The sequence below is a fragment of the Podarcis filfolensis genome (genome assembly GCF_964270895.1).
Source record: "Podarcis filfolensis genome assembly, chromosome: 17".
In the NCBI taxonomy this organism is placed as follows: domain Eukaryota; kingdom Metazoa; phylum Chordata; class Lepidosauria; order Squamata; family Lacertidae; genus Podarcis; species Podarcis filfolensis.
In genome coordinates, this window is record NC_139621.1 from 36750640 (window position 1) to 37038997 (window position 288358).

The 288358-nt window shown below is 44.1% G+C and overlaps 8 protein-coding genes across 14 annotated transcripts; 4 read left to right on the forward strand and 4 right to left on the reverse strand.

The window, feature by feature from the left end:
• The first annotated feature begins 26819 nt into the window (after positions 1-26819).
• SLC49A3 (solute carrier family 49 member 3) lies at positions 26820-52284 on the forward strand. The gene is made up of 10 exons (XM_083593609.1): positions 26820-27284; positions 38864-39022; positions 41995-42214; positions 43326-43402; positions 43499-43636; positions 44582-44698; positions 46573-46725; positions 46852-47009; positions 50136-50248; positions 51606-52284. The coding sequence occupies exons 1-10, from the start codon at positions 27114-27116 to the stop codon at positions 51758-51760; spliced, it is 1461 nt and encodes a 486-aa protein (XP_083449735.1). The 5' UTR covers positions 26820-27113; the 3' UTR covers positions 51761-52284.
• Positions 52285-53297: 1013 nt separating this feature from the next.
• DGKQ (diacylglycerol kinase theta) lies at positions 53298-123903 on the reverse strand. The gene is made up of 23 exons (XM_083593039.1): positions 123293-123903; positions 109809-109888; positions 103127-103226; positions 100937-101022; positions 100540-100665; positions 97458-97611; positions 90811-90879; positions 88949-89049; positions 86815-87038; positions 86304-86394; positions 82754-82808; positions 82403-82464; positions 80393-80543; positions 78178-78216; positions 75368-75483; positions 71443-71594; positions 69643-69791; positions 69170-69351; positions 68840-68940; positions 67363-67509; positions 65072-65183; positions 64256-64408; positions 53298-62213 (listed from the first exon to the last, which is right to left on the reverse strand). Exons 1-23 carry the CDS (start codon positions 123615-123617, stop codon positions 62115-62117), a joined length of 2874 nt encoding a protein of 957 aa, XP_083449165.1. The 5' UTR covers positions 123618-123903; the 3' UTR covers positions 53298-62114.
• A 3606-nt stretch (positions 123904-127509) lies between these two features.
• LOC310752827 (ciliary microtubule inner protein 2B-like) lies at positions 127510-137039 on the forward strand. 2 transcript variants are annotated; one of them, XM_083593910.1, is made up of 6 exons: positions 127510-127655; positions 127700-128650; positions 130918-131117; positions 133101-133282; positions 133907-134108; positions 136374-137039. In XM_083593910.1, exons 2-6 carry the CDS (start codon positions 128619-128621, stop codon positions 136469-136471), a joined length of 714 nt encoding a protein of 237 aa, XP_083450036.1. In that variant the 5' UTR covers positions 127510-127655; positions 127700-128618; the 3' UTR covers positions 136472-137039. The 2 variants fall into 2 exon arrangements, with proteins under 2 accessions (XP_083450036.1, XP_083450035.1); XM_083593909.1 differs by lacking the exons at positions 127510-127655; positions 127700-128650 and adding an exon at positions 128668-129371.
• Positions 137040-143620: 6581 nt separating this feature from the next.
• Positions 143621-162870, reverse strand: LOC310752686 (protein regulator of cytokinesis 1-like). Of its 4 annotated transcripts, XR_014543006.1 has the most exons (12): positions 162775-162870; positions 160862-160994; positions 159597-159719; positions 158390-158623; positions 157224-157394; positions 155698-155850; positions 154065-154212; positions 153679-153815; positions 152415-152510; positions 150836-150976; positions 148022-148881; positions 143621-146988 (listed from the first exon to the last, which is right to left on the reverse strand). XR_014543006.1 is itself a non-coding variant. In XM_083593594.1 (11 exons), exons 1-11 carry the CDS (start codon positions 162795-162797, stop codon positions 148753-148755), a joined length of 1488 nt encoding a protein of 495 aa, XP_083449720.1. In that variant the 5' UTR covers positions 162798-162870; the 3' UTR covers positions 143621-148752. The 4 variants fall into 4 exon arrangements, 3 of the variants coding, with proteins under 3 accessions (XP_083449720.1, XP_083449721.1, XP_083449722.1); XM_083593594.1 differs by having other exon boundaries at positions 143621-148881; XM_083593595.1 differs by lacking the exon at positions 162775-162870 and adding an exon at positions 162359-162477 and having other exon boundaries at positions 143621-148881.
• Positions 162871-165837: 2967 nt separating this feature from the next.
• On the forward strand, positions 165838-223762 carry IDUA (alpha-L-iduronidase). Of its 2 annotated transcripts, XM_083593371.1 has the most exons (14): positions 165838-166410; positions 170084-170224; positions 199223-199305; positions 202870-202977; positions 204470-204565; positions 206533-206735; positions 207559-207738; positions 213422-213638; positions 215237-215443; positions 216083-216204; positions 219202-219327; positions 220264-220340; positions 221236-221336; positions 222488-223762. In XM_083593371.1, the coding sequence occupies exons 1-14, from the start codon at positions 166217-166219 to the stop codon at positions 222583-222585; spliced, it is 1953 nt and encodes a 650-aa protein (XP_083449497.1). In that variant the 5' UTR covers positions 165838-166216; the 3' UTR covers positions 222586-223762. The 2 variants fall into 2 exon arrangements, with proteins under 2 accessions (XP_083449497.1, XP_083449498.1); XM_083593372.1 differs by lacking the exons at positions 165838-166410; positions 170084-170224 and adding an exon at positions 198049-198249.
• Positions 172023-187033, reverse strand: SLC26A1 (solute carrier family 26 member 1). 2 transcript variants are annotated; one of them, XM_083593336.1, is made up of 4 exons: positions 186660-187033; positions 184837-184941; positions 178222-178835; positions 172023-176025 (listed from the first exon to the last, which is right to left on the reverse strand). In XM_083593336.1, the coding sequence occupies exons 3-4, from the start codon at positions 178810-178812 to the stop codon at positions 174523-174525; spliced, it is 2094 nt and encodes a 697-aa protein (XP_083449462.1). In that variant the 5' UTR covers positions 178813-178835; positions 184837-184941; positions 186660-187033; the 3' UTR covers positions 172023-174522. The 2 variants fall into 2 exon arrangements, with proteins under 2 accessions (XP_083449462.1, XP_083449463.1); XM_083593337.1 differs by lacking the exon at positions 184837-184941.
• A 2839-nt stretch (positions 223763-226601) lies between the features above and the next one.
• Positions 226602-235533, reverse strand: LOC310752211 (purpurin). The gene is made up of 6 exons (XM_083592086.1): positions 235444-235533; positions 232696-232816; positions 231444-231580; positions 229789-229901; positions 228250-228462; positions 226602-226825 (listed from the first exon to the last, which is right to left on the reverse strand). The coding sequence occupies exons 2-6, from the start codon at positions 232813-232815 to the stop codon at positions 226815-226817; spliced, it is 594 nt and encodes a 197-aa protein (XP_083448212.1). The 5' UTR covers position 232816; positions 235444-235533; the 3' UTR covers positions 226602-226814.
• A 10662-nt stretch (positions 235534-246195) lies between these two features.
• PDE6B (phosphodiesterase 6B) lies at positions 246196-271316 on the forward strand (the record flags this gene model as incomplete). Its single annotated transcript, XM_083594225.1, has 22 exons — positions 246196-246657; positions 248601-248753; positions 248869-248958; positions 249230-249370; positions 249674-249748; positions 249831-249895; positions 250326-250392; positions 250992-251039; positions 251769-251918; positions 253673-253816; positions 256080-256145; positions 257191-257337; positions 257878-257985; positions 258976-259085; positions 260375-260462; positions 260720-260820; positions 262774-262881; positions 264841-264904; positions 266032-266106; positions 268636-268719; positions 270179-270335; positions 271165-271316. The coding sequence occupies 22 exons, from the start codon at positions 246196-246198 to the stop codon at positions 271224-271226; spliced, it is 2565 nt and encodes an 854-aa protein (XP_083450351.1). The 3' UTR covers positions 271227-271316.
• Between the last annotated feature and the right edge of the window lie 17042 nt (positions 271317-288358).

Here is a 288358-nt window from a genome sequence, read left to right on the forward strand (position 1 = left end):
CGTTCCCATGGCGACGGGCTGCTGCTTCTGGGCCCAGGTCGCGGCTCGCGCCCTGATCGGAGTGGGGCTCCCCCCATATTGACGCTGCTCGCTTTTCCACGCTTGCAAGAACGCCATACAGCAATGTTAAATCAACAGCTGCTGTTGCCCTCTTGCCTTGCGGGTTTCTTTTTTTTTTTTCTCCCTCTAGCGCGTCAGCAAAATGTTTTGGAAACTCTTAATAAAATAAAATAAAAACTCAGGTCTTGGGTATCAATAAGAAGACTTAGGGCAGAGGTTCCCAAGTTTTTCGTCCCTGCGACACTTTTTAGACATGCACCATTTGTCCACACAGTAATTCAGTTTTACTAACAAATCGGAGGTTAAGCTAATATCCCTTATAAAAGCGTTCGCGCGACGCACCTGCACACTGCAGCCGACACACTAATAATGTGTCACCACGCACAGTTTGGAAAGCTCCAACTTTGGGGCTTACAGAGGGACTGCATCCCCACACCAAGATGAACTGCTATTTGAGTCCCACCCCAGTTCATACATATTCTGGCTACTTCTCTGTGACTACACATAGAACTGTAGAATTGTAGAGTTGGAAGGGGCCCTGAGGGTCATCTAGCGCAACCCCCGGCAATGCAGGAATACAGTGGTACCTCGGGTTACGTACGCTTCAGGTTGCAGACTCTGCTAACCCAGAAATAGTGCTTCAGGTTCAGAACTTTGCTTCAGGATGAGAACAGCAGTGGCGTAGCGTGGGGGGTGCAGGGGGGGCCGGCCGCACCGGCCGCAACATCTGGGGGGTAGGGTTAGGGGGCGCAAATCCACGGGCTAGGGGGCGCAAATTACTTGCCTTGCCCCGGGTGCTGACAACCTACGCTACGCCACTGGAGAACAGAAATCGTGCTCTGGCGGCGCGGCAGCAGCGGGAGGCCCCATTAGCTAAAGTGGTGCTTCAGGTTAAGAACAGTTTCAGGTTAAGTACAGACCTCCAGAACGAATGAAGTACTAAACCCGAGGTACCACTGTATCAGCAAAGGCATCCCTGACAGATGGCCATTTCACCTCTGCTTAAAAACCTCCAAGGACTCTGCAACCTCCCAAAGGAGACCATTCCACTGTCGAACAGCTCTTACTGTTATAAAGTTCTTCCTGATGTTGCGTCGGCATCTCCTTCCTTGTAACTTGAAGCCGCTGGTTTGGGTCCTACCCTACAGCGCAGGAGAAAACAAGCTTGCTCCATCTTCCACGTGGCAGCCCTTGAGATATTCGAAGATGTCTATCATATCTCCTCTCAGTCTCCTCTTCTCCAAGCTAAACATACCCAGCTCCTTCAACCGTTCCTCATATGGCTTGGTTTCCAAGCACTGCTGTAGTAACGTTTGGGAAAGAGCCACATTGAATGGAACAGATTCCATGTGTCCTCCATGTGTGGCGAGTTGTGTCGCCTCTCCCCTGCCACTTCTGCATCTGTATTCACTATCTGTCGTGGCAGTGGGTTAATCCTTTGCCAAGCACTCAATAACACCCACTGCTGCTGCTGGCATCCATCTCCCCTGGGTAGGGTTGCCATACGTCCAAAATTTCAAGGGTGAAATTAGCGCACGGTGGGAATTTTGAAAAATCATCAAAATGTCTGGGTTTTTGAAGGAGGAAGTGTGTAGAGTGGTACCTCTGGCTGCGAACAGGATCCGTTCCGGAGGCCCGTTCGCAACATGAGCAGAACGCAACCCGCATCTGCGCGTGTGCAGGTCACTATTTGCCGCTTCTGCGGATGCGCGTGACGTCATTTTGAGCGTCTGCACGTGCGTGAGCGGCGAAACCCGGAAGTAACCCTTTCCGGTACTTCCGGGTCGCCACGGGATGCAACCTGAAAACGCTCAGCCTGAAGCAAATGTAGCATGAGGTATGGCTGTATCTGATTATCACTCTCCGCCTTTTTTGCTTTTCCTCCCCAAAAAGGCTCAACAACTGCTGCGATGCCCTGCACTGAAAGTATAAATTGTTCCACCAAGCTAAGGCTCCCCTTGGAGCTCCTGTGTGATTGGAGACTATGACTGGATTGGGGGGGGCAGGGAGAAAATGTCCCTGGATGTGCCTGCAAGTCTGGTTGTGTGGTTAGGGAACTGCACTGCTCAGTCTGTAATAATAATAATAATAATAATAATTTATTATTTATACCCCGCCCAACTGGCTGGGCCTCCCCAGCCACTCTGGGCGGCTTCCATAAAAACCAAAAATACAATAAAATATCACACGTTAAAAACTTCCCTGAACAGGGCTGCCTTAAGATGTCTTCTGAATGTCAGGTAGTTGTTTATCGCTTTGACATCTGCTGGAAGGGCATTCCACAGGGCAGGCGCCACTACCTAGAAGGCCCTCTGCCTGGTTCCCTGTAGCTTTGCTTCTCGCAATGAGGGAACCGCCAGAAGGCCCTCGGCGCTGGACCTCAGCGTCCGGGCAGAATGATGGGGGTGGAGACGCTCCTTCAGGTATACTGGACCGAGGCCGTTTAGAGCATGAGACTCTTAATCTTAGGGTAGTGGGTTCATGCCCCACATTGGGCGAAAGATTCCTGCATTTCAGGGGGTTGGACTAGATGACCCTCGTGGTCCCTTCCAACTCTACAGTTCTGTGATTCTCTGATAGCTCCCTTTCCTTTGCCTCCAATGTGATTGCATCTGCTACACCACACAGGCTAGGCGTACAAGAGGTGAGGGGATGCATTTTCCCGCCTCGCCCTGGCAGGGATCCAACTTTCCTCTCCTGCTTTTCAAACCTTTGGCTTACAGAGTGAGTCACTTGAGGTTGCTGCTGTTAGTGGGCGTTTTGCAGCTCCTGTTTCTTGCCTGTCCTGGCCTTTCCCTCGGGCTGGTTGGCAAAAGGGACTTTCCCTCCCTTGGTCCCCTCTTGAACTCTCCTCCCAGGAGGAGCGCTTTGTGTGCTCCCACCTGGGGAGCCATATGGGTGCTGTGTTATGTAGGCTCCCCTTCCTTCCTTTTGGGTGCGTGGGGTCATAAAAAGTGGTTGTGGGTAGCGTGAAGTAAAGGTAAAGGGACCCCTGACAATTAAGTCCAGTCGCAAACGACTCTGGAGTTGCAGCACGCGTTTGTCCGCTTCCGCAGACAGTTTTTCTGGGTCATGTGGCCAGCATGACTAAGCTGCTTCTGCTGAAACCAGAGCAGCACACGGAAACACCGTTTACCTTCCCGCCAGAGTGGTACCTATTTATCTACTTGCACTTTGGCGTGCTTTCGAACTGCTAGGTTGGCAGGAGCTGGGACCGAACAACAGGAACTCACCCCATCGCAGGGATTCGAACCGCCAACCATTCGATCGGCAAACCCAAGCGGCACAATGGTTTAACCCACAGCACCACCTGCGTCCCTGTCGGTAGCATAAATGGGTTCAAACTCCAACCTTTAGGATTCCTGGGTGTTGACAATACTGGGTCATCGCTGGCTCTGGTATTAGTGAATTTGGGGCACTGGTCTCATTTTTTACATTTATTTTCCAAATTTTTATTTTTTACATGTTGTGAAGTGTCCCCAGTCTTACGAGTTCATTCATTTATTTGTGAGCAGCATCCTTGACAGAGTTCCAGAAAGGTAGACTTTGGTAGCTTCCGGGGCTCTGGGATGTTTGTGCCTGAGTTTTCCTGTGTTGCAATTTCCCCCTTCACCTCCAGGGCTGGGCAGGTATAGCCTACATAAGCTGCGTCTCCCATCCACTGGGGAAAATAAAATAAAATTATTATTATATAGGATTGCTTGGAAAGGACACACACTTACCCTGGCCATGCTTTCCTGGGAGTAAGTGCTCAGATAGGCTTACTTCTGAGCAGAGAAACAGAGGATCGCACTGTAAAGCATGTATACCCTGCCTTTTCAACAACTGCTGAAGAAGGCAGCTTGGAAAACCATAAAACGTACATAACTTTAAAAAAATCGTAAAAGCAATGGCAGTAATGCAGCTGCATCAAATTTTAATTTTAACATTGATTCACGATGTCGAATCAAGACCTATGTACTATGTATTTGCCTCTTTCTTTTTTTAAGTGGTTAATATGCCCTCCGCCAATAGTAATGTTGCTGCATTAGTGAGCTATTTTCCAGTTGTGTGTTTAATAATTGAAATCATGTGACACACAAATCATTTCACTAGAGTCACAATATACTCCTTGATATTCTGTTTGATAATCCCATTTAGCCCTGTTATGCCTGCAATAGACTTTAGCACATTGTGGCGGAGAGGGGGTGTAATTTGAATTTTATCTTCACAACAAGCTAGAGAGGTAGAGTCGGATGGAAGGCAGCAATGTGTCTTCTGTGGGGATTTGAATTCAGGTCTCCCTAGTCCAAATCTAGCTTGCTGTTTCATTAAGCCACACAGGCTATCCTAGATAATGTTATATCTCCGCCATCCTTGAGATTTTACTCTGCTGAAGAGTAGAGATATTTAGACTATTTAAAGCTATGGTTTTCCCAGTAGTGATGTATGGAAGTGAGAGCTGGACCATCAAGAAGGCTGATCGCCAAAGAATGGATGCTTTTGAATTATGGTGCTGGAGGAGACTCTTGAGAGTCCCATGGACTGCAAGAAGATCAAACCGATCCATTCTTAAGGAAATCAGCCCTGAGTGCTCACTGGAAGGACAGATCCTGAAGCTGAGGCTCCAATACTTTGGCCACCTCATGAGAAGAGAAGACTCCCTGGAAAAGACCCTGATGTTGGGAAAGATGGAGGGCACAAGGAGAAGGGGACGACAGAGGACGAGATGGTGGGACAGTGTTCTTGAAGCTACCAGCATGAGTTTGACCAAACTGCGGGAGGCAGTGGAAGACAGAAGTGCCTGGCATGCTCTGGTCCAGGGGGTCACGAAGAGGCGGACACGACTAAACGACTAAACAACAACAACAACAAATATGCTAAGTTAAAATATTGCAAGAGTCTACAGAGCTATCACTACAATTAAGAAAATTTGAAATGGTTTGGACTGGTTCGGATGCCTCAGTTCAGTCCCTCTACAATTCTGTCTGCACTGTTAAAGGGTCTTTCATTCTTACTTCCAACCCATTACACAGTTCCAAAGGTGTGGGCATTCTGCTCAGGAGGACAATACTGAGAGCTGCCGAGTTAATCTCTAACCATTCATTTCCTGCCTCTCCATTCTCATGGAGTTTGTTATGTTCCCAGGTATTGTTATTATTAAGATAAGAAGCCACAGAGAAAGCCGCCATTCACAGAACTTACAGTGCAACTTCTGCATTATACTATTTTCTCGTTGCATTTCTTGCAAAAGCAATTGATCCTGTTATTTCCCTGCTTTTCTCCTTCACTATGGGCAGAATGACTCCACAAACTAATATACATTTTCCTCCAAGGGTCCTATACAGCCGAGATGCTGAGTTTGTTTGTCTTTTTTCTATTAGTAACTCTCACTTCACAGAATTATAGTTCCCAGGCTTTCTCGGAAAGCAGGGGAGACAATTAAAGCAGTTTAGGCCTGTCCAATAGAGAGTGTAGTAGATAAGCCATTTGACACTATCCCTCATGAATAGTCCTCTCCAGGATAAAAGGGTTCTTAACCCAAGAGGGAAAGCTACCTGCTTCCAATCCCATCACCATCTGGCTTTGATTCTTGCACAGAAGCACACCTGGGAATTGTAACCCACACTGGATCTTCTAACACACATTTAAGACATGAGAAGGAACCCTCTGGGGCTGCTTCCCTGTTAGGATGGTTTTCTGGCAGAAAGTTGGGGGGGCATTGCCAAATAATATTTACAAAGGAATTTCAGAAATAGACTGGAAAGAGAAGCTGCTGAATTGCAACTCATTACCAAACTTAAAACCATGGAGAGACCTGGTCTGAACAAAGACATTGGATTCTTATCTCATTATACATGGCAAAGCCATTTTTCACCTTCTCACCCCTTGCTTTTTCCTGTAAGACCTATTGCAGTCGTTAAGAGTCGTCAACAGGCTCATCACAGCTATCTGCCAATCACCCATTCCCACCACCCTTCTGAGTAATACCCCTCCCCACCTTCTCACTATATAGAAGGATCTGGCAACTTCTGTTTCAGTGTATCTGAAGAAGTGTGCATGCACACGAAAGCTCATACCAAGAACTAACTTAGTTGGTCTTTAAGGTGCTACTGGAAGGAAATTTTTTTTTTGTTTCAAATAATATTTATTAGTTTTCCAAATTTTTAATGAATCAATACCAAATGACATCAAATTTAATACAATTTTTTCCAAAAAGTTGAGTTCCCACTCTTTGTCCCAGCAACCACCCATTGCTGCTTGGTATTACATATTTATCTCTAATTCACATTTCATTCCTTATATTCAATTCACCATTATTAATTTTCTAATTTTCATTTGTCCTTGCCCCTTATCCATCAGCCATCAATTTATCGATTCCTGCTCGTATATTCACATAACAATATCATATTCCCTTAGAAAACAGAAGAGGTTATACTGTACATCCCCCTGCCTATCCACTTTAAGTCATTGCTTATTATTTCTCTATTAATTCTCCTTTCTTTTCATCTTGCATGTGCTGGCGTCTGCGTCGATCTTGTCCACCGCTCTTCACTTCTCAAGTAGTTGTTCATCTTCACTTTTACCCGTCCACATTCCGCACAGCCAGTGTCCATTTCCTGTCCAGCTCCGAATTGTTTTGCCTCTTCTCTCCGCAGTGTTTGTGCTCTATTATCTGTTGTAAGATTATTTCTCAAGGACAGCCATCTGGTATTAGCTCTAAACAAGCAGAGCTCTCTACTTGCAACCCAACAAACCCTCGTCGCAGAAACCAGCCCACAAAGCCCATTGGGGAGGAAGACCATCATTCCACGAAGACTTTAAAGTACTAACAAGGTCCCCTCCTTCTGGCAGAAAGTTTTATTCATTCTCCCAAGGATGTTTGTCAGCTTCGGAACCAGGTCCTAACTTATTGGCACTGTGCCCAGGGCCGGATTTAGGTTTGATGAGGCCCTAAGCTACTGAAGGTAATGGGGCCCTTTATATGTCCAGCTGTCCTTTGTCAACAACAATTTGTCACTGTTTTTTGTGTTGAATATATGCTAATTTATGGACCTAATAGGTATCTAAAGCCATTTGCACATAACAAATAGGAGCCTACACAACACAAAACACTGTTGCTGTATGCAGGTTTTATTTCATTTGTTTTTTATCTTATATTTTGGAAATGTACATCCAGTTTTTTCCTTTAAATTTTTTTGGTGGCCCCCAAGAGAGTAGGGCCCTGAGCTATAGCTTGTTTAAAGGTAAAGGTAAAGGGACCCCTGACCATAAGGTCCAGTTGTGACTGACTCTGGGGTTGCGGCGCTTATCTCGCTTTATTGGCTGAGGGAGCTGGAGTACAGCTTCCAGGTCATGTGGCCACCATGACTAAGCCGCTTCTGGCTAACCAGAGCAGTGCACAGAAACGCCGTTTACCTTCCCGCCGGAGCGGTACCTATCTATCTACTTGCACTTTGACGTGCTTTCGAACTGCTAGGTTGGCAGGAGCAGGGACCGAACAACAGGAGCTCACCCCGTCGCGGGGAGTCGAACCGCCGACCTTCTGATCGGCAAGTCCTAGGCTCTGTGGTTTTAGCTTATACGTAAATCCAGCACTGACTCTGCCGTTCAGATGGAGTCACAGCTGGTTGGAAAACCTTAAGAAGAGCCTACTGGATCAGGCCATGGGCACATTTAATCTAGTATCCTCTTCTCACAGTGGCCAACCAGATGTCTGTGAGAAGCCCACAAGCAAGATGTGAGCCTTGCCATAGCTTTTGTCTCTATCTACAAAGCAGAGAAGCAAGGAGATCACATTAGAGCAATGGTAGGCAAGAGGGCAGGTCTGATTCTCTGCCACAGCCAAGCTCAGAAAACCTCCAGGAACATCACAACTTTCAACCTCCCATTTTCTGGTGGCTTTGTGTCTCGTGGCCCCGTCCGGTAAGCCCTGGCGAATGTGGTTGCTCAACCAAATGCACTACTAGATTGTTTTTTTTGCGGTTATACTTTTGTGGTTGCGATTGTCAGCGATGATTAATATCTCACACCTAGTTTCAGGGTAGGCAGGGACTTTGTATCGTTTGCTCAAATAGGTACACTCCCTCCTTTCTCCCCTTGGAAACCTAACCCACAGACTCGTGGCAGGCTGGGACAGAGGCTCATTATGCCTCGGCGGTGATTTTTTTGTTTCGTTTCGCTTTTTAAATCTGTTTTGTTTACAAAATGTACAGGTAGAGAAGAAACAATAGGGGAACGGCAGTGAAGACAAGCAGGGCTGGTCCCATGTAAAGAATTCATAGAAATCCTAAGGGGCAAAGAAACCTATTAGATCACATGTCAGCAGCAAGAAGAGGCCTGCATGGCAACCCACCCCCCACCCCCAAAAATTGTCCCCACTGCATCCGCTTTCCAAATAGCTGTCAAGCAAAATACAAAAGCTGCAGAAAATAAAATTGAGCAGAACAAAACCAGCAACATAGGATAAGACTGACAGCTCTGAGAAGAACAAGACAGAAAGACAGATAGATAAGAAGGAAGCGTTGAAAAGCCTGAGAAAATATGTAATGTCAAAAATGCCATTAGGCATCATAGGTAAGCCTCTGTGGGGAGTGCATTCCATTACTAGAGGAGCCACCACCAAACAGACCCTTTCTCTTGTAGCTACCTGCCAACTCAAATTATATACTGTGTGCTAATTCATTCATAGCTTTAAGGCCTGCCCTCTCATGATCAAAGGTTCTCAAAGCAGTTTGCAAATATAGTTTCTAAGACAGTCTGTGCCCTCAGGCTGGCAGTCTAAAAATACATCACACGGGGGGGGGCAGCTAGAGTTTAGATGGCACACAAACATGCCTCTTATGATATGGATGACTGGTCTGTTGCAGTTTTTAGGTGTGTGTTCCCCCACCCCTAAGTGCTTTGCCTCTGACCTGCATAATGCCCATGTAAAGTACAGTGGTACCTCAGGTTAAGAACTTAATTTGTTCCGGAGGTCCATTCTTAACCTGAAACTGTTCTTAACCTGAAGCACCACTTTAGCTAATGGGGCCTCCTGCTGCCGCCGGAGCATGATTTCTGTTCTCATCCTGAAGCAAAGTTCTTAACCTGAGGTATTATTTCTGGGTTAGCAGAGTCTGTAACCTGAAGGGTCTGTAACCCGAGGTACCACTGTAAATCCATCATTGATTCATTCAAGCTGATCATTATCGTTTCAGAGTGCTGTTTTCCCTTAACCCAGTCTTGTCAAGTTTTTTGCTTCTCCTGGACAGATTCTTCAGAGCAACCCGAGCAGCGAACATGCAGGAAGGATAATAGAAGGGGGCCATCTCTGCATCTGCAATGTGCTCATGGGCAAAGGCACAGGGCACCAAGGCCGGCCCACCCATGAGGCAAAGTGAAAGAACTGCCTCAGGCAGCAGGATGTACTGGGGCAGCAGATCAGGAAGCAGATCTTTATTCTCTCTTTGTTCCTGATGTAGATCTTCCCCCATCCCTTCTTCCTTGACAGGGAGGAGGGGGCGCCATTTTGTGATTTGTCTCAGGTGCCAAAATATCTTGGGCCGGCCCAGCAGAGCACACTGGGTGTTATGTACTGAGTTGAATAGGATCCAAAATGTAGCAGTCTGATTGGTCCTAGAACAATAGGATTCAGAATGCAGCAGTTTGATTGGTCCTAGAACAATAGGATTCAGAATGCAGCAGTCTGATTGGTCCTAGAACAATGCAGCAGTATGATTGGTCTGCAGGAGCCACCCAATCCAGCTCCAGATGGAAGTGAATCCACAACCTGATTGGCTTACAGGAAAATTCCGGAATTAGCCAATCACGTGCAGCCCATTGTGTAAATAATGTATATAAAGCAGATACTTTGGGGAAACTTTCATTCCTCGTTAACACTATGAGCTGAATAAAGAGCATGAAATCCACTCTCGACTCTGAGTATATTTCACTGGGGAAGTGAGTAGGTTTGTGCAGATGTTTCTCCAATGAGTGCTGGAACATCCAAGCAGACACTGGACAAATTGAAAAGGTCAAGAGACTCCCTAATTTATTAGAGTTAACTTTGTAAGAAAGCTGTTTGTGATTGAAACAGGAATGTTGCCATGGTACATTCTGTGGAATTGCAAAGGGTGTGCCGAATTTTATATAGTTGTGAGCTCTTGGCAGCATCAGTTTGCTCCTGGCCACCTGAATTCCATTGGGCAGATGGGCTTTGGTGTTTCTGAAACATCTTTCTGTCACCTGTCAGACTATGGGGTGTATGGTGTATATTTGTGTGGTGAAGTGCTGCTGCTGTCACAGCGAGAAGCTTCCTGTCCTTCTCGCACTGCGGCACAAAGGTGTGTGGGTTTTTCCGCCTTCTTGCCTCACCTCCCACTCGCTCTGGATGCACTAAAATGTAGTAATTTCTAATGCGACTTTTGTGGTAAAGTGAATTTTTTTCAGTGTGGGGTTGCCAATACAATAGTTCCTTGCCAAGGAAGCAACCCTAGGTACGCCAGTGGACTCTTCCGATTATATGGCCGCTTCGTCACTAAAAGTGCCTGACTCCTTTTGACTGCTGGCATTTTATAAAGCAGGCATCTATCTACCAAGCTAGGTAGTAAGGCTTGCCTAAAATCCAGAAGTCACGGTAATAGATTTTGTAAGGAGCCTGGGAACTCTTCAATTAAGGATCCATTACAGGCGCCTTCATTAGTCAACATCTGAACTGAAGTTTTTGCTTCTTTCAGTTCATTTCTATTGATGGCTTTCTGATTGATGCAGACATAGCTTTCCTTGCTGGTAAAGAGTTACCGCTTTGGTTTAATGACCAAAATGGCTTTAATTGGAGGCTTATGAGAGCAAGAGAGAGAGAGAGAGAGAGAGCAAGAGAGAGAGTCAATTGTCTTCTCTGAAAGTTGCAGCACGCTCCCCAAGCCTGACTATTTGAAGATCTGATCAATTAGGTAGATACTTTCCAAAGGCAGGAATAGCACCGTACGACTGCTACTGGCAATAAGAACACTCTTTGAGTGCTGGGGAATAGGCAACTCTATATTCAGGTACCTAGTCACCTAGCAGTTCGAAGCATGCCAAGTGCAAGTAGATAAATAGGTACCACTCCAGCGGGAAGGTAAATGGCGTTTCCGTTCGCTGCTCTAGTTTGCCAGAAGCGGCTTAGTCATGCTGGCCACATGACCTGGAAGCTGTACACCGGCTCCCTCGGCCAATAAAACGAGATGAGCACCGCAACCCCAGAGTCGGTCACGACTAGACCTAATGGTCAGGGGTCCCTTTACCTTTACCTTTTATATTCAGGTAGGGACCCGGAGGGTCATCTAGTCCAGCCCCCTGCAATGCAGGAATCTCAACCAAACATCCATGACAGGTGGATATCCAACCTCTGCTCACAAACCTCCAAGGAAGGAAAGTCCACAAGCTCCCGAGGGAGACCATTCTACTGCTGAACAGCTCTTACTGCCAGAAACTTCTTGCTGCTGTTCAGTCGGAATTTCTTTTCTTGTAACTGCAATCCATTGGATCGAGTTCTATCCTCCAGAGCAGGAGAAAACAAGCTTGCTTGCTTCCGCCCCTCATAGCTGCTCAGATTTCCACCACCTCTCTCTTATAATAATAATATTTTTTTTATTTATACCCCGCCCTTCCCGGTTCAGAAAACTGGGCTCAGGGCGGCTAACAACAAATTTAAAACACTTAACTGATGCAACAAAAAAACAGCTTAAAATACAGTATGAAACGTGAATAACAATAAATTCCGAATTCAAAAATCAATTTAGGGGGGAAATCCATCCAATAAACATTAGATGATCACCAGGGCTAGCTGGCTAAATTAGTCCTACTTGGGCCAGCGAGGAGGCTAGGGGAGAATTAGCTGTGGGATCCCAGAGTGGGTAATCTTCATAAAAAGGGGAGGGGGAGGGAAGGAAGGGCAATGAAAGATCAGGCTAAGTTCAGATTGAAAGCCAGGTGGAATAGCTCTGTCTTACAGGCCCTGCGGAAGGAAGTTAAATCCTGCAGGGCCCTGGTCTCATGGGACAGAGCATTCCACCAGGTCGGAGCCATCTCTCTTAGTCTCTTCCCCTTTTCTCCCCATCTTGGTGTCTGCTGGCGTCATAGGAGCCAACTCCTAGGGGCCAAAGGGTCTTTAGCCCCCCCAAAAATGTTTGAGAGGGACGTGGGTGGCGCTGTGGTTTAAACCACAGAGCCTAGGATTTGCCGATCAGAAGGTCGGCAGTTCGAATCCCCGCGACAGGGTGAGCTCCCGTTGCTCGGTCCCAGCTCCTGCCAACCTAGCAGTTCGAAAGCACATCAAAGTGCAAGTAGATAAATAGGTACCGCTCCGGAGGGAAGGTATACGGCGTTTCCGTGCGCTGATCTGGTTCACCAGAAGCGGCTTAGTCATGCTGGCCACATGACCCGGAAGCTGTACGCCGGCTCCCTCAGCCAATAAAGCGAGAAGAGCGCTGCAACCCCAGAGTTGGCCACGACTGGACCTAATGGTCAGGGGTCCCTTTACCTTTTAAAATGTTTGAGGGAGTCAGATCCACCTCACCCCCCAATTTATGGGCATTGTCATTCAAATGCTGTGTGTGCACCATGTCATGTGATCAGTTATGCAGGGCGGGGCTTACCTGCCCCCCCCCAATAGTTTATTCAAGTTGGCACCCCTGGCTGGTGTCCAATGAGAATGCTGCTGGAGTCTCTCCTCCAATCGGCTCACAGGGGAAGGGCTCAGCAGACAATGTGGTTGGCTAGATTGGAGGCACTGGGTCTGCTCCTTTAAACATCTACATAAATTTTGGCACAGAGGGGGCACAGAGAGCATGGCAGGTCCCTTGTAAGACTTTGTAGGCTCCCTGACCCCTGTGGGCACCTTGTTGGAGATGCCAGCTCTAAATAATTTTTTCCCCTTTGGAGAATAGCTGTTGCTCATTATCCCTCCAGCTCCCTGGCATGCATTGTTAGGTGAGTCACCTGGGAGAAATCTGATCAGGGAATTAACTTCCTACTGGGCGGAACTGCCGTAAGGTATCAGCACCTTTGCTGGTGATTTATTGCACATCAGCCGAGCACAGGATAGAGTTGAATATTTATTTCTAAGCACAATAAGCCTCGCAGGCCCCAAAGCCAGCCGTCACCTCCAGTGCCGTTCTTCGATTTACCTGCCTTCCTTATTCCCTTCTGGAGCATGTCTTTATCATATAATTGAAAGATAATGTCAAAATTAAATTCAAAAAGTTAAATGGTTTAGCGCAAGGCACTTCAGAATGAGGGGCGAGTTTCGGTGCTTTGAAATGAAGCATCAGTGAGGAGCTGTCGCTCTCAGGCCAAGCATAGCTCCTAACCTTATCTTTACATTACATAGAATTAAGTGGCACCTGTTTGAATGTTGTTTTAAAATTTCAGTTGCCTAAAACAACCTATCTCTTTTTTTCAGTTGGGGAATGCGTTCCCTAAGAGATCATCTGTCAAGCCACATGCCAGCTGTGGACAGAGTGAGAGACAAAAATGTGCTAGATCAGTGGTTCCCAACCTTTTTTTGACCATGCCCCATCTAAGCGTCTCTAAAATCGTGGTGTGCCCCCCCCCGTGGCATATAATTATTATTATTATTATTATTATTATTATTATTATTATTATATTTATTTATTTATTTATTTATACCCCGCCCATCTGGCTGGGCCTCCCCAGCCACTCTGGGCGGCTTCCATAGAAACCAAAAATACAGTAAAATATCACACGTATAATTCTTATTATTTAAAAAGTGAACTCCTATTCACGTGGAGGAAGCCTAAAGGCCATTCACTGTTAATAACTCATTCTCGAATTGCCCCCCTTAAAAATCAAGTTGCACCCCTGTGAGAGGTGTGTCCCACGTTGGGAAACACAGTTCCAGATTAAGTAATTTACAGCAGGAGTGGGGAGCTGTTTGGGATCTTTATCTCCCCCACCACCACCACCACCACCTCACAGGCCAACTTCGACAGGTAGAAAAGGTTGCCTACCTGTCAATCATCTGGTGTCATGATGACATCAGGTGACTGATAGGTGGATAGCCCTGTTAGGATATAGTTCCATTCCACCTTTAGAACAGGCATGTAGAGTTGTTGTATGTCACATGTCTGTTTACTTCCAGCACAGTCTGCTGGGAACTTCCGTTGTATATAGCTTTTGCTTGGACACGAAGGGAAGCAGACATGTTTTTCTTTTGTCCTGATGCTGAATAAATGCTTTTAAATATGCTTACTTATGCCTCTGCCCGCTACTTCCATTGCAAAGAGTTCTTATCTCTGCTGGCTTGCGTGCTAAGCTTCTAAAGGTCTCTAAGGCTTGAGTCGCAGTTCTTGATGCTGTTCCGAGAACTGGAGTTTGCCCAGCTGCTGGCCGGAGGGCTGGAGCCAGCTGGGGGCCTGCCAAATGCCCCCCGTCTCCTTGGATGCATCCCAACAAGCCCCACCTGTCAAAGTTGGCCTGCCGGGTGGGGCAGGAGGGGTCTGCATCGCACAGGAAATGCCCTGGTGAAACATCACCCGGGGGACTGAACTCTCGGTTCATCAGTTGATGAGATCTTTGAGACTTCTCTCAGTCCTGCCACCCTCTCAGGCAGGCTTGGTGGGGATGCAAGACAGGGCCTTCTCCATGGCTGCTCCCAGTCTGGAACTCCCTCCCTGGAGAAGCCAGACTGGCTCCCACCTTGTTATCCTTCTTGCCAGCAGCTGAAGACTTTCTTGTTCCAAGGCTTTGGGGAACTGACTGCTTTTAATGAAGGGGCTGGTGCCATGCTGCTTTGATTGTAATCATTTTTGTGTTATAAACAGGTTCTTTATGTGTGCATCATTTTAATTCTATTAAATTTTAATTGTTTTTAACAATTGCTTTTTCTATGTTTTAAGTGGTTCTTGTTTTTATCTGTGGCTGGCTTGAGTTTTTTCAGGGGGGGAAGCCAGGGTATAAATAAATACGTCATGGAATAATAGAGTTGGAAGGGACCACAAGGATCATCTAGTCCAAAGCCCTGCCTAATGTGGGGCTGAAACCCACAACCCTAAAATTAAGAGTCCTTTAAGGATATTATTAACAACAGCTGGAGGGTTCAGTGCTTCTCTCTGCAGGGGTCGACTTGCCAGCACATTAACCACAGGGTTTGTACCCCCCTGTTAATGGGCATTGCCATTCAAATGGTGTGTACTGGGAAATGATATACAATGAAATGAAAAGGATGTTTAAAATAACATTTGTAAAAAAACAAAATTAAAACAAAAAAAAAACCCAGATGCCTTTCTTTTGGGAATTATAGGGATGTTGTTGTTGTTTAGTCGTTTAGTCGTGTCCGACTCTTCGTGACCCAGAGCACGCCAGGCACTCCTGTCTTCCACTGCCTCCCGCAGTTTGGTCAAACTCATGCTGGTAGCTTCGAGAACACTGTCCAACCATCTCATCCTCTGTCATCCCCTTCTCCTTGTGCCCTCCATCTTTCCCAGCATCAGGGTCTTTTCCAGGGAGTCTTCTCTTCTCATGAGGTTAAGAATGGACCTCCGGAATGAATTAAGTACTTAACCTGAGGTACCACTGTAATAATAATAATAATAATAATAATAATAATAATAATAATAATATTTATACCCCGTCCATCTGGCAGGATTGCCCCAGTCCCTCTGGTGGCTTCCAACACATATAAAAACGTAATAAAACATCAAGCATGCAGCTGATTGAACCTGAGATAGCTCAGTGGGTAGAGCATAAGACTCTTAATCTCAGGGTGGTGGGTTCGTGCCCCAGGTTGGGCAAAAGATTATTGCATTGCAAGGGGTTGGACTAGATGACCCTCATGGTCCCTTCCAAATCTACAGTTATATGAATCTGTGATTAAAAACATCTTGATACAGTGGTACCTCAGGTTAAGAACTTAATTTGTTGCCGAGGTCCGTTCTTAACCTGAAACTGTTCTTAACCTGAAGCACCACTTTAGCTAATGGGGCCCCCCACTGCCGCTGTGCGATTTCTGTTCTCATCCTGAAGCAAAGTTCTTACCCCGAGGTTCTATTTCTGGGTTAGCAGAGTCTGTAACCTGAAGCGTCTGTAACTTGAAGCGTCTGTAACCTGAGGTACCACTGTACAGGGTTTCAGATGTCTTCTAAAAGTTGCATAGCTGTGTCTCCTCGACATCTGACGGAGGGAGGGCGTTCCACAGGGAGTGACACCTTGTGGAAGGAGCCGCAGGAAACACCGATTCCCCCAACCATAACTGGCCATTAAGATCCCAAGCCAGAGGTTTAACAACTTGCAATGAGTCTCTAGAGTTGCAGGCTTCAGGGTGACAAGCAATTGAGAGCAGCTGACCTCATGAAAGGATAACTGTGCTTATCTCTGTTAAATGGCCTTGAGATTTACAGATGAAAGACCGTAAATGTGTTAAATGTCATTAAGAGGTGTTAATCAGCAGCCCTTTATGCGTTGCCAGAGAAGCGTGTTGCCTTCGGGAAGATTAAGGCAGCGGAAGCATTCTGATGGCCAGTGCAGAAGTAATGTCTTCTTTCATCCTTCTCTTTTGGGGGCATTCGAGAGATCCCAGCTCTGCTTTCAGGTTGGGCTCCGTGTCCGAGAAACCATCAGATCTGCCTTTGCTATGTAAGTTTGGGCAGTGTGCATGGCTGTCCTGAGATCCAAAGGAAAGCAGAGCAATAATTTTGACACTAGCCCGGCTGCAGGAGTTGTCAGAGGGAGGCGTACAAGGTGCCATCTTAGGGCATAGCTGTCAACTGTTCCCTTTTTTTAGGGCAATTCCCTTATTCCGAATAGGATTCCTCGCAAGAAAGGGAAAAGTTGACAGCTATGTCTTAAGGACTCCGCTCCAGATTTGTGCAGGGTTTTCTCCCGAGCCTTTTCTTTTCCTGAAGATTTCCTACGAGGCAGAGGGTATGGATTGTTCCTCAGGGTTTGATCCTGAAGTCTTTCTCATGAATGAGTATAGCTGCGAGGTAGTGGGGGTTCAGGATCACAATCATCTATGCCTGGGTTCATCATCTCATATTTTAAGCGATTTAGCAGTTTCCAGAGGGTTTAAACCGGTGGTTTAAACTGGTGCAACAAACCACCAAGTGTTACCATGGCACCATAGATACTAACAAATTTATTGCAGCAGAATCCCTCTTTCTTTCTTAAATCTGTATTAAATTTGGGAAATTAATTTGCGTTAAATTTGCATTAAATCCATCAGATGCATCACATTAAAGACAGCATATGGGGGTCCTGGGTTGCCCAGATGACAAGACCCCCCTCTCAGCCTAACTCAGGGGTCAGCAACCTTTTTCAGCTGTGGGCCGGTCCACCGTCCCTCAGACCATGTGGTGGGCAGGACTATATTTTGGGGGGGAATGAACGAATTCCTATGCCTCACAAATAGCCCAGAGATGCATTTTAATAATAATAATAATAATAATAATAATAATAATAATAATAATAATAATTTATTTATACCCCGCCCATCTGGCTGAGTTTCCCCAGCCACTCTGGGCAGCTTCCAATCAAGTGTTAAAAACAATACAGCATTAAATATTAAAAACTTCCCTAAACAGGGTTGCCTTCAGATGTCTTTTAAAAAGAAGATAGCTACTTATTTCCTTCACAACTGAAGGGAGGGCGTTCCACAGGGCAGGCGCCACTACCCAGAAGGCCCTCTGTCTGGTTCCTTGTAACTTGGCTTCTCGCAATGAGGGAACCGCCAGAAGGCCCTCGGAGCTGGACCTCAGTGTCTGGGCTGAACAATGGGGGTGGAGACGCTCCTTCAGGTATACAGGGCTTTAAAGGTCAGCACCAACACTTTGAATTGTGCTCGGAAACGTACTGGGAGCCAATGCAGATCTCTCAGGACCAGTGTTATGTGGTGCTTTTAAATAAAAGCACACATTCTACTCATGTAAAAACACCAGGCAGGCCCCACAAATAACCTAGAGGTGCTTTTTAAATAAAAGGACACATTCTACTCATGTAAAAACATGCTGATTCCCAGACAGTCCATGGGCTGGATTGAGAAGGCAATTGAGCCGCATCCGGCCCATGGACCTTAGGTTGCCTACCCCTGGCCTAACTGATGGGGTCCAAAGGAAAGCAGAGCAGTACTTTTGGCACCAGTTTGGCTGCAGGAGTTGCTGGAAGGAGGTGTACAAGGCACCATCCAACCGTCTTAAGGACTCCACACTCCACTCTGGATTTGTGTAGGGTTTACTCCTGAGCCTTTTCTTCTGAAGATACCCCACAAAGCAGTTGAGGTTTAGGATCAGAGTTTTTCTTCTCTTAAATGGGCTACCTTCCCAGGTTGACGAGCCCCATCTGCCCCTCACCTCCCTCTACAGCAGTGGTTCTCAACTTGTGGGTCCCCAGATGTTGTTGGACTACAACTCCCATCACCCCTAGCTTGCAAGGCCAGAGCTCAGGGATGATGGGAGTTGTAGTCCAACAACATCTGGGGACCCACAGGTTGAGAACCGCCGCTCTACAACATGTGCAGAAACCGCCTTCTTGACCGTTGGACCCTCTCTTGGTCTCGTCCGCTCAATCCACCAGAGCCAGTCTTCACATAAAAGGGACGTCCCTGTGAAATGTATTATTAGCTTTCCCAACGCCATCCTCTCCCATCCTCCCATTAACTCACCTCATTAGGTTGAGATTCTTCTACAAGCCTTTCTCGCGGAGGTGATTAAAATAGTTACCACCTTTGAGCCCCATCTATAAGATATAACAGCCGGATGATTAAAGGGGTCAAGAGGTGGACAGTAACCAGCAATTCCCTGGTGCTTTAAAATAGTACTCTGATCTTCAATTCCGCCAAAACTCTCCTGCAGTCAGAATAACTGAGGGCTCCCTTTGCTGGTTGACAGAAATGACGGGCAGGGCTTCATAATTAACCTGCCAAAAAACAGAGAAAGAAGCTATTGCATTCTGGCATTGGATCTAGAACAGGCAGAGGCAAACTCGGCCCGAGAGATGTTCTGGGACTACAATTCCCATCATCCCTAGCTAACAGGACCAGTGGTCAGGGATGATGGGAGTTGTAGTCCCAAAACATCTGGAGGGCTGAGTTTGCCTACACCTGATCTAGAAGAAGAAATCTCTAATTGAATGGGCTCAGGTGGGCACAAATGAAAGCCGTTGGTCCCCCTGCAACGCTCTCTAGAACCAGTCCACATCCTGGCTAGAATGCAAAATCAATGGATTATTTGGAAGTTGCGGGTGCTTCACTCTTAGATGTCAAGATTTTCCAAGATGAAATTTCCCTGTGTTGTACAGTTGGGGGGAGGAATGGAAACGGAGAATGTCTCAGTGTCGGCATTCTGTAACATCACGACTGGCAAGGATGAAGGAGGACCATCACAGCTCTTAACATCATGAGAGAACTTTCCTGCATCACCATTGCAAGCCCTGGCACAGACAGCAATCAAGCACAGTCTGTTGAATCATCCCAAGATATTAAGGAACGGCAAGCTGTGTACGTTTTTATAAAATTGTTCAGGCTGAAGTGCAGAAGAAATAGGAAAGGGTAATGAATTAATCAGCTACACCATAGCTGTTTGCTTCTACTTTTAACTTGATTCTTGTTTTGCTTCCTCATTTTGATTTAGGTTGGCTCGTTTCTGTTGAAAGCTGTTGAAAACATGGATTTGGCACATATTATCAATAAAATTTAATACAAAAAAATAATAAGATCTGGCCTATGTATCTAGGTGCAGAAAAACGAATTGCAATGTGTATGTTTCCCCGCTAAGTGTGAATGCCAATATATATTTAAAGAGTCTTCCCCGCACATCGTATTTTAACGCCATCCAAATGGGTGGTGAACACTGTCTTCTATGGCAGCGAGATCCATAGTTTAAATATGTGCTGCCTTGCCCCGATCCATTTGTAGCCAAGGCTGAAGCAATTTAAAGATGATAGCTTCCGCCACAGTTCACAAAGAGTGCATCCTCTGAATTCTACCTTCACAGCATCCACATGCCCTCCAACTTTTCTCCAATGAAAATAGGGATGTCCTATTCCATAACAGGGATGCGGGTGGTGCTGTGGGTTAAACCACAGAGCCTAGGATTTGCTGATCAGAAGGTTGGTAGTTTGAATCCCCGCGACGGGGTGAGCTCTCGTTGCTCGGTCCCAGCTCCTGCCAACCTAGCAGTTCGAAAGCACGTCAAAGTGCAAGTAGATAAATAGGTACCGCTCCGGCGGGAAGGTAAACGGCGTTTCCGTGCGCTGCTCTGGTTCGCCAGAAGCGGCTTAGTCATGCTGACCACATGACCCGGAAGCTGTACGCTGGCTCCCTCGGCCAATAAAGCGAGATGAAAGCCGCAACCCCAGAGTCGTCTGCGACTGGACCTAATGGTCAGGGGTCCCTTTACCTTTACCTTATTCCATAACAACAACAACAATTTTATTATTTATATCCCGCTCATCTGACTGGGTTGCCCCAGCCACTCTGGGCAGCTTCCAACATATAGAAAACAATGGATTTTTTTTTTTTAAAGGACTGGCACCACCTGACAAGATTGTTGTAAGTCCTATGGATATGATTCAAGAGACGTGCTTAAGCTCCACAGAAATTTCTTGCTCCACAGAAATTGCAAATAGGCACCAGTGTGCTTAGTTGGCTGTGTGACCTAAGTTAAAAATGCATATCGCTTCATAATGTCAACAGAAAGGCGGTTGCAATGAGTGTTCATTCAACTGGCAGATCCGTAGACATGCTGGAATGCTACAGCTTCAGCCATAACTTGCAAGCGATGCTGCATCAAAAATGCCTCATATTGTGTGTGTTTTTCAAAATTTTATTTTGATTTTTCCAAAAAAATTAAAACAAACAAATAAACAAACAAACATAAATCTCTACCGTATTTAAACCAAACTTAGTAACATTGTTAAGTGACTTCCTCGTATCCCCCTGGTTGAATCTCAGTGTATATCATTTTAACGGTTTTCTAAAACCAATATTCTTATAAAATTAACTTAATCACTTAACATCTTTCTTTCCAATTCAGCATTAAACATATTAATTCATCACATTACCTATTTAAATCCTAAGCCTATCTATTATTTGCAAGCATCGCCAATTAATTTAACTTAACATATTTAACTAAATAGTCTTTAAATTTCGTCCATTCTTCCTGGTAATCCTCCTTCTTCTGGTCGCGGACACTTCCAGTCAGGTCGGCCAGCTCTGAAAAGTCCATCATCTTCATCTGCCAGTCTTCCACTCTTGGTACTTCTTGTATTTTCCAATTCTTAGCTAATAAAATTCGAGCAGCAGTTGTGGCATACAAAAATAATTTAGCATCTTTCTTGGGCAATTCCAAACCTGTTACAAAAAATGCCTCATATTGGATCAAGACGGGGGATTCCCGGAATGGCAGATCGGGCCTCGGACTCCCAGTTCGAAACATGACATTGGAGCGGGAGATCCTTTGGAACTGCATCTCAGCATTGACATCATCCTACGGTGCCCAGTAGCACAATTCAGTCTGGCTTTTTTCCGATCTGTTGCCACAAATTGCAGCTGCTTGCTCAGCTGTGGGTGGGTGTAAGATGGAGACTGAGTCATGGGCCATGTGAGCGCTTTTAGTTTTCCCCTCCTTCATGCCACAGCAAGCAAGGCTGCTGCGCTCCTCGCTCAGCCTAGTGTGTGGCATGCGTCTGTGGGAAGGGGTAAGTCTGTGATACAAAACACTGCAGTCAACTTAGGTCAAGTTTTCGTATGTCTGGGATGATCCTGCACAGGGCCTGTCCGGTTGCAGCATCTTGTGAGGGATGAGAGGAGAGGTGGTCCAATACAGTGGTACCTCGTGTTAAGAACTTAAGGTCCGTTCTTAACCTGAAATCGTTCTTAACCTGAGGTATCACTTTAGCTAATGGGGCCTCCCGCTGCAGCCGTGCAATTTCTGTTCTCATCCTGAAGCAAAGTTCTTAACCTGAGGTACTATTTCTGGGTTAGCGGAGTCTGTAACCTGAAGCATCTGTAACCTGAAGCGTCTGTAACCCAAGGTACCACTGTATCTGAAGTCTCATGTGTTCTTCACCCCTCTAATGAGCAAAGGAGAAGGCCCTGACCTTTACAGGTAGCATTCAGAGAATGTCATGGTAGAGTCACAGGAGGACGGGAAGCAGACTGTGGTACCTCGGTTTACGAACTTAATCCGTACCAGAAGTCCATTCTTAAACCAAAAACCGTTCTTAAACCAAGGCATGCTTTCCCTAATGAGGCCTCCTGCCGCTGGTGCCCTTCCCCCGTTCGGATTCCGTTCTTAGACCGAAGTAAAGTTCGCAAACTGGGACACTCTGGTTTTACAGAGTTTGTAAACTGAATAGTTCGTAAACAGGGCTGTTCTTAAACCGAGGTATCACTGTATTATTATTATTATTATTATTATTATTATTATTAATTATTACTATACACACACACCCTGCCTTTTCCCCTGTCAAGCTGCAGGTGGGGTGGTGCTATTTGGCCATGCTCTCTCCTCATACATTATTATTATTATTATTATTATTATTATTATTATTATTATTATTATTTAAATTTCTATACTGCCCTTCATCTGGAAATCTCAGGGCAATTCAAAACATAAAATTACAATATAAAAACCAAAAAATGCATAGTAAAAATAAGAACAACAAGCCAATAATCCCCCCCCCTTTCCCACAAACACATTTAAAATTGGACTCTCACCTGACTCTGCAGACTCACGGCTTAAGGTTCAAAGTCCTGCATTCCCATACCTTCTTGTCTATAAAACCCCCAAAGGAAAACAAGAGTGTTTGTTCTGTGTGGGAAGTCATTACCTCACAGTAACAGGGCAAAGAAAGCTTTAAAACATGGGGGTGGGGACGTGGGAGCCCTGACCTCCATGGCGAGTTGACAGGTTTAGACATCGGGGAGAGGGGCATTTGTCACTCCAGGAATTCCCACCCGCCCCATGGCTGGTGTAATGTATCAAGACCAGGTTCCTACAGCTCTGCAGTAAGTTGCCATCTCCCCCTTCTCATGGGCTTGTTAGCAGCTGCACATCTGGCAGAAATCCAACCGGTGATGCTTCTGCTTTCTCTGCACCTGTTGAATGGATAGCCTGTCACAAAAGCAGTTATTTTATCTCGATTGCAGCTCATCTTTCTTCCAAGGCACAATACATGGAGCTCCACCATTGTTATCCTCGCAGAAACCTGGAGATGTTGGTGAAGCGGGACAGGGAGGACAAGTCAACACAGTGAGCTGAGCAGGAGGAAGTCCCTCCCAATCTCAGTCTAGCAGTGTTTCTCAAACTTGTGTCTCCAGCTGTTTTTGGACTACAGTTCCCATCATCCCTCACCACTGGTCCTGCTAGCTAAGGATGATGGGAGTTGTAGTCCAACATCAGCAGGCGACCGAAGTTTGAGAAACACAGGAAGGTCACATGCACACCAAACATTTAAGGCACATTTATGGGACGTGGGTGGTGCTGTGGGTTAAACCACAGAGCCTAGGACTTGCTGATCAGAAGGTCGGCGGTTCGAATCCCCACGACGGGGTGAGCTCTCGTTGCTCGGTCCCTGCTCCTGCCAACCTAGCAGTTCGAAAGCACGTCAAAATGCAAGTAGATAAATAGGTACCGCTCTGGCGGGAAGGTAAACGGCGTTTCCGTGCACTGCTCTGGTTCACCAGAAGTGGCTTAGCCATGCTGGCCACATGACCTGGAAGCTGTACGCCGGCTCCCTCGGCCAGTAAAGCGAGATGAGCGCCGCAACCCCAGAGTCGGCCACGACTGGACCTAATGGTCAGGGGTTCCTTTACCCTTTACCTATGACACTTTAACAGTCATGGCTTCAGTGCTGGGAACTGTAGCTCTGGGCGATCTTGACAACTCCCAGCACCCTGAAAAAAACTACAGTTCCCAGGATTCTTTGCGGGAAGCCGCACCTGTATATTGTAAGAGTAATGTATGGCGTGGTTGTTGTATCTCTGTAGTCAGGATTGCACACTGGCTTTTAGCATCTTGTTAAAGGCACGGGAACCTAGGGAGAATATATCAGGGGCACCGCCAGAACAGGACTTTGAGGAACTTCATTCACTACGCACTCCAAAAATTGGGATACTCCCCCTGTGCCAAACGTTTTGCAGTTGTTTTGCAGCAAAAAGCCGGCATTTTGGGGCTCCCCCCGCCCCAAATGCTGCAAAAACGACTGCAAAACTTTGGCACAGGTTTGGAGGGGGTCCCAAATTTGGGGGCTCACAGTTAATGAACCTACTTTGAGGCAGAAGCCTTGGCAAGGGTTGGCAGGAACATGGGCGTCGCCAAGGGAGGAGGAGGGCAGCTGCCCCCCAATCAATACAAATCTTAGGTTCTCCCCCCAACAAAAGCCTGCCCCCCCCAACAAAAATCCTGGCTATGCCCATGGACAAGAAGCCCCCCCTCCAAAAAAACAACAACAACAACACCTGCAGAGCTCCTGACTTACATTTTCAAGTAAGTAAAGTGATATACATGACCATTTTTTTTAAAAAAAAATATTATTTATACCCCGCCTGTTATGTACTGAAGTTCTCACCTTGGCCAGCAGGGGGATACTGTAGATAGTTATGCAAATGAAGGATTGAAAGTTCAGTGATTGGCTAGTTACAGAAAATGGTTACTGTTGCATTCTAGTGGAGCTCTATATAAGCAGGCTGACTGAGCTCCTCAGTTCAGTTCTGTTCCAGCTTACAAATAAAGAGCTGCTTTGGAAGAATCGCTGTGTCGTCTGATATGTTCGCCCACAACTTAACACCGCCCATCTGGCTGGGTTTCCCCAGCCACCCTGGGCAGCTTCCAACAAAGTATTAAAATACAGTGGTCAGTTAAACATTAAAAGCTTCCCTAAACAGGGCTGCCTTCAGATGTCTTCTAAAAGTCTGGTAGTTGTTTTTCTCTTTGATATCTGGTGGGAGGGCGTTCCGCAGGGTGGGTGCCACTACCGAGAAGGCCCTCTGCCAGGTTCCCTGTAACTTGGCTTCTCGCAGTGAGGGAACCGCCAGAAGGCTTTTGGCGCTGGACCTCAGCATCCGGGCTGAACGATGGGGGTGGAGATGCTCCTTCAGGAATACTGGACCGAGGCCATTTAGGGCTTTAAAGGTCAGCACCAAAACTTTGAATTGTGCTCAGAAACATACTGGAAGCCCATCTAAAGCAGCAGGTCCCCACTAGGGGCATACCCACAAGTTTCCAGATTCTGGAACTCCCTCGGTAGAGTAGTTAGACTGGTTCTCTCCTTGTTATCCTTCCACCAACAGGTAAAGGTGTTCTTGCTGAAACAGGCTTTCAGGAGCTGACATTTAATCAGGGAGCTGGAGCAGGGCTGGATTTAGATTTGATGAGGCCCACACCCAGAATAAATGGGAAAGGTTTTGGAGGGGAAAGATATTTAAAACAGTATCAGCCAGAATGAGAGGGCTTGCACTGAAAATGAATTGCATGTGGCAATTCAAATGAATTGCAGTTCAGCTGTCCTGCATTACCTCCAATCAACCTTCCTGTTATTGGAGAGGATGTGGAAGTAGAGGGGTATATTTTCATCTATCCCCAAGGGTCCAAATTTTTTATTGGAACAATATTCTCAGAAAACGGGTTCAAGCTACACCTCAGTTGGCACCATTATCCATTTTTGCTGTGATCAAATTTCACAAAATAAATGAAACAAGAAATTGATCAGACAGTAGAGTGTAGGACTCTTAATCTCAGGGTTGCGGGTTCAAACCTCACAATGGGCAAAAGATTCATGCATTGCAGGGGGCTAGACTAGTTGACCCTTGGGGTTCCCTTCCAACCCTACAAGTCTATGAAAAATGGAAAGGCCGACCCAGGGGCAGGCAGCAGAGAGGCTGCAGATCTGTCAGCAGGGAGCTATTTTTAAAAAGCCAAATCATTCACATCTCACATCGAATATAACTAATCTGTAGAAAGGACTTTATGATCTGAAAACAAAGACTCTTGCAACCCTATCATTTTTTAAAATAAAAACAATTTAACATAAAAAAGAAGTCTAGATTGAGGTCAGAAAACATGGAATTCATAAAAGACTTGGGGGGTGGAATACTTATTTAGGAGACCACTGTAAGCAGATGAAAACATTAGCAGGATTTTTTAAGGACTATTTAGCTAGATATTCCAATATAATATAAGTAGAACTATTTGTAAATTCCAAATTGGTCTAGGAGTAAAATATGCTGAATTGTATAACATTATGGACTGGAAATATTATGAGGATATAGAAAGATAGTAACTTGATCGAGTTAATTTTATTAGAAAGTGGATATTGGAAAACTGCTACAATGAGATCTATGGAAATTCAGCAGGGATTCAAGAAAGTCATTTAACAACGAAAACTAAATTGGGTTCTTAACAGATAGGTGTTTATATGTTTGTTTGTTTTTACCTTTTAATATTGCAATGTTTTCCTTTTATGTGTGTTTGTTGTAAATTTGGAAAACCGATAACATTAGCAGGATTTTAATCTCACTTGTCATGTAACAAATACTATGGATCCTATGGATAGATATAAAACATAGATTATGATATAAGATGCAGTTGAAAATGTTGGTATCCATGGAGGGGATGGGGGGGGAGGTCTCGAGATTCAAAGAAATCTCTTTATATGGAACTGTATTTGGTTCTAAATTTACATTTGCAAAATCAAATAAAAACGATAAATTAATGCAAAAATGCAAAAGAATCCGAGAAACAGGCGCTAGGACCTTGCAGGGCGCTCCGGGAGTGCCTCGGAACAAGCCGGCAAGTGGGCGGCTTCTTTCTGCCGGCAGAGAGAAGGGGAAGGGAAAACCAGCTCCGCTCCGTGCCAGACTAGTGTCTGGGGCAGCGGAGACAAGGCTAGGGGCGCGGCGCGCGCGAGGAACCGGCTTTTCAAGCCCCGCTCGCCGGCGATGTGGCAACTGCTTCCCCGGGCCCGGCAGATCCAGGGCGCACCCCAGGATCCTCCGGGCAGGAGGGCAGCGGGGGCGTCGTAGCCATTCTCGCCCGGAAAAGCAGCGCGCCCCGAGCGCGGCGCCAACAAACCGGCCAGCGCAGGCAGCGCGCAACATGGATGCGGAGAGCGCCAGCAGCCACAACAGCAACAACAACAACAACCGGCCAGGGAGCCTCCTGCCCGGGACTTCTTCGGAGAAGATCGTCGCCGAGTCGTACAAGGTCTACAAGCGGCGATGGCTGCTTCTGGGCGTCGTCTGCCTGCTCAATTGCTCCAATGCCATGGTGCGTAAAGAGCGCGCGCGGTTGTCTTTTCTTTTCGCTCGTCTCCAACTTGCCAGATTGCGCACGGGATTCCTTTGGCCGGCCGCTTTCCCCCCATCGAAGCAGCCCTTCGATTGGCCCGGCTTGGAGCTGCAGGGATTTCGGGAGCCGAGAGGGAAATTTGAACGATCTGGCCACCCAAAGTTTAAAAAATGCCTTCGAAGTGGCTGGAGATTGCTTCCGAAGCGGAAAGGTGGCGGCGCGGCCGGATGTTCTGGGTTGTTAGCAAGACTGACGGATGAGTCAAAGCGCCTGTCACTGGAAGCTTGCGTTTTAAATCGTTGCCTTTCTGGCTTCCGAGGCGCCGGGCAGAAAGTCTCGCCGCCCCATGTTATGGCTTAGAATCATGGAATTCTTTTTTTTAGAGTTGGAAAGGGACCCGGAGGATCATCTAGTCCAACCCCCTGCAATGCAGGAATATGTAGCTGTCCCATTTGTTGTTGTTGAGTCGTTTAGTCGTGTCCGCCTCTTCGTGACTACCCCCTGGACCAGAGCACGCCAGGCACTCCTGTCTTCCACTCCCGCAGTTTGGTCAAACTCATGCTGGTAGCTTCGAGAACACTGTCCCACCATCTCGTCCTCTGTCGTCCCCTTCTCCTTGTGCCCTCCATCTTTCCCAACATCAGGGTCTTTTCCAGGGAGTCTTCTCTTCTCATGAGGTGGCCAAAGTATTGGAGCCTCAACTTCAGGATCTGTCCTTCCAGTGAGCACTCAGGGCTGATTTCCTTCAGAATGGAGAGGTTTGATCTTCTTGCAGTCCAGGGGACTCTCAAGAGTCTCCTCCAGCACCATAATTCAAAAGCATCAATTCTTCAGCGATCAGCCTTCTTTATGCTCCAGCTGTCCCTTACCGGGATCCAACCTGCAACCTTCGTGTTATCAGCACCATGCTCTATCCAGCTGAGCTATGCATGATCCGCACAACACCCCTGCGAGGTAGATTAGGATTGGAGAGATAGAGGGACCGGCCTGTTAGGGATTTTTATTTTTGGAAATATTTTTTATTTGATTTTGCAAATATAAAGTTATAACAGTACAACCATACATATCCACATTTACAGATTCCTCCGAATCTCTGGACTTCCCACCTCCCCCTTCATGGGTCCTATTATTAAACCTTTTCTACTGCAATTCAATATTCTATATTGAATATAACTCCATTGTTTCCATTGTACTTGCTACCTTACAAGAGTTATTGCAGTCCTGCTAATGTTTTCATCAGTTTACAGTGGTCTCCAAGATAAATTATAAATTTCCCCCATTCTTTGTTAAAGCTTTGGTCTTCTTGGTTCCTGAGCTTTCCGGTCAGTTTTGCCATTTCTGCATAGTCCAACAATTTAATTTGACAGTCTTCTCTGGTAGGGACTTTATCTTCTTTCCATCTCTGGGCTAATAGCATCTGTGCTGCTGTCGCTGCATGCATAAGAAGTCTTTTCTGCTCCCTTGGAAAAGCAGCACCTACAATTCCTAATTAAAAAGCCTCTGGGTTTTTTTTATATATATAAAAGTTAATTTAAACATTTTTTTCATCTCATTACATATCATTTCCCCGAATGCTTTTATTACCTGGTCTGGTAGGGATTTTAATGGGGGTTTCTGTGGTACAAATCCAGCCTTTCTCCACCTCGGGTTCCCAGATGTTGTTTGGCTACAACTCCCATTACTCCCAGACCATTTGTTAGTCTTACATTATGCAGTTGTGGCTTCCCCCAAATAATCCTGGGAACTGTAGTTTGTTGAAGGTGCTGAGGGTTGTTAAGATAGCACAGAGCTACAGTTCCCAGCACCTTTGTCAAACTACACTTCCCAGGATTCCTTGGGGGAAGCAATGACTATTAAAGGGTTAAAAGAGCACCTTCAATGGATTGTGTACATGGGACCTCCCAGTTTTCTCAAAGCTCTGGGGACCGGATGTTCTAAGCTGCATTTTAAATCCTGAGTTAACCCTTCCTAGGCTGTGGTCGCAGTCTGACCGAACCAGAGAATCATAAACTTTTATAGTTGGGATGGATACCAAGGGTCATCTAGTCCAACCCTCTGCAATGCAGAAATCTCAGCTAGATCATACCTGACAGATGACCACCCAACCTTTGCTTAGTAGCCTCCAAGGAAGAAGAGTCCACCACCTCTCATGGGAGTCTGTTTTGGTGGAAGTGTAATCCAAAGGTTAACAATCCAGAGCCTCTGAACATGTGCAGAGTGCTGCTTCCTCCCTTACACCAAAGCCCCGAGACGAGCTCAAGCTCCGACTCCTCTCAATTTGCAAATTTGTCCCATTTGCCTTTAGACAGAGTCAGCAGGGACTAAATTAAAAGGTGTGTCTTGTTTGCTTCATTCGTTCGTTGATTTATTGGAGCGCCAAGGAGCAAAATGCGTGTGAATCAGAATTCGGAATGTGCAAGTGTTGAATTCCTTTGCTGCAGCACCTTTCAGAGCTTGGAATGTTCAGGTTTGGGGAGGAAATGACTTCAATCAGGTCTCTGCTGCTGTGGGAAACATATTGCTTAGCCAGATGGCCCAACAAAAACATTGGCTCCAGTTGCAGAGTGACAATATTTGAGATGGGGGTCATTTTATAACTGTTCCAGGAGTTGAAAGGCCCCTTTCTTAGGACAAAAGGCAAAAAGGTTTGGAGCTTTTTGGTTGAGAGCTGAGGCAGCATGGCTAATGTTCAGTGCAGATGGGAGTGGTAGCCCAGCAACAAGTTCTCTTGGTGCAATGAGCGGGTTATGTTTTCCCCTCTCATTAAACTGGAACATGGAGTCACGTAAGGAATCTGGTTGTCAGATCCAGGACCAAGAAAAGGAAGTACCTATTTCTCCAAAGAGTAATTAATCAGTGGAACTCCCTGCCACAAGATTTTTATGGCAAGTATCAGGCTCACACCCTTGCCATTCATTTCCTTCATATGTATGTTAGAAAAACATGGGGAGGCCAATGTGGAGGCAAGCGATCCAAATACGATGGACCTTGGGGTTGATCCAGTAAAGACATTCAGATGTTTCTTCAAACATGGAAGTGGCCCCACCAGAAGATAAGAGATTCTTGAATGAATTGGATAAGATGACAGGAAGGATTCGAAACCTGCTGGACCAGAGATTCACACAAGATTGGGATAAATATGCGAACTATTTGAAGAGCAACTGTAATCAACAAATTACGCTAGTAGGACTACGAGAAGTTTGGTAAGGAGGAATATATGGAATATTGCAAAGAGGATAAAGAAGAGAGACATTAGTTATGATATTTAAAAGTAATAGTGAAAGTAAGAAATGTAAATTAAGTGGAAAAGATTGGAAAATTTTCAGATGTGATTGGCGGAAGTAAAAAAAAATGTATAAGATATAAAAGTATATTTTATAATTGTCAAAAATGATATGTATATATATCTATTTCTTGAATGAGGTGATCCGTTTTCTACTGAAGAAACCCAAAGAATGGAGCCACAGACCAGGACGAGTGGGCTTGGACTCTCTTGGGTGATGGTCAGAGACATGAGCAGCAAGCATACGCCAAGCTAAGGCCTTCAAAGAACTGGGTTGAAGTTTTCGTCCCCAAGTCACTGCCTCACCACACAGAATCTGTAGGGAAAGGAACATTGCTGGTCCTGGCAATGCCAGCTCAGAGCTGCCCGGCGTCCCATCAAAGCGATTTCTGCTGTTAATCTTGGAAATATGACTTTGTCTTCTCACATACCATGGGTGGAAAGGCTTGCCCAGGTTGAAAAAGGCCACCCTGAAGCAGTTGCTTACTAGACCAACAAACAGAGAGTCCGACTCAGGAACTTGCCCCTACAACAAATCTCTTTGTCTTGATTCTGTGTCCCGCAGCACTGACAACAAAGTTAAAAAGATAAGTAACTGTATAACCTTTGAAGCCATCTGAAGGCAGCCCTGTATAGGGAAGTTTTATTATGTTTTTGTATATGCTGGAAGCCACCCAAAGTGGCTGAGGCAACAATAAAAATATTTTATTTTATTTTATTTTATTTTATTTTATTATTTTATTTTATTTTATTTTATTTTATTTTATTTTATTTTATTTTATTTTATTTTATTTTATTTTATTTTATTACCTGCACATTCTCTAGCAGCAGAGATGCTGCCATCTGCCAGCCAGGCCTTGCTGACATTAGAGACCCGGCAGATCAGAAGCTGGGTGCCAGGGAGTGGATGGACACAAACCACACACCATGAAAGGCGGCGCTCAAAAGGAAGAGACAGTCTTTTCCATCAGTATTATTTAAAGTGGAGTCCGAAGTGGGCAGAGCAAGGAAGGAAAAAGTTGCCTTTGGTGCAGGAGGCAAGTTTCTATGCCAGTCTCTGACCTCCTTCCAGGAAAGCAAGAAGCATTTTTTTGAGTGTTCCAGAACACATTACAGCCCAGGATACTGCAAAGCAGTGAGCAGGATGGCCTGGGGAGAGATCTCTGGGTCCAGGGAGAAAGGGAGGCATATCAGCCACTGATTCACTGCTGGAGGAGCACACTTTACCCCTGGAAGTAATCACACAGAGAGAGACTGAGTCTGGAAAATAAAAACACTAGGCTTGTTAAAGATAATATATATTCAGTAGGAAAGATCCTCGTTCTATCTCAGGTGGAGATGCAAAGAACAATTCTTGCTCTTTGTTTTTGTAATTTATGTATGCAACAAGATTTATATACAGTGGTACCTCGGGTTAAGAACTTAATTCATTCCGGAGGTCCGCTCTTAACCTGAAACTGTTCTTAACCTGAAGCACCACTTTAGCTAATGGGGCCTCCTGCTGCCGCCGCGCTGCCAAAGCATGATTTCTATTCTCATCCTGAAGCAAAGTTCTTAACCTGAGATACTATTTCTGGGTTAGCGGAGTCTGTAACCTGAAGTGTCTGTAACCTGAAGCGTCTGTAACCCGAGGTACCACTGTACAGTAAGTGGCTTACTCAAAATAATACAAAATATTCTCAAGGAATTACCAATATACCGTCTTTTTCGCTCTAGAAGATGCGCCAGACCATAAGACGCACCTAGTTTTTGGAGGAGGAAAACAAGAAAAAAACTATTCTGAATCTCCGAAGCCAGAACAGCAAGAGGGATCGCTGCACAGTGAAAGCAGCAATCCCTCTTGCTGTTCTGGCTTCTGGGATAGCTGTGCAGCCTGCATTTGCACACACATTTCCCCTTACTTTTCAGGAGGGGAAAAGTAAGTCTTGTAGAGCAAAAAATACGGTAAGCCATAGGTTTAAAAGAAGAGCCTCATGCCAGCTGCCTACTTCTCCAACTAGCTCGGTTTTTGCTTGTTTTTTAACAAATTGAGGCCAAGAGAACACCAACGACTTCTAGTCAGGAACGGGTTGTACCTGCCATAAATGGCTCCTATGTTAATTCTTTCTTCATTTATGCTTCCCATAGTACCATGACAAACTAGCAGCTATCTCTAGCACCGCCCGGCCTTTCCCCTCGCTGTGCAAACAACAGCACATGTGAAAGCTTATGTCGCAATAAATCTGTTTGTTTTTAAGGGACCACAAGGCTCTTTGCTGAAGGCTGCTACAGCAGAGTAAAAGTAAGGTAAAGTTGTGGGACAAACCACAGAGCCTCTTGGGCTTGCGGATCAGAAGGTCGGCGGTTCAAATCCCCGTGATGGAGTGAGCTCCAGTTGCTCTGTCCCAACTCTTGCCAACGTAACAATTCAAAAGCATGCCCGTGTGAGTAGATAAATAGGTACCGTTGCAGCGGGAAGGTAAACAGCGTTTCTGTACGGTCTGGTTTCCATCACGGTGTTTCATTGCGCCAGAAGCTGTTTAGTCATGCTGACCACATGACTCGAAAAGCTGTCTGTGGACAAACACCGGCTCTCTTGGCCTGAAAGCGAGATGAGTACCACAACCCCATAGTCGCCTTTGACTGGATTTAACCATCCAGGGGTCCTTTACCCTCTGGAGTTAGCAGTTGACGTCATCGAAGCACTGTCAAAAGTCAGTCTCCCTCCTTAGAAATTCTCCAAACTCTGTACAGTGGTACCTCAGGTTACATACGCTTCAGGTTACAGACTCCGCTAACCCAGAAATATTACCTCGGGTTAAGAACTTTGCTTCAGGATGAGAACAGAAATCGTGTGGCAGCGGGAGGCCCCATTAGCTAAAGTGGTACCTCAGGTTAAGATCAGTTTCAGGTTAAGAACGGACCTCCAGAATGAATTAAGTTCTTAACCCGAGGTACCACTGTACTTCCTGCCTGTGTTGGTTGGTTGGTCGAGGGATACATCTGCTGAGAAACAGAGTGCTGGTTTGAGCTCAGAGTGTGGTGGAGCTGTGGAGAAGTAGTAATGAAAAGGCAATGATGATAAAGATAATGAGAAGTTCAGATGATAATAATAATAATAATAATAATAATAATAATAATAATAATAATTTATTATTTATACCGCACCCATCTGGCTGGGTTTCCCCAGCCACTCTGGGCGGCTTCCAACTGAATATTAAAAACAGTACAGCATCAGACATTAAAAACTTCCCTAAAGAGGGCTGCCTTCAGTTGTCTTTTAAAAGTAAAATAGTTGTTTATTGCCCTCTGTCTGGTTCACTGTAACCTTACTTCTCGCAATGAGGGAACCGCCAGAAGGCCCTCGGCGCCGGATAATGAAAGAGCAGGCCCAACAAACACGCCGAGCGATGATTAGAGGTGTTCCAACCTGGCTTCTTTCCAGGATATCAGTCAGGGCCGCCCGGCCCATGAAGTGAGGTGAGGCAGTTGCCTCAGGCAGCAGATCTGGCCTCCACCTCAGGCACCTGCTACTGCTGTCTCTTCTCCAGCTTCCTCTTACTCTCCTGCCACCTCCAGCGCATGTTGCGGAGGGAAGTGGTTGCGGAGGAAAAGGATGTAGGGCTGTGGAGCTGCACAGGAAGAGATGTGGCAGTTGTGGGGCAGAGGCTGCAACGACGGAGGCAGGAGCAGCATCTTCTGTTTTGCCTCAGGCAGCAAAACTTCCTGACCCTGATACTGGTCGTGTTTCAATGAGAAGAACAGCAGACTTTATCTGCAGCAGAGTTCTTAGTCTTTATTGCCTGCCGAGTTACTTCTCTTCCTTTAGTCATACATACTCCAATGATTGTGCTACACTCTGGACTACTTTACTCACGGCTTAATTGCTTAATTGGACAATTAACCTATTCACCACACTTAACCTCTCATTTGTTTTCATTGTGTCCCAGAAAAAGGCTAAAGTTTCTGTAAGCAAAAGGAGTCGTCCGGGTTTGTTTCCAGTTAAACCAATCTGCTTTCTGTTATGTTGCAAACAACCAGTGATACAAGATGCACTAAACAACAGGATTGATGTGGACTAGTGGCCATATTGCACTTTGACGTGCATCACTTGATGACCCTCAACTCGATGTGTGGGCCAACTCTGTTAAAATCAGTGAGGTGACAAAAATGAACGGGTGCCTGTAGCAGCTACTCATTTTGACAGCTACTGCAGGCATCTGTTCAGAGCCTTCTTCCAGCTCTCTTGAGGCCACCGGTTTTCTCCCACACATCTGGGCTAATTCAGACAGAACGGAACAAGGCAGTCAGTGCATCATCCAGGGTACAACCCACCCACACTACAAAGCATGGGGAGGGGCTCCTAGGAGCGCAAAACTGGGAGGGAGAACCACCAAGACGCTTGTGGGTCTTTAACGGTGGTTTGGATCCAGCATCTTAGAACAAGGATGAGGGATGTCAGGCCAGAGGTCTGAATCTGGTCCTCAGGAACTCTCCCCAGGTATCACATACCCTGGACACAGCTTTTACAGTCTCTTTTCTGCACTGCCCTTGATAGTTTTCTCCTGGCTGAAATGTGTCCTTGCACTCCAATAATGTTGCTTGTTTGCCTGGATAGAGGCTAGAGAGGAGCATGTGTGTGTCTGTAGAAACAGGCCTATTGCACAAAGGTAAAATAAAATAAAATTGAATGCTCTCATCCTTTTTTGGCTCTGGCCTTGCCCACACCTAGCATGGGTTGCCCAGAAGTGCGTGTGACCCGCTGGCTATAAAAGTTTTCCCATCTCTAATAACAGAAGATGGCTATTGTTTTTGCATGCTGCTTTTTGAGTGCGTGTGCATGTAAGAGAAAGCGCACTCTTTTATTAATGTGTCATACGAAAAAAACTGCTCCTTTTCCCTTATGGGGTACCCAAGAGCCCATATAGAGTCCTTTTGTAGGTTCTCTATCAGTAGGAGAAAATAACAGAGGCCAACCAGAGAATATTGAGAAGCAAAGCAGCTAGTAAGCCTGATCCTTATTAACTGTTGCAACAGGGTGCTCACAACCACATGCTGGAGGCAGGAGGGACCCTGAACAATGGTGCGCAAGCCCTTATATAGACATTTTGAAATTGCCCACCCTGGAGCCCAAGACCACCCCCAAAAAACAGCATACATACATCACAGAAGGGGCGGTCTACAACAGAATCCTGTCTGACATGAAACCTGTTTATGGGTTTTTATCTGGCTAGCCTGGCTATTCTTTTGTGATGATAAATACAGTGGTACCTCAGGTTAAGTACTTAATTCGTTCTGGAGGTTCGTACTTAACCTGAAACTGTTCTTAACCTGAAGCACCACTTTAGCTAATGGGGCCTCCTGATTCTGCCACGCCACCGGAGCCCGATTTCTGTTCTCATCCTGAAGCAAAGTTCTTAGCCTGAGGTACTATTTCTGGGTTAGCAGAGTCTGTAACCTGAAGTGTATGTAACCCGAGGTACCACTGTACTTAATTCCTGAGTCCAGGTCACAGGCTCGCCCTATTCATATCTTAAATGTGCCCTTGAGGCAGGATTTGTGAGCAAAAAGACAATGAGGAGGTTTTTCTCATCTCCTCCCTCCTTGCAGAGAAACATTTGAGGTCAATTTGGGAGAGACAAAATGGTTTCAGGACTTTTTTCCTATACAGTGGTACCTTAGGTTACATATGCCTCAGGTTACAGACGCTTCAGGTTACAGACTCAGCTAACCCAGAAATAGTGCTTCAGGATAAGAACTGAAATCGGGCTCAGGCGGCACGGCAGCAGCAGAAGGCCCCATTAGCTAAAGTGGTGCTTCAGGTTAAGAACAGTTTCAGGTTAAGAACGGACCTCTGGAACGAATTAAGTACTTAACCCGAGGTACCACTGTACTGCTTCAGACATGCGGTTTATATATTTATGTATGTGTTTGCTTGGTACATTTATTTTGTATCTTAGACATTCTCATAACAATGCATCTTCTGCATCTTCAGCTCTGCATATTCTTTCCTGCTTACCTGCTCCTGAGTTCTGTGTCCTTCACTCTGGGATTACCATATTCCACTTGTAATTAGCTTGGCAGGCTCTGTCAATTTGTGGGAGAACCTCTTTGATAGCGTTAAGGCTTCATTAGTTTCATTTCCGGAGGCAATTTCAGTTCAGAGTTCTTTGCTCTTGACAATTTGACAAGCGAGGATGTCTCTTTAAGGAAGGCTGCAAGTTGACCTTGAATGGAACATTGCAGGTGTTCTTTGCAATTTTGCAAAATATACTTGTTTACCACAGAAAAGGCTGATGTTAACTCTTTTAATTTAACTTCCTAGTTTTCAAATGACTGAAGATTTTGACAGATTTTTCTGAGCACTTAGGGTCAAAAGAAAGTACGTGATTTCTTCATTCTGTGAACCACCCTGAGACCTCTGGGTATAGGGCGGTATATAAGTTCAATAAATAATAATAATAATTTAAAATAACTGTTGAGATACTTCATTCCAAATCTGCTAGACAAGAGTGTTTTCTTCTATGTATAGGTAGTTTTTGTGTACAGTGCTTAGGAATGCAAATGATTAGGCTGTTTGCGAATGCATTAAATAAGTAAATAAATCAAAATACCAAATACTTCAGCTCCCTGCGTGGGTTTCAACTAAGGATTCCCACTAGCAGAATGGGGTTTCCCCCCTGCACCCCCCCAAAAATGGCTTGGAGGGTCAAGAGAACCCCAGAATAGTTTGCCTCTCAAATAACAGCATTCTGTGCCCATTGGGCAGTTTTGCAGGTTCATTGGCCTTCCTTAGGGTTTTGTTTTTGCTTTTTTAAAAAAGGTTTTGCTGTACTTAACTTGGAGGTTCTCCTGAACGTTCTGATTTGTTGTTGTTTAGTCGTTTAGTCGTGTCCCCATGGACCTTCATGACCCCATGGACCAGAGCATGCCAAGCCCTCCTGTCTTCCACTGCCTCCCGCAGTTTGGTCAAACTCATGCTGGTAGCTTCGAGAACACTGTCCCACCATCTCGTCCTCTGTCGTCCCCTTCTCCTTGTGCCATCCATCTTTCCCAACATCAGGGTCTTTTCCAGGGAGTCTTCTCTTCTCATGAGGTGGCCAAAGTATTGGAGCCTCAGCTTCAGGACCTGTCCTTCCAGTGAGCACTCAGGGCTGATTTCCTTCAGAATGGATACGTTAGATCGTCTTGCAGTCCATGGGACTCTCAAGAGTCTCCTCCAGCACCAGAATTCAAAAGCACCAATTCTTCGGCAATCAGCCTTCTTTATGGTCCAGCTTTCACTTCCATACATCACTACTGGGAAAACCATAGCTTTTACTATACTAACGTTCTGATACTATCCTCTAATTTGGTAATGATTTTTTATGATGCTTTGCTTCCTTGCTCAGTTTGCGAAGAGACGACCAAATGCCTCGTTTGCAGATTTTTCTAGTAATCAAAGGTGTCTTAGAATAAATGTGTACCGAATTTCATGGGGGAGGGGAGGACGTAACCATTTTCATTCTCCCTTTTTCTGAGTCATCGTGTGGGACTTACGTGACACCTGCCTGTGGAAATATGCCCGTATGGCAGAGCACATGAGAAAAACGGAAAAGCAGGATGCAGATGGATGGGTAGCTAGATCAATATAAATAAATAATTTGCCTTTTGCCTAGAGATGTGTCTTGCATCAGTCTCCGGAGCCCCAGCCAAACACTAATTTGAGATCGCATTAATTGCCTGGAACCTTCCCAGCTAAAATACAAATCCACTTGGAACATTGAGCTGCTCATGTTCTAAATGGTTTGCCTGGATTTGTCTTTCGTTCTTCAGCAGGATGCTTTAAGTCACCTTCAGCTCTAGCAACATGTGGTGACATTTCCCCGCTCTGTAAGATCTTAAGGGAAATCCTGCCTGGCCCTTCGCAATCCAGGCTTCCTGTCTCTCTACCTCAGGGGTCAGCAAATTTTTCATCAGGGGGCTGGTCCACTGTCCCTCAGACTTTGTGGGGGGCCGGACTATATTTTTGTGAGGGGGGGAGGAGAACAAATTCCTATGCCCCACAAATAACCCAGAGATGCATTTTAAATAAAAGGACACATTCTACTCATGTAAAAACACGCTGATTCCCGGACTGTCCACAGGCCGGATTTAGAAGGCAATTGGGCCGGATCCGGCCCCCGGGCCTTAGTTTACCTACCCATGAGCTAGCTGATTGTGTCTAGACAGTGCTACTCACAGATGGTGCCCTAAACATAACTACCTGCAGGTTTTGTGTCGTTACGCTGTAACCTCGTTCCCCCTCCATCTGCAGCTATGGCTGACGTTCGCTCCAGTGGCTGATAAAACAGCAGAACGGTTTAACACCTCCATGGATATGGTCAACTGGCTGTCCCTCGTGTACCTCGTGATATCCGTTCCAGTCGGGCTCATAGCAATATGGATTCTGGACACCGTCGGGCTGAAATGTGCCGTAAGTTGAACTGGAGACTGGCGCGACGCGGCAGTTTTTGAGCAGTAACCTGGGAACTTGCCTAGAAATCCACTGCAGATTTCTTTCTTAGAAGATCACAGATGGTCAACAGGCTTCTGCTTGCCCCTGCTCAGGGGCTAATAATAATAATAATAATATATTTATTATTTATACCCCACCCATCTGACTGGGTTTCCCCAGTCACTCTGGGTGGCTCCCAACAGAATATTAAAAACACAATCAGACATTAAAAACTTCCCTAAACAGGGTTGCCTTCAGATGTCTTCTAAAAGTCAGATACAGTGGTACCTCGGGTTAAGTACTTAATTTGTTCTGGAGGTCCGTTCTTAACCTGAAACTGTTCTTAACCTGAAGCACCACTTTAGCTAATGGAGCCTCCTGCTGCCACCGCGCGGTTTCTGTTCTCATCCTGAAGCAAAGTTCTTAACCCGAGGTTCTATTTCTGGGTTAGCAGAGTCGGTAACCTGAAGCGTCTGTAACCTGAGGTACCACTGTAGTTGTTTATTTCTTTGACATCTGATGGGAGGGCCTACCTTGGGGTTGGGCAGGTTGGCAGGGACACAAAAAATGTGCCTCTCCCTGGGGGTTAGGAGTGGCTAGGAGCCCACCCTCCCCAGGCTGGCTCCTCTGCTGCAGTCTCCTCTGACAAGGGCTTTTTTTCAGCCGGAACTCACTGGAACTCAGTTCTGGCACCTCTCAGGTGGGCGCCATTGCCATTATAAGAGAACAAGGGAGGCGTTCACAGTGAGTTCTGGCACCTCTTTTTCTAGAAAAATAGCGCTCGGTGCAAGGGATCTCCTGAGCTCCTTGCCAAGGGTGCAAGGGACTGAAGAAATGAACCCATGCTGCCAATTCTCGTTGTAGACCAGTATGAGGTAAGCAGCACATAAGCAGCACACAAAACACTACAAATCATTCTATGTTCTAAATCTTATATTAATAATCCCAAAACTGAGAGAACAAGGTACAAGATCTACTACAAAAGCCACAAACAGAAAACTCATTCAAATTGTGTCCAAAAGGAAGACTCAGTCTTTAAAGTTCCTTCAGTCCATATGTTACATTCCTTCTTGGCTTAAGCTACAATATTTAATTTCTTTCTTCAGGAAATTCTCCCTCAACATTTTGGTGTTTTTACATACCTTCAACTTCATATGCTAAGTTCTTTCTTGACTTAAGCATTTATTCATTCACTAAGCTTTTTATTTTATTTTTATTCGCTTAGCCTGGCTAAGATTTAGAATGTAGAATGATTTGGTAGTGTTTTGTGTGCCGCTTATGTGCTGCTTACTTCATACTGGTCTACAAGGGTGCAAGGGAGCCTAGGTATGACTGCGCCTGCTGCTGACGTCTTGCAGAAGACACAATCACAGGAGAGCACAGGGTGTGCTTTAGATTTGGGGTGGGGAACTATAGGCTTGGGGGCCAAATCCAGCCTTCCAGGTCTCTCTCAGGCTCTTGCAGCTCTCCCCAGCCCTCCTCCTCACCTTCCCTCGGGTGTTTTTGCCTGGCTGGAATGTGCCCTTGTACTCTGATAGTGCCTTTTGCTATCCCAGACAGAGAGGACTTTGCGTCTGTGTAGAAACTAGGTAGTTGCCCAATGGTGAATTTTCTCTCTGTTCCCACTCCCACGGCTTCTGGCCAGTGTTCAAGATTAACCAGGTGCCAGGTGCGTTCTGTACCTGGCTTTCAACCACTTGTGACTAAGTAATGATATAATAATAATAATTTATTATTTATACGCCGCCCATCTGGCTGAGTCTCCCCAGCCATTCTGGGCGGCTCCCAATCAAGTATTAAAAACAATACAGCGTTAAATATTAAAAACTTCCCTGAACAGGGCTGCCTTCAGATGTCTTTTAAAGATAGGATAGCTACTTATTTTCTTCACATCTGAAGGAAGGGTGTTCCACAGGGTGGGCACCACTACCGAGAAGGCCCTCTGTCTGGTTCCCTGTAACCACTTCTCGCAATGAGGGAACCGCCAGAAGGCCCTCGGCGCTGGACCTCAGTGTCCGGGCTGAACGATGGGGGTGGAGACGCTCCTTCAGGTATACAGGACCGAGGCCGTTTAAGTGAAGGTGCCTAGGAGTCAGGATTGTGCCTGACATCTCCACCATCTGGGGATCATTGGTACAAAGCCCTCTAGTGCTTTCCCAAAGGCCAGCTAGTGAACTGGATGAAGTTTGAACTGAAGGGCGCCCAGGTACAATTCAGGTCTTTCAGCCACTGTGCTACCCTCACTCTCAATGCACTGCCAGCCTTATAGCCACCTGCCTGTCGGAAAAGAAATGTAGGGAAATGAAATACCATATTTTTCGCTCTATAGGGCACACCTGACCATAGGACGCACCTTGTTTTAGAGGGGGAGAACAAGGGGAAAAAAATCTCCCCTTCTCTGCTCAGCACCCCTTCAGCAAAGCGGCAGGAGAAACAGAGCCCCTTCCATTTCTCCTCCCGCTTCACTGAAGGGGCTCTGTGCAGCTCTCCCTCTCTGCTGAAGCCGGGAGAGTCTTGCTCTCCCGGCTTCAGCAAAAGGAACCCAAAGTCTCCTTGGCTTCAGCGATAGTAACCCGAAGCCTCCGGAGCGCAGCGCGAGTTCCTGCTGCGCTCCGGAGGCTTTAGGCGGCTATCCCTGAAGCCTCCAGAGCGAGAGGGGTCGGTGCACACCGACCCCCTCGCTCTCCAGGCTTCAGCAAAAGCAACACGAAGCCTCCAGAGCGTGGAGGGAGCACTCCCTCTGCGCTTCACATTGCTATTGCTGAAGCCAAGGAGCCTGCATTCGCTCCATAGGACACACACACATTTCCCCTTAATTTTTGGAGGGGAAAATGTGCGTCTTATAGACCGAAAAATACGGTAGTTCTGGAATTTCAATTGTTGAAATTTATTCCGTTCTCATGGATGGCTGCTAGAAATCAGTGTTGGTGACATGGTTTCTTCTACTGCAGGTGATGCTCTGCGCCTGGCTGAACATGATGGGAAGTGTAATTCGGATTTTCAGCATCCTCGATTTCCTGGATCTGGGCTCCCTCAACTTTGTGTACCTGCTTGTGGGACAGTGTCTCTGCGGCACGGCCCAGCCGCTCATCATTTTTTCACCCACCAAATTGGCAGCCTTATGGTTCCCAGAACACCAAAGGGCCACAGCCAATATGATTGCCTCCATGTGTAAGTAACTGGGCCAGGGCAGGTCGAGCCAGAATCAGTGTTAAATGCTCAGACCACACTGCCCTGATCGTCAGACTCGCCACCAAATTCTGCACTGGCTGCAGTTTCCGAACCGTCTCCGAAGGCAGCCCCAAATATGATGTATTGCAGTAGTCCAACCCAGAAGTTACCAGAGCGTAGACAACCGAAGTTAGGCTGTCCTTGCCCAGACTGTGGCAGAGCTGGCCCTCCGGCTGAAGCTGAAGGAACGTACTTTGTGCCAATATGGCCTCTTGAACTTTAAATCAACAGTAATGGATTCAGAAGTACCCCTCCCCCCCAGCTCCTCACCTGCTCCCTCAGAGGACTGGGACCTCCTTGACAGGAATGGCAATCAGTCTGGAAACATATGACTGCATGGAACCATTCAAAAAAGGAGAAAGCAATACAGTCAAACCTCGGTTGTTGAACATAATCCATTCCGGAAGCCCGTTCGGCTTCCGAAATGTTCTACAACCGAGGCATGGCTTCCGATTGGCTGCAAGAGCTTCCTGCACTCAAGTGGAAGCCACGTCGGACGTTTGGCTTCCGAAAAATGTTTGAAAACTGGAGCATTTACTTCTGGGTTTTCGGCATTCAGGAGCCAAAACGTTCCAAAAAGGAGCCGTTCAGGAGCTGAGGTTTGACTGTATCTCCCACATAAAAAATTTGCATGTCAGGAAGGAAGCTGGGCTAGAATTCTTCCCGCATCATCCTAGTTTTCTGTGTGAATGGATTTTTTTTCTATGGAAAGCCATTCCCCCAAGTGCTATCTGAAGTGGTACAGTTCGGAAACGTCTTCACCTGCGAATTATTAGTGTCTTTAAGGGGTCTTGAAGAAGAGGGCCCAAAATACCTGGTATCACCGTAGGGATATCTTTGGAGGAGCAGCCCTCAAATCACACATCTGAGAAGCCCCCCAACGAAAGGGGTTCCAAAGCAGGTCCTGAGTTCTAATCCTGTACAGGCGTGTGGCCTCTCTTTTTGCTTTCCAGTCAGCTGGCTTGCTTTTTAAATGCTCGGCATTATATTTCAGCTGCTTCGGAGGGAGAAGTCACATATTTTTCTCTCTCTCTCTTTAATTTCCATTTAGCCAATCCCTTGGGCATTCTCATCGCTAACTTGCTGTCACCTGCGCTTGTACAGGGAGGAAAAGATATCCCTTTAATGGTAAATGAAAGCTAATCAATTTTAGTATTCTGCACCGCTTACATATCCTTGGCAGATGAGTTAAGCCATTTCCCCTCCTCCTCCTGCTTTCTACAGCTTGGAGTGTACGCAGGGCCTGCTGTCTTCGCCTGTGCCTTAGCCACATTGGGCGTTCGTGACAAGGTCCCACCAACGCCGCCGTCAGCAAGCGCTAGCCACTCCAATTCGCCGTCATTCTACAGGGGCTTGAAGATGGTATGTTGCAAGCAAAGCAGAATTATTAACTCAGATAAAGGTACAACGAATGCTACGTGTCTCTAAAGGACAGAAAGAAAGAAACTGTTGTGTCATATTAGATCAGTGTTTCCCAGTCTTTTTCTGACCATGGCCCACTTCCGACCTTGTTTGCTTTCATGGGCATAGCCAAGGGGGCAGCTGTCCCCCCAAATAAGTAAAAATCAATACAGTGGTACCTCTAAATGTGAAGGGGATCCGTTCCGGAGCCCCGTTCGCATCTAGAAGCAAACGTAGCCCGTGTCTGCGCGTCTGCGCGTGCGCAGGTCACGTTTTGGCGCTTCTGTGCATGCGCGTGACGTCAGTTTGAGCGTCTGCGCATGCACAAGCGGTGAAACGCGGAAGTAGCACACTCTGTTACCTCTGGGTTGCCGCGCAACTCGAACGCGCTCATCCCGAAGCACATTCAACCCGAGGTATGACTGTACAAATCTGAGATTCTGCCCCCCTAACAAAAATCCTGGCTATGCCTTTGCCCACCCCCATCCATCAGCAGGGGGCCGGCCCACTGTCCCTCAGACCTTGTGGGGGTCCAGACTATATTTTTGTGGGGAATGAACGAATTCCTATGCCCCACAAATAACCCAGAGACGCATTTTAAATAAAACGACACATTCTACTCATGTAAAAACACACTGATACCGGACAGTCTACGGGCCGGATTTAGAAGGAAATTGGGCCGGATCCGGCCCCCGGGCCTTAGTTTGCCTACCCATGCTCTATCCCAAACTTTCTGTACGTATCTCTAGCTTGACAAAAGTCTAAGGTTTCCAGCAGACAGGTCAGTTACACTGGAAAACAAGTTGCAAGTTTTAGCAGACTCTGTATAAATGTGTATACCAGCTTGCTGGTGAACGATCTGCTGTTCCCCCCCCTGACAACTCGTGCCTTGTCTTCCGTTTTTAGCTCCTGCGAAATACATCTTACATCATCCTGGCCCTTTCCTTCGCGACAGGGATAGCAATATTCACCTGCTTCAGTGCTCTGTTGGAACAGATCCTGTGTGTCAATGGATATTCAAATGTAAGTCGCTCCAGATTTCATCTGTGGCTTTTTGTTGTCTTGCGAGCTCACAGGCGGGCAGGTGGAGTCGGGAGATCGAGAAGACAATCTGGGAGGGGACTGCAGGAATTCAGCTTCCACCTATCACAGGGAGAAGCGGGGAGATGTGCAGAGACCGTGGCGGCTGGGGTGGGGCTTTTTTTGTGAAACTCTGCAGGGAGGTTTTCACCAGCGCTGCCTCCCCTACCTGGATACTCCAGCCATTGAAGCTGGAACCTCCTGCATGTTAAGTAGATGCTGTCCCACTGAACTGTAGTCCTTCCACAATAGGAATAGAAGACTGTGCCTTAGACCAAGCCAGATTAGCTCTGCATTGTCTGCACACTGACTGGTAACTGCTGTCCGGGTTTCAGGCAGAGAACATTCCCAGCCATTCTTGGAGATGCCATGGATTGAACATTGGGTTCACAGAATCACAGCTTTGTAGAGTTGGAAGGGACCCGGGGGGGTCATCTAGTCCAACCCCCTGCAATGCAGGAATCTTTCACCTGGTGCTTTTTTTTTCTAAAAAAAAAACATGCTTAGGGGTGCTCTCATTTTGAGTCAAGAAAATCACCATTTTCTAGTTCAAATTGGGAAAAATAAATAACAGTAAATGGACAAAAGTACAAAGATTCACAAAATGTTTAGGGGTATGCGTCCCCCCAGGAAAAAAGCACTGCTTTCACCCAACCCACAACCCTGAGATTAAGAGTTTTATGCTCTGCTGACTGAGCTGTTCCTCAGGGATATCCTGCATAAATAAAATTTTAATATATCCCAACTTTTGTAAACCACATTGAGTTGTGTGTGTGTGTGTTTTACAATCAAGCAGTGTATAAATTTTGTGAAATAAAATAAAATGAATGAAACTTCATGAAAAGGTGTCACTCCCTTGTTTACCAGCTTGGACCTATACAGCCAGAATTCGAGTTAGAAGTAGGCCTCTGTGGTGCAATGGGTCGGTGTGTCCTGCTGTTAACCAGAAGGTTGGTGGCTCAAGCCCAGCCAAGGACGGCTGTGGGCTAATGACCCTTGGATCCTTTCCAACTCTATAATTCCATGATTCTTTTGCTCCTTCCTCCCCTCTCCTCACACTGCAGGTACAATGTAATAAGTGATCTGGGGAGATCCTTTGGTTCAAATAAATACAGGATCTGCCTGGTACTGTGAGTTCGGGGCGGAAATTGCCTTCATTTCTAGCCTTCAGTATGCTATCATTACAAATATTGGTAATTCAACTGCTTTGAAAAAATACAATTAAAACTAATGTTAGTTGGATAAATATCAAGCAAATAAAAAATGTAGCTTTATTTTCTGTGCTTTAAAATGAAGCAATTTGGATCCCTTCATTACACAGAGCCTGTGTAGCGCCATCTTGTCTGGTACGATATAATTAACAACCAGATCAGAAGACTCTTGATTGCTTTCCAGTGAAGGGAGACAGGGTGGGGTGACGGAAATATGCTGCACCTTATTCCTCAGAGCCGTAATCATTGGGTTGACGCCAACTAAATTGCCATCAAAGTAGGCTCATTGAAATCTATGGCCACTGCTATGGGTCTCCAACAAAGTGGATCTGCTAGTGCAAGGTCTTTTGGCTGCGCGATGGCTCTTCCTTGCCTTCTCCTCTCCCCTATGTGCATCTCCTCTATCTGCTTCTGGGACTCCTCAACGTTCTGGAGAAGGTTTGGGAAGGGTTTGGGGGGGAGGAGCAGGATGGGAGTGGAAGTCCTTGCACAGTTGTGGAAGTCCTTGCAGTTGTGGATCTACTTTCTCAACTCCACTCCCTGGTTTCAATGGGTTTGCTCTTCGCTGGAGTCTGCCATATCATCTAATCAATCCCTCATTTACAGTTCTTTGCAGGTCTGAGCGGCGCCTTGTTCATTGTGTCCGGACTCATCGGGGCCTTCTGCCTCGGGCTGTACGTTGACCGGACAAAGAAATTCACAGAAGCTACCAAGGTCTTTCTCTGTCTAGCTGCGCTGGCTAGCATTGGATTTGCAGTGGTAAATGCCATTAACGCTAGGTCTCTTAAATTGACATTATTGGGGGCGCACCCCACGATGGAGCTGAATTGCTGAAAGTCGGCTCTGCAGCCTTGTCGGTACTCAATTTAGACTCTCTTCATGCAGGTGTCTCAGCTGAGAAACCAGACCTATGCTTTGGCAACCATCAGCTCACTCTTCGGGTTCTTTGGATTTGCTATCTATCCTGTCGCTATGGAACTAGCAGTCGAATGTTCTTATCCTGTGGGGGAAGGATCCTCGTCAGGGCTGATTTTTGTGATCAGGTAAGTAGCAGAATCAGGACACCCGATTTCTTCTGTACTATGCGCTGCGTAGTTGTAGTGGTAATATACAGATTCTTTCCAAAAGCTTGCCAGGCCAAGGTTAAAGAAGAACTGGAGCAGGGAAGGGAAAACTCAGACCCAAGCGTCAGTTGCAGCTGTCCAGGTCTCTCTTGTGTGGCCCATGGGATTCTCCCCAAGCCACTGCCAGGAGCTGGAATTGGGCAGGTCAGCAATAAAACACCCAGTGTCAGTGAACTCTTTATTCACAGAAACCAAAACAACGCAGGCCTAGTGGTCACAGCAACTCTTCCCAGTAGTCTTGCCTCAGTGAGGCAGCTCCGCCTTCCCACCACTCTCTAAGGCTCCTCCCCTGCTTCCTAAAGCTCTGCCTTCTTGTCTCTCTTTGCTCCGCCCTCTTCATTCCTCTCCATGTACTGGGAGACCAGGGGGAGGGAGCTGGCTGCAGCAGGAGGGGAAGGCTCCCTGGCTTCTTCAGCACCCTGCCTCATCTCGTGTCTCCTGGCCCCGCTCCTCTCCTGCCTCTGATTCTGAACTGCTCTCTGCCACAGCCTCTTCCTGCTCACTAAACCCTGTTGCCTCTTCAGTTTCCGACACCACCTTCTCCCAGTCTGCTCCCTCTGACTGCTCGTTGTCATTGCACCACCACTCCCCTGGCTCTGAACCTTCTTCCCCTGGGGGTTCCCCAGTTGGGGTCTCCCACCGCTCGTCTGCATCCAGCCATTCCATGACATCACACCCTCTTCAGTCCTACTTTTGAGGGTTTATGCCTGGCTGAAATGTGCTTCTGAACTCTCATAATACCTCTTGGTTGCCTGAACAAAGGGTGTGTGTGTGTAGAAATTAGCCAACGGTACAATTCCTTGCTCCACCTACTCTTGCCTCTGGCATGTGTTCCAGGCAGCTGCCCGGATGAGAATTTGGTCCCCGTTCTGCAAAAGGTTCCCCGACCCTGAACATCACTAATTACTTCCAAGTCAGGGAAAAAGTGGCCACAGTCTTCAGATCTCTGAAGGTCTTTTCAGCCCAAAGGTGGAGCAGACTCCATCCCTGTTGCTCCAGAGGGCAGGACCAGAACCAGTGGGTGGAAATGGCAAGGAGACCGATTCTGGCTAAACATTAAGGAGAAACGTTCTAACAGTGGAACTGGCTGCCTTGGGAGGTGAGAGACTCACCTTCGCTGCAGAGGCCAGATAGCCATCTTTCAGGGATGCTGCGGTTGCATCCTGCATTGCAAATCGTGGCTTGGGCATTGTTGCCTCCAAGTTTCCTTCCACCTCCATGATTCTATGCTTTATGGGCTTATTGTGAGAGGGGCTTCATGCACATGCAGGTATTGGAGATTCTGTGCCATTGAGACACCTTTTCCAGAGCGGCAGGGCTGTATCAACAGGATGCTGGGCTTCCAGTGGTTTCAACGCACAGATAACGCTGCAACACACGACCTCATTCAAGTAATGCCGGTTTCAAGAAAACAGACTGGTTAGGCAGCAGTTGTGAAGGCAGCAGGGAAAGCTCCCTTTCCGCAGGAGGCTGAATTAGAATTGGCTCCTTCAGAGGTAGCCGATTTCCTAACGTCTTCAGCACCTGCTCCTTTGCACTGCTGGCAAGTTTGCAGCGGCGTTTCCTGTGATGCAGTTGCCCATATATGGGCAAGGGGAACCACATGGCAAGTACAGGATGTGAAGTGAGGGAAAGCTTCAGACAGCTTTCCTGTAGGGCTATCACTGGACTCAGAAATAGTAGGGGACGCCGGATGGGGAGGAGAATCGCCACAGTATCTGGTTGTATCTGGCTGGCTGGCATATCTCCTACCGAGACTTGATGGGGCATCTACTGAAAGTACAGTGGCACCTCGGTTTTCAATCGTGTCAGAAGTTGAACGTTTCGGCTTTCGAACGCCGAAAACCAGGAAGTAACTGTGTGGCGTTTGCCTCCTAGGATGGGTCATAAGGAAAGGGTTAAAATAGGTGTGATGTGATTGGCCAGTGAGAATGCAAGGGGGGAATAAAAGTTAGAGTGGGAGGTTTTGAAAGTCAGTTGAGCTGAGGTTTGGAAGTTGAAGAAGGAAGAGGGAGGTTTAGGTGTGGGTTGGTAGAGTTGTATTGTGAGAGAGTGTGGAGTCAGATAGATAGTTGGAATAATCAGTTTGGAGCTGTTAGGAACTAAGAATAAGAAACTGACAAGAGAAAAATTAACAGAAACCATAAGCTTGTTCCTGCATTTAAAAATAAACTTGATTATTTGTTTATGTTAACAACTGACTAGACTCCGTGTGTCCCCGTGAGATACGGGGTGGTAGCTGCGAAAAAATCAATCGCAGTGGCGGCACAGGGTCAATAGACCGTCAAACGTCCGGGGGCCCTGTGTGTGATCGCCATAAACTGCTTCGGTTTTGGGAAGTTTTTTGGAAGCCGAACATGCCATGCGGCTTCCGTATTGAGTTTTCCGAACTTAAATGCTTCCAGAAATGCATGCTTTGGTTTTCAAACGTTTCGGAAGTCGGTCGGTCTTCTGGAATGGATTACGTTCGAAAACAGAGGTACCACTGTACACAGAGGGTGGCAATTCAGCTAAATCCTCCCCAGAGCCAAGCCACTGAAATTATTTCACTCATTTTTAAAAAACAGGGCTCTCCTCTCCATACATGGGGGAATCAGCCGCTCGAACCAAAGTTTAAGCTTCTAATCATTTCAAGGCTTTTCAGACTGCAGAAACAGAACATCGAAGCGGAGCATTCTTGAATGCTCTGGTGTTGCCCCTTCTCTCGAAGAAGCGGGAATGGTTTTGAACTCCTCTCTTGCGTTGCTCCTTCCCTTTGGCAGGGGGTTGGACTAGATGACCCTTGGTACCCTCCCAACACTACCGCCCTATGATTCTAAGTCATGCCCATTCCCTTCAGCGGGTCTAGTCTGTGCAGGACCAGCACGGAGTACCACCCAAAATGTCTGCTCTAGACATAAAAGTGAATCTTGACTGTTACAGACAGTATATCCACACACACACCCAGTGCACACAAAAAAATAGCCAGTCTTGGACATGGGGTGTGTGTGTGTGACATAACCATGAAAAGGAGACCTGCGTGATGGCTTGATTTTGTTTCCACAGCCAACTTCTAGGTGTTGTGCTCATGCTTTTGCTGCAAAGCCTAGCTGTGGAAAAGAAAAATGCTCCATTTTCTACTTGCACCTCAGCCATCGGCAAAGCACTAGACTGGTCAAGTAAGTTTTTGTTACGTATTTATTTTACGTATTATAAATATATCCTCTCTCTTCTCACATACACACACACCTGTGGAGGTTTCCTTCAGGGGTGAATATCAGCTGCAAGGGGGCGGGGAGGCAGTTGGTTGAGGCACAGCAATGGCAGTAGAGGTCTCTTTTCCTGACCTGCTCCCTGGTGTGGGTACTAAAGTTCTGCAAACAAGGAGTCCCCCAGCTTCTTAGGCTGGAGGAACCTCCAGCCAAGGGCCTCTCTATCAGGCCCTCAAGACTCGCCCCTAGACACATACCCCAGCAGCCCTGCTTCACTTTACTTGCTTTTGCCTGGCAAAAATGTGACCGTGAACTCTGATAATGTCTTTCCTGCCCAGATGGCAAGGAGTTTGTGTGCCAACTGTGCAAGAGTAAATTCACATTTGTCGCTCACCCACCAGATTGTCAACAAGGTCTCGGACCGAAAAGGGTTCCCCACCCTGGGTTTACACTGTGTGATTTTCTTGTGATTTTTGAGATGCAGTTATTTTAGTTGCTCTTAAGGTCTTTTATGTATTTTGAGGCCCTCCTCTCTTTTCGTCTCTGCCTAACAGCAACAGGGATTTTGTCTCGCAATGCTGTGAGAGTGCATTCTCCATAACATCTAGGGACGCAGGTGGCGCTGTGGTCTGAACCACGGAGCCTCTTGGGCTTGCTGATCCGAAGGTCGGCGGTTTGAATCCCCGTGATGCGAGTGAGCTCCCGTTGCTCTGTCCCAGCTCCTGCCAACCCAGCAGTTCAAAAGCATACCACTGCAAATAGATAAATAGGCACCGCTGCGGCGAGAAGCTAAATGGTGTTTCCATGCACACTGGCTCAGGACCCGGAAAAGCTGCCTGTGGACAAATGCCGCCTCCCTCGGCCTGAAAGCAGAGATGAGCACCATGCCCCATAGTCAAATTTGACTGGACTTAGATCTTCCAGGGGTCCTTTACCTTTTCTTTTTAAAAAAACCATTACAACTTTGCTATAGTTCATTATGCCATTGTTTTTCTACTCAGTTACACATTTTCTTCAGGGTGCATAATGGCTGATTTTAGTTTCTATACATTCTAGTAGATTTAAGATTGAATTTTCAATATGAACGGAAATTAATGAATAAGTTTGGGTAGCTGGTCTATAGTTACTGATGCTGACCTACCTTACTGTGCAATCCTAGCAGTTACTCCCAGGAAAGTAGGCTCAGGATTGCAGCTGGCGTTCCTAAACTGATCTTGTAATTCTTGATCTTGTAATTCTTGATCTTGTAATTCTCATATATTTTTAAGCTGCTGGGTTTCATTCTCCATACATCTGTAGAAATGTCCTCTCTTTCTCATCACAGCTTCAACGCTAATGATGGCTGGAATCTGCAGCCTGGCTGCATGTTTCTTTGTGGCTGCCTTTCACACTAATTACAAGAGGATCTTTGCAGAAGTATCTCACGACTTCTCAGTCAACAAATCAGAAGAGGATGTTGCAGTAACGGCAGAAAAATGAACTGCTTCTAGTTGAAATCTGGACTAACCCAAGTGCCTCGAGAAAAGTTTAAGACTTTTGAGACCCCAAGTGCCACAGCTGCACAGTAAGTTATAAGTCTTTGGGAACTGACTGGAGCAAAAGATGATGGTTATCTTAACAGGAAGCTTCTCACAAGTACAGCCCAAATTCCCTGCAGCAGTTGGAGAGTGTCTTTTTCAAGACAGAATGCAGGAAGAGTCAACCCCCATTAAAAGACAATTTAATCCTTAGTGATGGTGCTGAAATGTGTAAGTGTCTGAGACTCACTAAAAGTGGCTATTTTGATTCTTCCAGTGTGTTACACTCCAAGGGCAATTCAATGGAATAAGCATATTTATACCAACCTGAATTCTGTGAAAAAAGAAGGGAATGCAAATGTTCTGTAACTCTTCATTTTCAGCATCTTCCATTGCTGGGCAACAGCATATTTCCTTTTGATGAAACTTTGTTTGAAAAGTGATCTATAAATGTTTAAATTAAATAAATTGTGTTTCTGACAGTGAGGCTGCGAGTGGCATTGCTTATATAACGAAGAAAACATCAACCATGTGCAAGAAGGAAGTACCAGGAGACTCTGGAGAAATTTGCGAAAGGATGCAAAATCTTTAGGGGGGAAACGCAAGGGGGAACCCCCACCCTATGAAGGCTGAATGTGCTTAGTAACTTTGTGGTGTTGATTTTTTTAGGGGGTGTGTGATGGCCTGGGATTCAGCCTGGGATGAGACTGAACCTGAGGAATCCCAGCCTGCACAGGAGTCCCCGCCTCCAGAACCAGCTGAGCCGGGGCTGGGCCTTGAGCCTGAAGGGTCCTCACCTGTGCTGGATCCTCAGGTGCAGGCATCAGCTGAGTCTGCTCTGGCCCCTGAGGTGATGGAGGGCCCATTGCCTGCAGGTGCTCCACTCTCAGCCCCGTCTGGGGAAGCAGAGGTTGCCTCTGGGTCCGGTAACCCTCCTACCTCTCCTGAGCTACAGAGGCTCAGGGCAGAGAGGCGGAGGGAACTGGAGGGCTCACCTCCAGGCCAGGAGAGGCGAGTCACCTGTGGACCGGGGCCGCCCTATGCCTCAGGGCAGATAAAAGCCAGCCAGCCCAGTCCCAGGTTGCAGGAGCAACATTGTTGGTAGCCTGTTCCTGCCTGCACTCTGTCCTGCTCTTCTGCCAGAATTCCTGACCTCACCCGACTCCCTGCCTTGGACCCAGCTACAGCTTTGACGGACAGCCTCCATACCACCCTCGACCTCGAACTGGACTCAAACCTCGCCTCCCGGTAGCCCCCAGGACCATCACAGGGGGGTACAGAATGGGTGAGAGAGCTGTGCAAAGTCTCCCTTACAGACAACCTGGCAAATAAACTGACGTTATCAAGTTATTACACCATAGGGAACAGAGACACATTAACCTGCTTACACGTAGCGATGCTAGTTATTTGTGGACTAAGCTGGAACAGTTTCTTACACACTCCAAGTGCCCCAAGGCGTGCACAAGCCTTCTTGTTGCCACAAAACACAACAGGGCCAGTTTATTCAGGGCTCAACAGAAATTAGCAGTTATATTTGTCACAGACAAATTCTAATCAGATAGTCAATACTCACAAAGCAATCGATACAGAATTTCAAATCAGTGCAAAAATATACATACAATCAAAATGAAACCAAACACAAATACGTAGCAAAAATATACACAGAATCTCTCTACGAATATAGTATATACTCTGAAGACAAACTGATATTTAAATAAAAAAAGAAAAAGCACACCATATAAATAATTCTTTTACAGTCATTGCGTGTCAGGACTGATCATTCAAAGGCAAGAAGAAGGGGTTTACAAGGCAGACATCTAGAAACTAGTACACAATAAAAACCCTGTTTAAGACAGAAGAACAAGTAAACAAATATGATGTGCATTTCTAGCTTCTGTTTAGGCACACAATGTGGAAACGGTTCACCTAACGGTTATAATTTTACAATTACTCTTGAGCGAATTATTAAGCACACAGATTGCAAAGAGCAAGAACTACACAATAGGCAAACTATTGCAGGTGGTAAATTTTGCATTGTGGCATAATCAGGGGTGCTTTTAAAGCTATTCGCTACTAAACTTTGCTCAGCTTATTTAAATGGGTCTCAAACTTTCTCACACAGTGTTTCTCAGATTGGTTTTTTAAAACCCAGGCCCACTTCTAAGCTTACTGCATTTTCAAAGCCATCTCTTTGGCTGGTGAGCACACACAACCTCTCACACACCAGGACATGTATTCAGCCCACTGTGGGATCTGTGGACTGAGACATTCATTCAACGCCAGCATTAGAGAAGTCCTACAACACAGAACCTCCAGGTCTTCCATAGGAGGAAGCAAGAAGGAAGGAAGCTCAGTGGCCAGAAGATCTCTTTATCTACAGCTTGCAGAGTTAGCAAAGTTTGGGTGGCTGCAAAGCTCAGTCTCTGCTGCCAAGACAAAAATGTGTCTGGCTTTTCCACAGCTGGGCCTAATAGCTCCCTGCAACTTTCCCCCCCATCACCAAAGAGGAAAAAGGGGTAACTCCAGAGTATGAGAACCACTGCATCTACTACCAAAATGAGTAAATGTTTTACAGTTCAAGATGAGCCACAGCACTGAACATATGTGCACAGCATATATTTAGACTTCTAATACCCGACCGCACTGGAATAAAATTGATGTATTTGTAGTGTAGCTGTGGCCTGAAGTTTGCAGTTCCACTAGATTATAGTTCCTATTTAGCCTTTATCGAACAAGAGCAAGAATGTATCTAGACATCTTCCCTTAGTTACAAAGAAATGAGCAGAACCACTTACAACAGATACTAATTTTTGCATTTAACATTTGCCAAATTAAGTTTCTCTCAGCTCATTTCTAACACATTATACTGTTGCTATTTTGGGAAACAGAGCAGTCATGGGCTCTAAAAGCACAAAATTGTGCCTGTCCTTTGTTTGTATAGATTTGGCCAGAATTGGCAGAAAGTGAATAAATTCTAACAAGGCCACATCAGAACAATCTGGTTTAAACAAATTATTGGAAAATTAAAGAAACAGGATCATCAAGAGGTGACCAAACACGAAGAATTTGCACATTATACTCATAGTAGTGGTCTTCAAACTGTGCTGTGGAGGTTAAACCTAAGATTCCTTGCAAGCTGATCAGAGATTCTCTTTGGTGAGATAATACACAATGGTGAACAAGCTCCCCTGAAAGACAGCTTGCCCGCCACAATTAATTGTGCAGTGCAATTCTTTTATGGGGTGTTCCAGGGCACATTCATTATTTGTACGATACAACTCTGAAACTTTTACCAGGCTGGGCCAGTTTGAAAATCACTGACTGAGAAGAATGAGCACAGCTCATTACAGACATATATGGAAATTCAAAGCTAAGCAGCTGTTCCAAGTTCTCTCAACTGTAGATATGCAAGAAGGACCAAGCACAATTTACATAAAATGATTCATGCAATCCACCTCATAACACTGCACAAAGCATTCCCTGCTGAAAAGGACCAGCTTTATACAAACCAAATTTCACTTTCCATATAGGAAATAATGCACACAGTTAGCACATGCAATCACTGTGATCGACACACATGTATTTTAGTATGTCTCTGGACCTCAACTGTCCCAGATTAGGGTTTCCAATCATGTGTGTTTTACACAGGGAAATATGCATGTGTGCTTGTCATATACAATTGCAAGTACATGGGAAATTAAAATTCCCTGCTTGGAAGCCATATGTGTGTATGAAGTTTGGCATGTACTGAAATGTTACAAGAAAATGCAGCATTAAAGGGACCTATAAACATACTTTTTATTAAGTCTGATGGGAAGGGGCAGAACCCTGAAAATAGGTTCTTAGTTGTTTACAGAATGAATATCTGAATTATCATTTACATCAACGCTACTATAATTGCATAGAAAACCTTCCTTATAAATTATCTTCAGAAAATATAAACCTTCTTAAAAATATTCTAATTCAATATTTGTGTCAACACAAACTTTTCTCATCCTGGTCTTCAAAAGAATTTTTTTAAAAAAACAAAAAACCACCCACAGCTTTTGAAGGGTTCTACTTAAGAGGTTGTGTCAAGAAAGGCAATTAATACCATTAACTGTCATAAGCAAGTAGACTGACAAGCCTTCCAGTGGAAGCAGTGCATCGATATGGAAGCTTACAATCAACAGTCACCATTTTGTAAACATTAAATTTGCTAACCTAACTGCATTAAATTATGCTACTGTAAGCAATGCAAAGATTCGCTTTACATTCAACGCAGAACTATAGGAAGTTAAAACCATAACGAATGCAGCACCTGTTCCAGTATAACCCAATTCACAACCTAGTCAGTCTGAAGTACATGGATTTCAGCTACACATTTTGTTGGAAGACTTCCCTAACTTAATACAGACAGACAGACAAAGGCTTTGCGACCGCATGTGATCGAGAACTGGATCTAAGCAATGAGGCTGGGTTGTTTTTAAATCTCTATTTTGTTTCCTCACTCATAATCACCTCCCAAAGCTCCCATGGCCATAGCAGCTTTGGGACAAATTTCAAGTGAGGAAACATTGCAAGCAATAATATAACTCTACCTTCTCTAGCGCCACGCAGACCCAATTTGGGGGAGACTAGCTGATCTGAATCTTACACAACTGTTAGAATATCTGGCTATGGCTCTTTAACATAACATGTTTTTTAGATGTAGTGCTTCAGCTCAGTGTGGCTGTAGATAAAGGGCAGACAGAATCATCACAGTAATTTGTTCCCATGGAACTGAACAGGGCTAAATTTACATAAGAGGTTTGGGAATGACTTAAGTTCTGCTCAGCTCAGGAAGAGAAAGGATCTTTGTACACATTTGATCCAATGCACAGTAGATCCAGTGTGCTGCCCCAATGTCACATTTGCAAAAAGACAGAGCTCCATCTGCATACACCCAAGCTACAAGATCTGTACACCACAAAATTGGAGAGCACAATGTGCTACAGTCCAATACACATTGAGCTGTGTGTGCATTGGTCCCAGTACAAGTGCTGAAAGCTAACACTGTCCGTCGGACAGAATGTCTGTATAACGTTTTACTTTACAAATCTTTAACATGCAGTTTATATATGAGCTTAAAAGTGAACTTTCAGCTAATTTATTAGTAGCCTGCTATATTCCTCTCCTGAATCTCTGAGTGGGCAACAGGAGGTGTGGGGGAGGTAGGGAGGGGGTAGTTAAATAGGTATAAATGAATATACTAGAATTACAAAACTGAATTTCCTGTGGTGTACTTCAGACACGACCTCAGTCCTAAAATGCACTTGTACAAAAAGGGCTTTGTATTAAGCTATACCAAATATAATGCAATTTCTCTTACAATTACAAGTGCAAAACAAAGGTAGCATGTAAACAATGGATGCAGGTCCTGATTTTTTTAAAAAAGGAGTATTGGCTGATATCAATAACGCAGTTGATTTCAAAGATCCCTGCCTGAAGACAGATTACAGCACTACATTTTTGTCAATGCTGACCTAACTTGGACATGAAGATGAGCGCTTTGTACGGTGAGAAAAGCTGCGCTAGTGGTGATAGGGTGTTTTTGTCCTGGAAAGATGGACCATGCATTTACTTCATAATGTATATAATGGTACACACACATCGATTTTAGAAACTCCAACATCTCTGCACACCTGAGTGTGGACTTGTGCATCACATACAAAAACAATGTGTTAATTAGCCACAATCCTGACTCCTGACTCCAATACAGATTAAATGCTAGTTTCATGCAAACCATGGTTCGCAAATCAGAAGCATGTGCTCTCTCTCCTCAATACTCTCCCCCTCTTCCTCCACTGCCTTCCTGGAGTTCACTTTGGTTGCCTTACATTTGTGTCAAACCAGCCATGGTTCCCTTGTAGACTAGAAGCTGAAGTGTGCTTGCAAACCAGGATTACCTCTGCGTTTACTGTGCACCATCACAAACCACGGTTATGCAAAGCCATGGTTAATGCAAGGAAGAGGGAGGAACTGCAAGTTTCTGCAGTTTTGCAGGGAGCTAATGGTACATCTGCACCAGGCCAGAGTAAGGTGAGAAACACGCATGAAAATAATAGTGATGCAGCCTACTATTAGGAAAAATTGGTCCCCATGACAAATCACACAATCACAACTGGAAGCTTCAATGGTTTCAGGAGAAATGATAGAAACTGGCAGGAAATCCATTCCATCTCCAAAAAGACCCTAAATATCTCCCTGGTTTCAAAATTAATTTTCCATGGGCTGTTGTTAGAAAAACACCATTAATCTTTGGATCCCTGTCCATTACCTTAAAAAAGCCTCCAAAAAGCCATGGTCTACAAATAGAGAAAGGCTTACAGACAAACTATCGCTGAAATAGTCCTGTGAACGTACTCAATTACTGTATTATTAGGATGACATGTCACTTGGATTAAATATATGTGAAGAATGCAGCAAAAATGCAGTGGATAAGATTGCATTCTAGGAAGAGCACTCTTTGCTGTGCTCGATGAGCTGTCTCACAATACATCTCCCCCAGACCCCTAATGAGACATTGTTCCTTAGTTCACATGAAGTGGAGAAACTGTAACGCCAACAAGAAGTTCTAGTTCCCAAACACAAAAACCAGATGCACAAGTACTGCTTGGTGTGCCAGCTTTAGCTTGTTCTGGGGCACATAGTTCACATATGAAGGGTTGAGTTGGACCAAAGACAAAACAAGCTGCCACTTGACTTCAAAGTAATCTCTCTTGGGTTGGACTTAGACTTTGTGCTGGAGATGTACTTCTCGTAGGGCACAACTTTACTCTAGCCAAGCAGTTGCGCAAACCAGTACTAAATTGCACAATATTTGTGCATGACAAGAACCAGTCACTTGCTGCAGCTACTTTCTGCCAACAAATTCATAGCATGCTACCGCCATTTATATCACAATCTAAGGGATTTATTTGGGGAAACATACACTCTTCATAAATAGCATATTGTACTGTGCTATTTCACTAATGAGCAGTGAAAATCAACAATATGATAAACCAAGGTAAGAACAGTTTATGCTTTCAGGGAGAAACTATAAATAAATACAGAGCTTGATAACCGAAGAGGTACTGTGAGATAGCTCAAGGCTTTGAGCATATTCAATGAAATTTGATGGTCCCTCCCCAGCCATATGACAAACTGCATCATCCGAAATGAAACTCCCTTTAGTTTTAAAGTAGTATTTCATGGGAGAAGTTGCCATTCAAGAAAAATGAGTTCAAAGCCCCCTTGAATACTTCTATTCTACCTGCACAATATTTTATACCTAGAAGGATCGAACAAGATGAAAAGGTCTTAAATGTCTATTCACATTCATCTGTGTATCAAAGCTCAGAGTTTTTGCAAAGAAAGCACCTGCCAATGTTACAAGAAGGTCTACAAAATATGCAGCATTCCCCAGCTGAACTCTGGTTGGTGTAGAAGTACGTTTAAACTGCAACGTGCTCTAACAATCTGGAAGACAAATACATGTAACAAAGAAGCCACAGTGTTTTGTTTTGTTTTGTTTTTGCTGTGTGGCGCACAGTGCATGAAGAGAGCCTTTGTGTAAACATAGTGCAAATCAGAAATGGACCCACAAGCAACACTGGAAGCTTTGTGCAGATAAAGCACTGGCAATGCGTGGAGCCTCCCTGGGTGGGTCCAGTCCCGACCCCACCCTTTCCCCAGGAGACTCTTGCAGCGGTGACTGCCGCGTCAAAATGACAGTGCTCCAGCAGACATTCCTGTTGTGTAGGAAGAGTTGTTCTGCAGCAATTACGCATGCAATGAGAGAGCTGCTGCAAACCAGAGCAACTTGCGGTTCCTTTAGGTTGCAAAGTGTCCCAGGCATGAATGCCTGGTGGAGCGGGAAAGGAGTTGCTCCCCTTCACTGCTTTTCTGATGCTGTGCATGCCACCGTTTTTAAAAAAGCCATAGTTGTGCACAAAAGCTTGATATGTTCTCATTAACTACATACGAAATGGGGTATTAGAATAGATGACGAGTGCAGTACTGCGGCTACCACAGCCCTCTCAGGATGCTTCCAGATGGACAAAGGCAGCCTAACAGTATTTGTTGCAAAAGCATCTGAAAGATGCAATGTTGCATCTATAGGATTTTGACCCTGTTTCAGGGTACTGCTACTGCTTCTGCATTCAGGAGTAATGATATTCTCTCCATAATTAAATACAGCTTGTATTGGTATTATCAGAAACAATGGTAAAGTCACCAGCTATCTTGCTTAATCTTCCTTCTGCGATTAGCATCCACAGAAAGATACTATCTTCATTTGGACACAATGAAAAACTATGATTTATCTCCTCGTATCCATGCAGTGGCTGATCCCTGAAATGATAGATGATGGTTTTATCATTACAGGAATGAAGTGTAGCATAGTTGTGAGAAGCTCAGAAGCCTTTACTTCCATTTTTGATTAACTAGTTTCACATCATGCCTAAGCTCTAAATGGTGGTCAATTTCAACTATGGTTTACTGAAACATGCCAGCTTCATAACTCATAACCCATAGTTTGTCCAGGTTCAGATATAACAACAAGTTACAATTAATCAAAACTGAAGTAGAAGCTTATAATCTCCTCAGGATAATACTGGAGAAGGAAGTGGGGGAGAGTGCAAGTCTGAGACTTGATGTAGCTTGTTCAGAAACCACAAACCATAGCTTAGCCTTATGTCTGAACAGAGTCTGCATTAACTTTTCCTTGTATGGTCAATATATTTATAGAGCAGGAAATGATTCCCTATAGTTATAAGAAAGGACCTTTCTATATAGCATTTTTATCTGCACAATCAGTACAGCCACATCTAGATCTAGTCACATTAGACACACTTTAAAGACAAACAAACATGTAGACCAGTTCATCAATAGAGAAGAAACTAAGGCATATTTCAACTTAGTGTATCAATACTTAACATAAATGAATGCTGATTTGTTTACTAAATTGTGCCATATTTACTGATTATTGGTTTGCCATTCATAGTCTCTTTGTATGTTAAAATAATTTAGGGAACGAAATTAGAATAATAATTTAGGGAATGAAATTAGAATTTAGGGAATGAAGTAAGAAAAATCTCAATATAGGGACCTGAACTATAAAAATGAAACCTACCGGGGGGGCGGGAGAAATGGAGTAAACCAGAAGCTTGTAGTGTATAGAAAAAGATTGTGCCGTATAAAAATAGATAAAATTATATTAGGTTTTTAGGGTTCACTGGCCATGTTCACACATTAAGCCATCAGAAGAAGAACTTCACCAGAGTTTAGTTTTCCTTTTCTTGAATGTTAGCTAGTCTTGCCTTTCTGGACAAGGGATTGTGGCTTAAAACAAAACTTGTTCATATAACAAGCAGAATCATGGTTTGCAGCTGGCTAGCTTTGAAACTGAGAACCACAATCCCTGGTCTGGATGATAAGACGTTGTTTACCATTACATGTAGACACAGCCATTGAGTAGTGTGGAAGTGTTCATGCAGGCAAATAAAAAAGTAGCTAAATATCTGAGGCACAATCCATACAGAGCTACGCATGCGGGAGGTGATCCCCATTGCATTCAGCCAAGCCTGCCAGCTCTCTGCTGAGTGCATCTTTCCAATCAAGGGAGTGTTGGGTAATTTGTGCTTTGCAGACCTGGGAAGGAGCTGCTGGATCTCTTTTATACGCAGTTTGGAAGAGCCTCCCTTAACTGGAATCTGCCAGGAACATTGTAGTGAACCTTGGCATGGTGGCAGCACACCTAGTGCAGCAGAACATGGGATTGTGCCGCTGGAATGATATCCATTTGCTCCCAATCCTACTTAAAGCATTATTGCACAAGTAATCAGCAACATCACAAAAGTGACAATTTTATCCCTTCACCATGTTTCCCTCTTGGGGAACGCCGGGGTAGCTTTAAAACTCTTTAAGTAGGTTTGGGGTGTTTTTTTAAGGGTTAAAAACTTATTTTATAAAAATAAGTGATGCCCAGGGAGAATAAGGCGAGGAAAACGTAGTATATAAAGAGTACGGCATAATGGGATCTCTGCTCTATTGGCTATGGGCATGAAGCAAAAACTGGTTAATGGTTTATGGAAACGCTACCTAATGCAAACTTCTCCGACCAACATGAGACGCATAAACTAAATCTCATGTCGACTACAGGATAGGCACTGTACAACAAACATGGAAATATAATTACAACAGGCTCTTGTGCAACCAATTCTTAACTTGGAACTGTACAAATACAGTTTTACACCAGGCAGATCCATCTCATCTATAGCAGGTGTGCTGCATTGTTCTGTGGATATCATTTTCCATCAGCGTCCCACTTCATTGACCATCATGCTCTCAGATCTTGAGTCCTTTAAATTTCCTGATTTTTTCTGTTTCTGTTTCGATTTCTTTAACATATGAACCTGTAATAAATATGTTAAAAACAATCACCACAACACAACCTTTCTTGAAATACATCCTTATTCGAAAGAATTTTTTCTTAATGTCGACAAGCAGCTTTACACCCCATTTTCTTCTTTCCCATCTACAGGTATTGGTAAAATACGTAACAAAAGGCTGCTAGAGTAGACTAGAGTTGAGATTTAAAGGTGGGCGTTTAATTGACATGGACTCTTTCAACATTTCAGAGCGTACATGCTAAGAAAACACCCCCATAGCACAGATGTTACTTATTTTTAATCCAGCCATCTTTCTCAAGAGATAACGCAGTGCACCTTAGTGAACTGGATCTGGGCTGTGGGTTAGCGAACCCTACCTTAGACATTGCCCATTTTGGATGCAACATCAATTCTACAAGCTGAAATGTGCAAGAGCATTATGCTTGCAGCAGTCAGCCCTTTCTGGCAGGCTAACAATAAAAACTTCTCGGGTAAATTAACTTACCGTATTTTTCGCCCTATAGGACACACTTTTTTCCCCTCCAAAAATGAAGGGGAAATCTTGTGTGCATCCTATGGGGCGAATGCAGGCTTTCGCTGAAGCTTGGAGAGCGAGAGGGGTCAGTGCGCACCGATCCCTCTCACTCTCCAGGCTTCAGGAAGCTATCAGCAACCCTGGGGAGCCCGCGGGAGTTCCCGCAGGGCTCCCTAAGCTGCAGATAGCAGCCTGCTGTCCGGCGCGCGGGCACCCTGAAGCAGAGCGCCCCTCACACCGGGCAGACATCCACAGCCTGGGGAGCCCTGCGGGCAGACATCGGCCAGCCCCACAAGCTTGGGGGACAGCGGGGAGGCGCAGCGCCGCCATACCGCTGTTCCCCGACCTGGTTTGGTTTCCCCGACCTGGTTTGGGGGGGGAAATAAAGGAAAACTAGGTGCGTCCTATGGGACGGAGCGTCCTATGGGATGAATAATACGGTAATGGAAAATTGTAATGGCCAGAATTGGAAGAAACCACAATTTAAAACCATGCCTGAAATTAGATTTGGATCCTGGTTTCTTCCGATTCTGGTTCAGATGTAATAGGAAACTATGGTAAATTAAGCCAGGAAGACTTCTGTCACAGCATGGCAAGAAGGTAGGGAGGGAGAATGGGGCTGCAGGCACAAAGCTCATGCAGCTTAAGAAGCCAACATGGATTATGTCTGAGCTGGAATGATCTGAAAGATTGTTCTGAATATTTATGGTCCATAGTAGGGTGGTCCAATGCATGACCCGAGTGCAGCAACATTTGACACAAACACACCCAGCCCTCGTGCCACCTTCCAAAAGCCGACTAAGTGAGGCACTGGGCTTTAGAAAGGAAGTGTGAGGGTTATGACAGGGTCCTAGAGTCCACATCTCCTTCCCAAAGCCTAGTTAGCGTTTTCCCAGCTTTGGGAAGGAGGTGGGAGGGCTGTAAGGTAAAGAGACCCCTGACCATTAGGTCCAGTCGTGAACGACTCTGGGGTTGCGGCGCTCATCTCGCTTTATTGGCCGAGGGAGCCGGCGTACAGCTTCCGGGTCATGTGGCCAGCAGGACTAACCCGCTTCTGGCGAATCAGAGCAGTGCACGGAAATGCTGTTTACCTTCCCGCTGGAGTGGTACCTATTTATCTACTTGCACTTTGACGTGCTTTCGAACTGCTAGGTTGGCAGGAGCAGGGACCGAGCAACGGGAGCTCACCCCGTCGCAGGGATTCGGACCGCCGACCTTGTGATCGGCAAGTCCCAGGCTTTGTGGTTTAACCCACAGTGCCACCCGTATCCCGGGAGGGCTGTAGGACCCTGCTAAAGTCTTGCTCCTCCTCCTTAAAGCCCAGCACCTTGCTTAGCCAGCTTTGGGAAGGCAGTGCAAAGGCTGGAGTGGGGGACACACAAATATTAGCCTCCCTCACTCCCCACTTGGCAAGGCAGTGTGTGGCCCACTTTGTATGAAAAGTTGGGCTGCCCTGGTCTATAGGTATAGGGTGTATGCATTTTAATGCCGTATCTCTAGAACATTCCCAACACAAAATGTTTATCAATACCTTTGGTCCTGCTGTAGAAATAATGATCTGGCCTGGTGGCTGGATCCAGGGCTCTCCATCAACTTGTACTGGGATTGGCTTCAGAAGCGTCAACCGGAAGTAGGAGCCCTGGGCTATTCGGATGCCTGACCGTAGACCCCCCTGGACTTGACCCTATGAAGAACAATCAGAACGGTCCTTTCAAAATCAAATATCAATGTAAAGAGAAACCACAAACTTGTTTTACAAGATAAAGTATTGATCAAACTTATAGCATGAGGGTACTAGATATTTACAATTCTGGAAAGCTTTCTTCACATGAAACATTCCCAGAACTGTGACCAGAGAATGTATTTATTGGGGGGGGGGGGAGATGGTAAGAGAATACAGTGGAACCTTGGTTCTCAAACGGCTTAGTTGATGAACAAATCGGCTCCCGAATGCCGAAAACCCGGAAGTAAGTGTTCCAGGTTTTGAATGTTTTCTGGAAGCCAAACATCTGATGCAGCTGTTGGCTATTGTTTCCGGGGCGCCTGTGCCAATCAGAAGCCATGCCTTGGTTTTCAAATATTTCAGGAGTCAAACGGACTTCCGGAACGGATTAAGTTTCAGAACCAAGGTTGCACTGTACTTTGATCACCAATACAGTTTATTTTTACAACCTCTCATTTAGATATCAATTTAAATTTCATTTATGACTTAAGGCATGGGGTGAAAATATTATTATGATTGGCATCACATTGCCTTTACGAGTCAAAGGAAGATATTTTTAGACATAAGGTGCTAATGGTTCTGTTTGATTTAGCCGAATGCAATGACGTTTAACCCTAGACTTACCATGTGAACAACTCCAGTGACACCAACTACTTCTAGTAAGCCATCGTCAATTCTTGGTTTTTCAAACCGATTATCGTTATCAGACCCCCAAAGATCGGCACCAGAACCCCAGCTGGACATAATACAAAATAACTGTAAGTAACAAATTTTTCAAAAGCAAGTACCTTATTCTTTAATCAGTGCAGCATAATATCCTCCTATGGAGAATTATTTTATAACATAACATAATTACATGAATATGTTCCCAGACCAGCAACCTTCATGCTTATAGTTCATACTTCTTACAGAAGCAATGACAGCAGAAGTATGAGGCCCATGTCTTCTACTGTCCAGAAGTGCAAAGAGTCACTTGTGCTTCTTTTGTTGACCCTGTGAGCTGCCCTGACCCATAGCATTAAAAAGTTAGAGAGAGGGTGCAGGAAAGGAGATGCACCCACTGAAGTGAATGGAGCTGGGGATGGGAAACTCCTTAAACAACATGGTGCCATCCAGATGTTGCTCCATCCACCCCAGCTAAAAGGACCAGCGGTCTGGGATGATGGGCGCTGCAGTCCAATAACATCTGGAAGGTACCACTTTGAACCTCTAAGGCGGGGGAGCAAAAAGAGTCCATTCTCATTCAATTAATCATTAATATATGCACTAAACTTATTTTTCCTTCAGACGCCATACTTGTGCCCCCAACCCACCTCCGAGGTAAGCTTCTCATTGCTTACATCAACATAAAACACTCATGTGATGCTTTTTAGTTCTGTGATGTTAAAATCCATACCACACTGAAACAGAATGGTTGCAATTTGACCACAAGGAGGCAAAAGATGTGACAGGCATAGTACTCATTCGGCTGTGTAAAATGCAAATATGTCCTCTCAAGTATGTATTTTACTTTTGGTAGTGGCAGATAAAGCTGGAGTTTGTGCTCAAACTACAACTTTGTTAAGCATGGAGTTAAAGGAACCATAACCAGCTGTGAGCATAGCCCTTCTGTCTAGGAGTAATGATTTGTCCAGAGAGATTTTCATATCGCCATTGGGACCAGAGATCTACAACACACTCTGATTATCAGGAAAGTCAGCAACCTTCAGGCAGACTCTGTGCTTTTGACTTAATGACCAGCAGAGGGCACTTTAGGATACTTCAGAAGACAGCACAAGTTACTAAACGAAGTGGAGGTGAGCCTTTAACCTTAGACTAACTACAAACACTTTACGCTAATCTAGGAACACTTTAAAGGCTCTGGCATGAAGATATAGAAATAAGAAGAGAACGGATATCCTGATGAACCCTAACTCCACCAGCAAGCAATGTATCAGCTAGTCTATCAAGCTGCTTAGCTAGAATGGAGATTTTCCGGTTAGAGCCATATACTATCTAGACTAGACATGATATAGGGACCTTAAGAGATGTAGCTATCATTATACAGTTTATTTGGAGGGGAATATGACTGTGCAAGAAACTAGTTCTGCAGTTTAGGTTGAGTCAGAATACCAGGCCCATAATACATTATCTTTTAATTTACAGAGAAACTTTAGAAAGAAAACAAACATTTCTTATATTTAAAAAAATGTATAATTTTTTTTAAAAAAAATCTCATCAAAACCTTCTTCCAATTCTCCTTAAAAAATTATTATGCATTTGCATCTGACAACTCTTTGAACAGATGCTGATTTATCTAAGGTTTGTCTGGGTCTATTTCATCAAGAACATTAGTAAAACTGGTTTTGTTCAATTCATTTGTGTTGTAACTCTATATTTAAAGGAATAAGAACATACTGATGTAGCCCATGTTTTGCACTTAGGAGGCTGCTGGCATCTCTAGTTTGAAGGGAGGAGGGAAAGAATTTGGAAAACAATGAAAAGCTGTTGCCAACTGGAACAAATGATTACTGAGTTAGGAGGATCAATGGTATGACTCAATATAAGGCAGCTCTTCAAACCGTTGCAAGCTGAATGGACAAAGGCAGAAGGGAGAATGAACAGAGCAGCCCAGACTCTCTGTGTTAACGTGAGTGTGTCTTTACAGATTTCTGAAATGGGCTACACTTTATCAAAATAGTTGGCTCTCTTCAAATCAATGTATTTCAACTCTGCAAACGGTTCTTGCTGACACCTGACCAACTGTGATATACTTTCAGCGTAAGTGAAGCTGAAGCTAAATGGAGGAATCCTATTGAAGAGATTTTGGCTATTAAAATGCAGAACAGGGTGCAACCTTAACAGCAGGATTCTTTTCCTCCAAAAGACAAGAACTCTGACAAAACCGCATGCACAGACATATGTATGGTTTCTACCTGGGAATATTAATGAAAATAAGGCCTTCAATATTTGGAAGCTCAACTTCATGCTGGTCCACTTGAAGTTTTATTTCTTTATGAAGATTTCTTGTGTGGCTCATTTTCTGCAATCCAACTTTTACATAGACACCCTTGTTGTGAAACCTAGAAAAAGAAAGTCTTCATTCAACACAAACAGAACGCTTCATATTGTATCACTGGTTTTGCTTTCCTTGCTGATAAAAAATTGAAGATGAAAATGTATTCAGCGAGTAAGAAAATACTCAGGTGCAGAATATAACTAAAACACAAGCTACACTTTAAAAAAAAAAAGGTTGAACAACATGTACAACTACATACTACAGCTCCCAAGAATGGGACAATTCAAAACAAACCCACTGATCTTCCCTGGTAGCCTGCTGTTTCATAGCATAACCTGGCTAAATACACCCTTAAATGGAAATATCAAAACAAATGTCCAGAAATCTAATCAGGAAATTGAATTCAGAGTGAAAAAAACAGTTTGATCCTGTGAATATTTACTAGGGAGCTATGTTGAAAGTGGTGTTTATGTAATATTTGTGCTTACTTACAAATCTACAATTTAAGCATAGGGGTACACCTTGTATCACTCTTACAAACAACAATTCCACTGCCCCATCAAATCTCCAGAAACCCAAATAGTGCCTACCTTTCTTCAGCTCCCAGTTCATCCATCTCTCCCTTGCCCCCCTCTAAAACTCACTCAAACTAGTTTCTTTGTTCCTGTACACACCCAAACTTAGTTTCCCATTATTTATCCTTAGTGGGGATGATGAGAGGAATGCTTCCTAAGGAGATTCCTAGCCTTTCAAGGCCATATACCCATAAATTCCCTAACAAAGGATGTAACTGGCAGCTTTGCTTCTGATCATTAAGGAATACCGAATAGTCAGAACACCCTAAACTGTGGTCCGAACTTCCAGGCAAGTCCACAACATTCTAATTCATCTTAAAACACACAGATTTTGCAGTGATGGGTTAAGCTGAGGCCAATTAATTATGGTTTGCAGTTGTGAAAGAAAGAAGCTCTTCAGAACAGTCATGTAAACAGATCTTGCTAGTGGTTTAAATCAGATAGGGAAAACCACATTACAGATCCTGCCTACATGGTTCCAATTCACAGAGAGGGTGTGGCAGGAAGCCACAAAAAAGTGCTCCCACACCCACCTGTTTCATATTGATGCAAGTGCAAATAAGGCTTTGCCTACACAATGGGACAATTCCAAGCTAATGTCCATTTATTGATGTACCTGATACCCCAGGGGAAAGTAAATATATATATTTAAAAGTAAATATATATATCTATATATAGGGATTATATATAGAGGCCAAAAATGTTACAGCAAGAACAAAATAATCTTAGGCAGTGTCAAAGAAATAAGCATCCATGTTTTTCTCTGTGAATACGAATGAGAAAGCTTTATCCATTTGCACAAGAACAGGGTCCACATACCTGCTATTGAATTTGTCTGGCTCCTCTTCCCTGGCATGATGAAAACCTAGGCTCAGCTCTGCATCAATTCCAAGGCCACAGTAATTGTTCATTTGCACAATCTAATAAAATAGAAAAAGTAAAATTTTACAACCTAGTCCAGATTTTTTTATTTCCAACCAAGAGAATGGAACATTCACATCACAACCCCTTCAACTAGAGGCAACGGCCGATTCACGCACATCCACTGACACCCAACAACACACACACACATCATGGCAACCCAGAAGAAGCCAGAAAAGGGGGCGTAACAGGGGCGGGATCGTAACAAAATAAACATGAGAAAAATACCTTAGGAGGCTCAGGCTCTAACACGCCATTTTCTGCGCTTTCAATAGCCTCTTGAGCATCTAAAAGGATGGTCCAGCGATCCATAAGCACATCATCAGCTTCATCTACAGATATCAGAATGGAGTATGGATCTTCGCCACTATATCCAGCACCCCAGCGGAGCACCCTCCCCAAGTCATTACCTGTTTTTAAAAAGGACAAGTTTTTGTTAACAACCTATATGAAAGCAAAAGCCCTCACTCCAAAACAGATCATGGCTACTACCTACTTCTGTGCCACATTTTTCTTTTAATGTAATTTGCAAATTTACAATGCTTTAAACTTTTTGTTGCACTTGACCTCATCATTAACAAATATTCTGCTCGCCAGAACAGCAAACCAGAATATTTTCAGGGGAGGAGGGAACCCTGTGAAGTCATGAGTGCAAATAACAATTTCGCATTGCTGTTCCTGAAATCCAGTTTCAAACTCACCTGTTCCCAAAGGTAAAATAGCCACAGACGGCTCTGAACAGGCAAGCTTGTGTCTGATCTCTTCCAGAGCGCCAAGAACCCAACCAACAGTGCCATCACCGCCACACACCAGTATTCGGAAACATGGAATTTGAGAGAATGTGTGAAACCTTCAATATAAAAAGCAAAACACAAGTGAGCACAACATATTTGCAGGAATGCTCTTAAATTCAAACCCACATTCAGGTCTCTAATTATTTAGTGGATATAGGGTTGTAGCCTAAGTCTCAAAAATATGTGTTTCATGTGATCCAAAGTTCCCTTCCAACAAGTTGTGCAATTCTTCGAATGCAGGACCACATGTTTATCTCCAGAGTATTATGGGACTTACCAAGTGGTTTCCAAATGTATATGAAATATGCATAGCTAGACTAATGCTAAAAAGAGAGAGTGAAAAAGACCCCAACTACTAGTACAACAAAGAACCACTGGTAGCAATTTTAATTCATTTTTTTTTTAATAAAAAAGCATTATACACACTTATTTATTTCAACACTTGGAGGGTTAGCTCCCCAAGGAGGCTTTCATCATACTAAAATATAAACAATCCTATAGAAATAATAAAAGGGGCCACTGCTACCTTAAGACTGAAAGATGTAGCAAACAGCAAAAGGAAACTAGATTGACTCTTTAAGTCAGATAATAACAGTTCACTCTAATTTTCAATAAAAGACAAGAAAGATCATTAGACTTTGCAGTTTTCACTCCCAGTTCACACTTGGGACATTGCTGTACAAACAAATGAGCTTCTGTTGCATTTGTTTAACTGCTGCCAAATGCCAGTTGTAAAAATAGAAATGCTATTTATTAAGGCCACCCCTACAGTTCTGTTAGCTGACAGTAAAAGCTGTTGGAAATGGTGAAAAGGTTTATTATTTGACACAAGGGTAATACATCCCCAATGCCACTGAGTCTTTTGGCATTGACAGTGATCATCCTCAGCTGTACTACTACTCACACTGCAGCTGTGCCCAGTTTCCACAATGCAAAGCTTTTGAAACTGATGGCTGGGGTCCAAAGACCTGGACAAGAAGTCCTGCACATCCATGAGGCTTTGGATTGGCAATCTGCAAACAGGAGCTCTACACCACTACTAAAGCATGGGGTTTCAGAAATTATGTATGACGCAGCATAGCAGCTACGTTCAAAGAAAAAACGAAACCCCTAACAAATCCCACTAGACAGCTGCTAAGACCTTGGAAGCACCTTAAACAGTTTTTCAAAACCCAACCCTTGTGTTTGTTTGCTGGCCAATGTTGAAAGCAAGTATGCCTTTATGACTACATTGTGAGAAAACAGTTTTAAGTAAAAATGAACCATGGGTTGGATTCAGCTGAACAGTTGCACTAGCAGGAGCTAAATTAGACTTTCTCTCCCTCTCCTCTAGGGCTGGGCGATATATCATCCAAAATCGGTGTGAAGTCCATATTGTGATGTCGGTTTCACAATTTTTGACCTGGCAATATATCACAAATCATGATGTGTGTGTGCACTATCAAAAATCACTATGTGGGGGCGGAAACCATGAAGCCAGCCAATGCCTCTACATAGCTCCATCCTTATTTCAGACATCAAGCAGCTTAGTTTCAGCAGCTGAACTGTATAATTTTTTTTCAAGACTAGGAAGTGGAAGAATGAAAGCAAGGAGCCCAACATACCATTAAAGTACCACTTGTAATAATAATAATAATAATAATAATAATAATAATAATAATAATACATTAACAGAGATATCTGAATTGGGCAAAACCTAATAATTACCCAGGCAGTGGTCCTCCATTCGTTAGTTCAAAGACTTGATGAGGATTTAACAGTTTTCTAAAACTGTAGAGCAAAGCCCGGCCTTTAAGTCCTCCACTCTTTGGATTCACAAATACAAGCAATGGGCAGCAGTTCTGAGGAAGGTTGGTTTGCTAGAAGAGGGGGAAAGCAGTGGTTAAACAACGCTGCACATGTGCTCAAACAGACACCATTCCAAAAATACCCAATGAAGTCTAAAAAAGGAAAACATAAAACATGGGCTTCTAAGAGGCTCAGGGCACTATCTACTTTACCTCATTCTCAGTTTTAGGTTTTTTCACTGCAGCATTAAAAAGAAACAATTTTAAGAATTATAGGGGTGTTTTTGCCCCTCTTTTTTGTAAATGCAAGCAATGCAGGAGCTCGGCACTTAAGGCTAAATAAGGAACTAAACCATTTCCTACAATATAAATCATGCAAATTCTGTACTTTTTGGAAGTAATATGTACACAGGTGGTGAACTATAATTTAGCACTTCTACACATTTATTTATTAGATGTATATACTGCTTTTCATCTGAGGACCACAGGGCGGTTTACAGTATAAAAACACAAAAATACATAACACAATAAAAACCAGACAATACTCCTCCAGTTTAAAAGGCTATAGAAGAGGACTGTTTTTGCCTGGTGCCTGAAGATATGTAATCAAGGCGCCAGGCAAGCCTCCCTGGGGAGAGCATCCCACAAACACATTAACAAGCAACAGCTTTCAGCTCATTTATTATGTCTGAGGTGGTTCATAAACATTATTGCAGCTTACAACTAACTTGCAAACCATGAAGATCTTGTAAGATAATCAGGTGGTGGCATATCTAACAGCGCCCAGTAAGAGGGCAGCTCCATACTTCAACTGTAACAGCAACCATCATGTTTTCTGTTTGAAGTAGAATCAACATGTTTGCTTCTTTAAATATATCCCTGGGATGAATGATGGGGCTGGGGCTTCGGCAGGTGTACACAACTTGTTTAAAAAGATATGTATATGCTGTTCCTACTGCACCCACTTGCTCCAAACAAGACTTAGCCTACCCACACCAATAATGTTTTCTTACATAAAATGCGGTGCCACTCTGAGCTCATGACAGAGGCAAGACTGCAACAATCCTCAATTTATAATCGGAATTGAGGATAAGGTACTGATTGTTTCAGGCAGCTGCTAAAACACATGGACAGCTTGCTTCTATCTCTGTAGGCAACTGGTAATCATACCAGCAATGGAAGAAAGCAACTTTTGTTAGCTTAGGCAAATAAGAGCTGGCAGCTACAGAGAGAGATTTATTCTGCATAGAATGAATGACCTAACACAACCAAACCCAGATCTGTTTGTGCCTACAGATCAACAATGGCAGGATACATCATGAGATGTATCAGGCATCACACCATGGTTCGCACTAACCACAATTTGGAACTGAAAAAATGCTGAGCTGCTGACCACACTGGCAAACTATGTTTTAGAACAGGTTCTCTGCTTTGGTTTTCCATTTGTTCAAAACTTAAGATGCACAGGTCACCAGAGGCAAGCAACAGTGCTAACTACTGGTTGGTAAATTCAGGTATCACATGTAAACCACGGTTAGCACAATTCATGATTTGCTAACCCCCTCCAGACCATAGTTTCAAATTATGGTCTGCTGGCCAATCATAAACCACCATTTATCCTTAGCCATTGGTACTTACTTCATTGTTACTTAATTGTTGGTTTAAATTTACACACATACACCTGAAAAAGAACCCCAGAGTCTAAAAGACTGTAGCATTTTTAACTAGCTAGTTCAGATAGGAATACTATTCTGCTTCTATATTCTATATGCACTAGAATAGCTCTTCCCTTTTAATCATTAGAATACTTGGCATGATTACAATGGGCCTCAACTTCCTAGTGATTGTATGTGGAGTGAAACAAATGTGAAACCACTATAATTACATAAACATTAGTGCTTCTGAATCCACTTTTGGTTAACAGCAGTTGAGCATGTTGTTCAAATCACAAACCATGGTTTGTCTTAACTATGGTTAGTTAAATCAGGATAGCTCATACAGTATGGTTTGAAGTTAGCTTGTTTCCATTAACCCTAGCTAAGATTAGCCACACTCTGGGTCCAGATGACAGCAGTCTAAAATGGAAGAAAGAGCTTTTAAAGTCCTCCTCATGGCCATGCTGCTGAAGAAAGGGGGCAGGAGCGCAAGAGCAAAGCTCACTGCAGTTTCTTCTAGTATTACTAAACTATAGCTTAGCATTACGTGTGTGTGACTTTCATGCTTTACTTTCCATTAAGGAAAAGCTCAATATAAGAAGCCACTCCTGTTTATCTTTGCATCTCTCTTCCTGCAGCAGTTTCCCCTGCTCTTCACTCTCACAATTCTCAGAGAAAATGAGAGCCATGCAGGGATAAACAGAGAACATCAACCAGTAGCTCCTCTGTTCCCATGTGTGATCTTAAATTTTCTTGGCCTGTAGATGGGGGAGACTTCAGTCATCTGAAAGGCAAAGCTGCTGAGATGAAGAGCAGGGTTTACCAGCACAGTACTTCCTATGATGCCTGCAAACAATTTCAGTAAATACCCCCATTAAAAATCATAATGCATATTATTTGCTCTTCTTGTGCAGTTCCTGTTTGCACAGGTTCAGCCTGTCCTATATGCTCCCATGGCACCCAATTTGTGTTATGCCCCAACTCGACGACAGTCATTTTGTTACTGGTGCCTCTGAAACTTTCTCAAAATTCCGAACGTGCCCACTGGCCTGAACAAGTTGGTGAATGCTGGTGTAACCTGACTCTTATTTATGTTAATCCAATTTCTGCATTAAAATAATATGCACAGGGGCCTCTGCAACGGTGATGGAAAAACAGCAAGAACTGTCGCTCTCGCCGTTTATCTTCAAGTGAGAATGGAGGCTTTCCAAAAGCTTCATTATAAATCAAAGATATATGCAACTACGCCCATTATTCATCAGGCAATCTTCAAAGCCTATATTTAGAATGCCATTTTTCCTACACTTCATAAGAAAAAAAACGACCTGTTCTGGCCCCAGATGCAAGCACCAGCAATAGCACAATCCGGCACTGCAAAAATAATGCAGCCAACAGGTTAGGTAGTGAATAAATCAGTCTGGAGAGAAAGACCTAAGCTGTTGGTCTCGTTCATGTACCTGCTACTTTCACACACATATACCTTGCTGAGTGGCATGTAAATCTCACCACAAGGAAGAGGTTCTCATACTAACGCAAATGCTTGCTTAAGAGACCACTATGCATTCTCATATTTCAAGAAGCTTAAACTTGGCAAAGTAGTTTAGAAATTACTTATGAGCTCACACAACAGGCTTCAAGAGAGCCAAGTAGATATGGACTCATTTTTTAAAGGGTACCTTAAAGTGGAGTAAATTAATCCATCATTATGCTCTCAACATACAGACTGCTTTGTTATTTAAGTCACATTTTAACTATCCTTCAAGATTATAAATGTTAAAGCTGTTTTTCTTTTAGGTAGAACAAAAATAGCTCATTATTTTAAGGACAAAATCAAACATGACTGTTCTTTGTTTATAACCACACATTCCTTTGTTGGCAGTAAACTTTGCTCCATTCCCTTATTTGTTAATTGCTCCCATCCCCTCCGTAGCCAGAGTAAAATGGCCAAGCAAAGTAGGGCTGGATTTAATTTATTTTCATGTGGAGTTCATAGAATCACAGAATTATGGAATTGTAGAATTGGAAGGAACACTGAGGGCCACCTAGTCCAACCCACTGAAATGCAGGAATCTCAACTGGATCACACATGACAGATGACCATCCAACCTCTGCTTTGCACATGAAACATGCTATATTTATCGTTTGAGCATTAGTTAATTTCTTATAGAACTTGAAGCCAATAGTTCTTACCAGAACTTCAGGGATGACAACTGCAGTTAGTGGCTTGTCATTAACAGTGGTGTCTTTAGCTAGCATATAGAGTCTTTCGGCTTCAGCAAAACATGAAATTTCTAGTACAACAGCACCTAGAACAAATTAATTCAAGAATAATTTTTTAAAGGCCATACACACATAAATGCACATAGTGATATGAAGCAGTATCTTTATCGTGTCACTAAAGGGTATATACAATGAAGATTGAGTGCACTGAACACAATTCAGCTCACAAAAGTTAAAGAGGCTTAAACCTGGTCAGGTTGGTGCCTCTGGGTGACTGAGGTTATTCTTTGACAACATGAGCACAGCTATGATACACCTTTTTGATGGTACCTTCTCTACCCAACAGAGGGTCTGTTTCTCCCAATGGAGTTTCTATGGGAAAGGGTCACGGCTCAGTGGTAAAGCACATGTTTTGCATCAGAGGGTCTCCTGTTCAATTCCCAGCACCTCCAGGTAGGTTTGGGAGAGACCCATAAAGACCTAAAGAGTCACTGCCAGTCACTGGAGACAGCACTGAGACTGATGAACCAGTGCTCTGACTTGGTGTACGTCAATGTCCCATATTCCTACGTAGACAGAACACTCTTTGACATTTCAGTGCTTAGCACACCACCTTCCAGATCAATTTGCCATCTGACCATGTGCAGTTAAGGTCAGAAGAGCTGCAAATCAATATCTAAGAGCTCAAAAAGGGCCAGAATCTAAGCTAAACATAAGAGGGGACAATAAGTACTTAGCATCTTGAACAGTGCACTTAATCTTCCTCCAGAGAGGACAGTTTGTCAAGAAAAGTAGGGGGATTTCAAATCTGTTCAAGGGAAACATGAAACAGGGCTCCAAGACGAAATCCTCAGAAAGCATTCTTGCTCATATTGCTTGTTCCCCATGTGCCACATCATTGGCTTGTGGAGATAGTGACATTTATGTTTCAGCATGAGTAAGTATCTTTGCACGTTACAGGAGAAAGTGAGATAAGTAGACTGTGTTGATGGTAAAGTGTACTTCCACCCTTAAAAAGATTACTGAAAGAGGAATTACGAAAGATGCATGGTATGCTTTAAATGGGCATCATAGGAAGGTATGCAACACAGAACCTTTCAACATAATCTGTTTTTTCTAAATACACATTTGTTCTCAGTTTTTCCAGGCTGGTGTTTTTTGTTTTTGTTATAGTGCAATTGCATCTTCACAAGTACATTTTGACATATTTCCAGGTACCGTATTTTTCGTTCCATAAGACACACTTTTTTCCTCCTAAAAAGTAAGGGGAAATGTCTGTGTGTCTTATGAAGCGAATGTGTGGTCGATCGCTGGCTCCCTTTCTGGCCCCGCCCCCTTGCCCAGGCCTTCATTATTGAATGTTCTGCAGAAGGAGGCTGCTTGTTTCCCCAGCGACATGTGATTGGCTGATTAGATTATCTGTCTGGAAACTGTAGAAACGGCTCCCTTTCCTTTCCTAAAGAAGCTGCAGAACTGTGAGTTGAACTCCATAAAAACAGGATTTTTTTCCTTTGCAAAGTAAGCTCAACAACTTTGAGCTTATCCTCAAAAAGGGGCTTTTCCCCTTTGAAAAAGAAGCTGCACAACTGTGAGCTGATCCCCCCAAAAATGGTGCATCTTATGGAGCGAAAAACACAGTATCATGTTCTTAGCCTTTGTAAACGGGATGCACATTTGGTTCCAGCACAAAACTCTTACGTTTTCAGGAGAAAAATGCATGCACCTGTGAAAGAAAAGCCTACTCAAGGCTTGGGCAGGAGAGTGGCCCTGGTTTCTAGTCATGGAGTGCTTCCCAAACATCCTCGACCTCTAGGCAATATGTTGGTAGCTTGCAGTAAAACTGGAGCAGGGATTATTCAGTTGTACAGCTGCCACCATAATCATTCCAACCCGTGGCAAGAGCAAACTATACATTTGAATGTAACAGTAAACATTATCCAGGAGAGTACTGCTTTTTTCATGGATAAATTTCTTGCCTGGTCCCAGTGAAAACTGTGATAGAGAAGTAGTCAAGACAGGCACCTACTGACGCTCTGAACGAGCAGGGAATGCATGTTGTTTCTCTCCCAATCCTTGAAGAAACATGGGGTTGATTTGGTACTCTACATATGCTGAGTTCAGAAGCAAGCCTCAGACCTGCATGCTTCCTCCCGGCAGCCCACCACAAAAAGAAGTAAACACTTGCACAATAAGGTCCCACCATGCGCCCCTTATAAGGGACACGGGTGGCGCTGTGGGTTAAACCACAGAGCCTAGGACTTGCCGATCAGAAGGTCGGCGGTTCGAATCCCCGCGATGGGGTGAGCTCCCGTTGCTCGGTCCCTGCTCCTGCCAACCTAGCAGTTCGAAAGCACGTCAAAGTGCAAGTAGATAAATAGGTACCGCTCCGGCGGGAAGGTAAACGGCGTTTCCGTGCGCTGCTCTGGTTCACCAGAAGCAGCTTAGTCATGCTGGCCACATGACCCGGAAGCTGCACACCGGCTCCCTCGGCCAATAAAGGGAGGTGGGTGCTGCAACCACAGAGTCGGCCACAAATGGACCTAATGGTCAGGGGTCCCCTTTACCTTTTATGTGCCTCTTATGCCTGAATATAAAAATCACTAGATTACTACATGCATCGAAGGGATTTGGAGGAAGCAGACATGCCAAAAGACCTCTCCCAATCTCACCATATGAAAAGCGAGAGATGCGAAAGATTTGAACAGACCCAAGGGTGGCACTTTATAACCAAACACTTTTTACACAGCCATTAAACTCAAGATAAAACGCTATAGTCTTACCTTGAGATGAATATACGTGGCTCACAGAAACTAGATTTGCTGAAAAAGTAGAAAAAGCAAAACTTATTTTCTATGTGTAACATTAAAATGTCTATTCCCCCCCCCCCAGGTGGAAACAAACTATAGGTTACCGAAATAAATTTTAAAATTTAATGCTGTCCCATTTTACACACATTCTGTGAGATCAGTCTTGTTTATTTGAAGATACATGAATTTTAAACACAAATTGCCCATGGATTAAAAGCTAAAGGCTTCAGGGCCATAAACAGGATCAACTGGTTCACAGCAGAACAAAGCTGGTTCCAAATCCTGCTAATGGAATATATTAGCTTGAGTAATAAACACAAATCATATTTAAGATGCCTATTAATCTTAATTTAAATTGTTGTAGCAAACACTGCATGGGTGGGATTCCAAAGGGATGCAAGCATAGCTCTGTGCGTGCAATGGAGCTTCTGTGGAGAACCTTCGCTCCTTCTGTGGTCAGTCTTTGAAAAGTGATGAAGTGGTCAGGAGAAACATGTAGTCACTGTATAGTATTGAGCATCACACAATGTCCAATAGCTAGGCAACAGACCCACATATCTTCACTTCCCCCCACATCCTCCTTCTTTGCCAAAAGCCCAGCCATGCTGGATATAAACAATCCAGTAGCGTTCGCTGGCTTCTGGCTCTTTTGCGCAATCTGTTTAAGCCCACATAAAATTTTATTTCACCTTATTCATTTAAAACTTAAAACTCAATTGACAAATAGATTAAGGGGAAATACAAAACAGTCATTCACACAAAAATGGGATATGTTCAAGAAATACCTACAAAAATATAGTAACGACATAACATCTATGGCAGCGTTTGAATGACCCTTGTGTAAATCAAACATTATTTAAATAAGGAAAAAAGGTACGATATGTTGTAAGAAAGTATTAGAAAATATATTAAGAGTAAGGTATTAAGTACATTCAATGCTGTAAGTGTAAATTACATCGGGAAATGATGGCAAGTCTATTTTGACATAGTTTAGTTTACTGGATTTTACTTTGGTTTATTTTTGTTTAGTTAGAAAGTATAAGAAAAGAGCACGGATAAGTACAAGTTTAAATCAATATTTAACAGTATAATTATTTAAGGTTGTTACTATTATTATTAGTTTTACCTTCTCTTTGTACATGTCTTTAAGATTGTGTATGGTATCCTTAGATGTCAATTAATATTAATAATAATAGTTAATAAATAAAACTTTTTAAACATTTTAACGTCCAAATCAGGTTTTCATATAAAGTAATACAAATAACATTTTTTTAAAACCCCAATGGGTATTGTTTCAGAGAAAGAACCAATATAAAAGGCAGTACAAATAATTGTGGGGAAGAACAGGTGACAATCTATGTTTGAGGCATTTCACTAAATACTGGCCTCTGCTTTACCACTTCTAGGACATAGCACCAAGAAAAATAATGCAACGAAGGTTCAAAAACAAGACTGAGAATGACAGAGTGCCTTTTAGTGTGTTTCAGAATTTAAAATAGATTTTTATTTGACAATGGACACGCCCAGATAATTAAATATCATCTTAATAAAGCAAGATATGAACTTCCTGTACCAACACACAGCTGCTTTGCTCCTCCCTTTGTGTGAGTAGAGAAACAAGCCAGAAAGCTTCAGTTAACTAATAGTTTACTATGATATCTGAATTGTGAATTGCCCTGACAGGTTCCACGCATGCCAGTAAAAGTAAGCTATCTTTAAACCCTGGGTCCAGAGTCAAATCAGTAGCTGTGTGAGTGGAAGCCAGTGCAAAAAGTTCCACTAGCACAACTGGACTTTCCTCCCCTCTCCTCCTTTCCACGCAACCCCTCCAAATCATCTGGGGGGGGTGTCTGCAGAACCCCCAGAACAGCAACCTAGGGGGAGGAGAGGGGAGATCATTCTGTTGGACAGGCTGAAACGCTTACGCTGATGAAACCATGGGAAGAGCGTGATGATTAATTCCTCCCATGGCTTCATGTCTTGGCTTATTTGGAAGCTACTAACCATAGTTTCCTAGCTCTGACATAATGAGAAACAATGGTTAGCAGTGGGCTCACTCATGTGAAGTAGGGGCAAAGCAGATGTAAGCGGATGTGTGAGGATTGTTCATATGTCAGTTCATTTAGCCATTTGATCATCTGAAAGCAGCCAGAGATGAAAACATAAACTGTTTTGGTATGCGACTTACTTTTGAGGCTTAATTCATCTCTGAGGATGTTTGTGTATTCATCAGTAGAGAGATGAGGTGGCAGACCACCAACAAACAAATGTACCCGCGTAGCTGATATATTGTTTTCTACAATGTAAAATCTTGTTTGATTCATCTGACGTAGTGAAGTCTGTAAAAGGGAAAAGACAGCTGAGAACTCACATTACAAATACAATGCATACAGAGAGAAGGTTAAGATTCCAATAAGCAGAAACTCTTGCGTCCAGCTACCCAAAACAGTAACCAGACCACTAAGCCTGCCTGCATAAGAGAACTTCTCTTTTGTTTGAACTTGTGCAATTGTTCTCATTTTGTGCTACATCTTAGCAAAAGGTTGAGGAGTACTGGTTAAATGCACGGCAATCAAAATGCCAGAGTTATGAGCAACCTCTCAAATAATTCTAGATTACGTGTCACAAAACTCTGAATTCCATGACCAAAATACACGACGCAAGTAAACACGCATACTGTAATGTTTAGTACCCTTCTCGAAATATGCAGTTCCCCCAGGTAATTTGGAATACGTCAAGATGAATGTGCAGTGGAAGGAGTTAAGATGATAATGGAATTTGGGGTAGCTAGTGAAGGGAACAAGAGTCTACGAATCAAGAGGGAAAGATAGGAATTTGTGAAGAGTCCTAACAAAATGAGAACAATTGCACGAATCAAGAGGGAAAGATAGGAATTTGTGAAGAGTCCTAACCCAATGACCTTGGGAATATGCATCAACTACTCCCTCTCTGTTTCTGAATATTCTGATAATGCTCAAAAAAGCAGCCAGACACAGGGAGCCCTATTCCTAAAAGGTCCCCAGAACTCCCTGGCTATATCTTTCATCACCACTGTGTATGTGTGGGTATGTATGTATATATATTTATTTTAAGGGTTCTCACCTTCCCACACCACCTTTGCATTAAGCAGGTAAAGGTAAAGGTAAAGGGACCCCTGACCATTAGGTCCAGTCGTGGCCGACTCTGGGGTTACAGCGCTCATCTCGCTTTATTGGCTGAGGGAGCCGGCGTACAGCTTCCGGGTCCTGTGGCCAGCATAACTAAGCCGCTTCTGGCAAACCAGAGCACCGCACGGAAACGCCGTTTACTTTCCCGCCGGAGCGGTACCTATTTATCTACTTGCACTTTGATGTGCTTTCAAACTGCTAGGTTGGCAGGAGCAGGGACTGAGCAACGGGAGCTCATCCCGTCGCGGGGATTTGAACCGCTGACCTTCTGATCGGCAAGTCCTAGACTCTGTGGTTTAACCCACAGCGCCACCCGCGTCCCTATTAAGCAGGTACTGTATGTCTAATTCTTCCTGGCCATTTTTGCTGAGGTTGGGGTGAGTTCTCTGAAGAAGCTGGACCCTGAAAAACCCCTTTACCTCCCCTGCCTTCTGACATATTCTGCCCACACATTTTCAAACTTTGCTCAGCCAGAAGATACTTGCTTCAATTTTTTAAAAAACCCAAAGAGGTGGGGGGGGGACGTGGGATGGGATGGTACAGAGCAGGTCTCAACATTCTAAAACGGGTAAGCTATAGAAAGACCCACAGAGTTGTTTTTACACAAAAGGAATTCAGCTGAGAAATAGACGAACAGGGGACTGAAGTAATGAGCAAGGCATTGTGAGCATCAGTGGCTCTCTGCTTGTCCAAAGAATGGGATGAGGCGAATGCTAACGGGAGGTCTTGAGGTACAGCTGCTTTTTGGCTGCTTCAGGAATTGTAGTTACTACAACAGCTGGGATGCCTTTTTCTATGTGATGCCTCACCAGGAAGCAGAATGCACAAATCAGAACTGAAGAGATACTAGGTGCATTTTAAAGTGGTATGTGAAGCTAATAGAAGTAGCTGGCAAGAGCTAGCAACTTTTTGTCTGAATTTCTTCTCCTTTGGTTTAAATATAAAATCCAGTAATGATGTAAAAATGAGAACATTAACTCAATAAAGAAATATGGGAGAGTGGTATTGTAGGCATATCTTTCTTTGTTTACCTTTCTTATGTCTTGGAATCTGCTGAGAATCAATTCGTGATCATCCAGAACCATTCGCTGAACTAAGGGGGAAGAAAAAAAAAATCAATTCATATGTGGTTCTTTTTTATTTATTTTTTTAAAATGTGCAGTTCATTAGCACGCTAAGCACTGCCAATCAGGACACTAATTCATCCAGTTAAATTTAACCTTCCAAGCAGAAAAGTGAAAACGCCAGAAACGACAATTAAAAAAACAAAACCCCAAATCTCCAGCCTCTTGAAGCTGAAACTTAACATTCAGGATTCTGATAAGTGCAGGCATTAAAACTGCAGTGACACCTTGTAATAATGAGAACTATCTGTGACTTACCTTGCTTAGAGCCCATAAGTACCTCCACCAGTTTGAAGTTCTGAAAGTTTTCCAACTGCCAAAAGAATTCATCAAGATTTCTAGTAAGTTACAATCTTTTAACTTTAAGACTCTTAAGGTTTTGTTTTTGTTTTTAGGTAGTATTAAAGATGAAGCAATATGACTAAAGCTGTGCTTTAGACCTCTATTCTTCCTTTTCTGGTGCAGTTCTGTCTCACCTTAAGACATAAGCCTGGTTTACCTGTCACATTAAACAACAGTTTTCAAATTAAGCGATGGTTTAATGCAGGAGGAATGAGGAACCTCCAGCCCACAGACTTAACTGGGCCCATCAAGTGCCTCTGCATTTGGCCCATTAGGTGGTTTTGGTGAAGCCATGCCTACCTGCCCTGCAAGTGTGGGGCTTGTAAGATTGAGCTTGGCCAAAAGGGTTATGCAGGCACGGCACTTTGATAATAATAATAGTCATACTTCGGGTTACAGATGCTTCAGGTTGTGTGTTTTCGGGTTGCGCACCGTGCCGAACCCGGAACTACCGGAACAGGTTACTTCCAGGTTTCGGCGCTCACGCATGCACAGAAGCACTAAATTGCACTTTGCTCATGTGCAGAAGCGCCAAACCCGGAAGTACCGGAATGGGTTACTTAAGGATTTTGGCGCTTGCGCATGCACTAACACACTAAATTGCGCTTTGCTCATGCGCAGAAGCGCCGAATCATGACCCACGCATGCGCAGACATGGCGCTGTGGGTTGCGAACGTGCCTCCCACACAGATCACGTTCGCAACCTGAGCGTCCACTGTAGTAGTAGTAGTAATAATAATAATAATAATTTTTTATTTGTATCCCGCCCTCCCTGGCTGAGGCCGGGCTCAGAGCAGCTGACATCATAAAAACAACACAATATGCATAAAAACAGACATCGATTAATTAAAATACACCCTAAAATTCATTCAGACAAGTTAAAATCTGGGCAGGTGCCAATTATCAGGTTGGAACTGAGAGTGGTTAATTGAGAGGAGCATCTGCAGGTGTCTTCAGAAGCCCTTCTCACTGCGTAGTGCTTTGCAACCATCACCTAAGAAAGAGGTTAGTTCTTGGCTTACAATATGGTTTGCTAAAAGACAAACAAACCACGAGTCCTGGCACACATGCAATTGGAAGTTATTCCCTGTTCCAATTCTTCCCTGGCACTCTGAAACACAGCACACATTCATTTTAAACTATGGTTTAAAGTAAGGTGAGAACCAGGATACTAAAAACCACACTGTGTAAGAGTGGATAAAAATACTTTAAAAATAAAAAAGGTATTTACATGTTGAAAAAAAACCCTGAAGTTATCTTAAATGTTTGTGTTAAATAATTTGGATGTAAACCTTACAAGTTCATCTGTAAATTGAATCAATGCCTCTGCCAGTTACTTTGAATTGAAAAAGAACCAATCTAATCCACTCTCAAATACAAATGCAATGAAAATAAATCCATTAACTAGCAGACCTTGCTTCCATCTATCATTCATGGGCATTTCATTTTTGTTTCCTACTTTCTTTTTGTGAGGCTGGAACAAGGCCATAGCAGAGTGAAACAGAAAAGAGCATGGCTGGAGAGAAAAAGAGGATCAAATTCTCCATATTTCTCAGATTGTCAAAGGAAGACGCTATAGGGCTTTACCTCAAATACATTTCCCCTACAGATAAAAATGAAAGCGTGCAAAACATACAGTGGAACAAATAGATGCAAGGTCCAGTTGTACTAATAATGAAACAACCACATAAATAATATTGTAGCTGTAAATAAACATGGTTTAGTGAAAAAAATTGCAGCATTTTAAAGAAAAACATAGACAGTATCAACAATAAACTTGACTTAAGTTGTATTTGTTTTCCTTGTTGATTTAAGGCAATCCACCCCACATTGTAGAGCTACACCAAATTGAAGGGTTCAATTACCGTAATTTTTCACCCTATAGGACGCACTTTTTCCCCTCCAAAAATGAAGGGGAAATCTGTGTGCATCCTATGGGGCACATACAGGCTTTTGCTGAAGCTTGGAGAGCGAGAGGGGTCGGTGCGCACTGACCCCTCTTGCTCTCCAGGCTTCAGGAAGCTATCAGCAAGCCTGGGGAGCCCGCGGGAGTTCCCGCAGGGCTCCCTAGGCTGCGGATAGCACCCTGCCGCCCAGCGCGTGGGGCGCCCTGAAGCAGAGCGCCCCGCGCGCTGGGCAGACATCCGCAGCCTGGGGAGCCCTGTGGGAGTTCCCGCAGGGCTCCCTAGGCTGCGGATAGCAGCCTGCTGCACGGAGCGCGGGGCGCACTGAAGCAGAGCGCCCCGCGCTTCGGGCAGACATCGGCCAGCCCCACAAGCTCGGGGGACAGCAGGGAGGCAGAGCGCCGCCATACCGCTGTTCCCCGCCCTGGTTTGGTTTCCCTGACCTGGTTTTGGGGGGGAAATAAAGGGGGGGGGGAAATTCCTTTATTTTCCCCCCAAAAAACTAGGTGCGTCCTATGGGACGGAACGGCCTATGGGACGAAAAATACGGTAATTCTGAAGCACACGCTTCCTCACTCACTGGAGTATTGCCAGAATATTAAAACATTACTCATGTTGGAGAAAACGTAGGGCTTCTTACATATAGTTTAATGACCAATAAGCTAACTAACAGGAGAGGGTTTTGCATAAAAGCATTTATTTTGGTCAGCTTCCCCCCCCAACCTTTGGACTAAAGTAGCATCCCTCACCTGACTGATTTAGTTATACTATTAATACACTGTCTGTTTTTAAGTTGAATTTAAATGAAATATTGGGACACGGGTGGTGCTGTGGGTTAAACCACAGAGCCTAGGACTTGCCGATCAGAAGGTCGGCGGTTCGAATCCCCATGACGGGGTGAGCTCCCGTTGCTCAGTCCCTGATCCTGCCAACCTAGGAGTTTGGAAGCACGTCAAAGTGCAAGTAGATAAATAGGTAATAGGCGGGAAGGTAAATGGAGTTCGCCAGAAGCGGCTGGTTCGCCAGAAGCGGCTGAATCATGCTGGCCACATGACCCAGAAGCTGTACGCCGGCTCCCTCAGCCAGTAAAGCGAGATGAGCGCCGCAACCCCAGAGTCGGCCATGACTGGACCTAATGGTCAGGGGTCCCTTTACCTTTTTAAATGAAATATTATTTTATTATATCTGAACCTGTTTTAGTATTTTATCCTTTGTAAGTTTTCAAGTACTGTAAATTTCTCTTGATTTTATTGTTTTATCTTTTTGCAAACTGCTTTGAGGTGTTGTTTTTACAATCAAGTGGTGTATAAGTATTATGAAATAAATAAAATAACATGAATATTGGTCTTCACTCTGCAACTGTGTGAATGAAGAACAGGTTATAAATGTTTTAAATAAATACTTGAAACTGTCTAGTTGCTGCTCAATGGAACTCCCTTGCAATTTTTACTGTGTTGTTTGTTTAATCTATCTGTGGTACTCCCTATTTGAATCATATAGTTAAATACAAGTGAAAGCAGAGGGGAAACTGAAACTGAAACAATCCATTTAATATTGCTTACCTGGTGTCCAAGTAACGGGAGAACTTCTTTAATCACCATCTGGGTAGTGCTTTCTTTATTTACTCGTATTGAGACACAGGCCATTCCAATCCTAGAGAGGGGAAATAATTTACAGAAGGTGGGTTGGGTCAAAGGATCATCAGCAGGGAAATACTGATTTGCCAACATGTTTAACAGCCACAAAAATAGGATTATTCATTATGCTGAATGACCATGACTCTTCTGTCCATAAAACCGATCAAATAAATGTTATATTAATACTTTTTGATGTGTAGACAAACCTTACAGAGATTTTTTTTCTTAAAAAAACAAACTACCACCTCACAGAGCCTACAATCAGTCTGGAAGCTACTTTGATTTATAAACAGAAGGGGGTTCAATATATCAAAACCAATAAAATAACCTCTCATTTCCTTAACATAGTTTTATTAAAATGCATTCTACACATCACTCCTCTTATTTATGACACTGTACCATAAATATGGAATTTAGTAAAGGAAGTATCACTTACTTCAGCCATCCAGGGTAAATTTTTACGACTTCATTATCTCTCGGTTTGGCTCTAATGATCCAAGCTTCAGGAACGGCTTCTCGGAACACAGACCCTGGCTGGGTCTCTTCTGTGGTATCATTCCTATTAATGATGTCATCACAAAACAAGGCCTGTTGAGTGAATGTCTGAAGCTCATAATCTTGTGGATCATCGTTGATGTAATATGACCTCAGTGCAGCCTCCTACAATACCACAAAACACACAAACACAAAGTAAGTAGCTGAGCATTTTGAGATATGAATATTCTTGAATGGAGAGAAGCAGCAACCATCATGTACATGAAAATATAACCTATTAGAGCCCTGGTCAGCAATTATATTTTCTTGTGGAACAATTTTGGCAAGAGTAAGAAGTGGCAGACTCCTTCAACCCACTTCCTAAAGTGGCCAGCTGAAGAATTGTTCCCCTAATACTGTGGTACCTCGGGTTACATACGCTTCAGGTTGCAAACGCTTTAGGTTACAGACTCTGCTAACCCAGAAATAGTACCTCGGGTTAAGAACTTTGCTTCAGGATGAGATGAGAACAGAAATTGTGTTCCGGCGGCACGGCGGCAGCAGGAGGCCCCATTAGCTAAAGTGGTGCTTCAGGTTAAGAACAGTTTCAGGTTAAGAACGGACTTCCGGAGCGAATTAAGTACTTAACCAGAGGTACCACTGTATGTCATTTTATTATTTATATTCACAGCTTTCCTTTCACCAAATAGTCCCAGGATTAAAAAAAAAATATTACCATTAAAGTAAATACCTTTAAAATCTTGAAATAAAAACCACCAGAACAACAAAAAGCAGGACAGCAGTGCATAGCAATACAAAGGGAGGCCAGATAGCTACCCAATTCAAGACCTGGGTAATGTACGTCTTGACCAACGGTCAATTGTCAGAAAGCATACACTGCTGACACAAGACACACCAGAGGGAAAGTCATTCCACAACCTGGGGGCCATCACAGAGAAGGCTCTCTCATGCACCACCACTCCTTGAGCCACAAAGGATGGTGGCACTACCAAAAGGATCTCGACTGCTGACTTTAGCAGTTGGGCAGGTCAATGTGGGAGGCGGCGCTTCTTTGGCTATTTGAGGTCTAAGTTATTTAGAGTTCTATATGTCAACGTTAACTCCTTATATTGAGCTTGGTAGCAAATGACAACCAGTGCAGGCCTCTCAAGACAGGCATAGTACAATAGGCAAAGGTCGAAGGGACATGTGGCCTTATGGCAATATTGCTTACCACATGTCACTTTTTCTAATCTGCTTTATTTCCACGTTAGCAACTGGGTAGTTGATGGAACTCCACAGTGGAAAGGATTTGGTCTGGGAGCAGTTGTTGATGCCCAAACGTAGGGGAGGGAATCAAAACTCACAATAGTAAGTAGTACTATTATGCATAAGATAGTAGGTTTGAAAGAGGTACTAAAAGATAGTATATGTACCCCAGAAAAAAGAAGCTCTAACTACTGTTAGTCAAGAGAAAGGGTAGAGGCTCCCAGAAGAAAAGATGTGATCCTGCACAGGTTCTTATTAACAAGGTTAAAAAAAAGGGAAAAGGACCTCTGGACAGTTAAATCCAGTCAAAGGCGACTATGGGGTTGCGGCACTCATTTCGCTTTACAGGCCAAGGGACCCAAAATGTTCCACAAACAGCTTTCCAAGTCATGTGCCCAGCATGACTAACTAAACCACTTTTGGAGCAACGGAACATCGTAACAGAAGCCAGAGCTCACAGAAACGCTGTTTACCTTTCCGCCACATCTACTTGCGCTGGTATGCTTTCAAACTGCTAGGTTGGTAGAAGCTGGGACTGAGTAGCAGAGCTCACCCCATTGCATGGATTCGAACTGCTGACCTTCCAATTGGCAAGTCAAAAAGGCTCAGTGGTTTAGACCACATAGCCACTGTAACAGATGCCACCTAAACTACAAATACCTAAGTATTTAACGTTATGACGAACTGCTTATTATTTTGAAAGAAAATATTTAATAATAAAGCTAAGATTAAATGATCAGCCTCATATATAAACACAGTTAACATTTTTCAGTTTTTCTATTTGAGAATCCATACAATTTTAGAAAGCACGCAACAGGCACTCTTACCACAACTTCTTCATTTTTTGTAATCCTTGGGACTGTAATAAGCCGAAACTGATTGCGTTTTACTGCATCGTTCCCGTCGTATATTTTCAAGATCTGTTTACCTAAAAGGAAAATGGTATGTTAGTATTTAATACAAAGTAGTGCACTGCATCCAGACCACTGAGACAATTTGCAGGGAGTTTTAACTTTCAGCTGCATTGGAAATCTATTGTATTTACATTTCTTCCATCAGTGTAACGAAATTTCCCAGCTTCCACATGAACCTTGTTTTATTTCTCTGAAAGAGGAATGATGTCTTTAAGGTGAAGTTTGAACCTTTTTCTCCTTCACCCATCTGTCACACACAAACACCCCCCTTACCATTAGCAGCTTACTCTTGGATTCAGGCTGCCAACTTTTTATTTCAAAGGTAGTGGCCTCCTGGATGAGGCCATGGTAGAATTTGAAGTTAACTATATTACCATACACCAGCAATGGTTACATGACAGACTATGGCTTTAGTGGTTTGAACATCACCGTAGTGGCTTATTGGCAATTTTAATCAGAAATAACAGTTTACAACGTGGGTAGGCAAACTAAGGCCCAGGGGCCGTATCCTGCCCGATCGCCTTCTAAATCCAGCCTGCGGACGGTCCGGGAATCAGTGTGTTTTTACATGAGTAGAATGTGTCCTTTTATTTAAAATGCATCTCTGGGTTATTTGTGGGACCTGCCAGGTGCTTTTACATGAGTAGAATGTGTCCTTTTATTTAAAATGCATCTCTGGGTTATTTGTGGGGCATAGGAATTATTTCATTCCCCCCCCCTTCAAAATATAGTCCTGCCCCCCACAAGGTCTGAGGGACAGTGGACTGGCCCCCTGCTGAAAAAGTTTGCTGACCCCTGGTTTACAATCTTCAAAGTAAATTCTAGAGGACTGAAAGTCCATAGCACTAACAAACGAAGAAAAACAATCCCCCAAAAGCTGGGTGTGTATAATTAATGTAACCTACGAAGAGAACAAGCCATGGCTGCACCCAAACTGACTATATGGAGCTTCTGTTTTGCAAAATGGACCAAGCAGGGATATTCCGGTACTGGAGGATTAAAAACACTAACAGGAAGAAAACATTCTAGTTCCAGTGTTTTTTGGATTCTACCCAGCGTCTTTTATTTTTATGGAGGTTAAAATTAAGCTCAGCTCTTCAAACATTTCAAAAAGATAACAAGCGTTTAAAGACCCTGAACATGAAGGTATTATGAAGTTAAGTCATTGTATTCACCTACAAATCTGCATTCATTTTAGCAAACCAACCTTTTATATATGGAGTTCTAAATTATTACTGTTTATTGTTAAATCGGGTGTCTCATAAGAAGCGGTTCACAAATGGGATGGAATTAAAATCAAATAAATAACGTGCCAGATAAGATGAAAAAAACAGGTGGCAGAATGCATCCCTAATTATATGACATATTTCTATTGATTTTTATTGCGAGCAACTTTGGGGAGTCATCCTGGCCAAAAAATAGGATGTATTAAAGAAAACAAGCTAACAAAATAATAAGCTACTCTTTTGATCATTTCGGGGAGAAAGGGCAAAATGAATTATATTACTGAATTATTATTTATTAGAAATAAAGTTTATCCTGACTTTCTGTTAAAGGAAATACACAAGCAGGCTTACAAACTAGCATTGTACATATGTGTTCTCAGTTATGACAGTAGGAGATGACTAAGTGGATATGCCTTGTTGCATTTTACTGCCAACTCCTTGAAAATTGGACTGTACCATGTTTTGTACACCAACAAAAGGCATCATATGCTCCTAGCACAAATCTTGCTGCAAACAGATACTCTCTGCTTAGTAACAAATGCTACTTACTTGAATCTGTGGAAACCTGGGACTCCTTTAGTGATAATTGTGTTGAACTGTCAACATCGTCGTCATCATCTGTGAAAAGAAAAGTCTCCTTTAAAGGTTTGCCTTTAAAAACAAGGTGTTCATCCTTTCAAATAAAATGTTGCAATGAAAACAATACTATCAGATTTTCCTATTATAGTACTCACATTACTGAAGCAGATAGACATGCAAGCATGCCCATGATAAATAAATATACATTCTCTACAGCCGTATACTGGAAAGCTACATGGAATTCTTGTTTTTATGAAGCTGACATATGTACTTTTATGAGCCCTGGAAAACCAGGGTTCAAATTCCCACTCAGTCATGAAGCTCACTTGGTGATCTAGGGCAAGCCACAGTCTTTAAGCCTGACCTACCTCGCATGGTTGTTGGGAGGATAAAAGGAGCATCTCCACCCCCACCATTCAGCCCGGACACTGAGGTCCAGCTCCGAGGGCCTTCTGGCGAGAAGTGAGATTACAGGGAACCAGGCAGAGGGCCTTCTCGGTAGTCACGCCCACCCTGTGTCAGGGAAATAAGCAACTATCTGACTTTGAGAAGACATCTGAAGGCAGCCCTGTTTAGGGAAGTTTTAATGTTTGATCACATTATTATTACTAATCTTATTATTCTGTTGGGAGCCGCCCAGAGTGGCTGGGGAAACCCAGCCAAATGGAAGGGGTATAAATAAATAAATATATTATTATTATTATTATTATTATTATTATTATTATTATTATTATTATCATCATTATTTGAGAGCCATGTTCACCACCTTTAGCTCCTTAGAGGAAAGGTGGGAAATGAAGTGTGTGTGTGCTTAGCTTGCCTCCATTTAAAGAATTTAAATCACCCTCACTTTTTTCTGTGAAAATGTAATGTTTGTAAAATAACTGCCGTTATCACTTTTTAATGTGGGTCAGAAAAATATCTAACCAGCAAATGCTTTTTTTAACAGACAAAAGTAGAGGATAAACCATCCCATAATACCAATGGTAAAGGTAAAGGTACCCCTGACTGTTAGGTCCAGTCGCGGACAACTCTGGGGTTGCGGCACTCATCTCGCTCTATAAGCAGAGGGAGCCGGCGTTTGTCCGCAGACAGCTTCCAGGTCATGTGGCCAGCATGACTAAGTTGCTTCTGGCGAACCAGAGCAGCGCACGGAAACGCCGTTTACCTTCCCCGCAGAGCGGTGCCTATTTATCTACTTGCACTTGATGTGTTTTCAAACTGCTGGGTGGGCAGGAGCTGGGACCGAACAACGAGAGCTCACTCTGTCGTGGGGATTCAAACTGCTGACCTTCTGACTGGCAAGCCCTAGGCTCTGTGGTTTAGACCACAGCGCCACCCGCATCCCAAAACCAATGGTAATCTATAGCAAATATATTTTACTACTTTCTTCAGCTTAGATTCTAGTTTTGCTATCATGGGTAGAAGCATCCTCTGTTTCATTCTCTGGACTGGCATCAGAATAAAATGGCTCAATTTCCCTGTCCCCCACCACAAAGTGGGGGAGGAAGGGAAAGGAGATTGTTGGCCGCTTTGAGACTCCTTAGGGTAGTGATAAAGCGGGATATCAAATCCAAACTCTTCTGCATTTTTATCATTGATACTTCCAGGTTTGTTGAACTGCTGCATTTGGAGCATTCAACAAGAAGAATGTTAAATAAGTGCAAAATGTAACTGCCCATTCATAGCAAATAAACTGAAGGACAACTAGAGCATTCCTCCAAATATGACTCTCCAAACTGAAGGTCAAAGAGAATGACAATGGAATAGTCATCTTTCATAGCTGAGGATAGTAACATTTGAAGCATTATCTAGCATGAAGTCTTAGAAGAGCCACAATTCTAGGTTTGTAAATTATTCCTTAAGACACAAAATAAAAGTAATAAAAATAACTTGCACCAAGACACAAGGAACAAGTGCTTTATTGATGAGAGGACTTCTTCGGTATTTCTTTCTCAAATTCTAATAAGGAAGTTTTTAGCTAAGGGGGAGTCTAAAAACAAGTCAAATTGCCATCCTGAATGGATGGAGAAGACCTCTTGCCTAATTTCTGTAAATCAAGTGATGCAGGCCATACTTGGTCATAAGTCTTGACAGATCAGCCATGGCATAATTAATACATACAGATTCTGCTTGCAGCTTAGAGATATTTCTCTTGTTTAAAAAGGATGTTTATCACTTAACTAAGAAATGCAAAGCCGATTCTTCCACTAGTTTCCTGGCCTGTCCATCAAAAGATTTTCCATTACTGCACTTTCCCAGAGGTGCCAACTTGAATAAAATACTGGGGGTGGGCAGGTAAGCCCCACCCCAATGTAACTGATCACATGACACGGCGCGCACACACACACACACACACACCCCATTTGAATGGCAATGCCCATCAACTTTGGGCGCCCTGGCCCCCTCAAAAATTTAATGGGGAGGTCGAAGGGACCTCAGCCCCTAAGAGTTGAATCCTATGCTCTTTCCTAAGGGCCTCTTCACACATTAGTTTAAGGCATATTCCAAAAAGAGGATCTGAAAACAGGTCTTTGAAAACATGTGCATTGTACTGGCACACTTATCAGAGTCAGGGAGCGTTCTAGCTCCTTGATAAATACACACTTGACAGCCAGCCTGATCTTGCTGCTGTGCAATGTGTGCAACAGCTCTTATGTACACCAAAAGGAAAGTAGTGACCGTAAGCTATGCAGCATGCTATGTTGATCTGAAAAGAATGGCAGATTACTCCTTTCCCAACATAATCTCTTTACAACACAGCTATCTTACTTCAACATCTACTAATTTCCTAAGAGACACACTGCCATAGCAATCCCAATACAATTTATGGCCCCAGACAACTGCCCTATATATCCTGAGGGGTGTGTCTCAAAATCTATGGCAGCCCGGGCTTGCACCCTTGGTATTATACACAGTTTTCCAGCCACAAGATGTTTCATTAGTGCCTCTCAAAAAACTATTGCAGTCCAAAGCAGTTGCATATGTTGCTTGTTCTGTCAAGCCATACCTGAGCACGGAAAAATGGAGGGCATGATAAAACATGACAAAAGAGAACAGACACACAAACAAGTTTAAAAGAATGTGCCGAAAGAAAGCAAAGGCTAATCTGTAGCATCACAGCTACACCAGCCTACGTGCTTATATAAACATGATGCAATGTCCACTCACAGAGGGAGATTTTACATGCACTGACTTGATCCAGAAGCCACTTTTCAAAAATTTCCAAAAAATACCATTAGCATTTCTGGTGGAGAACGATCGCCACAGGCAACAACCGATTTACGCGCGTCCAACCGATGGGCAATTGTGCACATATGCATGACGTCAACTCCAGAAATGACCCAAAAATGTCACCCAAAAGGCACAACTGGTTGGAGCAGGACAGAACATAACCCTCGAGCAAAACGAGGATTGCCTGTACATAACAGTTTTAGGTGTATTCCTGTAACCACCAGCAAAGCAGAACTCAACCATTCCAGCAAATTCAATACAGTACTTCAAGCAATTTCTACGCCTCATATTTTTGAAGGACAGACAATTGGGTCTTTTTGATTTTTATAGAGGGAGTCATTTTCTAGATGAGTGTACAGTGTTAAATATGCATAAAGTGTATTTATTCATACTTAATATGTGAAAAATGTCCTATAACTTCCCCACCTTGTTTACATATCTAACTGAAATGGGTTTATTCACTTTTCAAGCTACATAATGCAACCTAATGAATCAGCACAAACAATAAGCTATTTTTGTTTGATGGCAAAGGTCTGACCAAGCTGCTTTTGTTAGCTTTAAAATTATCCAGAAAACAATAAATATTTATCCAAAGATCTGAAAGGTAGCTTCACACATAAGCAAACAGGTTTGAAAAGAAACACCGTGCATTTGCAAACTAAAAATTCCAAGCTAATATTTTTAGCAAAGGGACACATGGTCGTCTTCAACACAAGCCACCCAATTGATTGTTTGGTCAATTTGTGCCTCAGAGAATTTTTTTGTAAAATACAAACATACAAGAGATTAGCACTTGGAAGCCAGTGACGAGAATGCAAGCTCCTTCCTCCCATCACTGTTCTCAAGGGAAATGTCAGCACTGACCTTAAGCGCAGCTAATGTGAACCAGGGATCTTAAAAACCAAACAGTAACATTAACAGTGTAATCCTAAAAAGGTTTCCTCAGAAGTCTCACCGAGGTCAATGGGACTTACTGCCTGGTAGCTGCATTCAGAATTGTAGCCTAAATCATATTTAGGAGGGAGGTAGCACTTCACAGACCCTAAGCTAAGACTCGGGGTTGAAACCATTAGTTACGCTAAAAGACATTTGCTCATCTTTCATGTGTGCTTAAAATAAATCTTTGCAACCATCTGAGCAAGTTTATTCATGACCACTGACATTCACATTTAATGACAACCTGACGAATTACCTTCTCCAAAGGCTCTGAAACCTACCTATCTCCAGGACACGTGAAGTGTTGCAAGATTTAAAATGTGCTTTACTAAAGCAACACATTTATAATGGATTGTAAAGGACCTAGCATGCAGGATATGCAAGGCAACAGAAGAATTTAAGAACAAAAGAATCAACTTGTTGGACTGTCCAAGGTTCATCCAGTAGTTTCAAATAGCAGCCAGGCATATCGCTCTGGAAGTTTATACACAGAATATGAAGACGAAGGCCAAATCCTGCTCAACACTGAAGATGGAGGTTCCATTTAGCTATTATGGCTTATTAAGTCACAGATAGACCTATCTGCACTGTCAATTATAGTTACAGTCCTAGCTTTGTGGGGAAATATGAATATATTCTGGAGAACCTGAGGGGAAAAAAATATATGTAGGATGTACTCTAGGTGGCAGTAAAATATTATGGTAGAAACTGAACGAAGTATTTTCAGTACACCCAAGGCAAAGTAAACACATTTATACATGCTATTTACTGCCTCAGCTCTACATAAAATTAGTTTGCTGTTTTACATGAAGGTTTGCCATCATTCTTAAGTTGTTTTTTTCTAGTACAGTATCAGAACATTTACCTGTACCTGGGTAAGCACGAAGACAAAAATATGAAGAAAATGTACGCACTAAAATATGCCCCTTCCTTGTGTTCCATTGTCATAGATTTGTTGCATATGAAAACAAGCAAACCTTCCCCACACACTGCAAAAGGAACCAATCCCCACAAGTTCAGCCATGAATCAAAAGTCATTTACTTTGTACAAGAAAAGTGAGGAATCTTTTTGACTCCACGGGCCATTAAGTCTTCATCAAGAATGGCCTTGTGGGCCAAATTTGACAGATGGGTGCAGCCAAGGTGCAACGTGCTTTGAAGTCCCAAAATCAGGACTTTAAAGCACTATGTACAGCATGGGTATGCAAACTAAGGCCCGGAGGCCGGATGCGGCCCAATCACCTTCTCAATCTGGCCCATGGACGGTCTGGGAATCAGTGTGTTTTTACATGAGTGCTTTTATTTAAAATGCATCTCGGGTTGTTTGTGGGGCCTTCCTGGTGTTTTTACACAAGTAGACTGTGTGCTTTTATTTAAAATGCATCTCTGGGTTATTTGTGGGGCATAGGAATTCGTTCATTCCCCCCCCCCCAAAAAAAAGTCCGGCCCACAACACGGTCTGAGGGGCGGTGGACTGGCCCACGGCTGAAAAAGTTTGCTGACTCCTGATGTACAGAAATTTCTAAAATGGAGGTTCACTTGATGGGGGGGGGTTAAACTTTGCTGCTTTGGCTGTGCACCTTTGTTCCCTGCAGGGAACAGGAGAGCACAGGTACAGCAGGATTTGGCCTAGTCCTCCCACTCATCAGACGACATTATGAGTGATGCCAGCTGATGGGTAGGTAGGGCATGACTTGGGGGAAATGATGTCATGAGCCAACTTGGACTCCCTGGCAGGTCAATACGGGCCCACAGGCTGACAGTTCCCAACCCAGTTGTAAAATACGCACCTTGCTTAAAGCTATTAATCCCCTACTTATTTTCTACAGCAAATACATTTTCAAAATGTGAAAAAGTGTTGATACTTTAAACCAGGCACGTTCCTACTTTAAGCTAAGAAAAATCTTGAATAAAGGTAATTTGATTGGGGGACGGGGATGTAAAGAAACTAACAAGCATCCTTTTTAAAAAATAAGAAGCAAGAGATTTCTAGCTTAGCAAATAGCAGTCTAAAATGGTAAATTCTTAACAAGTATGTCTAAAACGTCTTAAAGCACAGTGCACACCTGCTCAGAAGAAAGCCCTGTTGTGTTCAATTAAATGTATTCCCAGGTAAGTGTTCATAGGGTGGCAGCCTACGTAAGCAACTGGACAGTACATGGTATTCAACCCAAATCTGACTCACAAAGACTTTAGCTCTCAGAAACGCTTTCCGGCCCAGAACAACCACCTGCAGGCAGATTCCCAGAACCACACAGGATAGGAAAGCACATGGGTGGACTGAATGAGCTTAGGGGCTTGTTTCCTACCCCTGTTCTTTGAAGTTCCTCCTTTTAACAAGGATACCATTTTGACAATTGTGCATTTTGGCTTTTAATAAAAACAAAAAGTAATCACTAAATTGTTAAATAAACCAATGGATTAATATTACGCAGTGAGAACTTTACCTGCTTCTGTCTGTAAGCTTTCCGATATCCGAAAACAGTGCATTTTACTGAAGTTGCGAGAACATAAGTGCACACAGTTTGGAGGAAGAATCATGTTTCTTAGTCTTCCAAATGTACATTCTGGAGGTACAATCACATAGCAAGCAGCATGAGCCTATGGAAAACACAGCATCAGGTTCTTGTAAAGTCATGTCTAATTTCTATTTCAGAGCTGTTTCCCACCCAATTTAAATTAATCTATACCCATAATTTGTGGATGGCAGTGTGTGTGTGTGTGTGTGTGGCAGAGATAAAGGGCACCCAAAAAAAAGTTGCAACCTTTGATAAAGTTAGTACTTCTTTCAGATCCCCTATCATATGGTAAATAATTATGAACACTTTAAAATTCTGTGTTATTTTACCAGTATATCCCCTTAGTCACAGAAGACAGATATTAAATATCAGTAAGCAAAGTTAATCCCATGTGAGCTCAAATATTCATATTCTATATGCTCAGAAGTTCAACGAATGGAAGAAGCTTGGTCACACAGAAAATGTGAGAGTGGATCAGCAATTTCCTGTAAAATTAATCAGGGAGCCATTTCATATTGGGGAACAATCCATTTTACAGATAAGTAAAAGCTTATTGCCTCAGTTCTTCCAGTTTTTTGTTTGTTTTAAAAAATTATCTTCCATTTAGTTTTCCCTCCTGGCTAGTTTACAAATGAAATGAAATACAAAGTACAACTGAACACAAAGTACAATGATCACAGCCTCTCTCCTCCCTATAGAGATTCATTAACCATATTCTTTATATATATATAAACCTGGTTAAACAGATAGTTCTGTAACTTGTGGAGTTTAATGAGTAGCAAATATAACACACTGGCACACTGGAAGCACTATTACTGATTGCCAAAGCACAATAAAATACAAGGTTAGATGTATTCAGATTCAGTGCCTAATACCTTTTCACCTTGGTGATTTCTGGCGTTGCAAGAATAAGCAAAACAAATACTCACAAACCTAATGCAAGTTTGGGATCACCAAGGTCAAATTTTTAGAGCAGGATGGGGGGATGCTGAAGCCTCACCACACTCCCTGCCCTCAAGTTGTCTCCCAGTGCCCCATCACTGGAAGTGATCCCAGCTGAGAGAAAATGCTGGGACGTGGGTCCCAGTCTGCTGCAGAGGAAAACTGCAAATTTGGAGAACACCCACAGTAAGACCCACTCCCTGTGTTACGTAAGATTGAGGCAGACCCAGACTTTAAGAAGAGACAGGTCTGCCACTGTCACATACTGCTTGGCCTTAAGCCTAGCTCAATACAAGTATTTTAGATGGACATATGTAGTTTCAACAGGGAAGAGAGACAAATGAGCCAGTGTGGTGTAGTGGTTAAGAGTGGTGGACTCGTAATCTGGTGAACCGGGTTCGATTCCCCGCTCCTCCACATGCAGCTGCTGGGTGACCTTGGGCTAGTCACACTTCTCTGAAGTCTCTCAGCCCCACTCACCTCACAGAGTGTTTGTTGTGGGGGGAAAGGAGATTGTTAGCCGCTTTGAGACTCCTTAAAGGTAAAGGGACCCCTGACCATTAGGTCCAGTCGTGGCTGACTCTGGGGTTGCAGCGCTCATCTCACTTTATTGGTCGAGGGAGCCGGCGTACAGCTTCCGGGTCATGTGGCCAGCGTGACTAAGCCGCTTCTGGCGAACCAGAGCAGCGCACGGAAACACTGTTTAGCTTCCCGCCGGAGCGGTACCTATTTATCTACTTGCACTTTGACGTGCTTTTGAACTGCTAGGTTGGAGGAGCAGGGACCGAGCAACGGGAGCTCACCCCGTCGCGGGGATTCGAACCGCCAACCTTCTGATCGGCAAGTCCTAGGCTCTGTGGCACCACCCGCGTCCCTTGAGACTCCTTAGGGTAGTGATAAAGCGGGATATCAAATCCAAACCCTCTTCTTCAACTGAGTAGCAGTACATATCCTATGCATGCAGAAGGTCCAGAGTGCACTCCCTGGCATTTCCAGTTAAAAAGATGTCAGGCAACAAGACTGAGAAAGACCTTTTGTCTGAAGCACTGGGGCATGTACAGCCAAGTCAGAGGACGTGCTGGGCTAGAGGGGCATGATATGCTTCAGTAGAAAACAACTATGTTCATATGATGTTTAAAATATAAACCAAATCACAAACACAAAGGAAGGGTAGTCTAAAGCAGAGTATGTTGCTACGGAAATAATTCCACATACTGTTACACCTAAAAGGGAATTTCCACAGTAGTGTACATTCTTAGTTTAATGCTGCCATTCAGAAACAAACAAACAAACAAAATGTATTTGAAGAGTAAAGAAAGGCAGTTTACATTTTCTGAGTTATTTTACTTGCAATGTCCAGAGTACACTTACTGTCCTGTTAGATAGTTCTTAAGATAGCAGAAACCCAGCCAGATGGGTTTTCTAAAAAGTGTTTATATAGTGACCACTTATGGATTGCAATGACAGTTATGATATTTTTCCAGACTACATGCACTGTATTATGGACATTTTAGTTATTTTGTTATTCTGTTTATTTGATGTTTTCATACCACACCCTTTGTCCATTCTGGAGCACAGGGAAACTTCACATATGAAATTGTTTAAAAACAACCATCTTTAATTAAAACAGTATACCTAAAGGAGCGTCTCCATCCCCATCGTTCTGCCCGGACACTGAGATCCAGCGCCGAGGGCCTTCTGGCGGTTCCCTCACAGTGAGAAGCCAAGTTACAGGGAACCAGGCAGAGGGCCTTCTCGTTGTGGCGCCCTCCCTGTGGAACGCCCTCCCACCAGATGTCAAAGAGAACAACAACTATCAGACTTTTAGAAGACATCTGAAGGCAGCCCTATTTAGGGAAGCTTTTAATGTTTGATGTATTAGAGGATTTTAATATTTTTTTGGAAGCCGCCCAGAGTGGCTGGGGAAGCCCAGCCAGATGGGCGGGGTACAAATAAATTATTATTATTATTATTATTATTATTATTATTATTATTATTATGGATTCTGGCAGGTTCACATACCAGGGTATCAAATTTGGAAAAAAGCAAATAAATCTTGTTTACGTACCAGAATGCCGCACCATTCACATCTCATACCCGAAAGAACCTCGGAAGAGCCACACGTTTTCCTGCAGACCTTACAACGTGCACCTGAAGAAAGATTTCCCTCCCTCCAGTGATGATGGTATGTATCCTACAGAAATTAAATAAATCAATTATTTTAAAAATGTACTGCAACCTTTAAAATTGCTTTAAAATCTTGGTAAAGCAGTTGAATTAGCTGCACTCGAAATCCGAATATCTAACCTTTCAGTAAGTCCAGAAAAATCAAGCAAAACAAACATTTAACGACAGAGTCTTCGAAGGAAGGAAAAAAAGTTCAACTTTGCATTAGGCCATTGGAAGCAAAGCTTTCCTAACAGATTTCTTTCCTCTGTTGTTTAAACAAAAACTTTTGTACTTACATGATCCTGACTGCCATCTTGATGGCACTGGCGACAGTCGCTACAAGCAAACGGGGCACAGTCTGTATGCACGTGCAGCTCACAAACTAGGAGTAAACAGAGGGAAAGGGGAAGAAATTGCCTCTCGTTTGCTTTACTCTTGCTTTTATCTCTATTTTTAATCTCCTACTTTACTTTTAAAATATATTTCATCGTTATTATAGTAAAGATGCAACATCATGTACACGATTAGCAGAACCATAAGAACCTAAGAAGAGTCTACTGGATTAGGCCAATGTCACAGCTAGTCGGACATCCTGTTCTCACAAGGACCAACCAGATGCAATCACAAGCAGGACCTGAGCAAAAAAGTAGTCTCCCCTGCAGGCACCAGCAACTGGTATTCAGAAGCACAGTACCTGTGACTGTAGAGGCAAAGCACAGCAACTGTGGCTAGCAGACATTGATAGCCTTATCCTCCATAAATTTGCCTAATTTTATTTAAATCCATCCAAGTGGGTGGCTTTAATGTAACAGGTAAAGTTAAAGGGACTCCTGACCATTAGGTCCAGTGATGGCCAACTCTGGGGTTGCGGCGCTCATCTTGCTTTATTGGCCGAGGGAGCCGGCGTACAGCTTCCGGGTCATGTGGCCAGCATGACTAAGGCGCTTCTGGCAAACCAGAGCAGCACAGGGAAACGACGTTTACCTTCCCGCCGGAGCGGAACCTATTTATCTACTTGCACTTTTATGTGCTTTCAAACTGCTAGGTTGGCAGGAACAGGGACCAAGCAACGGGAGCTCACTCCGTCGCGGGGATTCAAACCGCCGACCTTCTGATCAGCAAGTCCTAGATTCTGTGGTTTAACCCACAGCGCCACCCACGTCCCTAAAGTAACAAGTACAGAGGCCCAATGTGGGCCAGAACCACAATGGGGCCAAAGCATTAAGACACTACTCTGAAGACCACCAGGGTCTTGACCTGGAGCAGAGGTAGGCATGCTTGCTATTTACATGTTACAAACAACCAACAGCCACTCAATTTCTAATTTCATGAATAATGTCATGTCTACATTGGCCCTCAGTGCTTTGCATGCAAAAGATCCCAGCTCCAGTCCCTAGAATTACCAGTTAAAGGATCTTAAAAATCTTATTAAATAGGAATCCCAAAATTTGGGATCCATTCCAAACCGGTGCCAAAATTTTGCAATAGTTTGAACCCCTTTGGCACCACAAATCTCACTCTCAAAATGAGGAACTGATACTAAAACCTGGGTTCCCAATTAATGTCACAAGTTAACAGAACTCAAAATCCCATATTGCCCAATGGATTCCAAGCAATGTCATAGTTCTGCAATTGTTTTCAATCATTTTGGAGCACAAACCCCATGTTTAGCACTACCCCCCTAAAAAGCACAGTAACTAATGCCTCAAAGCTGGGAAATACTTCTGTCCCTTTGGGAAGCGGAACATGCTATAGTTTCAAATACAGAGTAGTTTTTTTTTCTTTAAAGTACTTTTCATTGAGATTTTTGTAACAGATAAAAGCCTTCCATCTTCTAACTAACAGAGACATCTGGGAGGGACTTCGCACATTTGCCTGAATGGCAAGTCTCTGCCTTGCTGATGGCTCATCTACCTAGTTTGTTTTATGTGTCAATGGCCTTTCCCTCAGGTGATCTCCTGGACATGGGGAGCTGGCCTGTCACTAATTTTTGCACTTGCTAGAACTCTGCCCAAGACCTTGGAGGCCCACCATCAATTGAAACAGACAGATATTGGGTTAGATGGAACAACTTGGCAGGGGGTTGGACTTGATGGCCCTTGTGGTCTCTTCCAACTCTATGATTCTATGATTCTAACTCTCTCAATATAGGCTGTTTTGTATGAAATCACATTAGATTTGTACATTGAGATTAACCTACGAAATCGCCATTTCTCATACAACATCAGCAACTGGTAAGTGCTATGAGAGCACATTTTTCAAGGGTAGTAACTCTGCTGGGAAAAGGGGGGGGGAGAGAGAAATTTGGCTTATCAACAGGCTTCCTCCCCACACTCTCTACAATCCCTCACACTTCCTAGTAAGTCCTCATTTATCATTCTAGGAAGTGTCTTAAAAATATTGTGCTTTTGCCAGGGTGGCAGATCAGTTAAGATACCAATTAGAATAAGCAGACAACACCATGATCCATTACAGTTCAGCCTTACCTTCACAGCGAAATGCTGGAGACTCCAAAAGCTTTCTGCACACGGCACAGAACTTTCTCTTGTAATGTCCTGGAGGGCCTAAACAATGTGCAACTGGAACCTGCACAGAAAACAAAGTGTGCTTTAACTGTATACTGTGCCCTTAAGATCTACAGGTGCAGCATAACTGTATACTGTATAGGCAACTAAAAACACTGAGCAACATGGGTGACTTTTAATTAATGTGTATTCAGTTTATGCCCAATCAGAAACCAAGGCCCTCTGTGAGAATCTTTTTTCTTTTTTAACCTCTCCCGTGAAAATATTGAGTCAGCAGCAGTCCAATCAAGCAATTTTAAAGATTAATTGTATTTATACAATTTCTTAATCACACTTCAGTAAGGAGATCCCATTAGAACATTGCCAACCACATCCCCAGGAGGGACACAGGACGATCAATTAGGTACTCACACCATCATGGTATAGCGATCTGCATCCCAGAAAGGCAAATATATATAGGCGCAAAATTACATAAGGAAAAAACACAAATAAATCACAAGAGAAAATGCTGCAAAGCTAGAAAAAAAGCCAGTGTTCCAATGACAAGGATCAATCTTAACTACGAGTTCTGGAAGAGTTGCTCCCTGTCTTGCAGGCCTTGTTCCACCTGGCCGGGGAGGGAAGGGGCCCTGACTGACTCCAGCTACAAAAGCTGAGCCTGCTGAACTGAGTCTTGGGCTGGGGTATTGTTTATGTTAAGTTGTGGGCGAACATATCAGACGACACAGCGATTCTTCAACAGCTCTTGTTTATTCAGAAGCCAGAATAGAACTGAACTGAAGAGCTCAGTCAGCCTGCTTATATAGAGCTCCAGAACAACGTAACTGTTGCAACTTTCTAAAACTATCCAATCACTGAATGCCGCTTTCGATCCTTCATTTGCATACAAACTATCCAATCACTGAACGTCACTTTCGATCCTTCATTTGCATAACTATCTACAGTATCCCCCTGCTGGCCCAGGGTGAGAACTTCAGTACATAACAATTTAGAAGTTCTGTTGGGGGGGGGGGTTGCTGCTGCTATTGATATTACTTTTTTGTATCTTTATTTTTAGATCTAATGACCCTATGACTTGTGTGGAAAGGTTGTGTACTTTTTGATGTGTTCTGCTTTTGTAATGTTTGTAATGTAAATCTTTTCATGTTGTAAACTACCTTGGAGCAAGGCTTTCACTTCGGGAAGGCGGCATACAAATAAAATGACAGTGATGATGAATAAAAAGGATGATGTAGTGCCAGCCACTTCTTACCCAGTGACCCAGGCATAAAAGGTTTCTCTGTTACACAAAGATTGCAAAAGGAATGTTCTCCCTTCTTTACGTTATCAAATGGCGCAATTTCTACTAACTGGTTTCTAACAATCAAAGAGAATAGTCACTTCCTTTGCCTCCGTGTCAGTGTACGGCTTAAAGTGGATATGCACCCAGGAACCACTATGCGCATATATTTTCTGCTTCTGAAAGTGGGTGGAAAGATGCAATTTTAATTACTCTCTCCAATCCCATCTTCCCCTTCCTCGTCCCCACAGAGGATACTAAGGAAACAGAGACTAATTATACTGTCCTCACCACACAGAGTCTCAGTTATTCCTGTTCTAAATACAGTAGTCACCGCAGACAATTTAGCTACATTAATTCTATGTGGTGATGTCACAAGACACCCTGACAAAGCTGTAGAATTTTTGCTTCTCATTTATTATTGAAAGCCCTTTCTAGAATATGATCTTGATATGAGCCATTAAAATCAATTAGCAAAACACAGCATAGCAATCTGATTCTATAAATGCTTTTAAAGCCATCTAAGTGCCGTTATTATACTGAACACATTATCTAATCAACATGCAATACTGCAGCAGAAAAGGGAAACTGCATTTTTTCTTCAAGAGAGAGAGAGAGAGAATACGAACAAATAAAAAACAAACACGTAGTTTAGCTCTAGATAATAGTACCATTAAGAGTTATTTGTGGCACAAGGATGCCTGTTCTATTTTCAGCTATCTTCAGCAGTTAAACTTCCTGTTTCGAGTTTTTGGTAGGGGTTTCCCTTTGCTGTGCAAGACTTCATTACACTGATAGGCTTAGAACAATGACACACGCAACTGCAAAAGGAAAACAATATACTAAACCAAAGGCACTCAGCCTGGAACAAAAGTCACCAGGGAGATGGTAAATTGTTACCTTTGAAAAGCTACCGTATTTTTCGCCCCATAGGACGCACCGGCCCATAGGACGCACCAAACTTTTTGGGGGGGAAATAAAGAAAAAAAAATTATTTCCCCCCCAGGCGCTTGTGGGGCCGGCAGCGGGGAGAACGCTCTTCTCCCCGCCGCCCGCCTGCAGACCAGGTCCGGGAACGAGCGGGAAGATGCGCTGCGCCTCCCAGCTGTCCCCGGAGCTTGCGGGGCTGGCGGCGGGGAGAAGCACGCGTCTCCCCGCCGTCAGCCTCCAAACCACATCGGAAGACAGCGGGATGGCGGCGTTCCGCCTCCCCGCTGTCCCACGACCTTGTGGGGCTGGCGCTGCGGCTCTCCTGAAGCCTGGAGAGTGAGAGGGGTCGGTGCACACCAACCCCTCTCGCTCTCCAGGCCTCAGCGAAAGCCTGCATTCGCCCCATAGGACGCACACACATTTCCCCTTCATTTTTGGAGGGGAAAAGGTGCGTCCTATAGGGCGAAAAATACGGTATGTTCAATGCACGGCTGAATTGGAGCCACGACTCACCAGCATAAAAATTATTCAGAATCCTGGAACATGCGAAATATTGACAAAGCTGCCTGTGAGCATGCACAGAACCCTTTTCAGCAACTACAGAATGACCTCATTCATATATGAGACATCATACTAGTTCCAATATATTACACAGCATACCAATGCATGCTGCCCTCATCTTCAGGTGCAAGTGGCAGAATGGAGCCAAGGTTTCAAGGCTTACTGTTATGGCTAAACCCAGGGTGATGGTTTATTTCCCTAAAACAAAACCACAAACAGTGAGCCAAGAACCAACAATGGCTTCTTGATTGTGGTTTGTCGGGGGGGGGGGGATCACAGCCCTGAGTTCGGATGAAACAAGTTTGGTTTGCTGTTCCTGCTTGCACCAGGGGAGAGCGAAGCAGAAGCAACCGAGCAGCTTGCAGTCCCCAAAAGCCATAAACCACAGGATATCATTACAATTCCACACAACACCCGCAATCTGGGGTTTTAGCTAACTACATCCTGGTTAGTAGAAATAATTTCCAGAAACCTGACATCCTTCATTTTAGAGATTAAGCACTTTCAAGGCAGCGACTTTTCTCCAATATCAACAAAAGCAAGTAAATCCATTGAAGTCAGCAGCAGTAGCTATGCAAATCTAGCTTGAAAAGAGGATTGCATTTGACTGTTTACACAGTAAACAATTTGCTCAGCAAGGGCCAAACTGGAGGCAATTAGAACAGATAAACACATGATGAAAAATACTTATCAAGATATGGTCTTGATATAATTCAATTCTGGTTTGGGGCACAAACCAAGCCGTTTGGGGCACAAACCAAGCCGTATACACACACACACACACACACACACACACATACACACATGCCCTGTTGCCACCTACAGGAGGCAGCAGAAGAATCAAATTCAACCTACAATATAGCACAATTCTTATAAGGTGGCTTCCTATGTTCTATGTTCTGCTAGAGGAAGATCAAGGGCTGCATGTGCCAGGGGCAAAACTAGGCTTTATTTCACCTGGGTCAAAGACCCAGTTTGGCACACTCCCATGCACATTTGCGTACCCATACACACACAGGCTGGGAGCCTTAATCGCTCCTCTGGAGGCTTCACCCAGGGCAAAAAACCTGACTAGCTTCCCCCTCCTAAAGCACAGCTCATGCACAAGGTGATTTGCTAAACTATAAATGCTGTAAGCAAAGCAAGCAAACAAATAAATCCTACATCTTATCTTATCCTTGTATACTTTGGGGTGATAAAAGCCAAATTAACAAGACAACAAAATATCTTTAGCCACCGGAAAAGATGCAAGGAAGAAGTACTGAACAAGACTGCATGCAGGTCAAAGCAATAGTAGCAAAAGACTTTTATCAGGACCAAATGGAACAACACATAAAGCAGTGAGAGGCTTTAGAGTTCAACCAGAACTCAAAAATAATTTCCTGAAGAGAGCTATACATGCATTTGTTTAAACTAAAATAGGTACAGTACTAGACAATAAGGGCTGCTCACAAAAAATGTTTGATATATTTTGGACTCCATCCAGCCTGTAACCAAGTCCAAGCAACAAAGATTCGTCATAGTACGCAAATGCCATAATTTCTCTTTGAACATTGTCGACACATGAACTTATCTGACTCATGCCATGCTTCTTAGTTTGTGAGCCTTTACTTGACCTTGAATTCCATGTCCTGCTTTAAAGTGACATTTTCATTAAGTCCGGGATAATCCCCATTTTGCTTAGCATCAAACGAAAAATTCAGACGAAGCTGACTCTTAGCCAGATTCCCTTTACCCTTAAGTATTCAAAATGCAATTCCTGGTTTATAACATTAGCATGCTCTAAGAATCCAGCAGGAAGAAATCTTTAACACCCTTCATATATTAGAACTTTCCACAAATAGCCACTTCGTATAATCAGCAAGAAGGGTAGGGGACAAAAATAGAAGCTTCCCATACATAGAATAAACTACCATTAAGCCTTCTGTTATGTTTTTAAGCTAAGAGCCAAAGTGAATATTTGCTTCATGTAGCCAACACACAATACAGCTGTCCCATATGGCTGCTTTTGGACAGCAGAATATTATCTTCGAAGCCCATCAGGCAGCCTGTAATTAACAGAAGCAGTTGAACATTTTATGACACCTTTTAATGCTGAAGACTTAAAAGTCACACGCAAGAGGGGGTTGCTTATGTTAGCTTGAAGGAAAAGGCTTCTGAGGATAAAGCACAGAAATAAAAAAGCATTCTCTGCAGTAGCAAATGAAGGAAACTCCACTGCAACCATGTCACTTATGATTGCTATAGTTTTAAGCTTAAAAAGTAAGTATCATGCTACAGAGGCAACATAAATTCAAGGGTATTCTCCTGACCTCAACTTTTTCAAAATCAACAAGAATCATAATGAAACTGACATAATAAAAAATGAAATCATCGTTGGCCATGACTTTGAACCAATATTATGGATGACATACTAAATCTAAACTTAAATGCAGAAACATACAATTCCACAGCCTCTCCTTTTCCCACCCCTCTGCCTGAAGGAGCTGTTGTCAAAGTAATATCCAATAAGAAAATGTCTGTTCCTTCTCCTTTTCATCGTGTTCCAGAATGTAGACATGTATTCACCTTGAAAGGTATATAGGCATATCAGGAAATCAGGGTCCACTTGATTCTAGGGTATTTTCAAAAGGGGTGATAGGAGCTATTATGTCACCCTGACAACTCTCCATCATTTGGCTCTGAACACCTGGTCTTTTGCATGGCCAATGATCACGAAGACCTTCATATGTCTAGAAGAGGGATGTCCAACAGGTCGATCGTGATCTACTGGTAGATCCCCGTGAGGTTTTGGTAGATCGCGGCCGACCTCTGGCTCCCTTTCCTTAGCATCACTAAAACTGACTCCTGCACCACCCCCTTGCCCCGCCTTCCATTGTTGTATGATCTCTGGAAGGGAAGATGGAGCTTTCTCTGTGTTGCTGTTTTGAGCCATAGTGATCTTCTTGTGAGTGATTTTACCCCTTTGTCCCTTGCCTTTAACCCCCCCAAAATGTAACTCCTCCCCAAAAAGCTCAACTGTGAGCTGAACCCCCCCAAAAAATGGGGCTTTCCTCCTCCCTAAAAAAAGCTGAACAACTTTGAGCTGAACCCAAAAAAACCTCAACAACTTTGAGCTGAACACCAAAAGGGGGCGGGGGGAGTAGATCACTGCCAGTTTTTAATTCTGAAAGTAGATCGCAGTCTTTTGAGAGTTGGCTACCCTTGGTCTAGAAGATATTATAAAATCTCTAAACTAAAAAGAACTGTTCTTCACAAGTTGTACAATTCCATCTGCACCCTATTTAGCCACCTACATGTAGATACTATCATAACTGCATTTGCTTTGATTATATTTCTATGAACAGAACTAAAGGCTTCAGATATCTCCAGTTTGTGTTCCAGTAAACAATAGTAGCGATAATTCTTAAAGTAACAGGGAAAAGTTCAGGCCAGACTGAAATACTGAATACAATTTTGAAGATCTATTTTAAAATGTCCCAAACTCTTGCAAGATAGGAGTTTCCATTTATTATCCTTGCACAAGATTGACCACATGTTGTCACACAATGTATTATATTGCCTTATTTCAGTTCTGCTAAGTGATATTTTAATGCTGCAAATTTTCCAGATCTTCGGGACAGAATAAATACTGCTAGGCATTTCATTACCTCTTCTAGTTGTTAACAGAATTAGTATACTGAAATGTTAACCTACACCTTTGTTTAGGGACAATTTGTTATTTTGTTTACTTGTATTTCTCCTACAGAAACATTTCATGGCACACCAAAAAGCATATAACATCAAATGGTTTTCAGCATAAAGGCAGACGAAAGGGAAGGAGAAAGAAACTCAAGAGTTAAGCAGGAGAAGTAGACATTTTGGGCAACTTACCCTTACAAGACTCGGAGCAACACAAGAGCATGGCATCTTCACATGCTTCAGGCACTTCTCATGAGACATAAAATTGCAAACTGTAGAAAAGAAAGTATGTGTGTTAATCGGTCATTAAAAACCCCATTAAAAATCCAATTACACCATTAATCCCAGATTCAATGTTGTATTGTGTAAAGGAGTCCTTGCTTTTTTCTGTCCTGAAACTGCTGTTAGTTTCATTAGATGACCCCAACTTCTAGTATTAGGAGAGAAACTTCTTCCTATCCCTTTTCTCCATACCACCACAATTTTTTTATAAACCTGTCGTGTCCCTCCATACTTGCCAAAAAACAAACAAACCCAAATGTTGTAGAATTTCCTCATAGTCCCAGCCCCTGATTATTTTGGTTATGCTCTTCTACCTCTCTTCCAGAACTAAGCTCTCCTTTTTCAGATTCTGTAAGGGTACTATGCTTTCTGAAGTTTTATTTTCAATTCATTTCTTAAATCATCTGCAGCATGGAATGTGCATTTTTCACAGCTACAGCCTACCTTCTCCCATCTGAAAGATGGGGACAATAGTTGCCTACCATACAGAGATAAAGTATCTAAAGCAGTCTGAAGCACTGAATTCTGCTATATAAATTATTCAGAAAAGTGAAAATCCAAGCAAACTGCAAAGAGCTCCAAATCAGTTTCTCCAGATTGGGTGACTAGACAACTAAATAGCAAAGGCAGGTCAATGAAAGCAAGTGTAAAAAGAGGCACATAAGGGCAAAAAATCCTGTTGTTGCATGCAGACTGATGTCTGAACTAGCAGTGGCTAGCTAGGAAATACATACTGGGGTTTTAGCAGATAGCTCAATAAAAACATCAACCGAGCACATGGCAGCTGTGAAAAAAGGACATCCTTAGTCACACCTTGTCATTATGCTCTATCAGTGCTTGAATTCCACATCCTGTTACATCTATTGTCACATGTAAATCTTGTGATCAACATACAGTAGTTTGAACCCATTTCTTATTCGCTTTGACTTCTTCCTATGTGGTGTCACTGGCAAGGCAATTCCACATTTTCTATGTTGTCTTGTAATTCCAAACATGTTTACTTAAGTCCAACTGAACTCATTAAGATTTAACTTCCTCATGAGTATGCGTAGGCTTTCAATCTTACTCACACAGGCAGCACCAATTTTCAAGGAGACAATGGCTGCTTTTCAGATGCTAAAAATTTAGCTGCCATTTTAAAAGGGCTCTGTGGGATTTGCCATCTTTTGATCATGTGCTACTCATTTTGTTTGAAGGGTAATTGCTTCTATTTCTTTCCATTGTTCTCTTCAGCAGATGCTGCAGCTGAGCGCAGATGACCTTGAAGCTATCAGCTACTGGATGCAGAAGCAGAAGCCTTTATTGTTTGTAGCGTTTAGGCTGAATCATCTAAGTCGTTGCTTTATCTATCATAGCTGTTTTAAGTCGTGCTGATTAGAGTTCTCAATCAGAACCTAAATTAATATGCAAAGAGTGGATCCTATTAAGTGCTATATAGTTGATGACAATTTGAGCTCCTTGGACTGTAATACAAGAAACTGGGAAAGTGAGAGTTTAAAACTTGTTTTTGCTCATTTCTGTGCTATACCAGTTTATATTAAATTTAACTTCATAACAAGGGCTATTACTTGACAATAATAAAGTATTATTATTATTATTATTATCTACTAGATTGCCTACACAATAAAAGCTTTGTGGCCAATATCTGTCTATTCCACAACATGCTTTCAAAAAATGATTCTGTAAATATTTAATGGAAAAGAGTATTTTTGTCTGAATTATGAATAAACAAATCCTTTCTAGGAAACATGTTGGTAAATATAGTATGACATCAAGGTGATATATTTGCTTTGCAATACCATATAAAATATTTTTTGAAACAACTTCCTCATTAGTGTGATCGTTATTAGCCAAGGCCCTGCTAAAGTTGTTCATATTTTCAACGACTTCCATGGACAGGGCCTTTTATTCAGTGGCTGACAACTGAGGAGGCAAAACATCTCACATATAGAAAAATGACACATTTCAGCAATTCTTTTCTTTCATAAGCAAAAGAAGAAAAGAAATAGAAAAAAGTCCTTAAACTTTTTTTAAACCCTCTACCATTTTTTAAACAGCGTAAAACTTTTATTATCCTAGGTGTAAACAAAAACTATAATAGATTTTTAAATTGGTCCAGTTTAACCGGGGAGGGGGGGGGGATTCGTTGGTATCACATTCCAAAACTATAGTCTTAAAGACAAAAGCAACTGCAGAACATTGGACCCTCACAATGCAACTTAAATTCCTCACTGAATTATTAGGAAGCCCTGGAGAAGAAAACACAAGAGATGCATAGGTAAAATACTGGGCTCACAATAAATAATGGTAGGGGTCTAATACCCATAATAACCTAACAGGGGTTTCCCCCGAAAAGCATATTATAAGGAAGAGTTCAGAATTTAATCTAATTTAAGGCCATTTCTACCATGCCTAATTTCCCAGAGAAACCACAGGTAGCTAATGAACTTGCTCAACAGAAAATTCCATACTGATATTCAGCCATTGGAAAGCGAAGCTAATATCTACCTTTCCTTCATGTCAATCAACTGCTCCTTTTACATATAAGATAGAAAATTGTACAAACTGTAGAACTGTTGAGCTATTGCAGACTCAAGCAAACAGCCCCAATTAGTTAGTTTCTCAAACCCGATGTATCATCATGTATGGCTGGTGGGTTTTCTTGTTATGAAAGGTTTTGAAATAATTTAGTAGTAGTCCTGGAAATAAATTCGGCTTCCGGATGGATAGGCAGTTGAAATGTTTTGTTTTTCCCCTTCAAGACTTCCAAGTTCCACATCATAAAAGGTCGTGCCTTCCATTAGTTGCAAGATATTGATTCTCTCGGTCTGGTTACAAGTAATTGATGCATTCTGCTCCACTTGTTATCACAACCTCTTCTGTCTTTTGAATCAAGGATGAAATTGCTTCTACAGGCAAACTTCCAGAACTGAATACTTTGTTCCAGTTTTTTAGATTAAGTGCATGTGAGAAAAGAGTATCCGGTAAACCCAAACTGCTTCTGAGACAGGAACAAGCGGCTCAGAAAACCTTATCATTTGAACTTGAGTTAGTTATCAAGGTTATCAAGATAGGCAAAACCAGTCTGTGATTAATTATGAACCTAACCATGTGCGTGTGTGCGTGTGCACTTCTTCCCAGGTGAGACATGCATCCTGGGTTGAGATAATATCTTCAGTGCTTGTAGTATTAAAAAAAAAAACAACACAAGGAGGGAGGGGAGCCCTAGAATGTGGCACTCGGCAATTCTCCTGGGATAAGTAGCAACTGCCTCCAAGCAGTTGGCAGCCTACACATCCCTATGAGGGACACTCATGGGCTCCAACAGGCAAGTAGCTGCTAAAGGCTGGAAGAGACAACAGCATGACGCTGTGCTCAGAATGGTAAGACAGAGGAAGAATGGCTGGACTACTTGGAAACACAACAAGACTGGGTAGGATTCAGTAGTAAAATCAGCAGCAACTAGGCCCCGGACAACCTTCAAAAACCTCCTCTTAACAACAACGGGACACGGCAAGGGGATGGTATCAGCAATATACAAAATACTACTCCAAAATCCCACAAAGCTCCTAGACGTAATCAAAAAACAATGGGAGAACGACATAGGCTATGAGATTAACCCCACTCAGTGGACCAGAATATGGTCTAAACCTCCCTTTAAATCGGTATCAGCGAAAAGGAAAGAACTCACTATGAAACTCACTTACAGATGGTACCTAACACCAAGGAAACTAGTGCTAATACGCCCAGGAACCTCATCAAAATCCTGGAGAGGATGCACCTCCACAGGCACATACCTCCACGTGTGGCGGGAATGCCCCAAAATCCAACTATTCTGGACAACAATCATACAAGAAATATGCAAAATAAACTAAGCAAGTATTAGAAGTCATCCCAGAACTGGCGCTACTAAACATCTTCCAAGATAATAATGCCCACTCACATCATAAAGAGCTCATAACCCACCTACTCTCAGCAGCCAAAAACATCATAGCCAAACACTGGAGAGACCTGTCAGGAGTAAGCATGGATCAGTGGTATCAAATAGTATGGGAAACAGCTTTATTAGAAAAACTAACCAATAAACTGAAACTGACACGAGGACAAATAGAAGAAGACGCCTTCACACCAGTAAGGCTCCCCTATATCACATACACAGCCCAACAAGACAACGACAAGAATCCACCAACAGCATACGAATCAATATGGCTAACCTGATACAAAAACACCCACCCACCCCACTCACACATGAAAACAAAGTTCACCACAGCCAATCACAAACAATCAACCACATCCGAGGCCAACCCCAACCTCTCTCACCACCAAAGGAACACAAGCGAATAGTAAAGAGAACCTGCACAAGCGACGCTGACACAAAACCCCACACATACATTAAGTAAAATAGAAGCACTGCCACCCGACTCCAATCACACTCACCATGCCCCCCTCCACCTCTTTCACCCTTTTCTTCCTAATGTAACACTAACGTCTCAACAAATGAAACTGATCTGTAGAAAAAGGAGACACAGCACATAATTTTGTAAACCAAGAAATCTTTAATAAAAAATATGTTTTAAAAAAACAAGACTGGGTAGGGAAGAAGAAGACAACACTGCACAGTGTGGCAATGGTTGAACAACTGTTTCCAAGATTAGGCCACCACCCTCATACAGTGGTACCTCTGGTTGTGAACGGGATCCGTTCCGGAGGTCCATTCGCAACATGAGCAGAACGCAACCCGCGTCTGCGCGTGCCGCGATTCGCCGTTTCTGCCCATGCGTGTGACATCATTTTGTGCGTCTGTGCATGTGTGAGCGGCGAAACCCGGAAGTAACCCTTTCCGGTACTTTCAGGTCGCCACGGGACGCAACCTGAAAACGCGCAACGTGAAGCAAACATAACATGAGATATGACTGCATTAACTATTAGGTAAAAATTAGCTGCTAAATGGAAAAGTACATCTCAAAAATACACAATAAAGTTTGGTAAAAAAAGCTTGGTAAATACACCAGGTAAAGCTTCAGAAATATGCACAGAAACTGCCTATCTAATTTGCCATAGGGACAAATAGACATCAAAACCAAGCTCACGATTGACTTCTAAATGGTGGGTTGACTGTGTGGCAAAGACCTTTTACAGCTGTGTTTCTTAGAAAACCAGAAGTAAAAATAGCTATTTCTAACCTAATGTTCATTCAATCAACATTGGGTGTATGCTTCCGGGGAGGGGAAGACTTAGCCTGCGTGGAAAGTAACAACTGCTACAAGATTTAATGGCACAAGCAGGCTTCACTTTGAGTGTAGTCCATCTTCCCATTTGGATGGATTTGGCCCATGGGCAGGAACAGTACTGCCCCTGTCAATTTAGTGATGCATAACTGTGCCCTAGTATGTTGCTTAGCAGTTATAGGCCACTGTTGATACCTGCTAGAGTATACCTGCTGTGGTATATGGGGGAGGCCCATACTTTTCACCAGGAAACCCCAGTTAGAAATGGAGTCAAAACTGTGGAAAAGATAAACAAGCTATCAGGAGGCTGTGCAGAATCTGAACCACAATGGCCAAGAAAATCAAATACAATTCTAGCACAGTGGAACTAACACCAGATCCTCAGGCTTATGCATGTATGGAGGGAAACCTAATAGTCCAATATCCAGGAGCCTGAAACAACTGACTAATTGAAGCAGAAATCTTACTCACTGTGGCAGTGCTGCAATTGAATGAAGAAAGAAGTTACAGCCAAAGACGTTTAAGTGATCTCATTTCCCTCTTCAACTACAGTCTGGGTTATTATTTGCCAATGGGATTGCCACAACCCAAAATTTACTTAGGTTTCCAGAAAATGCACTCAGATGACTGCTAACTTTTATGAAATCTACAAGTTTTGCTCTCTTTTTTTGAAACAACAGTCAGCATTGTGGGGCAGGGGGAGATCTCCCTAGAAAATCAGGGCCTTTATAACCATGTTTGCCTCACAAAGCAAGTCATGGTATTGAAACAGAAGAATTACATGAAGTATATAAAAACTCTCGATGGATACCTTAAGTCAGAGGTTTTCAACCTTTTTGACTCCACAGCTCCCTTGACTGACTACATTCTTTCTGTGGCACCCCTGTGGGGCTCAGTTATGTCACCCATTGCCTGAAGAGCTGGCAGCCTCTCAACCTTTTTCAAACACCCTCCCTTGTGGAGTGTTCCCTCAGCTTCCTCGCCTCTCCCCTCTCCTTGGGAGTCCTCTGGGCAACTGCTGCTGCCTCCCCTGGTCTCTGAGCTCCCCCACCCTGCCCCAAAGAGAGGTGTCTCCCAGAGGCATCATTCACCTGTGGGGCTCATAGCCAGGGCTGCTGCAATAAACAGCTGTGCAAGCCTTTGGGAGGTAGAGACGCAAGAGGGCATAAGAGGAGGGAGGGAAGGAAAGAGGGACAGTGGTCAGCATTGCCTGTGGCATCCCTGACCATCATTCAAGGCACCCCAGGTGCCACAGCACACTGGTTGAAAATCTCTGCCTTAAGTGATAAAATTTATTAAACAGTGATCATAGGACCTATATCCAAATTGAAAACTTTTGCATGTTACTGGCCCTAGACTTCTCTCAAATTTCCTTTTCTGGTTCCTACAGAAACTGTCAGCTCTCCTTAAGAAATCCTTTGGCATGAAGCTCCCAAAAACATACAGTTGATCAGTTTTGGTAATCAAGATAAAGTTATAAGATCATTTCCTGGAATTGCAGTCCTCTTTTCAACAAGCAACCTTTGAACTGAGAACTCAGGGATGAGGACCAGATCAAGAGAGAACTGGGCACTCTTCACAAATATTGTATGTGTGATAAATAACGGGATTATTCTTGAACCTAACTATCTAACAGCACAGGAATTTTAGCAGTCTTTTCACAAAGGTGTCAAAATTCTCGATTATCACATTGAATATCGCTTATGAGTTTGTGGTTGAGTCATCACTTTCCTTACTGCTAGTTAAGTGAATCAACTTTCAACGAATCAGTGAGGAAGGTCAGACACTAGTAAGTGAGCAGCAGAGAAGGTCTATGGCAGGTTCAAGCAACAATGGAATCAAGCGTAACTAAAATAAATGGGGAGGACATGCTGGGGAAATTAATTTGTACAGAGCAACTTCAAAAGGTGGAGGGATCCAAGTCAAAAAGAAAACTAATCTATCAGTGTTAGAAACTCAGATATATAAGCTGGTTGCCAAATGGCATCTTAAACCAAGGTTACAGTCGCCAAAATGAAATATCTAGGTGCCATTTTGGGGCAAGACAGTTCTAAAGTCTTATTTTTCAAATGATTTAGACACAGTAGCAAATTGTTACTCTCCTGTCATGTGCAGGAAAATCAGGGCACATGAGCCCAAGATTCATCACTACTTGTTTCTGATTCACCAAACCAAACTTTAATGGATTATCTGAATGTAGTTAGTGTCTACTTTTGCAATCTGGAGTGTGCTGTGGGGTTACATGTTCCCTCTATCTCCCTTGTTATTTCACCCACATCAGTGTTCTTCAACCTTGGGTCCCCAGATGTTGTACTACAACTCCCATCAACCCCAGGAAACAACAACAAAATGCTCATAGCAAATCCACTGCCTCACATGAATTTTACCCATCCCATCCCCAATGTGTTTTAACTACAGTGGTACCTCAGGTTAGAACTTAATTCGTTCCAGAGGTCCGTTCTTAACCTGAAACTGTTCTTAACCTAAGGTACCACTTTAGCTAATAGGGCCTCCCGCTGCTGCCACGCCGCGGCCGCGTAATTTCTGTTCTCATCCTGAAGCAAAGTTCTTCGGACCCGGGTGGTGCTGTGGGTTAAACCACAGAGCCTAGGACTTGCCGATCAGAAGGTCGGCGGTTCAAATCCCCTTGATGGGGTGAGCTCCCGTTGCCCGGTCCCTGCTCCTGCCAACCTAGCAGTTCGAAAGCACATCAAAGTGCAAGTAGATAAATAGGTACCGCTCCGGCGGGAAGGTAAATGGCGTTTCCGTGCGCTGCTCTGGTTTGACAGAAGCGGCTTAGTCATGCTGGCCACATGACCCAGAAGCTGTACGCCGGCTCCCTTGGCCAATAAAGCGAGATGAGCGCCGCAACCCCAGAGTCGGCCACGACTGGACCTAATGGTCAGGGGTCCCTTTAACTTTATGCCCAGGTTAAGATGGAATCCACTGATTAACAATACCTCATAGTTAAAGCCAACAATGAAGGGCAAGGGAGTATTTACATGGGGTGGGGATGCAGCACATGAGCCTAAGTCATGCTCCATATCTCCTAGCCATGGCTAGATGAAAAACATTATATATGACCAGATCTAATGGTGAGCCATTGTAAATAATGAAGAAAATTGATGGCACAGACTTAGAGATGGAAGCATACAAGTCCAACCAAGTAGGCTGAGCTGTTTGTATTGCTATTTCCTTCAGAACTCTTTTTTAATGAGAAATAGTAATTAATCTTGTTTATTTTTTCTAACTTATGGATAAAGTTTTCAGAGATGTAAAAAAGATTAAAATTAGGTTAAAATGTAGCCCATTTCAGTAGCAGTCCTGAAAAAGAAATTCTGAACATTTTCAATGCACTTTAAAACAAATTGTATGCCTAAACTTTGTTTTAATTTGCTCTGAGTCAAAAATCCCACAAAGCTTTAGCTTGTAGATGAACTCAAAAGTGCAATTATGCAGTCAAAATTGCTATTTCTTAACTGCAAATGTTCACCTCAAATACTTTATATCCATTGTTTAAAACATTCAGAGCATAACCACACTGAGCAGACATTTTATGATGACTTTTCCTCTAGCCAAGGACCATTCATAATGAATGTAATTTATCAAGGTGTGTAGGAAGGAAAGAAGTACAGTCTTATGAAAGAGACAGAAATTGGATTATTGACTAAAATGGGACCAGGGATGAAAGGGAAAAAGCTGTGTAAAAGGCCATGAGAAGTAAGACATTCTTTACAAAAGAGACTAATATTAGTAAAAAGGTAAAGGGACTCCTGACCATTGGGTCCAGTCGCTGATGACTCTGGGGTTGCAGCGCTCATCTCGCTTTATTGGCCGAGGGAGCCGGCGTACAGCTTCCTGGTCATGTGACCAGTATGACTAACCCGCTTCTGGCAAACCAGAGCAGCGCATGGAAACACCATTTACCTTCCCGCTGGAGTGGTACCTATTTATCTACTTGCACTTTCAAACTGCTAGGTTGGCAGGAGCAGGGACCGAACAACGGGAGCTCACCCAGTCGCAGGGATTCAAACCACCGACCTTTTGATCAGCAAGCCCTAGGCTCAGATGTTTAGACTACAGCGCCACCCGTGTCCCTAATCTATGGGTCAATATTTCAATGTTTATCAGCTAAAGAAGGGACTAGAAAACAAGGAAGGAAAGATCTACTGAACACGTTCCTAAGTATATTACTGCTTTGCATTGAAGTAATGATTAAGGCAAGCAATAACGTATCACCTTTACATCAAGACTTTCCTTTGTTATTTATGATAAACATTTTTGTGTAATCTTCTGTAAGTGAGTTCGCATAAGATTCTCTCTCTTCTCACACAAAAAATAGGCACTTCAGTGTTCTTGGTTTAAACTTCTTCCAAATTAGTTGATGCAAAAGAACTCCTGGTTGGTGCATAAACACACACACACTACTGCATTGCTCAATTATACCTAGCTATATAGTATATGACTCATTCCCTGGGTTCCATACCTAGCTCACACCCTCTTTTTTTGTAATATGGATATGAGCAATGCTTAATCATAGTGCCACTCTAAATCTTTAAATAAAGTATGTCACCCTTCTGTATGCGACCTTTGTGCTCAAGGCCATCTTATGATGTCTGCATCTTAGCAAGTTAGAACAGATCAGTGTGGTGTGTCAAGATGTTTAGACCCTAATGCATCAAGAACAAACAGGGACAACAGCTGCTTCCTCCAAAGGAAAGGGAAGGAAACAGCCCTGCAGACTCAGAAATTATGCATAGCATAAAAGTTCAATTAGGCTCAGTGTGTCCAATAACTTGCTTTACACTCAGGATGCAAGCTAGGTAAGAGAAGCAAGTCTCAAAGCCAGATGATCCTTCCCCTTTTTATCATGGTCCCCTTACTGTATGGAGAAAAAACCAAATTATCTGGGGAGATCTTACTCCCAGTAAACTGGCTCCCACCTCAATAAAGACCAAGTAGCAAAGTATCATATTGAACAGGCTCTAACAGCTGGAAGAAAAAGGATCTTTACCTGAAACTAACAAGGATGTCAAAACCATGTTTCAGAAAGAAAGAATAATCTAGACAGGACGGAATGCATGCCACAGTGAAAATAATCCAAGTTCTGAATAAAGGATAATTAAGTTCTTTGTTCAGAATAACCTTCAGGTTGTTCAGTATTTATTTCAACTATAAAATGTAGGTTTCTGGTGGAAGGCAAGATAGAGAAAGGAAAACAACAGAAGTGTCATACCCTGGCCAGTGGAGCTGTGCCCAAAAAGGCACAGAGAAAGTCCATTGTGGCGACTGTAACCTAGGTTTAAGGTGCCATTTGGCCATTACCTTATATATCCGAGTTTCTAACACTGGGTGCCCTTCCTATGCATATAAGAAGCAGCCTCTACAGGCATACTGGCATCTGCACAGAGTTTTTCTATGCAAAGGTGATCCTGACTGGTCCAAGATCTCCATTCATATGAAGGAGCTCTATGAGTGTACATCAGGACATGCACAAAACCTCTTGCCATGTGCACCAAATGCATGGCATGGCTAGCATGCACAGCAGAGGGGGGGTACAACCCTATTCCCCCTTCTCTCTTCTCCTTTAGTGAAACCAATACCATTTGCATAAGATGACCTACCAACCTCCAAGATGGAAGAATAGCAGGCCATGAACAGGAGGCAATTTTACCGCAGAAAACAAGGGACACTAAGGAACAACTCTTCAGCCCACCAATAGCAACCCATCAGCGTGGAAGGACCAAGACCCTGCCAGTCCCAAAAGACTCAAGTGCACACAGAAGGGGTTTAACACTCACACCCCTTGTAAGCATCTCTTCATCTCTGACCCCTCAAAAAGAGAGTAAGTCCCACCTTTTCCATCTTCCATAGAATCTCAGTGGTAGATAAGGCAGCATACAGCCAGTCAAAGAAAACCATAAATGTTGTACCAGATCACCAGCCTATGTATCCTAATCTACCTGTGGCTGGCAGTTTCCTGAGCAATCAAATCTAAAACAACCAGCTTCCACGGAATGACTTTCTCTGAGGTGATGTGACTAGTTTGTTTCTGGCAACAGAGAGGAAACTATGATAAAGGACTCAGCTGCTAAGTTTTTACCTGCCAGGCAGCTTTTCAGGAGACAAATGTACACAGGTCTCACTACCCAAACATTCTCAGGAAATTGTTTGTTAGGCGAATGTTTGCACAAGAAGTTGACAATTTCCATTTATTCCTATGGGGAAATTTCTAATGCGTTCCCAACCACAGAATTTTGGCCCCAAAATGATGAAAAACCCAGAGAAACCCTCTGAAACCTTGCAAAAGGCAAACAAGGAAGGGTAAAATCCTTTCTTATTTGTCCAATCTCTCCACTTCCATCCTCCCACCATGGTTTCTGGTGAAACGGCTACAAATAGGCCTGCCTGTTTGGATATCTGAATCAGTGGTGTGTACAGCAAGGTTTGGGTAATAATTCCTCGTGTTTGGATAAGTGAATTTCCATATAACGAGTGCTTGGATAACGGGACCTGCAAGTACTGGCAAGCCTATTAAGAGGGAATTCCCTTATAGCTGTGGTGCAACAGGGAGGTTTTCCCCAGGGCAAAACGAAGTGATGAGGAAAGCTTCATCTGATAGACCTCAAGATGTCAAGAAAAAGAAATCTTGCCAGGAATATATACATACACATATACATAGCCACCTCTACAAGGGAAAGTCCCTGGCATCTGGATCTATGGCAACCCAGTAAGTTTTTACCGGCACATAAATGGCACGAACAGCTTCACCCGAATGATACCAACCTGTTAGGCAACTATTTAAGTAACAGAAGCCCCACCTTGGCAATCTTACAAGGGAAAGTGATTTGCATTTGCTGCTGCTGCAACAGGAAAAGCTTTTCCCAACACAGAGATGAATCAGAATCGTAGAGTTGGAAGGGGGGGTCTAAGGGTCATCTAGTACCACCCCCTGCACAATGCAGGAATCTGAACGTGTAGCCCCCCATCCAATCTGAAACCCTGCAAATGTGCTAGCAGTTTCATTGCCAGAGGAAGGGGGGGAACCGCACACTGAGAGGCTGGTTTAAGACAAAACAAGAACCACCAGGAAGGGAAATGTTGGCAAACCTACAAAAGGAAGTCCTTTGTATTTGCTGCTGGTATGGGGATCAAGTGACTGAGAAAGCTTCACCAGCTGCATTTCTGCCTGCTCGCAGGCACAGGAGCTCTTGCAAATAGAGAGTGTGTGTCTGTTGCCTAATCTTTCTCTTGAGGACAGGCTGCCACTCACCCAAAATAGGAAGAAAAATGAAATCTGTCCCTAACACACACATACACCCACCCAAAACCACATTTCTCCTATTGATAACACCCCCATCAGGAGTTGTGAGATTAACGTTCTTGCTTTTATTATGTATCATGTGTGTCTCTATGTGTGTGTGTGTGTTGCATTTGTATGTTGTGAACTGCCCTGAGAGCTTCAGATGGAGGGCAGCATACAAAATAACTAACTAGATAGATAGATAGATAGATCAATCAATCAATCAATCAATCAATCCAGGGTCTCACACATACACACATAACCACATCAGCTCATTCGGCAGATCAGGAGACTTTTAATCTCAGGGTCACGGCTTCAAGCGTCACATCAGGTGAAATATTCCTGCATTGCAGAGGGTTGGCCTAGATGACCCTTAAGGTCCCTTCCAACAATTCTATTATTCTTCTATGGATAATTTCCCCGATACGGGTCGTGAGGAGATTATTCTTGTTTTCATCATATATTCCGTGCGTGCCTGCGTGTACATTGTATTCATATGTTATGAACCACCTGAAATCTTTGGGTGGAGGGTGGCATACCAAGAAACAAATTGATTAATTCAGGGTCTCACGCGTAACACACGAAAAAACCCCGCATCTCTTCTATTGGTAATTCCCCCACTAGGGGTCGTGAGGAGATTCACGTTCTTGTTTTTTATTATGTATTTGTGTGTGTGTGTGTGTGTGTGTGTGTGTGTGTGTGTGTGGTATTTGTATGCTGCGAACCGCCCTGAGGTTTTCGTCTGGAGAGCGGTATACAAATTAATCAGTTGATCGATCGATCGATCGATTTGCAGGAGTCTCCCTCCCACACGCGCGCGCGCTCCCGCTTCCCCTCTCCCTCCCCCCCGAGCCCGCCTTTACCTTCGCACAGGTACCCGGCCAGCCCCCAGATGAAGTCGGTGCAGTAGTGGCAGAAGGTGGGCTTGGTGAGGGTCACCCTCTTGAAGCAATGCCCGGGCGCGTTCCCACGAGACGACGCTTGTTGATGCTGCGGCTGCTGCTTGGGCGACGCGGGCGGCGTCCGCCGTTGCTGGTGCAGCGAAGAGGCGGAGGACGACGACGAAGACGACGACGTGGTGGTGGGTAGCGAGCGGCTCTTTCCCCCTCTGCCTATGAGGGGGCTGGCGGAGGGGCTGGAGCCCCGGCTGCCGCCGCCGCCGAGCAGGGCGTGAGCTCCGTCTGCCATGCTCGCCCGGCTCTGAGGGAAGCCGCGGCTCGGGGTCCTCCGCCGAGAGAGAGAGCGCGCACGGGCTGCCGCGTCCCCGTCTCTCCCTTTTCCCCCTCAGGGGCGCGTCGTGAGGAGACGGGTGGCGGCGGGCGGACGGGCAGGCAGCCCCTCTCTTGCGAGACTTCCGCCGCGCTGCCAGGGGAAGCCGGAGGCGGCAGCGGCGGCTGAGGAGGCGGCCTGAGGGAGGAGGAAGAGGAGGGGATGGGGAGGGACGCAGAAGGGAGGCGCTTCAGCGGCGCCGCAACCGCCTCATGCCGGGCCGGCGGGCGGCGTGGGCGAGAGTCCCTCTCCCTCCCTCCCTCCTTTTTCAAAAATTTTTTATTGGTTTTCACAGCATTATAGACAAACACATAAGACAAGCAAACATAAATCATAGCCTTATTGGAAATTACACTTCTTAACATTGTTAAGTGACTTCCTCGCTTCCCCTTGGTTGAATTTCATTGCGTGTCCTTTTAACGGTTTTCCAAATCCCAATACTTATAAAATTTAACCTAAACGTTAACATCCTTAGGTCTGCTAACATCCTTAGGATGTTAATGTTTAAGTCAAATTTCATAAGTATTGGGATTTGGAAAACCGTTAAAAGGACATGCAATGAAATTCAACCAAGGGGAAGCGAGGAAGTCACTTAACAAAGTTAATAAGTGTAATTTTCAATAAGGCTATGGTTTATGTTTGTTTGTCTTGTGTGTCTGTTTGTAATATTGTGAAAACTAATAATTTTTTGGGGGGGGGACATTAACATCCTTAGATCTTCACAGTATGAAATTAAACATATTAATTCGACACTTAACATAAATAAAATCCTAAGCCAATTAAGTATCTGCAAGCTGTTTTCAGTCAATTTAATTAACATATTTAACTAAGTAATTGTTAAATTTAATCCATTCTTCCTGATACTCCTCCTCCTTCTGGTCGAGGACTCTTCCAGTTAGGTCGGCTAGCTCTGAAAAATCCATCATCTTCAACTGCCATTCTTCTATCGCCTCTCTCTCTCTCTCTCTCTCTCTGGCGAGAAAGGGCCGATGGAACTCCTTGCTCCAAGACGACTGCAGTCCCGACGTGCTGCTTAGCATCCCCTCCAGCCAGTGTGGCATCTTAATGTAGTGATTCCCCCCTCTGCATCCCTTTCATAACTATTTTTATAAATCACTTGTCCATCCATAGTTCAGATTTTTACTACAGGTTTTCTGTCAGTCCTACCAATGTATGAAAGGTAACTCTTTGCAATAGCTTTTCAAATAAATTATAAACTTCCCCCATTCTTTATTAAAGAGGTCCTCTTCCTGGTTTCTAATTCTGCCTATAAGCTTTGCGATCTCGACGTCATTCATCAGTTTTGTCTGCCCCTCTTCTTGGGTGGGAGTTGTAGACCCTTAGGATCATCTAGTCCAACCCCCTGCAAAACGCAGTCACAGCCAAAGCAGCATGGCTCCATCAGTCCCGGATTTACGTACAGTGGTACCTCGGGTTACATACGCTTCAGGTTACATACACTTCAGGTTACAGACTCCGCTAACCCAGAAATAGTACCTCGGGTTAAGAACTTTGCTTCAGGATGAGAACAGAAATTGTGCTCCAGCAGCGGGAGGCCCCATTAGCTAAAGTGGTGCTTCAGGTTAAGAACAGTTTCAGGTTAAGAATGGACCTCCGGAACGAATTAAGGACTTAACCCGAGGTACCACTGTATAAGTTAAACAAGCTGTAGCTTAGGGCCCCACTCTCTTGGGGGCCCCAAAAAAATTTAAAGGAAAAAAAACCTGGATGTACATTTCCAAAATATAAGATAAAAAACAAATAAAATAAAACCTACATACAGCAACAGTGTTTTGTGCTGTGTAGGCTCCTATGATGTAAGTAATGGGCCCTGCCTGCTAGTCTGCCCCCTAAAATATCACTGGTTTGCTCATTTCTATATATAGGGTGCCTACATTCTGTATGTGCAAATGGCTTTAGATACCTATTAGGTCCATAAATTACCATATAGCTTATACTCAGCACAAAAAAACCAGCAACAATTTGTTACTGACAGCTGGACATATAAAGGGCCCCATTACCTTCAGTAGCTTAGGGCCCCGTCAAACCTAAATCTGGCCCTGCATACCCTCCAACATTTCCCCGATGAAAACACGGATGTCCTATTGTAGAATAAAAATAATAATTTTACTATTTATACCCCACCCACCCATCTGACTGGGGACGCAGGTGGCGCTGTGGGTTAAACCACAGAGCCAAGGACTTGCCAATCAGAAGGTCAGCGGTTCGAATCCCCGCGATGGGGTGAGCTCCCGTTGCTCGGTCCCTGCTCCTGCCAACCTAGCAGTTCGAAAGCACATCAAAGTGCAAGTAGATAAATAGGTACCGCTCCGGCGGGAAGGTAAATGGCGTTTCCGTGCGCTGCTCTGGTTCGCCAGAAGCGGCTTAGTCATGCTGGCCACATGACCCAGAAGCTGTACGCCGGCTCCCTCGGCCAATAAAGCGAGATGAGCGCCGCAACCCCAGAGTCGGTCACGACTGGACCTAATGGTCAGGGGTCCCTTTACCTTTACCTTACCCATCTGACTGCATTGTCCTAGCTACTCTGGCAGACTTCCAACATATATAAAAACATAAGAAAACATTAATCGTGAAAAAAAAAACTTCCCTATACATGGCTGCCTTCAGATGGCTTTCAGGGGGTGGCATAACGCCAAAGCCTCCAACATTTCTCCGATGAAAATAGGGACATCCTAAGGAAAAGCGGGATCAAATCAGAAAAAGGGATGGCTTCTGTAAATCTGGGACTGTCCCTGGAAAATAGGGGCACTTGGGGGATCTTGGTTAGAGTGCTCTACTCCGCCACCAGAAAAGGAGGCCTTGGTTGCCCCTCATGGAGACTTTCCTCAGGTATAAAGACCCGCAGCAGCATACAAGGCCTTTGGGGGATTATTATTATTATTATGTAATTATTTATACCCCACATTTCCCTCCTTACAGGGACTAAAGGCGGCTGACGGGTAAAAATGAGAACACCTTAAAAACATTCCCTTGGGGGGGGGGGGAGATGACAATTTTAAAAAAGCAATTAAATAAATAGCTCTCTTGGTTCAGTATGAGACTCCTGATCTCAGGATCTTGGGTCCGAGCCCCACATTGGGCAAAAATATTCCTGCCTTGCAGGGGGTCAGGCTAGATGACCCTCGTCGTCTTTTCATTTTCTTCAATTTCACTTTTAATTTGTATACCGCCATTTCTACTTTGCAATACACAAGGCGGTTTGCAGCAACAAAAGGTGCAGTACACACACCTTAGAATAATCTGATCCAATATGAAAACTGTACAATTCTATTAGTTAGTTGGCATCCGTCTGCTTTGAGAGACACCGCTGGGGGGTGAAGTCAAACCACTGTGTTGGCAGCACCAAAGTGATTTCCCTGGGGTTCAAGCCTGGGCAGTGTGGATGGAGGTCCTGGGCTGCCCAGACGCGACCCCTCTCTCAGCCTCACTAAGGTAGAGGTAAAGGGACCCCTGACCATTAGGTCCAGTCGTGGCCGACTTTGGGGTTGCGGCGCTCATCTCGCTTTATTGGCCGAGGGAGCTGGCGTACAGCTTCCGGGTCATGTGGCCAGCATGACTAAGCCGCTTCTGGCGAACCAGAGCAGCACATGAAAATGCCATTTACCTTCCTGCCGGAGTGGTACCTATTTATCTACTTGCACTTTGTGCTTTCGAACTGCTAGGTGGGCAGGAGAAGGGACCGAGCAATGGGAGCTCACCCCGTCGCAGGGATTCGAACCGCCGACCTTCTGATCAGCAAGCCCTAGGCTCAGTGGTTTAACCCACAGTGCCACCCGGGTCCAAAGGAAAGCAGAGCAATAGGTTTGGCACCAGCTTGGATGCAAGAGTTTCCGGAAGGAGGCATGCAATGCGCCATCCAACAGCCTTAGGGACTCCATTCGAGATTTGTGAAGGGTTTACTCCTTAGCCTTTGCTTCTCCCACAAGGCAGTGGGAGGTTTGGGATCAGTTGGGATCAGATATCCCACAAGGCAGTGGGAGGTTTGGGATCAGACACCGTGCTCTGGCCATCTCTCCAGCTTGTCACCTTTAACAGACTGCAACCTTTTTTCCTAGGTCAACTCTAAAGACTCTACCTTTCTCCTTTCACTAACCAAGGGCTGGAGGTGGGGCCCCATCCACTTGCTGTCTGCCCCAGAGCCCCTCTCCACAATGGGCTATTGTCTTCCTTTTGTTTTCTTAATGGCTCATCTCCCTGGCAATTACCTCATCAGTAGACTGGCCTGGATTATATTTTAACCCTTGCTGGATCCAGGGCTTCAGGGGGCTTGATGAAATTCTAACAGCTACTGGACTCACATATTTAGGGTGTCGTGCACCCACAAACTCATAAGAATCTTTTCACAGAAGTCTGCCTTTTTCCAGCCCCAGCCCCCCACCACAAACTGATCCTAGGGTCATTGAAGCAAATATTTAACCACTCATATTATACTTGCTAGATGCACTGTTGGGGATGACTACATTTATATAGGTGATGTCCAAAGTTATAAACAGAGTAGACCCCTTAACTCCAGTGATTTCAATGGGTCTACTCTGAGTATTACTAACATTGGTTTCACCCCATGTGTTTTTAAGTGATGGTTTGAATGAGTACATTCAAGCGCTGGTTAAAAACCCCACATTTGTTTTGGAAAATCAAGCGACGTACTTTGCTGCCAACATAATGTGCAGGCTGGCAGTGTTGCATTTTCCACGTTTTATTTACTCTAGCCCCAGCTGAGTTGAGTAGCTATAGTGACAAAACTTAGGTGCCCAAGCATTGCTATTACACAAGCGAAGGGAGCCTAAGATATGCTTGACATTTCTCATTTCTGGGCTGCGCTTGAAGTGAAGGAACAATTGCTGCCTGCCAGTCTTCTAATCTCAGATACTTAAAACCCTCCTTGGATCAGCAGAAATAATGCTTTCGTACAATTCTTTCTACATACCAGGGTAAGGGCTTAAAACTGAACTTTTAGAACACCAGCAATTTGCAAAGAAAATATTTCTTCCCAATCCATGGGGCTATTGATAGCCTGTCAGTTTCTACTGAAAGCCGATTAAATCTTGAGTGAAGATAAATCGGGGCTGGAGGGAAACATGCAAACAGATCCAAAAACAGGGAACATTAGTAATTATTTTTTTTTCAGCTGTCACTACTCTTCAACCAGACTTGGGGGGGGGACTACTGAAAATTGTTTAATTAAATGGGGTGCACCTCGCATACTGATAAGCTGATTATCACACACTGTTGTGGCATGTAGTAAGAAGTTGTTTACTGCTTTCCTCTCCAAATTTCTGATCAGGAGCAGGAAGTTGGCAAAATTCTTCACCTTGCTCCTTAGGATATTATACCTGGCTAGCGTGGTGAGCACAGGGACGTCATGGCTAATGGTGTTCTGCATGAATCACCCTTTGCTTTGAGGACTTGTGAGGATACACGGGGCAACTGCAGTTTCTTTGCACATCACACTCGCTTTATTGGAGTAAAACTGCATTGTAGCTCCTTCCTGCCCTGCTTGGATAACTTGAAAAGCCCACACCGGTTCCTTTCTCTGCCGGTTTTCCCAAGAAGCGACGCTGATTGCAGGGAGGAGCATCCTGTGTGGTCCAAGGATTCTCAAGGACCCTTGAGTAAAGTCAGCAAGGAACTACACTACAGCAATTGCCATAGGTAAAGGTAAAGGGACCCCTGGCCATTAGGTCCAGTCGTGGCCGACTCTGGGGTTGCGGCACTCATCTCGCTTTATTGGCTGAGGGAGCCGGCATACAGCTTCCGGGTCATGCGGCCAGCATGACTAAGCCGCTTCTGGCGAACCAGAGCAGCACACGGAAACGCCGTTTACCTTCCCGCCGGAGCGGGACCTATTTATCTACTTGCACTTTGACGTGCTTTCGACCTGCTAGGTCGGCAGGAGCAGGGACCGAGCAGCGGGAGCTCACCTCGTCGCGGGGATTCGAACCACCGACCTTCTAATCGGCAAGTCCTAGACTCTGTGGTTTAACTCACAGTGCCACCCGCATCCTAGCAATTCCCATACCATGAACAAAACAAGAGAAGAGGCTCTAAAGTTATTCCATGTGGGCAGAAGATGACACCTGCCTCAGGAGGGACATGCTACCATGTTTTCAACACAGCTGTTTGTTTAATGTTGTTGCAAGGCTTGCACACCACCCCCAATCTCTGCCAAGCTGTAGCAAGACTCTAGGGGTACCAGGTGGTTTCTCAGGGTCGTGTTTCCATTGGGAATCAAGATGGGACAGAGGGAGCAGGGGTGGGGTCTAGGGTGAAGGTGAGGCCTAGCGAGAATCCAAGCAAGGCTTGAAGGACCCTATTCAACCCTAATCCTACAAAGTCCCATCATCTCTGGTCACTGGCCATGCTGACTGGGGCCAAAAGAGGTTGGAATACAGTGACACGGAGGGAAAGTGATTCCCATTCCCCTTTTCTCTAAAGATACACTGAACAGGAAAAAAATATGAAACAGGAGGATCGTACTGGCCTGCTGGTCAGGGGGGCTTTGTTAGCTGTAGTTGCCTGTGAGATAGATAGATAGATATAGATATAGATATAGATATAGATATAGATATAGATATAGATATTACGCACACATCCTTTATTGAAAAATAAAAAGTACACAATTACAAGTGCACACGGTAAGATAAGACACAAAAAGATGAAGAAAAAAGAAATAGTACCCGTGTAGAAAACAAAACAGAACTAAAATAATGTATACATTACCAAAGAAAAGAAAAGAATGTTATTGTAGTTAACCAGACCTCAATCTAATACAGTATTTATAAAAATTAATTCCAAATATTGTTAAATTTGTCCATGGCAAGCTTACGTTTGTACTCAACTTGTTCATGTGCAGCGAGTTTGTACATATCTTCCGTTCCATCATTAAAGAGAGCTGCATTTTTATTTTTCCACTTCACCAATACCTGTCTTTTTGCCGTAGTAAGGGCACGGAGAGTCCATTCATATTGTCCCTTTGTTAGATTCCATGTGTTGGGTATATAATTCACAATGATATTTTCCTCTGCTAATTTAAGATTATTCCTGCAGTTCTCTGTTGAGGATAGACTTGATGGTGCACAGCGTTCTGACACAGCATATGCAAAGTTCACTACTGAGCCTTATCGTCTTCCCCTTCTTCTTCTTCTTCTTCTTCTTCTTCTTCTTCTTCTTCTTCTTCTTCTTCTTCTTCTTCTTCCAGATATACAGGTTTCATTCCAAATCTTGAAAGCATTATTGGGGAAACTTACGGCAATGCCACCAGAAAGCTGCTTGCCCGTCAGGCAAAGTTGCTGCGGTTAAGCCGCACTGCTGCTGACACACCTGAGCACAGAAATCTTCTCAGACAGCCATGTGGTCGTCATCATACTCAGTGGGCAGGAGGCAGAAATACTGCATATGGTATGACAACTGTCTTTAAGATATGATTCAATACATTTCAGAAAATTATAATGAAGAATACCCCCTGCCCCAGCATCAATAATTCCTAAGAACATGAGAAGAGCAGTGTTGGGTCAGACCAATGGTCCACGTGGTCCAGCACCTTGTTCTCACAGTGGCCAATCAGAAAACTATGGGAAGCAATCCCCACATATGATTCCCAACAACTGGTATTTAGAAGAATGAAGACGTAAAACAGAGCCTTATCCTCCATGGATCCCGCTTTTTAAGGGTGGTACTGCGCATGTAATCAGGGGTGGAGGAAGGGGGCAGACCACCCCTGGAGTCATCACTGAGGGGGTGGAACTGTGTGGAGTTCTCTCCTGTTCCACTCACAACATGTAGGATTGTTGATGCTATGTGTTTATTGCATCAGGAGGGAACCTTTCTTCTGTCAAACGAAATGAAATACGAAATTGCATAGTACATCAACTATCAAGCACCATCAAATGTTGAAATCGATTGCCGCTCTTCTTCTGTTTTACCCCTCTGAGAGCCAGTGTGGTGTAGTGGTTAAGAGCGGTAGACTTGTAATCTGGTGAACCGGGTTTGCGTCTCCGCTCCTCCACATGCAGCTGCTGGGTGACCCTGGGCGAGTCACACTTCTCTGAAGTCTCTCAGCCTCACTCAGCTCACAGATTGTTTGTTGTGGGAGAGGAAGGGAAAGGAGAATGTTAGCCGCATTGAGACTCCTTCGGGTAGTGATAAAGCGGGATATCAAATCCAAACTCTTCTTCTTCTCTGCATACTCAGTATCCAAATATGCTATCTATTTTGGTAGCAAGTTAGACATCTGCACAAGTTATATTACAGTGGTACCACGGGTTAAGAACTTAATTTGTTCTGGAGATCTGTCCTTAACCTGAAACTGTTCTTAACCTGAGGTACCACTTTAGCTAACGGGGCCTCCCGCTGCCGCTGCTGCATGATTTCTGTTCTTATCCTGAAGCAAAGTTCTTAACCCGAGGTACTATTTCTGGGTTAGCGGAGTCTGTAACCTGAAGCGTCTGTAACCTGAAGCATCTGTAACCTGAAGCGTATGTAACCTGAGGTACCACTGTACCTTGAAAGTGCTTCTGATGGGATATAGGGAAGAATCTAAGGAGAAAGTGGGGGGGGGAGAGGGAGAATGAAAACCAAGACATTATCTTTCACCTGATAAACCAAGGTTTTTCCAAACTTAAGAGTCATGTGAGCATGCTTCCTCTTCCATATTCCCTCATGCATCTTAATGCAACATTTTCAGAGTTTGTTAATGTACCGTTTCTTGTTACATCAAAACTGTGGTTTACGCTTTGACTGCAATGGTAGTTTGCAAACCAAGATGAAACCAAGTTCTGCAATCCTGGTTTAAGGTCAGAGCTTAAACCACAGTTTCCCGTTTTTTTACATTATAGGAAACCTTGGTTTAACAAACTCCAGAAAGATTATCAGATCACACGCATTGCACCTGAACTGGGTCTAGATATGTAATTTTTGATTCTTTGAATTCAAATAATTCATTTGAAGGATATCTTTGGGCAGCCATGCCATGTACCCTGTGGAAATCTACAATAAATAAGTTGATAAAGGTTATTTCCCCCCATTTCATAAAGAGAAAATCATACTGTGGTTCAATTCCACTTTCCCTTGGAATAAAGAAAGCATGAAAATTACCATAATATCCCCAGTTCTAACCGTGTGCGACACACATTTCCAACAATAGTGCAAAGCCACCTGGCATTAATAGGAAAGCGCATGAGAGACTGAGAATCTTTATAAGGAAAATGAAATAGGAAGTAAGAGGACGCCAACCCGCTGAATTGTCTGTCTTAAAATGACAACCAAGAATAAAATTCCAACATGAAGCCTTATTATCTAGGATTAAAGCAACCCCTTCCTGATTTCAAATGCACGATCAGCTTTTATCTCGGTAACTGTTGCAAACTTCCCTCCATGTCCCAGAATACCCACCAATGAATACCAATCACCATCTCTTTACACGAAGACTTCTGTATGACTGCGATCCTCCAACTGCTTCAGCTGCTCAGACAATTGAAAGAGCAAAGGCAGACTTAAAATCACCACCAAAACCAAACAAGACAAGACAACTCACCCTAACAAAGCCAGGAGACAAGACAGTTATGGTATGTAGGTTTCAGGCATTACTATGACTTTCACATACTCCAGAAAGTATCAGTGCTATTTGGGTTTGATGATTCGCATCTAGGACTTCAGGGCTCCTCTGATTTAAGTCAATGGCTCAATCTAGATACATACTAAACCATTCTTTGGCATTATGCAAACAAGTTATCAAGTTGTGACATCTCCCTCTCTTCTCCTGCACTAATAACTTCCTGGGCTTGGGCAAACCATAGTTCAGTGCTACATCTGATCTGGCAAATTAAAGTTTGCATGAGCCCTTCAGATCAGGATTAGGAACCAGTGTTTGATTCTGGCTTCCCTTCTTAGTTTACAGTGTAAAAACAAACCATTGTTTTGCCAGTTCAGATGTGACATGAAACTGTGGTTTGTCAAAACCCAGGAAAGTCTTCATGAAAAATAAGGGAAGCGAGGAAGGATTTGAAGGCTGGCGGGGGGGGGGGGAGAGATGATGTCACATTATGTTCTGGAAGGGGTCCAGGCAAAAGGGGCAGCAAGAGAGATTGAGCAGAATAGCTTAAGACTTTTGGACAACTGAAGATGTTAGAGCTGGAGGAGAGAAGGTCAGTGTGTCATAATTTTACTCTGAATTATTTCTGTCATGACAGATTTATTCTTCTGCAACACCTGGTTTGTCCTCTGATAAGAAAATATTGGGCACCACCATCCCGGAGTCGGTCAGAGTTCAAAAAGCAGAGGGTGAACCAACTTCTACTCCCATGAAGAGAGATGCTATTCAAAAAAGTCTCGGAAAGCCAATATACAGAGCTGATAAGGGTCTCCCTCCATCTTACACTGGCTACATCCCAGGTATGTTTCCCCACCTGCCCCTGGTCTAAATTTGTGGTTCCATTTGCGTTAATCCATCCACATTAAAAGAAAAAGAAAAACACCCTTAATCTGTTTCGCTAGAGAAGATTAAAAGCAAACCCGGAAATAAAGTATATCTAGGTCATTTCATCTGCCCCTTTAATCTCCCAGTTATAAGCTATTAGGTAAAGTGGAAACATTGCCTGGGCATATGCAGATCCAATCCTTAGCGAATTGCATTTTCCAAAAAGGGTAAAGGTCAATTTCACAAATGAAAATTGAGACAGTCTGTATGGAGGTTGTCTTGACCCTGTCCTTGTGTTGGGTCACCCACAGAAGCAAAGAACTTCAATAATGAAGGATTTTCATGACCAGATTCCAAAGTCGTTTGCTTAAGCACCTAGAGAAGATCAGAGATGGTGGCAAAAGCTGTACCTGTTTTACAGTTGTCCTGGCTACTGCTCCTCTCCTACTGCTGGAGAAGATATACCTTTTAAATATAAGTTTGGTTTTGACATAAGTACCAAACCATAGTTTCATGTGACTGGAACTAGCCTTAAGATTGCATGACCCCTCCTCCTCTCACCATATGTGCCATTTCTTTCCCTTCTGGGTCATCAGCAAAACACAGTTTGCTGTTGTGTTTGAAGCAGCAAGCAAGTTTGCACTTCTTCTGCAAAGCAGGGTTGTGAATCTGCTATAAAACTGAGGCTCATTCCAGGCTTGTTGCTGTAATGCCAAACCATGATTTGGTCTTATGCCTGAAGTGGGCATATGTGGAAAAGGTGGTAGTGATCTTTTTTAAATGGAAGAACCATAGCAAGAATCTACTTTTCTCTGGGGCAAAATATAGTCAAGATAAAATCTTAAAGTGCCTTCTTAAGTGGGAAGTATCTGAGACTCTGAACTGGTAAGTTTAACTTTCCCCAGCTGATATCAAATATCTGGTGTAGACCAATCTTCCTACCTTATTTTAAAAGCACTGAAAGTGACATAGTACAGTACAATACTAATTGAAATCATCGTGTTCCTCCTGTAGGTTTATATTTTAAAAAGAGAGAGAAATATACACAACCTGGGGAGGGGAGGAGGAGGAGACATGAAGAAAGACATTCTGGAGCAGAGAAAAATGCTTCAACAAGGCATGGTTTAGTCTGGCATACTTTATGAAAACGTTAGCTGTGCAGTTAGGAAACAGATTTAGCTCCCTGTTTATCAAAGCTCATACCTGGATTGCAGACGCGCCTCAATGGCCGGCACTTAGAGGAAAGGAAATACGAAGCCTCTCTTTCAACCACAGAGGATGTTCTGTGAAGCAGAGGACAGCCTCTGTCTCTCTCAACCAGCTGCATCTTAAGAGCTTCGAGTGATATAAACCCAAGTTAAAACAGTCACTTTTGCCACCAACGAGTAAACACTTTTGGTGGCTTGAAGAGGTAGGTAGAGGTTGTGCGGTGCAGTGATTAGAGTACTGAACTACGACCTGGGCAGCCAAGGTTCAAATCCCCATTCAGCCATGAAGTAGGGGAGGGATGCTGCTGGGATAGCTCACTTGGTTGACCATGAGATTCCTAATCTCAGGGTCCTGGGTTCGAACCTCACATTTGGCAAAAGATTCCTGCATTGCAGGGGGCTGGACTTGATGACCCTTGTGGTCCTTATCCAACTCTACAATTCTATGATGCTACATGAATGTCAATAGGTTTAGCCTTTAGAAAAAGAGAAGCATACCTTTGAAGCCCTTCTCTCTTTTCCTACCACTCTAAACACATATCTTGAGCAGGAAGTATGGTACCTTTCTTAAGATCAAAGTAGAGGTGGTACAACCATGTAAAATTGCCTAAACCTCTTACCTCTTCAGATCTATTTCTAGCAACTCATCTAGTAGGAGGTTCTTTGGAACACAGAAGAAAGTTTGCCAGGTACAGCGTAGAGCCAGCAAAAGTAAACACACATTGTTGAGGTTTCACTGCCATAGGCTGATCACAACTCAAGTACTACCAGTGCAGGACTTCAGTCCAGAACAATTAGACTCTTCCTTCGCTCCATATTTCTTTGTCCTTTTGTATCATGTCTCTTAGATTGTAAACCATTATTACAAAATGCAAGTGCCTCAGCTGCTTTGGCAGAAAGGCAGTATGTTAAAGTAATTGGCTAGTTAGTAACTAAAAGCTCATTAATGTTCCCTTGCATGCCTGAATATTAGTCACAAGTTACACAAAATAGCAAAATAAACAGTGAATCCTTCTGCTTCTTCAAAAACAGGTCACAAGTTCTCATTTGGAAAGACCTGGGGAGTGAGCACCAGAAACTCTCTGGAAGCAGGAAAGAGGCAGCCTTTTGTATGGACTTCTCATATGTAAGCAGGGCATGCCTAATCAAATTGCATGCCATAAATTGCCATCAGTTCAAATATATGCGTTGTCATCTGAAACTTATTAAAGTTTCCCTTTCCTTTAGAAGATAGTTTCTACAAAGGCTAAGCTGAAACTATTTTCACAATCTTCCTTCACCCAGAGAAAAAAAACCCTCCTTTTTATGATTTTTGGTACTCCTTGCAAGAAAAAAGAGGAGCTTTCTATTTTGCTCTCTCATGCAGACTGCATTCAGACACCTTGGTAAACTATGGTTTAGCTTTCTGCAAATAAGCCGCATACTTCTGCATGTACTACTTCTTCCCGTACATGCACAGACAGGACAGCAGAAGCATTTGTGTCCATTTACAACTAACTGCATTTTATGTCTAAACCGGGACAAACTGTGGTTCATCATAACTATGGTTTGCTCCAAAGTCGTTTTCAAACCGTGGTTATGATCTCAGCTTGTTTGAAGGAACTATAATTAAAACTAATTGCAGTGCCCCATTGGGAGAAAATGACAAATCACCATTACTTTACGACAGAAAAGGATGCCTCTTCTCTTTTTTTTTAACGTATTTTTTAATTAAAGATTTCTTAATTAAAGATACAAATGTATGTGCAATGTCTCTTTTCTCAAGTTTCATTTTCTACAGACCAGTTTCATTTGTTGAGACATTGTGTTACTTTAGGAAGAAAAGGGGGGAAGAGGTGGAGGGGGTGAGTGTGGGTGGGGTCGGGTGGCAATGCTTCTATTTTACTTAATGTATGTGTGGGGTTTTGTGTCAGTGTCACTAGTGCAGGTTCTCTTTACTATTCTCTTGTGTTTCTTTGGTGGTGAGAGAGGTTGGGGTTGGCCTCGGGTGTGGTTGTTTGTTTGTGATTGGCTGCGTTGAACTTTGTTTTCATGTGTGAGTGGGGTGGGTGGGTGTTTTGAATCAGGTTAGCCATATTGATTTGTATGCTGTTGGTGGATTCTTGTCCTTGTCTTGTTGGGCTGTGTATGTGATGAAGGGGAGCCATACCGGGGTGAAGGTGTCTTCTTCCATTTGTCCCCATGTCAGTTTCAGTTTATTGGTTAGTTTTTCTAATAAAGCTGTTTCCCATACTATTTGGTACCATTGGTCCATGCTTACTCCTGACAGGTCTCTCCAGAGAAAAGGATGCTTCTGAGATCTCTATAGCTGCACCGGAAGAAACAGGGGGATGGCAAAAGGGCTTGTGCTTGTACAGTGGTACCTCAGGTTACAGATGCTTCAGGTTACAGACGCTTCAGGTTACAGACTCCACCAACCCAGAAATAGTACCTCGGGTTAAGAACTTTGCTTCAGGATGAGAACAGAAATCGTGTGGTGGCAGCAGGAGACCCCATTAGCTAAAGTGGTACTGTACCTCAGGTTAAGAACAGTTTCAGGTTAAGAACGGACTTCCGGAATGAATTAAGTTCTTAACCCGAGGTACCACCATACCTGGAAACTGCAATTAATCCAGAATGCGGCAGCTAGACTGGTGACTGGGAGTGGCTGCCGGGACCACATAACACCGGTCCTGAGAGATCTGCATTGGCTCCCAGCACGTTTCCGAGCACAATTCAAAGTGCTGGTGCTGATCTTTAAAGCCCTAAACAGCCTCGGCCCAGTATACCTGAAGGAGCGTCTCCACCCCCATCGTTCAGCCCGTACACTGAGGTCCAGCGCCGAGGGCCTTCTGGCGGTTCCCTCATTGCGAGAAGTGAGGTTACAGGGAACGAGACAGAGGGCCTTCTCGGTAATGGCGCCCGCCCTGTGGAACGCCCTCCCTTCAGATGTGAAGGAAATAAGCAGCTATCTTCTTTTTAAAAGACATCTGAAGGCAGCCCTGTTTCGGGAAGTTTTTAATATTTAATGCTGTATTGTTTTCAACAGTTGATTGGAAGCCACCCAGAGTGACTGGGGAAACTCAGCCAGATGGGCGGGGTATAAATAATAAATAAATAATTATCATCATCATCATCATCATCACCATCACCACCACTAAACTATGGCTTAGCAGTACTTCCCAAACAGGCCACAAGGCTTTGCTTGCTTTCAGTGACATCACTGTGTGGCCTAATAGACTTGGCTGCTTAACACTGTGACATCATCTCTTTCCTGGGTTTTCTCCAGCTGGGCGGGATCAGCTACAACCACATCAGCACCATACATTTAAAGCAGTATCATACTACTTTAACTGCCAGGGCTTGCCCCAAAGAATCCTATCGACTGTTAAGGTTCCTGAGAGTTGCTAGGAGACCCCCACTGCCCTCACAGAGCTACAATTTTCAGAGTGGTCTAACAAGCAATTTCGTGCCCCAATGCAAAACCATTTTCAGTGCAGTCCATTCTGACCGCTTTTCACAGTGACTGCAACAAGTGTCACTAAGTGGTGGGGATGGGAAAGGAACAGAAGAAAACAAAATGCCAGTTCGCAGGCCACTAATTATCAAGAGCTTACAAGTTCATGTTGTCAACCTTCCTCTGATCCTTGGATGAAGGTCGGTATATAAATTTAATAAAGAAGAGTAATCATTACATGGAGACATTTCAAGAAAGGAATCAGCCTTTTATCACTTGAAGGATCACTGCTAGGATCTCTCAGTCGGTAGAGCACAAGGCTTTTGATCCCAGGGTCGAGGGTTCAAGCCTCACATTGGATTCCTGCATTGCAAGGGGGTTGGACTAGATTATTATTGCTTTGGGTTTGATTTTATATGCTGTGTGTTAAGTTGTGGGTGAACATATCAGATGACACAGCGATTCTCCAAACAGCTCTTGTTTATTCACAGGTCAGAACAGAACTGAACTGAAGGGTTCAGCCAGCCTGCTTATATAGAGCTCCAGTACAACGTAACTGTAACCACTTTCTGTAACTATCCAATCACTGAACGTCACTTTTGATCCCTTATTTGCATATGTGGACCTGTACTATCTACAGTATCCCCCTGCTGGCCCAGGGTGAGAACTTCAGTACATAACACTGTGGTCTTGTTTGTGAATCGCCTTAAGACCTCTGGGTATAGGGCGGTGTATAAATTGAATAATAAAGAAATAATAATAATAATAATAATAATAATAATAATAATAATAGTAGTAGTAGTAGTAGTAGATGATGATAATCCTTATGGTCCCTTCCAACTCTACAATTCTGTGATTCAGCACAGACAAGATCAGATATGCTAAGCCTCAGCATAAACTCTCATTTATCCCAATGTTTGCCTTTTGTCAATGTTGTCCAGTCCATCAGCAAATCCTCACCAACCTTTCACTCAACAAGCTGTAGATATTTCTGCTTCCGAGAAACCTAGAAACGTTCTTTTGATCTGTATTTGGCACAAATGTATATTTCCCCCTGCTACATAGTTAACATTTGGGACACTCAAATCCATGTCTTAATCCCAGTTTTAAAACGTATTTTCCAACACTTTTTGATCCCGAAGTACCCGGTGACTTCTATAATTCTCCTAATCATATTTTTACACTGAATTTCTTGCTGCAAGATTATGGAAAAAAGAAAATTCAGAGAATAACAGATACTCTCTCCATGTTTATTATCATAATAAATAACAAGATGAAAGATGAAAAAATATTTTTTAATAATTCCAGTGGCACTTTAAAGATCAACTAAATATAAGCTTTCAAGGTATGAGCTTTCATGCGTAATACACATTTCATCATATACTGTTTATTAATAGCCCATTCACATTTATCAACAGTCATTTTATTGACTGCATTTCTCCGAACACTTCCTTGTTCTGGTGAAAGGGGGAAAAATAAAGACAACTGCATATATAGGATCATCTTACAGAATTCAGGAAGCTGTGCTAATTACTTGAGAACATAATTTGACCCAAACTACAAGAAAACATTTACATTCATTTGCTTCAATGTGCCGCCCTCCGCTATTTCAGAAAGCAGCTTATGCAAATTGCATATGCTAGTGAAGAATTAGAAGACATACTATACAAATCTTGTAACTTTATCATAGAGATTAAATGATCAGTTTGTCCTTTGATCATTGTCCCCTTCACAGGAAATTCTTTAGTGGTTTCTGACTTCCATAGTCATGGATACAAAACCTTATGTAACGGAGTCTTGCAAAGCTTCTATTACACAACCTTCACAACCCCATTAAGTAACTTTTTACAGAATTACTACAGGGTACTGGTTATTCAAATGCTGTTCAAACATTTTAACGATGAAAACCTGCATTGTTAGTGAGCCATTCTGTATTTTTTAGAGCGTACACACCCATTGAGTGGAACCAAATGCTTGTTTTTTTGGACTTTGAAAGTCTGTGGACTATTAAACTTGAAGTGAACTCGTGCATTCTAACTACTTGTTGTGTTTTCTACCATGCGTGCTTCAAGAACTACGATCCCGCTCCCTGTTTGTGGAAACACTCATTTATTTATAAATATATTTATATACCGCTGTATCATTAAAAATACATTAAAGTTATTTACAGAAATAAAACATAACATTGTACCATAAAATCCATTTAAAAGTTTAAACAGATGTCAATTTGTTGTTGTTGTTGGTTAGTCGTTTAGTCGTGTCCGACTCTTCGTGACCCCATGGACCAGAGCACGCCAGGCATTCCTGTCTTCCACTGCCTCCCGCAGTTTGGTCAGACCCATGTTTGTAGCCTCGAGAACACTGTCCAACCATCTCGTCCTCTGTCGTCCTCTTCTCCTTGTGCCCTCCACCTTTCCCAACATCAGGGTCTTTTCCAGGGAGTCTTCTCTTCTCATGAGGTGGCCAAAGTCTTGGAGCCTCAGCTTCAGGATCTGTCCTTCCAGTGAGCACTCAGGGCTGATGTCCTTCAGAATGGAGAGGTTTGATCTTCTTGCAGTCCATGGGACTCTCAAGAGTCTCCTCCAGCACCATAATTCAAAAGCATCAATTCTTTGGCGATCAGCCTTCTTTATGGTCCAGCTCTCACTTCCATACATCACTAAGATGTCAATTAACCATAGTCAAAGGATGCATTTTTAATTGCCTGGAGGAATAGAAAAGTTTTTGGCATGTGCTTAAAAGTAGACACCAAAGGAGCCTGCAGGTCTCTATTGACAGAGCACTCTTGCATTTGCTTCCATAGAATCCTAGTCTTAAAAATCCACTTGCAGCTTTTAATTATGTAGATTAGATTCCACCCATATCTATGCACCAGTGTAAAAGCTGCTGCAATGGATTGTCACCTTCTCACCCATCTGCCTAAATTTTAAAGGTAAAGGTAACCATTAGGTGAAATATTTGGGGATGAGATAGGGAGACTATTCCATATCCATTTCTTTAAAAAATAATAATTCAGGATTTCTCTAAAGCCAACCACTGCTGTAGCTGGTCTCTGCTAGGCCAAGGTGCTCACCTTGCTGTTGCAAAGTCTATTCTCCCCCCGCCCCCCAAAAAAGTGTTGTGCAAGTAAGGAATGGATTATATATAGTATATGTATATATAGAGAGGTCTTACATAATTTTATACATTTTTAACTAACCATTTCAAAACATTAAAATAATGTTCGGACCTTCCCTCCCTCCCTGGGTTCCATTTTCAATGAAAATAAATTATTTTATCTTTTTCTGCATCTTTTACCGTTATCTGTTATATTTTCATACTATCCAAAGATCTTTTCACATTACAAGTTTCCAGTGATTTTAACTGTTTACAGTGGTCTTTTAAATATGTTAAAAAGTTAGTCCAGTCTTTAAAAAATACTTGATCTTCCTGGTTCCTGATCTTTCCGATCAGTCTTGCCATCTCTGCATCCTCCATTAACTAAGTCTGCCATTCTTCTCTGGTCGGTAATTCTCCTTCTTTCCATCTCTGGGCTAGAAGCATTCTCGCAGCTGTTGTGGCGTACATGAACAGTCCTTCTGCCCCACATATCTAACACTTGCACCCTCTCTTTTCCTGCTGCCCAAGCAAGAGCCCATACTTCCAATTGCAGTGGGTTCAAAGTGAGGACGATGAATGCCTCCATCTGGATGACTGCTGCGATTGGGATGGTGAGCAGTAACTTCTCCCTTGCCCTCGAGCTTGCAGGGAAATTAGTAGGGCTGTTGCAGAATTAAAGAAATCTTTCTCAAATATCTCAGTCAGTCTGTATATGGTGGAAAACAAAATCACTGAAAAACACGTCTCCACCCCCATCGTTCAGCCCGGACACTGAGGTCCAGCTCCGAGGGCCTTCTGGCAGTTCCCTCTCTGCACGAAGTGAGGTTACAGGGAACCAGGCAGAGGGCCTTCTCGGTAGTGGCGCCCTCCCTGTGGAACGCCCTCCCGTCAGATGTCAAGGAAATAAAACAACTATCTGACTTTTAGAAGATATCTGAAGGTAGCCCTGCTTAGGGAAGTTTCTTATGTTTGATGTTTTATTGTGTTTTTAATATTCTGTTGGGAGCTGCCCAGAGTGGCTGGGGAAACCCAGCCAGATGGGTGGGGTAAAAATACATTATTATTTTAATGCGATGCGCAGATGGGCCACTCCTGCCACCTCCATTTCTCTGGCAATCCAAACCTTAAAAAAAAAAAAAGTTTGAAAGTGCTTCCTGATTTAGCAGGACCTCATACCCCTTTGTAGTGAAATATATTTGAATTATCCATTTGATTAAATTGATTGACCGCAGAAGCCTATGCATATTTACTTAGATTTTTACTGGGTCCAGTGGAGCTTACAAACAGATTGTGCTGTACACAGAAAGCTCCCTAGACACATTGGAACTGATTTCTGACAAAATATGCAAGGGATTGCACTGTTAGTGTTGTAACCCTATTTATTAGTTTAGGCTTTAATTGATGCCCGGTCATCTGGAAGTAAGCCCATTTAATAAGAGTAGGATTGCACTGTTGGCCACATTATTTTCTATTCTATCAACACGCTTGATAAAAATGTATTTCATCTGCCCTGGCAAAGACAAGTGCAAACCATTAACAAAACAGAATATCAAGTACAGTAAAATGGACTTACCGAGTGTCACTGCTTGCAGTATTTAAGCCTGTTAGCCCAATCTTCTGGTCGAGCAATCAGTAGTACAGCTGTTGAACTATAATGATCCCCACACATTGTCAAGAGCAGCCAAAGGGGTTGTCTTCTCTCATATTCCTCATTGTATTAAGTGAAATGATCACAGGGATACAATTTTGCTAGCGTAGCTTTTTATTTAAGTAACTGCAGAGTTAATAAAATCTTGCTTTCCAAAATGTTATTCCATTTATAGTGCTTAATTTAAATTTAAAAAACCATTTACAATCCCAATCCCATTTAAGAAGTCTACAAGGCAGCTGTTTAAAAATAATTTCAATCTTAAAAACAACCAAGCACAAAAAGCTATCAGCACAGAGTAGCTCTACTCATGTCAACTCATTGCCATAATCACGGTACATAATCAAGATTTACAAAAGTCTTGTTTCTAAACGGAAGTTCATTTTGCAGCACAACACTAGGAGTGTTTGCTTGGAAGTTAAGTCTGACTGTATTAACTGGGGCTTATGCCTTAGGAAGTGTGCGTAGCATTGCCGTTCTAGATCCCTTGCATGAATTGTAGTCAGGGATCCAGTCTTTTCAACAGAAGGTTCTCTGAATGGTGATTGACAAGACAGATTGTTTCAACGTATGGCAAAAATATATTTCAAAATATATTTGGCAAGGGAAAAACCTGAGAATAAAATATAAAATACTGATAGATGCAAAAGAAAGAGGTTTTTCCCTGCTAGATATGAGACTATACTATGAAGAATCCTGTCTTTGTTGGTTGAAGTCTCTAACCTAACTAAGACAAGCAGCTGCATTAACATAGGAACAAGTGTTGTTTCCAAAAGACAGTCAGTGCAAAGCATGCGGAGTAAAATTACAGCTTCTATTTAACCTCAGAAAAATGAAGCTTATAAAGACTTCACGCTGAGCTTTCAATTCTAGTATGAACTTAGATGAAAATATTTTCAGATTTGTCAAGACACCTTGAATCTGACAATTACAGGCTTCTAATAGCTTCACACTCACATTCCTATTTTTTAAATACTTAAAAATTCAGGGGCGGGGTCATGCCCTAACCTCCCAACCTAGGTATCAAGGCCAGCTTAAGTCTGTGCATCCAAGAGTTCGCTGCTTATTTCCCAAACCACAGTAGTACTGTACACATATGAACCAGCAAGAGTTATCTGGTATCTTTGGATCAGAACATCTGGCAGTTTCCATGAAGATTCTTTCTGGTTTGATATGACTGAGGCACCCAGTGTGGGATTGTCTCTTCCTACCACCCATGATCACTGCAGATGGTGACAGCAGCCACGAAATTAAAAGACGCCTGCTTCTTGGGAGAAAAGCAATGACAAACCTAGACAGCATCTTAAAAAGTAGAGACATCACCTTGCCAACAAAGGTCCGTATAGTTAAAGCTATGGTTTTCCCAGTAGTGATGTATGGAAGTGAGAGCTGAACCATAAAGAAGGCTGATCGCCGAAGAATTGATGCTTTTGAATTATGGTGCTGGAGGAGACTCTTGAGAGTCCCATGGACTGCAAGAAGATCAAAACTATCCATTCTTAAGGAAATCAGCCCTGAGTGCTCACTGGAAGGCCAGATCGTGAAGCTGAGGCTCCAAGACTTTGGCCACCTCATGAGAAGGGAAGACTCCCTGGAAAAGACCCTGATGCTGGGAAAGATGGAGGGCACAAGGAGAAGGGGACGACAGAGGACGAGATGGTTGGACAGTGTTCTCAAAGCTACCAGCATGAGTTTGACCAAACTGCGGGAGGCAGTGGAAGACAGGAGTGCCTGGTGTGCTCTGGTCCATGGGGTCACGAAGAGTGGGACACGACTAAACAACAAGAACAACCACCACCACCACCCAGGGAGACAGGGATCATGTGGGTTAGATTTCAACACTAGCGCAAATCAAGCACAGCAGTTTAAGTACCTGCATGTACAACCTCAAACAGAACCAACTGTATGTCAGCTGCTTGTGAGATAGATGCGCCATGGATACTCTCATAAGAAAAAACTGCTCCTTTCCCCTTATTGGGTATCCAAGAGCCCATATAGAGTCCTTAAGTAGGTTCCTATCGAAAGGAGAAAATAACAGAGGCCAACCAGAGAATATTGAGAAGCAAAGCAGCTAGTAAGCATGATCTTTATTATACTGTTGCCACAGGGTGCTCACAACCACATGCTGAAGTCAGGAGGGGAACCCCGAACAATGGTGTGCAAGCCCTGATATAGACTTTTGAAATTGCCCACCCTGTACCTCGAGGTAAGGTAAAGGGACTCCTGACCATTAGGTCCGGTCGTGACCGACTCTGGGGTTGCGGCGCTCATCTCGCTTTATTGGCTGAGGGAACCGGCGTACAGCTTCCGGGTCGTGGCCAGCATGACTAAGCCGCTTCTGGCGAACCAGAGCAGCGCACAGAAACGCCATTTACCTTCCTGCCGGAGTGGTACCTATTTATTGACTTGCACTTTGAGGTGCTTTTGAACTGCTAGATTGATAGGAGCAGGGACCGAGCAACGGGAGCTCACCCCGTCGCGGGGATTTGAACCGCCGACCTTCTGATCAGCAAGTCCTAGGCTCTGTGGTTTAACCCACAGCGCCACCCGTGTCCCTTTACCTTGAGACCACCCTCCAAAACATCATACACACATCACTGAAGGGGGCAGTCTACAACACAAATCCTGTTTGGCAGGATACTGATAATGGTCACTGATTGCTTTACTTGGGCAACCTGGCCATTCCTTTTGAGATGCTAAATACTTAGTTCCTGAATCCAGTTCACAGGCTCACCCTATTCATACACAAATATGCCCTGAAGGCAGGATTTGTGAGCAAAGAGACAATGGGGGAGGCTTTCCCATTTCCTTCCTTACTGAAGATATTATTTGAGAGTCAAAATGGATTCAGGATTGTTCTCCTGTACTGTTTCAGACACGTGGTTTATATACTTATATACTCGGCCTTTTGGCTAAGATCAAGTGTAGTGTGTGTAATAAACATTCATAAATGTACAAGGCAAACACATGCATAAGTCCTTAGAATTCCCATAACAATACTTTCGTTTCATCAAAGCAGACAGCATATTCATTGCTAGGTGTTCAGTGTTTCGTTCTCCATTTGGAGTGAAAGACACATCCAACTGTGGATGCACACAAGCACACAATGTCTGGGGAAGCGGGGAAAAGCAAAAGCGGCTGAGGCTAGGAAGACGCATGTGCTGTAGCACTTTCCCCAAAGGGTGTCTCCACGGAGGGAAACATCTCTAGTGCTTCATGGTCAAAACGCATGGCTGCCATACAGATTTATTTGAGGGATATGTTTGTGGGAAAGGCTTTCTTTATGATGCACTGCCATCTGGTGTTCACGATATGAAATTGGACATCACCCTCCCTAGAGGAAGCTGCAACATAGCTGTAATACAGATACCCAATTATATGCAGCAGCCAGGGCTAAAATAAAAGGCTCTGTTTGAGGGGAAACCAGGGAAAGAAGTGGGGAGTCCCTGACTCAATGTCCCAATCTAGGTCACACGATCCCCGCTTTCCCGGGTGGTAGGACGACAGAAGCCCTGCATCTTTCACAACAAACGGAGAATGAGGCTTACCTCTGCAGTCTCCACAATACTACTAAAAAATTCACATCTGAACCTGAGACAAGGCATGCTGTTCAATTCCCTTGAACCCTTTGCGGTCATGATCTGCAATCCTAAAGCAATGAGTAGATAATCTGCCACTCCAGATGTAACTGATCAGCATCTTCCAAAATCAGACCACTGGGCATGCACGCTGGGGCTGATCTGAGTAGAGAAGCACCTTCTTGGTTGTTTCCCTGCTGGCAGCCTAGGAGAGGGCATTCTCTGTAATAGCTGAGCTGTGGAATTCCCTCCCCACTGAGGGGCATCTGTGCCACCATATGCTGAAGACAAACCTCTGTACCCCAGCCTGACACCCAAGATACATTTTTTTAAGGACCTATCCTATTATCCAGATTGTAAATAGCATTAAGTGATTTTAATATTTTATTTTTATATTATGCCACCTGATGATACACTGGGCGAGGGATTTGGGGCATAATACCCAATGTTTTGATTGGGAAAGGTTATGAAAATGGATTAAAAATTTTCAGCATGTTGTACGTTGAAAAAATATTACATGAAATTGATGTATAGGTGCTATCTGACTCCTACTAAACTAGCAAAAATGTATAAGACAAGAACGAATATTTCTTGGAAAGGTAAAGAACAAGGAGGTACCTTTTATCATATGTGGTGGACGTGTAAGGTTGTAAAAGCATTCTGGTAAATGATATATAACGAAATGAAAATAATGTTATCAAATAACTTTTATAAGGAAACCAGAAGCTTTTTTTAATTAGGAATCGTAGGTACCGAGATTCCAAAGGAGCAGAAAAGACTTGTTATGTACACAACAACTGCCGTACGGATGCTTTTGCCCAGAGATGGAAAGAAGATAAGAGTCCTTACTAGAGAAGAATGGCAAATTAAGCTGTTGGACTGTGCCGAAATGGCAAAACTGACCGGGAAACTTAGAAACCAAGCAGACAAAAGTTTCAAGAAAGAATGGGAAAGATTTATAACTTATTTAAGAGGCCACTGTAAGCAAATGGAAACATCAGCAGGATTTGTAATGTTGGATAATATGGATAGACCTAAAATATGGATGATATGCAGTTGAAAATGATAATAGGACTCATGGAGGGGATGGTGAGAAGTCTGGAGAGTCATAGTTTTTATCTGATGTATACTTGTAAAAATTATAACTCACTGAAAGAAGCAAAAGCTACAGGGAACCAGGCAGAGGGCCTTCTTGGTAGTAGTGCTCACCCCGTAGAACACCCTCCCATCAGATGTCAAAGAGATAAACAACTACCTGACATTTAGAAGGCATCTGAAGGCAGCCCAGTTTAGGGAAGTTTTTAATGTGTGACATTTTAATGCATTTTTAATCTCTTGTTGGAAGCCTTCCTACACCCCTGGCTTCACCTCCTCCCAATCTTCAGGACATTAAAGACTGTTCTCACACCATCAAAAAACTTAACAAGAGTGAGGGAAGGGGAAGGAACAGAGGCAGGAAGGGTAACCATGGCAGATCACTAACTCCTTGATACATTTTTGTCTTCCGGGTGAATTTCCCATACACACATACAGGGGTTCTGTCAAATAAAATAAGGCAAGTTGTCATTACAGTACTTTGCTTCTGGCTGATGCAAGCTAGTTGAATAGGGCTATTTGTATTTTGGCTTCAAAGCATGCACACAATTTCTATCAGATGATTGCCTGTTGGACCAAAAGATTATTTACTTTCCGCATCTTGCTAGGAGGTGGCATGGTCACACCTCCTGCAGGTCTTTTAGTAGCTGATTTGGGAGTTCCACATTCATCCCTCTTCAATGACTGCAAAAAAAGAAAAGAAAAGAAAGAAAAAAAAGAGAGAAATAAATGTTGCTTTAACTCTGTTAAACAATAATGCAGTTCTTCGGTAAGTTCTCTGTTGCCTCTTTCTACATTGGAGCAGCAGCTAACTAAGAAAGAGCCCTACAGCCCTACCGAGCAAAAGCTCCACCCTGATACTTCCAAGAGATGTTCAGTATTTCAAAGGTAGCCCCAAAGATGGGGCTACCTTTGAAGGTGACCTGGAAACTGCAACTAATCCAGAATCCAGCTAGACTAGTGAATGGGAGCGGCCGCAGAGGCCACATAACACCGGTCTTGAAAGACCTACATTGGCTCCCAGTACATTTCTGAGCACAATTCAAAGTGTTGGTGCTGACCTTTAAAGCCCTAAACGGCCTTGGCCCAGTATACCTGAAGAAGCGTCTCCACCCCCATCGTTCAGCCCAGATGTTGAGGTCCAGCTCCGAGGGACTTCTGGCAGTTCCCTCACTGCGAAAAGCCAAGCTACAGGGAACCAGGCAGAGGGCCTTCTTGGTAGTGGCCCCCACCCTGCGGAATGCCCTCCCATCAGATGTCAAGGAAATAAACAACTATCTAACTATTTTATTTGTATATATTGCTTGTTTTATGTTGCTATGGCCGTTGGCTAATGCAAATAAAGTTTATCTTATCTATCTAACTTTAGCAGCCCTGTTTAGGGAAGTTTAGGGACGTTTTTAATGACTAATGTTTTATTGTATTTTTAATCTCTTGTTGGAAGCTGCACAGAGTGGCTATGGAAACCCAGCCAGATGGGCGGGATATAAGTATTTTTATATTATTATTATTATTATTATTATTATTATTATTATTATCTGAAAGTCCCCAGAGACAGTAAAAAGAAATACTGCAAGCATGAAGGCTGCTGGTCCACATACATTTGCAGCCCACAGTTGATAAATGAGTGATCCATAACCAGTCCACCCTTGAGAATTTGTAGAAAGTGTGGCACTTATATTTAGTGCTCAGCACTTGTAAAATAGGACCAGTAGCTGCTTTTCACAGGTTTCTAAGCAGCCAATGCACACCCAGTGATGTTTCAACTTTTGCATTCCACATATTCTGAACAGTTAAGCATGTCTTGCTGGCACTGCTATGCTCTCCCCTGACAACCTTATTGTTTTGTACAAGCTCTGTCCTTGGGTGGCAAGGATCAACATTGGAGTGCACCTCCGGGGGTGAAGCAGCACTGAAATGACCTCCCCAGGGCACAGACCTGGGCAGTGTGTCTGGAGGTCCTGGGCTGCCCAGACAACAAGACCCCGGAAGTCGGTCCCCGCGGCGAGAGAAAAAATGGCGCCGCGGGGGAAAAAGTGCCCCAGAGACTGTCTGCTTTCCACACATGGCGGCGGCGGCAGCATCACCACCACATCCCTGCTGTCAAGCTTCCCTCTTCCCACCAGGCACTCCTGCAAGGCTGGGAAAGAACGCCATCATAGGCTAACATTCAAGCACTCCATTGATTATTTTGTGGGGGAAATGTAATGGTTCTGTGCTGCAAATCTAGACCCAACCAGTTTGCCAGGTCGTTATACAGACAAGACACACAATTATGACATGGTCTGCGATGTATATAGAACATCTGCTGTCATTTGGATGGGGGACTAGACTGCTGGATCATGCGTTCCTTCTCCCTCAGTTGTAAACATTGCTGATGAACCACATTTTGTGCTAGCCAGAATTAGCTTTGAATTTGTAACTAGCTTCAAATGCTGGCTAGATCCTAGCTTAAGTGACTAACTTTGCAACAGCAACCAGAGGAAAGTGAGAGCACACCAAAGAGAACATGGCAGACAGAGTCAATAAGGCACAGTCATTATTTAGTAAAGAATTGACAACACATTCCAAACACGGCAGTCACATTTTTATCAAATAAATAATGTGCTGAATTAAGTGACTCACACGCAAAACTTACAATTTTGGGTTGATCTTTCTTAATTTTGTGGTGCTGCAATTGCAGGGCCATGGAGTCCAGAAACCTCTGGTTATTAACAAGGAAGTGTGAGTTGTTTTCCTTCTCCCAGTCTTCAGTATCTTTCTTCAGTTCTTCCCCCAACTAGTTTTGGCAAATAAGTTTTTTTAAAAATAAAAAATCATACTATTTAATAAAAATCTCAATGCAGTTCACCTAAAAATATAAATGTAACATTTCCTAAAAACTAAATTAAAAGGGAAATAAAAATAAAGCACAACTTTATACCTTAATAAAAACTAAGCAGTATACAAAACAAAAATAAAATAAAACTTAAAAGAGTCAGGAAAGCTTGAGTGAAGCTTGAATAAACCTTGAGCAAGCCCGTTTTCACAAGGCATTCGGAGGTCATTACTGTTTCCATCTCACAAATTACCCAAGGGAGGGCACTCCAGAGTGTGTGCTATCACAGAGAAGGCCAACTTGTCACAATTCACAGGTCATGGAATGACCAGCAGCATCTCCTCTGAAGAGCTAAACAATATGCTCTGTTGAATGGTCTCTTTAAATTTGAAGGTTCATTATTGTTCCACAAGACGTATATTTCTTTAAGGGCCAGAGCAAACAACATGACCCAGTTTTACAGCTGTGAAGCAGTATAGCAGGTGCTGTTAAATTGTGTTAATTAAGCTGTGTCAGCAACTGTGCATACCTCGGGTTAAGTACTTAATTCGTTCTGGAAGTCTATTCTTAACCTGAAACTGTTCTTAACCTGAAGCACTACTTTAGCTAATGGGGCCTCCTGCTGCCTCTGCGCCGCCAGAGCCCAATTTCTGTTCTTATCCTGAAGCACTATTTAGGTTAGCGGAGTGTGTAACCTGAAGCATATGTAACCTGAAGTGTATGTAACTCGAGGTACCACTGTAGTATATAAAGAGCAGCACCTAGCTCTCTCAGTACCCTGGGGGATGGGTTGGTGGTTGGGTCATGCTTGTTGATATATTTAGTGTAAAAGGAGTTTTTGTTATTAAAACCTAGCTAAAGTTATTTTGCGTTCCTTGTAATGTGTGGTCTCCCCAGCACGCTTTCTGCAGTGCAACTAATCTGCAAATAGCCAACATGCTCAGTCTATACCAGGAAGGTGGTTTGGACTTAAAATTTCAACCTTGAACTGACAACCAGTTTAGTCAATTTCAGAAAGACTTTAAACTTCACACTGCCACTATTCAAGGCACTCTTCCAACTCCGTTTGCAGCTGAACAATTCACTTTCCTCTACAATATTAGAGACGTTAGCTAGATCAGCCAAGAAACGATCAAGCATGCTAAGAACCTGGAGTCATTTGGACCTCAAATTTGAGGTGTCATCAATGTGCTTTCCAGAGGCAACTTTATATGCACAGAAAATACTTCCAAAGTTTATGAGATGAAAGCATTATCTACATGTTAGAACGGTTTTGCCAAGGAGTGTTAGTCAATAAGGGATTACGTCTATTGTTTTACTTAGGTGTGTTCATGTGGATCAGGCACCAAATTTCATCCAAAATGGATGGAAACTACACAAAAATGGCCCTGGGACTTACCTTTAACAATTGTTTTTGAAGCTTTGATCTTTCCCTTTCCTCTTTGAGTAAGGTACCCCCTCTGTTTAGAAGTCTGCTTGGATCTGTTGATTTTTTCTGAATACAGAAGGAAAACAGGTTACACATTAAGTAACTGATTGCTTACCTATAGTACATGGGTGGACGAGTCTAAAAGCCCAGGAGACAAATTTTTCACAGCTCTCTAGTGGCTATGGTGGCTCATTCACCAGAAGTAATGTATCTAGCATTAACTCTGGAAGCGTATACACTCGATTCTGACCAAACTAAGCCTCCTAGAGCAAAAACCTGAAGCAGACATTCAGAAGAATCTTGCCATTCCGAGTCAGATTGTGGCTCTTATTCTAGTACAAGCCCAGGCAGACAAAAGATTATCCTTTCAAAGTACCAAGTATGAGGGTATTTGTGGCTCAGTAGCATATGTCAGTTCCTTTGAAGTCAAGCAAATAACATTGCACAGCTGCTTTATGCATTTATCAGCGAATGATGGGTGGGCTCGTATCATCCTAGTATCCTTGTGTCTATACAGTATAGAAGCTGTACGTTTCTGACAGTTGTGTCAAATGGTCACTTCTGAACAAGTGCACTGTTCCGTTGGCTAGCTTTCACTCATTTGCTCCTTTTGTTGTATTTGCCTACAATTTGGGAGTGTTAATCCATCCTGCAGGGGCACCATGCCTGCTCATTTCATCCACTTCTGTGGAAGGGGAGCAATCCAGTTTTAGATTCCCATTATAATCATAATTGGCCACCCAATGTCTGCTTTAAAACCTCCAACAGATAGAGGTGGGGTGGGAGGCAGTTTCGTTTTTAACAGATCAGTGGTACCTTGGGTTTAAGAAAAGCTTAGTTTATGAACAACTTGTATTAAGAACGCTGCAAACCCGGAAGTAGGTGTTTTGGTTTGTGAACTTTGCCTTGGAATAAGAACATGTTCTGCTTCCTGTTGAGTGTGTTCCATTTGTAAGTTGAGTCCCCCGCTGCTATGGGAAAGCACGCCTTGGTATAAGAACGCTTTGGTTTAAGAACGGACTTCTGGAACGGATTGAGTTCATAAACCAAGGTACCACTGTATCTTGGTCCCGAAACCAAACAGGAGCTCCAAAACAGATTGGGCCTCTACCCAAAGCTTCAGATACAAATCGAATCTTGTGTCTGGTGCTCACCTAGATTTCACCCATATCTAAAAACAGCTTCATGTTTCCCTCTCTGCAGTGAGATAACATAAGCATTCAGTACTTCTGACCTCCAGTTCACCCAAACGCTCCCCGATGGCATTCCATTTGTGAACATTATCATATAGGTGTTTGTTTTTCTCATAAACGTCTTTTATTCTCAAAAGTTCTTCATCGTGTTGACTCAACAACTCTTCAGAGAAATTATCTAAAGCAAGAAAACAAGAGTTAAGGTTTCATTAGGGACATGGCATGACTGCAACTACAAGATGAGGATCAAATAGCGACTAAGCACTTTCACTGTGACCCAGCCCTAGACGATTTAACAGAATTTTGCCTCATCAACCAGACATTCCGTTTTTAAAATTATGACAAAAAATAGTTTTACCCGTCTTTAGTCATAAGTAGACACAAAATACAGGTTTGTATTTGAAAGATATAAGATGTAAGGAATTACCACTTAAAAAGGGCTGAAACGCAGCTCTTTGTTCCTCAGAATAAAAGCATTTCCCCCAGAAATCATGAAGTTCTTGCCTGACTCTGAAAGTAATTTGTTTTAAACTTTCCTTCTTCAGCACTTCCAGGTTCTCCAACTCCTCTTCCCACTAATGAAAACAAAACAAGTATCTCATGGTTATTGCATTTGGCAATGAAGATCTTGCTTTCACTGTTTCCAGACAATTACTCAGACTTCTCCATGACTATAAATTTGTTACAGCAAAGGCTGTAGCAGTGACGTACGCAGAGGATATTCCTGAAACTGGAGTAATCTGATCTGACTGTCAGTTTGACACCCAGAGGCATTCACGTAGAATACAATTAACTCTTTAGAACTTTTTTTTTTTAAATGGCCATTTCCTCCACACTTAAATTTAATGCTTCCGTGTCAGCTGAGCTTAGAATAAGACCACACACTCAAAATACATTAGAGCAAGATGTTAGCTCCAGACAGTAAAATGAGAAGGCTCCTGCATTATCCAATTTAAGGTACTACTACTTAACTTTAAAGCCCTAAATAGCTTTGGGTTCAAATGCCTGAAAATGTGCCTTTTCCTGCCTATGTCTTCTGGAAAGACCCTTCTCTGGGCAACTTTTCTTTTAACCCAGCAGGTATTTTAACTGAAGCTTGATTCTATAGTTTTAAGCAACTACATACATCTCATATTAATGTATCTGAAGAAGAAATATTTTAAATAAACACATGCAGCTGCTATTTCAGAAGCTTCAAAATTAAAATACCACTCACTGCAGGTGAGAGAAAACTGTTGAGGGTCTAGCATCAAAGCAGATCCAGTGAAACAAAACAGGCAGTAAAGTCAGTAAATATCAACATCTGGGGGGAAAAACACTGGGTAGTAATCAAGTAAGTTTTACTCAGACTAGACTCACTGAAATTAATGTGCACGACTTAAGTTAGGTCCATTAATTTCAATAGGAGTGCCTTTTACCAGCTATAGCTGGTATGTCAACTACAGGGAAAGTCTGGCCATGGTGATTCATGCAATGATGACCTCAAGACTTGATTACTGCAATGCGCCCTATGTGGGGCTACTCTTGGACCTGGAGGCTCCAGCTGCTGCAAAACACTATGTCTAGACTGTTGATGGGGAATGACTATCATCGGGATGTAACTTTAGCGCTCCAAGGTTTGCATGGACTGCCTGAATACTACACGACCAAATTCAAGGTTCTTGTATTAATTTACAAGGCCCTTAACAATGTGGGTCCAGGATACCACAGGTACTGCCTAATCCCATATATCCTTGCCTGATCATCAAGGACTTGGGCAGAGTCAATGTTAGCGGTAACCCCATGGCTCAGATTCATGGCTTGTATCCACCAGGAGCTGTGAATTCAGTATTGTGGACCCAATTTTGTGGAATTCCCTTCTAGTTGAGGTCAGGCAGGCCCCCTCCCTGATCTTCCAGAGCCTACAGAAGACTTTTTAAAAATCCAGCACAAATTTAAACTGAAGTCTGATTCTGTAGTTTTAAGCGACTCTTACCTTTCTGTATTGTAAATTACATAAAAGACCATTGTAGTCAGCCTATTATTAATGAACAGTGCCATCAGAATTCTGATTCTATTACCATTTTTATTGCTTCAGAAATAGGGCATCTGCTTGCCAACATTGTGAGTTGCTCCTGCTTCTCTTGTGGCTGTTGAAGTCTGTCCCACAAAACGTGCACCTCTTTCACCAGAGCATCTCTGCTGGCAATTAGAGAGTCTTTCTTGACCTGCAACTACAAAGGCACATCTACATCAGTTCATACAAAACAGCCATATGAAAAAGGCAGCAACAAGGTATGTGAACTGTACCATATAGTCTCAAGAGCAAGTCAAGCCAGATGTAACACTGCATCATCAGCTTCTCCAGAAAAGTGCATGCCAACACTCCATCTTGATCACGGTACCAAAATTAAGCAATGAAGTATTGTGATTACCAGTTCTATAAGGTGGGGAGGTGGTCCGGGGCGGATTGGGCGGAGGTGGGGGGAGAGAATGTTGGTGTTTTCAATTTAACTTGCAGCTTGGAAGCTTAACTGAACACTGAATTACTGTTGGAGTAGAATACACGTTAGCCTGGATATAATTACACCAAGACTCTTGACTTTGGAAAAAGATGGAAGCTAAGTTTATTGAAGGAAATACACATACAGTCGTACCTTGAATGTCGAACAGCCTAGTTCTCGAACGTTTTGGCTCATGAACAATCAAAACCCAAAGTGACTGTCCCGGTTTTCGAATGTTCTTTTGGAAGCCAAACGTCCAATGGGGCTTCCGATTGGCTGCAGGAGTTTCTGTTCGACTTCCAAGGTACAGTGGTACCTCGGTTACAAACGCTTCGGGTTACAAACACTTCAGGTTACAAGCTCTGCTAAGCCCGAACCTTGGGTTGAGAACTTTGCCCCAGGATGAGAAAAGAAATTGCACGCCGGCGGAGTGGCGGGAGGCCCCATTAACGAAAGTGCGCCTCAGGTTAAGAACGGACCTCCGGAACGAATTACGTTCGCAACCCAAGGTACCACTGTACAACTGTATAGGGAAGATGCAAGGATGTTTCCTTTCCCAGTGATGATGTAGAAAAAGGAGGAAATGAGGTCTGGAACCCTAAAAACATGTCTAAAAATGCTAAAAACATGATGGAAGGTCAGTACAGGTTAAAGGACAGTCTAGGCAACTTGGAGGTTCTTCCCTCTATCTACTCTTTCCCATGGAGACAAATCAGCTTCCAGTTCAAACTGAGTTGCATCCCAACAGTTCCAACAGGGAACCTGTGCTCCACCGTCTCATTTCAAATGGCTGAAGGCAGGGAGTGGGAAGTTAGAATAGAGATGGAACCCTCATTCACTATTACACTGCATGGCCCACACATATCACCTTGCAGCATTATTAGCTACAGAAGACCCATTGGCCTGACTATAAGAAAGCACTTATACCTCCATATTGGAGGCCTTTATTGCACGTTGCAAGCCATGGTTATAAATGGCACACCTGTTGCATTTGCCCAACATCATTTAAGGACCATATTGGTTCTGCTATTCATGTGGGCTAAACAATCTGAACAGCAGCCTCATTCATGTGAATCCATCTTTTTTACATTCAAAAGACCAACCTGATGAACAAGCAATTCGAGATCCTCAAGGTTTTTCTTTGTAAGGCAAATGCATTCTTCTTCATCGCTCAACATATCACTTTCCAGTGTCCCGTCTGGTGTGTGTCCAATTTCTTTATTATACTGCCTGACCTTTCCCCTTAGTTTAAAAAACTCTTTCAATCTTTGCTCCTAAACAAATAAAATGATTTAAATAGTCAGATCAAACAGCTTTCAAATGTAATGCTGTCATGAGGTCTCAGATATAAAGAACATCTAAAAATCACATGTTTAACCCAACAAAACAGATTGACAATATTCCTGACACTGTCCAACTTTAAGTGCAACACAGGAATATCAAACTAGTTTCACCCGCTCAACAAAAAATGAACAGATTCGTTTATTGATTAAGGCTATTTGCTAATTCTGGATAACCAGAATGAATCTCTGATGTGAATTAAATGCAATTTTTCTAGAACAAGCATTCAAAAGCAATTTGCCAGGAGATAAGAAGAAAGCAGCATGTTTAGTAGGCATGAGGAATCTCCCTATAATTAATACCAGACTGGCTTAGAAGTTAGTTGAATCACTCCCCCTCTCCCAATGGAAAATATTTATTTCAGAGTGAATTCAAGTTTTAGGGTTGCCATATGGAATTTCCCAGACATACCTGTAATACTGTAGCCGCAAGCAATGTCCGGGCGTAAATTGGAGAAATGTCTGGGAAAATCCGCACGCATGGCGGCAGTGTCATTTTGCAGATCTTCCTCAGAAATAGCTTCAATTTCTTTGTGATTTTGCAAAAACGAAACAAAACTCTACAACTCTTTTGTCTGGATTTCCACTTTGTAAAATGTGGCAACCCTATCTTCACTTCTAACTCTTTACACAGCTAGAGGCCCCAACAGCAGGTCTCCTGGCTGCAAAAGTAACCATTTAGGGGCTGACTAGAGGGGAGGAGGAAAGTGTAAGTTGCTGAGAATTCTTCTTACATTTTAATTCAAACCAGAGAAATATTCAGAAGCCATACAATGCCTCCATTTGTGGCTCATACCTGGGTCCAAGCCCAGCAAGCCTTATCAGAACCTCTGATTTTTACTATATATTGGGTATATAAATTCAATAAATAAAAATAAATACAATGTTTCTGTTTAAATAATGCAAAGGGGGAGGGGTCAGTACTACACCTTCACTTTCAAGAGCTGCTGCACATGTTTGTCTAATTCTTCCAGCTGCAAACAACTTGGAACACTGCCGGTCGGTATGTAGTATGGAGTAGCGTAAAGCTCTGAACATAGTGTCTGCTCCTCTAGCTGCAGCTGTTTCAACTTCGTCAGCCTCTCTTGTTTTTCTTTAAGAGCGCCTTCTAAAGCCAGACGAAACTCTTTTTCTAACTGGATGATGGATAAGCCATCACCAACCTGTAAAGAGTCACAAAGGGTTAGGTGCAGAAATGTACAGATGTCCCCCTCTCTTACGCGGGGGTTACATTTGGTCCCTGCACGCATAACTGAAATCATGTAAAGTGGGGAGCCCCCTCTAAGCCTTTTCAAATGCCATCTCAGCCGCTCTCTCTTCAAGCCACACAAAATATACTGTATCCAAAAACACCCACAACTATAATTGAAACTTTGGGGCTGGCAGGAGGCTGGAGGACATGCAGGAAATTGCTGCTGCTGCGCTACCCTGCACATCAGCTGTGGGTAGATGGGGAGGCTGAGCAGCGTAAACAAAGCCCTGCTGCACCTCCAGTCTCTTTGGGGCTTCCTATGCTCTCACTGACATCCTCTTTGGTTTCCAGGGAGGGTCTCCTTGTGAACCACACGGACTCCCCAGCTCTCTCTCGCCATTTCCAGGTTTGAATCAAATCATTTAATTATTTCCTGGCGCCATACATAAATGGAAGGATGTCTGTATTGACACTACAGTGAGTGGCAGTACTGAGCAAAGATCACATTTTGACAGGTCTGTACCGAAACAGAACTTGTATTTGAACAGTAACCTTCCAGTCAGCTGCCAGACCAAATATTGAAAGCCTTAATTCATTACAACAGTAAAAAGCAGCTCTGAAGAATCACATTAATTACAATTATGCCCGTCAGAGGGCTCTAGAGATTCCAAGTGTTCAATAGAAACCTTACACGTGCAAAGAAAGAGGTCCACATTTTCAAATGCAATGGTAATTACAGAAAACAGTGCTGATAACAAAAACTCGTCATGGTGGCAGATATCAGCCCATTGTCGTTAACACTGTAATTGTATACAAGTCTAATCAGATGTAAGCACCACTGAACTTAATGAGGGTTGCTCCCTGGTATATCAAGTATAGGACTGCAACCTAAGCGACATCTTTGTGCTTTGTTATCCGGAATAAGCAGCAGTGAAGCAACTTGCCTGGTAGGGGTCCAGCTTGAGTTCGTATCTCACGATATTCAACTGAGACTTCTGTATTTCAATGTCATTTTCAATTTTTTCTTTCAAATTACTTTCTTCCTCAATCATTTCATTCAACAGAGTCTATCCAAAAACCCATACAACAGTAGTGTAAGTACAGTTCCTTATCAGATTTATTAACTGTCAAATTAAAGCATTGTACCCATAGCTAAATTAAGAATTTGTGCCACATTAATGTTCTGCATTTTAAAATACACACCACTCAAGTTTGTAACAGAAGAAGTGTTTCTGACATATAAACTACCATCTCCCAAACTCAGTAACTGGAGTGTGGTCTGGTAGGCTTCCCGAGGCTTCCTGTTTTTTGCATTATTAGCTGGCTGGCTTTAAACCATGTTTACACACAGCAACTTGTCAGTAGCAAATAACCCCCTCCCAGCCATCAAGAAAACTGGGGGGTGGAAGTTTCTATAAAATGAGTTCTTTCTTCACATTCCTTTTCATCTACTGATGTGTTTCAGATAACTATCAGCAGACAGCTTGGCTTATAGCTTTTGTAAATACTGTAAGGTTGGTCGAAAAATGGAAATATTTAACCAGGTGCTTTGGGACCTGGACCATATTTTCTTAGTCTCTGCATTTAGCCCTACCCATTTTATATGTAGGAAGAGACCAGTCATTGACTGTCTAAGTAAGCCCTTTACATTTTTGCTGCCGAGGTCTCCAAAATCAAGTAGAAACTGTGCATTGGATCAATTGTTGTAAAAATGGAAGAGAACAAAATATACTGTCACTTCTGCAAAAATAAAAGCCAACTGCTGCAGCTCATGTAAGTTTTGCAATGCAAGTTAGTGAGCATTATTAATTTTGTCAGCAAAGATATGAAGGCCTGCAACTTAATTGAAAGATTCAGGATCTGCTAGCTCAAGAACCTGCATCCCTCCAGATGTTGCTGAAATACAGCTCCCTTCATTCCTTGGGGAGCTGGGTCATAGTGTCAGGAAGGAGGGTGTCAATGTAAAGACTCACATGGTAAATAGCACAAAACAAAACAGATTAATCTCCCAGCAACAGTCTGAGCACCGGACTTAGAAATTGGAATTTTCTCCCAAAAACTCACACCGCTGCTTTAAAGCAACAAAATATTATTTGGAACAAAACACAAAGAAGGACCTAAAACCCATTAATATATAAATTGACAAACTGAAATAAGTCAACTGTTTAAGAGCATTTGGAGTACAAATCACACACACACTGCTCCATACCTCAATGTGCGCCTTAGCTGTCTGCATGCGCTCCAGCTGCAGTTCTCTGCTGATACCCATTTCGTTCCATAAGTCTACAAGCTTTCCAAAAGCTTGGGTCACACTATTCACTAGGGAGGAGGCCAAAACCTCACTGTACAGTAATAAAATAGAAAATGGCACATGAGAAACTCCAAGCCTTGCTTTCATTCTATCACGATTTTGTTCCGTTTCCTACATCGGCATCTGTTCGACCATATTACATGACTTGTGCTTCACAAACATTCCCTTTGTAAGTTTCTGATCTGCCCGGAATGCGCCTGGTTAGTTTCAAACATAGCTCCTGAAAGGTTTAGGATCAGAGTTTTCCCTTCTCCTAGATGGGCTACCTTCCCAGGTTGACGAGCCCCACCTGCACCTCACTTCCCCCGACAGCAGGCGCAGAAACTGCCTTCTTGCCCATTGGCCTCACACTTGATCTTGTCAACTCAATCCGTGGTATGCCCCACGGAGGACCTTAAGGTCCATACATAACAACACCCTAGAGGTCCTGGGCCCTAAGGAAGTTAGATTAGCCTCAACCAGAGCCAGGGCCTTTTCAACACTGGCTCCGGCCTGGTGGAACGCTCTGCCTCATGAGACCAGGGCCCTGCAGGATCTGATTTCTTTTCGCAGGGCCTGTAAGACAGAGTTGTTCCACCTGGCCTTTGGCTCGAAATCAGTTTGATTCCCTCCCCCTTTTTCTTTTTCCTTTCTCCTCCTGTGAAGAGGCTGCATCCTAATGTTTTAATATTGTATCTTAATACTTTAAATTGTATTTTAATCAACTTGTTTTTATTATTGGTTGTTAGCCGCCCTGAGCCCGGTCTTGGCTGGGGAGGGCGGGGTATAAATAAAATTTTATTATTACTATTATTATTATTAATCCGCTGGATCCTGTCTTTGAATGGAGGGCAGCTCCTAACTCAGTGAGGGTTTGAGACTCACCTGCTGCCCTCATTTGGTTTAGCCAGGCAGTCAAAGCTGTTCCTGGGGCATGGCCCGTCTTATTCTGACAGCTTCTAGGAGCCACAGGTGAGAGCTGAGTGCAGGGTGAGGACCAAAGGCGGACAAACGACCCCCGAAGGCGCACAACATGTTCCCACCCTTCCCTAACACTTCATCATTACCTTCCCTGAATTTGTCTAGCCCTGATTTGAAGTCGCCAAAGTCAGTGGCCACCACCCCCCTCCTGTGGCAGGGAGTTCCACAGCCTCACTGCGCAAGGCAAAGCTTTCTTTTTTTATTATTATTTTAAAAAGTTCTTTATTACAAAAAAAATTACACCAAATATAGACCAAAACAATAAACATACACAAACCATAGATATTAACTAACAACATATCCTTTGACATTACACTTTAACTTCCGACTCACCTCATTGTGCTTTTTACACCATATTATTCTATATGCACTTCTTTATTATTACTCTCTTCCGTTACTTACCAAAAGAAATTATTTTTATTAACGTTTCCTTACCCTTCAAGATGCAATCTAAACCTGTCAGGAGCACTGCATTATCACAGTGCTTTTAAAAGATATTCTTTGAATATTGCCCAATCTTTACTTTCTGATTTGATTTTCCTTTTATTCTCCCAAGTTCTAAATATTCTATCATCTTGCTTGCCAGTCAGTTTTTGTGGGGATTAAATCGTCTTTCCAGTTTTTAGCTATTAAAATCCTAGCTGCTGCGGTTGCATACATAAAAAGTGCTCTTAGGCATCATGTTGATTGAAATACCAAAAAGCCTAACAGAAAGGCTTCAGGATTTTTTTTGAAAGGAGAATTAAAAAATCTTTTTAGCTTTCTTCCTTTCGCCCTGAATCTCCCAGCATTCAGCTTCGGGTCCCCTTGAGGCCCTCGGCTTTCCTCCTTCCCTCAGTTTCCCCTCTCACCTTTCCCTCGCCGGCTTCGCCATCACCGGTAATTAAAATAACGAAGAATTCCGAATAAGGAACCGCCGCCAAAATTCAAAACAAACGGCGAAGGAACCGCCTAGCAACAGGCTCTCGCCACCGCGCCTCTTGATTGGACCTCGGACTGAGCAATCAACAAGCCACCTCCGGTTCCCATTGGCCACGGCGAAGCGCGTTTCCTTCCCACCCCATAAATGCCCCTCCGTGCGCCTCTATTGGAGCTCACGGAAGCTTGGCAAAGCGCTGATTGGTCGTAAATCAGCAACAGAGGGAAAGGGGATGTCCGCTCCGCACGGTGGAAGGCGGTGACGTAAAGGGGTGTGGGCAAAGCGCTGATTGGCCGCCCTCAAAGCTAAGCAGCGAGGGAGGGAAAGGGGATGTCGGTGCCGAAGTGAAAGGCGGAGACGTAAAGGGGCGCAGAAGCCTGATTGGCAGAAGGCGACGTCACTCTTGTAAATCCCGCTGAGTTCAACGGGTGGTTGGTCAGGGAAAGGCTGTATAGATCCGAGCTGAAAGCGGGTCAAAGGTTCGATCCCCCAGTAGGGCTGAGCGAGCATCCCTGTGTGACGTCTTAGGAAGCCAGTGCGGACCAACAAGGGTTTGACTGGGGACAAGGCAGCCTCCCATAGCTGTCAACTTACAGATTTGAAAATAAGGGATCAGCAGCCAAAATAAGGGATTTTGCCTTAGTTTATACAGAAATCTGGCACTGATGGAGCCATGCTGCTTTGGCTGGGACTGTGTTTTGCAGGGGGTTGGACTAGATGATCCTAAGGGTCTACAACTCCCACCAAAGAAGAGGGGCAGACAAAACGGATGAACGACGTCGAGATGGCAAAGCTTACAGGCAGAATTAGAAACCAGGAAGAGGACCTCTTTAATAAAGAATGGGGAAAGTTTATAATTTAGTTGAAAAGCTATTGTAAAGAGTTACATACATTGGTAGGATTGACAGAAAACTTGTAGTAAAAATTTGAACTATGGATGCACGAATGATTTATAAAAATATGAGTTATGAAAGGGGTGCAGAGGGGGAAATCGCTACATTAAGATGCTGCACTGGTTGGAGGGGATGCAAAGCAGCACGTCGGGGCTGCCGTCGTCTTGGAGCAAGGAGTTCCATCGGCCCTTCCCCGCCCGAAAGGGAGGGAGGGAGAGAGACTCTTGCCCAGGCCACCCAGAGCCCGGCATGAGGCGGTTGCGGCGGCCGCTTAAGCGCCGCCCTTGTGCGTCCCTCCCCTCCTCTTCCTCCTCCCTCAGGCCGCCTCCTCAGCCGCCGCTGCCTCCTCCGTCTTCCCCTGGCAGCACGGCAGAAGTCTCGCAAGAGAGGGGCTGCCCACCCGCCCGCCGCCACCCGTCTCCTCATGATGCGCCCCTGAGGGGGAAAAAGGGAGAGACAAAGACGCGGCAGCTCGTGCGCGCGCACGCTCTCTCTCTCGAGGACCCCAAGCCGCTGCTTCCCTCCCGAGCCGGGCAAGCATGAATCCCGGGAAATTTAAGGGACATCATCAGTCCGGGACAGCAGCGGGAAACGGCGCTGGGATAAGGGAGTTTCCCACCAAATAAGGGACGGTTGACAGCTATAGTTTGCACAAAAAATTACGGTGTGCCGGTCAGTGTGGGGGAGGAAGTCCCCAGGCTACAATTCGAAGGGAGTTCCATTCAAACTAATAAGAATCGTAGGTTTTGGAAGGGACTCCAGAGGGTCATCTAGTCCAACCCCCGCTCCCGCAATGCGGGAATCTCAACATGCACAGTTCCCACCTCAATCCATACCGGACTCCGCTTAGCTTTGCAAATGTACAAACTGTAGAGTTGGAAGGGACCCCAAGGGTCATCTAGTCCAACCCCCTGGGTAAGCATCTGGGTAGGAAGGAAGCCCATTTTAATTATGGGATTTTACTTACGGGTAAAAACCCTGCGATCTTAAAAATGGCATAGGAAAATAAGGAACACGGGAGGCTGCATAGCTGTCAACCGTCCCTTATTTGGCGGGAAACTCCCTTATCCCAGCGCCGTTTCCCGCTGCTGTCCCAGATTGATGATGTCCCTTAAATTTCCCGGGTTCCATGGTCGCCCAGCTTGGGAGGGAAGCAGCAGCTTGGGGTCCTCTGCCTCAAGAGAGCGCGCACACACACACACGGGCTACCGCATCTCCGTCTCTCCCTTTTCCCCCTCGGGCGCGTGATGAGGAGACGGGTGGCAGCGGATGGGCGGACAGGCAGCCCCTCTCTTGCGAGACTTCCGCCGCGCTGCCAGGGGAAGCCGGAGGAGGCAGCGGCTGAGGAGGCGGCCTGAGGGAGGAGGAAGAGGAGGGGATGGGGAGGGACGCAGAAGGGCGGCGCTTCAGCGGCCATGGCGGCGCAGCAACCGCCTCATGCCGGGCTCGTGGGCGAGAGTCTCTCTCCCTCCCTCCCTCTTTCTCTAACCAGGAAGGGCTGATGGAACTCCTCGCTCCAAGACGACGGCAGCCCCGACGTGCTGCTTAGCATCCCCTCCAGCCAGTGCAGCATCTTAATGTAGTGATTTCCCCCTCTGCATCCCTTTCATAACTCTATTTTTATAAATCATTTGTCCATCCATAGTTCAAATTTTTACTACAAGTTTTCTGTCAATCCTACCAATTTTATGTGACTGTTTGCAATAGCTTTTCCAATAAATTATAAGCTTCCCCCATTCTTTATTAAAGAGGTCCTCTTCCTGGTTTCTAATTCTGCCAGTAAGCTTTGCCATCTCGACGTCGTTTTGTCTGCCACTCTTCTCTGGTCGGAGTTGTAGACCCTTAGGATCATCTAGTCCAACCCCCTGCAAAACACACTCAGTGGCAGCCAAAGCAGCATGGCTCCATCAGTGCCGGATTTCTGTATAAGCCAAGCCAAAATCCCTTATTTTGGCTGCTGATCCCTTATTTTTGAGGCTGCTGGTCCCTTATTTTCAAATCTGTGACCGCCAAGGTGCAAACCAGTCCCACTCTTAGGGCTGTTTGCCAGGTACGCGTTTTATTATGCATTTTGTGTTCTCATATTGCATTCCCCCCTTCCTGTTGTGAGCCATAGCCTGCAGCTTTACCCTCGAGTAAGCCCCATGATCGGACTCGCCTTTGCTTTGGGGAGAAGGCAACTTCCCGCGCCTCTCTTTCGCGGAAGAGAAAAGCAGGAAGTAAAGCAAACAGGAGCGACCATGTGCCGTAGGAAAAAGGGGCGGATGGGGGGGACTTCGTTGCAACTTGGGAAGAAAACTGCAGCAGGCTGCGTCTCTAGGGATCGTCCACCCCGTCGCTGGGACCTAAGATCCCAGATCCAAAGTCGGAACTTTGAATTTAGGCAGCGTAAAAGTGACAGCCGGGAGAGAGGAGATGCAGCGCCTCCCCATCCCCTGCGCGAGGCATAGATTGTGCCGCTGAGTTCTTTGGAAACATACGATGGAAGGGCGCAAAAGTCTTTGTCTCCTTTGGGTGCTAATTTCTCCGGGTCGGATGAGATCCTGCAGGGCGTGGAGCCTCGCCATACTCCTGGGTCTCACAGTGCAAATAGCCTTTGGGGCTTTCCTGATAAATGTGGACGTCTCACAGACCGAAAGGGAATTGAAGCACTTTTGGAAAAGCACAGGATATTGGTAAGACAGGAGCTATATTTGTTGTTTAGTTGTTTAGTCGTGTCCGACTCTTCGTTTTTGTTTTTTATTAAAAGATATTTATTGGAGTTTTACAAAGATATGAATTTAAAAGATCATATAAAAAGAAAGAAATACAATAAAAGAAACATAGAAAAATACATAAAGTAAGAAAAGGAAAATAAAAACAAATCCATTTTTGTAACCCTAACTCGTTATCTTATTTCCTTGGCCTCCTCACACCTCCCCTTTTTGTATTCCCATTTAAATAATCAAGTCAGCAAATCCTTACCCTCTTTCGTTTATCTTAATTCTATATCTTAACATATTATAACTCTATATTTTCATCCATTTTCTTACTCTTCGTGACCCCCTGGACCAGAGCACGTCAGGCACTCCTGTCTTCCACTGCCTCCCGCAGTTTGGTCAGACTCATGCTGGTAGCTTCGAGACCACTGTCCAACCATCTCGTCCTCTAATAATAATAATAATAATAATAATAATAATAATAATAATAATATTTATTTATACCCCACCCTCCCCAGCCAAGGCCGGGCTCAGGGCGGCTAACAAGCAATAATAAAAACAAATTAAATGAATACAACTTAAAAACAACATTAAAATACAACATTAAAATATTGAAACCTCATCGCACCTCTGTCGTCCCCTTCTCCTTGTGCCCTCCATCTCTCCCAACATCAGGGTCTTTTCCAGGGAGTCTTCTCTTCTCATGAGGTGGCCAAAGTATTGGAGCCTCAGCTTCAGGATCTGTCCTTCCAGTGAGCACTCAGGGCAGATTTCCTTAAGAATGGATAGGTTGGATCTTCTTGCAGTCCATGGGTCTCTCAAGAGTCTCCTCCAGCACCAGAATTCAAAAGCATCAATTCTTTGGCGATCAGCCTTCTTTATGGTCCAGCTCTCACTTCCAGACATCACTACTGGGATAACCACAGCTTTAACTATACAGACCTCTGTTGGCAAGGTGATGTCTCTGCTTTTTCAGATGCTGTCTAGGAGCTATATTTACTAACGATCAAAAGAAGTCCACCTTATGCAGGGCACAAGCAGTATTCAGCACGTGGTTTTGTTTTGCTCTTGCAAATTTATTTGCTGCAACTCTGCCCCGTTTTTCCTCCCTTAGCAGCTCAAGGCAACGCAACACGGTTCCTCCCCCTTTGTTTTATCCTCCCAACATCCCTGTGAGGTAGGTTAGCTTGAGAGATAGTGACTGTCCCAGGGAGGTTCCTGACCAAGTGGGATTTGAACCCTGATTCCTATGTGCTGTCCTAGCACAACAGTCTTAACCACTGCATCACTCCATGCTCATCATTTCCCCGAGTGATACAGCGTTTCAGGGGATCACCTTCTTAGAAGTCAGAGAGCATTGGAGATTAGCACTATGTATCTCTGCGTGTTTTCAAACATGCGCAGGGCATTCGGGAGCAGCAGCACCTGTCTCGGCTCACAAAAAGCAAACATTGTCCTTTTTGTGCTTGCATACACCCCTTGCAAAACTCAGATTCTAGGGGACAATAGTATATTGCAGAGCTTTCCAAACCATGTGTTGCGACACATTAGTGTGTCGGCTGCAGTGTGTAGGTGTGTCATGTGAACGCTCTCCATGCTCCTCCTGGGGCTGGAAAGGGCTTAGTTTAAACTCCAGTTTATTAGTAAAACTGAATTAAAGTTAAAGGGACCCCTGACCATTAGGTCCAGTCGTGACCGACTCTGGGGTTCCTGCGCTCATCTCGCTTTATTGGCCAAGGGAGCCAGCGTACAGCCAGCATGTGGCCAGCATGACTAAGCCGCTTCTGGTGAACCAGAGCAGCGCACAGAAACGCCATTTACCTTCCCGCCGGAGCGGTACCTATTTATCTACTTGCACTGGCATGCTTTTGAACTGCTAGGTTGGCAGGAGCAGGGACCGAGCAACGGGAACTCACCCCATTGCGGGGATTCGAACCGCCGACCATCTGATCAGCAAGTCCTAGGCTCTGTGGTTTAACCCACAGCGCCACCTGCGTCCCTATAAAACTGAATTACTGTGTCGCAAAATGATGCACGTCTAAAAAGTGTCAACAACATGAAAAGTTTGGAAAGCTCTGGCATATTGGCTATAAAAAGGTAAAGGACCCCTGACAGTTAAGTCCAGTCGCAGATGATCTGATCGGCAAGCCCAAGAGGATCAGTGGTTTAGACCACAGCGCCACCCGTGTCCCGCATACTGACTATGCTAGCAAGCTATTTCTTTGCCGTATTCCCTGCCCCTGCGAATGTTGTGTCTAGCTTAGCTAGTACTCACCAGCCATCAAAAGCCATTTGTGCATCTTTTATTTTATTTTTTAAATTAGTTTTTATTGAGGGTTTTGTTGTGTTACAAAACAAATAAGCAGGCCTGGGTAGAAACCTTACCCCACGAATTCAATTGGCAAACCCAAGCTCTTCACTGAGCCAATTCAAAAAACTATAACTTGGATCTTGAAGCAAATATACACAAGCTTTCTAACCGCACGCACAGCTCCTTCTTGCTAGTTGTAATTAAACCAAGAGTCTTAAGTTAACCATAGTTTCCTGTTCCATAAGAACAAGCCAGAATATTAAACCAATATTTGGTTGTACAAAATGGGAAGATATCATTAATGGAAAGACTTCCTGGTTCATTTGCTGGCTGCATGAAGGCGGGGGGGAAGGCTCCAAACACAGCCATTCCCTCCCCCCATTGCAACCCTCACTTGCAACATAGAGATAATACTGACCCACCTAGCAAGGATGTTGGAAGGATTGCTGAAATAATATATGTGAAGGCATCAATAAACATTAATAAAGATTTACAATTTCTTTTGGCCTCTAATCTTTCTAATATGTCAATTATATTCCTAATATTATCTTTCATATGTCTCCCAGGCAGAAATCCCGCCTGGTCTTTATGTATATATTCTATTAAGACCTTTTTCAATCTATTAGCCAAAATATTTGCAAATATTTTATAGTCAACATTAAGTAATGAGATTGGTCTATAATTCTTAACATCCGATCTATCCTGCTCTGGTTTCGGTATCAGGTTTATATATGCATCTTTCCAGGTTTCAGGTGGTTTCTCCCCTATTAATATCTTATTACATACATCTGCCAGCGGATGGCTTAACCAATCTTTCAAAGTTTTATAATATTTGCCAGACAAACCATCTGGTCCTGGGGCTTTGCCCAATTGCATTTGGTTATTGCTGTCTCAACTTCCTGTCTTGTAATCGTGTCATTGAGTAAGGATTTTTTATCTCTGGGAATTTTCTGCACTTCATTTACCTTAAGAAACTGCTCAATTTTGTCCATATCTTCTTTACCTCTTTTATACAGTTGTTTGAAATATTTCTGAAAGCATTTCCTTATATCTGCAGGGTTTTCCACAGATTTTCCATCAGATACAATATTTGTAATAGTATTTTGTTTCTGCCTCTTTTTTAATTGCCAGGCCAACAATTTTCCACACTTATTTGCAGATTCAAAATTTCTCTCTTTCATTAATTTTATTTTCCATTTTATTTCTTGATTTATAATTAGAGAAATTGAGTCGGCAAAGCTTTAATTTCTTTTTGTATTTGTTCGTTTTTTGGCTTTGATATTGAACTCTTTTCTTTCTCTTTTATTCTAATTAATATTACTTTCCTTATCTTTTCAGTCCTCCTCTGCCACACAGGAAAGCAGATTTATTTGATCTCAGTAAGGACCAAATAATTAACCTGGCTTATATTTCTTCTGTGCCACACAATGGCATCGAGCAAATTCGAATCCACTGGCTCCTGGAACTTATTCAAGTCAGGTAAGTTAAATTCTGTCTTTCTTTCTTTTTTGCCAAAGTTGTTGAGCTTTTTGGGCAAAATCACCAAGGGAAAAAATGCCGTTTCTGAGCTGTTTTTATGGAAAGACAACACTCCTAACATGAGCTACCGTACGTCCGGATTTTCCCAGAATTCCCCCCCAATTTCTGTCCAGACACTGCTGCCAACTGCAGTATTCCGGATATGTATGGCAACCTTACTATAGTCTTAGTTAAACTGGACTGACCTGGTAAATTGTGAGAAGAGGAGATGGTGGAACTATTCCATCTTTGGAGGGAGCGCTTAGGTGGAAGGGTATTTTAAAAAGGATTTAACTTTAACCCTTCAAATAAATCCACAGAAGGTACCAGTCTGCCTGGCTGGACACAAATGGGATGAGATTTCAAATTTTTAAGGGTTCTAAATGGTGTGCCTTGGGAGCTTATCAATATAAAAATGAGTAGTTTCCATGAGGCTTCATTGGTTCTCTGCTATACTTCAAGGCTTTTCACATGTCTTAGAATTGTATGCAACACGCAAGGGCTCCGTGGCAGAGAACCATAAGCATTTTTGACAGTAAGGTTTTTCAATGGTATCAAAGATACTTTGTTTTCAATGATATTCATGCATTGTATGGCATGACAAAGAATGATTATCGCTTTCTTGAGCATGGCTGCCATTCATATGGGATGCAAACAGGAATCCATCTTTGCAACTTCTTGCTCAGTTCCACCCTACATTCTGGAAGAATGTGATCTCTTCATAGCATTCAAGAACATAACACGACAACAATACTCTTAAATGTTTTATGTTTTCTGCCAAAGTGTACTATTTTGTTATTGTTGATAAGTCCATCTGAAGGTCAGTTGCTGCCAAGAATACAATACATTATATATATATTTTTTAAAAAATATTAAAAGCACAAAGCACATAGCAGCAGCTCGCTTAGAAAATAACTCCACATCAAGAAATGAACTTGCATATATATGGGAGCAATCGTTTACTATGCAATGAGCGAAACAAAACCTTTTCATTGTTAATTTTTGCCAAATTCTAAGTAATATTATGATTTGAAAAAGTTCTCCTGTTTAATGTGTATTTTAAAAGCTTTGTCAATACTCTGATTCCAGATTAATTTAGTAATGTTGGTAACACTGTGATAAATCATTATGTACGTTCTTGTAATGGTTCTAGGGGTTGCTCTTGCGTAAGTTGCCGCCACTCCTGGCTAGGTTACCTGGTTGAACCCTTTCTGTCTGGACAGCCTCTAGCTTCGTGGCTGTCCCAGTCGCTGGCAGAATCCGTCAGTGGGCGTTTCTTGAACTTCTTTCAGCAAAGAAGTTCTTTGACGCCAAGTCTCCTCCTACTCTCCCTGCACGGAAGTCTTCTGTGCAGGGAGGGTGTGGGCAGCGGAGGACCCGTACTCTCTCCGCTGGTCTCCGGCGAGGAGTCTTGGAGCCTCCTCTCCGATTCCCCCATCTGCCCCCTTTCTCCACTGGTGTTACGCTGATTTCCTTCCCCAGCAGATGGGCTGCCTCTCTCCCTACTGGGACCCTCTCCGGCATCCCTCTGGAGCCTTCTCTCCGCCTCTAGCTCCGATGGCAGTTCCCTGACAGTTCTGGAATAATTTCCAGGGCTTAAACTGGTTATATAGACCGTGGGCTGCTTAGTTTGGAGGGTTAAATAGAGGGGATTTAGAACACAAAATATAAGAAATAGCCAAGTTAGTACATTGCAAACTGAAATGTGTTGACCTTACATGTTTTAAGAGGCTGTACTACAGATTACCTGGTGAGTTAAAATAACAACAGCATTCTTCACATGCTCTATTCTGAGGTATGCTGGTTGACTAAGCTAGAACCATTGAATTGTATTCAGCATCGTGCTAAGTAAATAGTTCCATCAGCGCAAGGCTTTCTCATTGTACAGTAGAACTTTCCCTCTTCTCCTCCCCTCATACGCCCCCTAAATCTGTTCTAGGGGGTTTCCCCAACCCTCCAAAGTAGAAAGAGGATAGGAGAAGGAGTCATTGATAGGCACTGCTAAATCCCCAAGAAGGCTTTTCAGTGGTTTGTTTAAGGCCAGCAGAACCAAGAGAAGAGCACAAATTTACAGATTGTTCAGAGTCCACAAAGTGTGGCTGGCCTGGGTAGCTCCCACCTGCTTCTCCCAACTTCCAAGACCAGGATATACCATATTTTTTCGTCTATAAGACGACCCCTATTTTTTTTACCCAAAATTAAGAAATTAAGTTGTTTAGCATTTTTTGGGGGTGGGGGAGGTCACTTCCAATCTGAAACCATACCTGACCCTGCTTAGCTTTGCAAATTTGCTAGCAGTTGTACTGCTGTACCACCAAGAGGATAGGAGGCAAAGCTCTGCTTCTTAATCTGAAATATGTGAGAATAGGCTGCACTAGCTCAGGATTGAGGAGAAGGCACTTTGCATGTGCCTGGAGGCACACTTTTCAATTATTACATCACATATTTCAGACCTCAGTCCTGGTATTCAAAACAAATTCCAGAGTAAGGTAAAGGTAAAGCGACCCCTGACCATTAGGTCCAGTCGTGGCCGACTCTGGGGTTGCGGCACTCATCTCGCTTTATTGGCCGAGGGAGCCGGCGTACAGCTTCTGGGTCATGTGGCCAGCATGACTAAGCCGCTTCTGGCAAACCCGAGCAGCACACGGAAACACCGTTTACCTTTCCACTGGAGCGGTGCTTATTTATCTACTTGCATTTTAACGTGCTTTTGAACTGCTAGGTGGGCAGGAGCAGGGACCAAACAATGGGAGCTCACCCCGTTGCGGGGATTCGAACTGCCGATCTTCTGATTGGCATGTCCTTGGCTCTGTGGTTTAGACCACAACGCCACCCGTGCTGGTTTCTTAGAAGCTCCAAATAGTCTGAGGCACCGACAGATCTGATTTATATCTACTGAGCTAGATTACCTTCCACCTCCCCATATCATTCTAACCCTAACCCTAACCCTCCCCTTCATCCATAGGCATACATAGAAGAGTGAGATGGGAGGGCGAGACCACTATCTTTATCAGTGCTGGTCCATGCTAGTTCAGTACTGCTGCACTGGTAAAATCAAGTGTGTAGTTTGTTCAGGTTCCATTACCTTATGTGTACATGGCCCAGTGGGGGATGAGCACTATTTGGACTTGTGTCTCTCTGATTCCAGAGTATCTTGGCCCATCTCCGAAAATGCCACATGTTTAAAATGTCCATCTTGGCAGCGTTCTGCATCTCAGTGAGCAAAGAGAGCCCAGTGAAGCTATGATCTATGGCAGAGGTTTTCAACCTTTTTGAGTCCATGGCTCCCTTGGCCAACTACATTCCTTCTTCGGCACCCCTGTGGGGCTCAGGAGCCCAGTTATGTCACCCATTGCCTGCAGAGCCAGCAGCCTCTCACCCTTTTTCGAACACCCTTGTGGAGTGTTCCCTCAGCCTCCTCGCCTCTCCCCTCTCCTTGGGAGTCCTCTGGGCAGCTGCTGCTGCTGCCCCTGGCCTCTGAGCTGCCCCCACCCCTTGCCCCAAAGAGAGGTGTCTCCCAGAGGCATCATTCACCTGCGGGGCTCATAGTCAGGGCTGCTGCAATAAACAGCTGTTCAAGCCTTGGGGAGGTGAGAGGGCATCAGAGGAGGGAGGGAAGGAAAGAGAGACAGAGGCCAGTGTTGCCTGCGGCACCCCTGACCATCATTCAAGGCACCCCAGGGTGCCAAGGCACACTGGTTGACAACCACTGATCTATGGGGTTATCTGTTTGATAACCCCCTCCCAGCAAGAAGTTTCGTCAAGGATAGCTCTCAGAACAAAACAGCCTTGCAATGAAATAAATGTAATCCTGAGGGACCGCTATGTCTTGGGTAGGATATAACAATAAACAATGGCATGTCACTATGATTCTGAATCATGGTTGGTTGCCAAACTAGGATCTGAAACCACACCTTGATCCTGTTTGTTTGCACTTGGAATGAACCGGTTTCCTGAGCTGGTACAGAACAGAAAATTGGTTTTGTAGATGGAGGAAGAGAAGCACTTCCTGGAGCACATTCCAGGCACACTAAACAATGGTGTAATGTTATGTCTGAACTGGCGCTATGTATGTCTACTGACCTAGCTTTTAAGATTAAAATACATTGGCTTGCATTTGTAGTACTTGGTATCCATAAAAGTTGAACACTTTGAAAGTGGTCCCATATTTCGCACTGAGCTTCAGGGAGGGCTCCAGGTCTCGACAACCTATTTGCAGTGAATGCAGAAATCCTCAGCTGCCAGTGGAGGGCCGCAGACTACACAACTGAATCATCCATTAAAACTTCCCTCTCTCTTGCAAACTGGACAGCACTGTGCACACTGTGAAACAGCAATTCGTGCTTGTCTTTGCTTGCGCTTCCCAAGTAGCCCCCTCTTTCCAGGGAAGCTATCACAGAGGGATTGCAGCAAGCTAGAAGGATGCTGATCTGCAGTTCCTGATAGTCTTTCAGTGTGTCTTTTAAGGCGCTAACACCAGCTGTGTCCAAAAACGGAATGGAAGAGCAGTCTATGACGACTGCCTGGAAGTCGCTGTGTTTATTAACCAAGCGTGAAGTCGTATCTCCCTGTCCAAATCTCTTTTCAAGACTTTGTTGCCCTTTCCTCTTGGCTTTATTCCTTTTGGCCATTTCCACAGCAGGATCCAGCCCTGTCCTGTTGTGGAGGCACTTCAGGAAGAAATCCTTATTTGCATAATAAAGCGGGGCTTCGAACCGGAATATCTTGACCCTTGGCACAGGAAGGAGGTTTTTGTACTCCCCGTCATCTTCATAGAAGACAGTGCTCCCAATCTGCCCCAGCAAGGCAGCGCGAGGGCGCTGGGTGCGGCCGATGACGCACAGGATGGAGAAAACTGCCCCAACCAGGAGCCCCAATTCGGTGCTGATCAAGGCAGAGGAGAGCATGGTGACGCACCACACCAGGGCATCCGTTCGGTCCAGGCGGTAGCGCTGGGGGACGTCCCTGAATTTCCGAAGGGCTCCTCTCAGGCTGACGATGATGATGCACGCCAGAACGCACTTCTGCAAGTTGAAGAAGAGGGGCGCGAAGAAAAGCAGCACCAGCAACACAACCACGGCGCTCACGACACTGGACACTTGGGTCTGGCACCCGGTCGATGCTTTGACCAGGGTTTTCGCCAGCGCCGCGCTGGTGGCAAAGCAGTGGAAGAAAGCTGGGATGATGTTGCAGAAGCCGATGGCAAACATTTCCTGGTTGGCCCTGACGGTGTAGGCGTACTTCTTGGCAAACATTTCCGAGAGCGAAACGGTGAAGGCGAAGCCGACGATGGCGAGAGGGAAGGCGTCAAGGGCGACTCTCTGCATGAGGCGTAAACTGGGCACCTGGGGAGGGATAAATCCGGTGGGGATTTCGCCCGACACGCTGGAGGCGTAGGCTTCGTTCAGGCGCCCGTAGTGGGAAACCAAGGTTGCCACCACAATCACCACCAGCTCCGTGGGAAGAGGGACCTTGAGCCTGTGCTTATACCTGTCTCCCAGTTCCTTGGCGGTCACCAGCACAGTGATGCAGATGGTGCTCGTGACCACATCGCAGAGGTTGGCCTGGGTGATGTTGCGGAAGATGTTGACCCAGGTGGTTATCAAGATCCCGTATCCCTGGGCACGGGGGATTTTTACCCCAATGAGATACTTCACTTGAGCTGTTAAAATGGTTATGGAAGCGCCGGTTGCGAACCCGTCTAGTACGGGTTCGGAAAGATACATCGAGACGAAGCCTAAGCGGAAAATCCCCATCAGTACCTGCGAGGGGAAAAACGAGAGAAAGCGTAAGACACAGCTGTGGCTTTGGTTAAGGACAGGAGGCTGCCTTTGCCCCCCTATTTAAGCACAAAACTAAAGACCAAGAAGGAGCGAAGGGGAGATCTATGGAGCCGAGAGAGAGCAAAAACCCAGCAGCAGTAGCAGAAGGGAGTGGAGAAAGAAGGAAGACAAGGAAGAATGAAGGAAAAATCCCTTCCAAGGTGGTGTTCCCGCCTCTTCTCTTTTGCCATGTCTGGAGCAGCTGGCAATACAACCTGCAGTGGAGATGGCAGGAAATAGAACTGGAGGGGGTTGTCTCAGCCCCCAAGGTGTATTCTGAAAGATTTTACTTCCTGCCAGTGGAGAGATAGGCAGAGACAACCCACACAGCATCTCATTTCATCCCTACAGGAGAACGAGAATAAGTGTATTAGAGTATTTTAATATATATTTTTTGGAAGCCGCCCAGAGTGGCTGGGGAAGCCCAGCCAGATGGGCGGGGTATAAATAATAAATTATTATTATTATTATTATTATTATTATTATTATTATTATTATTAGTGTAAGGTGCAAAAGTGGCTTTGGTTAATGGCAGGACGCTGCCCCTACCTCTGGCATTTTTTATTTTATTCACCTCCCCTTGTCTGTTTTGTATAGAAAAAAAATGGAGTTTTGCAAGCAATATCTGTGGTGGCAAGCCTAGACCATCTCATTTTTTAGCGCAATTTTGCGGCTATACTCATATGCGAGAGACAGGTTTTGGGAGTAAATCTCAAGAAAAAATTCATACCCGCTGCCTTGCAGGACATCAGCTTTGGTCAATGGGTAGATCACTGCCAGTTCACAGTCTCTTGGGACTTGGACATGCCTGATGTATACAGTACACTGGCTTCAGCAAATTGAGCAGTTGAGACCGATGGTGGCTCCAGTGGTCAAGAAGGCAGTTTCTGCACGTGCTATAGAAGGGGCAGATAGGGCTCATCAACCTGGGAAGGTAGCCCATCTAGGAGAAGGAAAACCGATCCCAAACCTCTGTTGCCTTGTGGGATATCTTTGGGAGAAGAAAGGTCTAAGGTGTATACCCTACACAACTATGGAATGGAGTCCCTAAAGGTTGAATGGGATATTGTACACCTCCTTCTGACAACTCCTGCAGCCAAACTAGTGCCCAACTTATTGCTCTTCTTTTCTTTGGACCCCATCAGTGAGGCTGAGAGGGTGGTCTTGTTGTCTGGGCAGCCCAGGGCCTCCATGCACACTACCCGGGCTTGCATTCCAGGGATGCCACTTCAGTGCTGCTAACACAACGGTTTGACTTCACCCCCAGAGGCACACCCTATTGTGTCTCGAGACAGACAGATGCCAACAACGACAAAGAAATACATGGGGCCATCTGCAGAGAAAGGACATGCTTTACCACTGGGCTACGACTCTTCTCCAAATGCGTTTTCTGGTTTTATGCTGTCTCCTTGAATTTTTTGTGTTCCTGGATTTTTACTGGCTTTGGATACTCGGCTAGTTTGAACTGTAGCTCCTCGTGATGGTTGTTTTGATTTTGTCAGCCTCTTTGGGCAGGGTGATGCCGGGGCATAGTTTGGAGGTGCCAGGAGGGCCGTGGCCCTGGGTGCACAATTTTTGTGGGGGTGCAAACCAGGCACCCACAGCACAGCACAGCATGGCCTGAAGCTCCTCTCTGTCCACCAAGGGGTGCATCGGCCGGTCGGGCTCCCCCCTGTGTGGGTGGGCAGGTGGCTCAGCATGGCCCCGCTTTGCTCTGGTGAAGGTTGGGTCACTTAGAGGGCAGGACTGGTGCCCCCTCACTGGGCACGCATCCGCACCCCGCCTGCCCATCTGCCCTGGGCACCGATAAATGCTGCTACACCACTGGGGTGATGGAGGATTAAATAAACACATATACAGTGGAACCTCTATTTGCGACCATAATCCATTCCAGAGGTCCGTCCGGAGGTCGAAATGGGTCGCTGGGAGAGGTGCCATTGTGCGCAGGCGCAGGCGGCAATTGCCCGCTTCTGCACATGTGCGAACGGCGATTGCCGCTCCTGCGCATGCGCGAACGACAGCAAACCCGCCAGTTACTTCTGGGTTTGCCATGGTCGCGACTTGGAACAACCGTAAGAGGAGGCGGTGGTAAGTACATACTGTAACTGCAGCCTAACGGGCAAGTGAAGACATTACCTGATAGATGCCAGCCATTAAGGTCACCGCTGTCGCTACCCCAATGGCATAGCAGTCTTTCCCACATTCGGTGCTCATCACGTCAAGGGTGACGTTGTGAAGCGTAACATTCAAGTGGCCTTCCTGAGAGTCGTCGTCGAGGTCGAATCCTGCCAGCAGCAGTTCTCTGTCCACCACCTGCCCGACCAGTAGGCTTAATAAGCTGAAGATGCCAACGGACACGTGTCGCGAGGTGCCCATGAGGAAGTAGATGATGTTGGCAAAGAAGGAGGTGTAAAGGCTATAAATGGGCTTCAGACCTGCCAGCAGGGAGTAGGCGATCGCTTGAGGGACTAAAATGATCCCGATGACCAGGCCAGACATGACGTCCCCCCAAACATATTCTTTGCAGTTGTATTTGGGAAGCCATTGCATCACAGGGAAGAAGTCCGTGGCTGCCTTTTTCACCCGTTTTGTGCTGCAGGAGCAGTTTTTTCTCAGTTGGCTTTTCAGCATGTCAGTCTTCCTCATCTTGACCGGAGTCTTTCTTTCCATGTAAAGCTGGAAAGGAGATCCGTTTTCCAGTCCTCCCGTCTCCATTTCCTTCTCCATTCTAGGTCTGTGTTAATCAGTTCCTAGGATGTAAACAGATTAACATTTGAATGGTCTGGTCGTGAAGCACATTTTCTGTTTCTCTTATCATACTGCAATCAAGCTAATGTATAGTTTAGTATGGAGTTGGTGTTTTTGGAAAAAGAAAATATTATTATTACTATTACTGTGTATATACTATTCTATCACAAAGATTCTGGGCTATTTAAATTAATCATAGAGTCATAGAATCAGTGCTTTTTTCCTGGGGGTACGCAGGGGTACGCATACCCCTAAACATTTTGTGAATCTAAATTTGGCCTCATTGAGGGGCAGTATTTCAATATGAGTAGGAAAATGAGAGTACCCCTAAACATTGTTTTAGAAAAAAAGCACTGCATAGAGTTAGAAGGGACCATAAGAGTCATCTAGTCCAACCTCTTGCAGTGCAGGAATGTTTTGCCCAACGCGGGGCTCAAACCCACAACCTTAAGATTTAAGAGTCTCATGCTCTCCCGGCTATTTGCTTGCCTGGCCCTGCATATGCTGCTCCCTGTGGCTTTTCCTGTTGCACGCCTGCCCCATCCTTTCGCCTTCTTGGCAAACGAGCCTTCCTCTGCTTTGGTAAGTCTCGAAACCTTATCCCAAGAGCACTGTGGAAAGGGGGAGCTGTTTAGGTCAGGGGTCAGCAACCTTGGGCCACAAGTGGCCCACGGGGGTCATTTAACCGGCCCCCGAGCCGCTCCCGAACTGAGTCGCTTGCTCGGCGAGTCCATACTGTGCTAAACCGGCGCAGCACGGTGCAGGGACCCGCTTCCGTGTCGCCGGAAATCGCACATGCACAGACGCCAGAAATCACGTCTACGCAGACGCCGGAAATTGCGGGCGCGATCCGGACCATGGAGGGATCTCCGCTGGAGTGAACCGGCCCAGGCGAGGTAAACCTTGCCAACCGCTGGTTTAGGTGCTGTATCATATGGCTACTCCTTCCCCCCTTTTTGTGTGCTGTGCTCAAATCATTACTAGTGAACAGTGTGTGGCATGAAGTGGGGGACTCAAACACCTGCCATTAGGGGCGCCTGGAGACTTCACCTGTGGGGCTGGGGCTGCCTCTGCTACGTGGTCTCATAGCATGAGGATACGGTAGTGCTGTGTGTCTTGGGGTCAGAGAAGTGTCCTTGTGAGTTCATTGCTTCTATCCTGCGGGGTGTGGGCTGCACTGCTGCCACAGCAAGCATTATGCTATTTTCTGCTTGTGTTCCCCCCCATTCTCTCCTCCTGGGCTGTTGTGGCGCTGTGGTCTAAACCACTGAGCCTCTTGGGCTTGCCGATCGGAAGGTCAGCGGTTCAAATCCCTGTGACGGAGTGAGCTCCGGTTGCTCTGTCCCAGCTCCTGCCAACCTAGCAGCTCGAAAGCACGCCAGTGCGAGTAGATAAATAGGTACCACTTCGGCAGGAAGGTAAATGGCGTTTCTGTGTGCTCTGGTTTCTGTCACGGTGTTCCGTTGCGCCAGAAGCGGTTTAGTTATGTTGGCCACATGACCCAGAAAGCTGTCTGTGGACAAACGCCGGCTCCCTCAGCCTGAAAGTGAGATGAGTGCCGCAACCCCGTAGTCACCTTTGACTGGACTTAACCGTCCAAGAGTCCTTTACCTTTTACCAGCAAAGTGCAGGCATCTCTTTCCTCACTATAATTTCTCTATAGGATTGCTCATTTAAACAAACAGCCCAGTTAAAACAGCAAATATATTTATTGCTGCAGCATATACAGAAGGTTCCAAAATGGATAGAAGATTATGGTTAGTGCTTAAAGCAGCACTGTACATCCTTTTCTATATTAAATGTCCAGTTGAAATAGAAAGTCTACCAGCAGAGGCTGCTAGAGGAAAATGAAACCAGCTTTAGGGCTTTATAGGTTCACCTCACAGCGCCTTTAAACAAGGAATCATGCTCATTTTTAAAAAGATAAAGCATCTGTGCCTTGCTTTTTGTTACTAGAGATCTAAATCTATTTCTATCAGCAGGTCTTTTTTATAGGAAGTCTCCCTCTCAATGAAGCTCCACCATTCAGGAACCAATTTTTGTTCTTCAGATTCAGTTGCCAGCCCAGAAACTGCTTGCGACCCAGTCTTACAATTTCATTGCTCTGTGGGCCTGGCATGGGATAAAGGGATATAGGGAGGCACCTGGAATTAGGAAAGATTCCGCCCCCCAACTGCAACGAGACCCCAGCCCCATCTCATCCCATCATTTTTATACAGTCAAGTCTGAAATGTTGTTATATCTGGGACTGAGAACATTAGGTTGTCTCCAATGTTAGCCCTACTCAGAGTAGACCCGTTGAAATGAATGGCCATGACTTAGTCCCTTAATTCCAGTGGGTCTACTCTGAGTAGGATTAGCACGGATTGCTACTGCATGATTGCCAAACTGGTGAAAGATCTAATACAGTCACCTATCTATTGCTACTCCGACTGGGAATTACTATTATTTTATGTATACCAGGCATGTCCAACTGGTCGATCGTGATCTACTAGTCGATCGCGGGGCATCCCTGTTCGATTGCATCATCCTGAGCGATCACCCAAAAAAAAAGAAAGCTCAACAACTTTGGATAACCTCTCCCCCAAAAATCTCAACAACTTTGCTCAATCCAATGGGTTGATCACTGCCAGTTTTTTTTTATAGTGGGAGTAGATCACAGTCTCTTGGGAGTTGGACATGCCTGATTTATACAGTACACTGGCTCCAGCAAATTGAGCAGTTGAGACCGATGGTGGCTCCAGTGGTCAAGAAGGCAGTTTCTGCACCTGCTGTCGGGGGAAGTGAGGGGCAGATGGGGCTCATCAACCTGGGAAGGTAGCCCATCTAGGAGAAGGAAAACCGACCTCAAACCTCCATTGCCTTGTGGGATATCTCTGGGAGAAGAGAAGTCTAAGAAATAAACCCTACACAAATCTGGAGTGGAGTCTCTAAGACTGTTGGATGGTGCCTTGTACGCCTCCTTCCAGCAACTCCTGCAACCAGGCTGGTGCCAAGTTTGATTAGACCCACAAAGGTGCCCTCCATTGTTGCTTGAGGAAAAGAGAGAGTGAGATGGGTGCCAACAACAGTACACTGTGGGTGTCAAGATATATATGTCTATATTAAGTATCGTGTCTTAATGGATATATTTAGTTATCCCTCTGTAGCTGTGGTGGTTAGATGTAAGAGAGGTCTCTTCTTAAGGATCGTAAAGACTGTTCACATAATATTTTGAGACGTGTCATTAGGTGTCTTTTCTAAATGAACATTGTGCTGTCAGAGAGCAATATCTCAGTACAGTGGTACCTCGGGTTACATACGCTTCAGGTTACAGACGCTTCAGGTTACAGACTCCGCTAACCCAGAAATAGTACCTTGGGTTAAGAACTTTGCTTCAGGATGAGAACAGAAATCGTGCGGCGGCAGCAAGAGGCCCCATTAGTTAAAGTGGTGCTTCAGGTTAAGAACAGTTTCAGGTTAAGAACGGACCTTCGGAACGAATTAAGTACTTAACCCGAGGTACCACTGTAATTATGTAAATAAGCTTACTAGGAGGTAAGTCACATATAACTTTGTAGGTCACAGAACAGGGTAGTTAACAGGGAATATTATACACACAAACACACACACACATTTTTAGCTATTAGCAGCTCTCCCATAATGCATCAAAGCTTAAGGGGAATATTATTTCAGTAAATCAGAGGTTTCAATTTGAGACTCTGAGCAAGACTATGGTTGTTAAAGGTTAAAGAACACTGCTTTTATAGCGTTTTGATGAAATTTCCGCTTCAAACAACCCGTCTTTTACTTTGTTTAGCCATAAATGATGTTTATTGCTTTCTGTGAGATGGTACAGCACTGCTTAATGATTTTCTTGGAAGCAGAAATGTACCCAAGTAAACTAGTTAAAGAATCAGGGCAATTAAAAAAAACTCTGAGAAGTTCCCTTGACCTGACCTGCTCCGTCTTCTTCCTATTTTTGTGTGCTGAATGTTAACTACTAAGTCAAATGTCAGGAAACTGGTAGCATGTAACAGCATTCCAGCTGGCAGAAAAATATTTAAAAGGAAGCCGCGTAGAAGGCTGCAACTTTCAGGTAAGGCTTAGAATACTAACAGTGTTAGGATAACATATCAGTCTTTAAAGAAAAAGTATCATCTTAATGAAAGGGATGCGGGTGGCGCTGTGGGTTAAACCACAGAGCCTAGGGCTTGCCGATCAGAAGGTTGGCGGTTCAAATCCCCGTGACGGGGTGAGCTCCCGTTGCTCAGTCCCTGCTCCTGCCAACCTAGCAGTTCAAAAGCACATCAAGTGCAAGTAGATAAATAGGTACCGCTCCGGCGGGAAGGTAAACGGCATTTCCGTGCGCTGCTCTGGTTCACCAGAAGCGGCTTAGTCATGCTGGCCACATGACCCGGAAGCTGTACTCCGGCTCCCTCGGCCAATAAAGCGAGATGAGCGCCGCAACCCCAGAGTCGGTCATGACTGGACCTAATGGTCAGGGGTCCCTTTACCTTTACCTATCATCTTAATACTATGATATATATAGCCCCAAGCTGGTGCCAGACATTTTGCTCTGCTTTCCTTTGGACCCCATCAGTGAGGCCAAGAGGGGGGTCTTGTCGTCTGGGCAGCCCAGGACCTCCAGACTTGCATCCCACTTTGGTGCACCCCCAAGGCACACTCCATTGTCTCTTGAGACAGATGGGTGCCAACAGCATTACCCCGTATATGCCGACCCAACAGCTTCGGTCGGCAGAACTGGTGCTGTTAAAGGTACCATATAATATTCATTATGCACCTGTAGGAGATCAATCTCTTTGGAACTCCCTGCCTCATGAAGACAGGGTGGTGCTTTTCCTGCATTCTTTTCAGTGCATGCTAGGCTTGTTTAAGCAAGGCTATCCAGACATGTAAAATACTGACATGTGTTTTAATCTGGTTTTTAGCTTATTGTTGATTTTTTTCGGGGGGGGGGAGATGATTTAAATACAGTGGTACCTCGGGTTACAGACGCTTCAGGTTACAGACTCTGCTTACCCAGAAATAGTACCTTGGGTTAAGAACTTTGCTTCAGGATGAGAACAGAAATTGTGCTCCGGCTGCAGCAGGAGGCCCCATTAGCTTAAGTGGTGCTTCAGGGTAAGAACAGTTTCAGGTTAAGAACGGACCTCTGGAACGAATTAAGTTCTTAACCCGAGGTACCACTGTAGCATTTACTTTTTTACTGATAATTTGATTTTTTTTACTCTTTTTGTAAACCACTTTGAGGTTTTATTATAATCCAGTGGTATATATAGCTTGTGAAATAAATAATAAATAATGGAAAATGGAAAAAGCACACTTTTATACAGTCATACCTCTTGTTACATTTGCTTCAGGTTAAATCTTTTCAGGTTGCGTCCCACAGCGACCCGGAAGTATTGGAAAGGGTCACTTCCGTGTTTCGCCGCTCGCACATGTGCAGACGCTCAAAATGATGTCACGCGCGTGCGCAGAAGCGGCGAATCGTGACACGCAGACACGGGTTGCGTTCTGCTCATGTTGCGAATGGGCCTCCGGAACAGATCCTGTTCGCAACCAGAGGTACCACTGTAGTGTCTTGTTTGACCATTTTCTCATCACAGACCTTCAGTTGCCACCTTGGGCTGACTCAGTCTGATGTTGTCCTAGGCACAAAATGAACCCATTGAAAGGAAATAAGGCATAAAGGTTTAGAGTGTGAGCGGTGAGCTAGGAAGTAGCCGGGAAAGTGTCTCAACTCATCAGTGAGCGCACTAGTGCTTCAGGCAACCTGTTCTCCCCACCTCAGTTTCCACATCTGCTATGTGGGGATAATATTAATTTAGAACATTTTTTAATCTGACTTTTCAGAAGCTTAGAATCATTAAAAGCAGAATGAAAACATACACGCATCATGCTAATAATTATGAAGCCAAAATGTCCCTAGGCCCCCAAGCAGACAAATAAATAAATAATGCCAGCAGATCTCCACTCAATAAATCAGCTTAACACAATCACCTAAAGGCTTGCGGGCGGATACTTCTTGCAGAAGGTAATCCCATGGTCATGAGGCCACGACTGAACAGGCCGCCCTCCTTGCTGCAAATGACTGCACCTTCCAGGCTGAGGGAACAGAGAGAAGGGCCCTTTAAAAAGTTTTCATTGAACCATATAACCATATAACGTTACAAGGTTATTGCCATCCAGGATTGCCAAGGTCCAATCTGTGGGGAGTCAATCTTTCAATGGGTTGTATCCAAAGTAGCGCTTGGATTTCCGCTTGCTCAACGGAGCGTCCCCTCTCCCTCCTCCCCCTGCGTTCCCCCTAGATCTGTTCTAGGGGTTCCCGCAACTCTCCAGAGCAGATTTAGGAAGGGGGTGTGGTGTGCACAGCGAGAGAGGGAGGGGAATTCTGTTGCATAAGTATGAATCATTGTGCTAATAGTGTTTCTCAAACCTGGGTCTCCAGCTGCTTTTGGACTACAGTTCCCATCATCCCTGACCACTGGTCTTGCTAGCTTGGGATGATGGGAGTTGTAGTCATAGAATCATAGAATCATAGAGTTGGAAGAGACCACAAGGGCCATCGAGTCCAACCCCCTGCCTAGCAGGAAACACCATCAGAGCACTCCTGACATATGGTTGTCAAGCCTCTGCTTAAAGACCTCCAAAGAAGGAGACTCCACCACACTCCTTGCCAGCAAATTCCACTGTCAAACAGCTCTTACTGTCAGGAAGTTCTTCCTAATGTTTAGGTGGAATCTTCTTTCTTGTAGTTTGGATCCATTGCTCCGTGTCCGCTTCTCTGGAGCAGCAGAAAACAACCTTTCTCCCTCCTCTATGTGACATCCTTTTATATATTTGAACATGGCTATCATATCACCCCTTAACCTCCTCTTCTCCAGGCTAAACATGCCCAGTTCCCTTAGCCGTTCCTCATAAGGCATCGTTTCCAGGCCTTTGACCATTTTGGTTGCCCTCCTCTGGACACGTTCCAGTTTGTCCAAAAACAGCTGGATACCCACGTTTGGGAAACACCATAAAGGAACAAGTGCATTGACTACTGCCTTATGTGTTGCCATTCCCTGACTATTAAGATTCAGCAGGCATCTTTCTTGTCTTCTAGACCTCTCCTAAACCCTTTTACTTATTTATCTCAGCAAGCCTATCCAGACATACAATTTAGTTTACATATACAGTACTTGTTTTTAAGTTTTACCGATTTTAGCTGTTTATTATTTGACACTGATGCAAACCGCCGAGAGATTTTTTTAAAAAAAATCAAGCCACTTGCAAATTCTTCTAAAGAAGTTAAATACTTGGAACACCTAGAAAAAGTGCTGCATGAATGCCTACTGTTCTAATCAAAGCTGGTTTTCACGCGCCACAAAGAGAGTGCCGAAAGCCTTTTGCAGAGAGGAAATGGCATGAGCAAGCACCTTGTGGAATTGAAATTAGTGGCACTATAAACAGTTCTCTCAAACGGGGCCAAGACTGGCTCTGATCGCTAATGACCTGATCAGAGGAATATTCTCTTATTTCAAAGCTACTGTCTTCATCCTCTCCAAAAAAAGCTAAGCCACACATCCTGCAAAAACAAATCAAACCCACCAGCGTTTGACGCTCGAAGCACACTGAAACCTATGGTACCTTCTTGAATGAATGAATTAATATATATACTATATTATATTATATACTATATATATATATATATATACACAACACAACAGATCTATTGTTTTTGTTACTGTATTTAGATTTATGCCGTTCCCCTTTTCACCTGTGATATCACACAGACATTTAAGCTCTTGCAATGTGAAAGAAGAATATGCTTTTCTTACCTATCTTGGTCAGCAATGCATGTGAAGCAAGGAAGAAATGAGAATCACACCTGCCTTCCACAGTCTCTGCACCCAGGCAGGTGGATGCTGAGGAGGGAGGTGAATATGCTTTAATACTTGTCGGCAGTACCGTAAGCCGCGCTAGGTAAATATTGAGTGGCGTAAACAAAGGACCACAAAGTACAATCCGAAACCTCCTGTGTTTCCACTCGCCCTGTTCCCAACTATAAACCATTTGACCTCAACTGTTTACTTGTTCACTTTTCAGTGGCAAACATTAGACAAGCTATAATCCTTTAAAGTGTAGCCTGTGTAATAATTGATCCGAGAAACCTTGTCTCTGACAGTAGCATTGACTTAAAGGAGGACTCAGTACAACTGTTTATTATTTGACACTGATGCAAACCACCGAGAGATTTTTTTAAAAAAAATCAAGCCACTTGCAAATTCTTCTAAAGAAGTTAAATACTTGGAACACCTAGAAAAAGTGTTGCATGAATGCCTACTTTTTGCAAAATCCAACTACCGGTATATGTTATGGGTGGCTTAATGTATAACTGGAACTATCAGAAACTGTGATGTATTTAATTTACAAAGATCAGATTATTGTATATTGGCAATGAGGACTACAGGGCAAAACTGGGTGTGCTAAATGCTGAGATAAGGCTTCATTTACTACGAGCTAATAGTACACTAATAGCTAAATGAGCATACTTTTTATACAATAAGGAACTGACGCTGTATTCTTTGGCTCCAGGACTAATGGTACCAAGTTGGATCATGACTTGCTGTTACATGAATGGAAGGGCTCCTTCTGTTTGTGGAAGAGACTCTGATCCAGCAGAGGCTCCTGCTGGAGGAATTAAGAGAGAGGCAAGTGTCACCAGTGCTCTCTGCCTCTTCCCCCCTCCCTGGTGCTGTTCCAGTGGGTCCCCCAACCCTTTGGAGCAGCATTAAAGGGGGCTATAGGTGGAAGGGCAGGGACGCGGGTGGCGCTGTGGGTAAAACCTCAGCGCCTAGGACTTGCCGATCGCATGGTCGGTGGTTCGAATCCCCGCGGCGGGATGAGCTCCCGTCGTTCGGTCCCAGCTCCTGCCCACCTAGCAGTTCGAAAGCACCCTTAAGTGCAAGTAGATAAATAGGGACCGCTTACTAGCGGGAAGGTAAACGGCGTTCCGTGTGCTGCTCTGGTGCCGGCTCGCCAGAGCAGCTTCGTCACGCTGGCCACGTGACCCGGAAGTGTCTGCGGACAGCGCTGGCTCCCGGCCTCTAGAGTGAGATGAGCGCACAACCCTAGAGTCTGTCAAGACTGGCCCGTACGGGCAGGGGTACCTTTACCTTACTATAGGTGGAAGGAAGAATAAGTGAAAATTGCCTTCCTCCTCCGTCCCAAAAAGTGTTACATGAGTGAAAGCGCTGAGCCAATCCTGGATCCAACCCACTGGTTGTCAAAAATATTTTTTTAAAAAACCAGGCAAGAGGTAGCAGTCTGGCTGGCCTCAGGAAGTTGGATGTGTGTACAGTGGTACCTCGGGTTACAGATGCTTCAGGTTACAGACGCTTATGGTTACAGACTCCGCTAACCCAGAAATAGCACCTCGGGTTAAGAACTTTGCTTCAGGATGAGAACAGAAATCGCGCCGCAGTGGTGGCAGCGGGAGGCCCCATTAGCTAAAGTGGTGCTTCAGGTTAAGAACAGTTTCAGGTTAAGAATGGACCTCCAGAACGAATTAAGTTCTTAACCCGAGGTACCACTGTATTCTGCAAAGCCAGGAGGAAATACAGTCATACCTTGGGAGTCGAACGTTTTTACTCCCGAATGCCGCAAACCCGGAAGTGAGTGTTCCGGTTTGCAAACTTTCTTTGGAACCTGAACATCCAGCGTGGCTCCCAATTGGCTGCAGGAGCTTCCTGCAGCCAACTGGAAGCCGCGCCTTGGTTTTCGAATGTTTTGGAAGTGGAATGGACTTCCAGAACGGATTCCGTTCGCGACTGTATGGCTATCTTGCTGTAGAATCGGCACTGCCAATTTCCTGCTTTAAAATATAAATTAGTGGATTCTCAAGTTATGGCTTCTGAATCAATTTTCAAGTATTCTTTAATGGGAATAATAAAGGAAAAGGGGAAAGGGAGCTTTCTTCGAGGTTTCCATCACATGCTGAAGAGGAACCCCTTAGCTCTAAATAAGGATAGCTCTAAATAGGGATCTGCATTAAAAAAACCAACAGCTTGCCTCTTCACCAGTGCAAGTGGCTGCAGCAAACTAGAAAGAACCTCTTGTGTGCAGGCCCCACCTCACCCTCCCTGGTGCACTTAGCCTGTGCTGAATTGCCATCCTAGAAGAAAAGTGCAACAGCTGAGTTTAAAACAGGGCTGCCAACTATTTAATTTTGAGGTGATGGTCTTCAATTTAAGAGAGGTTAAGAACCACTAATGTAAATCACATGGAGCAAATTTTATGATGTCTCCTGTATATTTACTAGTCTTTGGAATTATATGCCTGCGCAATCACTGGTACGTTTCTGTGAACACGCAAGCTTGCATCTGCTGTTTTTCTGTCTCGGGTTTCTCCTGCCGCTGGGGAGCCAAATTGCTCCTCAACCTTATAATTACGGTTATAATAATGTAACGAGATGAACGGCAAAACATTAACTCGCCAGGTTGTATCAGACAAGATTCCTACTGACCCATGAGATAATTGTCTAGCCATGCCCTTTTATCTGTTGTCTGCACATATTTCATCTCTAGATGTTGATCACTGGCCATCCCGAGTGGGTCGAATGAGCACTGGAGTCTAACAACATCGAGAGGGTAGCACGTTAGCTGCCTCCAATCTAGACTTGGTGTTCCTGCCAAATTGGCCAGACGTACTATACTTTCCCATGTATAACACGCCCCCGTGAATAAGACACCCCCTGTTTTTGGGGACTCCAATTTCAGAAAATGGCCCAAAGTTGTTGAGCTTTTTTTGGGGGGGGGGGGATTGGAGTTGTTGTTGTTGTCTTTTCTTTTTGCGGGGGAATGCAATAAATCACTAATGGTTGCAATCGGTGGTCGCGGCTGCTCGATGACAATCACTCGTGTCTGCAACAAGCGTCTGCCCGATCGCCAACAGCGGAAGTAAATAACAAGCACAATTGCCACAGTGGCAGCCAATCTTCAGCAGCCCTTGACACAGCAACCAATCACACACACATTTATCTGCAGCCAATACAAATAAACCCTTGCCGCAGCCACCAATCGCACACCAAATCGCCAATGACAATCAGCAGCTCACAGCTGCAACCAATCACCCGTCACCCTTATACTACCGGTGTATAAGACGCCCCCAGTTTTTAAACCTTATTTTAGAGTGAAAAACCCACTGCCAGCCAGGGCAGACATTACCAAACTAGATGGACCAATTGCCTCCCTCGGTATTCAGCAGCTTCATATTTATATACCGTATTTTTCGCTCTATAGGACACACTTTTTCCCTCCTAAAAAGCAAGGGGAAATGTGTGTGCGTCCTATGGAGCGAATGCAGGGGGGAGGCAGGCAGGAAAAGCCCCCAAGAGCCGCATACAAGCTCCGTGCGGCTCTTGCGGGCTTTTCCCCAGGAGGGAGAAGGGACTGACTGGCCGCATCAGTCCCTTCTCCCACCTCGTAGAAAAGCTCGCAGGAGCCGTGTGCTCCTTAAAGGGTGCGTGGCTCCTGTGGGCTTTTGCGGAAGATGGGGGAATTCCCCCACCTCCGGCAAAAGCAGGGAGAAGGTCTGGGAGAAGCGCACAGGCTGCCTGCAGCCTGTCCGCTGCTCCCAGAGCTGGGGGGGGGGGAATCATATATTTTTCCTTGATTTCCCCCTCTGAAAACTAGGTGCGCCCTATGGTCAGGTGCGCCCTATGGAGCGAAAAATACGGTACATAACTGGTAGAGCAAGAGACTCTTAATCTCAGGCTTGTTGGTTAAAGCCCCATGTTGGGCAAAAAGATTCCTTTGTTGCAGGGTCTTGGACTAGACAGGATGACGTTTGTGGTCCTTTCAAACCTTACAATTCTATGATGCTATGACAACAAGCCACTGCCATGGGGGTGGGGAATCTATAAGGCCTCCTTAGATGCTGTTGGACTTCAACTCCCATCAGCCCCAGCCAGCATATTCTCATGCTCAGGGATGATGGGAGATGGAGTCCAGCAACATCTGGAGGGCCGCAGGTTCTCCAGGAAGCGATACTGAAGTGAGCAGTCATTGAGAGTGCTGCGCCAATGCAATGAAGTATTCTTCTGTGAAAAGCATGCTAATAAAAATGAGAGAACTTACCTGGAGTAGGTCCTGGCCTATAAGAATAATGGATGTTAGTTTTTGCCCTGTGCACTGATGTACAACCCTGTACGTGTCCACCTGGAATCATAGAATTGTAGCGTTGCAAGCGTCAACTAGTCTTAACACCCTGCAAGGCAGGAATCTCAATGGAGAAATCCAGTAAGTCTAGCTGCCTTAAATGGAATTTATTCCCAGGGTAAGTGTGTATAAGATTGCCACATCGTTGTAGTAATTAATTGTGGCATATATCATTTGTTAAATTCTTTGTCATTTTTATTCTTATAGATTTGTGGACGCCCAAATAAGCAATTTGAGCAGTGCTATTTAGATAAAGGCCAAACATATATAATTGAACTTTCAACCCACTCGCTGGCTCACTTTTCCTCCATGTGATGCTTCCCTTAGCAGACGATGGTCATGGGTTCTGCTCGCTAGCTGTACAATTTGTGTGTTCAGCTAGAGCCAATTTGTGGATAGCTATGCTGGATTAGCCCACAAAAAAAACGAGGTAAGAGCAGCACCAAAGAGGTTTAAGCAGATGGCGCTACTGTGCCGGAAAAGTTCGCCAACAAACTTTTTCAGCAGGGGGGCAGTCTACTGTCCCTCAGACCTTGTGGGGGTCCGGACTATATTTTTTTGGGGGGGGGAATTGAACGAATTCCTATGCGCCCAAAATAACCCAGAGATGCATTTTAAATAAAAAATTCTACTCATGTAAAAACAAGCCGATTCCCGGACCAACCGCGGGCTGGATTTAGAAGGCGATTGGGCCGGATCCAGCCCCCGGGCCTTAGTTTGCCTACGCATGAGATAGAGGTTGGGAAATAGGTAGGGAGATAGGGAGTGAGAGGAGAGAGAGTTGGTTCTGAGTAGAAACATCCACTCTGAGGAACATATCACAAGCTTGAGAAAGGAGTCTCTGAGCTTAAGTGTGAAGGACAGTGTGTAGTGTCCTGTAAGATTACTATGCCAGGAATTAACTGGGAGGCTGAGCCAGGAGAAGTAGAAGCTGTGAGTCTACTTAGGTCTCATTTCAGTCAGAAGGGGAGAGAGTCTTCTACAAAAAGAGAAGACCCCCAAACCAGTTAAGAGGGGTGTGGTGAACCCTTGGATCTGTTACTTGGAGTACCTCAGGAGTAGGGTTGTCTAAGGGGTTTTCTGTGTAACTGACAGAAAATTCCACCTTGTTTAAGAACCAAAGTATTAAGCAGCAACAGCTGTGCAACAACTGAGAAAGAACTGAAGTGAAATAGCATTACAGTCATACCTCGGGTTGCAGATGCTTCAGGTTGCGTTTTTTCGGGTTACAGACCCGCCGAAACCCAGAAGTACCAGAACGGGTTACCTCCGGGTTTCGGGGGTTGCACATGCGCAGAAGCGCTGAATCGCAACCCGTGTGTGCGCAGACGCGCCGCTGCAGATTGCGAACGTGCATCCCGCACGGATCACATTCGCAACCCGAGCATCCATGTATAATCTGAAGTATCCTATGTTTTACCCACTTGTGTCATAAACTTCCTGTGTTTAATAAAATCTTTCTTGTTTATTTGATCAAATCCTGCCTGAGACTCCACATTATTAAGTTTTCCCTCATACAAGTCCCCCACAAGGTAATGTGGGGTAGTTTGTGGGAATCTGTGTAATTGGTGTTCTGTGAGGTGGGTGCATTATATTTAAGTGAGGGTGGGCCCAACGGTGCCAGGGGAGAAAGTGCCGTTGCTGCTACATATTCAGGCCCTCCAAGTGTCCCTATTTTCCAGGGACATTCCCAGATTTACAGAAGCCGTCCCGGTTTCTGATTTGTTCTCAGAATGCCCTGCTTCTCCTTAGGACGTCCCTGTTTTCATCAGAGAAATGCTGGAGGGTGTGGAGTTATGCACCCCCAAGCCAAGGAGATAAGTACCGTATTTTTCGCTCAATAAGACGCACTTTTTTCCTCCTAAAAAGGGGAAATGTCTGTGCGTTTTATGGAGCGAATGCACTGGGCGGCAGAGGGATCCCTCGGCTACCGCTGCAGTCACAAGCTGAGGGATGTCTCCGCAGCCGGAGCCATGGCTCCCGTCCGTCGCTCGCTGTGAAGCCAGCAGAACAAGAGCTGCTGCGCAGCTATTGCTCTTTTTCTGCTGGCTTCAGCGATAGCTGCACAACGGCTCTTGCTCTCCTGGCTTCACAGCGAAGCGGGAGGCGGGACGGACGGGAGCAAGCAAAGCGAGAGCCGCTTACACGGCTTCTGTCCCGCTTTGCGCAGCTCTCACTTTGCTTGCCCATCCTTCCTCCCACCTCGCTGTAAAGCAAGCAAAGCACTTGTCCCGGTGTCTCCTCCTCCTCTTTTACAGTGAGGCGGGAGGAGAGATGGGCAAGCAAAGTGAGAGCTGCGCAAAGCTGGAGAGAAGCCATGTAAGTGGCTCTCGCTTTGCTTGCTATAAGCAAGAAAAGCGAGAGCCGCTTACATGCTCTGCACAGAATATTTTTTTTCTTGTTTTCCCCCTCTAAAAACTAGGTGCGTCTTATGGAGTGAAAAATACGGTAACTATGCAACCTTTAGAAGACAGCTGAAGGCAGCCGTGTATAGGGGAGAGTTTTTAAAGTTTAATGTTTTGTTATGTTTTTATATATGTCGGAAGCCAGAGTGGCTGGGGCAACCCAGTCATATGGGCAGGGTATAAAATCTGGAACAATCTATCTTAAATGCTATAACTGCTTCCAACACGTGGGGATTCCCAAATCTCTGCTAGGAAGAGTGAAGGAGTGAGTCACCGGGTGCCATTTCTGTGTCACTGTTAGCTATACTTGCCTCGCCGATCGATACGTGGTACCATGACAATGCCTTCATTGATGGGTGCCATTTTCTCCTTGCCGCTTCAGAGTCCCCAATAGACTTGGCAAGCATTTATTGGCCTTGCTGCTGCGCTTTAAAAACAAGAGACAGTTTATAAGGTGAGGAAATTGAATCTGGTCTGGATAAATCATGAGGAAGGGGTTTAAGAAAGCGAGTCTTAAACTATGGCTCTGCAGAAAAACAAATTAAAATCTCACATCTAGGCATACCAAATAATTCAACCGATCTAAACTTTGTAAACCATAAATTGGGGTTTTCTTTTTTGTTTTGCATGATTTAGTCTTCATTTCTCTCTTTTGCCAAATTTTGTTTGAGTTTTGCAAATTATGTGATGAGTGAGCAAACAGATTCATCTGCAAGGAAGCCTTTTAAAAAATCAGATATTTTATAGACATTAAACCCAAATTCTGCTTCTTAAATAAGTCATGAAAGCTAAAATAAGTTTACCCTGAAATTGAGTCTTTTTTTCAAACAGCTTGTCCCAAACTGGCAGCATTCACAAGGTGGGCAAGACAGGCCAGATTTGTAGGGACTCTTCCTTTCACTATTAATTTGTATATTTTTTTCAATAATATCCAGAATTTCTATTACTTTGCCCCTTGAACCCATCTGAGGAAACAGTGGATGTTGCTTGTATTGTACCTTAGGCCTTCTAAATGAATTGACTTCGGAATCTTGGTTCTAGTCCCAGTTCCTCTTAATATTGTATCCAAATCACATTTGACCCAGTAAGTGTTAATATTTAATTAGTGAATCCATATTTATAATCCAACAGCTTCCTTTGCTTTTAACCAAGAAAAGGGTTGGCAGACAAGTGAACTTACTGGTCAGATATTGTCAATTGATCATCTATGATCTGGCTGTGGTTTAATATTGTCAAATATTCAGTGAAGCCAAGAGTTCAGTTTTCCTTTTTTTATTTAATTGTGACACAGTTTTGTTTTCTTTTGTTTTAAGCAGGAACAGGGATAAGGGCTTCCGGTTTGTTAGCCTTGCAGCAGTCGGGGCCAAAACTAATAGCACAGCTCCTTCTGATCATCTATAAATAACTGGAGGTATCTCAACACAGGCAGAAAAACAAAGGAGGGAAAGAATGATGATGATGATGATGATGATGATGATGATGATGATGATGATTATAATAATAATAATAGTAAGAAGAAGAAGAAGTGCTAAAGGTCAACATTTTGAAATACAGTTCTGAGATGTTTGCTTTTGTGATGTTTAACGTGTGGCCTTAAATTGTATCTTGTAGTTTGATATGTGGCTTGTAAACTACTTTGGGAAGACTTTTTTGAAAAGCAGTATACAAATTATGCTACCTACATGCCTACGTACAGTTCTGCATAGAAACATCACAGATGTAATTTCGTCATTTCAAATCTTTTGGCTCAGTGTGTGTGTGTGTGTATGTGTGTGCGTGCGCACGGGCACACACCTCCGATGAATGGTATTTTTGGTTTTTATTTCAAGTTCGTTCAAAGCAGTGGCACTCTTAAATCCTACCACAAACCTGCTTGTTGGTGTTGTCATGGAGGGTGATACATTTTCTTTAGCGTTTTTAAATCGGTTTGACATTATTTGTCGTTGTATACTGGATACTTTCTTTGAGCAGTATCAGGAAAGTGGGTGAAAATAGGACAAGCTCTTAGAATTTAGTATCCACACTTTCCCCACCCTTCTCAAATGCTTTCTTTTTCAGTCCAAGAAGATACTGGGTTGTTGTTTTTTTGGTAGAATCTGGTAAAGCTATCTAGCACCTGTTACATTAAGGTGAAACGATGCAAACATTCAGCCCAGATATTATTCAGAGCAGCAGTTCCTTTGCCAGCAAGCAGCATGTAAAACAGAAATGCTATCCAGAGTTCACTTACAGACCTGTTCTGAAGGCATATAGATGCTACCCTAAGACCAGTATCTGCTAGAAAATTAATATGTCAGTGTATGAAACTAAAGGAAGAAGAATCCATTTTATGTCATCCTGTGAAAGTCTAGAGTGAAATAAATGAATGCAATTAGAAGGCTATCCAGGCTGAAATTGCCTTACAAGCTTGCTATCAAAACTGGGTGATGTGTCACCGTTCAGCATTATCCTGATGCTCAGCTCAGATACAAATTCCCACGCCACCCGCTGCCCAAATACGGAGGGCTGATTTATCTAATTTAGGACTGTCCTTTTTAAAGCCGGCTGGCTTTTGCTTCTGTCGCCTGTTTTTCTCCGTAAAAATCACGACAGCCTAGGACTTGAAATACATTTAACGCTCGCCCAGAAGCTCACTCACCTCCATCGAGCAGGGAGCTAATGATTCTTTTGTTTGCATCTCTCTCCTTTTGAAACCTGCCTCTCGCACAGCCTCATTCCTCCGGCGCACACATTGATGAGGGAAGCTCCCAGGATCAGCTAACAGAGCAAGGCTGGCTCCGTTAGTGGGAAATCGCAGGCCTCGTATTTTAGCAGCTTGAAGGCTCTCATTGTTGTGCTCGCAGTTCCGTCCCTCGGATGCGCCCTCCTTATTCATAGGCATTTCACAACGGCGATCTTACAATATCGTCGGGCATTCGGTGGGGAGAAACGGGGAATATTGGCAAATCCTGCGTGGAAAATTAAAACCAGAACCTTCCCCCTGGCAGTTTGAGATTAAATGTGAGATCTTCCCTTTGTAGCTTGACCTTTGCTCCGTGATTTACTTTTAAAACTACGGGTGGAACAAGCTTTTTGTGTCTGTGCTACTTGCTTTTAGATTAAACATCAGACTGGTTTCCGTTGCCTGAAATGGGGGGTGGTTTAGACAAGCTGTCAGATCAGTTAGATTTCAGCACAGCTTAAGGAAAATCCTCCTGGCAACATTGTGCTCTTTGCTCATCCCGACGTTCTCCTGTTCCATCTTGCTCCCAAGGCCAAGTAATTCTAACACTGAGGCTTTGTTCTGCTTATCCAAACATCTTCTGATTTCAAAAATACTGGCTCCCAGGCCAGATCCATGGAGAGAGCCTGGGCTGAATCGGATGAATAAGTTTCAAGGGTGGGAGTGGAGCATGGTAGCATCCGGAGTTTTCTGACTTTTCAGACCCTTGTACTGGTTACCTGAGATCACACCATTTTTTAGAGGTCACTTAGAAGAGAAGAAGAAGAAGAGTTTGGATTTGATATCCCGCTTTATCACTACCCGAAGGAGTCTCAAAGCGGCTAACATTCTCCTTTCCCTTCCTCCCCCACCACAAACACTCTGTGAGGTGAGTGGGGCTGAGAGACTTCAGAGAAGTGTGACTGGCCCAAGATCACCCAGCAGCTGCATGTGGAGGAGCGGAGACGCGAACCCGGTTCCCCAGATTACGAGTCTATTGCTCTTAACCACAACACCACACTGGCTCTTAGATCAATGTTTCTCAAACTTGGGTCGCCAGCTGCAACTCCCATCATCCCTGACCGCTGGTCCTACTAGCTAGGGATGATGGGAGTTGTAATCCAACAACAGCTGTTTGAGAAACACTGACTTGGGCTGGCAACCCTAAGGCATTGACATTGCTTAATATAGTACAGTTGAGGGGAAATGTGTCTGGAAGTTATATAGCAGTCCTGGAGTTCATGGCTCCCAGCTTTTTAAAACCTGCCAGCTCTCACCTAAAGAGCAGGGGAAGTTGAACATTTGAGTTGGCTAGCACTTGTCCTACTTGGGCTGGATGCTGGACCCCGCAGAGAAGGCAACAAGGCAGGTCAGGGGTTGGTGGATCATGGATAGCTCTGACAGAAGCTGAGAGTTGACTCAGCCTTTTAAAGATTCTGGTTCTAGGCTACCTTGCTCAGGTGCCACTCCCTGGTGGCTAACTTTAGGTTCTTAAAGGGCCAACCCTCTGATCAGAGGATGGGCACTCCTGCTGGCATGCTCCCTGAACCGCAGGACCATTTAGGTCCACTTGGAGGCATTTGGTTCCTCAGTGCCTGTGGAGTCTGAGCTCTGGCCCTACAGATATGGGAAGTTCTTCCGGGGGCTCATGTTCACGAGGCTGTTGTCCCCTGATCACCAGAAGCAAGCTCGGAGCCCTGCTCCCTGGTCTGGCTCCATAGCTGGAGACTCTGCAACCTCTAAGTCCAAGTCCTAACTGGAGATGGACTCTGGGGTTATGACACCACCACTGCTTGGTTGCAAAATCCTTCTTTGTGAGGTACTCTCCGAGGTCCTGGAAAGCCTACCCTCGTTGTTTCCTACACAAACTGGACTTTCCTCAGCTCCCTGTAGCCTTTTCATCTGGCTGGGGAAAGGAGATATGCCGTAAACGGGCCAGCTTGTGAGCCTGTTGCATATACAGTTCAGCTACACTGATATAATACTGTTGCTGTGATGCATAAAATATAATGTGCCTGCAGTCCCATCTCACATGCGGGATCAGATGCGTGACATCCCTTTGTCCAAATACCGGTGCCAGTTCATTCTTCTATAGATACGCATGGTATGATAAAAATCCTCTCACGATAGATTTGTTGCATTGCCAAACTCAGTAAGATATTTTGATGTCCTCCACCTCCTTTTGTGAAGCCAGCACGTGCTGTATTTGGCTGACACAAAACTAAAGTTAATTATTTTTTTGCTTGTTCGCTGTGTAAGTAAATATTTTAATAGTACATAGGGGAGCATCTGGCAGAGACACAGCTAACTAACCTCAGGGTACAGAACTGTTTTCTCCCCTCAAAGGTGTACTCTTCCTTGAATGAACAACTTGAAAGTTTTGCTTAGTTACCAAAAGTGGCTCCATGCATAAAATCATCTATGATCGTTTTCAGAAAATTGAGGCCATGTGGTTTGCTCATACAATAATATTGCATTTAAGACAATACTTATTTCATTTGTATACCACCTTTCTGCCAAGGCACCCAAGGCAGTTTAAAATTTAAAGTAATAAGGTAAATGATAACATGTAAAATTGGGGTGAAGGAAATCAGTCGGATTGGAGCAGAACCTGATGCTGTCTGTATCTGCCTTCCGTCCACTCTTCCTCCTCCCCCGCTGTGAGAAGCCAAGTTACAGGGAAACAGGCAGAGGGCCTTCTCGGTAGTGGCACCCGCCAGATGTCAAAGAGAAAAACAACTACCAAACTTTTAGAAGACATCTGAAGGCAGCCCTGTTTAGGGAAGCTTTTAATGTTTGATAGGTTATTGTATTTTAATATTCCATTGGAAGCCGCCCAGAGTGGCTGGGGAAACCCAGCCAGATGGGCAGGGTATAAATAATAAATTATTATTATTATTATTATTATTATTATTGACAGGAAAGTCATGTCTATGATCTTGGAAGTCTGATGGGTCATTTGCTCATGCAGGTTGTCGTTTTATGAATAGTACGCATGATTGCTCTGGCCCAAAGTCTTCGCATTTAATGGGGAATTGACTTGGTTTGCAGTGGATCTAATCAAATGTTTTCTGCAGGGAGGCCAATGGGACACTTCATTACAATTTCACCAACCTAGATAACTTCATGGATCTTCTTTGGGAAAACAAGCTACGTCCAGGTAAATCTAATCACTTGTTTTTTTTATAAAAAAATACTGCCAATTCTAAACTCCGTTAAACAATGTATAGCTTAAGTTGTTTGGAGTTCTGTACAGTGCTTTGCTTTCTTTGAGAACAGCAGAAATTTAACACGCCGATGTTAAGTTAAACTTCCACCAACTTTAATGAGCAAGGGGCAAGGGCAAATTGTGAGTTTCTGCAATCTCTGCAATAGTATAAGCCCTGAAGTGTAGGCTCCCAACTCAGCTGAATGGTGTCCTTTTACTTTGGAACTCAAGGGAAACGCATGGCTTGCCAGAAGTACATGTGAAAAGGATCTAGGGGTTTTTTTTAGCTGAGAAGTTTAGCTGGATCGAGGCGGGTCAGGGCTGCTGATTCTTCTAGCCCTGTCAGCAGCCTTCGACATGGTCGATCACGAACTCCTGGACCACCGCCTTGCCGACGTGGGGATCCAGGGCACAGTCCTCCAATGGCTACGCTCGTTTCTCTCTGGTCGGGGACAGAGGGTGGCGCTTGGGGGGGAATTGTCATCGCGCCACTCCTTGGTGTGTGGAGTGCCTCAGGGTGTGATTCTCTCCCCGATACTTTTTAACATCTTTATGCGCCCCCTCGCCCAGCTTGTCCGGAGTTTTGGGCTGGGTTGCCATCAGTATGCCGATGACACCCAACTCGTATCTGTTGATGGATGGCCACCCTGACTCGGCCCCAGACACACTGACCAGATGTTTGGAAGCTGTGGCTGGATGGTTACGTGGGAGCCGGTTGAAGTTAAATCCTTCGAAGACAGAGGTCCTCTGGCTGGGACGGGACGATATGGGATTGAGGGGGCAACTCCCATCTCTTGCAGGGGTGCAATTAGTGCCAGCACCGTCCGTTAAGAGTTTGGGTGTAATCTTCGATACCTCCCTCTCTATGGAGGCGCAGATTACAGCTACAACAAAGGTGGCATTTTTTCATCTCCGCCAAGCTAAGCAGTTGGCTCCTTATCTCTCTCGCCCTGACCTAGCCACTGTGATCCACGCGACGGTCACCTCCAGACTGGATTATTGTAACTCACTCTACGTAGGGCTGCCCTTGAGACTGACCCTGAAACTCCAGCGGGTGCAGAATGCCGCGGTGAGACTCCTTATGGGGTCTTCGCTGCGAGATCACATTCATCCGGTACTATACCAGCTGCACTGGCTCCCGGTGGAGTACAGGATCAGGTTTAAGGTGCTGGTTTTAACCTTTAAAGCCCTATACGGCCTAGGACCCTCGTACCTACGGGACCGCCTCTCCTGGTATGCCCCACAGAGGAACCTACGGTCTGCAAATAAAAACATCCTGAAGGTCCCAGGCCACAGAGAAGTTAGGCTGGCCTCAACTAGAGCCAGGGCTTTCTCGGCTGCGGCTCCAATCTGGTCACAAGAGACTAGGGCCCTGCGGGACCTGACATCTTTCCGCAGGGCCTGCAAGACAGAGTTGTTCCACCAGGCCTTTGGTCAGGGCGCAGCCTGACCCCCCTCCTCTGGCAACCTGCACAGAATTTTGCTTACCGGTTGCCATCAATTTGATTTTAATTAATTTTTATAATGAAATGTTCTTAAAATGTTGGATTATTTGATTGTTTGATTATTTGATTGTTGTTAGCCGCCCTGAGCCCGGCTTTGGCTGGGGAGGGCGGGATATAAATAAAAATTTTTATTATTTATTATTATTATGAGTCAGCAGTGTAATGCAGCAAAAACAGATAATGCTATTCATGACTGCATCAACAGAAGTATAGTGTTCTGATCAAGGGAAGGAATAGCTCTGCTTTATTCTGCCTTGGACACAGGAGTCCTGTGTCCAGCACTGGGTGCGACAATAGAAGAAGGATATTGACAAGATAGAGCATGTGCAGAGGAAGGCAACCAAGATAGTCAAGGATCTGGAAACTAAGCCTTAGGAGGAACAATTGAGGGAGTTGGATATGTTTAGCCTGGAAAAGAGACTGAGAGGAGAGATGGTAGCAGTCTTCAAATATCTAAAGAGCTGGAACAAGTTTGTTTTCTCCTGCTCTGGAGTGTAGGACCCAAAGCTTCAAGTTGCAAGAGGCGATTCCAAGTCAACATCAGGAAGAACTTTCTAACAGTAAGAGCCGTTCAACAGTGGAATGGACTCTAGAAGGTGGTGAACTCTCCTTCCTCGGAAGTTTTTAAGCAGAGTTCGGATGACCATCTGCCATGAATGCTTTAGTTAAGATTCCTGCATTGCAAGGGGTTGGACTTGATGACCCTTGGGGTCCCTTCCAACTGTAGAATTCTATGCTGTCAGGGGCTGGACTGAGGAGGAATGGTGGGGACCCCCCCGGGCCCCTTCCTGCACCTTCCCAAGAATAGGAGGACAGTATAGATTTAGAGGACACGGGTGGTGCTGTGGGTTAAACCACAGAGCCTAGGACTTGCCGATCAGAAGGTTGGTGGTTCAAATCCCTGCGACGGGGTGAGCTCCCGCTGCTCGATCCCTGCTCCTGCCCACCTAGCAGTTCGAAAGCATGTCAAAGTGCAAGTAGATAAATAGGTACCACTCTGGCGGGAAGGTAAACGGCGTTTCCATACGCTGCTCTGGTTCGCCAGAAGCGGCTTAGTCATGCTGGCCACATGACCCGGAAGCTGTACGCCAGCTCCCTCGGCCAGTAAAGCGAGATGAGAGCTGCAACCCCAGAGTCAGCCATGACTGGACCTAATGGTCAGGGGTCCCTTTACCTTTACCATATAGATTTAGAACAGTGGTTTGCAGAAGGCCATAGTATAGAGGCTGCAGAGGGGGATAGCTGGGAAATATTGGGAGAGGAACAGCAGAAAGAAGAAGCACCAGGGGAGAGACAGCTGACAAACTAAATGTCTTTGGAAAGCTTTCCTGATACCCCCTCTCCCAGGACCAGGTGGGCATTGAGAGTAGTAGAACAGAGTGCTCAGAGGCAGAAAGCTCAGATCAGCCGGCGCAGGGATGACGTAGAATAGGAGAGATGGAGCAGGTTGGACTTCAGTCAGAGCAATGCCATTATTTAATAGAGACTGCATTCCTTCATCTCTCTCTGTGAATACTGAATAAATTATGTGGTAAGAACTCTTCTCGTTTATCTGCTTCTTGGCTGCCACCGGGGGAGGGATCTGACTCCCTGAAGCCTGACACATGCTTATATCCTTCCCCTTCTCCCAAAAGAGTCCTAATCCACTCAGAGTATTTGTGTGATCAAATGGAAAGGTAGCATGACTTGGACCCAAAGAGCTATTTTAGATGTGCCCAATAGATTTGTGTGCCATTTTAAAAAACCTGATTGTCTGAACACACACCTTGTGCCTTTATCACCACTTGTTTAGTTCTTTCCTTTTTCTCTCTCCTCTGCAAACTGCCAAAGTGATGCAGAGAATGGTTGGGCCCTGCTGCCAGACTCCCCCATTGCCTACCCATGTTCACGGCCACATAGCTTTTTGGCTCTTGGCCATGGCGCCCAAGCGCAGACCAGTGGATGCTTTGTACCTCTCAATTCAAAAGCACTGACCAGGTTTGTGTGGGTTCCCTCCCCCTCCCAAACACAGGATTCGAATTGATGGGAAGTCCCTCGGGATACTTCACTGACTTTGAAGATAAAAGGCAGGTGATACAATGGAAGGACCTGGTTACAGAGTTGGCCGAAAGATATATAGGTGAGTTAACAAAATGTTAATTTGTCAGCTCAGCGTTTCCACAAACACGTCTAAAAGGGCAATGTCCAGGGGAAATGCTTTTTTTAAAAAAAAATATCCTTGAACCTATCTTTAAATGACCCTAAGTTAGTGTGCTTCATGGCTTATAATTTACTAAACTGTGTACGATTGCAGTTGGGTGGCCAAGAGAACATCAACAGGGGATTCCACAAGCAACTACAGTCGTACCTTGGAAGTCGAACGGAATCCGTTCTGGAAGTCCGTTCGACTTCCAAAATGTTCGGAAACCAAAGTGCGACTTCTGATTGGCTGCAGGAAACTCCTGCAGCCAATCGGAAGTCACGGAACCTGTGTCAGACGTTCGGCTTCCAAAAGAACGTTCGAAAACCGAGTTTCGATCGTTCAAGAGCCAATTTGTTCGGGAGCCAAGGCATTTGAGATCTAAGGTACGACTGTATAGGACATCAAACTTCAAGGCAAGATTAACAATTAGACGAGGAATGCTCTAGAGCAGGGTTTTACAAACTTGGGTTTCCAGATGTTTTTGGACTACAATTTCCATCATTCCTCACCATTGATCCTGCTAGCTATGGATGGTGGGATTTGTAGTCCAAAAACAGCTGGAGACCCAGGTTTGGAAAACCCTGCTCTAGGGCACCTTTTCATTTCTGTGGAAAGACATTGACCCATGGGGAAATCAATTGGGGAATGGAACCAGAAAAAAAGTGGGGGAGTTTTTTCTTCCTGCCACCGCCTTTGCAACTTATCCTGTAAATCAACATCCAGCCCATACATTGGGCCCTGTCACAGAATACTACCGTATTTTTCGCCCTATAGAGCGCACCGGCCCATAGGGCGCACCTAGTTGGGGGGGGGGGAGAAAAATATATATATTCCCCCCCCAGGCGTGGGGCTGGGGTGGGGGAAGCCCGAGCTTCCCCCGACCCCAGCCCCCAGAACAGGCTGCTATCCGCAAGCCTTGGGAGCCTGTCGGGAAGTCGCGCTGGGCTCCCAAGGCTTGTGGAGAGCTGCCCAAAGCCCGGGGTGCGCCCCGCTGCGCTCTCCAGGTTTCGGGCTGCAGGCTGCTGTCCGCAAGCCTTGGGAGCCCGGCGGGAACTCCCGCCGGGCTCCCAAGGCTTGCAGATAGCTTCCTGGAGCCTGGAGAGCGAGAGGGGTCGGTGCGCACCAACCCATCTCGCTCTCCAGGCTTCAGCGAAAGCCTGCATTCGCCCCATAGGACGCACACACATTTCCCCTTCATTTTTGGAGGGGAAAAAGTGTGTCCTATAGGGTGAAAAATACGGTAATTTGTGGAAGTGGCATCTGTCCTGGATTGTGGGTGGGTGGGTGTGAACATGCCCCCTAAAGGCAGAAATTCCTCTTCAAGGTGGTTTGGGACAATAGCCTTTCAACTGAGATTTCCGTGTGCGGCTAAATGAAAGCCTACTGCTTAATATGACAAAGCTGTAATTAATGCAGATTTGATTTCCAGAACGTTATGGATTGAAGCATGTTTCTAAATGGAATTTTGAGACTTGGAACGAGCCAGATCACCATGACTTTGACAACGTATCCATGACAGTTAATGGTAAGCTGCTTTTGAATCCTCCTGGTTTTTTAACTGTGAGCAGAGTGGTGAAAGTTCAGAGATCAGGGCTAATGAAAACAAGATAAAGAAATGTTCCATTTTCAACCCTGTAAAAAGCTCAGCACAAATTGCCATCTCACGGAGATTTTTTTTTCGTCATTCGAGCTCTTAATAGCTAAATCAACACATGCAAGTTACCAAACTGGGCACCAGGGTTACAGCAGGAATGTTGCCTAGGAGAAACTAAGTAAATTATAGAAACAAAGTGTTTTATAGCAACACTGTGGTAATATTCTTTGCTTAGCCGTTTTTCAAAATCATAAATCTTTTGACCTACCGTGTTGCTGAGAATGAAACTATGGGTACCTCAGGTTGTTGTTGGCATCTGCCTCGAGAGACAATGGAGTGTGCCTTTGGGGGTGACGTCAAACTGCTGCATTGGCAGCATCAATGTGTCTGTGATGGCCTGGGATTCAGACTCGGAGGCTGAACCTGAGGAATCCCAGCCTGCACAGGATTCCCCGCCTCCAGAACCAGCTGAGACTGCTCTGGCTCCTGAGGTGATGGAGGACCCACTGCCTGCAGGTGCTCCACTCTCAGCCCCGTCAGAGGAAGCTGAGGTTGCCTCTGGGTCTGGTAACCCTCCAGCCTCTCCTGAGCTGCAGAGGCTCAGGGCAGAGAGGCGGAGGGAACTAAGTTATCACAGGAGGAGTGCTCACCTCCAGGCCAGGAGAGGCGAGTCACCTGTGGACCAGGGCCACCCTATGCCTTCGGGGCAGATAAAAGCCAGCCAGCCCCAGTCCCAAGTTGCGGGAGCAACATTGTTAGTAGCCAGTTCCTGCCTGCACCCTGTCCTGCCGGATCTCCTGACCTCACCCGACTCCCTGCCTTGGACCCCGCTTCAGCTTTGATGGACTGCCCCCATACTGCAACCTCGACCTCGGACTGGACTCGGACCTCGCCTTACGGTTAACCCACGGGACCAGCACAGTGTCCTCCCTGGCGTGCAAGCCTGGGCTGTGTAAGTGGAGGTCCTGAGCTGCCCAGTTGACAAGACTCACCACTTGGCCCCTGCGATGTGGTCCAAAGGAAAGCAGAGCAATAGGTTTGGCACCAGCCTGGCTGCAGGAATTGCAGGAAGGAGGCGTACAAGGCACCATCCAACCCTCTTAGGGACTCCTCTCCAAATCTTTGTCTTTTAGGTACCACAACACCCTTCTTTGTGTTTGCACTAGGAGACAAACATGTATACATGCATCCAGGCTCACTATAATTATGACATGGTGGCGCTGTGGTCTAAACCACTGAGCCTCTTGGGCTTGCCAAACAGAAGGTCGGCGGTTCGAATCTCCGCAACAGGGTGAGCTCCCGTTGCTTTGTCCCAGCTCCTGCCAACCTAGCAGTTCAAAAGCACACCAGTGCAAGTAGATAAATAGGTACCACTGCGGCAGGAATGTAAACGGCGTTTCCGTGCGCTCTGGTTTCCATCATGGTGTCCTGTTGTGCCAGAAGCGATTTAGTTATGCTGGCCACGTGACCCGGAACGCTGTCTGTGGACAAACGCTGGCTCTGTCAGCCTGAAAGCGAGATGAGCACCGCAACCCCATACTTGCCTTTGACTGGACGTAACCATCCAGGGGTCCTTTACCCTTTACAGTTATGAGGGGTAGAAACACGCTTTAAGAATTCTGTGTGTCAGGATTACATTGCAGCTACTGGAATCTTCAATGGGTGTCTATAGCCCATAGCATGAGCTGCTCATAGCCACACAGATAACTAGACCTCCTGCTTATATAAACAGTCCATAAATTGTTGATTTTTGCAGAGCAAATGCGGTACATTATGGCCTTCTTTGCCCTGTTTCACTCCAGTACGTTCTGAAGAAATGAGACACTTTCCTCTCCTCCGAACTAGATATCACTGCCAAAACACTAGGCCTATTGTTGACTGTTCAATTTTGCTCATAGGATTTCTCAACTACTATGATGCTTGCTCTGAAGGTTTAAGACAAGCCAGTTCTCAGCTGAAATTTGGAGGTCCTGGAGACTCCTTCCACCCATTCCCAAAGTCTCCCATGTGCTGGAGCCTCCTGTGTCACTGCCACAATGGAACTAATTTCTTCACTGGAGAGACTGGCGTCCGGCTAGACTACATTGCCATGCATAAGAAGGTCAGTTCCCTGCTCAATTTGCTGTTGAAATGTGCCTGTCCCAAGTTAAGTGTTCACATTTAATTGCCTCTTGTGCACTAAAAAAAAACAAACACAACTTGCTATGTGGTGCAAAGGTCCTGAATTGAATTCAAACATTGACAACTGCTTTTTGCAACAATTCGTTTTTTAATTCCACATAGCATCTGTACACCACTTTAGAAAATCCCAGGTGCTTCAGTTACATGATCTTGTTGTTACCCTTGTTGGCGCTGTGGTCTAAACCAGTGTTCCCCAACGTTGGGCCTCCAGCTGTTTTTGGACTACAATTCCCAACATCCTTGACCACTGGTCTTGCTAGCGAGGGATGATGGGAGTTGTAGTCCAAAAACAGCTGGAGGCCCAAGGTTGGGGAACACTGGTCTAAACCACTGAGCCTCTTGAGCTTGCCAATCAGAAGGTTGGTGGTTCGAATCCCCGCAACAGGGTGAACTCCTGTTGCTCTGTCCCAGCTCCTGCCAACCTAGGAATTTGAAAGCACACCAGTGCAAGTAGATAAATAGGTACTGCTGTGGAGGGAAGGTAAACAGCATTTCCATGTGCTCTAGTTTCTGTCACGGTGTCCCATTGCACCAGAAGTGGTTTAATCCTTCTGGCCACATGACTCAGAAAGCTGTCTGTGGACAAACGCTGGCGTTCTCAGCCTGAAAACCAGATGAGCACCACACACCCCATAGTCACCTTTGACTGGACTTAACCGCCCAGGGGTCCTTTACTTTTTTATAACTGCCTTGCGAAATAGGCTATCTATCAAATAAATAAATAACAACCGCTCTTCCCACAGGGAGCTGGGCGGTCGCTGTACATCTTAGAACAAGAAACTGAAGCAGTGGGACAGATCCAGAAGCTCTTTCCCAGGTTCACCTCTGTGCCTGTATACAACGACGAGGGAGATCCGCTGGTGGGATGGTCAGTTCCGCAGCTGTGGAGAGCAGATGTCACCTATGCGGCCATGGTGGCTAAGGTAGACTTGAGCTGCATTGCTTTCTGCACCTATACCTTCTTTTCTGTTGTTTTATCCTCATTTGTTTTATCTCTATAGGCCTCTGTTTAAACATAGGTGTGATTTCTTTAGCATATCATCTCTCCTGTCAAGGCTCACAATGAATGCCTTCTTCCACAGAAGCCTTTGAATTTCTCGGCCCAATTGTGTAGCTTATAAACAAGTAACTTTTTTGGCGGGTGGAGAAAAATTCCCTGTGAAGCCCATGAATTTCTTGGTTCAATGAGGTATCTTATACAGTGGAACCTCGGTTGTCGAACGTAATCCGTTCTGGAAGACCATTTGACTTCCAAAACGTTCGACAACCGAGGTGCAATTGCCGGTTGGCAAAAGCCACTGAAAAAATGGAGAAATGCGCCACAGAAGCCGTTTGACTTCCAAGGCACGTTAAAAAATGGAAGCATTCATTTCTGGGTGGTCGGCGTTTGGGTTCTGAATTGTTCGGCTGCTGAAGCGTTCAACAACTGAGATTCCACTGTAAACAAGAACTTTGGGGTTTTTTTGTGCAGGGAGGAAATATTCTTGCGAAGGTCTCAGAAAATACCACACGAGTAGGCTGAGAATTCTTATTGGACAACTCCCTTGTCTACACAAAGGGCTCTACTGGAGTTGAACAGGCACTCAGTGGGCCTGATGAATATTATGTCGGTACCAGAGCCTGGCGTGCTCTGGTCCATGGGGTCACGAAGAGTCGGACACGACTAAACGACTAAACAACAACAACAACCTCAGAAATATCAATACGTCTAGCATATGACTGGTGCACCATCTAATGGAGAGAATGGACACTTGCAGCTAGTGATTTTGCAATCACATTGATATTTAGGCCTCCTGAGAGTTGCTTCTCTTCATCCTGTGATCTAATGACAAAAAATTCTACTGATAAACACCTAATTATAAGGCTTTAACTGTGGTATGTGACCTCTGGCTCAGTCCTAGGTGCCGCATCACCACTGAATTATGGGAGAATGTTGCTTTCCGTGAACCACCCTCAGACCTGCTTATATAGGGCAGTATATAAATTCAATTCTTCATCATAAAAAAGAGAGGCCAATTTGTTGAATCTTATACTTGCGCGTTGGAGATTTGTCATTTCCAGACTTTCTGGCAAGCCCTGGAGGGGAGCAAGGATCTCCTTGATGGGATCATTTGACTTAAGGATTAGGTTCAGGGCCAACCCAAGGCATTTTGGCGCCTGAGGCAAACTGCAAAATGGTGCTCCCTTCCCTACTAGGGAAGAAGGGGGTACATGAAGGTCTACATTGGGAAGACATGGGGAAGAAAGATTTACCTCAGGATCTGCTGCCCTTATGGATCCTGCCACTTGAGGGAGATCGCTTGGCCTGACCTTGTGGGTTAGGATATTCCTCTGTCACAATGTCCAGCACATGGACTGCTGGTTTCTGGCCTCAAAGGCAAATGGCTCAATCCAGCCTTGGGTGAGTTTTGTTCACACATTCCCCTGGAAGTCATCAAGGGTTGAGTGGGCAAGTGAGGAGAAATCAAGTCATCTACGTGCATGTGTGAACCAGCCCTTACTTCACCTCTTTTAAGCCTCTTCACCCCTAAATTTCACCACCAAGCCATGCTTGCCTGACTCCCCTAGTTAACATCATGCACAGGCCTTTTTGTCCTGAGCCCTTGAGCCACTGGGAATATTCAGGCCTAGGCAGAGTATCTCCATATCACACTCCTGTTCCCCAGCTTTGTGGGGTTTATGGGCCAATGGAATTTACTTATTTTTCTTACTTCTTTTTGAATATTTTTGTTGATTTTGAGAAGATAGGCAGTCAGCGCACGTGCCGACAACAAATATTGAGCAACAGCAAACTGATGCTAATTAACTTGGAGCTTAATTAACTTTGGCTCTCGGCTGAGGCGTCTCCAGCAGCATCACTCCAAAAAGAGGCATTCGTTTCTGGATGTGTGAGACCAATGGATAGTTTCTGAGTCGGCAATGAGACGTTTTATTTATTTGAACAAGCATATACTGCTTTTCAAGTTTGTGAAGATCTACCAAAATATTTTAACGCAATAAAGCCACAATACAAGATGCAGCTGCAGCTGAGGTGGCTTATATCTCCTCCAGCTGCCACCAGGGGGCCACTGAAGGGCCATTTTTGGTCCTGAGAGGAAGAGAAGGGAGCAAAAAGACAGAAGAGCCTGGGGAGATGTTCAGTATCTCTAGCTCCTGGTTTTCCAGCTGAGATGGCTCCTCCATTGCACACCTGCCACCAGAGGGCCATCTTGGCCTAATGGGAGGAAATATCTAACTCTTTAAAAAAGGAAATATTGTTTCGTCTCTCATTACCCTTTAACATAAACCGCTTTGTGCATGAGGCTCCCCTGAAAAGCAGGTGCGAGAAGCAGGTGAGAAGACAGTCTGGCTGCCTTTTGCCGAGGGAGAATTTGATTCTCAGAATGTGCCCCTTGCCTTTTGCCTGTACAGTTGTACCTTGGAAGTCGAACAGAATGCATTCCAGAAGTCCTTTTGACTTCCAAAATGTTCAAAAACCAAATCATGGCCTCTGATTGGCTGAAGGAAGGTCCTACAGCCAATCGGTAGCCGTGGAAGCCCAGTCGGACGTTCAGGTTCCAAAAGAATGTTTGCAAACCAGAACAATCTCTTCCGGGTTTGGAAGCCAAAACATCCAAGTTCCAGAGCGTCCAGGATCCAAGATACGACTGTACAGTGGTACCTCAGGTTACAGACGCTTCAGGTTACAGACTCTGCTAGCCCAGAAATAGTGCTTCGGGTTAAGAACTTTGCTTCAGGATGAGAACAGAAATCGTGCTCTGGCGGCGCGGCGGCAGCAGGAGGCCCCATTAGCTAAAGTGGTGCTTCAGGTTAAGAACAGTTTCAGGTTAAGAACAGACCTCCGGAACGAATTAAGTACTTAACCTGAGGTACCACTGTATAAGCAAAGGATCGTTATTAATTCCTACAGAGAAAAGTCAAATGCTTCACTTGGCAGCCACCTGCCCTCCATGGCTGATTCAAGGGCCTGAACCCCATCTGCCAGGGATCCCACAAGAGAAATCAGTGGAGGAGTCTCTTGGGTCATGGGATTGAGCTAAAGATTCCTGCATTGCAGGGGGTTGGACTAGATGACCCTTGGGATCCCTTCCATCTCTTATGATTCTATTTCTGTCTACACAGTGTATTGTAGTATTCAGGCCCCACCTGTCATGGTAGCCAGTTTCCTAGCATTATTTATTTGTTAATGTGCAGGAACTTGACAGACTATAAGAGGATAGTTCCCTGTCCTTCCTGGCTGAGCTTATAGCCTATAATTCATATCTTTTGTCGTCTCAGCAAAAGAGGAGGGCAGTGGAGAGGGGGCTTAATCAGTGAAGAGTATAGGTTAATTTTATTTGCACATAGTAAACTAAGAGCGCTAGAAATTACCAAAAATGGTTTGTAACAATTTTGGTTGTACAGCCCCCTGATCCTCACTGACTACTACTTGAACTCCTCAAATTCCGATTTTTGAAATCATCTTTCTGGAACTCCTTTCTGCTCCTTTCAGCCTAACCTGCTGCTTTGTGTATTTTGTTACTGAGCGGTAATCCTTTTATATCTGATTAGTTACACCGCTGCAATCCTCCTCTTAAATTCCTAATTTTAGCAAGGCTTGGGAATTAGGTCAGCCAAAGCTACTGGAAAGGCTTCTTAGTGGATCCTGACGGCAAATTATTATGCTGCGTTTCTTGTTTTCAAGATGCGCAGAGTACAGCTTCGCACATGGATTTAATTTCTTCCATAGCCAGACATAAACACTAGCATCTTGTCCTCTGTACTGGGGTAAAATATTGGGGAGAAATGAGGCAGTTTAAAGAAAAAAAAGTGTTTGAAGATTCATGTACCTAAAGGTTGGGGCAGTGTCTATCCCAACATCTTTTGCAGGAACACAGAGAAGCCATAGAATGTGATCATGGGTCCAGAATATAACTGAGAATTTCAGCTTTTATTTTTAAAAACAAGAAGAGCTCCCCAGTCATTACTTTTACAGAGATGTACTTGAATATACATAGTGGACAATGCCTGCCGGAATCCCAGAAATCAAATGGGTTCTCCACCCCCATTATTCAGCCCAGACACTGAGGTCCAGCACTGAGGGCCTTCTGGCGGTTCCCTCATTGTGAGAAGTAAGGTTAGAGGGAATCAAGCAGAGGGCCTTCTTGGTGGTGGCACCCGCCCTGTGGAACGCCCTCCCATCAGATGTCCAGGAAATAAACAACTGCCTGACTTTTAGAAGACATCTGAAGGCAGCCCTGTTTAGGGAAGTTTTTAATGTTTGATGTTTTATCGTGTTTTTAATATTCTGTTGGGAGCCGCCCAGAGTGGCTGGGGAAACCCAGCCACATGGGTGGGGTATAAATGATAAATTATGATTATTTCCACTGCTTAAAACTTTTCCAGTGGTGGGCAGTACCAGAGGCAAAAAGGACTGGGTCCAGAGGTTAAAAGCGGCTGTAGAGGAGGTGTGGTCTGGGGCAGATCCCAAGTAAAGAGGACTCTATTCAGTCCCCAGGCTTGACGTTCCTCATCCCTGGCTTAAAAGGGTGGATTGTTTGTGCTCTGCATTGTTCCCCCCCCCCCGCCCCGCCAGCTAAAGCATAATGAATTTATGCCAGGTAGCACAACCAAAGAAACAGTTACTCAAAATGAGAGAAATGCAAGGCTGTTGAATGCACACAGGTCACAAGGTACGGGCTACCTTGGTACAAAATGCAGATTAAGTGCAGGACACACACCCCTGTTTGTGCTATACAGTGGTACCTTGGGTTATGTTACCTTCGGATAGCACAACTTTCGGGTTGCAAACGCAGCAAACCCGGAAGTGTATGCTTCTGGGTTTTGCCATGTGTGCATGTTCTATCATGCAGTGTGCAGAAGCGGCGCCTCAACTTGAAGACTTTTCAGGGTACGTGCAGACCCCCGGAACGAATTAAGTTCGTATCCGGAGGGTCCACTGTATATAATCATTGGAAAGGAAAAAGCAAAATTGAATTTTTGGCTTGCCTGGAGATTGTTGGATCTCGACAACTCCTCAGGAAGTACAAGTCCCACCTATTGTATAAGTGGGGCTAACACAATCACAGGTTTATTTAAGCTTTAAAGATGCTGAACGGAACGGAACATTGTGCTCTATTGAACATGGCATCTGCACAAGCTTGCCAGACGGAACAAGCCCCCCTCTCCCTCTCTTCCCATGTGCTGCCCTGGGGTCCTCCTGAACCACCACGCCTCAAGCCAATTTGGGCAGGGGAAGGGGGGGGTACAAAGGGGACAAAGCCTCGCTGTACAAGCGGAAGTCCTTGCGTACAGTTTGCGCTGGCTGACAGGGCTTGTTTGGTGAGTGCCCTGCTGCCCCTTTCGGTAGTGGTGCCCACCCTGTGGAACACCCTCCCTTCAGATGTGAAGGAAATAAGCAGCTATCCTATCTTTAAAAGACATCTGAAGGCAGCCCTGTTCAGGGAAGTTTTTAATATTTAACGCTGTATTGTTTTTAACACTTGATTGGGAGTCGCCCAGAGTGGCTGGGGAAACTCAGCCAGATGGGCAGGGTATAAATAATATATTATTATTATTATTATTATTATTATTATTATTATTATTATTATTATTATTCCTTCGCAGGTTATCGCCCAGCACCAAAACCTGCTGCTTGCTCGAGCCAACAACACCGTCAACTACACTTTGCTGAGCAACGACAACGCGTTTCTGAGCTACCACCCCTATCAGTTCACTCAGAGGACCCTGACAGCGCGCTTTCAGATGAACAACACCAAACCGCCGCATGTGCAGATGGTGAGGAAGCCAGCGCTCACGTTGATGGGCTTGCTGGCTCTCCTAGGTACAGCAAACCACTCGTCCCGTTTCCTGTTTGCATGAGGAAAAGCAGGAGAGGCCTTTGTGGCAGCGGCGGCGATACACTCTCCCATCGCTGGGGTCACCGCAGCTTACCTGGGCTTAGCCGGGGCAGAGTGGCGGTGAGGCCAGGATTGCATAAGATGCATATTAGTGCAACGGCACAGCCCTGACCATGGCCCCACCCTGCCCCACACCGGTGTTGATAAGGTCCCTCTCCCACCACAGGAGCCACCGCTGCTTCAAAAGTCATTTTTACAAAAGAGGATATATGTGCGTGTTACTGGCCACCCAATGTTAACCAAACGAGGGCACAAACCTGTTACCCTACTTCCCAATGACATTTGGTGAATTTTTTCATAGAGGAGCAGTTAGGGCCAGAAGCGCCTCCTTGCAAGGGCAATTGGGGGGGGGGGGTGAGCATCGTGCCTCCTTCCCTAAGTTTGGCAGAAGGAGGAGGAGGAGGAGTTTGGATTTGATATCCCGCTTTATCACTACCCTAAGGAGTCTCAAAGCGGCTCACATTCTCCTTTCCCTTCCTCCCCCACAACAAACACTCTGTGGGATGAGTGGGGCTGAGAGACTTCAGAGAAGTGTGACTAGTCCAAGGTCACCCAGCAGCTGCATGTGGAGGAGCGGGGAATCGAACCCGGTTCACCAGATTACGAGTCTACCACTCTTAACCACTGCACCACACTGGCACACTGGCTCTCCCAGCTCTCCCAGAAGCTTCCCAGGCTTTGGGAAGGAGGCACCAGCCTTCTTCTTTTTTAAAAAAATATTTTTTGAATTAAGTTTTACAGTTTAAAATTCTCATAATCTACACAAGTAATAGAGAAACAAATGCCATAAAGAGAAACCCCTTCTCCCCCCACCCCCGGACTTCCCTCAACTTCCCCTTTCTGGTTCTTTATACATTTAATACTTCTGCTTACACTGTTTTATCTTAATTTTATCACCATCTGTCTAAATACATTCCCATTATTATCATTTTGTATCTTCCCGCTATAAATTCTTCTTATAATTAATTAATTATTCCTTGTCTTTTACCTTCATTTTCGTGGCTGTAACTGTTTTCTCAAACCCTGCTAGTGAGTCTATTTCTTTTACAATATTTCTGTAGGTACAACAAATATAATTCCCAGTCTTTTTAAAAGCCTCAATTGTCTTTATATCTTAATCTTCCTGTAAGCTTCGCCATTTCTGCATAATCCATCATGATGAAGGAGGCGCCAGGCTTCAGTACTTTAATACACTAATTTTCCGGGAACATTTAGGGGACTAGTCTAGTCCCCCTAGCCCACTGACCACACGCCACCGCCTACTTCCCAAGGGACTATCGCCTCTCATTTAGACCTGCCATTTGCACGGCTCCGCAGAGGCGTCCAGTTAGCCCCTGTGAGAAAAGGATGCCGTACAAGGTAGGACCTGGGCCTGATCCAGCAGCAAAACGGCAGCTTGGGGAGAGGCGAGACAGCGGGTGGGTGGCTACGAAGGTGGGTCTGCTTTTGAGGAGCACGGTGGGGTGCAATAAAACAAGGCCAAGTTCAAAGTAAGATTCAAGTTTCTTTTCCTCTTGTGTAGGAGAGGAGCAAGTCTCTGCCAACATCTCCAGCCAGGAATCGGAAGACTGTGACACTCTTGGAGTCCTAGCCAGTGTGCACAGACCTCGAGAGCAGCCGCCAGACAGCTGGCAGGCCTCCGTGTTGATCTATGCCAGCAAAGACAATGAGACATCTTCCAATGTCAGTGCCGTGACTCTAAACATCACCAATTACCCTAAACACAAAGGTATAGTTGTCGCTGTGGTTGTTTTCCTGATGCGTCATTACGCGAAGGCAAGCGATTCTATGATTCTATACAGTGGTACCTTGGGTTACATACGCTTCAGGTTACAGACGCTTCAGGTTACAGACTCCGCTAACCCAGAAATAGTACTTCGGGGTAAGAACTTTGCTTCAGGATGAGAACAGAAATCACGTGGCGGCAGCAGGAGGCCCCATTAGCTAAAGTGGTGCTTCAGGTTAAGAACAGTTTCAGGTTAAGAACAGACCTCCGGAACGAATTAAGTACTTAACCCAAGGTACCACTGTATTTACTGCAGCTATTGAGTGGCTCACCTTATTTTAAAAGGACAGCTGGCTTGGAATAGCCATTTCGTGCAGCCTAAACCATTGTGCCATGGTGGCATGACACAATCATATATTTCGATAGTAGCTTTCTTCGGTTCCTCTCGCGTAAATCAGGCTTTTTTTCTGGTTTGCAGCTTCTAAAAAGCTTGCGATTGGATCCAGCTTCTTCTGGTCCTTACTTGGACTTCTTACAAGGCTATGGTGAATAAGAACACCATATCTGAAAGCCTCGGTCTTTGGCCTGACGTTCAACTAACAATCAGAGTTTTCATGTTACGCTCACTTTGTCTTCCCAAAGGACTTGTGTACATCACTTACTACTTGGATAACTACCTGACCAACCCGTATTTGCAGTGGAGGAAACTGGGAGCTCCAGATTTTCCTTCCCCGAAGCAACTGGAGCAGATAAGAGCTGCTGAGGTACGATGTGTTTGTTGTACATGCAATCCTCACTGAGTTCAAAAGGGCTTGGTCCTGAGTTAAGTGTGGGCAGAATTGCAGCCATTCCTCCCTATCCCTCTATGTGTTTACTTGGAAGTAAGTCCTGCTGTTTCCAGTGAGGTTTTCTCTCAGGTAAGTGGATAGGATCCCTCCCTTAGGAGGTATAGCTCATCATAAGCGTAAGGTTTTTTTGGGGGGGGGTCGAGAGGTAAAGCATGCTTCCTCTCCTTCCTGCAGAGGTCATATCTACTCAGGGTCCCTCCAGAATTCTTTTTTTATTGCACTTTTATGACTATTTGTGCTCCTGGTGCTATTGAGGTGGGCCCACATGACCGTGATTTCAATACTATTTGTGCCTGGAAAATATTTGGGGCAGCCACACCGCTTCATCTCCAACCAGTGCATATCCTGTAATATCCTGCTTTAATCCTATAAATTTTCATACCACAAATGCTTTGGGCTTGCTTTGTCCCACCTTTTGTGGCACTCTGGACAGCAATCACGTGGTAACATTGGGGAAGCCTTGCATAGGAAATAATGAAGCAGAATAAACCTCCCACCAGTGCGCTATTTCTGTGTCAATAGCAGGCTGCAGGATACACTCACAATAATGCAGGAGTCACAGTAAGGCTCCTTTCCATAGGCTGAACCTTCCGCAAGAAATTCCTGGCCATCTTCTCCCTCACAAACTACGTTCTCCTGGGTGGTATTTTTCCGGTTCCCTTACCTCAGACAGTTTGCACTCCATCCTTGCTGATCACAAAGGCTGCCCTGCCAGATCAGACCGAGGCCCACCAGATTCATCATTCTGTTTCCCACAGCAGCCAGCTAGATGCCTCTCTGAGCTCACAAGCAGCGTACGCCAATGGCAGCTATTCTTCTGTTGTTGGTCCCCCCAGCACTGGGCATTCAAAGGTACACTGCCCCTGTAAAAGGAAGTTCCATTTAGCTATTGAGTTGTTTCTGTCCTAACTCTGTTGCCATTCAGCTACATTGAGTGACCTTCAATTCTAGCAACGTGGGACAGCGACAAAAACATTCCACAACATACATTATTTTGTAAGTTTCTATCATGCCTTGAGGGACACGGGTGGCGCTGTGGGTTAAACCACAGAGCCTAGGGCTTCCTGATCAGAAGGTCAGCGGTTCGAATCCCCGCGACGGGGTGAGCTCCCATTGCTCGGTCCCTGCTCCTGCCAACCTAGCAGTTCGAAAGCACATCAAAGTGCAAGTAGATAAATAGGTACCACTCTGGTGGGAAGGTAAACGGCGTTTCCTTCCCTTCTCCTTCCCTTCTCCTCTGGTAAAATATAACAGTATATATTTCGACTAAATATAGTGTGATCACAGGGCTAATCTACACTACAGATTTTAACCGCCATAATATCCATTCCCTCTCCTCAGGGAACCCTGGGAGGCGTAGTTTTTGTGGAGTGGGAGAAGCAGAAGCTTGGGAGAGTCAGCACTCTCACCAAACTACAATTCCCAGAGTGCTTGGGGAGAAAGCCTCAGTCATTAAACTGGTATAAACACTGATAGACATTTGTAGGTTAGGGCCTCAGAAGCATCCCCAAAATGAAGCGTCTTTCCCACCTTCAACCCCCTACTTACCTACCACTCGTGCCTCTGGTATCCCATACCTTGCATACCTTGCGAGTACCTCAGAAGTGAGGAGCTGGTAAAAATTTATTCTGTCCTTTTTATGCTGTCCAGATGTTTGCTTCCTGCTGGATCATCTTTTCTGTAGAGCTGACTCCACAGTACGCTGTCGGTGCTACATAAATATTTGTTGTAAGGCTATCCAAATGAGGAAGGCCAGTGGAAGGGCTGCCACTTTTGCTTTACTTTTGATCTTTAAGCCGGTTCTCCTTTGTAAGCACATACCTGCACACTGGGGGATCCCTGCCCCACTGATCCCCATCAAGGAAATCTGAACCCTGCCCTGTGGATATATATTTTTTTAAAAAATGATGTGGTTGGGGTTTTTTGGGTTGTGTTTTGACTAAAGGAAGAACTGCAAGTTACCTCATCGCACACGTTCGCTAATGTAGGGTCAGGGAGAATTGCAGTGAGGCAGAAACAGGTGTTTTTTCCCTTCTGTCCCTGCGAATTTTCCACTGTAAATCACAGCAGAAATCCACAGTGGGGATTTTCTGTCACGCCTCTCCAGCTTACTTTGGTCTTGGATAATTTGAAATTGTCAGTAAGCTACACCATACATTTAGAGCATGCTGATGCCACCTTAACAGTCATGGCTCATCACCCCTCCACCCAAATAATCCTGGGAAACATAGTTTCCCCTCACAGAGCTACAGCTTGCAGACCTTTGGCATTCTACAGTTCCCAGAATTCTTTTTGGAGGCAGGAAGGCATGATGCTATAAATGTACTTTATATGTATGGCGCAATTGGCATTTCCAGGTGGAAATCTGAAAGCATGGGAAGAGTACAAAGGGGAAAAGTGTTTTGAAAGGCGGCTGAATGAACAGTCTTAATATCCTGCTTCCCACATGGGGCAGACAGTTCTTCCAATAATCCCAAGAGCAAGCCTTGAAGGCAATAGCCCTCCCTGCTGTTATTCCCCAGCACTGGCATTCAAGTAAAATATGCTAACCCCAGATCTCTCCTTCAAAACAACCCACTTCAGGTTTTGCGTTCTAACATGATGAGCTGTGGTTGTGCTCCATCCTATGCACACATTCCCCACATGAAGGGGAAAAGAGTTCCAAAGAGGCACTTTTTGTTCAAAAGCACTGTTGCACTTTTTCTGATCTTCTTTCAGAACGCTCCGAATGGCTAACTTGGGCACTGCTGAGTGATCTCCCATCCAAGCTGAGACTTGCTTACCTGTGCAAGTGGATCATGTGCCCTCTGGCCCCTGGACAATGTTTAGCATATCACCATGGTTAATACCGATAGGCTACTGTAGGGAAGTTTCTCCTCGGGGACCATTAAGCATTTTTATTTTATTTCATAGGACCCTGTGGTGAAAGGGCCATTTTCACTCCCAGCAAAAGGCAGCTTGGTGCTGAAACAAGAGCTCCCAGTTCCATCCGTCTTCCTCGTCCACATCTGTTCAAAGCCTCTCGCCGCTCCTGATCAGGTAGGCACAACATCCTGTAGATGTGTGGAACCTCTAATCCAATTTTCCTTGGTTCATTTGTTTTTCTGAGTCCAGCTTAGGGTGTTGGAGTTTGGGACCCATTTTGTTTCAGATAAATACTATTGGCTCGGTGCTTTTGTTATCATAAGCCACTCTTCATTAGCAAATCATATAAGATCACTCTTATTAATAATAATAATAATAAATTTATTATTTACACCCCGCCCATCTGACTGGGTTAACCCAGCCACTCTGAGCAGCTTCCAACATATATAAAAACATAATAAAACATATAAGCGAGTGTCTGTTGGTTTTGTGTAAATCAATGTACTTTTTAATTTATTTTTGGCTATGTGTAAGGGGTCAGCCCTACAGATGGCTGCCCTCTTCCCACATCCCACTACAAATACGGTCCCTTTAGAGAAGCTGTTGGCAGCCCAGACTGCAAGAAGAAGCACTCTCTTGTCAGCCACTCTGAAAGCATGTCCTGTAAGGCCTAGTCTTGCCTTAGACCATTTGCTTGCATCTCAGTTTTTCTGCTTCTGGCTGCAGGTGGCAGAGGCAGTTTTAGGGTAGCACGACTGGTGTGGTGCAGGGGGCTTTTAGGACGGAATAAAAGAGGCGGAGGTCACCAAATTTTAGCATCCCACAGGGCACCGCTGCAATTTGGGAGGCCATAGTCCGCCACTGGATGTGGACACTCATGTGATGAAACACTTTCTCATGAGAAACCATGCCCAATTTTTGTTTTTGTTTCCAGTTTGTCAGCCATCCCTAGTGGCCTCATCGTTTGGTCAATTCGATCCGTTTTTTAAAGCTCTCTTACATCTTGCTTTAGTGGGGAAAAAATGCATAAAATAATGTAAAAAATAAATAAAAATAAACTCACTCTTTTGATACATGCCATGCTAACCCTGAGCTAATCTGTCTTGTCAGGTGAATGGTGTTCGCCTCATCTGTCTTACAAAGGGACAAGTTTTGGTCGTGTGGGATGACAGCTGTGTGAATTCAAAGTAGGTAACTCGCGCCTAAAGGAATGCAGAACTGTCTCGGTTTTAAATCCATCTTTTTCAAATTCTTTGTGTAAAGCAGTAGCTAAATAGCAACTGTCCATTTCACAAACTGTGAGGAATCAGACTGGAAAATCCAGAGGGCAATGGCTGAATATTGCTGAGCTCTGGGGCCAAATGAATTGCTTCTTGCTCACCTTGCTTGGAGTCTAATGGCCTAGCACAAGGCAGGTGCTTTAGAATACCGTATTTTTTGCTCTATAGGACACACTTTTTCCCCTCCAAAAATTAAGGGGAAATATGTGTGCGTCCTATGGAGCGAATGCAGGCTCCTTGGCTTCAGCGATAGCAACGCGAAGCCTCCAAAGCTCAGAGGGAGAGCTCCCTCCGCACTCCAGAGGCTTCGAGTTGCGTTCGCTAAAGCCTGGAGACCAAGAGGCGTCGGTGCACACCGACCCCTCTCGCTCTCCAGGCTTCAGAGATAGCTGCCTGAAGCCTCTGGAGCGCAGCAGGAACTTGTGCTGCACTCTGGAGGCTTCGGGTTCCTTTTGCTGAAGCCGGGAGAGCAAGACTCCTGGCTTCAGCAGAGAGGGAGAGCTGCGCAGCGCCCCTTCAGTGAAGCGGGAGGAGAAATGGAAGTGGCTCTGTTTCTCCTGCCGCTTCGCTGAAGGGGCGCTGAGCAGAGAGGGGGAGAATTTTTTTTTCTTGTTCTCCCCCTCTAAAACAAGGTGCGTCCTATGGTTGGGTGCATCCTATAGAGCGAAAAATACGGTAAATAGGTTTGGAACAGTTGTCTTTAATTTCTACTTATTTTCCTCTGAAAAATCACTTTTCCTTGCAGGGTTACAGCAATAAGCTTGCAAGTCTCTGTGATGTGTTTGTTTGTTTTTCTTCATAGGTGCCTGAAAAAATTTGAAGTGTTTTTCTCACAGGATGGAAAAACATTCCACCAGATCAGTGTCAAAGACAGTATATTTACAGCATTGGTCTACAGCCCAGGTAACGTCCAGTGTCTTTCTTTATTTTTAATTTTAGAACAAAAGCAAATTAAGATCATTTCAATTCTTCCACACAACCTTTTTTTAAATTGGCTGCTTCGTTTTTTTGAAGCAATCTTGAGGAATTGTAATGTTTCCTTGCTTGATAATGGAGTCTATATGCCGTTGTTTATAGATTCAGGTTCCCAAAAGCCACTGGTGTGAAGGAAGGAAGCTTTTAATATTTGATGAATTATTGTATTTTAATACTTTGCTGGAAGCCGCCCCGAGTGGCTGGGGAAACCCTGCCAGATGGGCAGGGTATTAATAATAATAATAATAATAATAATAATATATCATCATTGTCAGGGAATGGGAGGCAGAGAAGGGGGAGAGAATGGGAACGTATCGAGACAAACCTCCATTAATTAGTAGCTGTTCTTCCTCGGACGAGGAAGGTGACGAAAGGCTGTCAGGAGGCAATGAATCTGAGAGGGGGAGGCACTTCCGGGGCCAAGCCACTCTCGTAAGAGAGGAAGGAGGGGGTTGGGCTTAGGAGGTGGCTATGCTGGGGAAAACCGAAAGCACCTTTAGTCGAGGCAACTGACTTGCCATGACCAGAACGGACTTTCAAAGCTGATTGTACATAGCATGAAAGAAGCAATAAAACTTGTAAATATGGCTGGATTCCCAGACTCTTATCTCACACTCTTAACTCACGCTAGCACTCACAACTCATCCTTGACAATCATCAAATGGTTGCTTTTGGTTGTAGAAGTTCTTCTGCTCAAGAAGAGCAAAACTTTATGGGAAGATTTAAGGTACATAGTGAGAAGTTCCACACAGGTTTATAAGGGGATGTTTTGTGTAGGAAGGTGAAAAGTACACAGAAGGATCAAAGATTCAGTCTAGGGTCCTGGCAATTTTAAAGACAGACAGCTTTTTTAAAAATTCCTTTTCATTCTTGTCAAAACAAAAACAGTCTTCAGTTATTGCCACCAAGTACAAATAGTTGGTACCTGGCTTATCCGAACATTTGGCTGCAGAGATAATCATCTACTTAAAACACACACACCAAAATACAGGCATTTTGTCAATGTAAATCCCCCCCCCCGTCTTTTTCAGTATAATCAAGATGTTCAACTAACTATTTGTGTTGGACTTTCTCTACAGAAACAACAGTCTCAGGGTTTTACAAAGTGCGAGCTGTGGATTACTGGGGCAGAGCGGGGCCGTTTTCTCTCCCGGTGTACTACAATGAAGCATCTTAAGAAAGGCCAAGAGCACCTCAAGGCAAGCCAGAACTTACAGAATTAGGCTTGCACTTGGTCAGGCTACAAGTCCTTAAAGCAGTGGTTCTTCATACTCTTTAAGAAATTCCCCCTCACGATGCCCAGAACAACTCGACTTCCAGGGCGTCAGAGGAGAAATGAGGAGAGCGACTGGAAGCCACTCCAGAGCACCAAAAGTTTCATTTTCAAGAGAGAATTTTGAAAAATAAAGTAGCACCCTAAGGCAGGCAACAGAACTACCTCTCCCCACAACCCAAGGGACGCCAGCTGCTGATGTAAGCACTTGTTCAAGCCCCTGCAGTAACTAATTTCGAGAGTCAAATGGATTAGAAAAAAAGAAAAGTGAATGGGGCTGGAACAGGGGTTGGCAAACTACGGCCCGCAGGCCGGATCTGGCCTGCGAACAGTTCTGCAATCAGCGCAATCACCATTTTTTTCCTTTTTTTCCGGGCACCATTTGTTTGCCATCCCCCCTCCCCGGACTACATCTCCCAGCATGCTCCAAGGTTGCTCAGACCTCCCTGACGCTGGCCAATCTGAAGCCTTAGGAACCTCAGGCCTCCCCTCCATTGGCCAGTTTGACGCAAGCCGGCGGCCAATGGCGACCCTTCCCAAGACCTGATGCGAGGAGGGAGGAGGAAGATGAGGAAGACTCTTCTGTGCTGCTTGGCGGTGGCACATTAGCAACATGGTCATGGACACCCTGGGGTAGGGGCACTTCCTGGTGGGGTGGCTGCGGCCCCTCACTGCAAGCTGAGACAGCGCCAGCAGGGCACCCCCTCCCCAGTCCAGCCCAGCCCACTCCGTCTGAATGTGGCGAGTGGAGGTATCTTAACTGCTCTGTCTCCAAGGGAAGGTGTGTGTGCATGCGCATGTGGTGTCCGGCCCGCCACAAGTTCTGAGGGACTGAACTGGAGTCCTGCAGAAAACGTTTCCTGACCCCTGGGCTGGAAGAGCAGCATGCTGGGAAAAGTGCTCAGGAGTGGGAAGATACCAAGTGCCAATCTTTTAAAGAATTTGGTTTTAGAAGTAGGTTTGTATTTTCTATGCTTGCGCAAAACAAAAAGTTGATTAAAGGTACTCATGTGGAGCTTGGATGCTACATGCAATTTTTGGAATCTCTCATTTGAATAAAGATCTGCTATATATTTCGGAAGGTTCTTTGTCTCTGTTTGTTCTGTGGGCGATTGGATGCCTAACATAGCATAACCAAATTTTGCATGACGGCTCCTAAGATCAGGGAGCAGGTTTTTTTCTCTACGTTTGCGTACAATTTGGACACCATTTTGAATCCGGATGATGGAATGAAACTTTCAAAACTGCACTGAATTGTTTTAGTTTCTTAGCATTCTTGAGCAATGATGGGCACTTTCCACTAGATTTAAGTAAATAATACATTTCACCTCTTTGACAAGGGAGAGTGTCCACGGCGGTTGCTGATATAGGTGCTCCCCCCACATTGATGGGGCAGCATACCTGTGCCATTTTGTGGTCTTTTAGATGCGGCAGCCATTTTGTAACTGGTATCCACAGCACTTTTTCGAAATTCAAAGTACCCTTTGCCCAGCCCCCCCAAAGTGGATGACTTGTTTTTGAGCTTAAAAAACTATATAATAGGAGGGCTTTAAATCTCATTGTATTCGGTAGACTGGAACAGTCTGGTCCAGCTTTGGGAGCCGCCTCTAAAATGTAAGAGCCAGGGCCAATAATTTAAAGAGATATGTTGCCTCCCAGGACTGTCTGCTTTCATTCTCGGGATCAGTTGAAAAAAAATGAAGGACACACACACACACACACACACACACACACACACCCCTCCAGTATTTACACAGTCTCTCATACTACTAGTTAGTGCTCAGGATCCTTACAAATACTAGGCCTAGTACGTGACTGAGGCAGGAGAGCTGCAGTATTTCTGCATACAGAATGTATTTTATTATTGGAGGAGAGAATGAGGACCACAACCAAGTCATTATTTGTGTCAATGTGTGCACATGAATGGATGTGGCTGTCTTATGTTCGGAAAGGCTTGCATCTTTGGGCACCATTTTGAATCCAGATGATGGAATGAAACTTTCATGCCGTCCTTGCACATTTGGAGCAGCGGGGGGGTTATGCCAGACTGCTTTTTTTAGATTTCAGCTCGGCATTTAATACCATTCTACCACAACGTCTGATGTCTAAACTGGAAGATCTGGGGCTTCCGTTATCACTTTGTGGGTGGATACTGGACTTTTTGTCAGACCGCTCCCAGAGGGTTCGGTTGGGCCCTTATACCTCTAAAATGCTTAAGACTAACATAGGAACACCACAGGGATGCGTACTCAGTCCGCTCCTTTATATTCTCTACACGTACGATTGTGTCGCTGCTCACCCTAGTAATAGGGTTGTCAAATTTGCAGATGACACAACCGTGATTGGGCTCATCCCTGAAAGGGAGGGTGAAACGGACTATAGAGATGAGGTGGAGCGGCTGACAGAGTGGTGCAGAGCTAACAACTTGCTCATAAACACAAGGAAGACAAAGGAGCTTGTGGTGGACTTCAGGAGACAGAAGAGCAATATCCAGCCACTTTTGATTGATGGGGTCTGTGTGGAGAGGGTAACAACGTTCAGATTTTTGGGCATTGAATTACAAGAGGATCTGTCCTGGAGTGTCAACACAAGGGGGCTTGTGAAGAAGGCGCAGCAGAGACTGTACTTTTTGAGAATTCTAAGGAAAAACCATCTTCCGCAGAAACTGCTGCTTGCCTTCTATCACTGTGCCATTGAGAGCATGCTCACTTATGGCTTATGTGTGTGGTACGGAAGCTGTACTACCCAGGACAGAATGGGGTTGTGCAGAGTTGTTAAGGCAGCAGAGAGCATTGTTGGCTGCCCACTTTCCACCTTAGAGCAGATTTATGCCACAAGGTGCCATAGGAAGGCACTGGACATAGTAAAAGATCCATCGCATCCTGGTCACTGTCTCTTCGAGCTCCTGCCATCGGGACGGAGATACAGGACGATGAAGACAAGAACGAGCCGTCTTAAGAACAGCTTCTTCTCCAGAGCGATCTCGGCCCTGAATGGGAAGCCTGGACTTTGAAAGTCATCTAATCTTCCTTGCTGTACTATACTGTATTGTTTTAATTAGTGTTTTTATGGAGCAGTCAAGTAATTTCGTTGTCCCTGAGAGGGGGCAATGACAATAAAGATATTATTATTATTATTATTATTATTATTATTATTATTATTATTATTATTATTATCTGAGTAAGTCTGCACAGGATTGCACTGTACTTTATTCACCTTCCCTCTCTTGATCAATGGTCTCTGGCTCTCTTTGTCTGACAGACGGACTCCTTTAGGCCTCAAACATTACTTTAGCTCTCACTTCATTTGTTACTTTGCTCCTCCTGCTCCCCCAACATGAGAGCAGCTTTGGCACTTACTATTTATGTGGTAAGTGGATCCCATTGACCTGGACCACTTTACACACAAAACTGGCAGCTGAAACTTGAAACCTGGTGCTACATAGGACTGCCGTTTCTGATGGCAGCCCACATTCTTTGAAACACTTTTGGGCACCATTTTGAATCCAGATGATGGAATGAAACTTTCAAAACTGCACTGAATTGTTTTAGTTTCTTAGCCTTCCTGAGCAATGCTGGGCACTTTCCACTAGATTTAAGTAAATAATACATTGCATCTCTTTGACAAGGGAGAGTGTCCACGGCGGTTGCTGATATAGATGCTCCCCCCACATTGATGGGGCAGCATACCTGTGCCATTTTGTGGTCTTTTAGATGCGGCAGCCATTTTGTAACTGGTATCCACAGCACTTTTTCAAAATTCAAAGTACCCTTTGCCCAGCCCCCCCAAAGTGGGGGGAGTTTGTTTCTTTGTGTGGGGTTAAGCGTGTGACGAAGACGAAAGCCACAATGTTCCCGAATTGTCCACAAATGTCTCCAACCCCACGCATTTGCCCGTGTGAACACAACATGAGGAAGCAGTTTAAAAGATTACTTAAAAACATTTATTGACAAACATTAACACAGTTCTTTTGAGTTCAGACAAGCGAGGTGTGTAGCACCCAAGTGCCGTAAAATAAAAACAACAAGCCAACACTTAGATGTGTTTGAGGAAAAGCTCTAATCCAAACACTACATGGACGACTTCAAGATGCAGAGATCAGGCCTCTGCTCCAACTCTGAAGGAGTCTTGATTTAACAGGCTCCTGTGGAGACAAGCAAGAACAGCACACATTAGATGTTGCATTGCCATAACCATGGTGCAAACTAGAACATTTGCAATGGTAGAACAAATGCTTTCAACACACACAAAACATCCAAGCAAAGCTCCTTTGAGAGAGAACAATTGCAAGTGAAGGGAGGGAGTGCGTAACTTTTCCCTAATAACTCTTCCTGATCCAAACGGAAAGTGGAAGCGAGTGGGTGAAGACTTGCCTAGAGCTCCCCTTAATCTTGAAGCTGGTCTGGCTTCTCAACTTGTACATGTGTAAAAATATTATTTTTTAAGTGTAGAGCTTGTCTCTGAGATTTTGCTTTGAAGCCTCTCCTCATCAGTACGTAGCAAAGACTGAATTGAAATTCTGGTTTCAAAACTGCCACCTCCCACCTATGGATCAAACTCAAAGTGGACAAGTTCCAGGACCAAGCTATGCAGACCATGTACTGGAGAAAAACTGCCCCAGCTGAGCAGCAAGCAGCAAGAGCTTTAGAAGGCCTTTGTGCAGAAGGGCTGGCCTTTGGGGTCACTTGACTGACCACTCAGGCAGGCTAGTGTTGCAGCCTAGATGCTGCCCCCAAAAGTCCTGAAGTAGCCATGTGTCCTACTGGACAGAGGGACAGTCCTAGTCCGAGTTAAAAGGTTTGAAAACCCTGAGAAGGGAGGAGGGGACTGGAAGTGATCTATCAACTGAGCATCTGGACAGCACAATCAGCAGGTGCACGTGTCCCTGCCTACCATGTTATGATGAGATGCATTCCTATTTAAATTATAGTAATTATTTCAATATATAAAGAAGTTGACGCCAATTCAATGCAGATTTGTGCCTTTGTGATTTATTTCCTCTTTGTTGGTGATGCAAAACACTGAGCAGGCCTTGCCACAGAAAAATACTGCTGGCACATACTGGTGCCAGAACATACTGGTGCCCAAGGCAGTCTTCACAAAAGAATTCCCTCTTTTTTATATGCCTTACAGCAGACGTGGCTAACCTATGGTCCTCCACTTTTACTGGGCCCCAACACCTATCAGTCCCTGCCTACATGGTCAGTGGTCAAGGATGATGGGAGTTGCAGTCCAATGGTGTCCAAAGCACCACAGTTTGGCCCAGTCCTACCTTACTCAAATGTTAAGGAGATATAGAACTATGCAAGTTTTAGAGGACATCTGAAGGCAGCCCAGAGTGGCTGGAGAATTGTTATCCTGCCAGAGACAACACCCATGTGAGCTTTTTGTAGATCAGCCAAGAGGGTCATGTGTGGCTCCTTTAGGTCGTCTGGTCGCATGACCAGATATTCTTGTAGGTTGGCTGTCCACAAGACTGTTTCACAGATGGTACAAACAACCCAAGCAACCTTGAACCTTCCCTCGTTCAAGAAAGGAGCAAAATAGTGTGTGTGTGTTTTTACATACCTGACTGTAGCACAGGCTGGAACTGGCCAGACATGCAGATTTCTTCCTGCTTCTGGCGCACAATGCGCTGAATGGCTGGGGGGAGACCACGAGGGTTGCGAGAGAAAATAAGGGAGTAGCCGTCATCGCAGGAGCCATCCTCTTTCAGACTGCGGCAGGCATAGGTGATGGCATAGTTGTCGTAGTCTGTGTCAATCACCCAGTAGTTGTCACCTGAAACCATACCAATGGTATGTTGTCACCTGAAGCCATACCAAAGTGTTCTGCAGCCAGGGCTGGCTTCAGACATAATTCCTTCCCACCCCAACCCTGAGTGATGGAAGAATGAAAGCGGGCATCTGTGTGCAATGCCGATGTTGACTATCCAAGCTTGGCTGCATGTTCTTTGCTACTGCGTAAGTTCAGAACCATGCCAGTTCAGAACAGTTTATGGCTTCCTCCTGGCAGATGGAGAAAGCTACAAAGATTTGAGGTTAAACTCTGTAGGAAAGGAGAATCAGTGGATCAGAGGTTCTCCTTTGGTTTTATCTCTGGCTACAATCGCTCTACAAGTCTTCTCTAACACTTGGGAAGTGGAGAAGAAGGGGACGTTAGCTCCCAGAAGAGAAAATAAGATACAAAGCAGACACTTGAGCAGAGCTGGTTGAATTTCTTCAGATTTTAAGAGTGTGTTTCTTAGTGTGTCCATTGGGAATTTACAAAGCAAAAGCTTCTTTGAGGACTATAGTCAGGGCTTTTTTTCAGCTGCAACTCACCAGAACTCAGTTCCGGCACCTCTCGGGTGGGCCCCATTGCCATTGCAAGAGAACGAGGGAGGTGTTCATGGTGAGTTCTGGCACCTCTTTTTCTAGAAAAATAGCACTGACTATAGTCAAAGGGTGGGATATAAATCTGAGAGGTGGGATTCAATTAATGAGTCCTGTCAGCGAATTGGATCTGGTAGAGGGTGTTGAGATAACCCCTGGAACAAACAGCATTGTGATAGGAGAAGAGGGGGGCGGGTATTCTGTCTGGCAAGCCAAAATGCTTGTGTTGGTGGAACAGTCAACTTGGCACAATGTTGAATTCCTCCCAGTATAAATAAAAAAAGTGGGATACAATACAGTATAAGAGAGAGCTGAGGCAACAGCTCCTCTTTGCTCTAGTGAGTATGAAAGGTATGTTGTGGGCTCTTCCCAGGTGACCTGAAATTCAGGGCTTTTCTAGCTGGGGTACCCAAGATCTGGAAGGGAGGTCCACATAGCTCTATTGCTGAGTTCTATTCTTAATGTATGTTTTAATTGTGTTCTTGATTCCCCCCCCCCATAACTGTTCATTTTGTTCTTATTACAAGCCACTCTGAATATTTTAGATTAAGGTGAGACATATTTCGATAAAGAAAGAAATCTAAGCAGTGAAGGAAGGGCCTCCACACTGCTAAGATAATGTCAAAAGGGGCCACAGACATACACATTTGGGATACAGAATGAGGCACAACTCTTTGACATTCCCCTTTTCTTCACATTCTCACCCACGAGCAACAAGGGATATCTTGCTCACCTCCGCTTGACAAATAGCTTGCCAGGCCTTGATAATTCATGAACATTTTAGCTGGAGTGGTGGGGTCAGGCACCGAGTATTGGGCGGCCATGTCAGCGCAGATCACCCAGAACCTGAAACAGGAAGACAGGAAGAGGAAGTCTCATTAATCGGAGCCAGCTCTAACTTTAGGCAGAGTGAGGCAGCTGCCTCAGGCAGCAGATCCTAGAGAGGTTGTGGGAGCCAAATCAGGTCTCTCAACTGCTCCCTTTTGTTGGAGACCAGAGCTGTGTGTGCCTGCAAAGCTACTTTGCTGTCCTCAAGAGTGGTGGTGTGAAAAAGACTCTATGAATTGAAAGTGGAGACGCTATATGTACTTTTCTTTCTTGTTCGTCGGTCTGTTTTTTACACAAGACAATCTTTATTAAAAACTAATTTTTAAAAAGGAGAGTGGTGGTGCACGCTGTCTCATTGCCAGTATTGAAATAGGATTTATCTGCTTCTGAACATGTCACCCAGACCATTATCCTGCTCAGCTCTCATCAGATTCTGCATTGCTATCCTAACCCTACAGGCCTCCTTGTGCCCACCATTCCTATATCCTACTTGCCTCCATGCGCATTCCAATCCTACTTGCTTGGTCTACTCTTACAACAGAGACGGGGAAATCTATGGACATCCAGATGTTGCTCAACTTCAACTTTCAGTAGCCTTAACCCTTGACCATGTTGACTAGGGCTGATCTGAGTTGGGAGTCCAACATCTAGAAGACCACAGATTCCTCCACCCCTGCCTTGCGTAACCATCTTTTGCCTCTCTAATAATCTGAATCCAATTTACCCCATCACCAAAATGCTTTTGACCATATCTCTGGTCTAGTGTATCTCTTCCTGTCTCCCCTCACTGTGTGACTTTTCAGAAGCCGATCTTTCGTTGGCCGTGTAAGGACTTAAATCCTTCCCTTGAGAGGCCCACATCCTGAAATGTGGCCATTCGAGAATCATGTAGACCACATAATGACATTTCATAGAATTATAGAATCATAGAGTTGGAAGAGACCACAAGGGCCATCGAGTCCAACCCCCTGCCAAGCAGGAAACACCATCAGAGCACTCCTGACATATGGTTGTCAAGCCTCTGCTTAAAGACCTCCAAAGAAGGAGACTCCACCACACTCCTTGGCAGCAAATTCCACTGTCGAACAGCTCTTACTGTCAGGAAGTTCTTCCTAATGTTTAGGTGGAATCTTCTTTCTTGCAGTTCGGTGTTTAGGTGGAATCTTCATTTGGTCCATCGTGCGGCAAAATCAAAGCAAGATTATGAAGCATTGACTTTACAGACTTTCTGATTATGTAGCAAATCAGATTTGGGTATGTGATAACATCTCCAGTCTAACCAGAGGAAGGACAGTGTTTCTTGCACTATCTATGAATGGATGAACATTTTTGCCCCGTTTTGCAGGCCCCCATACCCAACAGCTACTGGAATTGGAGCTTACATTTTGTGGGGGGTGGGGATTATTTTGCAAATACACCTTCCCCCCACTTCGGCTCAGCCCTACAACCTAGTAGTTGCTACAACACTTCCCATCTTGATCACAGGAACAGAATACGATGTCATAGGAGCAGGTGACCTGGAATACAAGGAAGCCCTCTTGATGTCATCCCATGACTTACCCGAAAAGCTTCACTCTGCCTTTGGAAGATGCAATCATAGTGCCGTCCTCCTCAATGGTATATTCAGCTGAGATGTTATCTTGTAGAAACAGGCCTTCTGGGTCTTTCTTGGCCAGCGCATACCATTTACCTGCATACTAAAATGCAAAGGACATTGAAAGTTACCAGGAAGGACAGTGACCACATGGCACCAGGCTAGAGTATTAACTGAAGCTGAGTTACCAGGCATTGCCTGAAAGTTCAAAGCAAGCAGACTTCTATAATCCAAATCCAAATTTCAAACAATTAAGCATTGGTTCATGGATAAACCCTAATTCTGGAGCCCTTCCAAGTAACCGATGTGGCAACATCTGAAGACCAAGGCTCAGTTTATCAGCAGGATCTGCACCGCTTGAGGCTGCAGGTGGGAGACATCACTGGCCCTGCCTGCGTAGTCACCTTTCTGCATATGTTACCACCAATGACATTGAAACAGCTCCAATACCTTTGCATGCCAGTGGCATGTGTACTAACCCTAACATGACAAGCTGAGGGAAGCATGTTCGGAAGCAGAGACCGAAGCCCCAAAATTGAGAAACACTCGAGGACAGCTAGCAAATTGGAAAGGACATTTCAGAAACTTAACTGTCATTCCCATCACATTTATACTGTTGTGAGTTTGGTGTGTGTGCATTAAGCTAAGCACCAGACTCTTCTATCCCTGAATCCAGCAAGTGTTAAAAAGCTAATCAAACCTTCAAATTCCAGGAAATAGACAGACTAGCCTCCTGGTGAGGTATAAAGAGACCAAAGGAAGAGGCTCTGTGCAAGACAGTACAGCAAATGGGTGGGGCCGCAGCCTCAACTCTTAGATAGTGAGGAGGAATAAAGCAAGAGCTTAGAATTGAAATTTGGCTGCTTTTGAGCTAGAAGCTGGAAGCAAAAGCAGCCAGCTGGAAAGGCAGAGAGGCAAAGCACGATCTTTGATGTTTGTTTGAATTCAAGGTTGTGACTATGAGAGAAACAAGACCCTTATGGGGTATTGATACAGTGAACCCCTACACCATAGACTCAATTTGTATATATGTGTAAATAAACCATATATCATCAAGACACCACAGTCTCCACAGTGCCTCGTTTCCAAAAAGAAACATGAACCGTGGGAATCTTTCACCGCTTGGAGATTGGGGTGGCTTGCAGCAACACCTTTGCAAATGAACTGCATCACACGAGCTCACCGTCACCCTTTATGTTAGAAAGCATTCATAGTTACCCTCTTGGGGTCAAAGTCTTCCTTCACAGAGAAAGATTCCACTGCACACGAAGGCTGCGCCGAGGAATAATCGATAATGGAGATGATCGTCACCAGGAATGTGTACTGAGCGTATTTCATTCTGTGGAGCAACACAGTTTGTTCAGCACCGATTAGAAACTTGCTTAGGGAGGCGCCGAATTTTGATGTCACACAGGGGTCACTGAAATTTGAGATCCCAAGGTCTGCCACTATTGGCGGTGGGTTCAAGGGTGGAACTGGAGACATCCAAATCCTAGGAAATGCATTTAACTAAGGGTTCTTGGCACACTGTCAGTTCTATCTGCAGTAAGGTCTTATGCCAATAGCGAATTCATTTTCCAAAGTGCCAAAACAGCACCATCCTTTCCCAACAGAGAAGTATAAGCAAGCTCAGGGGAACTTCAGGGATCTCAGAAGTCCAAAAATACTTACGGGGGTGGAATATAAGGGGATAACAACACAAATCGCTGCCATCTACAATGAGAGAAGCTAAATTATTGAGACTGACTCATCTGCATTTATCCAGCAGAGATGTCTGCTTGAATGTATCAAACAACCGGATAACTGTCTCACAAGTAATGTCTGTTTACTTTATCACCTTACACATCATTTATAGTTTGCAAATATTCTGCTGCAAATGTCTCTCGTGCTCCCTTCGCCTCGTTGATTTAAATATGCTTTCCAGTTACTTTCCTTGAAACTTGACATTTCTGAAACCATTGAAGCCCAATTTCATGCATGTTTACTCCAAAGAAAGCTCCATTGAGTTAAATGGACCATAGGTTTATTGCCTTGAGGTACATCCTCTCTGCTGGTCAGTATCCAGAACCCCAGTCCAGCGACTACTGTGTGCAAGTTGTTACTGAGATCTAGTTCTTGCTAAGGTGGTCACCCTGCATCTAGACTGTGCTGTTTCAGTCCGCAGGTGGGGACTTATATAGAAATCCAGCCAGATGGGGGAATCCAGCCAGATGGGCAGGGTATAAATAATAACATTATTATTATTAATGTCCCTGCTTTGTTTTAACGAAACTGAGTTCCAGGCATGCTCTTCCCCCTCTAGCCTCTCACTCTGGATCCCTCCCAAGCAAATGAAGGCTGTGCCAAGGGGGTTGGCTCCACATCTGGGCTTGTCTGGTGCATTGCTCAGCAATGTGCAGGACCCTCCTTGAGGGGGAGGACAGCCAGCAGGACTGGGACTGTCTGCACAAACACTGTGACTCTCAGCTTCTAATCTTTCCTGGAAGGCCCTCCTTCTCCTGACCACCCTTGATCATTCAAATCTCCTGCTTCTATCAGCTCCCAGCTCATCCCTTCGGCTTACTGCTCTTCAATGTCCCACCACCAGGATCCAGGCACTAAGGTGTCCTCCTGCGAGGGGGTTGTCTTGGGAGGCAGGCTCCCAGAAGTCTTCTTCATGCAGCCAGTCAGAGCCCTTCTTGGAGGGCTCTTGGGCTGCCGGATCCCACCACTCCCCCTCATCCAGCTGGTCTCTGACAAGGCCTGGCTGTGCATTTTCCATCTGTTCCATCCAGGAAGTTTCCCTAATCCTACAAGGTGATCTTAGCAGTAGTCTGCTAAGTGTGTCCATCTCCTTGCCTTGAGTGTTAACAGGCAAAGCAGCTGCCACATGGTTGATCAAGCTGTGAGTATTAAGCAGGAGAGGGAGGTCAAGCTAACCTAAAGTTGAGAGGAATCAGATTTCCAGAATCCAAACCATAAGCAATGAAGCACTAGGTTGGGTGTAACATCCAATTCTATCCCCTAGAAACCTTCCAAAGGATTGATGTGGCATTGCTGAGGGTTAGTAAAGGTAGAGAGGTAAAGGACCCCTGGCCGGCTAAGTCCAGTCAAAAGCAACTATGGGGTTATAGCGCTCATCTTGTTTTCAGGCTGAGGGAGCCGGCGTTTGTCCACAGACAGCTTTCTGGGTCATGTAGCCAGCAGGACTAAACCACTTCTGGTGCAACGGGACACCGTGACGAGTGCCAGAGTGCACGGAAACACCCTTTACCTTCCCACCACAGTGATACCTATTTATCTACTTGCACTGGCATGCTTTTGAACTGCTAGGTTGGCAGGAGCTGGGACAGAGCAACAGGAGCTCACCCCATCACAGGGATTCAAACCGCCGACCTTCTGATCAGTAAGCCCAAGAGGCTCTGTGGTTTAGACCACAGCACTACCCGTGTTGCTTGAGGGTTAGTGTACCTAGTCAGCAGACTCAAATGCTGAAGCTTTCCTGGACTTTAACGTGTCAAGATAAAGTTGAAGTGACCGGAATCCCATTACTGGCCTAACTATGTACAGTAATTGCTGTTCTTTAGGTGTTACTGTTAGCAATCTGGAAACAGCCACTTTGCAGTGACCCCCTCATATCCCTCCAGACAACACATGTATCAGGTCGAACTTGTTAAACCAAAGGGTGGACATCTTTTAGCCAACACCTTGCCATGAAATTCAGGTATCTGATCTGCACCGTAGTCCAAACCTTATGGAAGCCCATCAAAAGCATCTTACACCATCTGTGTAGTGGATCACACCACTTTACATGGAAGCTGGGCTTCCCCACCAGAGATTGTATTAAAAACTGGCCAAAGGCAGCAAAAAACTAATTATCTATGTAAATAACGAATGCATCTCAATAGATGGAATAAGAAGACACATCAACGAATCAGGAATAAAATGACACAAAATTGCATCTTCTACAGCTATTGAAAGACCTACCTGATGGATTGCTGAATCTTCTTGAATTTATTCCAAGCAATTTGTTCTTGTTGCTCTGAAGGGGCCTGACTATGGATAGCACTGTGCTGGCTGCCTTTAAATAAGGTGTTTGGAAAGGCACTAATTGGCTCTTTGTCTCCTGGACCTGAGTAAGATGCTTAAAGATGGATAATCCATTATGTAAACAACTTCACTAGTAATCCCCACACTGGACCATCAGCTGTTATCAAACACACATTGCTTTGACCTAATCCAAGAAAGCATCCCAACCGATGAGCCTAAATAGCCAAAGCAGCACCACTGCTTCCATGTCCAGCCCTCTGTCTCCTCTGAAGCACATGGCCTGCTAAATTAGAAACTCATGCATCCTAAGATGCGCTGGAACTTTCCTCCAGAGATCTCAAATATAGATATCTAAATAAAGACAACTATATATATCTAGGGGTGCCACCTTTGTTCTGGCAAAATACGGGATGGGGCAGTTGGGGGGGGGGGAAATATCAGTTTTGTGCTTCAAAAGCAATCCATTACAATCTATTACAGCCTAACAGGTTGGACCCTCTGGAATCTGTCACATGCAGAGACATGAATTTGTAAATCTGTCTGTGCTTGGCCACCCAGGGCTTAAATGCATGACCTTTCACACACCTTTTCAAACACATGAATCTGGAGAGCATCCCTGACTTGGCAGAGAGAGAGAGAGAGAGAGAGAGAGAGAGAGAGAGAGAGAGAGAGAGAGAGAATGAACCTGAAACACAGGACAAAACAGTATCAATACAGGATGTAGCATTTTGCACTGAAATAAGGGACAATCCTGTTTTATACAGGACAAGTGGCAACCCTACTCTACCTGAAGTCTCCAGATGTATTTCTGTCCAGGCCCAGAACTCACATGCTTAACTTCAGCAAAGAAACACTGAATCGCGTCCCTTTAGATCATTCTTTATAACTTGTTACCTGAAACCAATAAGATTTTAAAACTTGCATATATTTTGCACACAACTCAGTGGGGGGGTCCATCCCAAAGTGACAGAATTTAAATTCTAAGGACTTCAGAGCAGGGGGCTATCTATATTTATTTATTTAATCAATCAATCAATCAATCAATTAATTTGTATACCATCCTTCATCCGTAGATCTCAGGGTGGTTCACAACATAAAAATGCAAGGTAAAAACACAAAATCTTCATTGCAAAGCACCAAAAACTTGGAGGTTACCATGTTCTTGTTTAATCCAGTAGTTTACTATTTCTAGTATAATTATTTTGAAAGCCTATTAACAGAAATACAGATTAAGACCAAAATAGTCTAACTAAGCAGTGGAGTACTAGTTCATGAGAATTCTGCGTAAGATATTTGGCCAAGTTCAACAATCCTCATTTCTTTGGCTGAGCTCATCTGCTTGCATGCTTTGTACTCAAATAATATATACACACACCAGTGGTCTGTGTCACCAGGGTTGGGTTTTTTGGCCGTTAACTGCCTCCTTGGCAGTTGTGTTCAGATGGGTATCAAGCAGCAGGTGGACTGTTTGAATGGGCACTGATCCTTATCCTTAGTGCTGTGCCAGCCCCTGATTACTTTGCTCTAATCGATAAAGTTGTGGCCTGTTTTTTAATACCCACACACAAATATATACGCACACAACAAACTTACATTTGATTTATACTAGTGTATCTGCTGTGGTTTACCCAAACAACTCTGGAAACTGTAGATGCAGTTTTTTCTTATAACAATTGTTTTAAAGTTCCCTAGCCCCCTGGCAGAATTAGAGCTCCCCGGGCAGATATGCCCCATAGAGTAGACCACTCTCTCTTATTCCCCTCAGGGATGGAACAATGCCTTTCTGGAAGTTTCCCCTTCCAACCAGAATGCAGAGAAATGGCCTTCATGAACCACTCTTTACCGGTTTCAAAGGAAGCTCAACATCTGTCTCTGAGGGCTAATCCACAAGCCACTAGATTGTCATTAAAAGGTCATGGCTTGTACCAGACTTGGGAGATCAGCAGCGACCCTGGGTGGAAACGCACTCCGCTGCCTCACCCATCCCAGACACAGTGTCAAGATAAGCTCTTTTAGTTCAAGCACAGCGCATTACATAAGGCCTCGCCACACTCATGAACGCTCGCTCTTCTTGACCCTTCAGTCAACTCTGAATGGTGGTGATCCTCTTGGCATTTCCTTTAGTGACAATATTCAGCCTTCAAGTTACTTTTCATGAGACCAGACCATGACCTCTTCAATCCTAGACTCCGAATTTGGCAACATATTTACAGCAAGGATCCCCATTAGGGGTTGAACAAGGGCTGAAAGGTCAGGGGGTGGGATGGAAGGATCTGTCCATTTCTGTCCTCTCGGTTTCTCGGTTTCCCCACACTTAAATTCAGTCATCCAGGGCCCCTACTGCTCTTCTCCCTTGCTCTCTCTGCCTGTTCATCTGCCTTTTCTGAGTGTACAGTGACAAGAGGGATGAGTTGAAGCAGAATCTTGAACATGCCTTGCATGCTCCCTCTGGACTTTTGTATGCATCAGGCCCAGAGGAGAGAGGAGGCAAAAGAATAGGAAAGAGTGGCAGCAACAAGAAATATATTTGGGGTAGGGGTGCTGCTGAGGATATCTTGCCCAAGCCCCCTCCCCTCAAAACTAGAACCAGCACTCTTAACAAAGTCTCATTTGCTGACATAATTTATGGAGCCACTTCTTTTTTATTTTATTTTATTTTTATTTTATTTCAAAACCAAAAAGAAACAAAATACAAACATCAAATTCAAAATCCATATTCGTTTTCTAACATAAGCCTGTTACATAGATTACCTAAATTAAAATATACATGACTGCTCTAGGCTTCCCTTTGCTGTATGTAAATACATCGCAGTTAGGAAATTTATATTATAAATAATATTATAGATTCTCACATGCCCCCCACTCCCCTTCACCCACGTGTGAGATCAATATTTTATTTCTTCCATCTTGTTGTGTTGTTATAATTGCCACTTCTTTCTTTTCATGGGTAAATATAGGTATGGGAACACAGGGCAATAATTTCAGATGACCTGTTTGTTGAGCATTCATCCTGATTTGTTTGCTGGGACAGGAGATAATGGACTTGCTTTCCAGACACAAGTCCATGACTTAAAGCTCCATGTTGGAGTGGGTTTTGTTTTGTTTTTGTCCAGGCTCTTTCCCTGGGAAGCCCCACATTTCACTGTGAAAAATCTGATTGCCATTTGCAGTTTTTCCAGGGAAAGTGGTGGGACAAAAACAAAAACACGCTTGGCGCTTGGATGCAGAGTTTTATAGCCTGGAGCTGTGCCTAAAAATGAGGCACATGGACATGCCCAATGTTGTGACACAGCAAATGTTGTTCACGCTTTCCAGTGCATTTCCTCATCACCTGATATTGGCTATGCGGTGGGCTGCTGTCATTTCATCGTATATGAGCCAGTCCGTGAGAAGTGCATGAATAGCTGCCACTTGACCATTTGCTGGAGGAAACCTTTTATACTGGGGCTGGCTAAGAACTGAGGTAGGATGAAATCTAACTTTTTTCCTCTTTTGGCCCAGTCAAAACAATATTCCCTCTGTCAAAGTGAACTATATTGGGGTACATTCCAGCTACTAAGGCACCTTTCACTACAGCCTCAGAGTTGGTGTTAACATCTCTTACGTCGCCACCACCTCTGGCTCTTACAAAACCTGACGCTCTGAGTTGCCCAAGCAGCTGTGTTCTCATTCCTATGATAATCTCCATTGTTGCCTGAGAAAGGAAATTCTTCTCACAAAAAGCTCGTTCCCAGTCATCGCTTCGCGCCTTTTGCCATGCCTGGAAAGCCCAGAGAAGAGCCGTATGGTCACTAAGACCACTAAGAGGAGGACTCGCCTCCTCAGCACCTGAGGGCCCCAGTCCTGCCACTCACCACCTGGCCCAGGGTGGGGTCTGATGGGCTCTATAAAGGACTGCTGCCGCTGCTGGGCAGAGAGAGCTTCGTTTTGTTTTTGTTCAAATTGCTGTTATTTTTTTACCTAAGTCATTTTAAAATGACAAACCTAGACAGCATCTTAAAAAGCAGAGACATCACCTTGCCAACAAAGGTCTGTATAGTAAAAGCAATGGTTTTCCCAGTAGTGATGTATGGAAGAGAGAGGTGGACCATAAAGAAGGCTGATCGCCGAAGAATTGATGCTTTTGAATTATGGTGCTGGAAGAGACTCTTGAGAAGTCCCATGGACTGCAAGAAGATCAAACGTATCCATTCTGAAGGAAATCAGCTCCGAGTGCTCACTGGAAGGACAGATCCTGAAGCTGAGGTTCCAGTACTTTGGCCACCTCATGAGAAGAGAAGACTCCTCGGAAAAGACCCTGATGTTGGGAAAGATGGAGGGCACAAGGAGAAGGGGACGGCAGAGGACGAGATGGTGGGACAGTGTTCTCGAAGCTACCAGCATGAGTTTGACTAAACTGCGGGAGGCAGTGGAAGACAGGAGTGCCTGGCGTGCTCTGGTCCAGGGGGTCACGAAGAGTCAGACACGACTAAACGACTAAACAACAACAACATTAATGCTGTATTCTTAGTGTTAGATTTTGATTTACGTGGAAATTGTTTCCCGTTTGGTTGTGTATTTTTTTTGATGTGGTTTGTTTATTGTTCATGACTTTTGTAATTATGTAAATCTTGTCATGCTGTAAGCCGCCCTGAGCATTGTTTTTTTAACTGTGGGACGGCGGCATACAAATTAAAAATGATGAAATGATGATAAATGCTCCTGCAGTAAAAAAAATTCTACACAGCATGGCTGCACGCTTTTGAGAGGCCTGTGCAGGTAACGCGAATGGGTCACAATATGCAAGGGTACATATCATCACATTCCTTACTGCAGAAAGTTTGATATTCTGAGGAAATAAGCCTATTGCACAGGATGCGGGTGGCGCTGTGGGTTAAACCACAGAGCTTAGGACTTGCTGATCAGAAGGTCAGCGGTTTGAATCCGCACGACGGGGTGAGCTCCCGTTGCTCGGTCCCTGTTCCTGCCCACCTAGCAGTTTGAAAGCACGTCAAAGTGCAAGTAGATAAGTAGGTATCGCTCTGGCGGGAAGGTAAACGCCGTTTCCGTGTGCTGCTCTGGTTCGCCAGAAGAGGCTTAGTCATGCTGGCCACATGACCCGGAAGCTGTACACCGGCTCCCTCGGCCAGTAAAGTGAGATGAGTGCCACAACCCCAGAGTCCGCCACGACTGGACCTAATGGTCAGGGGTCCCTTTACCTTTACCTTAAGCCTATTGCACAAGATCTCACAGGCAGCAGAGATTTCACAAGCTGATTTTGTTGGCGGTATGTGATTGGATCCTACCCCAAAATAGAAGCAGGCGCAGCTTCACAAACACAGTGACTCTTTGGGTTGCACACATTCAACCCAGAAAGCATCTCTTGAGCTAGTCGATTAAGCTCATGGCATGACCGCTCCTTCCGGGCCATGTGTCTGAGTTCTTTACAGAGCTCCATGAGTTGTCAGCCTGCTATTGGTAAGCTAAGCTTGCTTCTGTCTTTATTGAGGCTGGATTTAAAAAGCTAAGGAGTGAAACTGTCAAAGGCTAAAGAATTCCATCCCCAGCACGTGTCGCCGGAGAGAGGATGCCCTTGGCCAGATGTCTACTTGCGCTAATGAATGCCACTTCAGACACAGTTCACAGAGAGTCTAGACCAGAGCAGCTGACGGGGCTACCACAGGACAAATGTATTTTGAAGCAGAAGGTTTGATTTAAGGAGCAGCCATTGTCCAAAACTGACATGTAGCATGTTGTTGTTGTTTAGTTGTTTAGTCGTGTCCGCTTCTTCGTGACCCCATGGACCAGAGCACGCCAGGCACTCCTGTCTTCCACTGCTTCCCGCAGTTTGGTCAAACTCATGCTGGTAGCTCCGAGAACTCTGTCCCACCATCTCGTCCTCTGTCGTCCCCTTCTCCTTGTGCCCTCCACCTTTCCCAACAACAGGGTCTTTTCCAGGGGGTCTTCTCTTCTCATGAGGTGGCCAAAGTATTGGAGCCTCAGCTTCAGGATCTGTCCTTCCAGTGAGCACTCAGGGCTGATTTCCTTCAGAATGGATTGGTTTGATCTTCTTGCAGTCCATGGGACTCTCAAGAGTCTCCTCCAGCACCATAATTCAAAAGCATCAATTCTTCAGCGATCAGCCTTCTTTATGGTCCAGCTTTCACTTCCATACATCACTACTGGGAAAACCATAGCATGTAGCATCCCCTCCAACATTTCTCCAATGAAAATGGGGAGATGGCTGTCCTATTCCATGCCCCCCCAACATTTCTCCAATGAAAATAGGGACATCTTAAGGAGTGGGTCATTCCAGGATCAAATCAGAAACCAGGACAGCTTCTGTAAATCCAGGACTGCCTCTGGAAAATAGGGACACTTGGAGGGTCTGCATGTAGAATGTCAAATAATACCTTTTCCACGATCATTTAGGATGGTGGTTTTAGGGCCTGACACACTGGGCAACTGCCTGGGACTTCACACTTTAGGAGGCCCAAAAATCTTGTATGAAACCCTGTCTGCCCCCCATACAGCCTGTTCTTATGCCTCCCCCCCCGTACATGTACAATTTCCCAGTTCTCTCAGCACACCAGGAGGAGGAAGTCGCCATTTTATTTTAGTACACGGTGAAGGGAGAAGAAATTCACAATTTCACAGGGATTGTTTCACAACAAAATCTCAGCAGAGCGGAGAAAATATTGTCTTTCAGTCTTTTCTGCTGGCTGAAGAAGATCTCATTGAGGAAAAGCTGAAGATCACATTCCCAGAGCTGTGTGTGAGAGAGTAACACAGACTTTACTAGATGAAACACCAGAAGACGCCATTCTTGATCCAAAAGACAAATCTTGCATAGAATTCTTTGTAGTTGTGGTGGACGAAACAATTGCTCACCTAAATGACAGATTTAAGCAGTTTAAGTATAAGCATGGGTTCATATTTGATGTTAAATGTATGGCTAAAATAGGAGGTGATGACCTTACAAAGAGTTGCAAAAATCATCTTTGCACCTTAAACATTCACAGAGGTGGAGCCTTCTGCTCTGGCACCTGGAGCAGCACACAGGTTGTGCACCTGGGGGTGGGGCTAAGTGCCCACGGGGGCGGGGCAAGCATCCCAAGGGGGTGGGGTGGCAATGTCACCCCCCCTCAGGGATGACACCCAGGGCGGCCAGCACCCACCGCACCCCCCTTCCTCCACTCAGTAGAGTTGCTGACTGAAATCAAGTGGGGTGTTTTAGGTTATATAATCAACCTCACAAGAAATGTGCAGCTTGGGCAGCCTTTCAGCCACAACACTTACAGGTACCGTGGGAATAAGTACTACATGTAAATTGGGGTAGTTTAATAATCAACATATCTACCCCAATTTACAGGGACGCGAGTGGCGCTGTGGGTTAAACCACAGAGCCTAGGACTCGCCAATCAGAAGGTTGGTGGTTCAAATCCCTGTGACTGGGTGAGCTCCCGTTGCTCGGTCCCTGCTCCTGCCAACCCAGCAGTTCGAAAGCACGTCAAAGTGCAAGTAGATAAATAGGTACCGCTCCGGTGGGAAGGTAAACGGCGTTTCCGTGCGCTGCTCTGGTTCTCCAGAAGCAGCTTAGTCATACTGGCCACATGACCCAGAAGCTGTACGCCGGCTCCCTTGGCCAGTAAAGCAATATGAGCTCCGCAACCCCAGAGTCGGCCACGACTGGACCTAATGGTCAGGGGTCCCTTTACCTTTACCTTTACCCCAATTTACAACTAGTACTTCACAGTGCTCTCACTGTACTTGTAAGTGAGAGGTTGTTTTCAATTTTTTCAAATTCTTTTTGTTTATGACTTGCATTCATGTACTTAAAGTGTGGTGTTGATATAACATATTAAGCAATGTTTGCCACTCCACTTGCAATAGAAACTAACCACTGTGAATGTGTTACGATATCTCCAGTGCTTTTTTTCTGGGGGGACGCATACCCCTAAACATTTTGTGAATCTAAGTTTGGCCTCACTGAGGGGCAGTATTTCAATATGAGTAGGAAAATGAGAGTACCCCTAAACATTTTTTTTAGAAAAAAAGCACTGGATATATTTATCCATACTTCCATGTACAGTGGTACCTCAGGTCACAAACACCTTGGATTACAAACACTTTGAGTTACAAACTCCGCTAACCCGGAAGTAGTACCTCAGGTTGAGAACTTTGCCCCAGGATGAGAATGGAAATTATGCAGCGGCGGCAGCGGGAGGCCCTATTAGTGAAAGTGCACCTCAGGTTAAGAAAGGTTTCGGGTTAAGAACAGACCTCCAGAACTAATTAAGTTCGTAACCCGAGGTACCACTGTATAGATTAAAGCAAAATCGTATGCCTGTCTTGCTTTCATACCTATAAGGGTTCCCAAATGACCCTCTTCCACAGAGCCCCCCAAATCCCAGGCCCACCACAGGGGTGGGGGAATGCATCTTGTTTCTACCTCATGTGTGTGTAAATACAAGTTGGGCTGTCTTTACCCGGGGGTGCAAGGGGTGCAGGGCACCTGGGTGCCGAATTCTGGGGGACTCCAGGTGCCAGCCGCTGAAGCTGCCTAAGCTCTTAACTATCTACCTGTTTTGAAAAAAATAATTATTTTGATCAAGCTAGAAAAAACAAAATACATATATACCTAGCTATTACCGAAATGTATACCTACTGTTTCACTAAAGGACTTTCGACTTTGTGTGCTCATTTACCAAAGACGCGCCATGCATGCAAAATTGGGGGGGGGGCTAAACTAAATTTGGGGGCGCTGGGCAGATCTTTGTACCCCGGCAGCGCATATGCTAAAGACAGCTCTGAATACATGCCTATGTACACTACAGCATCATGACACATTTTGTCATTTTTCATACTGGAGCTGGTGAGATGCATTTAGAAATGTGCACCATCTTTGCAATCTATTCAGCACTTCAGGGTACAACATATTAAATACTTGGCACAGGTTTAAACTATTGATTATTTGTTTCATAAAATTTATACACTACTTGGTTGTTGATGTCGTTTTTGTTTTAAGCCCTCAAAGTGGTTTCCAAAAAAGACAAAACCATAAAATCAGGAAAAATGTAAAGCGATAATATAGAGCAATCATGTTTTTCTGCTACCTCTTTTAACAAAGGTCCGAAAACTGTCTTTGCTGTAATTCAGAATGGACAAGGAAGGCGCTCTCTCTCTCTCTCTCTCTCTCTCTCTCTCTCTCTCTCTCTCTCTCTCTCACACACACACACACACACACACTCATAAGCACCCCCAGTGTCGCCAAGATTATGGCTGTTATTGCAATACACAGGTGACAATTCCCTGATCAATGTATACATAGTGTATTGCTGCCTGGAGCACCTCCCCAATGTGCTACAAGGTCATTTTGACAGACACAGCAGCTTCTTGGACCAGTCATTGTACTATGGTGCCATCCAATGGCCAGATCAAGAAATGAAATACTGTGAACAAGACACTGTTTTTATTCTGGGTGCAATGTATGAGAATCATTCCTAAGCAAGAAGTTTCACGTATGGGCCTTTAAGCCTCTCTTTCTGTGCACATGTATCAATATGAATATGGAATGGGTTGCACAGGAGCATGATTTTAAATTGACTGTGCATGCTATCTAATGTAGATTTTGCAATTGCATAACTTCACCTTTTGAACGTGGCTGTAACTCCCACCCCAATGAACAGTTGCAACTGACCCAGGTGAGAGCCTGCGTGGGCTAAGAGAGTGTTGGGTGGAAGGTGCTTATTTTTTGTCTGAAGCCACAAGCATGGATTTGAAGAAGTCCTAAGGAACTGGGAATCCGGCTTCCAAAAAATGCATCCATGTTCTGTGGTTGCTTATCCAAAGTGGATCAAACTTCTAGGCCAGAAATGACTCGAAACATTTTGGTGCTTTGGGCAGCAAATCCAAATTCGTGCCCCCACTAGAAGCTGGTGAGAATATAATGATAAACTAAAGAACTGTCAGTTTGCATTTTTATGCTCCCCAAATACGTCAGCCTGAGGTGAGCCACTTCACCTCTGTCTAATGGCAAGGCTGGGTGCTTAGCCAATAGGAAAAATACAAGGTTGTACATAATGCTTGTTCTACTCAGAGTAGACCCACTGAGATTAATAGACATAATTAACTTAGGCTGCTCACTATTTAAGTAAGCCTATTCTAAGTAAAACCTAGTTGGAGACAACTCATTATGTCCAACAAATATTTCCTCTTGTTGACAGTCTGTACCAGTCTGTTTATGGAATATATATACCTCATTTGATTTCAGGTTTCCTACAGGTCCCTTCTGAGAGCAGGAATAATAAGATATTCACCTGGTTAGCTAAGGATTAGAACGCAGCAGTGTGTGTTTAATTAGGTTTTGGAGAGCTTATTTGACTCTTAAGGACCACTACCAGGAGAGAAAAAAATATAACATACATTCACAACTTTGAAAATGAAGAAGAGAATAAGGGCAGTGCGTTGCAGAAAGCTGTTCCTTCCAAATATGAAAATATAATAACTGATCTTACATCTGCGAAGAGGGGGTTGGGAATTATTTGCGGCTTTGGGACAGGTCATCTAATCTGTTTGCTTGAGAAGATCTGCCCTTCCACATACTCAGCTTGTCGGTGGATAATTACCCCTCACAGATCATTGTCTCCATGTTTTACACCGAGACGATTGTTGTGAAAGGGTAACACCCAGAATCAAAGGAACGGTAACATGAGCATTAACGCAGGTGAAGTTGAAAGATTCCTGGACACCCATCCAGATTTTGCTAGGCAGTATTTTGAGAAGAAAATGGGGAATGGGACCCCGCTTACCACGACAAATAGCCACCAACGCTTGGAAGAGTTCACTGGGCTGGGCCAGGAGGAGGAGAGCGAAGCGTTTTTTGAGCTGATCCAAGACATGCAGGAAAGTATCAACATGGAGAAGGTCGTCTTCAAGACCCTACGGAGAATCAGTGCCCTGATCCACGCTGACCGGTGCAGCCTCTTCATGTTCAGGCAGCGAAATGGCACCCCTGAGCTTGCAACCCGGCTGTTCAACATTCATAAGGAGAGTGCACTAGAAGAATGCTTGGTAGCCCCTGACTGTGAAATTGTCTTCCCTTTAGACATTGGTGTCGTGGGACACGTTGCTCAGACCAAGAAGACCGTGAACATCCCAGATGTTGGTGAGGTAAGGGTACCAGTTTGTTTGCCAGTTTGTTTCTGGGACCAATTCAAGGTGCTCTCATTAGTACTATTTAAAGCCCTAAACGCCTTAGGCTAGGGTTACCAGATGTCCCCGTTTTCCGGGGATAGTCCCCTGAATGTCCCTGGATTTCATCTAACGTCCCCGGGAAATGTAGTCTCAGCAGCCTGGAGCAGTTGGTTCTGGCTGGCTTCAGGAGCTGCTGGGAAGTCCCCATGTGATGGTGGTGCAGGGGCTCTACAATGCAGCTTCCGGGCTGTTTCCACCTTCCCTGACCCCAGCAACTACGCTGTGAAGGGAGGCTTCGTGCTGCCTATCGGAGCAGCCTCCCAACTCCTACTTGCGTGCAAGCAGGAGTGGGGCGGGGATCTCTCCCTCCCCAGCTGAGGCCCCTGTCCACTGGCTGGGAGAAATCGGGGCGCCCTAGGATCAAGGCAGAAGCTGTAATGGTTTTAGTCATTCCAGGGCCATCCCGGCAAAATCGGGACTGTTGGAGGGTATGTTACAACCACCATAGAATTGCAAACACTGCCTCTTTCCAGAAACGTCTAAGCCAGCCTGCCTTCCAGCTTCAGGGAGATGGGTGGCGCTGTGGTCTAAACCACCGAGCCTCTTGGGTTTGCTGATCGGAAGGTTGGCGGTTCGAATCTCCGTGACGGAGTGAGCTCCCGTTGCTCTGTCCCAGCTCCTGCCAACCTAGCAGTTCAAAAGCACACCAGTGCAAGTAGATAAATAGGTATCGCTGTGGCGGGAAGGTAAACAGCGTTTCCATGCACTCTGCTTTCCATCAAGGTGTCCCCTTGTGCCAGAAGCGGTTTAGTCATGCTGGCCACATGACCTGGACAAATGCTAGCACCCTCGGCCTGAAGCAAGATGAGCACCGCAACCCCATAGTCGCCTTTGACTGGACTTAACCATCCAGAGGTCCTTTAAATTATTTTTAAAAAACCTTTTTACTGTTCAACTCTTTCACCTGCAGTTTGCATTCAGACAAAATTTGTAAGAGCCTCCACCTCACCCAGCAGGTAGGTGTGACCTGAATCATTGATCCCGTCAATAGTCAATCAGCTGTCCGCCTTGAGAAAAGTAGCTTCAAAATAGGACAGTATGGTTGCACCAGGTCAAAGATCTGTTATGATTTCAGTATAATTTACTTATTGTATATGTTCTGTGGTGAATGGAATGTAGAAAGACTAGCCTATCACAGACATCTCTACAGCCAGTTGGGTTAGTTCAAAGTTATAGCCTGCTTAATTTTGTAATTTTGTATTTACCACACATCTGTCCCTCAACCTTCTGGAGTGGATTTAGGAGGTGGGGGCTGCAAGAGGGAGGGGGAATCACTCAATACCACTTACCGTATTTTTCGCTCTATAAGACGCAACAGACCATAAGACGCACCTAGTTTATGGAGGAGGAAAACAAGGAAAAAAAATATTCTGAATCCCAGAAACCAGAACAGCAAGAGGGATCGCTGCGCAGCGAAAGCAGCGATCCCTCTTGTTGTTCTGGCTTCTGGGATAGCTGTGCAGCTATTCGCTCCATAAGACGCACACACATTTCCCCTTACTTTTTAGGAGGGAAAAAGTGAGTCTTATAGAGCAAAAAATACGGTACTTACTGTTCTGTTGATGAGAGCCTTACTATCAGCTAAGCGACACTGTCGGATATAACTAAAGGTTTTTGAAATAAGTGAAAATCCAGTATTACTGGAGCTCATTTCTAAGACTTTGTAAGCTTTCAGAAAATAAGTTGATGCCTAAACCGTTGTGATGGGCAAGTTAGAATTGTTCAATTTGCTATGTGTTTTTCTGCCACTTTTAAGGTATTTGTGCATCATGTCATTTCTATCTTACTCATTTTGAAAAACCTGAAATATAACTGTTCGTAAAAATAAATAAATTGTAATTTTTAATTAAAATCAACAGTGTGACCATTTTAGTACTTTTGTTGATGAACTCACTGACTACACCACAAGGAACATCCTTGCAACCCCAATCATGAATGGCAAAGATGTGGTTGCTGTGATCATGGCAGTGAATAAAGTCGGAGGTCCATTCTTCAGCAGCACAGATGAAAGTGTAAGTATGAATACAACTTGTTAGGGAGAATCTCCGTGCCCATTAACACTGCCTACAAGCATTATAGCATCGCCACACCTTGTTGAACTGATTGAAGCTTTCTTAATGTTCCCAGATTTTCCTGAAGTACCTCAATTTTGCCTCTTTGAACCTGAAAATTTATCATCTGAGCTACCTTCACAACTGTGAAACTCGAAGAGGTCAGGTAAGGAAAAAAATATTTCTGAACGCAAGGTGTCTTTCCCCCACTCAGCCTAAACCTTCTTTAGATAAATAGCAACTACTGTTTCTGCCCCTAATTTTCCTGGTTTTCTTCTTCTATTCCTGCTTGTCTGAGGATGAGGGACAATATTTTTTAAAGTCAAAAGCTGACATGTTTATTTCCTGCACACATACACAGTTTGAAATTCCAAACTGTGCTCCTGGAATCTGCTCTGTTGTCGAATCAACTAACATGTCGATTTGCTGTTCTGCAGGTTTTGCTGTGGTCAGCCAATAAGGTATTTGAGGAACTGACCGACATTGAAAGGCAATTCCACAAATCATTTTACACAGTGAGAGCATATTTGAATTGTGACAGGTATTCTGTAGGCCTTCTGGATATGAGCAAAGAAAAGGTAAGCTAAGTTTCTAAGATTTTTTAGTAAGAGTGGTAGAGAGCATGCTTTGCATGGAAAAGGAACCTAGTCCAGTCCTTGGCATCTTCAAAATTGTATTCAATATATATACCTTCTTCTTCTTCCCTTCTTCTTCTTCTTCTTCTTCTTCTTCTTCTTCTTCTTCTTCTTCTTCTTCTTCTTTGTAATAATGTCACACCTGGACATATTTAAATCATGGGAGGCATTCACTTTTTGTTTTGTTTTTTTGTCTTCATATGGCCAAAACTGACCTTCTGTAATAATATTTATCTCCCTTTCCAGGAATTCTTTGATTTATGGCCAGTTCTAATGGGTGAAATTCCCCCTTACTCAGGACCTCGGACTCCAGATGGCAGAGTAGGTCTTTAAACTGACAATAAATATCTCGTTTCACCACTTGGTCACTTGCTATGAATTCCCATTTCTGTTCTATTTGTAGGAGATCATCTTTTATAAAGTCATTGATTATATCTTACATGGAAAGGAGGAAATCAAAGTCATCCCGTAAGTAAAAAAGAAATGACCTCATGGGCAGTGCAAAACTATTAAAAGTACAGGAGCCTTGTTCTCTTTTTCATCTGGCCACCCCACAACTGTCCCAGGAAAAGCGGGACACACCATTTTTTCCACACAAGAGAACAGCAGCCATTTTGGGTTCTGCAATCTCTCTGAGAAAAGAACACGGGGGGGGGGCGCGGCGCGGCTGCGATCTCGTGGGTCGTGTCACTCACCCGTGAACGTGGCCCAGAAAACATGCAACCCAGTTTTGGGACTGGATGTGTTGGAGGGTATGAAATGTTAGAAGTGAAAGCACCAGGAGGCTGGAATTGCAGTGAAGTTCTTTAAGAATTTCAGCACGAGTAATTTAAGTGTGTTCTGTTTGTAGCTAATCCTAATTTGATCAATATTTTTGTGAATTTTCCTTTCCATTTAGAAATCCTAAGCCAGATCACTGGGCATTGGTTAGTGGCCTTCCAACATACGTTGCAGAAACTGGTTTCGTAAGTATTTACATTAGCATATTTCCATGATTCATCAAGACAACGTTGGCCAAGAGCTAAAGAACCATGGGACCAAGAGACTTCCATGTGACCAAGAGAGCTTTGGACTGGTTCTTCTCAAACAGCCCCCGCCCTGTGCCACATAGCAAGTAGCCATCTTGAAATGAAGGATAGTTTCAAAAGTACTGTATTTTTTGCTCTATAAGACTCACTTTTTCCCTCCTGAAAAGTAAAGGGAAATGTGTGTGCGTCTTATGGAGCGAATGCAGGCTGCACAGCTATCCCAGAAGCCAGAACAGCAAGAGGGATTGCTGCTTTCACTGTGCAGCGATCCCTCTTGCTGTTCTGGCTTCTGAGATTCAGAATATTTTTTTTCTTGTTTTCCTCCTCCAAAAACTAGGTGCGTCTTGTGGTCTGGTGCGTCTTATAGAGCGAAAACTCCGGTAGTTTGTGCTATGAGCTGGAGGTTGTGCAAGACCTTGGGTGGTCTTGGTGGCGAGGGCTTTGGATCAGATGGCTTAAATAATTCTACTTTAGATTTAATTAACAGCATGTAAAAAATACAGATGGAAACTAAACATTTCTACATTTTTTTAAAGATTTGCAACATTATGGATGCAGCTTCGGATGAGATGTTTACATTTCAGGTACTGTAAGTGTGTGATGGTTTTCGTTGCTGCCTCCTGTATGATGTTGTGAGCCTCCATCCATAGTTCTTCAGGCACTCTGTCCACCAAATCTAAATCCTTAAACCTGTTCCTCACTTCCACTGTGTATTCATAAGGGATTTGATTTAGATTGTATCTTACCGGCCCAGTGGTTTTTCCTACTTTCTTCAGTTTAAGCTTGAATTTTGCTATAAGAAGCTGATGATCCGAGCCACAGTCAGCTCCAGGTCTTGTTTTTGCTGACTGTATAGAGCTTCTCCATCCTTGGCTGCAGAGAATATAATCAATCTGATTTTGATGCTGCCCATCTGGTGATGTCCATGTGTAGAGTCATCTCTTGTGTTGTTGGAAAAGAGTGTTTGTGATGACCAGCTTGTTCTCTTGGCAGAACTCTATTAGCCTTTGCCCTGCTTCGTTTTGGTGCTCTGGTCCATGGGGTCACGAAGAGTCGGACACGACTAAATGACTAAACAACAACAACAAAGTGTGTGATTGCAGCTGTTCATGAGGGGTCCCCCATTGGTGTATCTTGGGAAGAAGGAATGAATGCTAAATCCATTTAAGTTTGTAATGCAGAGCTATGCCCCTAGCTTAAGTATGGTACTGTCCATACGACATCTTCCTTTACCTTGGGTGAATAATAATTTCACTTTTATATTGAGACAATGTGCAATTTATAGTGACACATACTTCGTATGTTGCTTTAAGGAAAGTCCTGTTGGTGACTCAGGGTGGATCATCAAAAATGTTCTCTCCATGCCAATAGTCAACAAAAGGGAAGAGATTGTTGGTGTAGCCACCTTTTACAACAGAAAAGATGGGAAGCCCTTTGATGAACAGGATGAAACACTAATGGAGGTGGGTTTCTTTACTGGAGTGGAATTGAAAACAGATGTTCTTTTGCCCCATCTTTTTGTGCCTGCCAAACAGACATGTCATGCTTATGATAATATTTTATTCTCTTGTTAATTATGCTGTTTTAAATATGCATTTTATATTTGACTTCACTTAGCTATTTTTTGTGTTTTTTTAAAAAAATGTTTTTTGTTAACTTTGTGTTAAATATGTATTCTGCAGTTGACCGCCTTTGTAATGTTTTATTTTGAAATCTTTAAGACAATATTTTAGTTTTCTGTTAATTATGTTGCTTGGACAGATTGGTTTATTGATATTTTATTGGCGTTTTAATATGCTGCAAACTGCTTTGAGATTTTTCTTAAAAATATAAACTGGTATAGAAATGAAATAAATAATAATAATAATAATAATAATAATAATAATAATAATAATAATAATAAAAGACGGTTGATTGCAAAATACTAACACAATTCTGCAATAAACCAACAGAGTTAATCTTGTACTAGCCTTAGGTTCCTACTCCATGCAGTATGCAAATAAATAGCTACCTGATGTATGGAGCTAGCCTCCATTTCTTAAATGGTTGGTCTCCCACTTCTTATTTTTATGCTACTTCCATCAGTACCCAGCTCTGCTACAAATCCATTTTACCTACAAGTTGTATGTCTCTCACACACCTTTAGGCCACTCTTGAAATGGCTTCCTGTACCCTACCGTGCTCATTTAAACCTCCCCCTTGACTTGAGATAGTTACTGATTCTCCCCAGCTATTGTATTATCTTTTGCTTTCTCTGGCTCCTCTTCTCTTTGATTGTCTACAATTAAACTTTGTTCCAAATCCATGGTTTTATGTGCATTCCCCTTAGCTTCTTATCCATATCGTCTTCAAAAATTCATCAAAATAGCCTTCACCAACCAGTATGTGTTTGGACTGAGTTGCCGAACAACATCTGGAGAGCACTGGGTTGGCAAAAGATGCTCTAAAGCCTTATCTCTTTCTTCTTAGACTGTATCATTCAGAGGCGGATTTAGGGCTGCACAACCAGTTCCCCCACACAGGGTGCAGGCAACTTTTCCCTTTTCTTGCGAGAAAATCCTATTCGGAATAAGGGAATTTCCCTTAAAAAAAAGGGAAACGTTGACAGCTATGGGTGCAGGAGCCAAGGGGGCATCTTCCTGCCCTCTTCCCAAAGGCTAGTAAATGCTGGGCTTTGGGAAGAAGGCCTGAGGGCTCTGACAGGGTCCTCGGGTCCTCTTGTCTCCTTCCCAACGCCTAGGTAGCGCTTGCCTAGCTTTGGGAAGGAAGCAAGAGGGCTCTAGGACCCTGCGCCTCCCTCCCAAAGCCCAGCGCCTCCCTCACCAGGCTGTGAGAAAGCAACTTTGGATTGGTGGGGGGGGGGAGCATCAAATTTTGGCTTCGCACAGGGCACCATATTACCAAGGTCCACCTCTGTATCATTCCCTCCAGTAATGGGTTTGTAGTTGTTCTTTTTAATTTAATTTAATTTTTTTACAGCATTTTTGTTTTTAAAATTATGATACTGCTAGTCTGTTTTTAACCTGTGGTGTTAGCAACCTTGACCGTTTCCTTGACTGTAGGAAGGCGGAATAAAAATCCTAGTAATAGTTAATAAACATATACATATCACCACCGTATTAGTACTGTTCTTTAAGAGACATCGCTGGGATCTGGGAGAGGGAGAAGGGCCAACTCCTGTGCAGCTGTAATAGTAACTTTTGTTTTATTTTCCAAGTCTTTGACACAGTTCCTTGGCTGGTCTGTGCTCAATACTGATACCTACGATAAGATGAACAAGCTGGAGAATCGAAAGGATATCGCACAGGACATGGTGCTCTACCATGTGCAATGCGACAAGAACGAAATGCAAGCAATACTGGTATGGTTTTTAAAGCCCTTGGTTTTTTCCCCTCACTCCAAAACCACTTGTTAATATTTTAAACATTCAAATCCAGGCTTCTCCCCATTTCGACTGTTGCCAATCAGTTGAAATTAGTGTTCTAGGACCCCCCCTCCCAATTTTTTACTTTACTCATCTTTTTTGGGAAACCGGTGTTGCTTTCATCATGCCACAAAAACTGGCAACACTGAAATAGAAACTCACACAACCATGAGTCCTGATATCTTGCAACCACATGACAGATATCCAAGTAACACACAAATATATGTAATAAAGGCCCAACAGATTTTTGTTTTGGTTTTTTCACTGGAAAGCAGCACCAGAAGCCTGCGGTTTTGAGCAGAGTAGGGGGAAGTGGAAATGGCTGTGCCTTTCATGTTGGCTGCTCTCCTAATTAAATCATCCCCACAAACTGCTTTGCCCCCCAGCCACCTGGGTTCTAGATCATAGCTGTCAACCGTCCCTTATTTGGCGGGAAACTCCCTTATCCCAGCGCCGTGTCCTGCTGCTGTCCCTTACTGATGATGTCCCTTAAATTTCCCGGGTTTCATGCTTGCCCGGCTCAGGAGGGAAGCAGTGGCTCGGGGTCCTCCACCGCGAGAGAGTGTGCATGAGCTGCCGCTTCCCCGTCTCTCCCTTTTCCCCCTCAGGGGTGCATCGTGAGGAGTCGGGTGGCGGTGGGCGGGCAGGCAGCCCCTCTCTTGCGAGACTTCTGCCGTGCTGCCAGCGACAACCGCCTCATGCAGGGCGGCGTGGGCGAGAGGCTCTCTCCCTCCCTCCCTCTCTCCCTCTTGGGCGGGGAAGGGCTGATGGAACTCCTCGCTCCAAGACTATGGCAGCCCCGATGTGCTGCTTAGCATCCCCTCCAGCCAGTGCAGCATCTTAATGTAGTGATTTCCCCCTCTGCACCCCTTTCATAACTCTATTTTTATAAATCACTTGTCCATCCATAGTTCAAATTTTTACTACAAGTTTTCTGTCAATCCTACCAATGTATGTAACTCTTTACAATAGCTTTTCAACTAAATTATAAACTTTCTTCATTCTTTATTAAAGAGGTCCTCTTCCTGGTTTCAAATTCTGCCTGTAAGCTTTGCCATCTCGACGTCGTTCATCAGTTTTGTCTGCCCCTCTTCTTTGGTGGGAGTTGTAGACCCTTAGGATCATCTAGTCCAACCCCCTGCAAAACACAGTCAGTGGCAGCCAAAGCAGCAGGGCTCCATCAGTGCCGGATTTCTGTATAAACTAAGCCAAAATCCCTTATTTTTGAGGCTGCTGGTCCCGTGTTTTCAAATCTGTAAGTTGACAGCTATGTTCTAGATGCATATTTACCTTTCCCTAGAACCCTGACATGGGGAAGGCATCTTGGGTGGCCAATTTTGAGTGAGAAAATGGTTGGTGGAGAAAGGGATAAACAACAAGCCCTCCTTCTCTGCTATTCCTCCATTCAAAGTGTACAGGCTTATGAGGCTGCTTTTCAATTATGTGTAATTTACCCCTTGAAAAAAATATTTGCTTCAATGCGGCAGACAGAAGGATTGAATATACTTCCCAAGTAGGGACGAGGAAGACATGTAGAGGGAGAGAGGGCACCTTTGTAATAATTTGGATGTTTAAATTGCTTTTAAAGGGTTATGTAAGTTTGCATGAGGAAGAGTTGTCAAGGCTCACACTTTAAAGTACAGTAAACACCTTTAAATATATATATTTTTAAACCCAAATATGTCTGTGCACAGAGAAAGTTGATCTCTGTGACTGTGTACACATTTCCATTTCTCCAGCTGCACTGCCCTTCCACTGCTGTGGACACATTAACTTTGAAGCTGTGGACACATGATGTTAGCCACAATCCATATTTATCCTGTTGTTTCTTGAGAATGGCTCTGTCTTATGTGTTTTCCCTCAAACCTTCTGATTTGAAAATGTAAGCCACATTCACTTCACAGTTAAGCTGAGGTGTGTACATTTGAGACAGCCGCTGCACATGCTCAGTGGGCTACTTCCTGAGTAGGGGTTCAGGGAGTCTTACAGGCACAGGGAAAACTAATATGTACATTAGCCTTTGCATGAGTGGTATTTCAGACACTTGTCAGTAGGTGCCAGAATGACATTTGCTCAGCAGCCTTACACACTCTGTCACCAGTAGCATCCTTGTAGCATTAGATCTGCCTTAGGCACCAAAACGTCTTGGCCCATCTCTGAGTGTTGTCAGCCATAATTCAACTTGTATATGTCTCCACAGCCGACACGACAGAAACTTGGGAAAGAGGTTGCTGAGTGTGATGAGGAAGAGTTGACCGCAGTTCTAGTGAGTGTCCACATGGCTTGTTCTGGGTTAATACCCTTCTTTTGAAATTTCACAGTTAAACTTTCTCCCCTGCCAAAGTCATACAACGGAGATTATAATATAACCAGGGGGAACATCTCCCCCAGCACAGCTGGGTGTGCAGGGTGTATCAGTAGAGTCCAATATCAAAGAATATGATCAATACTATTGGGATGGACAATAAATGGCAAAAGTGGTGTTGTCTCCCAGCCCAGCTCCTGGCAGCTGGTCAGTTTTTATGGTGTAGCTTTTACATGTAAAAAAGCAAAATTGATTTTTAGTGTGGGGTTCCTCCAACCAGCTCCATCAGCGGAAGGGCTTCCACTTGCTTTAGGATGTGTTGTTCTGTCTTGCAAGCTTGAATGCTTGTGCAGATGGAAGAACGCAACACTGAATTCCACCTGTAAAAAAAGAATAGAAGGGAGGGAGAGCTGTTCCTTACTTTAATGTTACTTCTTGGTTAAGTGTTGGTTTTATTATCAGTCTTTTTCACTCACTTGGAGGTTGGGTTGTGTAGAAAATCGCACACTTTGGGCTCCTAAGAATACAGGGCAACTAAACTTCCAGTAGCTACTTCAATTGCTGGCATCTCTGAATAAACCAAAAGTGGTATTGGCACAAAATCTTAAAACAGGAAAGCAGAATGAGTGATGTGTCTTAGATCCCAAGACCAGTTTGACTCTCAGGCTATTAGTATTGTATATATTTATTAATGAAATTTGTGCAACCAACGTTATTTGGGCAACCCCATAACAAAGTTCTCTAGGCAGCCTACATGAAATATCCATTGGCTGAAAGAGACGATAATCTTTGGCAATTGATTTAGCTCCTTTGTAGAAGCAAAATTTGCCCTCCATCACAGCAGTAAGCAGCGCCAACACAAATATTATTGTGTCGATCACATATGGGTGCATAAAAATAATTAGCCCAGCAGCCGCAGTTTGGGAGATTTTTGAGAAATGCTTGGTACTTGGTCAGTGGGAGTTGCACCATTTCAGCCAACGCTGCAACTCTCCCCCTGCTCCAGAAAGAACAACTTCCAGATCCTGCACAATTTGAGATCTACGCTTTCCACTTTTCTGATTTGGAATGGACTGAACTCGACCTTGTGAAATGTGGCATTCAGATGTATTATGAACTTGGAGTGGTGAAAAAATTCCAAATTCCACAGGAGGTAAGTGACAACTTTAATCTGTGGGTTAATTGTCTCAGTTGTCTACATGAGGATATTGTATACTACATATATTTTCCTTTGACCTGTTGTTTGTCTGTAATATATTTTGGTCCCTTGACTATTAAATCCTAATTGAATGACTGGCATCTACCCACTTCTCCCAAGCTCCAGAAAATCCATGAGACAGCAGCAGCAGCAACCTACATGAGGAACCCACAGTCTGGTAGAGACTTGCAGCCATTTGGGGGGCTGCGATTCTTTCCTCTGAGACCTGATGTGCCCCAAAATTTTCACAATTAGAACATCTGAGGTCTAGGGAAAACTTGTATATACTTTCCCCTCTCCTTAGTAACGTTCATTTAATTTATTGCAATGAAAACTTTGCTTAGCAGGCAGATTCCAAAAATACTCCAGAAAGTGAGCCAGTGGTTTGCTTGTTTGTGAGCCCGCATCCCCACCCCCATTTTATGACAGCTATCTCATCTGTTTCTGGCTGCAGAGTTTTCAAAACCTGCGCTTACTAAAGTTCTGTTTTCACAGGTCCTGGTGAGGTTCGTATATTCCGTCAGCAAGGGTTACAGAAGGATCACCTATCACAACTGGCGCCATGGCTTCAACGTTGCACAAACCATGTTCACACTTCTCATGGTATCTCGGTCTTTACTGATGTTTTTCCTTCCCAAGATGCTGTTTCAGCTGAGATCAACTGCCCTCTCTTTATATGACTTTTATCCTCCCATCCCCTTGAGTTAGACTGCCTTTGTCCTTAAATGAACAAAGAATAAGTCTTACTGCAGGAAGAGTTATCAGCCTTTTCTGATGGTTTGCATAAGAGACTGTTTGTCTGTTTTTGCAGAATTTTAATCCCACTCTTCAGCCCCAAAAGCTCCCAATGTGGCTTAGAGCCCCAACTGTCAGGTTTACACAGTGCTTCTCCCCCCCCCAAAAAAAAATGTTTAGGGGTACTCTCATTTTCCTACTCATATTGAAATACTGCCCCTCAATGAGGCCGAACTTAGATGAACAAAATGTTTTGGGATATGCGTCCCCCTGCGTCCCCCAGGGAAAAAAGCACTGGGTTTACAAACTAAAGCGCACACACACACACAACACGAAAGGAAAGTGGATTGTGTGTGGTTTTTTTTTGTGAGGGATGGGGAATAAGCAAACTCAGGCGCAAGTTCTTGGTTACAAGGTCTTCCAATGATCAGTTAGGGTAGAAAAGTTCAAGGAGAGTAGGTGCAAAAGTTGCTGGTCTCTCAGCTGTTATGAGTGGTCCTGTATCTGTGCTTCTCCCTAAACATCTGCAGCAGCTTCTAGCTAATATTTTCGGCCTTTGCTGTCCTATCTATGAAGCGCTTAAGAACTCAGAAGGGACTGTGGAATCAGTTTATACAGCCAGTGGAATCAAACAGTAAAAAAATTCCTGGGCTATATACTACTTCACACCACAGGTGGAGGGATTAAGGATTGTATATTTGAATGCTTTTCACTTTAAATGCATCTTGCATTCCAAGTTCAAATTTTAGTTCTGTATCTGCCTAGTAGAAGAGGTTTTTGACTACTAGTAAGTAGCAATGCCAAGTGAATTTTCTACTAGAAGCACTAATCAAAACCTGTGATCCTTACACGGTGTAGACAGGCAATCTGAAACAGTACTACACAGATCTTGAAGCGCTTGCAATGGTGACTGCGGCTTTGTGTCATGATATTGACCATCGAGGGACCAACAATCTTTATCAGATGAAGTAGGTTCTATTGTGCTGGTGTTTGATGTGCGTGAGGTTTTTAAAGTATGCAAAGTCTAGCCAGCTTTCAAAGAATTTTAAATATTCGTGTTAATTCTTTACTGTCTGCAGTTTTAGATATGATTTTATTCTTCCTAATTGATATGCCTTTCTGTTGATTTTTGTTGTTGTAAATTGTTGTAAACCTCTCTGGAATTAACAATGAAGCATAGTATGACAGTGTGTTGAGAAGAATACATCTATCATAGCTCAAGGGTATAGTTTCAGCTGGCCAGATGGAAGGAAGTTTCAGCTGGCCAGATGGAAGTGTAGGTGGGTTCCCACAGGCAAGACACAGCGATAACAGCAAAGAACCTTTATTGAACTAACAGAACTGGACAACAGGGTCAAAGCAACTGCTTATATACATTTCTGAAGGCCTGGGCCACTCCCACTCCCAACGTGATTGGCTGTCTAAACTTCCAAGCTGCAAATCATGACTCAGAGTTTAAGGGCCAATGGCAAAGGCCCAAATCCTGAAATGTTCTGTGATTGGATAAAGTAAAGATAAAGGGACCCCTGACCATTAGGTCCAGTCGTGACCAACCCTGAGGTTGCGGCGCTCATCTCGCTTTATTGGCCGAGGGAGCCGGCGTACAGTTTCCGGGTCATGTTGCCAGCATGACTAAGCCACTTCTGGCGAACCAGAGCAGCACACAGAAAAATGCTGTTACCTATTTATCTACTTGCACTTTGACGTGCTTTCAAACTGCTAGGTTGGCAGGAGCAGGGACCGAGCAACGGGAGCTCACCCCGTCGTGGGGATTCGAACCGCCGACCTTCTGATTGGCAAGCCCCTGTCTCTGTGGTTTAACCCACATCGCCACCCGCATCCCTCTGTGATTGGATACCATGTATCAAATCAGAACACGAGCTCAGAATCCTTAGTCCAGACTCAAGCTCAGGCAAACACAGACCACTGAATACATAACAGGAGGCGTGGGGAGATTGTTCAGCTGCTGTTCTGTGGGTTCTCCTCACTGAGCCAATTTGGGAGGGGAAACCCCATTTCTCAAGCAGAAGTCCTTGCACGGGCTTCCATGGACAGTATTCAGGCTCTTTGTACATAACTTTCACCGTCAAGCTCTTCTTGAAAAGAGCTTAAACTCACAGTTTAAGAAACGAAAATATCTGGTTGCTATTTTTGTTTTGTTTCTCCAGTCCAAAAATAACATTTCGCATACTAAGCTTTGCTTTTTGTTTCTAACTATCCCCTTTCAATTTTGTCCTTCGGAAATATTTCCTAACAGATCGCAACACGCGTTAGCCAAACTTCATGGTTCATCCATTCTAGAGAGACACCACTTGGAATTTGGCAAGTTTCTACTCTCAGAAGAGGTTTGTGGTCCATACTTTTCATACCGCATATTAGGAGGGATGCTGATTAGATTTCACATTTTTTATGTTTTTTAAACTACAGACTGATGTGGAAATAAGGAGAGCTGAACTTAACAGTAGGGAAATGAGAAACCGAGAGAAACCAAAACTGACAGATTTCTCTCTATGGGAGACAAAGTATTAGGGGGAAAGATGTAGATACCCAACATGATGAATTCTAGTCTTCCACTCTAATCTATGCATTTCCCCCTCTTTAGTCTCTGAACATTTACCAGAACCTTAACCGGAGGCAATTTGAGCATGTGAACCACTTGATGGATATTGCCATTATAGCTACGGACTTAGCATTGTACTTCAAGTAAGTTATCAATAGATTTGCTATGGAAATTCAAGATGGTGGCTGTTTTCCTTCAAAGCATTCATTTATATTCTTAGGGAGAAGGAAGCAGAACAAGCTGAGGATGGGATATAGGATTGGCATTCTCCCTGGTATCGTATATCAAGTGCCCACAAAGTCTATTTAGGAGATACACTATAGTTCTTTTTCTTTCAGGGACAATTGTCCCCCGGCTGTTGCTGGCAAAACAACACACACAACACAAAAAGGGAATGGGAGGGGTGGAAGAGTGATTGCTGAGGCAAAGCAGAAGAGCCACACAGTTCTTTGTATGGAAAGTGGTTTATTTGTTTTGGTTCAAGTTAAAGCCAAGGATAGGAAGACAACTCTTAAAAACTTCCTACGTGCATGCAGTTAGCCTGCAGAAAATATCCCGTTGTCTTTCCATTTTAGAGACAATCTGGTCTGGTCTACAACAACAAAGCATATATAAAAAAACAGCAGTAAAACTCTGCCATTTACTGCCTTTGAGTAATAATAATAATTTATTATTTATACCCCACCCATCTGGCTGGGTTTCCCCAGCAACTCTGGGCGGCTTCCAACAAAGTATTAAAATACAGTGGTCTGTTAAACATTAAAAGCTTCCCTAAACAGGGCTGCCTTCAGATGTCTTCTAAAAGTCTGGTAGTTGTTCTTCTCTTTGACATCTGGTGGGAGGGCATTCCACAGGGCAGGCGCCACTACCGAAAAGGCCCTCTGCCTGGTTCTTTGTAACTTGGCTTCTCGCAGTGAGGCAACCGCCAGAAGGCCCTCGGCGCTGGACCTCAGTGTCCGGGCAGAATGATGGAGGTGGAGACGCTCCTTCAGGTATACTGGACCGAGGCCGTTTAGGGCTTTAAAGGTCAGCACCAACACTTTGAATTGTGCTCGGAAACATACTGGGAGCCAATGTCGATCTTTCAAGACCAGTGTTATGTGGTCTCGGCGGCCAAATAGTGGCCTAGTAGTGTCCAGATAAGGTCTCTGTCCAATACTAGGACAGTCCCAGGGACAAAACCTTATCTAATACAGTGAAGGGAGTTTTATCTCATAGGTTCTTTCTCATTCTTCTGATCTTTGTGAGTGTATCTTGGAAGAAAGGTGAGAGATAAGGAGAAAATGTGGTATATGAGCTAACTATGGCTATACCCAGTGCTTCCCCTCCCCCCATAAAAATGAGGTGCCAATATTTGTATACTGATAAAATTGCCACCAGCACAAAATGGCTCCCCTAGACAGCAAAAAAAAGAAGGAAAAAAAGCAACTAAGGGCAATCCATATTGGAGTATCATCACAAAACATGCACTGGCTTTATCTAAGGAAAGTGAGATAAGCCCATAGGGAAATTCTTTTGGAGGACACCACTTCCACGCCCTCTTTACTTACTCAAGGATGTTACTCATCTTTCAGAAGTAACTTGAGTGATTAAAAAAAAACCACATTGAAGAGCTTTTGCTCTTAGTATTGGGCTATCGAAAGGTGATATGAATTCTTATCAAGGCATAAAGGTACCCCTGCCCGTACGGGCCAGTTGTGTCCGACTCTAGGGTTGTGCGCCCATCTCACTTAAGAGGCCGGGGGCCAGCGCTGTCCGGAGACACTTTCGGGTCATGTGGCCAGCGTGACAAAGCTGTTCTGGCGAGCCAGCACCAGCGCAGCACACGGAAACACCGTTTACCTTCCCGCTATAAAGCTGTACCTATTTATCTACTTGCACTTAGGGGTGCTTTCGAACTGCTAGGTGGGCAGGAGCTGGGACCGAAAGACGGGAGCTCACCTCGCCGTGGGGATTTGAACCGCCGACCATGAGATCGGCAAGCCCTAGGCACTGAGGTTTTACCCACAGCGCCACCCGCGTCCCACGTATCAAGGCATAGAAAGGGTTTAACCTTCTTTCGTTTCCTATCTGCAACCTTGTTGTTATTTTTTAAGAAAGAGGACAATGTTTCAGAAGATTGTTGATGAATCCAAAACCTACAACAGTGAGAGAGAGTGGGTTGAATATTTGTCCTTGGAGACAACGAAAAAAGAGATTATCATGTAAGTGATTTTTTTTTTATCAAAACGAAAGAAAAAAGGTTTACCTGAACAAATGAGTGACAATGAGCAACCATGATATCTGTTTCATATGTTAAATATTTATATTGAGGCAAGCTGTTCAGTAACATCCTGAGAGGTCAGATGATGCTCTTGAGACCGCATGCTTGGCGCATGCTACAGCAATAGATCATGGGGGGGGGGCAGGATCCCAGGAAAATGCATTTTTATGCTTTGGACCACAACCCCCCAAAAAATGCCCTGACAAAGTAGCATCAGTATTCAATCCTTGTGGCAAGGACCTCTGATTTTTCAGGAACTAAAGCACAACTTAAATACAATTTTGCTCATTGGGTTTTTCGGCATTATTATTTACATCTGCTTAAAGAGAACAAGGCGTCTGCTGTTTCATCTTCATCCATGATCCATCTGTGCTGATATAATAATAATAATAATAATAATAATAATAATAATAATAAATAATTTATTTATACCCTGCGCTTGCCCAGCCACTCTGATTCAGCTGTTCCAGGCCTTGAATCTGGAAAAAACAACAACAGATGAGGATACTCCACAAGGTGTCTACATCTACTCTTCAAAGCTTTTAACGGTTCCCTCCCACTAGGGCCCATGCTCAGAGCAGAGTGTGTTTCTCAGTAATTGAAACCAATTGGATTAGATGAGCCATTTTAGCAGCAGCTAAGGAACCAGGAGCCCTTTAGGATTGTGGATTAAAAATGGAAGCTTTAAAGACATGGGCAACGTGGTTAGCTGCTATATTAGCAACTACACTGCGCGCGCGCACACACACACACACACACACACACGAATAGCACACATATAGGATGGGCTTTGAGGCATGAAAGGAAATAACTGTGCCAGTGTTCCGCAGTGCATCTTATACATTAGATGCATAGGCATAAAAGCTCACCCCCGTCTTTGCTACTAAGTCTTTTATAGGAACTATAAACCCAGGATTAAGGAGATTTGACTACAAGGTCAAAAGAGGCAATCGTGTTATCTAGACATATGACAGGCTGTCCGCAGCCAACTGTACCATCCCAACTAAATTTAATAAATATGGTTTCAGGATAAAATGATACCTATCTTGGTGGAATTCTGGGGTATAGGGCTGAATCAAGGATTTTTGCCGCCTGAGGCAAAGGACAAGATGGCTTCCCCTCTCTGTTTCATGCACAGAAACCAACTGGACTGGCAGTTGAGTACAGTGGTACCTCGGGTTAAGTACTTAATTTGTTCCGGAGGTCCGTACTTAACCTGAAATTGTTCTTAACCTGAAGCACCACTTTAGCTAATGGGGCCTCCTGCTGCTGCCGCGCCGCTGGAGCCCGATTTCTGTTCTTATCCTGAAGCAAAGTTCTTAACCTGAAGCACTATTTCTGGGTTAGCGGAGTGTGTAACCTGAAGCGTATGTAACCTGAAGCGTATGTAACCCGAGGTACCACTGTATTATCATTTCAACACTGGTCATGGGATAGTTTCCTTCATAGCAGCTGAGGCAGCAGTCTTGTTTGGGGCCGGGCCATTATCATAGGTCCTCCGACGGAGACGAAAGGCTGGGGGGCTTCAGAGAACTGGCCAGGGCACAGCTGCCACTGCCCGCTAATATCGGCTCTCTCAGGTGGGGCTGATCCTGTTGGTGTAAAACAACACCAGAACAAAGTAGATTCTGCAGCCAGGAGAAACAGACTTCTACACTCAAGTCTCCACTCTTTCTCCCTGCCAAATCCCACATTTCTCAAACTGATTCCACTCTGCCAGACCTCCTTGATGCCTTCTTAGTGTTGTAAGTGGGACTGCTTTTAAGATTGCTCGTAAGTTTAACATGTGCAAAATACAGCAGCAAATTGCTGTCCAGGACAGGGGGAATGGAACTTCTATTACCTGTCTTAACTGCACTGATTCTCTGTTTCTCTTCTGCCCCCCCCTCTTTTTCTATAGGGCTATGATGATGACTGCCTGTGACTTATCTGCTATCACAAAACCCTGGGAAGTACAGAGTAAGGTCAGGTGCCCGGTGCAGAGTACCCATTCTTTAATGCACAGACTAAGAGCACATTACTGGGACGCGGGTGGTGCTGTGGGTTAAACCACAGAGCCTAGGACTTGCCGATCAGAGGTTTGGCGGTTTGAATCCCCGCGATGGGGTGAGCTCCCGTTGCTCAGTCCCTGCTCCTGCCAACCTAGGAGTTCGAAAGCACGTCAAAGTGCAAGTAGATAAATAGGTACCACTCCGGCAGGAAGGTAAACGGCGTTTCCGTGCTTAGTCATGCTGGCCACATGACCCGGAAGCTGTACGCCGGCTCCCTCGGCCAATAAAGCGAGATGAGCGCCGCAACCCCAGAGTCGGTCATGACTGTACCTAATTGGTCAGGGGTCCCTTTACCTTTACCTTTAAGAGCACATTGCCAAATTCTAGTTTTCCTCATCTTATGGTTTATTACATAACAGCTCCATCATTGTAGAAGGTACTTTACAGAGTTAAAATAAGCAAAAGGCAGGAGACAACTCAAGTATGCTCATAAACTCATAAAACAGTGTGGAATTGAGGACAAATGTGTTATTTTCCTTTTTCTCATCAACGTGCTTCCACCCATTTGCGAACAGCATCCCAAAAGGTGGAGATCGTTCCTTTTAGTGTTCCTATCAATACAATTCAAAGGGGAGGCAGCCTATAAGATTTAACGAGCATATATATTTAATTTGAAAGTGTGTGAAAAAGTGTTCCGGGTCTAGTAGCAGAACCCAGAAGATGTAAGGAATTCTTTCCATGCATCAGTAGAGATTGGATTTTTAAAAATACGATTAACTTCAACGAAAGCTGGAAACAAAAAAGTTTGGGGAAAGAAGTAACCTTTGAAACATGTTCCCCACCCTAATTATTCTAAAAGTGAGCACTGATAGCAGTAAGGGAAATTATTATCCAGTATGCAAGCTGTCATGCTGGCCACATGACCCGGAAAAACTGTCTGCAGACAAATGTTAGCTCCCTCGGCCAGTAAGTGAGATGAGCGCTGCAACCCCAGAGTCGTTCACAACTGGACTTCACCGTCAGGAGTCCTTTATCTTTTTATGCAAGCTGCTAAACTGCAAATGTCCCAAAGCTTAGGCATTTGTTTTTCCTGGATACAGGTGGCACTACTTGTAGCAGCTGAATTCTGGGAACAAGGAGATATGGAAAGAAATGTACTTCAGCAACAACCTATTGTAAGTTCTCTCCCCACACTTTTTATTATTTTCAAAGTGGATGTAAAAAAAGAAAAGAAATCAGAGTGACTATACAGTGGTGCCCCGCAAGACGAATGCCTCGTAAGACGAAAAACTCGCAAGACGAAAGAGTTTTTCGTTTTTTGAGTTGCTTCGCAAGACGAATTTCCCTATGGGCTTGCTTCGCAAGACGTCTTGCAAGTTTGTTTCCTTTTTTGAGCCTTTTTTGAGGTTTTTGAAGACTTTGGTGATTCTTGAAGCTTTTCCAAAACTTCTTTTGCAGCCATTTGGTAAGTTAAACTTTTAAAACTTTTTGGGGGGTTTTTGGATTTTCGGTTGGAATCCGTGCTTCGCAAGACGAAAAATTCGCAAGACGAAAAAACTCGCAGAACGAATTAATTTCGTCTTGCGAGGTACCACTGTATATGGAATAATCCAATAAAGGGGAAGTGGATAAATAATGCTATCAAGGATAAAAAAACCCCCATATAATTACAAACTAACAATGTAAAACCAAAACCAAATTAGTAACATGGAAACCCATCATGGGAAAGGGTGTAGCTTTTTGAAATACTGCTTAACATGGCACTTTCAAAACTGGATGAGGGTGACTGGATAAGGCAACTGTCTCTCCTTGTTTTGCATTCCAGCATATTTTAAGGGGGGGCATTCTTGTCAAAACTCATTGCACCCTTTACGATTTATGATTTACTCATAAGATCCATGAGATCTTGCTTAAAATGGCAGAATCCCACAATTTAACAAGACACTCCTGAATTTTTGAGTGCTGTCCATGTAGAACGATTGGGCCATTATAAAGAGATTTAGTGGTTCTTAATTGATTGGTGATGTGGTATGTTGTATTGTATTATTTATGCAAATTGATTTTCTCTGGAGTTAAAGATCTGACTGGGAAAAACCTTGTTATGCTGAGCTCGTATTTTGCACAATTTGTATACGGTGTCTGTTTGATAATGTGTGGTTCGTTATGCATAATAAAGGATAACAAGGCACTCACATAGCTGTGCCATTTCCTTCTCCTCTTCCCTAATAATAATAATAATAATAATAATAATAATAATAATAAATACTTGACATAAAGTAGTGCAACCAAATGAAGCAATAATTTCTCTTTGCCTTTTGGAGAATCTTTCAAGTATATTTATAGAAAATGTTTGGACTCTACACATATTCTGTAACCCCAAATCATTTTGGGAGTATGTATGTGCATGTGTGTGTGGATATTTCTTAAAATCTGTTCCAACCTTAGTAGAAAAAATAGTGCAGAATGCATTGTCTCCGTTCATTTTCAGCAGGGAACAGGCAATGGCACAGCCGGGGGTAGCCTTGTCGAAACATGAACATCACACCAGAATCATGATTTGAGTCCTTCCACATGGGATAGCTGTCCTTCCCCCACCCCCCACTTAACCATAAGAAGATGAGGAAAATGAGGGGTGGAGGATCCCCATCCCTGTTTTAGTGGGAGCCAAATCACAAAAATTTAGTCCCCACTGCATGATAATCCTCCCAGTGCAATACCAGAGCAGGAAACAGTAGCCACCAAATTATATATGAAATAGTAAAGGAGTACATTAAGAGACAGGGATGCGGGTGGCGCTGCGGGTTAAAACACAGAGCCTAGGGCTTGCCGATCAGAAGGTCGGCGGTTCGAATCCCCGCAACGGGGTGAGCTCCCGTTGCTCAGTCCCTGCTCCTGCCAACCTAGCAGTTTGAAAGCACATCAAAGTGCAAGTAGATAAATAGGTACTGCTCCGGTGGGAAGGTAAACGGCATTTTCGTGCGCTGCTCTGGTTCGCTAGAAGCAGCTTAGTCATGCTGGCCACATGACCCGGAAGCTGTATGCACATGACCCAGAAGCTGTATCCCTCGGCCAATAAAGCTAGATGAGCGCCGCAACCCCAGAGTCGGTCACGACTGGACCTAATGGTCAGGGGTCCCTTTACCCTTTACCTTTACATTAAGAGACATCACTTCATTGATATTGTACAGAATCCTCCTTTGCAGAGGACAGATCTCTATTTGAAGGTGTCCTGCATTTGAAGCTGCCCAGTCTAAGTCTGGTTTAAAGATAAGGAACCATAAAAAGGACAGCAGCCGCCCTGAAAGTGCCTATCAGCATTTTGTAGCCCCTAGGAAGCAGGTGAACAGGTATTCAAGTCACCCAGTGCCTTCTGCACTGTGGTGAGATGTATTTCTATTTAAATTACAATGGTTATTTCTAAATTTCCACCTAATGCATATAAACCACCATATGCAAATTGGTGCCTTCCCTTTTTTTGGTGATGCAAATCCTCTTTTTTGGCAGTGAATAACTGAGTGCTGATCTTGCCCCCTTTCCAACAGTCTTGCTGATTACAGCCCATTTATTTTGACCCACAAAACTTTTATCTGTAGAACACAGTCCTGGCTTCAGTTTCTTGGCCAGGACATTATTACTAGAGCGCAAAAGAGACCAAAACAAATGATTATAATAATTTTTAAAGTTATTGCTGGTTTTTTTCCTAGCCTATGATGGACAGAAGGAAAGCTGCTGACCTTCCAAAACTTCAAGTTGGTTTCATTGACTTTGTATGCACCTTTGTTTATAAGGTAAGAAGTTAGTACTCAATATCTACTAGGCCCTTAAACTCTAGCTACTGGTAGTTAAGGTAAATAATTTTTAATTAGAGCTAACATTTTCAAATGTTTTAAAATAATGACACAATTTAGGAAACTATGATTGCTTCTGCACTAGATGTTTCCTCAACAATACTTTGTTTGCTCACATATTATTGTTGCATTCTTGTACTTTCTGTGTTGTCCTCCCCATTTTTTTCAGGCTTGATTTGTGGCAAATTTTTGCAATGCAACCCAGTTATAGGTATTTTTTCTAAAAAGGTAAAGGACCAGTGGATGGTTAAATCCAGTCAAAGGTGACTATGGGGTTGTGGCACTCATCTTGCTTTCAGACCGAGGGAGCCGGCATTTATCCACAGACAGCTTTTTCCGGGTCATGTGGCCAGCAGGACTAAACCACTTCTGGTGCAGTGGGACACAGTGACAGAAACCAGAGCACACAGTAATGCCATTTACCTTCTCGCCACAGCTGTACCTATTTATCTACTTGAACTGGCGTGCTTTCGAACTGCTGGGTTGGCAGGAGCTGGGACAGAGCAACGGGAGTTCATCCCATCATGGGGATTCGACCTGCCAACCTTCCAATCGGCAAGCCCAAGAGGCTCAGTGGTTTAGACCACAGCGCCATCCACATCCCAGTTATAGAACTACAGTGGTACCTCGGGTTACATACACTTCAGGTTACATACGCTTCAGGTTACACACTCCGCTAACCCAGAAATAATGCTTCAGGTTAAGAACTTTGCTTCAGGATAACAACAGAAATCGGGCTCTGACAGCGCAGCGGCAGCAGGAGCCCCCATTAGCTAAAGTGGTGCTTCAGGTTAAGAACAGTTTCAGGTTAAGTACAGACTTCTGGAACGAATCAAGTACTTAACCTGAGGTACCACTGCACCATGTTTACTATGGATAGGCAAGATGCTATTGATGCTCTTAAGGGCTACTTAAAGGCTACCCTGAGATTAAGAATCTCATGCTCTACCAACTGAGCTATGAACATATTTAGTAACCGAGCAACGGCTACATAACTTCTTACTTCTCAACTGTCCCTCTCAGCTTGTTCTGGGTGAGCTCAGTAAGGAACACACCTATGCTGTTAATTTTCTTGAAAACAATCTACCACTTGGATTAACAAGAAAGTTGGATTGATGTTATGAATTGTATTTGAAATGTTAAAATATGATCTTTCCCTCAGACATTTCTTAGCTACAGACTTACCACTGAAACTGAGAAACATTTTAGAAAATGGATGTATTACAGATCTTTTTATTATGGGTAATTCATTTTTAATCTGCAAGAAGAAACAAAAGTGCAACAATAAATATTTAAACATCACCTACATTTTTAGTGATTGGTTTAAAGAGACAAGACAGCCAGAAAACTGAAAATGTTTTGGGTTTCTGCTGCTACTGCCTTTTTTTGTTTGTATCAGGAATTTACACGGTTCCATTCAGAAATTCAGCCAATGTATGACAGACTACTGAACAACAGAAAAGAGTGGAAAGCCCTAGCAGATGAGTATGACAAGAAAATGAAAGCTTTAGAGGAAAAACAAAAGAAAGAAGAAGAGAAAATGGCTGCCAGTAGAGGTTAGAAAACAAATTCCATTTACAATGTATCTGGAAAGGCTAATTTCCTCCATTTCTTTCCAGCTCCTGCTTTATATAAGCCCCATCTAAAATTCTTGTGTGCTTATTACTGGATGCTGGATAAAACTAAGTAACTAGATACATACCACCCAACTTTTTTCGGGGGGGGGGGGGAAACAAGACGCTCTCCCAGGCGAGTCACATGACCCGTGCTGCAATCTCATGTGGAAAAAACGGGGTGTCCCTTTTTTCTGGGACACTTGGTGGATATGTAGCTATCAAGGCATCCTACCTGAGGCAGCTTAATTAGCATATCAACAGAGCAAGAGCATAATTTTGTTTAGGTGTTAAACATGAACTACTAGTTCACACCCAACCCTCTTCAGTCCTGAATTGATTTTCATATGCCCCAGTTTCAAACACCTAATATACTGCACTGGGCAACAAAATATTTTGTTCAGCATTAAAACCCACCTGCCAAAGATATCCCCCACTCAGCAAGAGCTGCCCCTTTCCCGCCCCAGCTCCTGCAATCTCAAAGCAACCTCTTATCTTAGCTGTCAACTTTCAGATTTAAAAATAAGGGATCAGTAGCCTCGAAAATAAGGGATCAACAGCCTCACCTGTCCCGGGGACAGTCTATGGGATATCTAACAATCCGGGATAGCAGCGGGAAACGGCGCTGGAATAAGGGAATTTCCTGCAAAAAAAAGGGAAGGTTGACAGCTATGCAGAAATTAAGTAGGTTGTGCTTCATAGCCACACAGCTTTTAAAAATGGTCCTCCTAAAGCAGCTGACCCTAATAATGTCTGTTTTTTATTCCCGTAGGAACGATGGCAACCTGCAATGGGGAAAGCGTTCCCCCGTCTCCAACTTGTTGCATAATTTAAGTCAACAAAGGTCTGTTTCAGGGATCATGCATCATCTGGCCTGGATTTGCCACAACCAGCATTAGACCAAGAGTCACAGACATCCTGGCTGCCCGATGACTCACCTGTATAATATATGTTATATAATATGTGTGTTACACTTTGTTTTTATGTGTACAGTGAAAACATATATAACTAAAAAGAAATGCCATCAAACATTCCCAGTCATTCCCTAGAACATGGTGTGTGTGTTAATATCTATCTATCTGATGGGAATTGGTAGGAAAATATATTCATTATGTTTAATCCTCTAGAGACCCACATGTGTAAGTTAACAAAAAACAGCTGGATGATTTTAAAACATGAGGCTAGCACGCAGAGAGCCCCAGCAGAGGAGTATTAAGTCCCATAGTTAGGCAATTAATGAACAGGAATAGGCTATGAAACCTTATTTATTGTGTGTGAAGCCGGTGACTCCCCTTTTCCACTTTTTCCAATGGAACAGACCAAAGTAAGTTTAAAATGTTTTATTTACAATTTCTAGGTCTCAGACATGCATTTTCCCTATGTAGTTGCAATGGAATAATGCAAGTGAAATACTCCTGGTTGAAATTCAGCAAAGTTAGCTTCAGGCTGTTGTCTGAAGCAGGGAGGTCTTGAGAGACACATCTTGCTTCCATGACTGCATCGTGGAGAGGGAGAAAGAGAAACGGGGGGGGGGGGGGGATGGGGACAGGAAACAGGCTTTACTTCCTCCCTCTCAAGAGAAGAGGGGGCATAACCTCACTGAGCCTACTCTAGTAATTGGAACTCTTTGTTCCTTAACCCTTTCATATACAAACTAGCAAACATGCAGGGGTTTTATTCAGCTGGAAATCACCAGAACTCAGTTCTGGCACCTCTCAGGTGGGCACCATTGCCATTATAAGAGAACAAGGGTGGTGTTGATGGTGAGTTCTGGCACTTCTTTTTCTAGAAAAATAGCACTGCAAATATGTACTGTTAGGGTTGACTGCTAAAATTTCCCACACTATTTACAATATAGGTATGTATATCAGTACAGTCATACCTTGGAAGTCGAATGGAATCCATTCTGCAAGTCTGTTCAACTTCCAAAACATTCAAAAACCAAAGCACGGCTTCTGATTTGGCTGCAGGATCAGAAGGTCGGCGGTTCGAATCCCCAAAACGGGGTGAACTCTTGTTGCTCAGTCCCTGCTCCTGCCAACCTAGCAGCTCAAAAGCACACCAAGTGCAAATAGATAAACAGGTACCGCTCCGGCGGGAAGGTAAACGGTGTTTCCGTGCGCTGCTCTGGTTCGCCAGAAGCGGCTTAGTCATGCTGGCCACATTACCCGGAAGCTGTACGCCGGCTCCCTCGGCCAATAAAGCGAGATGAGCGCCGCAACCCCAGAGTCGGCCACGACTGGACCTAAATCGTCAGGGGTCCCTTTACCTTTACCTATACTTTAACAACCAGCCAGCAATTCTGGATCTCATCCTTGTAAATCCAAATGCCGTATCCTCACCTTCCCCATCAGGGAAAAAAAGGTGGAATTAATTAAGGGAGGGTGGAATTAATTTCTACATCAGGACCTGCTGCCCCTGTGGATCCTGCCACCTCCACCTGAGGCAGTTTCCCTGACCTCACCTTGCCTGCTGGGTGAGACTGCCCTGCCACAGGGTTTTGTCAATAAATGCTCTCCTGCTTCCTTCTTACACAGAGAATGCTGTAGTTGTTATATTGCAGAAATTTAGTAACAGCAACAACTACTACTGTACTTTGATTTGTTGGAGTGGTTAATTTTTTACCTCTCAGTAGCTTTGTGCTGTTAACAGTCCTGAAGACAGATTTAATGCTGAGCTTTCAAAAGAATGTCAGATTTATTTTACAGATGTATTAAAGATGTCAAAACACATTCTTTTTCTCTCTGGTGTTGATTATATGTAGAAGAACCACAGAAAGTAGTAGTTTTTAATAGGATGAATATACATGATAGCTCCCTTTCAATCTGCAAAACAGTCACAGCAGTGAACAAGCAATGTTTTAGTCACGGGAAAAGTGACCAAGAACCTGCTTTCTTTAGCAATAAAGACACTGTAGCAATTGGTCAGGCCAGTCAAATGACCACAGAGCAACAGAGAAATGAAGCAAGAAAGTTTTAATTGTTTGCCGGCAGCAAGCAATGGCACGGAGGAATAAGTTCCAAAGTCCGGAACCCTCCCAACAAGGGAGGCTTCCCTTTAGACATTCTTGAATCAGGTCTTTATCCAATCAAAAGTTACAGCATTACACATACACTGACAGATGCAATAGATTCTGCTTAGAGACAAGAACTGTTTTTCCTGGAGATTGTGTTCCAGACAGATACATTAGCTTGTTCCTAGAGACAGGGCATGAGGAGTTGGACATTACCCTTCCGTGTCCTTATTTGGTAATCCTTATCGGCCTATTTCTGTGTGTCTCTGGGTAGTGGGTGTCTGAGTGTATTTACTGGATATGGGGGCCTGGCCTTAGATCAACAAAAATGGCTTCCTTGCTTAACATTTTCACTCTCAAGGGCCACTAGGTGGCGCATCGGAAGATGGCTGACAATAACATCTCTCCGACCCACACGAGGTAATTTGGAGGCTATGATGGGGGTAATTAGCCTCCTTAACCCCCCCCAGGATTGTGGGGGGGACGGCCCTTGCCTGCTGTGCCCTATACCACCCCCAAATTTGTGGGGGTGGGGGCACTAGGCACAAAGCCCTCCTGTGGGATTCCGGCACTCCTGGACGCCGTCCCTGATTCGCGCCGCTAGTTGCAAGCATCTTCAAAAGAAACAATTTGGACGAGATAAATTGCGCATGCTTCAAGGAAAAAGGGGAGTAAAGACTGCTGACAGAAGAGATCTCTGATAACAAGACAAGAATAAAATATGAGAAGATACGTCAAGATACGGTATGACAAATGACTGAGGGGGGAGGGGGAAAAAACCTGCCTTCCTTTTTCTTATGTGATTTAACAAGAATCCCCTCCCCTAATGAGTCAGAAACTAAGGACTTAAGCTGTGGATTTAAGGCTGTGTGGAGATAAACTTTCAAACCAAAGCAATGTTTCAAGATGAAGCTGGAAAGCTAAGAGTTTTGTTTTTTTTTTTTTATAATATATTTATTAAAGTTTTCAAATAAAACATATATCAAATAAGCACTTATCGTTGTCCATTTAACATCTTTCAATTGTTACATGGGACTCCCCCACACCTCCCGCATACACTTACATCATTATTAAATTATTTTCAAGCAAATTATCATTTAACTCATCTTAATTAATAATCTTAATTTGGTTTGACATATAATTCGACTTTAAATCTATTTTAATGGTAGACAATTGTCTGCACTGGCATCCTATTCAGCACTCAGCCAGATTACAATATTTTTGTAAATAAGTCTTAAATTTCCTCCAGTCTTCTTCCATCCTTTCTTCTCCCTGGTCTCGAATTCTGCCGGTCATCTCGGCTAGTTGCATATAGTCCATCAGTTGCATCTGCCATTCTTCCACAGTGGGTAGCTCCTGAGTTTTCCAATTCTTGGCAATTAATATTCTTGCTGCTGTTGTTGCGTACAAAAAGAATGTTCTGTCCTCTTTTAACACACTCTGGCCGACAATACCCAGGAGAAAGGCCTCTGCTTTCTTAGTAAAGGTGTATTTAAACACCTTTTTTAATTCATTATATATTTTCTCCCAAAAGGCCTTCACTCTAGGGCAGGTCCACCAGAGGTGAAAAAATGTTCCTTCATTTTCCTTACACTTCCAACATTTGCTATCAGACGAATGGTATATTTTAGCCAGTTTGACAGGGGTCATGTACCATCTATACATCATTTTCATCACATTTTCCTTCAACGCATTACATGCAGTGAAGTTCAGCCCAGAGGTCCACAACCTTTCCCAATCTTCAAACATAATATTATACCCAATATCCTGCGCCCATTTTATCATTGTTGATTTTACCATTTCGTCATGTGTGTTCCATTTCAGCAGCAAGTTATACATTCTTGAAAGTACCTTAGTCTTAGGTTCTAACAGTTCAGTTTCTAACTTTGACTTTTCCACTTGGAATCCTAACTTTTTGTCGTTTTTAAACACTTCTTTAATCTGAGCATAGTGTAACCAGTCTCGCACTTTGTCTCTCATCTTTTCTAAACTCTGCAATTTCCAGTTGTCACCATCCTTTTCTATTATCTCCCAATATTTTGGCCAATTGGCCTCCATATTGGCTCTTTTCCGAGCCTTAGCCTCCAGGGGTGACAGCCACCTCGGAGTTTTATTCTCCAGTAAGTCTTTATATTTTGTCCAGACATTAAAAACTGATTTTCTGACAATATGGTTCTTGAAGGCCTTATTTATCTTAGCTTTATCATACCATAAATATGCATGCCATCCAAACGCATTATTAAAACCTTCCAAATCCAAGACATCCGTATCTTCAAGAAGTAACCAATCTTTTAACCAGCAGAAAGCTGCAGCTTCATAATACAACTTTAAGTCTGGCAGGGCAAAGCCCCCTCTTTCTTTCGCATCTGTTAATATTTTAAATTTGATTCTGGGCTTTTTGCCCTGCCAGACAAATTTAGAGATATCTTTCTGCCACTTCCGGAAGCACTCTGTCTTGTCTACAATCTGCAGTGTCTGAAACAAAAATAACATTTTTGGCAATACATTCATCTTGATGGCAGCTATTCGGCCTAGCAATGAAAGTTTTAATCTTGACCAACTATCCAAGTCTCTCTTAATCTCTGACCAACATTTTTCATAATTATCTTTAAATAAACTCAGATTTTTTGCTGTTATGTTTACCCCTAGGTATTTAACTTTTTTAACCACATTTAGTTCTGTCTCTTTCTGAAGCTGTTCCAACTCAATATCTGTCATGTTTTTCCCCAGAACTTTAGTTTTTTGCTTATTTAACTTAAATCCTGCCACTCGACCAAAGTTTTGAATCAGTTGTAGTACTCTTTTCAAACTAGACTCCGGCTCCTGTAATGTCAGAACTAGGTCATCTGCAAAAGCTTTAAGTTTATATTGTTTCGCTCCGACCTGAATCCCTTCCACCAACCGGTCCCCCCTAATCATATTCAGGAGCACTTCCAGAACCGAAATAAACAGTAATGGGGAAATCGGGCAGCCTTGTCGTGTACCTTTTTCAATTTTAAACTCTTCTGTAACCACATTGTTAACTATCAGTTTAGCCTTTTGTTCTGAATATATTGCCTCAATCCCGTTCTCAAACCCCCGTCCCACTCCCATTTCTTTTAGGTTCCCCTTCATAAATTTCCAAGAAATGTTGTCAAAGGCTTTCTCCGCGTCTATAAAAATTAAAGCTGCTTTGGTGTTTATGTTTGTTTGTAAAAGTTCCAATATGTCTATAATGTTCCTTGTGTTAGTAAACATATGTCTGCCCGGGAGAAAGCCTGCCTGGTCTTTATGGATTATCTCACTTAAAACTTTCTTAAATCTTCGTGCCAAAACATCTGCAAATATTTTGTAATCCACATTTAAAAGGGAGATGGGACGGTAATTCTTAAGTTGTGTCTTTTCAGTTTCTGACTTTGGAATCAATGTGATAAATGCTTCTTTCCACGATTCAGGCGCCTTCTTCCCCTCCATTATTTCATTACTGACCTCCAACAAAGGTTGTATCAAATAATCCTTCAATGTCTTATAGTAGTTAGAGGTCAGTCCATCTGGCCCTGGTGATTTGCCCTGTTTCAGACTCAGGATGGCCTGTTCAATCTCTTGTTGTGTTATTTTGCCATTTAAAATTGTTCTGTTTTCTTCTGACAGCTTTGCTAATCCATTTCTCTCCAAAAATTGTGTAATCTCTATTTCATCTTGTGGCCCTTGAGTATATAACTTTTTAAAATACCTCTGGAAGCACTTTCTAATCTCTCCCGGGTTCTGAATGTTCCTTCCTTCAACCTCTAAGTTTGTTACTGTATTTAATCTTTGTCTCCTTTTCAACTGCCAAGCTAGCAGTTTCCCACATTTATTTGCCGATTCAAAAGTTTTTTGTTTCATTGTTTTAATCTTCCATTCTATTTCCTGATTTATCAGCTTGGAATATTGCGCCTGATAAAGTTTAATTTCTCTCAGAATCGGTTGGGACTTCGGGTTAGATCTTAACTTCTTCTCCAACTCTTTGATACTTTCCAGAATTTTATCTTTCTTTTCATTTTGCAGTCTTTTCTTTAAGGAATTCTGTTGGATCAAGAACCCTCTCATCACAGCTTTACTTGCATCCCAGATAGTTCTTTTTTCCACCGTAGTGTTCAAATTAATCTCAAAATAGTCCTTTAAGGTTTTTTGGGCCTTCTTTACAATTCTTTGATCTCTAAACAGGCCATCATTCATCTTCCATCTAAAGGAGCCGATTGGGATCAATGTCATATCCATTCTCAAGGCGTTATGGTCGGAGCATGTTTTGGGGCAGATTTCCACCTTCCTCACCTTAGGTGCCAGACTTCTAGTTATCCATATTTGGTCGATTCGTGTCCAAGTCAGTTGAGCTTCAGAAAAGAATGTTCCTTCTCTTCCCAAGGGGTTTCTAACTCTCCAGATGTCAACCCAGTCCATATTGTCAGTCATTTCAAAAAAGGTCTTAGGTAGTCTTCCCTCTTTAGTAATGTTCTGGTTCTGTGACTTATCCATATTTGTTGATACGACCCCATTCATGTCCCCCATCATGATGACGTTGTTGTAATCCAGATAGTCCAGCATGATCTCGTGCAACTTCTTATAAAAATCCGATTTTCCTTCATTTGGAGCATAAATTCCTAATATCAAAATTTTTTCTCCTTGATACTGTATTTCTATTGCGAGGATTCTTCCACTTTCGTCTTTAAAGAGAAATTTTGGTGAAAGGCTCTCTTTTGCATAGATCACTACACCTCTCTTTTTAACTGTATCCGATGATATAAATTCTTGACCAAGCCTTTTATTTATTAACACCTTTCTATGGAGCCTAATCACATGCGTTTCTTGTAAGCATATAATGTCCAATTGTTCCTTTTTTAAAATATGAAAGATTTTAGACCTTTTTTCGGGACTGTTACAGCCATTTATGTTCCAACTCAAAAGCTGCAGAGACATCCTGGATAGATCTGGTTATTCTTTCTGGGGTGGTACCTTGTTCTCCGGTCCTTGAGGATCCGAGGGGGCGGGCTCCCCTGGAGGTTCTGGCGCTGGCAATCCAAGTCCTTTGTGGAGGTCTTCTCCGTGTGCTCCCAAAAACTTGTCTCTATCTTCCACTGTTTTGATTTTGATCTTTCTCCCTCTGTAGGTAAAGGATAATCCTTGTGGAAACTCCCACCTGAAGATAATTGCGTTGCTTCTCAACAGTCTTGCCAATTCCGTGTAATTAGATCTAAGGTCCAGCAACTGCTTAGGAATGTCCTTGTAGATTTCAATTCTCTTGCCCAAGATGTCTAGTGACTTTTCGTAGTGCAGGCCCAAAATCTTGTCCCTTTCCTCCTTTGATCTCAATGTTATCAAACAATCTCTGGGCTTCTCTGTCCTTCTGACTCCGCCAAGCCTGAAAGCAGATGCAATTTTAAAGTCTTTTTCCTCTAACTCCCAAAACTTGGCAAATTCCTTAGTTAGAAATTCAATAAGATTATCTTCTTCCACCTCTGGTATTGACCGTATCCTCAAGTTGGTCTCCCTGTTTCGCAGTTCTGTCATCAAAAAGTAAATCTGATGTTCTCCAACTTGTTTGCTGAGTGGTCTTACTTCTTTCTCAAGTTCTTCCAATCTTTGACTAGTATCTTCAGCCAGTTTACGATTTTCACCTACAGCCTCCTTTAATTCTCCAATGGATTGGGCATTCTGTGCAACTTGTCCAGTCAGCTTATTCAAACTTTCTGTGTTCTGTTCAATTTTAGCTGTATGCAAATCAGCCTTCTTGTCCAGAGCCTCCAGTTTCTCCAAAATTTTCTCCAGGACAGAGCTACTTGTCCCTGAAGCCATATCTCCCAGGTGCAGCTCCTCTGTCTCACCCTCCCCTGCCTGTATTAGGGAGGCCGCCTCTATGTCTGGAGGCAAAGTGGAAGGCAAGGCCGGCACAGAAGATCTACGCTGTGAGGCTGCAGATAAAGTTAAAGTTGTTTGTTTAGTCCTTCCTCTTCTCCTTGCGCCACTCATTCCAAAGTTATCTGTAATCCAAGGTCAATCCAAGTTGTTCCCATGAGAAAGCAGAGTCCCAGATGCAATAGTCAAACAGAGGCCGGGAAAGGGAAAGTAAAACAAAGTCACTGCTGTAAACCCAAAATCCTCTAGAGGGAGCTTAATACGTCTTCAGGGAAAAGATCAAATCCAAGTTAAACTTATAAATTTAAATCCATGTCTATCGCCTCCACAGTGTGTTATTTTTAGCAGAGTAAAACTTAAAGCAAAACAGTGTTTCTTACAGTGCCTTGACTGCAACAGTTTCAAAGTATCCAGTTCCAGCTCAGAATGTTTCAAAACCTGAATTCAATATATCCAAAGTTGCAAACTGGTGCTCATTCAGGCAGCTCCAGCACCAGAGATTCTTATTTATTTTATAATCCACTGGTACCACAGAAGAAGAATATCAGTGCATCCCACATATGACCAGCAAAAGTCAATAGCTCAAAGTCTTTCACTCAGAAAACTGCTTTAACAGGGTGCCAGCATTTAGTTAAAGCATAACTTTTTGTCTCCACTCCTCCTGCTCTTTGCTTAAAGTTCAGTATCGCGGGAGATGGGCTTCCTGCTTATTCTCACTCCGTTTTCAGCCAAATTTCAACTTTTTTTTAAAAAGTTTTAAAAGTTCCATAAAGTTCTCAAAAAGTTTCAGAAAGTTAACGAAAGTTTCAGAAAGTTTTCAATGTCCAAATTTACTCACGGGTTGTAGTTTCCAAAGTTCAGAAAAGTTGCAGGAAGAAAGGACAGCGCTGACCGGCAACAGCAATGCGGCTTCACTTCGCTGTTTGCGCAACGACCCACAGCGCCGCTACCCCCTCCGCGATCCGGGGCCCCTTACGGGGTCCCTTCAACGTTTTGGGGGCTGCTTCTGGCGCCCGCCGGGTCCCGAGACCACAGGCTTCTGCCACCTGTGGTTTTCCTGGATGGGTCTCCGCTTCGCCGTAGCGGACGACCCGTTTACAGCGGAGCTCCCTTCTCCTTACTCGGAGAAGGCAGCCATTACCGGTCGCGCCGCCTCCGGAAGTCGGAAAGCTAAGAGTTTTGGAATGACGCAGTTAAAAATGCCGTCGCCATTTTGGGAGGCATTGTTGGAGCTCTTGGGTCTGGGAGGAGAAAGAGAGAAATAGAGTTGTTTACATATCGTGGATCAACTCCTCGGTGGGACTTAAGAGCGACAAATGCCAAATTCATGATGGAAAGAGCGATGCTATCTACGAAGGAGATATATGGAAACCATCTGGACTTAGTGGAGGAACGGGAAATCCACACAGGATTATTATTTTGCTTATCGGCTTAAGGAGACTAACAGAAGAGATCGTAAAGGAAAAATAGAAATTATATGAACAAGATATGATGTGGAAACACCAAGATAAGACTGGATAGAATTATGAACTTTGTCTGGACTGATTGGGACTGATTTGGACATTAACGCAGTAATAAGAAGATGATTTGAATCCCCCTTTGGATCTTGAAGTATGGGTTCCCCCAACAAAATTTAAAAATTTGGCTTTGTAATTTGGAATTATGTGATGTGATTTAATTTGATGTGATTGGCCAGTTAATAAAAATTATTAAAAAAAAAACCAAACATTTTCACTCTCAAAATGGCTTCCCTGAGCACATTGCCACAACACCATAAGGGCCCACTTCCATGTTGGTGATGCATATCTGTGATGTTTTACATTTCTCTGTTTAAGAAGCGTTGAGATATGTTATATTCCTTAGCTTCAGGGCTCAGTTCTGGCACCTCTCAGGTCAGCACCATTGCCATTGTGAGAGAACAAGGGTGAGTTCCGGCACCTCTTTTTCTAGAAAAAACAGCACCGCTTAGCTTAATTTCTTGAGGTGAGTTTGTTGGACAGAAGCATCAATGACCTGAGAAAGATGATGGGGCAGCTCTTCCCCAACCTTCTCTGAGGGAAGACAGGAGTGAGGGAGCCCAGACCAGGGAGCACACATACCATTAGCTTCTGACATAAACATCAATTTTTTCTTGTATAGTAGAATTGTAAACCAGCTCAGGTGCCTTAGCATGAATGATTGAATGAATGTTCTATGTATTTCAAGCTAACTTTGTCCATAGCTTAGGAAGCACAGGACGTGCAAAGATCTTAGTAGGTTGAAGAAAAAACAATACATTGAGGCATCTGATCAAGGCCTGTATTTTAAAATGAGCTTAAAGATATATTTGCAAATGTTTGTATGTTTCATGCCAGGCAGAAACCAGCTGGCTAAGTACTTGTTTATCTTCCTGCTCTCCTGAACAAGGGCCCCCCTGATTTATAGCAGTAGCAGGAGACAAGTTTCTCAAAGTTGTAAAAGGGAATTACAGGCTGGCAGCAAATGTTACACTGACCCTACATATTACAGAATACAATCAAGCTGCAAAAACACTAAGAGTTGGTAAATAGTAAGATTTATTGTTTAACAGAAAATAATACCATGTGCCTCCCATCAGACTCTAGCCATATTTTCCTAAGGTCTAAGGTATAATGAGAGAGTTAAAGGGCAATAAATTTTGGGAAGAGCTAATGGGAAAAGCAGCTGGCTGGGAAAGGAGGGTGTAAACTGAAGAGGCTTCCTTTTGAAGCTGTTTTTACTGAGTTCCTTTTTTACTTTGCAAAGGCCTTTTCTTCTAAAAAGCTATCTATGTAATGTATGAGATTTGTTGGCTTAATGTAATTATGCAAAGGATTTAGAAAGTAAGAAATGTTAGATTCTTATGTTAGATTCTTATTTCATTGATGGTGTGTGAGAATGTGAACCCAAGATCTCTGTTTAGATAGAATTTAATACCATGAGCCATTTGTTTAGCCATTTGTTTTGGAATGCAGGGGCAACAGGGGCAAAAGGTGATCTGGTAATTAAGGTGCCTTGTTGAGGCAAATGTAAGATATATGGCTACTTGTCTGCCATTTATGGATAGAAGGAAATATAGCTCTTTGTCTCCCATAAAAGGTAATAGGAAATGGGTGTATCTTTTATGATTGGTTCTAGCAAACAGCCAACAGGAATTTCAACCAGGCTGATTGGACAGAGGCAGCCAAAGGAGGAGCAAGGGGGCTGGGCTGAGGAAATATAAGTGCTGGCCATCAGGGCTGGAGGGCTGGCGGAGCTTTGGTAACCATATACCACTGTGCCTATCATTTATTTGTCTGACAATTAAATTGTTATTTTAATTTCTCTATTGCTGCGTTGAATATTTCATTCCAGCTAAGCGTTAACCACAAGCAGGGTGCTACAACATGGGCCATGCAATGTGAAAACCCCAGAAACAAAACAGAACAAAACACCTCCAATGGATATGTTTGTAGGGGACCAGAGACAGAGACTGGGTTCTTCTGGCTTTGGGAGTTTTAAGGTTTTGGGACGCTTGCTAGCCCAAACTGCCCTCCCTCCCTGGGGATCTTTGTGTTTTAAGCTTGACGTCTGACACCATGACCTCCAAGGTCCAGGCAGGAAGAGACAAAAGAAACTCCAGGAAACTCCTAACAGCACTCAGATACAATCTTCCAGTGCCACCTATGTTTTAAACTACATATCATGGGGGAAGGGGGACCCAACTGCGGGATGCTTTCCTCTGATTTCAGACAAATGGAAATGCAAAGTCCCGAGAGATTCTTTTACAGCATTTCCATTTTTCCTTTGCATATTTGACTTTGGAAACCTGGCATGCTCTGTGGTCGCTGTAAACAGATTGCTGAATTTCCATGCACTGTATCATCAGCTCACTCCCTGTAGGAAGGTCAGGCCTACCTAGGCAGCAAAGTGAGAGCAGGTTAGGAATAAAGCCTGGTGAGATGGGATGGAGGCAGACTGAAGAAGAGTCTGGCTGTACCTCTTGCCATGAAATATGGAAAATCACTGAAACCAAGCAAAAAATACCATTCTATTACTACTTTATTGATAAAATCATTTCTATACTGTCTTTCATTCCAAGGTTTACCAGAGCAGTTTACAGCAGTTAAAATACTAAAAATAGGATAACATTAAAACCAAAAAAGTCAATATCATCACCATCTAGAAACAGTAGAAATTATGGGCCAGTTAAATTAACAATGCTTTTAAGAAGGAAAGAGATTTATGTAAGTCGTAAATGAATGAACTTTGCAATATTGTAAAGGAAGAGTTTGAAATCTCAGGGCAAGGAGTAGATTGTTGTTGTTTAGTCGTTTAGTTGTGTCCAACTCTTCGTGACCCCATGGACCAGAGCACGCCAGGCACTCCTGTCTTCCACTGCCTCCCGCAGTTTGGTCAAACTCATGCTGGTCGCTTCGAGAACACTATCCAACCATCTCGTCCTCTGTCATCCCCTTCTCCTTGTGCCCTCCATCTTTCCCAACATCAGGGTCTTTTCCAAGGAGTCTTCTCTTCTCATGAGGTGGCCAAAGTATTGGAGCCTCAGCTTCAGAATCTGTCCTTCCAGTGAGCACTCAGGGCTGATTTCCTTCAGAATGGAGAGGTTTGATCTTCTTGCAGTCCATGGGACTCTCAAGAGTCTCCTCCAGCACCAGAATTCAAAAGCATCAATTCTTCGGTGAGGAGTAGATTACATGTTGTTATTTGTCATAATGGTCAACTGATTAGAAAAAGTTCCAATGAACTAAATGATTAGGACAAGTATTTCCAGTATTTACACATATTTACACCTGAGTTTAGTTGAAGGGAATACAGAATATTGTACACTAAGGTGACAATGTGAAAATACCCTTACTCTAACAGTGGGTGCCCCTTTCAGCCTATCTGAGGGTAGCAGTCTAGGTTGGGGGATGAAGGGGAGATTCTGGGCCACACAGCTCTGCATCCCAAGGCTTCACTCCCCACACCACAACATCCGCATCTGTTAGTGCCAATTGTGAATAAAAATATCCTATAAAAGGAATGAATCTGGATTGGGCAGTCCGGCAGAGGGGTATGTGCAGTCTTCTCCATTTAAAGGCAAACCACATTTGAACCTAAAATAAAGTGGTTTGTTGATGGTGTTAGAGATTTCTGAGGGGGACCCTCCTAAACCCCAGAAATTAATAAATGGTAGGATCTTGTCTATTTGGGATGGGAAGGGAGAAATACAAGCCAATACACCTGAGGCAAGTATTACACACACACACACACACACACACACACACACACACAAATGCTTATACACACACATGCATATACATATACAGATAGAGCGAGAGGGAGAATGGCTGGTGGGAAAATCTTTGGGGATTTTCTTTTGCACGAGGGATGCATGTCACAAGCCCTCTTTTCTTTATCTGAGGTTCAGAATGTGCATTAAGATTACTTTGAGTTTTGCATTGGACAATATCAAGATTACTGAGTGTGCTGAAAGAAGTGCAGACAGCACTAAGTCAAAAACTAATTGCATATCTGTGCCATACTTGTACAAATGAGCCATAGGAATGACTAAAGCAGCAAAATACGTAATGCCAAACAACAGAGAGAACAACAAAGACTTCATGAGATTGAGATAGACCTGAGTGCTGAGGTCCTTAATGGCAGAGCCACTCTTTCTTAGATTCCTCATGTGCCTCCAAAGAGAGATGAAGAAAAGCACGGATGCCGTTACGCTCAGGATGAAACTCATGCACATAGAACAGAACTGTAGAATTCTAAAAGCAGATAATGGGTCTTTGCAACCCTTGCTGAGACTGGCATTCTGTGTCAGAGTTCCTGAGAGATTACAGAGCTTCTTATTTTCAAAATAAAGAATGGTTGGAGGAACAGAGAAGAGCATGAGAGCTATGATCACCATTCCAAGCATTCTAGATACAAGCGCATCGATCCTTAGCTTCAGCCAGAGGAACAGGTGATGGGGGAAGTTGGTGACCTTCACACAGTAGAAAATATCAAGCCATGTGGCACACCAGAGGCTAACACTGCTGAGAAACAACCAGAAATATGCGCCAATCTCTTTTGTAGAAGTACGCGTATAGTTCTCTGGAAGGCTGTTGTACAAAATATTATTCATCATGGCGGTCAGCTGTAGCATAATTCTGGAGGTGCTCAAACTGGTCAAGAGGAAGTCGCAAGGGGCCATCTTCCTGTTTTGGAGCCATCGGTGCCCATTCACAGCTAGGATAAATCCATTTACTAAAAAGGCTACAGCAGACTCAATTGCTAAAAAGGTCTGGAAAAAGATGCCAAATGGAGTAGTTATGCCCATTGTTGTTACTTTCGACGAGAAAAGCCTGAATGGAAGAAGTATCAGAATGTAATTCTCCTGGTTTCTTTTGGATGTCTGGCAGTGGCAACTCTGGAGACTTGGGCTTTTAAAATGATGAGATCATGGTGTGGAAAGAAATTCAAATCTCAGAAGGATTCTGTTACTAATGACAGAACCAGGTATCATGTTATTCACATATACTTGGATTTCGACATATGCTGAGACTTCAATGATCAACCAATCTCTGTTAGTTTGGGTTGGTAGCTTGTATACTTTCTCTGTGAGGGAAAGAATTGCCTGGGGATGAAATGTTTCTTCCTTGGTGCAGAGAGGTTTACGACCTGACAGGCTACAGCTGACTCTGTTTATGTGAGGGTTACATTCCAGAAACAGCACATAAAGCCAAAATAGCATAGAGTCAAAACACTCTCAACCTGCAACTTCGAACGCTCTCCCAAGGTGGGTGCAATGGCAGGTTGGAAGTTTTTTTCTTTTGCAAGATCCACCTCCTCCTTTGGGGCCAAATACCTAAAACTGAATTTGAGTAAGTTAAATGTGCATAATTTGCAAGTTGGTCATACGGCAATTACTTGGGGCAGAATGAAAATCGACTACACACACAGAGAGCAACTTGATTAATATGGGTGCAGGAGATGGGCAGAGTGTGTTGTGGTTAGCGGGCTGACAGGCAAGGCAATCTATTTGACCTATGCAGAAATCTCTTCCAAAGGACTTAATAAGTCAAAACAGAACAAAACACCTCCAATGGATATGTTTGTAGGGGACCAGAGACAGAGACTGGGTTCTTCTGGCTTTGGGAGTTTTAAGGTTTTGGGACGCTTGCTAGCCCAAACTGCCCTCCCTCCCGGGGGATCTTTGTGTTTTAAACTTGACTTCTGACACCATGACATGCAAGGTCCAGGCAGGAAGAGACAGAAGAAACTCCAGGAAACTCCCAACAGCACTCAGATACAATCTTCCAGTGCCACCTATGTTTTAAACTACATATCATGGGGGAAGGGGGACCCAACTGCGGGATGCCTTCCTCTGATTTCAGACAAATGGAAATGCAAAGTCCCGAGAGATTCTTTTACAGCATTTCCATTTTTCCTTTGCATATTTGACTTTGGAAACCTGGCATGCTCTGTGGTCGCTGTAAACAGATTGCTGAATTTCCATGCACTGTATCATCAGCTCACTCCCTGTAGGAAGGTCAGGCCTACCTAGGCAGCAAAGTGAGAGCAGGTTAGGGATAAAGTCTGATGAGATGGGATGGAGGCAGACTGAAGAAGAGTCTGGCTGTACCTCTTGCCATGAAATATGGAAAATCACTGAAACCAAGCAAAAAATACCATTCTATTACTACTTTATTGATAAAATCATTTCTGTACTGTCTTTCATTCCAAGGTTTACCAGAGCAGTTTACAGCAGTTAAAATACCAAAAATAGAATAACATTAAAACCAAAAAAGTCAATATCATCACCATCTAGAAACAGTAGAAATGATGGGCCAGTTAAATTAACAATGCTTGTAAGAAGGAAAGAGATTTATGGAAGTCGTAAATGAATGAACTTTGCAATATTGTAAAGGAAGAGTTTGAAATCTCAGGGCAAGGAGTAGATTGTTGTTGTTTAGTCATTTAGTCATGTCTGCCTCTTCGTGACCCCATGGACCAGAGCATGGAAGGCCCTCCTGTCTTCCACTGCCTCCCGCAGTTGGGTCAAACTCATGCTGGTAGCTTCGAGAACACTGTCCAACCATCTCGTCCTCTGTCGTCCCCTTCTCCTTGTGCCCTCCATCTTTCCCAGCATCAGGGTCTTTTCCAGGGAGTCTTCTCTTCTCATGAGGTTGCCAAAGTATTGGAGCCTCAGCTTCAGGATCTGTCCTTCCAGTGAGCACTCAGGGCTGATTTCCTTCAGAATGGAGAGGTTTGATCTTCTTGCAGTCCATGGGACTCTCAAGAGTCTCCTCCAACACCATAACTCAAAATCATCAATTCTTCAGCGAGGAGTAGATTACATGTTGTTATTTGTCATAATGGTCAACTGATTAGAAAAAGTTCCAATGAACTGAATGATTAGGGCAAGTATTTCCAGTATTTACACATATTTACACCTGAGTTTAGTTGAAGGGAATACAGAACATTGTACACTAAGGTGACAATGTGAAAATACCCTTACTCTAACAGTGGGTGCCCCTTTTAGCCTATCTGAGGGTAGCAGTCTAGGTTGGAGGATGAAGGGGAGATTCTGGGCCACACAGCTCTGCATCCCAAGCCTTCACTCCCCACACCAAAACATCTGCCTCTGTTAGTGCCAACTGTGAATACAAATATCCTATAAAAGGAATGAATCTGGATTGGGCAGTCCAACAGAGGGGTATGTGCAATCTACTCCATTCCAAGGCAAACCACATTTGAACCCGAAATAAAGTGGTTTGTTGATGGTGTTAGAGATGTGTGAGGGGGACCCTCCTAAACCCCAGAAATTAATAAACGGTAGGATCTTGTCTATTTGGGATGGGAAGGGAGAAATACAAGCCAATACACCTGAGGCAAGTATTACACACACACACACACACACACACACACACACACACACACAAATGCTTATACACACACATGCATATACATATACAGATAGAGCGAGAGGGAGAATGGCTGGTGGGAAAATCTTTGGGGATTTTCTTTTGCACGAGGGATGCATGCCACAAGCCCTCTTTTCTTTATCTGAGGTTCAGAATGTGCATTAAGATTACTCTGAGTTTTGCATTGG

What these genes read in the sequence shown, in the direction of transcription:
- LOC310752211 (XM_083592086.1), bottom strand. Translation starts at nt 232,815, where the DNA reads ATGAAATACGCTCAGTACACATTCCTGGTGACGATCATCTCCATTATC. An exon ending in GGCAGAGTGAAGCTTTTCGG is followed by an intron (nt 229,902 to 231,443) that starts GTAAGTCATGGG and finishes TTCCTGTTTCAG; the next exon opens with GTTCTGGGTGATCTGCGCTG. An exon ending in AAGCTATTTGTCAAGCGGAG is followed by an intron (nt 228,463 to 229,788) that starts GTGAGCAAGATA and finishes GTATGGTTTCAG; the next exon opens with GTGACAACTACTGGGTGATT.
- LOC310752686 (XM_083593594.1), bottom strand. Translation starts at nt 162,797, where the DNA reads ATGGCGAAGCCGGCGAGGGAAAG. An exon ending in GTTTCAGCCCTTTTTAAGTG is followed by an intron (nt 153,816 to 154,064) that starts GTAATTCCTTAC and finishes TTCTTGCTTTAG; the next exon opens with ATAATTTCTCTGAAGAGTTG. An exon ending in TTCAAAAACAATTGTTAAAG is followed by an intron (nt 150,977 to 152,414) that starts GTAAGTCCCAGG and finishes TGCCAAAACTAG; the next exon opens with TTGGGGGAAGAACTGAAGAA.
- SLC26A1 (XM_083593337.1), bottom strand. Translation starts at nt 178,812, where the DNA reads ATGGAGAAGGAAATGGAGACGGGAGGACTGGAAAACGGATCTCCTTTC. An exon ending in TAATGGCTGGCATCTATCAG is followed by an intron (nt 176,026 to 178,221) that starts GTAATGTCTTCA and finishes TTCCCCTCGCAG; the next exon opens with GTACTGATGGGGATTTTCCG.
- SLC49A3 (XM_083593609.1), top strand. Translation starts at nt 27,114, where the DNA reads ATGGATGCGGAGAGCGCCAGCAGCCACAACAGCAACAACAACAACAAC. An exon ending in TCAATTGCTCCAATGCCATG is followed by an intron (nt 27,285 to 38,863) that starts GTGCGTAAAGAG and finishes CTCCATCTGCAG; the next exon opens with CTATGGCTGACGTTCGCTCC. An exon ending in CAAAGCACTAGACTGGTCAA is followed by an intron (nt 50,249 to 51,605) that starts GTAAGTTTTTGT and finishes TTCTCATCACAG; the next exon opens with CTTCAACGCTAATGATGGCT.
- IDUA (XM_083593371.1), top strand. Translation starts at nt 166,217, where the DNA reads ATGGAAGGGCGCAAAAGTCTTTGTCTCCTTTGGGTGCTAATTTCTCCG. An exon ending in TGGAAAAGCACAGGATATTG is followed by an intron (nt 166,411 to 170,083) that starts GTAAGACAGGAG and finishes TTATCTTTTCAG; the next exon opens with TCCTCCTCTGCCACACAGGA. An exon ending in CGTATCCATGACAGTTAATG is followed by an intron (nt 204,566 to 206,532) that starts GTAAGCTGCTTT and finishes TTTTGCTCATAG; the next exon opens with GATTTCTCAACTACTATGAT.
- DGKQ (XM_083593039.1), bottom strand. Translation starts at nt 123,617, where the DNA reads ATGGCAGACGGAGCTCACGCCCTGCTCGGCGGCGGCGGCAGCCGGGGC. An exon ending in ATTTTCATTAATATTCCCAG is followed by an intron (nt 65,184 to 67,362) that starts GTAGAAACCATA and finishes TATTATGTCCAG; the next exon opens with CTGGGGTTCTGGTGCCGATC. An exon ending in TCACTGGAGTTGTTCACATG is followed by an intron (nt 64,409 to 65,071) that starts GTAAGTCTAGGG and finishes TGTTCTTCATAG; the next exon opens with GGTCAAGTCCAGGGGGGTCT.
- LOC310752827 (XM_083593909.1), top strand. Translation starts at nt 129,082, where the DNA reads ATGGCTAATGGTGTTCTGCATGAATCACCCTTTGCTTTGAGGACTTGT. An exon ending in CAGGAGACAAGACAGTTATG is followed by an intron (nt 133,283 to 133,906) that starts GTATGTAGGTTT and finishes CTGTCATGACAG; the next exon opens with ATTTATTCTTCTGCAACACC. An exon ending in TTACACTGGCTACATCCCAG is followed by an intron (nt 134,109 to 136,373) that starts GTATGTTTCCCC and finishes CTTCAAAAACAG; the next exon opens with GTCACAAGTTCTCATTTGGA.